This window comes from Diuraphis noxia, unplaced genomic scaffold (genome assembly GCF_037042655.1).
Source record: "Diuraphis noxia isolate RWA-SAM2 unplaced genomic scaffold, SU_Dnox_SAM2 contig0002, whole genome shotgun sequence".
Taxonomy (NCBI): domain Eukaryota; kingdom Metazoa; phylum Arthropoda; class Insecta; order Hemiptera; family Aphididae; genus Diuraphis; species Diuraphis noxia.
Window position 1 is genome coordinate 25969467 of NW_028301712.1, and position 264618 is coordinate 26234084.

At 30.7% G+C, this 264618-nt stretch overlaps 2 protein-coding genes across 5 annotated transcripts; one reads left to right on the plus strand and one right to left on the minus strand.

The window, feature by feature from the left end:
- Positions 1-11033: 11033 nt before the first annotated feature.
- On the plus strand, positions 11034-176751 carry exp (expansion). Of its 2 annotated transcripts, none has more exons than XM_015508112.2 (10): positions 11034-11609; positions 89208-89361; positions 128260-128417; positions 150346-150418; positions 150506-150670; positions 155694-155892; positions 160762-160961; positions 162039-162147; positions 170913-171149; positions 174774-176751. In XM_015508112.2, exons 1-10 carry the CDS (start codon positions 11545-11547, stop codon positions 174887-174889), a joined length of 1476 nt encoding a protein of 491 aa, XP_015363598.1. In that variant the 5' UTR covers positions 11034-11544; the 3' UTR covers positions 174890-176751. The 2 variants fall into 2 exon arrangements, with proteins under 2 accessions (XP_015363598.1, XP_015363599.1); XM_015508113.2 differs by lacking the exon at positions 11034-11609 and adding an exon at positions 75223-75599.
- A 60968-nt stretch (positions 176752-237719) lies between these two features.
- LOC107161600 (sodium-independent sulfate anion transporter-like) lies at positions 237720-247776 on the minus strand. Of its 3 annotated transcripts, none has more exons than XM_015508072.2 (15): positions 247517-247776; positions 246148-246225; positions 245934-246068; positions 245738-245816; positions 245023-245360; positions 243832-244027; positions 242568-242788; positions 242337-242499; positions 242086-242250; positions 241391-241552; positions 241177-241317; positions 239664-239809; positions 239069-239245; positions 238509-238665; positions 237720-238144 (listed from the first exon to the last, which is right to left on the minus strand). In XM_015508072.2, exons 5-15 carry the CDS (start codon positions 245209-245211, stop codon positions 238065-238067), a joined length of 1797 nt encoding a protein of 598 aa, XP_015363558.2. In that variant the 5' UTR covers positions 245212-245360; positions 245738-245816; positions 245934-246068; positions 246148-246225; positions 247517-247776; the 3' UTR covers positions 237720-238064. The 3 variants fall into 3 exon arrangements, with proteins under 3 accessions (XP_015363558.2, XP_089076421.1, XP_015363557.2); XM_089220295.1 differs by having other exon boundaries at positions 245924-246068; XM_015508071.2 differs by lacking the exon at positions 246148-246225.
- Positions 247777-264618: the final 16842 nt, after the last annotated feature.

Here is a 264618-nt window from a genome sequence, read left to right on the forward strand (position 1 = left end):
TACATAAGATTTGTTTAAGTATATATAAGATATATAAAATATTAAATAAAGTGTCTTTTGCAGGATTGAAGGTTGATAAAGCATGCACATTATTGGCTATTACTTTTGAATAATTCAAATCATGTAGTCAAAGAAATATGACAGTTATTTTATTTTTTACAATTATTGAGTATATTTAAAATCGAAAAAGCAAGATAAACTGGTTGGCAGTATAGATGTAAAAAAAAAATGATGTCAAGTTCAGTTATTACGTGAATAAAATTGCTCTGTAATAGTATGCCTTCTCCTTCGACTCTTTCGAACTAATTATTGAAATTTATTATACAATTTATAATGCTTACAAATTAAGGTGTCTTAGGAGGCTAATTATGAAGTGTTCTAAGTACGGTAAAACGGTGTTTCTGTTTCATGGATTGTAGCTAAATCTATTAACTATAAAATGTGTTATATTATAGAATAGAAAAATCACGCTGTAAATAATTTTGTGTATAAAAAAATTTTTTTAGAACTTTTTGCACAACTATTATAATATGTCACTAATACCTACATTTATGATTTATTTATACTCAATGAATAGTCTTGGATAAGTATGTCTTAGTGGACAAATATTTTATTTCTTAATTCAGATAAATAATATATATTATATACATTTTAATTTTTGTAAACATTATATTATATAGTAAATAGTCATATATGCTGTTTTTAGTAATGTTGGGGACTATAATTTTATGTAAATTTATAAGGATAATGATAAACAATATTTGTTTGTACAGGTTAAAAATAACGACACTATGAGAAAATATCTTCCAGAAATTTTATTTTATAATTTTGATTTGTGTCGAGGTTACAAACTAACCTGTAAATATCTATTACAGCCCACTTGAATATATAGGTACTAACTTACATTTAGTATTTTATAATATCATGTATTAATCGTTTACTTAACGATGAAATATTTATGCGTGTGAGAAAACAGGTTTTCTAGGTCACGTTCAAGGTTCAATTGAAAATAGAAAGTTTGCAAACAAAGTTCGTCCTATTATGAAAAAATCTAATAAAAACCCTAATTGTTATAATATTATTTTTTTAATAACAGTTGTCAGTAACTAAAGCATTATGCAAACAATTTAATATATACTTTGTTAATGTGCAATTTTTAAAAATTTTAAAATGTTCAAATGTTCAATGGGAAGGAATTGGTACACTATATATTTTAAATGCATTTCTTTATATGTACGTTTTCGAGTTTCACCTCATTATATTAAAGTTAGACTTAATAGTCAATAATTGTGTGATTTTTGTTATATATTTATTATTATTTTGTTTATAAATATATATATATTATATACATATATTAACCAATATTTTATTATGACATAATATCCTCTATTATAGGTTATGTAGAGCATGTCTTCTTAAAAAAATAATTTGGCTACTTACCTACAAAAAATATAAATTAATTGAGATTTTAACATTTTACGGTATTAGAGACAGACTATACCTAATTAGATATAATGAAATAATAACTAAAAAAATATTTAACTGTTTAATTGTTGTCGACATTTATCTTGTATACAAATTTTTACACCAAAATTCATTAAAATAATTCATATAGATACAACAATTATAAAAATAATAACATTAATAACTTTAAGATTTTACTGAAATGGATTGGTGACAATATATTTTCTTAGTTAAAAAAAAATTTTTCCCTTAGATTGTAATGGATATTCATTTCTGCATAGTTAAATAACATTTTAAAACAATTTATCAATCAATCAAATGAATAGTAAATTATTGTAAATTATTATAAGAACAGGTTTATTATCATAAGACTGCAGTATTTCCTTAAATAAATTTAGTGGTTTAATAATGTTTTATATACTATTAGCCATTTAGGTAGAAGTGATTAATCTATACGAATTTTTAGTATCACAGATAAATAATACTCATCACTCATGTATCATGTAACTATATTATTTAAACATTAACTCAATGAAACAAGATTTTATGTTGATACATTATAATAAAATATTATTATCAAAATAATATACGCTCTTACTTATTTTAAGTTTATATTAACACTGTGATGAAATTCTGTTATAATCGAATACCAAATATTGTATATTAAGTTTTTATGCGGAGAAATCAAAATGTATTTTAGAGTTTCTTAAAAAAAAAAGAATTGTAGTTAGTTTACAAAATACAAAATAATTATTATTTAACTATCCATATGATCCGACTCTTCCCAAGAAATAAAGTGAAAACCGAACAAATATTTATAGAAGACGGTGCTCTGTTTTAGTGTATTTATCTCAATTCTCACCGTTACGGGCAAATCGACGTCACTATGTCAGCGTATTTCGCTAATACGATCGGACAATAAATTACAATCGTTTATCACGGATTGGATATAGCATTCAATATAATTTTTGAATATAGTTTTAACTATTTAACTGTTCTTTAATTTTTTCGGATGTTTCTAAAAACAATCTCTGAAATTTTAGATGAAATCGATATCGTAGTTTTTGAGTATGTATGCTACAAACATATATTAGGTTATTTATAAATGAACTTATATAGATTATATAAAAGTCTCTCTACTTCTGTAAGCAATGGCATCTCTGTAATATAAAAATAGGAATTCGATTTTCGAGATGTAAAATAAAATTTCTGTTCTAGTTACACTGTGACAACCTATATAGGGGATGAAAAATGAATTCATGAATACTTCTCAAGTCTCAAGAAATATGTGTGCAAAATGCTATGCCAATCGGTTCAGTAGTTTTTATTATGTCTACCAACCCCATACAATTTTATTTGGATATAATGAAATGTCTAAATATTGGAAACTCTCGGTCTCTGAAAAGTTTGTCCACTATTTGGTGGTCTTCGTTAGGGGAGGTTCAATTGTATTAGATATAGATATAAATAGAAGATGAATGGTTAAAAAATTCTTATGTTATAATACCTTAATTATGTTTGAATTTAAAAGTTAAATGTTAGATTTTATAGCTAGAATTGTAATTATATTTAGATTTTATACCTAAATACATAACAGTTAAAACTATAATTTAGTAAGTAGCCAGTAGGTACTATATATTTGTAAATTTTAATCATGAAATTAGTAAAAGTTAGTACTTAGTAGGTATGTATACTGAATATACTGATACAATATAAAATTTTGCTTACATATTACTATATTTAATTGATTTTTTCCACGTTTATTGTTGATATTATTTTATCAGTTTGTGTAACATTCAAACATGCATAACACAAATATAGTACTAGACAGGATAATATTATTTATGCAACTCTACAGAAAGTATTATTGGTACAAACTACAAATTAAACATTCAACCAAGATATTTAAGCATAATTTTTATTATGCAATAACTACCTATTTAAGTATTGGAATGATGCCCAATTTTTTTAATTATATTTATGCTTATAGTCAGCAAGTATTCAGTAATCATTAGGTAGGTTTATGAATCTAAATTAAGGAAAAGCTTTCGATGTTTTCACAACAAATCCAAGAATTTCCTCAATCTACAAATCTTAGTATATTATATAGTTAATATATATATATATATATAATAGCTGGCCCGCCTTGCGTTTTCTGTACCAAAATGTAACCAATGTCAACCATTTAAAACCATAAAAAAAATGTTCTTTTTCGAAAATTAAAAACTAAATTAATGTGAGTTACCCTTCAGCTCATTGGCAGTCAAATAATTTTGTCAGATAAAGGTGAGGGGTATTGCTGTTTTTTAACACGCACTATTGTCTATTTGATTATTAGAGATATAATTTAGGGTTATCAGATCTTAAAAATTCTATAAAACACCATAGCCCCTTATCCTCTTCATACCCTCTCACCGATGATCGCCTATACTTCAGCTTCCTGCAGGGGATTAAAAAAAGCTGTAAACTCGCTTCAAGCCTCGAAGAAGGTTTGATAACTTTTATTGAAAACGGATTAGTAGTTTTTGAGTCTCTATAGACAGACAGAAAAATGTTTATGTACATTATGTATGTAAGGTATAGAGCCGTACAGGTTGATCCATTTAACTAACAAATCATTTGAAAAGCTTATGAATAATATTAATAGTAAGTTGTAACTATCTTTGACTAGAGTAGGTACTAGTTTGATAAATGCTTTCAAGTAAAAAATATTACCTGATACTTGTGTTGCTGTGTGGATTTGGATAAACATTTTTAAAATCATTGATTATGAATGCTAGTAAGTAATGAATAATGACTAATAAGTATAAAAGTACCTAGCTTACAACATTTTACACTAGTATCAATAATTATAAAATTATAATAATTATTGAGCAATTTTACCATAGTTAATTTAATTTTAATTAATTAAATTTTACCATATATAATGATAGCAATTGTATTTTTTATACAATAATAATAGTCTCCAAAATGTGTAGGTACTCTGCCGGTGGTTAAGTGAATATTTTTCTGATACTTAAGAACATCAGATAATAACTTTAAAAATTATGTACAATAAGTTTTAGAGTTTTTATTAGGTATATTAAATGTATTTATTTTGAAAAACAAAAGTGAAAAACTAGCATAGGTAATTGTTTTTATAGGGCAACTAAGTATCTATAATTTTTATAAACTAAAAAATATTATCTTTAGAAAATACATATTTTTAATGAAATTATTTTTTCAAACAAGTTATGATATTTATGTTAATTGTTTTTATTTAGTACTTATGTATTTTCTTGCTTAAATAATTACAACTATCTCTTGTATTATGGTAGTATACTCACTACTCATTTAATATCAATATTTTATCTATTAAAACTCCATAACACTTGTTATTGATATTATAATAATTTTATTTATCATTAGACATAAATTAAATCGTAATATAATGATTATTGTTACTGAATAAGAATCACCCGTAATCAATATACGTATACTATTTTACAACAAATCAATAGTTTCCTACCATAAATTTCTAGGTAGAGTGAACTTAATAGTATATAGTTGCAATTTCAATATCATATTCTGAAAGAAGCACATGAACACATTGATTTTACTACGGGTTTTATTTTATTTTTTGCCTGTTATATCACTTTTTGGAGCTGTTGAAATGCTTGAATCTTTAACATAAATATCTATTCTGGTTAGAAGTGTATTTAGTTAGTGCCTCAGAGAGGGGAGGTGAAAAGAAAAAATTGAGGGAAAAAAATGAGGGTAAGTCGTGGATGTCGCTCTGTTGTACAGTATAGGTTACAAGTGGGTTATTGTAATGAATGGCATTACATTTGAATCCAATGATATTATATCATTGTATACGAAAAACGATTCTAAGCGGAGATAGTTTATCTGTCTATAGGATATATTATTATAGATTATTATTACTTATTATTAATACTTATTAAAATATTTGACTTTCTGGCAGACATTATTTTTTTGATGAAGGTAGACAAACTTATAAGGAATCTTGTATTGTATTTTCAAATCTTAGATTTAAAAAGAAACTTTTTTATGAATTTCTAGCTTAAAATAATTTGCGAATTTTCGTGATTTTTACGTATGTTGTCAAAATAAAAATTTGAATGCTAGTAAAAAAAAGTTGTGACAATGTATTCATTTTATTTTTCAACTGCTATTGTAAAAATATGTTAGGAGCCTTGTATTAAATTTTTAAGCTTTTCTACCCAACAAATAAATTTTTTATCGATATTAATCTAAAAAAAACTAATAATGGTCGAAAATTTCATATGGCTATGAATAATTAAATTTAAGTCAAAATTTTTTGAAAATCTCATAGTGGATAGAATATACTTATATAAACATTTGGTGAAAATTTCATGAATCTATGGTCATTTGCAGTGGTATTTTGGCAAAAAAACTGGAGGGTATACGCGCAAGAATTTTTGACAATGACTATATTGTGTATTTATTAGGATCAAAACATTTCAGATTATATCACTCAAAATGACAATCGCTTCGCTCGCGAATATTCAAGTTTTTTCTAGATCTCATATTCACGAGTATAAGCTTATATATATAAAAAAAAAAAAATGTGTATTAATTTTATACCATATTATTTCTTGGTTTATCCAAGTATTTAAAGTTTCTATGGAAAATTCAATAATTGCCCGATTTTAAAGGCAAATAATATAAAATATATAACTTTAACAGAACCTATACATAATAAAAAGGAGTTAAAAATATCATTTTTTTTTTTTCAAACAAGTTTTATTTGAAAGTTTAATTTTAATTTTAAATAATACAAATTAACAAATGGTATTCTTTTAGAATACTTATAGGTATCTTAATAATGGTCAGATAAATCTTGAAAAGTTTTACTATGTTGACAAATTATGGCACTATAAGTTATAAGTTATAAGTGTTCCTTAAATAAATGGTACACAATTGCATACTTGAATTGAATGATAAACGAGCTGACTCTAAAACTATTCTCTAGTATGCAAAAAAAAACTTTTTACTGTTAACTCGATGTTGAATATATTGTCCACATATTGTCCCTAATAAGTCTGCATATAGCCAGTATTCAGTAGCAATAGTGGTTTTATTGGGAGGGTCCAGTGGTCTGAAGCCCTCCAAGTCACCATGTTTAGGTTGTGAATAGTTTTATCCTCGGTTTTATAATTGAAAATTAAAAAAAATTAAAAATATTGGCAAATTGAGTACAAAAGAACTAAGAGGATTTTGAATTATAATTTTTAAATTGAGTACCTAAATTAAAATTTGTTTGAATAGATTAAATAAAAAATGTACAGTCATGTTAAGTAAATAGGACCTACAGCCATGTACATTCAAGTAAAAAATATGTTTTTTGTTTATGTTAGTTAAAGCTAATTAATATTAATTAATTAGATTAATTATAAAAAAAATTAATAATTTTTATGTAATTTGTATATACTAGGTACTACTTTGACTCAAATAATTGAAACATGAAGTGATTTCTATTAACTTATTAACTTTTTAATTTACCATTTGTGTCAGCTGAGGACTACTTGTAGGTTTTGGTGTGGATGCGGTAGATGACAATAATTGAGCTTCTACTTCTTTAGACGCCACCTAAATGGCATAAAAAGTAAACGAATTAATAAAATAAAGACAATTTAAAACAATTATCTTATACATTTTTATAGTAACTTACCTCAACATTTTTTAACGGATTTTTTTATTTGTATTTATTGAAAAATAAGAAAATAAAGTGTTTTTTTCTTTTGAGTGTGTAGAATCCATATTTTTAACACTTAACTCTTCACTTCACAAATCACAAGCCACAAAAAAAAAAAAAATATTACCAGAAACAAAATGTAAAATAAATAATAACGGAAGACGAGCAATGCCGCAGGAAGTCAGCACTCGGAATAGCCGGAATAGCACTCGCCGCCACACTAACTAGTATATTCTTGTATAGTGTATAGAAACGTCAACGGTCGCTTGTAGATATATTATAATTTGATACCTAATGAATATACCTAGACGATAATCGATGGCTATAAATAATAATCAATTATCAATGTTATTATTAACCTACCAATAACAAATTTTCTAAATATAAACTGTTCCCTATGGATTTTTTTCTGTTTATGAAGTAGGTATACGAGCGTATACGTGCGTATACGTGCGTATTGGTGTTACTTTTATTAGGTATACGCTAAATCACCAAGATGTTTCACGGGTATACGTCGTATACCCGCGTATACCCTCCAAAACACCACTACTCATTTGTTTTAAAGTTACATCAAAAACTAAAATCGATTTTGTCGAAAACTGATTGTGCGTACAATTTCCCGTTTTTATCTTAATTTTTAGTTTATTTATCCCGATTATTTTAATATTGAGAGTTTTTTACTTTTGACTCCCCTAAAAAAAGTACCAATTACTAATTAGATTCACTTTCTGATCGAGCGAGGTACTAAATTCGAAAATCGAAGCACTTTTACTGCCCCAAAACGTGATGACAGACACAAAAAAAAAATTAAATAAAACACACAGCATAGTAAAATCAATACATTTCTTGCTCCGCTTAGAATCTAGAATAAGAAATTTAAGGATTTTTTATACAAAACCAGTTTTATAAAAAAAAAGAATAATAAATTTAGCTGTAATTCAATATAGTATCATTTGGTTGAACTTGACTCTATTATTAAATTTTATGCAGACAACGATATTTTGAAATGCTACGTTTTCGTCAATTTTATTTACCCTACTGCATTAGTAATAGACAATAGTATATTGTGTGGCAAAGGCGGGAAGTGAGCCACACTCACACATACTATTTTTTGTCACGCCCCTGCGTTCATGGAAAAGGTTATGCAGGGATCTATGCAACAATTATAGACTATTCTACAAAAACAATTTCATGGAAGACATTTTATTTAAATGTTTATGCGTCATGCAAGGAGGTTATACCATAAATTTACGATGTAACCAATTGTTTATATTTTGTAAGGACCGTGGTAGGTATACATTTTAGTTTCTGGTTGTGCAGGGGATACGCGCCCGGTGGTCGGCACTTTTGGGGATTTCCTCTTTTCACCCGGCACTTTTGGGGATTTTTATATTAGTATAGATATAATATTATTATATACATAATATTAATATAGGTATATTTATAGTAATATAAGTTGACAGAAATACAGAATAGATCGTTGGTATCCACTTAGATTCGTTATTCGTACTATCAATGATTTATCCGTTCCTCAACGCCTACTCAATGAATATGTGTTGACGCCTTCTGCTTAGTGGTTATCTAACCTTTTATTTATGAGGTATAAACATATTTATTCTAATATAATCAATGTCGTCTCCGCACCACCTTAAGCTTTTCTTTTTTTTTTTTTTAATTCTGACAAAATGTTCACAACTTCACGTCGCATTTTATTGATAGGTACATTATTATGCGACAATAAAACAATATATTTACTATAAATATCTTGACAGAGAGCGCAGTCCCCAAAATTGTTTTTATAATAGTCAATTATAGGTAATATGTAATATTATTTTATGTTGCTCGACAAAAACCTGATACCATGGTAACGGCGGTGATGTCGATGTTTTGGCGGCAATTTTCTGGGCGCACTAGCGAAAACTCTAATCTATTTCAGGGAAGTCTTAAACATACGCGCGACCGCGGTCCATGTCGTTATTCACAGAACTCGTGAGTTGTGAGCATTATGTCTACGGCGAGCATGGACATAATATGGTCGTGAGTGGATAATTGCGATATTTTCTATTGGTCCGTAGTTTTATGCAACAAAAGATCCATAGAAATTTTATTATAGTCGTTGCCGTTTGGCGGTTGTCGTTTTGACGACCGTTTTCGTGTCACTGTTCGATTCAAATGATTCAATCCGTCGATTTCGCGTGTGCCCGTCGAGGATATTAACGTTTTTCGATCGATTCTTTTTCGCTTTGCCGTCCGCGATCGCGTGTGATGTACAATATACGACCAAATCCCGGCAAACGAATCTCGTTAGTCATCATCTGCGGCAGTCATCATCGCCTATAATAATATATCCGGTCCGACGAAACGGTTTCCCGAAGATTGTTATGTGCGGGGAGTGTGTCAAGGTAAGACGATCATAATAAGTCACCTATATATTATTCACGGGTTCCTAGTAGGGATAAACAGCAATATTTCCTGCGGCTGTTACCTATATTAGATAATATTATTATGTGTGTTATATTTCGGTCCGTATGGCGTTGTTGTTGTACGTTTCACGAAATGGGCAATAACGTTTGCATCAATTTTACGAATTACGCATACGTAACATTAAATCTATATAGGTTTCTATAAAATGCATGTACAATTATTATTGTAAGCCCTTGGTAAAATAGTCGTGTAATGTGCCACCGATGTATGATGATTTTTCAGTGTAAAATATTTAATATAACAATACAGTAACTATGATATATTTTTGATTTTAAGTATAGGTAATAATATTATATATTATATGATATTGTAGATTATCATTTATCGTCGGTTCGTAAATTGTATTAACAAATACTTAATGTCAGTAGAAAGTATCTATCTGTTTTACAGGAATTACTATAGATCCAAGAATAGGCTGTAGATTTGTATTTAATACTTGAAGACCATAAGTTCAGATATTTGGATCTTATTTTTTCGATTTCATATAATATTTAAGCCTTAAGGAGTGTGGTACCGTGATGATAAAAAGACTTATTTTTTTCAAGTAAAAATCACATTTTACTGTTATAAGTTAGGGTAATCGATGACCATTCGTTCCGCTTCAAACAATTATGTCTATTATTACCTATACAAATATAGGTAATTGTTTCCAATCGTAGTAAACTTAATTATATTCTCCCTAACCTTCACCGTGTTCCCTAAGTGTTGGCGCTTAAGTATCACTCTGCATCCCCTATTCTCTTTCCATTATTACTTCGTTAATACCTTGTCTACCGAATATCAATAAATCTAAATTAAACTTAATGTTATAGAAGATATTTGAGGATGAGTGTAGGCGGCAAATATACAGTGAAACATTTTGAAGTCTTGGTTCTCCAATGAATTTTTGACCAATATAATTTTAATATAAGATAGAGATAGCGACTGTAAGATTTAACAAATATACTAAAAGTATATTATTTTCATCTAGCTCATCAGGAAAACAAAAACATTTTACATTGATAATCTAAAGTTTTAATATAAATATTAAATAACATAATATTAATATAACATAAATATTTAAAAAAAACATCCACTGATCAACGTACTGGGTCATCATAACCTCGCAAGAATTGACACATATTTCAGTAATAACTAATAAAAATAGTAATAAAACATATATATCGTAATAGATACCATCGGTTGCATATGATGATGATGATGATGATGACGACCATTGGGGGAGGGGGGTGTTCAGCGAGGACGACGACATCCTCAGCACGTGGATAGCGGTGGATGCGACCGTCGCTTGTCGGCAGAGAGGGGCGGCACGGGTGCGAGCACGCGAAAGAGAAAATGCGATCGTGTCGCGCGAGTAGTGCGATAATTAACGTCGGACCGTCTACCGTTGACGACGACAACAACGCTCGATACCACCCGCGCAATCGATATTATAAATTGTTGAAATATAATCATTACTAACGCCTCATTCATAATCATTGATCCCCACACGTGCATCTTTTCGACCGTAGTCATTCAGTGGCTTATTGCCCATATTATATCGTACCTGCGTCCAACACGGTCGTTGCGATTATTTTTTTAAGTGTATAAAAAACATTCATATTGCGTTTTCGTCGAGCACATGTGTGATATTGTTATATTTATTTGTTGCCGTAGTTATACATCTAAATAAAATAATATATGCTAATACGCCCAAATCGTGCGAAAGGGAAAGGACTCAGCAGCAACGACAGTCCACCTGACGGACGGATCGTAGAATCGTCTGCATCTCGATTATCATTACTATCGTTTTTGCCGTCAACCGGTGCACCGCGTACATTGTTATTATACTATACCCGCAGTGCCGTGTTGTAGTGCGACGTCCGGGCCGCGACAATATGATGTCACTGTACAGAACCATCAGGGGCACGAACGGCACCCAAAAACGCGTCAGGGACAGGAGGTGAGTCGTTTTAGATTTGTTTTAACCATGCCTCTATCTGTTAATTATATGGTATTTTGTTGTTTTCGCGAGTTAAAATATATACGTTTATTGCGTAGGTATATTTAATTGCCATATGATGCGTTACTACATGTCTTGCTCACGAAACGATACATATTATTACGTATGATTAAATTGTGATACACGCATCACATATTATGGTAATAATCAAGTCATCCATGTATCGTATGATCATATAGAATATTTGGGTCGTTATATTTTTCTTACACTTAAGAATTGGGTGTTCGTGTATTTACGTATTTACCAATTTATCGACTACACATGTCCTCGCCAACTTAAAATTTACTTTTTTGAGGTTATGGAGCTCAATTTTTTTTTTATAAATGAACATGATGAATTTGTTCATTTAAATTATATATAGAGTCGTAGGAATTTGTATCCCAACCACAGAATTATGTGTCCCAACTATCATTCTTTTACTGATAAAACATTTGCATTATACGTATAAATGAAATCAGTTTTAGCATTATAGATTCTATATTTTCCATTATATTTTACCAATTGCTATAGATTAATCAATACTTTAAAAAATTAATATATTTGAAAAACAAATGTTACGTAATATAAGTATTAACGATAGTTTTATTTATTTTGAAATAAAAATGTTGAACGTGACACATTTTTTTATTGCGTTCTGAATCTTGTAGTAGCCAGTAGGTAATATTGTGTTGGGTTGTTGGGTAATTTATTTTCCTTACGCATAAATGTATGGTCTACAAACGTTTATATCCCATACATAGTCACATAGATAGGAATTCCTCCAATTCTATAGGCCACGTACAGTTTTTTTTTTATTCTTATAAAGTTATAAAATTAATTTATATGAGCTGAATTCATTAGAGGATTCGTGTAATAATTTGATTCATCGCATGCGATTATTGATACTTGATTTTAGTTTAAGTAAAATTTATTGAGATTGACAAGCTTTTCGCGTTAAATATTCGAAGGAAAATATTAGAGAAATCACAGAAAAATCATTACTTGATTTTAATACAAATCAATAATATATACAATAATAAACAAAAGACATTTCTTTTGACAAGATTTTGAAGAAAAAAAACCGATACATAATAAAGGTATCAGTTTTTTCTACATCGGTCGAATAAATTAAAACTGCAAATCATCGAGAATCGATGATAGGGACTAACACATTTTTCGATTATCCTACAAATACATTGACGCCTATAAAATATATACCTATCGTATTAGAATAATAGCAAATAGTGTACGTGAAATATTTTATCATTAAGTTCACGTTTCACATTATTGTTAAATATAAATCGAATGTTTTATAAGGAATGTCGTTTATATTATTGACTAAAATTAGGTCTAAATAGGACTAAAAATTAACACTGAACTTTGACAATTCTAATATAAGTATTTACCTAATGGGGTGGCCCCCTTTTTGGCCAAAATGTACCCTTCCCTTTTCGGCCAAAACTTACCGTTTACAATTTTAACAACTGAACATATTATTAAATTTGTTAAATACAAATTAGATGTACCTATATTTAATTATTATTTTATTTTTATTCGACTAATGTACTATATTCCAACATTTTTATTCAATTTATTGTACCTACCTATATTACTAATTATTTTATTTTATTATTTTTTCACAAAGTATTAGATACATATTTAATTATTATAATATTTTTATTTGATCAATGTATTATATTATAACATTTTATTTCATTAATTTATTTAATTATTTTTTCACAAAGTATTATGTAATATTGTAAAATTGTAAATTTTAAAGAAAACTGTGCTGGCCGAAAAGGAACAGTGGCCGAAAAGTAAACGTTAAGTTTTGGCCGAAAAGTGACAGTGGCCGAAAAGAGTAGGGTAAGTGTTGTCCGAAAAGTGACACTGGCCGAAAAGGGAAGGGTATATTTTGGCCCTACCAAATTTGGGGTGGTTAAACACAATGAAATTAATAACATTGGCCACGAATACAAGTATATTTATTATTACACAACAATAACAACAACAAAAAACACCAAAGAAAATCCTAAAGCTTAGTCTATATGTATATAAAACATGTTGTTTACACAATTTTTTTATACGACTATAATATTATGATATAGTTTAATTCACAAACACAAAAAACATCGAATGTTTTTCTCATTCGATTGTTGTTCGAGTGTAAGGAACGAAATATAATAATATATTAGATTAATTCAATATTTTTTTGTTTTAAAATCGGCCTATGGCGATGAAAAAAAGTATTAAAATAGGTACTTTGAATGTACAATAGGACCAAGACAATGTATGCGTCAATATTGATCGTTTCGGACGTTTCGAGTTTTTCTAAAATATATAATATTAATTTCATAATATATGTCCGTCGTTTTGTGCCATGTTTTGGGAGGTGGGCGCATGGTGCTGCACGTGCACACCGACACCGCAGATGTTCCGGTCCGCGGGAGTGTAGAAAGACTAAAAAAATAGAGTCGACTTTTTTCTTTAATTACCCCGAATTACGCAGACAACGCAAACACGCGTAGGCGTAGTTATTGTTATCATTATCATCATCGTTACCACGATAATTAAAAACCGTTTGCTTTCTATTCGTGGCAACGGTAGAAAGATAAAAATATGCAAGATTTTCACCACGTTTTTAATTATTATATACACAAACACAACGAACATGTAAAAAAAACGTTTAGCCGAGCATTTTTTCTGTTTTTTACTCCATATTTTACTATATTATTATATTTTTCCGACAAGGAAACACAATATATTATTATTATTATTATTTATAAGTGTAACGTTTCTTTCCGCGACTTTACGGTCTAGATTAAAGGCGCGTGACGAGTGACTTGCACAATGTTACGCCGGACAAAAATAAATCTAGCAAATAGAACAAGCCGTAATATTATATTTTATATTATATGATATTTATTTAATTTTTTTTTTTTAAATACATTTTTGTAAGGCTCGTGTAAGACTAATCGATAACATTTTTCATATTTTTGACACTCGCTCGGAATTAGTACATATAAACTGTTTAAAAATCGATTAATCGGCTGCAAACTATATGGTGTAGCTGTCAATGGCTGTCACGTACGGCGTGACATTTTCACTGTTATTGATAGACATTTGCCACCGCGCCGTGTTTTGTAAGGAACGTGTGTGATTATTGCAATTATTGCACTAATCTTATTTGTTTCGTAGGTTGTATATTTATTATTACGATCCTGCCAAGTGAATATTATAGTTAACTACAAAAAAACACTCAAAAGAAACACGACATTATAATTTATAAATTAAATTAATTACCTTCGCCTTGGAATTGTACTTGCTGTGTATCTAAATGTGTATCATATTTTTTATCAGAATCTGTACACTGTTCAAGTGTACAATATATATATATATTATACTTTATAAAATCCTGAATTAAGCACGCATCATTATTAGGATTAAAGTTGTCGGTTATTTAATAATTAAATATTCCAGTAAGTAGGTATTAATCTATTAAATTATTTCATTTCGTTTGATGGTTATTATATCACTAAATTATTTAACGTGATAAATCTTTTGAATTCATTCGAGCACGGTTTATATTAATTAATAATATATAATATTTAGTTCCATTATATTTCTATAGATTCTAAAGTAGTTATAATAATATATTAACAACATGTATTCATTATCGCATTAAAATATGTTTTTTACTTTATATGTTAAATCACTTTGATGTACAAATTAATAACAATTTGTAGTATAGTAATAGTAAGTAGGTAGTCAGTTATATTTTTATTACAATACAAAACTATAGAAGAATTACAGTGAAACAAGCAATCTCTTGTGTGAAAAATCTATTCATTATAATAATTTAATGTATTTTTGTTTTATTTCCATTTTGGATTTTTTCAATCCAATTAGAATACAAGGACAAACTAAAACGGTATTGCATTTTCAAAAATTGATATCTATTTGTAACACAAATTACAATAATCGTAAATATATATACATATATCATACAGGAATTCAATTCAAATATTTAAAGTCGTCGTCTTTAGCCATTAGTAGCTAATCTTCATTGCTCAATCGAATCTCGACGGTCACGATGATAAATTATGGAAGCCAACAATGTCTTACACCGCCGGCGTTTATTGTTTGTGTTATCGTATTTTGAATGTGATTCAATCATCTATTGTAGACGGAAAACTATTCCATCGGCCATTGCGACGTTTCTGTGGATGTAATATAGTTCAATTTTCTTTTTATCTCCCTCTCTCACCCTATGGGCTAAATATTTTTTTAATGTGTTATGTGACACGGCTCAGTGGCACTTAACGCTTCGTTAGTTTCCTAACGAAATTTCTTTAAAATTATTATTTTTGTTTTCATTATTATTAACCTTCAGCCAATTAGTAGGTATAGGCACACAAGTTTTTCTGTGTGAACAATTATTGAAATAAAGTGTCTTTATTTTCTTTCAAAGATTCTTTTTTATATTTATTAATTTGTTTTATGAATAAATCGTGACGCGAATATTGAATATATTGTTTGATTTCGTATATTACTCTAAGCCTATTTCCTATATTGCTTTGTCAGACGTAATGCGCACCTAATATCTCGAAAATCGGATACACTGCATAGCGCATGCGTTGTATCGAGAATTAAGATATTTTTAGGTCCAATTGGAGAAAAAAATATCATATAATCCATTTTTGTATCATCAGGTAACGGTAAGGTATTATTTTAATGTTTATGCAGTAAAATTGTCCGTATTAATGGTATATTTGTGAATTAGTTAGAAATAAAATCAAAACATTTCATATAACTACATACAGTACAGTTACATATAGTTACATGTAGGCTTTGGCATACCACGGACCACGAAGTTTAGTCATAATAAGTGAAGGAGCAGGAAACTAGCAATATATATTGTTTGCACATTCATATTTGTTAAGGAATGTGCAATATTATGTTATGTTATGTGCTAGTCAATGTTCGTATCAATGGTTTGTAGATAATATAGGCAAAAGCGTTATAACTTATAAGTTGTAACTACTTTTTTCATTATTAGTGTAATTATATATCTATAAAATATGAATTATCATACATGGGATTGCGAAACTTGTTTTGGGGATTTCCAGCCATCTGCTACGATATAACAATGATATTAGTCATCGGATCGTGTAGGAGGTCACTCGTGCTTGACCTGACGACGGTCAAACTTTCCTCAGAAATGCAATGATATTATAACACTGTTGCAAAACTGCGACAGAAATATTTCTTTTTATTCTGCATATTTTTCTCGGTTTGTCAACAAACTATGCGGTTTATATTTATATTACGTAAGTAACCGCTGTAAAATATTATATGAGATATAAATATAAATATTCTACTCTATATTAAGCACTTACATATACAATTACAATATGTATGATAGTGTTGTGACTATGGTTTATGAATTCGAAATAAAATAAATTGTTTTATCATCCTTTAAATTTTGATTCGATCGTATAGTACATGGATTATATTATATTTAAAACAAAAGTATTGAAGAGTATAGACTATTAATGTTTTTATAAAACGTACTGGTCGTTAGATATTTAGAAAATAATATTCTCATTTGCATTAAATTAAAAAATTTAGAACCGTGAAAAAAATTTGGAGTATTTTTATTTAACTTAATATGAAATTCCAAAGGTAAAAATATAAAATAAATGAAGAATATAAGGAGTAATAATATAGGCAATTTGAATACAACACAGATATTTTAGTGTTATACTGTGTGCGTATTTGAATTAAATTATAAAATATAATCATAAGGTATGACTAAAATTAATTTATTGAAAATAAACATAATCATAATAATAGTTAAATATTTTTGATTTTTGATTTTTGATTCTTGATGATTTGTATTTCCATATTTCAGGTTTACATATTACATAATTTTAAATTAAGAGTTGTCATTTTGTGCATAGAAAACACATTATTATATGATTATATTTTATTTTTGTTCGTTAAAGTGTATAACCAACTCGATATTTTACGTGTGCCAATAGTTATAATTTATTCTCATTTCAATCTGAATCACGTATGTTAAACATCGAACGGTTGACTGTTAAGAATTATTCAACAGTATTTTCATGGACATTGGAATCCAGTTAAGAAATAACAAAAAGAGACACGTCTGATGAGTGAGTGGAGATCGTAAAAATTATTCTTTATTGAATTGCAGTTTGTCGCAGAACGTTCATTGCAGTTTTAATTATAAATTGCTCAAATAGTAGAAAATATCTGTCGGGAATTATCGAATTATAATGAATTGACACGGTAAAATATAATGAAAATCTTGAGACGTTGGATCTGAAAAATAAATATAATTGAATTACTCAATAACGCCGTTGAAAAATAGAGCGTGGTAATTAGTAATTACCCTATATTTTTAATGGTGTCTTGTTGGTAAAAATGATTCAAAAATCTTCTATTGGGATTTCATCTTATTATAAAATACAAATTGAGACAGTCAACTGCCGTGGAAAAAATGAGGCCCTTCGTCTATATATTTAATGTAATATTATAAAATACTGCGGTGTGATATAATGACATTATTAGAAACCGGTGAATCAACAACGACCTTGGGTCACTCACTGCAGGTTTTCGGGTTTCTTTTTTCTCCCATATAGTCCGGTTATTGGGCGAACCTACTATCCGGTATCTGCAGCAGTATACCTACGATATATTACGCGACGATCGGGAGATATTTAAGTTTTTTATATTATTATGACATCCGCGTATTCTATGCGCGACGGGTCGCGTACCTACGATGCGTTCCTCCTCGGACCGGTCTCCGCCCGTTTCTTGCAATGTGACCCTTGGAGTGCGGCCAACGGATAGCATGCATGTGTACGGCTATACGAGCGTGTGTGCGTGTGGCGTGTGCGCGTAATATTAATGAACGATTCTCGATTTGTAGTTTTGTACGTGCGATAACCGTTGACATTATGCAACTCCTTTCGGGATATTTGCCATAATATATAAATCATCCGCTAGGCCTAGGTTCTTATCAATGTGATGTCGCGTAGCTTTATGAACGCGGGTCAAGTCTAACCGGCAAACGATATGTGTGTCGTCGACGAAATCTGGAAGGAATATAAATATAAGATACACGCATATGTATATTTTTTCACCGATTCTAGTTGTCAGATAATACAATCTGCGTACAGTGGTAAATACTAAATATATACAGTATCTATATTTTATATAATATTCTATAAGACTATAGTACAGCGACGTGTATACTAGACTACGTTCCAGTCACTCCCATGCGTGTATCATTCAGCATACTTAGACTATACCACTTCCCAGTCGTGTCACCGCATGTTTTCCAACGCCAGTTAACCCGAAACGAACGGTTTTTCTTGTGTTTCTCGTCCACGTCATGTTCTATTCAAGGGTATTAGGAGTCAGAATTTTCGAAAGGTCATTTGCAGCCAAGATGGTCAGCGATGACTAATATTTTAATTTCAGTAAATAACTAGTTCAAAAATCCCATTTGATCAATCGAGCCACAGTATACAGTTAGATCGGGGTCTTCAACCTCGTCAATAAACGTATAGATTGTTTAATATGTTCAGTATATATATATATATATATACTTATACAGTTGTTAGTTGTAGTTAAAGACTAATAGATATATCATATGTGAAATATTATAAGAATTATTATTGAGTTTTGATTAATATTCTTATTCTTATAAGATATTTCATATATAAAGATTGCAAAACGCGAAATCTTCGTTTCCACTTTTCCAGTCGATAGATAATAATGATAATATAGTATATACTAAACGCTAATTCTATTTGGCGAGACTGGGGATAGTTGGCTAATTGTTTTACTTGTATTTTTAATTACTTATTATCATGACGCTCAAAATACACCATAAGTTCACTAACATGTAAGCTAGGCATTTTGAAAGTTAATACACGTATAAATATTATAATCAGCTACATCTATTTATTTAACTTAATTGTTACAAAATTTAAAAAAACTCAATAATATTTAAGTAATTTAAATTAATAAAAATTTTGAAGTCTGCAAAAAAAATTTCAAACACGTAAAAAACAGTTAAAATTTTTTTTAATTTTTGAAGATTATAATGGGAAAATTGTATAATGAACTTATTTTTTTATATAAAAAACGATAGATATTATGCAATTATTGTATTATAGCGTGTCTAACTCAAATAATTGCCTTCGTCAACTTATCTCGGTACCTAAATTGTATATTTTACGCCTTTTGAATATCATTCATCGTATTTGTAACATGACAGAATTTAGAGGGCTAATACGAAGGTGGGAAATTGCCAGCGTTGTGAAATTTTATAGGGATAGTAAATTCTTATAATTTTTTTTTGTATTTAGCCAACTTTAAAAAGTTATTTAAAACTTTTTCCTAAGTAATGTATTGTGGATTTATAATTGGATCTTTTACCAAAGTTAATTGGAAATTCTCTCAAATCCATTTTTTTACGAATACGGAATGTTCCATTGGTTTTAGATACGACATTACGTATTTACATATTTTACATTTATACAATACGCAAAATCCATCCCGTAGTTGGCATACCTATGTATAGTTTTTAGTCATATATACTTCAATACTTGTATAATACAAAAACAAAATAGTAATTTTACTTACCTAAGTTCTAATTGTTCTGTATTTTTATCAAGCTAGTTGACCCAAATATTTATTTTGCACCGCTCTCGGGGTAACTATCAGTCAAATACAAGATATCCATGGAGAGTCTCATCATCAGAATATCAGTATCTTAAAATAGTTGTATATTTAAATTATGAAACTACACAAGAACACAACATCAAATTAGAAAAACTGCAAAGAAGTTACGTAAAATGTATATCTAATGAAGATCTTGATGCATTATTTGATTACAAATGTATATATTTTTAATGTTTACATAAAAGAGACGTTATAAAGTGTTCTATTACCGATATAACAATGATACCTAATATATAATATTAAATGCACTTGTGACAGGTGTTTAGGCTGATGTATATATAAATATATATACACATATAGGTATTTTAGATACACTTTCGACGTTTAGTTTTGTTGCCTTCTATATTTTTTTTTTGTATAAAAATTATATTTTTCCCTTCCCTGTCTCTCATAATTCTATATTTTCTCCACGTTTGTCCTTGCAACGTATATTGTGTATATACAAGTATAATATCTCCCCGTACCTCTTGCACCAACTAAATATAACGTAATTTGAAAAATTATTTACGGTGAGATAATACGAATGATAATAATATTTGTTTCATTTAAATCGGATTGGAGGTATACCGCAGTTATATTATATTATTATGTTACTCAGTCATTGGCGCAACGGTATGTGCGATATGCTTTAATTTGTCGTAAGAGTCTAACTGCAATAGTGGCAATATGGTGTTTACAATAAATATAATATTATCTGTATAATCAAATAAGTTTAACTGTGAGGAGTTCAGTATAGTTTTATTGTCAAGAATACGGTATTGTAGATAAATTTCGTTATTTGTTCTTTCAAATATTCTACCGGATACTGAATTTTTCCAGTATAGACCAAATTATAAAAACGAAACTTTATCATTTGAATTTGATGCGGTTTCTGGAATAGTGAAAAATAGTGAGAATTTAACATATTTGTGCGTGTGGTGGAGAATATTAATTATTAACTGAGCATTTATGGTATACTGCAGATCAGTTATTATTGCTATATAATGTGATAGTGTGATACTGGATAGGCAACGATTAATAATTGACAAATAAAATATAACTTCTATTTATGATAACAAGTAATTTATATTTTGATTTGTACAATGTTTAATATTTGAATTAAAAATTAATATATTTATAATTAATATATTATTATTTATATTAATAAAATTAATATAAATTTTCTATATGGGGTGACATTAAGACATTGACTCGAATTCATAACAACCTGCCAATGAGCACTTTATTACGCCGTCTCATATCCACAAAAAATGAAAGAAATAAGAATATACTATTCCATGTTCCATGTTTTATCACCGATTCAAAATATGATTTTGTGTTATATTAGGGCCTAAAATAAACGTTCACATATTAACTGTATATTAGCAGAATTACATAATAATATAATAATATAGATTTAGTCGGCGATCGTTTGGCCTCTAACCATTAATAGAATTCTTATCCAATTTTGGCACGAAAATTATGCTATTTACAGGAGTGGTTTCAAATACAAATTGAGTTTATATTAAGTGAGATTGCTTCGGAGGTGAGTAGGACGTGCTTTTCGTCATAATGGTCGATGCCTTGATAATACAGACGAACTCAACGTTTACGTTTGTATTATATTGTATAGGTACATATGCATTAAATTTTTAAATAAATAGTAATATTCTCACCGTAAATAAACGTACATAATGTAATGATAAACGTATGGGCGTACGAAAAACCTGCGTTTTGAAAGTTTATTCGATTATAATATATTCTGCCAACTCTTGTCACGGGTATATATATTTATATAGCCAATGCAAGTAAATTATTTTGTTGAATTAAAATGTTTGAAAATATCTTATTTATTATAATATTTTGAAAGAGTATGTCACCTGCACGTCAAAGTTACAATCTTTAATGTACCGCGAAACTATAATATGTAGACTAATAATTGTAAAACTTATAGTGTAAATGATTATATAAATTACATATTCCACTATTATATTTTTCAGTAAATAGGTATAAGTAACATGAAACGGGAAAACTAGAAAATAAATTAAATAAAACCTGTTGCCATTCGAAGATTGTATAATATATTAAGTAGATCAGTAAGGATCGCACCAACAATGCAGCTGAAATAATGCCGTAATGACTCGATGCGCCATATATTCTTATATGGATACGCGGAGTCAAACTACGGAGGTTATTGGCAACTAAATCGCGAATTTATAATATATGTTCATTTAAATAATAATTACCTATCCGTGTATTATGTCATTACTCATTATTATATTGGCGTATGTGTGAATATTTTTCCACCGAATTTAGATCTCTTTACATCCACGCTGTGGACTGGTGTCGGTTGCCAATTTATATATACACATACGTAATACAGGTACCTATCACTTTTCGACATGACCTTCGTCAACCGCCAATAACCCCTTTGTTAGTCTCGGATAATATCAGTCGGAATTTTAACTAATTTTTTTCTCGCTCGCTTTGATTAATTTTCCATACATATATTTTCTGATGACTGCTGCGGTATAGCTGCAGTGCATACGACGACTGCACAGTGCGTTACGCAGAATACGAAATAAATGAGAAAATCGCTTGTTATAATAAGGACACACGCGGACAACGGCAGTAACAATAACAAACTATTGAAATTTATATAACCGTGTATACACGAGACCCTCCACGAGACCCCTAGTCGATTCGTTTTACCTCTAGTCCTCGGTTTTGAAGTAACAGCGGGGCACAATTATAATAGGTAATATTGTAATTGACACGGGGGGGTGTGTAGCTTAGAAGTTCTTGTGTCGATATTATATCTAACCTGACTAAACAACGCGCCTAAACATATTAGGTTCGCAGCACTTTAAACACATACCGTTACGCCGCCGTAATAATACAGTATCATTATGTTGCAATATCATTCCTACACCCGAACGTCTATGGTATATCGTACAATGGTATAATAGTTTTCATGTATATATAGTAATAACTAATAATAGTGATAGCAGTAGTAGTAAGTACTACCTAATAATAATTGGTGTATACTGTATATAGTGATAATATAACCCTCTCTCACGCTCGCTCACTCTTTCTCTATCTCTGCATGTACTAATAATAAATACGCACGCAATTATTATTATTATTGTATATCACGATTAAAGATAATATGGTTGCACAACGAAGCATAATAAAGTGACTCTTCGAGTTTCCTTGTTATCACAACAAGTAGAACCGAGAACTGGCGCTCCAAACGTTAAAATATTGAATCACAAATTTGAATAATTTTAATTGATAATATTATACTACCTTTCATCATATTATCTTCATATTACTAATTTAGTAATTTATGTATGTTATAAAAAGTATTAAAAACACAGAATGATAGATACTGTAAGGGCGGGTTGCATAAACGTCCTGTAACTACTTACAGATCTGTAAGTACGTTAACGGATCTGTAAATAAAATTAGGTGTTGCTTGAACGCTCGGTAAAGTTACCGGCTCTGTAAATTATCGGCTACCGGACCTGTAAACTGCAGATCCGATTTGGGCTCTGTAACTAATTACAGATCGGTTAAAATAATATAATATTATTATTATGATAAGATAAACAAGTTTTACTATCAAAGATTATCAATATTCAATTTAAATTATATATTTTTTAGTTTTTGCGATTGTTAAAGAATAAAAAATATTTTTAAGTTAATATACCTACGCGGTTACGCACAATTTTTTGGTTTAATATGGTTTAATTTTTTTGGTAACCACGGTTATTAATAATTTTATATTTCTTTATGCAACCCGAGAATAGTTTACACAATCATTAAAAACCTTATAGAGCCGGTAAATTACAGGGCTGGTAACAAATTTACAGACTGTTCTTTATGCAACCCGCCCTAAGTCTGTAACACATTTATATTTTATTTATATTATGTTTTGACACAAATTAAAAACAATATATTTTTAACGATTAATTAATAAAGTACTTAGGTACGTCACTTTCTGTATGTAATGTAAATTATAATTTTAGCTAACTACCTACGAGTTTTGATAATTTTTTTTTAGTTTTATTTTGTTTTTTATTCATCTGATTTTTAATATATGTATACTGTCTCATTCTCATTATGACAAACGTACTACATATATCAGTTAGCATATCAGTTTGATGCACGTTACATTCAAATGTCAAAGTAAAACACCAAAAGTAGATATTTCTTTACTAGAAGTACAATTAACACTAAAATTACGAATCACGAAATCACAATTGTAAAAATCGTTGAAAAGTTCGTATTTTTAATCACGTTTACTTTTTCATATTTTCGCGGGAAAATATTGTGCATTGTGCATATTATCACTGTTATCACAGAACATTATTGAATTCAGATGCCTAGTACTTAATTCATATTCTATGAGCGCTAGTGAAAGTTTCTAGGGTATCGTTGATAATAAAAGAATTTATGAGCTCCATTAAATTGTTTCTTATCATAGTTCGTTGGGCAACCATATTATCTTTAATCGTGTTGTATATTAAAGAAGCTTACCTACACACACACACACACACACACACACTCACACACCACAGGGCGATAACAAAAGCGATCACTGTGAGATCATCTGTTTGTATATACTATATAATATAGGCATATGATATATCTACTGTACGTACCCGACTTATGATAATATGATACATGTATATAATATTATTATAATGTCTGTTTTGTTTTTTCCACGTCTAAATGACAAAAGCCGCTACACCCGTGTTTTATTCAGAAAATAATTACAAGTGCCCATATATATTATATATATACGATATACCTGCGTACCTACACCAGCCCGGTGCAACCGTTTTTCCTTCGACAAACGTCGCGGTGGCATAGATGTCAACGGCGCGCGCGGCTTTACGGTTTAACATGTGGTCTGACATGCGTTGGGTCCGATAAGAGACGACGATGACCGCGACAGAGTAGAAACAGAAATTGTTTCGATCGTTTCTCATTGTTACTTAACTCGTGCTGCGAGTACATAACTTATAAAGCATAAATGGACAATGGCATAAATATACTAGCACATGAATCGTAGATGCAGTAAGTTATCCATGGGAGGGAAAGTCTCCGTGAAAATTGAATAAGAGTTTTTTATTTTATATCTGCCAAATTTACTCACAAAATTTGGCGATAATTCGTTTCGAACGAACTTAATTTAATTCTTGAATAATAATATAAATACTAGAAAAACTTTGTCAATACAGCAAATCCATTTTACTGAAATTATCATTCAATGTTTTCGAATGTTAATAAATATTAACTTATTGTAAAGTTATCGTTTGTATTTTGTTTGTACTTACTCGATTACACCACAAGCCCAATGCGATAACGGTGACAATGTCAATTATTAACTACTTTATAATCATGATGACGGTAAAAATAATAGTTCACACGCGATGTATACTGTTCCAAAACATTTTAGTGTCGTGCACGCAACTGTATATTTTTTTCGCACTTTTTCCCCGTTTCGCCACCGATCGGGCAATAAAGGCATGTCGACAACACACGTTGTTTCCCACGATCTGACGACTTTTCATGAAATTATTTCGTCAAAATTCCACACGTGTGTAAGTATAGACGTACGGTATGCCTGCATAGTATTATTATTTCCAATCGTGGTTGTTCTTTTTGTCGCGTTTTCCTGACTCTGTTGTGCATTTTGTTGACGCTTGTCCTTGGTGATGCTATTGCAGCCCATTATATTGCCATCTTGTATTATTATTAATTTATAATATACGTATAGTATATAGATCTAAGTATATGTTTTCATTGATTCCTGATTTCTATACGAGATGATGTTTATGTTATTATATTATACGGGTTGCTATAATGGCCCGGAGGCGTTTGAGAAGCAGACGACCAAGAGATTGTCATCGTTGTCGTTATATTATATAGTATTGGTATATACACGCTGCTTTTCAAACACGTTAAAAATAAAATATTAGTTACTAGCAAAGTTAATTATTTATTAGGTACTGCCTTCGTTTTAAGTAACGTATAGATAAACAAAAAATTAAACAATTTAGGGTTTTCTTAAAATATTCGGAATGATGAATCTAGCATTTTCAATCTAAGATTTTATATTAAACTATTACTATTACCTAAATATATTATATAAGTAACACTGAAAACTCGCAATAACTCTGATTCACCAATTTTACTCGAAAACAATGGACTAAAGTACAGAATATGTTGGTATATACCTTTTAAAATCTTTGTTGAAAAAAAAAGTGTAAAATAACGTACTTAAAAAGATGATTTTCTCGTTTTTTGTTATTAAGTACCTAATATATTATGGAAATGACGGGATGACACTATTATGACTACAGAAAATGGATTTTATAATAAAGAAAGGATTACAATGTATGCAAAAGTGTACTATAATGTTAGTATGTTATTATAATAATTTAAAATGTATAGAAATTCAAAATTAATTAAAAAAAAATAAAAAAAAAATACATTTAAAATAGATTTATGTTAATAATAATTGCACTACTTGTTAATATAAATGAAAATATAAAATAAAATATGAATTACTGTAACTTAAAATATAGAATCTATAGGTATAACGTATACGCATCAATTTAAATTTGTGGTAAAACTATTGGAGTAGAATAACTTATAAGAATTATTTTGTAATGACTTATAAAATACATCACTATTAACATTCGACAGTCATCAGACTGGAAGTCATGCAAACATAATCTTCTTAAACTATTTTAGGATTTACTAAAAATCTAAGAACAATGTAATGTAGGTACATAATGCAATCGCCACCTAATAACTGACTAGTTGATGCCTAAAATTAAAAATAATAATAATAGAAAAAGATGTATCAAAAAGATTTAAAATACCTAGAATTTGAGTCTTAGAAATATATATAGTTTATTATGCCATTATGTATTATGCTATTGCTATATCTTCTTAAAAGCTACAATAGTTTAATGTATATGTGGTGGATTTATCATAAATATACGTATAAATACGCATAGATTATATTTAAGTTTCAAGGTTTGGCGATCCTTCAGTTGATGTTATAACACAGTACGCCTAAACTTGAATGCGAGATATAGGAAACTACCTCTTCTAAGAATGTGAAATAGAGAAATGATTCAATTTTATATAATAAATAAGTGTGTATATACTCTGAATCAGAATTAGAAACCTTACTGTTTATATATATAAATTGTTCGATAAGAAAAAATCCCAGAGTAGCATGCTTACTCCTATTAACACTTTTACTTCAATTAAATAGATAATAATATACATATATATTATTATATTTAATTAAGCACTGTGTAAACATTTCGTTTCAGGCATTAATTAAGAATCAAAAACGCGCGTCGAATCAATTAATTTTTTTACATCTAGATTATAGATAAATAGATAACAATAATTGTGTAATTTGTTATTTCTATAGTCTATCCATAATATACATCCTATATCAGAGCCAAACGAGGCCATTCGTCAAACTTCAAAGCGGTCGCTTTCAAAAAAATACAATATTTTCTTAAATTTTCACAAATTGCTGTCTCGAATAGTTATGCATTATAATGATGTAACGTGATTTTAGATTCTAAAATTTGCCCATACGATTAACCACTGAGATCACCCTTGTTAATCAGGTACGTAATTTGAGATGTTTCAGAGTATGCTTATACATGCCTAAAATTTATCAATATTGCATTTTATTTTGGTCTGACTATTATTTTTTTTAAATAATTTAAGTCCCTAAGTTATTATTATTAGGTATACAATATTCATATTATTATATTAAATTATTAGATGGAAAATATAAAAATTCTGGTTTTCGAGCATAGCAAGAAAAATATTTTTTTGCAATAACTCTATACTATATAATATACATTATAGCCTTCAAAATTTTTTTTGGCTTGCTCAGTTTTAAGTTTCAAAAAGTTAAAAGGTTGCTCCTGTTGATAATTTATCACGGACAATTTTAAATTATGTGCTAGGTGATGTGGTGTTCAATGATCTATTGTTTGATTGTAGATCGACTATATTACTATGATATAGTATTTTTCATCCATCCGAGCATACGCCCACTATTAAACCACCAGGGGAGATGTCGTATTAAATCTTTGTGTTATTTTACTTATGATAATGATATTATCTGCAGGACTTGTAAATTCGAATTTGAATCTCAGCACGTACGAGAAGAACATCGTATATGTATTTTTCACGAAGTTAAACATTGTTGCGAAAACCGCTTATACAACCAGAAGATCAGTCAAACAATAATTATTAATTTTTTTTTTTTACCAATTGATATATGTGTCATGTGTATGCTATGCTTATAGCTCTTGGAGTTAATAAAACCTTAACACAATATTTTATTGTTATCCGACGACGACTGTATAATTATACAGGTTATACTATACAGGTTCGTACGTATACCAATTTCGTCGGCTAAATTGTACCCAAAACGGTATACGATAATTAATAAGACCCGGCGTGTGTATATAGTTCAAGGTAAAAATGGATGATGTTAGGCACGGCTGTACTACAAGCTATATATGATGCACTAGTTTTATTAACAACTTTAAACTGTAGTTTCTATAACTGAATTTTCTGTGTACAAAACTTAAAGACTACCTATTATATAAGGTCACAATTGTTATTTCGTGAACAATTGTATTATTATTATTACTATAATTATTTTACTCACAATAACTAAAACGATCGCCTTCCCGGCCGTATAATGAATATAACAAAATACATTAATATAATATATTACTATAAATCATAATTCATATGATATTTAATGGCACTGTATTAGAATTAATAGTGGTGAACATATTTTAGTTTTGCTTTTTTTAAAGATATTCTACTGTTCTCGTATGAAACATAATAAAACTATAGTTGAAGGTTGCAAAGCACTAAAGTTAATTATACTTTTATTAATATACTCCAAACAAAGTAACATTAAAAAAAGTAACTAAAATACGGGTATTATTATACCGTCAATGAGATTTGATTTAAATGTATAATATTTATAATGTTTTTACTCCTATAAAACCGGATTGAACGCATCTCAGCATTAGATAATAATATATAATATAATGCAGTATATAAATATATAATGTTAAATGTAAATACATGTGACGTACAGTGTAGACAAATGTTTAGTCATTTCAAATGACTTCAAGACTTAATAACTAATTGATGTTAAAATTAATTTTTACATATTATTATAGTTAGGGTTTGAATTAAGCGTTTCGTTCAAAACGGCTTCCTATTAAATAAAATTATATATAATAATTAGTCATATGGTCTATAGTTAATACTCAATAGGTATATAAGTGGGTACTATCGGTAATCAGTGACGTTTATGAAAGAGGGTTATGGGGCGTTGAAGTTTCTCAAATCTATTATAAGTTTATTGAAATCTACACCCACTCCCCTTTTTCTATTGGAAAATACATACATTTTAGGCATGTATGGAGCATGTGGCCATGTATGTCATAATATAGTAACAATGATAGCAGCATTTGATTAAGTTTATAATTAGACTTAATGAATTTTATGGAAGTGACAAAATTATCATCATACAATTTGCGAATTGAATCTATAGGTATTTATTAGGAATATAATTTAAGTGTTTGGTAAAAAACGAAAAGATAATAATAAAAACAACACGTAGGTTTAATATTTTTATACATTTCAAAGTCACTCAATAGTATATAATATAGTATATTATAGTATATTATTTATACATTTTGCTATTATCCTATACATTTTGTTTAGTAATTATTCTTCTTTCGTTAAACACAACATTTTATTTTCTGTACACTCTTGGGCCCATGGGGACGTATTTTTCTTGTACATCATGAAACCATAATAACCATCATAATATTTACTTACAGTGGATTGTACATCACTTTATTATTTACATTAGTGTATATACGCGTATAATACATACACGTGTTTCATAATTATTTTTTAATTTATAGCACTGGAAATAAATATATTATAAGGTGCTTTCAAGTTTCAATATATACTCACCTAAAATGTATGCATTACAAACCTTATATCGTGTAGGTTAATCGTATACTCGCATTATTTTTGATAGATTAACAGACGTTCTTGAGCGCTAATGGTGTGGTGTAAATGTTTGGAATTCTATACACTTAAACGCATACTATATCATATATATATTGTATACCTATAGTAGTCGTTGATCCCGTGGGCTCTGTATGAATTTTGTGTTAAATTTACGTTTAAAACTACTCGTTGCACTTTGTACGTACATATCTATTTACAATATAGTGTTATCATATTAACGACATTGTAATTCATTAAAAATGAAGTAGGGACTAACTCAAGGTATATTTATATATCCTTACGACTTAACTCGTTCATTTTCAAGATCGCAGCTTTAAATATAGGTACTTCTATGTACTATAATTATACAACATTATAAGTCATAAATCATCAGAATAATAATAAACCTATTGTCGTCTAAGGTATCATGGAGTGCAAAACGATTTTTACTCAGTGTGTTTCCGTTTAAGACCGCTAGTAGAGTTAATCGGATCGCAAAATGAGAAAATAAAATATAATTTGTGTTTAAAATTTAGATTATAGTTACGTAGAACCGACTACAGTATACGGCGTTATTTGCATACTCGTTCATAAATACTTTTATTAGTTTTATTCAAATGTTTTTGTTTTTTTTCAAATAACTTTTTATAAGTTATATTAGAAATGCTATACACGTAAAGATTTATACAAAAATATTATATTTCATAGTTTAAAAACAAAAAAAATCGTTAAAACAGTGAAAAACGTATGTTCTTCGCTCGCGTATGTATGCCAAATTGTATAATATTTGTTTTATCATAAATTCTAACGTATCAATTGACCGATATTACGAAGGTTTCTGAAGTTGAATAAAAATAATCACACCCTGTAAATTAACATATGCTTGCATGTATTAACCGGTCGGATGTGTTATGTATAACCGTATAAGAGAAGAAGAAGACAACGCACGAGCGTATATTATGCATGAATATTTATTTCTCAACATTGCAACCGCGGTGTCATCGACAAAATACATAATAACATAGTATTTTTAAGACGTGTACAACAACCATACGCGCATATTTAGGTACCATCATAATATATTAACGACGTGTACTCGAAAACACCGCGTCTATATTTTAATAATACATGCTGCAATCTGATGATAGTGAATTTTTATTTTCATTTTTCGTCTGACGTGATATACCTACCCATATGTATACAATATAATATATTAATAATAATCATGCGTGTGTTTGTGCTCTCAGTCTCTGCAGTCAATCTCCTCTCTCGAGATTGATAGCCAAAGTGGGCCAAGTTCATGTAGAAACAAGTTTTAAACTATCGCTTTTATATAATAAATACACATATAGAAATGTCCGGCGGAGGCATAGATTGGAATTATATACACGTATATTATACAAACATCATCCTGCATCTCGTCACACTTGCACAACGTCGTTTTATTGGGGTAATTTATCTCAGGCAGCGCTCGGACGTCTAAATTAAACGCGTAATAAATTACCGTACATAAAAATACGTTATTACTATTACTATTGTTATTTGTACACTTATATCTACTTATGGTATGTACATGTAGACATAGTAGGTAAAAATATATATTGATTTTAGTTTGATATTAATTCTCGCATTGTTAACCCCGTGATTGTTGTCAGCAAGGGCTTCAAGTATGCTCCAGAAAACTTTTCAAGAATTCCGGTTAAATGGTGCTCATAATATAAAAAAAACAAGACAAAACACATATCAAAACAGGCCCTGGAGTCTCGAATAAGTCGAATATATTATTATCATTGAGTATCTATTGTACAATTTGCTTAACTAATGTCATATAATATGATATTGGTAATTTCCGTGGTCTTATATCGTGACACGCTTCCAAAACTTTACGCTTTCCGTTTCGGTTTCACTGACGCGTGCGACCATGTCAAATGTCATATTTGAGTGTCTAGCCGTGATAATTTTTGAAACTGACACGCACGCACGCATATACTATAATATATAATATGATATAAATTTACGATCGATCGACGTTATGACATTTCTCAGGGAAAAGTCGAGTGACTGTCACACGCCTACATACCTATAAATGACTAGGCCGGCTAGACGTAAGTAATCAGACGCGCGCCAATGATGTATTTATATTACTGATTTTTAACGCGATTCACTGCAGCATCGACTATGACAAATTACCGAATAATGATCACTTGATGTTTACGTTCATAAAACCGAAACATTCGCGACCGTTGTTGTCATCTCGAATTCGTTATTATCATTTTATTATAATGTATAATATATAAAAAAATATATTAATGTCGAACATCAATCATTCTATATAGAATTGTACACCCGCGCATGAAATATAGTAATAATAATAGTTATCACTTTTATCATAAACTTGTGAAATTCCGCGGCTTGATAATAATAATGCTTACAGTAATATCATGTTTATTAAGTGTATCTATTATACATTTCGAACGCGTGTCTTCACTCGCCACAATAAATTTGAACTCATTTTTTACGACCGTTGCTTTTTTCAATTTCTAACGATCGAATCGTTCGTCGATCATAATATACAAAAGGCAATTCACTGTGCTCGTCCTAGTTTTAAACGCTGCTATATCAACTATTTCACGGCTGATCAATAATGCGCTACAAATTTGTGTCGGATCTTTGTGTTACAATATTATATTATAATAGTATAGCTATGTACTGTTGCTACTTGCAATGGTTTAGACGATGATTAAAACATATTGTATAGTATAATATAGTATTTTATGTTTTGATATATATATTTTTTTTTATCATACGATTGTGGTATCGATGAACACATATCCGAATTATGAGAATATATTATATATACACCTTGACATTTATTAATTCATAATTTTATAGGCTCTACTTTATAATTTTCAATTAAAAAAATTTTGAATATTAAAATTATCATTTTTTAAATCTATACGTTGTTGGAATTTATAGTTACATAAAATAATAAAATATAATTATAATTATAATAGTAAAAAAGTTATTATGATTGGATATAATTATCTGTAACTATATAAATATCTAAATAGCTATATGTTAAAAACCTGTGCAGTTTAGATATATAATATATTAATATGTAATGATTAATAAATACCTATAACTGAGTTTAAAAAGGGTATAAATCCACGGGCATTTATTTTTTCACAGGCAATCTTATTCTACTCATCGCTGCAGCCATTTTCCTCCAAAGATCACTCGTCCCTTTTGCATGTTTAATACTTCACTTTTATTTTTCATTTTTATCATGTCCAAACGCTGTCTTCCTCTATAGTCTATCTAAAAGTGAATATATATATTTTATCGCTCTTTAATCAAATATATAGAAAAATCTCGTCACATTGTTATAACTTGTATTATATAATTATAATGTAGTTCCATTTGTTAGATTTAAACTCGAGTGATTTATATCCATTTTAGAGCTGATATTCGTTAATTTAATGCGATATTAATCTTTTTTTTTTTAACGTAAACAATGATTGCTTTTTTATTATTAATATTATATAAGTTCCAAAATGATTATGAAATCAATTTTCTAGCTTTTTTTTTAGCAATATTCAAGTACCTATACAACATTAACTCGTTTAATACCACTATGGATAATTTTAAGAGTTAACATAATTAAATTTATTCAAACTATAATTCTAGCGTATTTAGCCAATGAATTTTAAAAATATCATAGTATTTAATCATATATAATATACATAATATTATTACAATAGAGTTCTAAATGCCTCCAGCAAAAATATAGATTAAATCTTTATCTTTATGATATAAATTATAAAATGTATTATAATACATTAAACCCGTAAAGAAGATTATAAACAATTATTGCTCAAAGTATTTTCCAAATGCATCATTATATTAATTCGTGATAGTTAACAATTATATATTACGCCGAAACTAAAACCTTGCCATGACTGCGCAGTCCACGCACGTGCGCATAAGAAGTTCTTCAGATTTCAAATTAAATAGTAAATTATGACCTTGTAGAGAGAAAATTTAAAAAAACGCCCTTTTTATTTATTCTCCACGTACTAACATATATTTTAATCTATAAACATATATGTTTTAGGAGATTTTATATGTATACTATACGGTATTATTTTTTTATTCTTGCCACTCCCACAACTTTCTTACACCATTGCTAGGAAACCATTTCCTCCCTTGGTCGTTAAACAACTCTTCCATGACAATACCTTCCTATTAAACTACCACCACATTTTATTGATATTGTGCAAGAATCGTATTATGATCGTATCTATAATGCAGCCATGTCTATAACAATCGCCTGAGGACACTAAAAACGAGTTTTGACAAATATAAACTTGACCAACATTTGGAAAAATGAGAAAATCGAAGATTTTAAGATTTATATAAAAACAATTATTTAAAAAGTTCAGTCATCATGTGGAGCTGGAGCTGGTCTTATTTAGATCTGATTGAAATCTTCTAGAGCGTCGAAGATCACGTCGGCGCCGGTATACGTGTGTCCGTCCTTGAACCCTAAATAAAAAATAAAAATAAAAACGGTGGAGGCGGCTGATTTGTGTACACCGATTTTATACGGGGCTATACATCATAATCGGTTTCCGTTGATCTTCGATGACGGTACTTTACGCATTATTAAGATTTACATAAAAGTATGAAAAAACCTTCATGAAATAAGCTCCGGAAAAAATTACATTTTTTTTCCGTTAAGATTATCTATTAATATTATTAAGAACACACACCATGACTGATTTTTTTAAATAGATCACTATTAGAATATATAACTAAATAAATCACATAAGTAAATTTTTTCAAAGTAAAATATAAAAATAATGACATTCTCTTTACTTTTGGTGCGATACTTAAATTAATTCTCTTAATTGCATCATACAGAACACGAACAAAGATACTAACACAGTACTACACAACCAACTGCCGATCCTACATAACTAACAAACGTATTAAATATATACAGTTGTAAATCAACAATTTTTATTTTTCAATATAAAATATTTAAAATACAAGTATACATCGTAAATGGTAAATGTATTAAAAAACTTTACCCCTCCCCCCCCCCTAAATACACCACTGCTACATTCTATTATTATCATTTTTAATATTGTAGACATCATGAATTTGAACTCCACATGTCCGAGCAGCACCCTGTTAATCGTCAATCAATAAGTTGTTGTGTATATATTTTGTTATTTAAGAACATAATTTTTTTTTAAGTTCAATAGAACTATCCCTGATTAATGAACTATAACCGATTATACTTATTGTATTGTATTTTTTAAGGAATAGGTACTTATAACATGTGCAGACTAACGAGTATAAAAGTATAATATTATTTGAAAGTAAACTCAACACAAGGAAGGCGTTTAATAATATAATATTATTTTAGTAATAGTTTTTACTTGATACTTTTTGTTGTTGTTGAGCATGGGCGCTATCTCTTTGAATAGGATTGAATTTAATATTTTTTATGTGAAAGGATAGAACGCGTACCTACGTACGCTTGTCAGGGTTTAGGTCTAAAACTTGGCAATTATTTATAATGTTAAAATAATTAAAGGTGAAGCCACTTAATAAAGGTAACCAGGTGAATTTTTCAATGTTATATGTGTATGTATGTGCAATGCTGCGTATTAAATTTAAAAAGTAGAAACAAAAATGGAATGAAGTTCTTGTTTAGATAATTGTCACCTAAATCTATTCATATAAGTTAATGTCACCAGATACAAACTTTATTTTTAATTTATGTCTTATACTACATTTTCCCTTAATAGCTATTTCAAGTATAAACTATGAAGTTTTTCTGAAACAGAACGTGCTTGTAGAAACTGTCAAAGATTTTCGAAAAAAACGACATGAGATATCATGTGAAAGCACTGAGAGTTTGGCTAAGAATCTTTATCAATCTTGATAATTTATATTTATCACTGAACACAGCTGTAGCATTACACGGCATAGTGCAAAGCAAATCGAAGTGACTGCTTATAATATAAGTATAACTGCACCAGGTATCTCGCGAAGTTTTTTTTTTATTGTTTTTCTTACGCTTGTTAACCTCCTGAATAAAAAATCCACTTATTATTGCCGACAAACAAAACGCCACTCTTCTACTCGACTGAATAAATATATAATACAGGCATAGATTCATCTGTGAGGCTGTGTGTGTACAAAAATAATTATCGCGAAACAGAGGTAGGTTTACTGTATATGATTCGTATATGAGTTCGATCGTATAGAAATATGTTCAATTAATACGATCAAATATCATAAAAATCATATTATACATTTTATACACTTATATAGGTTGACATTGTCTCTAAATGTATATAATGTGTAATTGGCATTGCGATTAATTTGTCTTTTGACGTGTATAATTCACCGATATATATATAATATATTGGATTACAAAACTCGTTCGGCCTCATTCTCGATACCATTTTTTTTATTCTTACATTAGCTAGGTTCTTACTATAATATTACATATTTTTATTCTTATTTTCTCACGCCACATCGATCATCGTATAACACAATATATCGTATTTATTATTACATCGACAACACGCGTTTTTTGTAATTGTATAATAATATTGTTATTTATCGAAAAAATTTTTATTCGCGTTTAACGGTTGTTATACCCGATTGTATAGCAGCTGCTAAAAATGTGTAAAAAACAACAAAAACAAACAACGTAGAAATTATCGTATAATAATATTGACGATAAAGACTAAAAAAAATCAAATACATCATTATACTGCCGTGATATATATATATATATATTTATATTATTATGTTTTATATACTTGTGCAGTTGTGCTGCAAAAAAAAAAACGCACGCGCGTGCACATACACATATATTTATGGTTTATACATAATATACACTATGGTGTTGTATATGTTTGCGCGCGTAGGTATATACGGTGCCGGCTCGTGACGTGACCGCCCCAGTCTGTTGTCAATCGGCGGAGCGACGGTGCGACCGATGACCTGTCAAGGACGCACGGCTACCGGCGGTTGCTGCGTGTAGTATAATATAGTAACTTCGTTTCTAGTGGCTATTTTTTTTCTCTTTTTCTTCTACTTCTTCTTCATCTTCTCCTCCTTCTTATTTTTCTCGCTTTAAATTTCTATTTTTACGCGCTTTTTTGCGGTGAAAAACACGACCGGGAATTCTGGAAGCGGTGACGCATTGGCCTGCGAGTAACCGGCTCGTCGCATGTATAATATGACGTATATGCACAATGTGCATAAACAGATATAATAGGTATATAGTATGTCCCGGATGATATTTTTTTTTAAATGACACTAGGAGGAAATTAAATTAAATTATTTTATATTATATGTGGAAGTACCTACTACCTACCTATAATATATACCTATATGCTAAGAAGGTATTCAAATTCAAATAGTTGCGCAAGTTTAAACTAACGTTTTAATCAAAAACAATTATTTATTATAAAAATCGTTAAGAAACTACAGAGAGTTTACAAAAAAAGAACAGATATCTCACTCTTCATGTCGCGTTATCGTACGCGCACTGTCTATAAAAAGCTCTTTTTCCAATTTCCATGAAACTTAACAATGTTGAATTTTCCACCGATGAAAAAAGGAAGAGGATTGATCACACACACCCTCCTGCTTAGATACAACTCGATGTTTTTAAATCATTACGCGATCTTAGTTTTTATTACTTATTTTTTGCAAACATGCTACCCCAATCACGTAATCGCAGTATAACAACACGTTTCACTGTATAACCGCGTTTACATAATATTACGTCGACGATTTCGCATTTTTTTCTCTTAATGGTCTCGGCTATATAATATAATTATTATTATAATACCAATACAAAAACTTCGTTCTACGGTGTTTTACGCGCTTGTGAATACGATGACGCCCATGTTATGTTATTTTATATCGAATTTAGGAACGTTATATTTTCCTATAACTGTAGTTTCTAGCCGTTTAAAAGATCACCGAACCAAAATGAAACAAATTGATTCGAAATAGTTAATATCTGCGCGTGATTATTAACATTATTATTATTATTATTCAAAACACATAATCACCTTGTGTGTACAATATCAACAACAAGCGTATCGCTTTATGAATACTTAAACATCAAAAACCATTCAAATAAGTGGGTCGATCACAATTTGTGCACTGGCATAAAACAAAATCATGTTCTACGATTCTTTATTTCTGTATTATCATATTTTATTACTTACAGTCTAAAATAATGCAATATATATATATATATATATTATATATATATAATATATATATATATATATATTATATATATATAAACATAACATATTATATAATGTAATGTTGCACTTTAAAACAATTTTCAACCGTTTCTTTTATTTACGAATTTTAAAATATTTTCTACAATATTTTCGTTGACGTAGAGGTAAAATATTGCTATTTCAGTAATTCAGTTCGGAACAGGTTTTAAAAAAAATATTTTTGTAATCTACCTATTCTACCTAATAGATGTTAGATTTGTTATGATATTGGATATAGCCACTATATATTTAATATTTATGTTGTAAAATAACGATAAAAAATGACTTTTTGTTATTAATAATGAAATATATCATTTTGAAAATTTAAAAAAGCAAAAAATATTATCGTTTGTCCATAAAATTTTAATTAAAATGCCTTTCCCAATATCTATGTTGTGCATATAATAGTTGAGAACTATGTTAAATGTTTAAGTCATCAAAAATTAAAACTTACAGGAAATTTATCTATCTTAACACAATGTTATAATATATAGGGGACCATTATAATGCTTTATTCTGTAAAACAATAAATTACGATATAAAATATTAAGGACATTTGACGTTTTGAAATATTTATACTTAATTTTTTAGTATCAATATTGATATTTTCTATGAGCTTACAGTTTTTTCATAATCTCACTTATAATTTATATTATTTTATTAACCAGTTTACTCGAGTTATTAGCGTACATTTAGTACTATTGTTTTAATTTTATTTATTAATTTTCTTTTCAATATTAGCCAAATAAAATATTTTTTAAACTCATTGCATATAGGTACTATAAATCTTAACAAAATCTCCACAATTTCTCCATGCTTATTATGCATTCACTATAGTCACCTAATTTGCGTGCAACATTACATTTGATAAACACTGTCAAGTTTTCAGCGCCACCCATATATGTACTAGGTTAAGTTAGGTCTTATCCTCAGCATATCATCGACTCGTTCGATCACGGATTTACAGATATCCATATTATGTATGGTCTATCCATAGTCCATACGACCATTGACTGATGTCTTCAAAAACTCCGGTGCATAGGTTTGTACGACTGAAAACGGCTATAATATACGTGGGACCTGACCGGATGTCGATAGTCCGAGCGGTGGACCGGAACTGCATGTTTTGTGGTTTGGCCACATACACTATACACATATAAATCGTCGTCGTTGCTGGGAGACTTGTATGGGAACCCTTTGGAAACGCTGTTACCACCGTATCAGAGACAATGGAGAAAATCACCATCAAGGACATTGCGGCGGGGTTCGCTCACGCCGATCCCCACCACACCACTGTTGGTCGTAGGTTAACACGGTCGGAACGCATATAGGTACTTTCATACTCTTCATACCTGGGTACTATTATATATAATAACGATCAACCCCGTTTAAGGTTTTTTTTTCAAGCCGTATTGTTTTTCATCATCGATTCGGACGTGTATAATACTATAGGCACTTGTCAACCGTGTACAACTGTACGAGACAAAGTCGACAAAAACCGAGTAGAAAAATACTCACTACTTGTCTCGTTACAGTACTATACATTATTATAACTACGCGCACGCGTGTGCACACACACACACACACACACACACACATACACACTCGCACACGCATGTATATCGACGGTGAGTCGGAAAAACGAGTTTGGAGTTTTATGTGACGCAAGGTCGTCCGGCAAGTCTGGTACACTCAAAAGTGGCTTCTAAAGTGCGCACACATATGGGTACCTACCTATAATATTTACTACACATATTATTATACAATTATAAGACATTACACGTACTTATATTATAGCTGTTTATTTATATGTACACGTAGGGCGTCGTCGTCTTCGTTGCAGTCGTTGACGTTTATTTCATATAACGTTGTTATATGCGCAGATGAATTTTGTTTTTCTTATTCATTAGACGTGTATCTATAACTAATGTTAAAAAAAACCAATATCCGCGAACTGGTGAACTCAAGGTCGTTTCGTGCGCACTTTGCAACTGTTCGTCGAAATACCGTCGTGGTCGCTGCTACACATATTAATCATGATAAAGGTGATCACGTTTTCCACGTGCCTCTTGAAGTCTTGTTAACTCGATTGATGTGCTAAGAGCTTTCTTCTTATTCAGTTCGCTCTTGTTAGCAGTAAAAGAGCTTTGATCGACAATACAATTTTAGTATTTTTAAACTTTAAAAACAAATCAGTTATCGTTGACAGTTTATCTCGCAATAGTTCGACTGATTTTTGGAAGGATAATTTATTCACATTTTAACCATTTATGTATCATGTGGGGGAAGGACAGGGGAACCTGCGAATAAATTGATGATAATGACGATATTATAACTTATAGGCAGTATTCGACGTGCATATAATATTCTATTTATTTACAAATAATGTAAATCATTTTGCCAAAAATTCGTTGAATATCTTGGCCCAAATAGTTATAATTTTTGTTGAATATCATAAAAATTATAATCCCAATAAAATAATTGGTTATTATTATTTGATATTTTTTATTTTTTTAATAAGACAAGTATATTTTTTTTACATTTGTTATAAATATAATATACTGTACCTGACTGGAAATAGTACTGGATAATTTATGTATTTATCTGTATATCAATTTTAACTTTTAACTTTATTTAGTGCTATTATTATTATTAATTTTATTATGAATTAGATTTTTTCCTTCTTTTTGTTAAACTAAAATATGGTTTATTAGTCTATATTTTTAAATATGAGAGTGAAATTGTAACTAATCTCTTTCCCCAACATAACTTATAAGCATTGCTAAAAGGACATAAATATTATTGTAAATAACTTTTTGCTATTATCTTAAATTATTTTATTACAAAAAGTATTTATTTTAATTGATAAGATCAAATATTTTTTGTTTAGTGAATAATAATAATAGGTAATATGAACTTTGTGTACTTATATATCACGTTAGTTGTCCGCGTGATAGTTGTAGATAATTTAATTTAAGATTACCTATTATAATCATACAAGACATATTTTACCTTCGGTAGCTGGAGTGGGATAGCGTATTATAGTAACAATAATAAAAATAATATTTTCGTGTGAAAATGATCGATCTTACCACAGCCGTCGCCAAGTAAAAGCATTGATTTCACATAAATAACACTTTCAAGGACGATGTTTAACGACATTGTTTGTACCTATAGAAAGCATTGATGATTAGCTTGTTTGATGCAGTTATTTTTCATTAAAAACAATAAAAACATCAAGATGACACGGTAGCTATAAGTAGGTAGGTGACGCGTTAAACATAATGTTTTATCGATCTCCAGTTATGATAATTTAAACTTCAGTTAACCTTAATTCCCAGTTAAACTATAAATGTGATTTTATGATCACTGGATTAATATTTTAACTGGACTTTAACCGAAAATTAATTAATCCTAGATATTTGGCTAGTTAAACAGTTTAACTAGAGATTAGGTATACAATATTAGATTATATTGATTTTGCGATTACATTTTGTTTGATTTTTCAATTATTTTTTTATTTTTTTGATTCTATTTATAGTTTATTGGTGATTATTTCATTGTAAGTGCCATTGATTTAAAAAATAACTATTTGATATTGTCACATAACAAAAATTGTATTTAAAATTAATCTTAAATGGCTTTGGCTTATTTAAGTATAGCAGCAGTAGTAGTGATAGTAGTACTGATGAAGAAATTGAATTTTTGGGTAATATGAATCAATACTTCAACAAAGCTCGAAGACCATATTTATTATCCATAAGAATAGACCATTTATTTAAACGGGATGAGCAAGATTTTTTTACAAGATTCCGTTTGAGTAAAAATACGTTTAAAATTGTTTTAGAAATGGTTCAACAAAGAGTTACAACTGTCACACAAAGGTAAAACAAAAATCCAGGAACGTATTAAATTTGAATGCAATGAAAGTTATCATTGTATACAAAAAATGGTTATGAACTGAAACGATATGTCAGCCTAGCTGCCTTAGCTACGATATTTTAGATTTTAGTTTTTGGTGTAACTCTAAACAAAAAAAGACAGTATAGACATGACATTTTCACTGGTTGTTTATATTAGCATTTTCTATACATGATAAAATTTTCAAAATATTTTGATTTGTTTTGAACACTATTTACAGAAATATTCAGTTTCCAATTATTTTAGTTTTTTTTCTATAAATATCAATAACATTTTATTTGTTGGGCCAAAAAACTTGGAAATGTAATACAATGCTCCATGATATATTGTTACAGAAGCTGCTGAAAAATATTAAAAATACATAGTCACATTTTTTTTTTAATACCTAAGCATTTAAAGTTCAAATTTTGACAAAATTTATCAAATCTAAAATTTAAAATTTATTAAATTTAAAATTTTTATAGCTAAGGATTGAAAAATTAAAACAAGGTTCCACGTAAATAGCCAAATAGGTTACCTATAATATATTATACAATATAGGTATATTATTTTATTCATCTAATTATACTTTAGTATAGACTGACTGACTGTCTTCGTTTAGAATTGTTTTTCTTATCATTGAATTCAAATTTAACACAATCCATTACAGTGATCCACGTGTAACCTAATGTACAGCAGAGCGACACCCACTTGCTCACTTTTTTATTATTCAAATTATAATGATAGTAATTAGTTTTCTATTATTAATACAATAATTTTTATTAGTTTAATAACCACAATTCGACACCTAAAAGTACCCATTACATACAAAACGTCAAAAGATCGGAAAAGAATATGTCAGATAATGTAAGCGTATCACTCAAAATAAATATATCATGATAAAAGATAACAATTCATTGATAGAAGTTAGAAACATTTTCATATTACTGATGTGACTAACATCAATCAATGCACTTCGGTAGTTAATTAATCTTTGGTTTGTTATACGCTAGATGCTATAGAATAGTTAATCTTAGTATAAAGATATTTGATAAAATCATAATATTTTTAATCTACAGTTAGTTATTATCTGATATTAGTTAACTAGACATTTAACTGGTGATCGATAAAACGGCTCTAATAATATAATCTATTAGTACCTACTCACTAGTCATTACTGGAGACTTAAACGGTTGTTTTGTACGTTATTATACTGTGGATATTAATATTATTTTTGACTTAAAGATATTATTGATTAAAAACCGTTTTTGAAATTGGCAATGCGTAGATAATATAATACTTGTGGAGGCCTGCACGATGGCGTACAAACTTAAAAGTATTATGATTTATAATATATTACGTTGAATTATTTTTATGGACTTCATTGTGCACTTATATAGATACTATCATTGAAGTTGAGCTATGTTTTTCGACACATTTGACAGATACTATAATAACTACTAATGTCTAATAAGTAATAATCAATAACTAAAATAATCATATATATAATATAATATTATAATTTTCAGTTTTTGAATAGTTTTTTTGTTCACATAATGTTAGGGACACATTACATATATGTCGTTCATGTAATAGCTTATGGTATATAATATGTGATGCAATGAATATATAGTATAGTAGAGTCATCGCCATGTACACGGCTGGTAGAATATTCAATTTGAATATGTTGAATAAATCCTTTGAGTAGGACGACCAGCATGTAATTCACTAAAATTTCAGGGGGCTAATATTATCAACGCCAACTTGAGTGAAGGGGGCATCAATTTCATATAGTAAAAAAAAGTTATCTATTTTTTTTTTTTTTTTTTTTTTTTTGAGGAGGGATAATGTGATGTCTGTGAGGTTTAGCCCCTGATTCATACATAATAAACAGTGCAGTTTCAATAGTATACATTAACCCGGAAGACCTGCACAGTTCTTTTAAACCTGCAGTAAATACTGGTTATATAATAATAATAATTAATTGAACACAAAATATATTATGTATAAATATTACAATACTAACTTTCAAAACTAATATATACGAGTGTCGTAACTCTAAATAGTAATACAATAACATTTATTCATACTATACCTATATATATAGTTCCACCCCCGTCATTGATATGGACATACGGTTGTCACTTGTCTGTATATCGTATTGTTTTTATCGACACGTTGCGATGAGAGTTGGTTATATTATACGTCGATGTTACTTTATATACGTATATCGGTGTATTATGAATTGATGAACTATGATATAAGCCCTTCAGCCCTTGTCGTTCTCGAATCTCTTAATGACTGCACTGACATTTATTTAAAGCCTCGGCAATACATTGCACGTGGTGTGTATTTTATGTTTTAATATCATTATCAGTTAGGTACATATTATTATTTTGTTATTAGTATGTCTATTAGTATACTGTGTATTATTATATATGTGGTATTGTAGTGAGTGACAGTCCTCTGTATGTCCGTATTCAATAGTTGCGCTGTCCGATCGAGACTACGCACGGGAGAGCACTTTACACACACATACACAGTTGCACACAACACACACATACATATATATATATATATAGTATAATAATAATTAATATGTAACATATATTTCATTTTCATAATCGTTTTAATAGGAATGCACGCCTATAAAATACAAAATAATAATTTCTATTTTGATATCTGTCCCTACGTGAATATTTTAGATTGGTAGGTATACATATACACGTAATATAGATATATGAGTCGTTTTCATTTTATACATTTTTGTTCCCCTTATTCGTCTACATTAAGATGTAAACTGTATTAAATTATTTAAAAAACGTTATTCGTTTAAAGATATTCACGGAAGCACTTATATAGTTCTATACTTCTATAAATTCATATAATAATAATATATTATATGAATATAAAACTATAATTTAGATAGACCTCGCGTATTATCAAATAAGCCGGCGACTTATCGTGTTGTGATCTTTCGATCTTCCAATCTTCCGTGCGTAAATGTCATTAGTGTTATTTATAAATTATATTATTATAATACGTTTTAAATATTAATAAAAGCAAGTTTGTATTTTTAAATAGTATTTTAAGTATACAAAATAATGTCTAATGATACAAGGTAGTGGAATAATATCAGATTGATGGAGTTATTATTCATTTAATATAATATCGTTGTAAACTACTAAATAATTGATATTATTACGCAATGTGTACTCCTACAGCAGAGAAACTGAAACGATTAACGAAACGTATACTGCAAATTACTATAATAAGGACGTTCCTTAGTTGGAAAGTATCCGGCACCTATATATTTTATAACAATAGAACTGTATAATTTAAGTACTGCACTTTAACGAGGATAACTTAGACGCCGACGCGCAATAATATAATATTTTAGTGTTTGTATGTGAAAATGTTCTATATAATGCGATTATCGAAAATTTATTTATTTATCTCATTGTAGATAATATGAAAATATTTTGGATGTTCGATACTCTGATGTCGAGTAAATACTATAATGAGATCAATTATTATTTATTAGTATGAGAAATATTTATTATAAAAATATTAAAAATTGTAACAATAAGTGGGACGTGACGTATAATAGTATAATATAATATATTATACGCGTAATATTATTATACAATATAGCTTTTTTTTCAAAACTATCTTTAAAAATAATTTTGATGATGGATTAAAAATAATTTATACCCTTAAACAAACTATCGGGTAATTATTTTTAACATTATAAATTATCTATGTCGTTTTACGCTTCAAGCTACGTATGTGTACACCGAACGCCTCGGTTTAAAAACTTCATCTTCGTGGATGAAGTACCTGCATAACCTTAATTTAGTCGTATAAATATGCTATTACAACTGTACATATGCGATAATTGAAGGTTCATACCTTGTATATAATGGATGATTATTTACCTGGACGACTGGACCCAATAGTGTATTATTTATTCGACTTGTGTTCGTTTTTCTTTCAAATCAATCACCATGTATCACTGTATCAGTATTTTCCGACCGTCTGCGCCGCTGACAATATTATCATTGGGCATTCTAGTGGCATATAATAATATAATTATATAGCATGTGACGCACGTCATTCTAGCTAGGTATACGACGCCAGTCGTCAAGTGTAAAGAATAATACGTACATACAATATATATGTATATAATATTATTATATTGTTATGTATAAAGGCTGGTATATGTTGGTAACATAATATAGACGCGTGTTTGTGACGACACCATGACGTCGTTTGTTCCCTCCCTCTTATCCTAAAAGCATACTCCTATGACCGTCAATAATAAATTATAAGTTTATATAGACATATAGTTTATAAAACGCTCACGAAATGTACCGCAGTCCACAGGCACTCGTTCGAGTCGTTCGTGTTATCATCTCCGTCTGTGCATCCACTGAGTATACATTATTTTATACGTATTAGTGCATTACGTTATGTTGTCGGTGTTTTAATGTTAGGTTGTCACTCCGGGGTGTAGACGTTATGTCAGTATAGGTATTATTATGGAGGTACATGTTTCAAGTATAAGTTGAAACACTGCGGCATCGAAATAAATTTGATTGGGTGTCCGATGCCGCAGAATATTTGACGAGAATACAACATTATTATTATACAAAACCAAACCTGTGTTATTATTTCCAATTTTGACCTTACTTGTTCGTTAGATTCCTAATAATATTTATGTATACAGGCGCATTATTGGAACCAAATGTAATGCGAGATAAATGCAGCCACAAACACAACAGTTATGTTTACATTGTGTGGGTGATTTGGTTGTGTACCTAAAGCGAAATCATCGGTGTATAATCGCATTCTATATATAATTGTCGCAGTCCTTAAAAAATATATATTCAATATTGCCACTTAATATTCTACCATAGTTAGACGTAGGTATGTAATAATATATTTAAATCACATTATAATATGTCTTAGCGCAATTTATACGCATGTAGGTATAGGTACCTATACCTATCGTCTGGGCCGCACACACAGAGCTTATAATATATTATAAATAGTTATAAATCTATTTAAACCAATATACCACAACGCTCTGGTGTTATTTTATCATTAAAAACGGGTTTTGAATAGAGGCACGTGGTTTTTGTTTGTTTATTTTTATTTTTTTGAAGTCACCTACGTCTCGCGTTCGATAATTTACAATGGCTGTACACATCATTTACACCAAATCCGCTTTGCTGTTGAGATCCATCGACAATCGAACTCCTACGCGCCGCGATGGCTTAAGTGTGTGAGAGAGACATTTTTTTAACAATATATACACGGAGAGAAAGAGGGACGCTGATTAAGCTCATTATTGCTTTTAAACGTACGAAATAAATAATTATGCGCGTCGAATGGCATTTGGTGAACTAGCGATTTATTTGCACGTCTGTATCTTATAAATAATGTGTGTACGTAAATTTAATGTAAAGAAAAAAATTTTCCCCAGTCTCTATACAACAAACTTATATTGACGATATTGTATTGTTGGTGGGGGGGGGGGGGGTGATATGGATATTTAAAAAAAATTATTTCAAGTATTTGTAAAACAATTATTATACATATATTTTGTTTAATTATTGTAAAAAGCAATTAAAATAAGTAATTGATTATAATACATATTATATATTTTACACCTATGTTTTTTAAAATTATTTTTTCTGGGAAAATTTTTCCATTCACTGGTTTTTTTTTTGCTAGTTTTTCAATAATTGCATTGACATACAACGAAATATGTTCGTTTAAAAACATGATATGTAACATAGCTATATAACAATATTATATTATTTAACTATATTTGTGAGTTGCAATATAGACTGGGAAAATGAGCTTGTAATAGTAAGACAATTTCCTTTATGATATGTATACATATATTGCTTATATATTATAAAAAAGGTCGTTAATAATGAGTCAGTAGTGAGCTAGCTGTTCCACCCAGGTGCAACATTGGTTTTGCAGTCGGCTGTCTTCCCCATAGCGATATAGTATGTTTGGCAATATTATCAATATTATTTTCATGCCATTATGGCGGTAGTTTCGTGTATAATACATAATAATTGTAGCACGACATTCTTCAAGCAGCATTTTGAAATAATAATAATAATATGATGTGGAGAAAATGTTGAATTTTTGTTTTTAATTGCAGCTCTAGCTACGGGTGGCTATATTATAATAGTGTAGTGTAAGTACAGTGTTCTATGTCAGAACGATAAACAACGGTCGTGGGACGAAAAAGAAAAGTGGAAAAAACAAAAATAAAAAGAGTATATAGTCTTGGATGCCCGCCAAAATTCTTGATATGACATTCGATCGGTTCACCGCCGCCGTGGTCGCGGGAATCCCTTGAACGGCGCAAGTGTAACGCTATACGACACCTTCCCTTCCCCCCCCCCCTGTAAAACTACTTGACATTGTTTATATGTTCGCGCAGAACATCCTTAAGCGCTTGCGAAATTCCATCGTCGCGTGTACCTATAATATATTATAAATTATCATGTTGAATATTTCGTCTTATTTTACGCCTTATAGTATTAAAATAAAAAAAAAATCACGTAATGATAATGTTGTAGGAGAATAGTGACAGCACACGTATACCTTCTGTAACTTGAATCTACATATACTATACCTACTAAGTACAGTAGGTAGTTATATATAGTATTTGCGATCTAGTCACATGAGTACCAATAATACTTTATACAGGGCGATTCACCAAGCATGTTCACCCCTTCTTTTTTCTTTAATAATAAAGTTATTCAAAATCTGATTTTTGGAATCAACAACAAAAAATCTCAAGAATTTTAAAATATAATTTTTGAGTATATTTAAAGGTTCCAAAAATCATATTTTGAATAACTTTATTAATAAAGAAAAAAAGGGGGTGAACATGCTTGGTGAATCACCCTGTATAAAAAAAGTTCTTTTATTGGACACCCACATTTATTTTAAAATTTATAGACATTTTAATATTTATATTATATAACAGCAAGTTATTTTGTCTGATACAGTGATACATCTTTTCGGATTTTAAATCGTCATTATACACGGTCATGGGTGATAGTGTGTGTGCGTGTCCACGAGGATCTATAAGCGCGTAATGTATTATATATCATTATTCAACCTTCGTCCTCCGACACTGCTGCAGAGTCATCCACAAGTACCTATAATATAGGATACGTGCTCTGCGTTTGCGTTTCCAAATTATGTTATATGGGTCTCCTCCAAAAATGTAACATTGAAGGATATAGAAACAATTCCAACTATTAGAAAACAATTACGATTTTTCATTGACAGCAGTTTAAGTCGATCCCAAATAATGGTTTTCATAATTGATCGTATGTGGCATGCAAGTTTACTGGACGGTAAAATAAAAGTAGGTAGGTACCTATACGTTTTTGGATGACAAATCATAAATTGATGTTAAACCGAGATAGAACGTATCGACCTCTATGCACTTATATGCATATATATGTATTATGTACATATAATAATAATTATTAATTAACAGTCACTTATTGTCTTCTTAAACTATTAATTAATACACGCGATAATGCAATATTAATTATTTTATCGCTCCTACGTATTATGACGTACCTATAGACGTTCGAGTACATTAACACCAAATAATAATACATTTATTATGCAATCATCTTCCGTTTACGATTCATTTGGATATTTCTCACATGTAGGCGGACGCTGCATAATGGTTGATATATAAATATTTCACTATTATTATTAGTTTTGTTTATTGTTTGATATCGAAACACTGCGTATTATTAATTATCATACAATTATACACTGCTGTGCACGCACACATGTATCCTGCATAATGCATTGTGCGACTAAATATTATTAAGGTGCCTTTAAACTCTATCATCGCGTTGTCTATAATTTAAGATTTAACGCATCGTTGTAAAATCTCAATACTTTAATTATCCTCGGTATACTGTTAAGTAATATATCTACGTACATTTCTCCTCCCTCATCCATTTCAATTTTTCAACTTTTTACAACGTCAATGTTTAGTTCTTCATTCTTGGTCCCAACCACAGCTTTTAATTTTTTGAAGGGCGCTGTTGGTTGAGCAGGAATTCCGGGAGTGGTGGCAGGAATTGACCGAAATGTGGCATTAATTATTGGTGTTGTAAAATTTTGAAAAAATAAGATGATTGGGGGTATGGACATTTACGTGTAATATCTTACATTTAACCGAGTATTACCGAAAAGTTGAAGAATATTAAAAATGGTTATATCTATTGTCAGTATTTACTACTCAGTGGCGCACAGTAGATTTTTCACAAGGGTGTCGAAAATATATATCTCACAGTACCCACATACCCCACAAGTAAAATCTGAGTTTATACTCTTTATACAATTAATATTAAATTAAACAAATATTTATCAAAATTACATCCGAATTCACCCAGAACCAGTCACACTCACCCAGTCACCTACCAATTCTCTGAGTGGTGTCAGTCGACACCCCTGACCCCCCCCCCCCCAGTGTGCGCCACTGTTACTACTGATAAAATGTTAAAAACATGAAACACTAACTATTGCCTCTAATACCGGGTTCTAAATATATCTCTACCAATAGAAAATGTTATATCAAATAAACTACTGAATTATATATATATCATGGGTGAGTTACACAACAAAATATAAGCGAAACAATAGAGTGTAGGTAATGCACAAAGGCACCTTAGTAAGATTTTAAAAAAGTTATCTCGTTAAACTGTAGGTAACTATATAATTATTATATTCATGTGTCTCCCATCACGCAAAGAGTCACTAGTGGGTGAATTCTTAATCACGAATACCATGTGTTTTTTTTTTATTCTGTTTCTTATCACTTATACTCATTATGTTAAAAAGTATAAATTGTATAATTATTATAAAAAAAAAAATATATATTCATGTGTTATATATTGGCACATATCTTGCACCTCATCTATATATGTTGTATATATTATTATAAACACGTAGTTAGAACGATTTATACATAAAAGCAATATCGCGATGCCCCTATATAAACCATTGCATATTATTATAATAATATATTATATTATATTACACTATATATTATATATTATAATATACCATATTGGTAGGTATGTACGACGCTTTGGACGATAACGCACGCGAGAATGAGATATATTGTACGTGTGAATATTTTAATGTGAGGAATCCGGCGCGAGGTTATATATTGCGTTGCGTACCTATACATATCGATATAATAATGCGTGTATATAATGCATATGTATGCTGTGATTGGTTATCGACACACTGATCGAATCTATCGTAATCTTCCACAGGCCATCGTAGAAATAACATATTAATATATTATAATGTTCTCGTTGCCCGCAAAATCTGTTCTCCATTTTTCATCATGATATACACACAATGGTAATTCAGACGTAATTTGAACTGTTCCATTACAGAAACGGGTGTTAGTGGTGTAAAAAATAGTTTCAGAATCGATATAAAATTATAGAATATTTAATATTATATATAATATCATATTATCATAGATACTTATCTGTATTGGCAAAATTAGTTTAAGTAGGTATATTATCGATATAATATAGTTTCTCACGAGATACATTTGCGTACGAGACATTGCGTCTAATGCGTCTAATATTATAGTTGTATGAAAAATAAACCACGAAAATGAATGTTTTCTCAAATTGAACACAGGTGATAATAATTCACCTAACCATCTTTTTTTCTTTTAATAATAAATTTACGAGTTAATTCCAATATTTAATATTTTTAAATTTAAACTCTGTAAGCTAAGAGTAGTGAGATTGTTTGCTTGATATTTCATATTTTGAGAAAAACGATTATTATGTAAATTTCTGAGTTTATTGAATTTTTGCGATAATAGTTTAAAGATAAAAATGATGTAAAAACGAAAATGGCGTTACCTATTTATTTTTACCCGTGGTAAGCTTGAATATAAACTTATAATAAACATGTAAGACGAGGTTCAGAAAACGAAAATTGTTATTTATTATAAGCAAGATTGAATATTTATCACTATACGCGCATAATACGCGTGATTACACATTATATATCTGCATAACATAGACATTGGAGGGTTGTGAGTTTACAAGTTTTGATTTGACGCGGTACATTTAACCACATATATAACAACATTAAGTAAACATACCTCCGAATAGGGTATTTTAAATGTAATTATTTTGTATTCTAATTATAGATAGGTATATTAAAACAGATTTATGGATTGTCTCCCCTCAAATACGCCACTGTCTGTGTAATATGAATATTTGGATATTTAACGTAGAAGAGAACGAAAACTTGCGTTTGTCTACTATGTATAGGCTGTCCGTCGGAATAATATATATATATATATATATATATATATATATTATAGATAATTTGGGTGGGTGGTGGATTTTTCAGAAATCAATTGCGGTGCGCATGTATAACTCATATATTTTCTATTATTATTATATACCATATATGTGTATGTTTTAACTTTTAACCGCAACGAGTTTTGGCTTTTCGCACGATTTAATTCCTTCCGCATAATTGCACAACATGTGCCCAAAAAGAAATAAAATTGCACGGCTGACGGGTCGGTGCGAATGACGAGAAAAATATAATTGTCAGCGAATATTGCAATATTATAATTTTGCGATCGGTTCATTCATTTTTTTTGTTATTCTACCAAGACCACTCTGGTGAATACAGTGCATGCGTAGTTGTGTGCGCATTATCGTATATACCATCTATACTGCATTATAAGTTATAACAAACAGTGCCGGATCTTGAAATCTCAGTGCACCTGTACAAAAAACAAAATTAGGGACCCCTAATTTAAAAATGTTATACAAAAACCACAATATCCATAATAATGCCCCCCCCCCAAACTATTTCGTCGATTCGGAGACCCAGTGCATTGTACCACTTGCACCGGCGGTTTATATCTGGCACTGGTAACAACAAAAACATATGCAGGCGATATTCAGCCCTGAGCGTCCAAACGAATATTGACTTAATTGTTGTGTACGTGAGAATCGAAGCTCACTAAATACAGTCAACTATGTTTGGCCGTGATCCGTTTATACATAGTTGTTAAATTATATGACAGGTTAAATTATAATATTACAGGTAAAATAAATTAAAATGTTTGTAATATTAATTTTTTCCACATTCTTTGCAGCGTACCTTATGATTATATATCTCGGTGAGCGATATGAGCTGCAGTTGAAGGGTATCATTGAGTCACCTATTCTTCTATCGTTATTAATTATTATGGTTTAAGATACCTCAATGTGCATCTCGCTCCTCTGCTACATTTATAATCCTATACCATGAGTCATGACATACATTATAACAAATACCTAAATTTTTTGACTCTGATTCCACGCACAATTCTCCTTTCTTCCACAACCCCATTAAAAATACATTATTAAAAATTACCATCGTTCTAAATATTGTAAGATCAGTATATGTAAGTATTGGTGGGATGGCATATCATATAAGTATTATTTATATTAATTATTTAGAGTCGTATGACTCTAAATAACTGATGATATTATTATTATGCGCGCGAGCCGTTTAAATTACTTCACCTTGTATAATGATATATGTATTGGTGTATAATATACAGTCGCTGATCTATTTATATTATTGATCGCCGCCGGCGAAAACGAACTTAACGAATGTGCGTTGGCTCCCGGACACTCCAAGGCCCCTGTATACATAATAACGTAGCAGTGCTACTATATACAGGTCGCAAACATTCGTTATTATTATTATTATCATTACCATATTATTGTTACCATTATTATTATTATGCAATGCGCGTCGTTTAATTCCGTCGGGGTCGTGCTATGAGTTTCGTGACGATTTTTATTCCAACAGGGTATAATATATAACATATTACATTGAGAGCAAAAATCCGATTTCGCGTAATAGTATATAATATGATGTGTAGTGTGTAACGTTGCCACCACCGGCAGGGCAATGCCAGTTGTTGTCTTGTTGTACTAATATTGTGAAAAAAATACGAACACAAAATATATTAAGCGACAGCAATATACCTCTATATGTAATACATAACAGCAATAATTGGACCAGTCGATTAGTATAGCGCATTATACCTGTATAGCTTATAATTATATAATATATTCGGATGCGTTTCGTGATGGCAAACCGATTGGATATTATATATTTTTTTAAATCGCTCGATCGAAAAAATGTTACTCAGCTGACTGCCGCGGTGGAGCGCGAGTATAGTTCCAAGGTAAATAATTGCGATAAAATGTTCAATCCAGGTAGGTTATGCCATGTATTAATGTAACATAATAAATAAAAAAGTATTTAAGTATCTTAAATATCTAGTAGGTATCAAATAATAAAAAAAAAAATATACATATAGGTATTTATTCGGATGTTGCTTCGATTTGAATTTTTGGTGTTATATAATATTATTATAATACGCTTTTTGGCCAAACACTGGAGTATGATAATATATTATCTATTATTTTGTTTCTTACATTTGTCGGTTGTAAATCTAGATGACAGATGTCAATATCTATAAAGGGTAGAGCAAAGTCCTTCACAAAATCTATTACAGACAATCATTTATACCAACAGTTCTTATATTATGAATATACTTAATTCAAAGGTGGGGATTAACTAATTACAAACATTAAGTGAAGTTAAAAAGTTATTTATTTTTCAGTAGAATCCAATTAGTGTTTTTAGTTTTAATATTATGGTTAATTTTCTTATTATCAATTTAAAAGTAAAAATATTAACTGTGTTTTTTGTCGGTTATATTTAATATTTAAATTTTAAATCGACTCATGGGTATTTTTAAATATTTAAGATTTTACATACCTAAGTACTTATCACAACTTGTTTTAATATTAAGATATAAAAAAAAAAAAAACGAAAGAGAGAACACCTTCTAAACATTACGTTTCAATTTGATAATAAGTCAATTTGCTGTCATAATAAAAATAACGACACGAAATGGATACGGCTGATCACAAATTTGGTGTTTATAGGTTTGTTTGACGGAGACAGCAAGCGCGGGGATAGACGCTCTTAGCATTTTATTTATTTATTTATTATTAATTACTATGATAGATATAATTTACATATAGACACTAATTTATTATCATATCGATATTATGATTAAAGAAAATAATGTAAAGCTTAAATTAAAGTGATATTTCGTGGTTTAGAGTGACCGAATGCCTCATGAGTTTTGTTGGACTTTCCATACAGGATCTGACATTGCAGGAATCGACATCCTTGTAGGATTATTTCTATATTATAAGCCCCGATTCCTAATCTCTAAGTTATCCCTCCTCATCGCTCGTCGTCATTTCAAATAATTTTACCTAGAGTCTAGACCGTTGGATTTTGGAATCGATACATAAAGTTAATAAAATAACACGTACTGTATACATTCATATAATATTATATACAAGTTAAATTAGATGATCGAGAAAAATACGATTTTGTTTTTCACTACAAGTTTGTTTCACATTTTAAACTTTTTTACATTCCTTTAATCCTTCGCACGATTAATGAATTTGTTGTGCGATAAATGCGGTGTTGGTATGGCTGCAGTATCACGGACATGTGATGATTAATGAGTTTAAATTGTTAATTATGCGTATACACTACAGATGTGAATTTCATAATATACGGCTTACAATTATAATGTAAAAATTACTTTAAAATTATAGTTTATAATATTATAATATAACCAATATATTAATGTGCATACGAGCATACGGGACTTGCAAATATTGGCTACCGTAGTGTTTCTTAAAAAGGGGATCACGCGGAAATCGCGTATAGGAATTTAATTTGCCCCGGAGCTACTGTTTAAGGACGAGGTCGCGATAGGTAGTTATTTAGATTTTCTATTAATAAAATTTTCGATGACGTGCATAAAACAGGTACATTTAATTTTAATTAAATATTCAATAAGTTGAAGAAATACATATAAAAAAATCTAAAATAATCCGATAATTAATGCTGTAATGTTTATAAGCTTTAAAATATATATATTATTATTATTATAATTAATTCAAAACACTTAACATAATACAATAATACTTAAGTTATTCATACATTGGTACAATATCGTACGATTTATACCTATCTAAAGTATTGTGGTCCCTGCAGTTTTTAAAACTAACATTTTAATTTATTTGAAACTAACATTTAACAACTGTTTTACAATCTATATAGACTTTAAATAAATTGCAACTGTTGTGTATTAGTATTTTTTTTATTGATCATTTACAACTTTGGCAACAAAGGCCATTAGTTATTTTATTTTTTACATTTCGTTTGCTTACATGTTTAGATTTGGTTATAAATATTGGTTTGCTTGAGGAAGTTAATTAAATCTGCGTTGAGTTGGTGATTGGCTGAAATTTGGCTCCAAGGGCTGCATCGAGGTTGTGTGATATCCCGTGTTTGATCCTTTCTTGATTATACTTTATGCAGTCCGATATGATGTGCTTGACAGTGAGATTTGTTCCGCAGGTTGTGCAGATGGGGGGGTTCCTCTTTGGCCATGAGGAAACCGTGTGTGATTCTAGTGTGTCCTATCCGTATTATTATTGTTTCTTCTTTTCTTTTGAGTGAGGGGTTATACCAGTGGCGTACGCAGGATTTTACATTTGGGGGGGGGGGGGGGGCTTGAAAATGGATTTACCTAGTGATATCCTTGAATTAGAAGCACCCTTTTAGATATGTAAATAATTTTTTTACCTCCGATTAATTAGATCATATATGTTGTGAAACATAAATATGGTGTACAGAACAACTCTAATACCTCCTTAGAAATTAATAATATATAAGTATAAATAAATATTCTTATAATTATGAATTTGGTAATACATCTAATATTAGAAATTATTAATCTCCGATATAAGGTTATGATTTAATAAAAACTACAATGACTGTAAACAGTGTAAATATATTTTAAACTTATTAGACTGGACTAAATGTATTTTATTGCCCATTTTGTTGTTTAAACATTTTTAGTTAGTCCAATCTAATAACTGTAATCGCTTAGGTGACGTTTTTGAAAATTATTGTAGAACTTCCAAAATTACATAGATAACTGATAAGTATAATAAAGAAAGTCGAAAAATTATCGGAAATCGGAATGTTGGCTATTTTTATAGATTGACGTTGTTCGGATTGTTAGTAACATAGTACGTTCGGTTGTAATGATAGATTATAGATATCTACATATCTATGGATTGTGGTCGTCATCACAATTAAAGATATTAATTATAGTAATAATATACAATATACTAATATATGGTATCTTAGTCCGTGGTTGTAATAAAGGGGGAAATACACACTTAGATATGTACTATATTAAATCGTCGGTAGATTTAAAAATAAAAATAATAATAATACAATAATACGGGCGATGGGGGGGGGGGGCTTCAGCCCGTTAGCCCCCCCTTGCGTATACCATTGGGTAGTGTCACCTTTGATTTCGTTGAGTTTGGTATTTTTTGGACCAGATGTTTTGCCATTTGTCGTTGGTGATTATTTTAATGTATTTTTTTGTGTCATCGTATGATATTTTTTCTATCGAAGGAGTATCTGTATTATTTATTGCGAGTGAAGCTTGTTCGTCTGCTATTTCGTTTCCTCTTATTCCTGCATGTCCGGGTATCCGTATTAGTATTGTAGCTCGTGCTGGTGAAATGATTGAGTTTGAATTTGAACGCACCGTCAAATCAAGGATATGTTGGTTTACCGTATCTGAGAACTTTAATTATGATTAAAAAATACTTTAACGATATTATACTATTATAAGAACGTTTTTTGACACCGATCGATTAATTAAAGTCCATTTGGCGTATCGAAATTCGTAGCATCATCATGATATACAACGATTGTTGACATTGCTGACATTTTTATTTATTTTTTTCATGAAAACAATGTAACATTTAACTCGTATTGTAACATTATACTATGTATATAAATACGTTACACGATATGGTAAACGGCTGCAATTACTACTGACGCGTTGTCATTATCATAATTTACCCGCTTATACATACGAGTACTTTTATCGGCTATACTTATCTATACGAAAGTACAAACAGTGTTTAAATTTCTGTGAACTGTTTTCAGTTTTGTCGTGTGCACGTTATTGATGAGGCGTCATCGATGATGCCGCAATAGAGCGGAAAAAACTGGAGGTCTCTGGTCGTAAAAAAAAAGAAACGATCACGTCGCCTTCTAACTCGATAGACCTTTATTTCGAAAGATATTATAAAATATTTTTACACTCGACTTTGAATCTGCTTGACTAAAATAATAATAATATATTAATATGTATATGATATGAATAGCTGTATAGATACACGACGCCGCCGTAATCCGATACAATACTACGTGTCGCAATAATAATAATGTTGTCAGTCAGTGGAGTAGCCGATTATATGCGGTGTAGGAGTGCAAATAAAAAGCGTATACATGTCACTGCGACGATGGAGGCCTTTTCTCTATTCTTTTGAGATAATCGTCTGGTAAATGTTTTAGCTGGATGAAATTGGTTTTAGATTGTTGTTTTTAGTTAGATAACATTGTTTAGTATTTTTTGCTCTTTTTGCGGCTGTAGTCAATTTGCACCAAAATTTACCAAAATATTTACAACATGTGTAATTCGCACCAGTTTTTTAAAATGCGTTTGTAATTTGCACCAAAATTAAAATCGATTATTTTTTTGATAGTATTTCGATAGTACAAACTTACAAGTTTTTATATCCTAATATAAATTTAGCTTAGTTTTTATTTATAAAATAGCTGAGCTTATACACATATTGATGTAAGTTTAAATAAAATTGTATAATTATGAATATAGAAAAAAGTTGACCAATTAAAAAAAATATATGTTATTATATCGTATTATTATTATTATTAAAATTATTATTGTCATTCGTGTCAATCTAATCTCGACGTCTACGAAGATACCGAGGAAAAATCGAATATTTCAAAATCGAATATTCGATAACCATAAAAATAAATAATCATTTTGGTGCAAATTACAAACACTATTTTTAGCTACTTGCAGTGGTGCAAATTACATACCTTTAATTTGGTGCAAATTACAAACTCCCCTTTTTGCAACCCTTCGGATGTGTATACATGCTACATGCATAAATCAACGAGTGGCCATTACTCCCAGATATTTTTTAGAAATGTTTTAATAATAGTTTTTGGTGTTTTCTCCAACTCAATAATACAATTACCTACTAATGCACTCCTCTCCGCCAGCACACGTAACCGATAGCTTGTACTGAAAGAAATTGTTCCGATTTACCGATTGGTCTATACTCCGTACAATTTACTCATATCATCACATGGTGCTTGCGTGGTATATCGTATGCTATGTGAAGTCTTGAATGTTTTTTATTTATAATTTTCTTATTAAACAAACGCGACGGCGCATTCCCGACAAGGACGGTGAAGTAAGATGACTGCGAGAGCAACCGGTTTACGCGAGAAAAGCGAAATAAGGAGGAACTAAAAAAACACCGGTGCAGAAGAAGAGACTATAGTCCGGTTTATCGGTTCGTAGTTTCGTACATTTATATTTAGTTACGTCCTGGACGACGCTAAAAATATCACATCCTACGCGAGAGCTTGTAATAATAATAATAATAATAACAAGAACCAAGATAATAATAATCGTAATGAATTAATGACTATGATCGAGACATGCGTGCGCGTATTATGTACACTCGACTTCCTCCTTTAACTACGATGACCGGGGCTGTCGTCGCGCGCGCGCACACACACACACATATATATAAACAGACACTCGGAGTCGCGCGTGTAGACATGCATGTGTACACGCGACCACATAGTGGGTATACGCGGTATTAACCGCTAGCGCGCGGGTCATCTTCGAAAACCGCGATCAGGCAGCTCGCACGCTGTTCAGTCAGTCTCTACCGTCTCTAGCATCTACACGCCAATGAATTTTATACAATATTATTATTATATAATTTAAGAACGACGTAGGTATGCATACCTACAGCCATTACACTGATATTATTGTATTATATTATATCAGTGCTGTGCCATTTTTCTTGATGGAACCATCATGTTTGTATTTCATATGAGACTCGCCGGTCAGATCGACCACCACCCTACCTTATATTTTCCACTAACACAGCTTATGTCTAATAGAATCAGTTTAGAAAATTGATATGCCTTAATCCTGCTGTTAGACTACTAGCTATAGTAGATCGTGATTTTTTTACACGCCGATGGACCGACTACACCACTCTCTAAATATCTTAGAAGATCGCCTTTAAAAACTCAATCACCACTCTACTGCCATGTAATACATCCCTTATTGGTCCAGCCAATAATTATTAAAACAATTTATCCATTATCCACATATAATGGGAAACGTACCTGTCGGGAAGGCCCTCCATCGCCGTCCTTTGATATCCACAATCGGCCCGGATCCATGTGGACCCCACCCCCTAGCACCTTACTAACAACTTCATCCGAAATCACAGGCGTGCGCAGACTTCTTTTTCAGGATATGCAGAAGGCTGACAATGGCGCACCCTGAAAGTTATTTTAAGCTCGCAAAATTCTGATAATATGTATAAGTACACAATTCACAAATATTGAAATACCAGCTACTGTTTAATTAAAACAATATTGTAATAAATACCATGACAAAATACAAAATGTATGTATTTCGCAAATACTTGGTAGTTGATAACCGATTAATGGATATTTCAATTTTCCAGAGCCCGATGTTCACCCTCACAGAACTTCAGTGTATGCAGCTGCATACCCCTACGCACGACTATTTGCGAAATTGCTTTTATTAGTGTTTGGTATGTGAGATGGAAATGGGTACAACTAACCGTAATTGCAGCGTTTCAATATTTACCCTTCCATAATAATTGGAGAATATATAAAAATACACAGTACCTATGATTTTTTTTTTAGAAAATAAAAATGTAATTGTTGAGGTTATTATTTTATTTTATATATTCTGCGCGGAATAATTACCGTCGTTATGACTATTTTGGGTGATATTATATTGTATTACTCGTCAAAACGCGTTTTTTTTGTTTTGATTTCGATTTGAATAATTCACTTAAACGATACGTGTTTTTCTGATATTTTTTTTATATGCGTAGGTATACACCGTATTTCGACGACCGGCATAGGCACTAAAATCGTTCTTGAGAATTATTATTCATTTATTTTTATATTGTCCCAAAATCCAATCACGTAATATTATCATCGTTTCTCGAGGACACGAACATTGCGAATTTTGTCAGATTTCTTGTCGTCGTCAAGGTGGTAGTTTATTATTTTTATGAGCTAAATTTAATCTCTAAATATCGGTATTTGAAAGTCGTGTAATTACGATTCCACGACTACATTTGATGAAAACAATTCGGGCTATAAACGTATATTCGATGTAGTATTTTTGAGAATCTTTACTGTAGTAAATGACGTCCAACCTAACCGTATAAGTATCTAACCTATGTATATTATATATTATTATTGAGTAGTTGACGGAGAAATTGCAAAAACGAGTTTTTTGATATGTTCATCATTAGCTGGCCGTATTTAGTAACCGAATATACACAATATGCTGTATGATATAATATAAAATTAAACAATTAAAAAATATAGCTATACATATTAATAACGCTGTGGCTTTAAATAACTCAAATCTCCAGATGACGTAAACCGTAAGTGTACCATAATAATAATAAAAACAATATACCTAAGTTTTTGGTAATTCGTATAATATCCTAATAATATTATATAACGTTATATTAATGTATTAATTATTATGCGTTGAGCAATAGAATAAATTTTCGGGAACGTGAAACATTTTTATTATAATTAATGTGCGGCCGAGTGAACTGTATGCATTAGGTACGTGGCATTCGAAAAATGTTTTAATGATAACGGTTTTATCTGTGATTGCCGTAGGTATACTTGCATTATATTTTATACATAGGTATAGTAATACTATTTAATACTTATGTATGTCATTCGATTAGATATTGAATTGTTGCATAAATCTAGATTGATTAATTATACAACGATATAATAAATATACATGTTTATACCGGGTGATCCAGTTTAACGTAAAACACTCGTTATTTCTAAAAACACTAACAATTTGAAAATATTTCTTTTGCATGATTTTATATCGGTAAAAATAACAATTATGGTTAACAATTTTAATTTACTGTTTTTAAAAATATTTCACTAGAGAATACTATAGAATTATAACATTCGTTTTTAATTTCGTATTCCGTAGCAGAATATTACTTGAAATACTTTCTGTTAGTTTCTATAGTTTCTATTAGTAACTATTACCCACCTGCACATAAAATATGCGTAGTAGTTTATTTGTAAATCAATCTCGTTTTCAAGTTTTAGCAAATCGGAAGATACAAATTATATGTATACACGCGCCGAGTCTGTATACGCTCGCGCACTGCACACACAATAATATCATACCTATATAGAATCGGCCGTGTCTCATTATTGCGCGCGTGTTCCAACCATACGTCGTCCCATTGTTTCCGATTGCACACATTCCTCGCACGCGGTTCTTTATAGGTCTATACGATTTGACACTAATCTCTGTGCAGCGTATATATACTATAGTCAGTGCATTCAGTATATAATGCATATATACATAGTTACCTATATATGATACAGCTATGGCGGTGGTCGGGGAAAATGCAAAACATCCCATTCGGATTTCAATGGTTATCGATGATATCGCCGCGCGCGTTTGGATAGCACACTCACGCACGCATCTACCACGCGTTGAAAGATTGACGACGTTTGTTCCTATACTAAAAAAACGGCTTATATATATTATATAATAACATATATGTGCGGCGATGAGGAGCTTATATCACATATGTATATAGGTATATATATAAATAAATATTGTCATATATATATATATATGGACGTGGCTGCGGCGTGCTGTAGAAATGTGCATCGGGTCGAAGTGTGATGTGGTATATAATATATTTTAGGTATATAGGTATCTACACGCAAAAAGCGTTATAAGTGTAAAAAGCCACAAATAAAATACTTGTGTCAGCGGAGTGCTCTTCGGCGCAATAGACCCATTGTGCTTCAGCGATAGTGTCGGTATGTTGATATTAAATTATACGAGCTGCAGCGATCGGTGACAAAACATATTATATACATACAACTAACACTGCAGATCACCTCCGTATATACCATATACCCTTATATATTATTTATTTTATTAGGACCAATATACATAATGCCAGTGGCGTAGCCAGGGGGGAGTTTAAGGGGTCAAATAGCTCCCCCCCTCCCCTTGGCCTAAAAAAGGATACATTAATAATAACTCATTATTTTTGATTGTATAATGCAGTGTCGCAGTGATAACACATTAATACACATTAGGCGCTGGTACCACAAAAACAGAGAAGTTCTATGACGAAAACGAAGTAAGAATCCAAACGGTTAAATGATTTTAATGATTTGCAAAAAGATAACCCCCCTCCCCTCTTGGATAATTCCTAGCTACGCCACTGCATAATGTTACGACGTACATTTTACGTATTATATATTAAATCCTTGCAAGTCGTAGTCTGACTTTTATTTATTTTGCCTTGTTTAGGTGTAGAAAAATGTTAGGACCGAAGTCGGGGAGATGGCTGTAAACATTAAGTTAGGGGGAATTTAATGCTTATAGGCCTATATTTACATATCTATATGCCGATTACCGACACTATATTATTTTTATACTGGAGTGGATTATCATGGGTATACGCTCACTTTATATTGGACGTACTCGTTAAAGTCTCCAAAAATATAATATCTTAAGCTCGTTTGCAGTGATCTATGATTATAATACTTTTACGTTACACAATGGTCAGAGATGTAAATATAATAGGTACCACAATACCGCATAATAATAATAAAGAATATTATGTACTATGTTTATAGGTACCACCTTTGGTATCGACAATATTCTTACTCTCTATATTCTATAATACATTATATATATAATATATACCCTATGTTATATGTTATATTATTGTTATAAAACACGGAAATTATTAACACGATAATATGACAAATGTCACTGTATACCATGTGTCTATGTGTATCTATACATAATATTATATAGTGCGACATCAGTAAAATGTTTTGACACGTTCACTATACATATAAATAAAAAAAAAATATCTATAACGGCTATTGTGTAACCAGCTTTATTGCGAACACAATGGTTCGTGCATTAAATGAAAGGACGTACGACGTCGTGTTACTGTCTCTCTGATAGTACATATACAATATATTAGGTACGTATACACTATACATATATGAAACATATTGAGTTCAATTGAGCGATTTTAGTGAGAACGTATTTATTACTCTGAATAGTGTGTATATATATATATCAACAATAATAGCATTTTTAATTTATTTTTTTAAATATCTCATCTAGAAGAAAAACCATAAAAAAGCTACAATATATAGCTCCATAGAGATGCGGGATACCGCATGGTCTTTTTAATATACCTTTTAAAAAAGTAATATGTATTAAGCTCATTACAATATATTTATTTCGCATTCGATGTATAATAATGAATTAAAATATGTAAGTGATCAATTTTCCATCTCTAATATATTTCGATTTTCTGTAAATTATCTTTGCCTCTGGATTTATGTATCATTTTAATGAAAACTGTATTTTAAATACAATAATTTTTAAACTGTGCCAACATTCCTATCGTTACTAAAATATCTTTTCAACCCAACAAAAAAATATTATATTGTAGATTTTATCCTTTTTCAACCATACAGGAATTTTAGTATAATCAGACATCTTCTCTCTTTTTTTATTTATATCTTGTATTTTATGTCACGTAATTATCGAAACTAATTATTATACAAAGTTTAAATTATATAAAAAAAAATTCAATAATATTTTAAATTTTAAACCGAAAAATATGTATTTTATGTATGTTTTTAAATGTAAGTATGTTGAATGTTGTTCGAGTGATGATATATGTAGCAATACCTATTGGTATAACGATAAATATATTCCAAAATTTGGCCCAGGAAATTATATTGTGTCCAATGTAGCGCAGTGATCAGTTATAACTGGTAACAATATAAAATCGCCCATAACAATGTAATACAATACTGATGTGAATTATAAAATTATTTACAAACGTCATATTATAATATGTCTTAACCTACTGAGCTGTTCGCTATTATGTATGTGTGAATGTTAAATTAACGGAATCAGCATATTTTTGCACATCATCGTCACGTACAACAGCATAATGTACGTACGTTATCTGAATCTATAATAAACACAATATTTTACATATTATTATATTAATATAATATACTTACCGTTACTACCCGTCCGTGGCAATCGAAATATTCATAAACAAAAATAATAATAATAACAACAACCTATACAGATAAATTATCTGAAATAATATAAATATGACGTGTAGACCGCGTAGTATGATAAGTAGTAACTATATAGTATAGGTACGGTAACCTATACGTATATTGTATCGTATATTATATCTATGCGTATCGAGTCATCAATATTGTTGAACACGATAAATCCATCAAAAACGAAGATACACTGACCGGACTTGGCACTGTCAAAATCCGGTTTACCGGGTTCGATTTTCCGAACGTTGATACGCGCCGAGCGACCTTCACGGTCGTTATTATGCGTTACCTATATATACTGCACAAACACACACTCGAGTATATATAATAATAATAATAATATGTAATGTCTATGCATTTGTAGCGGTATTACAATGTAGTATTTATAACGTTCTCGTCGTAGTCGTCGTGTACTCCATCTGCGCACGCAAATTACACAACCGCGATAAACACTTTCCAACTACTTCGTGATCATATTTCCCCAGAATCGCCAGTCCGACTCTGCAACCGCAGTATTTATTTGTATACTAATTTATTTATTATTGACATCGTTGTTATCGATGTTCTATTATCATTATCTTTATCATTTTTTTTTTTTTTTTATTGTGATCTTCCGGCCTATATCTACGTTTCACAGTTATCCGTTAATATATGGATGTGTACCTAAATGTAAAATGACCACAGTATAATATACTTAACAAAATACCTATATGGATAATGTATATGTATATGTATACCCGTATACATACATTTATGTATAATGCTGTATTTGCGGTTTTTCTTCGAGTCGAATATAATTTATAACATAATATAACACAATATATAAACACATTCGTATGTGATATATGAATCCAATTTTTCCGCTCTTATACGGTATACCTACATAATATCATATTATAACGGTTTCGATCGGACCTGTCGTCGTTACAATATCGATATATCATATACATATATAGGCAATAGGCATATATATTTGTGTATAAACAAAACGCATTTATATATTACCTACCCACTTGTACCTAACCTACCTACTTACCTACCTACCTACCAGTAACCTGCTGTAACCACCTACCAATACGATGTGAAAAAATGTGATTAAATTTCACATAAACGTAATATATGTTTATCTCCTCGTCAGTATAACTCTGTTCGATTTTAAAAGACTTTATACGAATAAGAAAATCACTATTATTATATTAGGGTGAAATACATAATAGATATTTAATTTTCGAGATTGTTTTAAAAATCTGAGAGACTGCGTCAACATAATATAAGACTTTGATATTAGTTTTTAATGAATTATTAAAATAATCAATATACACAATATTTACATTATAAAAAAATCTTATATAGTTATACATAATATGTAATGAAACAATAATGACTACTAGGTATATAAGTGTTTAGATTTTGGCAGAAGACAGTTAGATGGATAAATATAAATTATAATATATTGCAGGTATTATATTTGTTTATACATAATATATTATAATATATAAAGGACATAGATATAGACGATTGTATAATTACGAAAACACAACTGTAAGATACCTTTAATCTCGTATAATAAACAGAATCACACTGTGCAGTGTATTATAGCGAGGTGTATTCGATTTCGCTTAATATAAAATAATAAATATACATTTGCCGTGATTCCACAGCAGCTAACATAGAGTTTAAACTTTCAAGTAAATAAAATTTAAATCTATACGTCATAATATAATAATATGTACATGAGGGACGTGGGTCTACTTCAAAACCAATCGATGATAGTAATAATTTTACAAATCATGCTGCAAGTTCATAATATTATGTATATTAGTTTATTATAATATATTCTGCACTAGGTACTCAAATTTAGTGGATGGTGCGTATTCTCGTATAATTTACGTGCATACTTTAGATTGTGTACGATTCGAACAAATAGTACTTTTTTGTTTATGTTACAGCTGCAGAAATAACGTACCTATAGTATTATAGGTAGGTCATACGTTAGTACCGAACAGCTATTAAAGTTACACCGTATTCGTGTCTTATATATATATATATATATGTACTCATACAATCGACAGTCACACGAATTTGTATAATTTTAATCACTCATCGGGTTACAACTGGCGTGTGGATGATAACATTATTATTATGTTGCTGTAAACGTGATTGTAGAATAATTGACGAAAAACAAAAAAAATTATTTTTCCACGCACGAGTCGTGCAGCTCACATGCATTTAAATTTTGAATATAATACAATCAGCGGGGTCAAAAGCATGGACCAGCATAAGCGAAGCACAAACGAATTTCGTAAATTTGGTTTTGAAATTCCATAGTGGGTGGGATAACGAGCCCCTGTCATTTTCAAAGTTGGGTATCTTAGGAAAGGATTTAGCACAAATTGCGGAATTATAATTCAAAACTGTGACACAAACGAATGCTTATTAAATGGTTTTGAAATTCTCAAGTGGGGTCCCTTGACATAACACATGGCATATGTTACAGTATCCGTCGACGTGTATGACATATTTTGATTTTCGCGTAAGTAGCTTAAGAAAACAATTTATACAGTAGTCAGTAAAAGATTTTTATTTTCAAAACATTATTTATTTTTGCATTAATATTAATCTTTTACATACATATATAGTGGTATTAAAATGATTCATCATCATAATATAAAAATAACTTTCCACCAGCGTTTTGTTAAGTTATGGGGTGGAGTGACAAAGTGCAGGACCGTTTATTCGCTATAGGTGAAATTTTTCTAAGGCTAAATAAAACAAAAGTTTTTGTCTTCTGGCGTTGAAAATTTCAGTGTTTCTCCAATACCATATATATATGATTATAATTGAGTTCGATACTTACATTTAAAATTATTTATTTACACATTTCCTAGTGATGAATTTTTACACTCTTGTCTTTCGCCAATATAACTCGAATGTTTCTTTCAGTATATTCTATTAGGTCATCAGTACATGGTTTTTTTTCTTAACATAGCACTCTAATGGTGAAATTTTTTTAAAAAAGCCGAGGGAAAGTGTATTTTTTTGTTATGGTTAGAAATATAGGAAAAATTGGAAAAATTAGCTTATTCGTTAACGTTAAATGCTTGTAGCATTCTGTTTTTCTTTTGTCGAAAACTCGAAATTCGGCATCCGGTTAATTTAATTTCTAGAAGACGGCAATAAAAAAAACTTATTAATAATATATATATAATATATTATAGTATAGTGGGTAATAAGTTATTATATACGAGGATGAACACCCTTTATGGTATTTTATACATGCGAGGTGACTGCTGGAGTATATGTATATATTTATATAATAATAATATATATATTGTGTACGAACTATGTGACCGCGGCGTATATTATTAGTGTAATATATCGTTCATTTACAAGTCGTATATGCGTATATTACAAGCGCGAGTGTTTGTATACATATAATATGTGTACCGTCGTTTTAAATAACACCATATATTATTATATTCATTTGCTTGGTTCGGTGTAGGTATATACCGCATGGTTATGCGTATCGTACTATCGTATATAAGTATTGTATACGTATTCGCGGGACAAAAATGGCCGATGAATTGAAGATTTATGCGACTATTGATCGTTTATATTTTCTTCTCATTACGCGTCTGCTGCAGCAGTATAGAATACGCGAGCATAATATTTTTATTTCACAGACGCGTGTATAGTGCGCGTGTCATTCGCGTCATTAATCTGTAAACGAAGAGCAAATCGATTTTTCTAAAACCATATTATGCTATATCATTACGATTATGATATATGTATCAACCATATATTATAAAATAATATAGCTATATAGGTATATATACAGTTCGGAAACAGCAGGCTAACGTGAAGGCCGCAGCCGACTTTTTCACGCTCGAGTTTTGGCTAATGCAATTTTAATAATCATTATATTACATACCACCGTTATGCAAATAGAAGTAGAATAAAACATAATAAGTAATAATGGGAAATCCGTAACCGCGGGCTTTAATCGATATGTACCGTTAATTTGAAAATGTAAACAATACAAGATAATATAGGTAACCTATATATTGAAAAAATAATACTACATATACTAATATCATCCAATCAATGTCACTATGTCACAGGGGCAGTTTGTAAAGAACAAATATTTCTGCTAAGTTGATCGTGTAAAATACAAATACTTGTACTACAGGGTATCATGGATTATTATATAGTTCTACTTGACAACTGATTACTCCAAAGTATTAACAATTTAATACTGATATAGTTTATAAATTATACAACTCGTGTTTTATATTTTGTTGATTCGGGTTATTCTATAGAAATAAATATTGGTCTGCAATTACTCAAAATAAATAACTATTATGCTTAAATTGCATATAGTTATTTGTCTGTAGTGCGCTATTTATTTATTTAGAACTTTTTTTAGTGACGTGTATATGATTTAATTTCGTAGTAGGAGTTGAACCCCTAATCTCTCTTACATATATACGCCACTAAAGTTTCATATAGTTAACAGTTAACCATCATATATATATATACCTAACACAAATTTACCTTCGGTGACATAGGCCATTATTGGGTTATGTATATATTTATTACATTAATATAGTGTATTAATTTATTTTAAATTCCGCATAATATAAAATATATTATTTTATTTGTTTTCATAGATAATAGCTTATCTATAACTTAACTATCACAAACTTTAATTGTTCATTAGAACAAGTTCATGTAACTCATTTATTGTTTAAAAGTATTTTATAAATAAATTAAATTAAAATTGTTTAAGTAATAGAAACACATTTAAAAAATGTAATTAATTATAATCATTTATTACAATTAACATGGATTTTATGATTATAAAGTAATTTTTGATATTTTTGTGGTCGTATTTTAATGTCATTTTTTGTTGTTTACTAATCATTTTAATATTTTTGTTGTGTGCATTTTTTTAAAGATTTTCAATCCATAAAGTTCCAGGACCTAGTAATAAGTGATAGTATTGCAATGCAGCTCACTTAAACCTATTATATAATTATTGATGTTCAAACTTGTTTTTGAAAACAATAAACCACGGGAGGATACATGTATACAGTATAATATATTATATACTATATAGTAAATTATGTATTATTTCATATGATTTTCATATGAAATTAATGTATTGGTTTTATAAACCGGATTTTTTTTATTCTTAGTCGTTCTGAACATTTCGCTATAAGAGTTAGCATTAAATTGCTCATATGTGACATTATGCGATATGCGATAGTCGTGCGTTGGATTGTACATATGTGAGCTGACTGAAAACAAATGAAGTTATGCAAGTTCAAAGAATATAATATAATATTATAATATTATCATTTTTATATATGTGACGCGATCACATCGTATATACATTTAATACAGTGTGCTAAATTTAGAAAACGTTTAAATGTATTTACATATATATATATATATATACTCTCGTCTGAGGTTTGATATTTTGACGTGTGTATATAATAACTAGTTTGTTTTATTTTTAAACCCTATAATACCATAAGAAAGTATTCATTACCTAGTATTTTCACACCTGATATTTTTATAATAATTATTATCGTTTATAATCTTGCAAAATATATTCGTGTTATCTGTCAACGATTGATTTGTAATAAAACGCTCATTTAGAGGGTTATATAGATAAAACGTGTTCTGGTGTTCTAAATAAACCATTATTTGGTGCGCGTGTCTGATACATCTAACACATCAGTCGCTCCAGTTCTTTGCTGCATAGGCGTATTATATATTGGTATAATTTTGATTCCACGTGATAGGTACTAGGTAGTCATTAAGTCGATGTCAGGGCTACCTCGCCACAAGAATACTAACTGATGTCTAATTCTGAACATATAAATGACGAGGACATGATAATACTACTAGAATATTGTAACAACGATTTTGAAATTATTACGGATCTCGCTTATAATAATATACGTAAATTATATCGTATTAATTTTATTGGATTTTGATATTTTGATATGCGCGTGGTATGCCGAAGGTCGGTGGCTCGCGAGAAAAATCAGATATTTTTGCTCTCTTGTAAAATATTTCATCGTGCCGTCCGCTAATTTATATAATACATTAGCATAACTATGCTAAGCGCTGTGCGTTGTTTTATATTGTTTTAAATTGTTGTTTGGACGTATAGTTGTATATAGGATTAAAAGTGTGTGGTTTATGGGTTTGTTGACAAAATCGTTGCTTTATACTTTTTAGGATGAGAATTTTATACAATTAAATTCTAAACATAATTTACGAGCAGGTGATTAAGAATTATATTCATAACAGCTGTTGTACACATACGCACACGCACACGTACACGTACGCACGAGTGCATATAGACATATTATTACCTATAATATATGTATTATACGTATATTACTATTATAGGCAATAAACAAATCACAATTTATAATGTACATATTAATCGACCGTGCCGAATTTTTTTAGCTTGACTTTTAAGTGTTCGGACTACGGAGTACCACCTGCATACTGTATATTTTGTATTTATTCTAACTATTGCATAATATGTAATCAACAACATTCAACACAGACAGCCACTCATACCTATCATATGTAATAATAATAATAATATATTCTGGAATGTTGAGCATTTCGTTTTTCTTTATCAGTACGTTTATTTCGAATAATTATTTTGAGAACCGTAAATGTGACGCGCGTACAAAGTGCATATTTAAGATGGTTAAATGGGTGTACTTTACATTTTTTCCGGTACTCTTTTTTTTTAATGAAATTATGTCTCCATTTAGAAATACAGAAATAGTCACCACAACTGAGATCACGATTACGCGTGTAATTTTAATTGTATCAATGCTATATTTACTGTTTAATTGATTAGTGAATTAAAAAAAAACTTAAATACAGCAACATGTTAAATGTTACATACAACTATATGTTTGATTTAAATTTTAATGGCCATTCAAGCGGTCTCTGTTGGATAGCTTAATTTTACTATGAAAGTTGTCAACTATATAATGTATAATAAGTCTATATTCGTCATATTGAGTGTAGACAAAATAAAACACTTTTTGTATTAGTTGAATATAACATATCGGCGATAAAAATAGTTAACTTTTCCTAGTGAAATAATGAATATCAATGATAAATGTTTTCGACTATGCACGGCAAGCGTTTATTATTTTTTTTTAAATATTTTATTTTATTTTTCTTCGATTAGTTGAGTAAACCATACGATTTATTATTTATAGTTTGAATGTATCAATTATAAGTTGGTATTGACCAACAATAGTTTATGTTAAACATGAGTTATTAACAGCAATAAAAAAACTGGTGTAATGACTTGATGAAAAGTATTAATAATAGTATTGGCACATAATAATAATAATAATATGCTATTTGAAATTATAATATCCGTGTAATAGTATCACGAACGTTTAGTGTTAATATCGATATTTTTTTTTTTTTTTAGAAATTTAGACAAAATTATATTTCTTTGATAATAATATGATTGGATTGTTGTGAAACCAATATCAAACAAATTTATTTTAGTTACCTACTCGCTGTTGTCGAAATTCTACGCTACGCGCATAATAATTTTTTTATAACTCGATCAAAAACGAGTATTGGATGGAAAAAAGTAATTTATTGTTAAATTTCGACCGTGAGAACGCAATAGTCATAGTAATCATAATAATATACAATATGTAAAAATATACTGCGCACATTGCAAACGATAGGGAAATTGGTAATATTTGTGAAATACTGGCGAGCAGTTGGAATATATTTATTTTTAAATAACCTCGGTAGCTATATACTTACACTTCAACTTTTAATATACGTTATCATTTTGCCAGCAAACATTCTAAAAAATTTAAATGAAAAATTAGAAATACGAGTATTATGTTTATTTAACTTTCTATGATGATTTAATAGAAGTTAAAATATGATAATTCTGTAATCCACTTGAAATGTTTGAACAAAATTGTGCTGATAGTTGATCTATAGACTATAACACTTTAGTATGAGCCATTCTCACAATGTGTTCTCATAATTATTAGGATGTGGATTTTAAAGCCCTAAAAATTTTAAAATTACTTAAAAACAAAAAATGCATTAAAATTATTATAGATTAAACATATAAAAAAAAAATTTTTAAATGATACTACGGTAATGTATTTTATTTGTTTTTTATGTATGTATGTTGTAATAAAATTAATAATACATAATATACAGGTATGTAACGGTGACAAATTTGAGTGGAAAGGTTTTACTATTATAAAATTGTTATCAATGATAAATTGCCGTGCCATATAATTTATTATTCGTACCGCTGACAGTCTCTTAATAATTACAAAAATGTTCGTTCGTTTTATGAATAAATCGCGAAAAATGCTCTAAAAACTAAGAAAATGCACTAAAATTGTGAAAAAATGCAAAAATAAAATGACTTTAAAATAATCTGAAGTATCACCCAAAACGTATTTAATACTTACGTATATCAACGTTTCAAAGCACCTGGAAAGAATTTGTTTTTGTATCAAAATCCAAGCACTACTCATAATATAAAGACGAATCGTATTTTTTCGCTTGCTAATTCTGGCGTTCCGAGTAGACAACCAAACTCGCGCTAGCGTAACAACAGATGCGAAAAAAAAACGACGAACGACGCGTAGGTATAATATAATGATACAATATTAATAATATTATTATTATCGTAATACGCGAACGCAGCTATTTATTTTAGAGATTGTCGTCGTCGATCCAATTGGTGGTGGGAGGGGGTGTGGAGGCAGTGGCGACGGTGGTAGTGGGCACGTCACCGCCGCCGCAGCAGCAGCTGATGGCGCTACGTAGGAAAGTTGTGTAAGAGTGTGTTACACTGGCCGCGGCCGCTGCTGCCGCCGCCGATCAGAATAATTCAGAAGTGGTGGTCGTGCCATCCTGTGCAGTCGTGTTCGCAACTCTCTCCGGTCGTCGTCGCCGCCGCCGCCGCCGAACGTCGTATTCGCCGTCTGCGTTATTTTACCCACGTGTGTTTAGTTTTTTTGATAATAATATAATAATTATTGTAATCGAGCAAAACTATTATTTTCGCTGTGCGTTATATTGTTATAACACTGCGTCTTGTTTCGCCGTGCGTTTTAATATTTTTTTCGCGTTCGTTAATAGTAACATTTTTTGAGGCGAAAAACCATATCAAAAGGCTCCAAGGAAAAATACATACTTGGGATTCGGCTATATACACCTAACACACAGTCCAACGGATTTCACAACGTTAAAAATCCGAACGGTAAATACTTAATCGTCTTAAAATAATATTTTATTATTCTTAGTCGTTTGTGTGATAGAGCCATAGGGGTGATGGATATTTACTACTATGCAGCCTTTTTTATTTAATTTATCTTGGCATAGAATTCATTTTCAAAAATTTTCCATGTATCAACTTGAAAGAGTCATATAAATCACATATCCTATATACACGTAAGACATCGTGGGTATCGTATTAAATCATATTAAATTAATTTATATTTAAATCGGGTTTTAGCAATAACTTCATTATTATTTGTAGCGCCACAGTATACGAGGGTTGCAAATTGTTAATTATTTACTGTGTGAACTAATTTTTCAACAGATTTCTAATTTTTCATCAGTATTTGGTTATGTGATTACGTTTTTATTAAAATAACATTGTTGCCACGATTACAAAGTTTTGAAATGTAGTACATAAATCTTCACACGCTATACGGGCAGTAGTTTCCCGGGTTTCACATAATATAAATAATAAAAAATAAAATAAAATCCTTTTGAGTAATATTACATAAAACTAGATTAAATAGAATTTAGTAACTATTCAAATGGAAAAAGTGATAGTAACACAGAAAATAAATCAATATTTGTTATCCGATTAGGAAAATCTGGTGAGATTAACTGTTTAAACGTTTTCAACGTAAAATTATATTTATGATGCAATTACTACGGTACGGTGTAATTTATCGGTTTAAGTTTTATACTCTTAAAATATTACTTATAGAAAACCAGTGGTTTTATTTTTTTAGATTACTCGCGCGTATGGTGAACGTAACTAGTGTTACTGTACTGCGAGTATATAAATTAATCAACGCCTCAAGGCTCGTATTCTTACTTTTATTGACCATACATCTATATATAATGTAACGAAAGCCACACCACAGTTAGATGTACACAATATCTAACGTGCCCGTGCGAGGTGGTTTTCCAAAAACACAAAAACAAACAAATAATAAATATAGAGACACCGCGGTCTTATTGCCACATAAGACATATTATTTTAAATTTGAACATTTTTTCGTTAGATTTTATTATTTCCCAGACAACTACGCTGCTCACCGCGTGTTGAACTCAAACCTCAATGTTGCCGGGGATGTATTATATTATTAAAACCTATAGGTACAATGATCTCCCGTAGTGCACATCTCGGCGTGCGTTTTGTCTCCCGATCAGAATATTTCGCATACTATTAAACATTCAATTCGATTATAATAAAACAGCGTTTAAAACGCAATTAATGCGGCGGATCTAATCGTTTTTTAACACACAATCGTCATAATATTATTTTATATCGTGATTGCCGTCTGACTATCCGAGTTCAATCGTATTCTAGGCCAAATGCACACGCATAGATACAATATACCGTTCAAATACTATCTAATATGTACAATCTATTTCATTTTGCCAAATTTTGATTTGTTAGAAATAATATACAACGACAATTATTTGTCTGAATATTGTTTATACACACCCGTTAATCGAATCGAACAACCAAAGTGTTTTCACAGGTGGCATAAAACCACTATAATAAGGGGCAAGTAAAACGTGTTCTTGAACGCCGTAATAAATTACCTTTATGTGTATATATATATATATATATATATATAATATACACTTTTATGTACACTAATTCTCACTATTATCGTCTCTAAAAGTTAATTAATCGTTACATTTTTTTATAAAACCGAAGAATTGTACCTAATACTTATATCTAAATGTAATTTTACAAGGTTATATAATTTGGTTCTTTAAAATATTTATTATTATTTCAAGAATATAAATACAAATTATAAAATATATAATATAATATAATGTACATTAATTTATTTTAATTATTTAATTTATAAAATGTTAATAAAGACCTGAAATAGTTATAATACCTATCACATTATTCACATGTACGGGCCAACAATTTTTTTTTAAAACCATACCTAGTAATTTGTATGTCTGAGTTTCGATAATAGGTATATCATATTATTATGAATAAGTTTTTAACATTCAGTAGTATTATTTAATAATCATAACCAACAATCATACTTCTCGATGTAATACGCTTGTGGAACTTTTATTGATGGTTAGAGTTCACAATGCACTGCTGCGAATGACTACGCCACCTCTTTGTATACATTAAATTATTCAATAAACTATATAAATCGCATGAAGGTAACCAAAAACGTTGAGTTGGACACGCTGGTCGCGGCTAGTTTATTATCGAGCCAATTTCAAGTACAACGCCAAGTGATCGACATTGATTATTAGTTATTACTATTATTATTACCGACACTGGTTGTGTATAGTTTAACGGCGCGTACGTATTATATGTATACTTGCACTGTATACCTACACAGAAAAGTAATTGGCTAAACATAATTACATAGAAAATAATGGCAATGAGGTCGAATTGAAATTGTTTTTATGGTTTTTGACGTGTAAAAAAAAAGTCGCCAGTAACATAAATAATTGTCTATAGTGTCATACCCCCTCCGCCGTATTAAAAGTGCCATCGTTTTCGATAAAATAATATCAGACGACGATATTCGTGTGCAGTCAACTAAGTGACTAGACGTCCTTCGGTCTTCACGTTTTCGTATCCGTTCGTCAAACAAATAGGTATACCGCCTAATAATATTGCCTATAACATTTAATAGTGATAGGTATAGGCATACTATAATAAATGCATTCCGATCGATTTAATCGATCCGGCGTTGGGCGGTGTATTGGTGCAGGACATATACAACACTATTATTTTGGCATCGGTGGTTATCGCGGTGTACAATATAAATAAGTATTATAATTATGTACAAAACAGAAGTCATTCGAATCATTTGCGGACGCGATGTGTGCGCTCGTATAGTTTATAGAAAGCAGCAGCTAATACTCCGCCATATAGTCATGGTGGATTATAACGCACAATATATCGTATCATATACAAAATACACATTATACCAAACGTTTGAGTTTTGGAATTCACAGCCCGTCGTGCAACTGTATAGGTTATATACACACATATAAAAATAACATTATACCCAACTTATGACGGGACACATTATATACATTACGGTAAACTTTCCGGTTCGATATTATTCCGATCACAGTCGCTTCTCGGGTCCCAAATCACGTACTCATACCTACCCGTCGCTAGGTGTACCCATATAGTATATATTATATAGGTATGTCGTATACTGCACACATGACGCTGCTCGTCCACGATACGTGCATCGTGAACGCGATGACATGTTCTCCGTTCCCACACTCGTGCACAAAACCCCGAAAACAATCGCTGCGTATAATAATAATAATATAATGTATACATTCATATATATATATATATACGTACGGATATAAAATAATGTATATATATATATATATATATAAGTAGGTACGTAAAGTAGTAGTATTGTATAGCGTACCGTATTGCGCACGAACGTGATTAATTATTATTCAGAGCAGTGGATGATAAAATGTCGTCTGGTGCAGTGTATTATTATTACCAAGGTACCTATAGTTATATGTATATTATTATATTATTTTCTCACTGCACAATCCGAAGACACATACATGGCCATACCATCACATGTTCACATATAGGTAATATGCAATTTGGCAAAGTCATAAAGTTATTTTTTTTCTAAATTTTAAACTCGACTATCAAGTTAATTTCATTTTATAATTAACATTAACTTAACAACTCAATTGGTTTGATTGAAAGTTACGAAACTAACTATTTTTTTTCAATTAATTTAAAAATAACTCTTCTATCTAAAATTCTTTATTTTTCTGTTGTTTTTCTTGATACATAATAACATTTTTCATAGACATACGTACACATAGGTACAAAATATTAATTTTTTGTGGTACTTACAATAATATAGATTACATTTTTTTTACTGATTTAAGGTGTGATATGGTTTTCCAATTGGCTGTAAGCTTATTGAATTGAATATATTATTTGTTAGTTATTAAATTCTAATTTTATCTTATTTTCTGATTTGTTGGTTGTCACGTGTCGGTGATGGCGTTTTTCGCGGTGACCGTGTATCTATATATATATAGGTTTATATAGTGTTTAATCTCTTTCCGTTTATTATACACCTCATATATTAATATTTTAACGATTTATATACACTATACAGCAGCATTTTACGTGCCTACAAAAGATAACAATATTATGATTTTTGACATTATTGACGCGAGTGTGGTCATCGTACCCCCGTGACGAAGGGCAAAACGCGAGTATATACTGCCACTTTAGGTACTTACACTCGTCCACTTTATGGACGTGCGCGTATAACAATAATGCGGCTTTGATAAAATATATGTCGTCGTCGATGTCATAGTCTCATTACCAGACCTGTCGTCTTCACAAACACGCGTATAGACGACTGACGGAGCATTTAAAAAGCGATACGCGACGGAAGGAATAAAAAAAAAACCGATAGCGTGTGCGTGTGGTGGAAAGAAAGAGTGTGTGTACAAAATATACACGTATCGAGTAAAAAAATAGTAACTGATGGTCTTGTTAAAAACGCAAACAAGATGCGAATGGGGGAAAAAAAACCGTGTGCTAATCGAGTCAAGGTTGCGCCGTGTGGGTAAAAAACGCGGTTCACGCACGTCCTGCGAACAAGACACATGTGTTGTAGTTGCGGTGTGTTTGGATAAGGCAAGAGGTCGGAAAACCGAATTACACGCGCGGAATCTGTCGTGAATAATAATAATCAGCTATGTACGTGTGTAGAGTCGGAAAATTCGTCCGGCAAAACTACGAGTCATCCTGTCTGTATATATTAGGTATATTATAATAACTAGACGTTTTAACATTATTATTAAAAAAATGATTTTCCCGTGGAGTGTTCGGTAAAATATTAATTGTATTTTTCCCCGACGATTATTGCCCTCCGACCACTTCAAAACGAGAGCGTTCACATACACAATGTACCTATACCTATATAAGTGATGGGTCAGTAATTTGTCAATCATGTGCTCGCTCCCGTTTTATTTATTTTTAATTATTATATACACTTATTCAATTTATGATTTTTATGTACCTATTATATTCTTAGGGAACGTATTTTAAAATACTTTTTAGATATAGATTTAGATTAGATATCTTGCAGTGCATTTAATTAGGATGAGTTTCATTGTGTGGCGCGATACCTTTGGGCGATACTAACGAGAATATCTCTTTTTAAATTTAAATCGATACTACAGTTATTCTCATAGAGGGTACATAAAGGTTGCATACACATTACACGGGTATAAGGACTAATATCTCAGAAACTATATTGTACTCGTTCAAACCTAGACACATACAATTAGAATTTTGCATCATTTTCGTGGTTACTATATATAATTTGAATAGAAAATCAAAATGATTTAAGACACGCATGGCCTTTAAGTATAAAAGTTCTAAGACTCAAAGCATGCTAGAATATCGTCCTAGACTACTGGACGTTTACCCAATAAATTAATCTATCGTCGCACTCGACAGTATATTATTATTTATAGACACACACATTCGTATATTATGTGTTTATAATTTATATAGAATAGGAGTGCGTATCACCGAGTACATATATATAATGTTATAGCTTTCGACTTTCTCTTCCGCTCAGGATTTGACGAACGAGTGCTGTCGGTGAAAACTATTGCGATAATATTTTGCCGTTCGTCGTCGCTTCTGGTCTGTACTACAGAATGACTTTATTCGATTTTCTCGAAAATCACGTTATATTCGACTATTATAGTGAGCGTACCGTTTTTGATTTACCAACAAGGTACACCGTTTCCCTAGACGGATGAGCTTTACGAGATGTACGATGTATATTGAGGCTGTCGTTTGTTATTTAATCGAACGTATATACAATGAGACTAATTATAATAATAATATATTAATATATTACTATTACGTTCCGCGTGCTTTTGTTTGTACCCAACTGCAACTTATTATAGCACTTTCTCCGTTAAAAATATCAGTAAAATAACCATTGTGCAATATTCTAAATCCATTGACTTTTACATTTTTAATCATAAATACTCTAAATTTTAAATTTGAATATAATATATATACTTGACTAAGACGTTTTTACTTTAGAAACTTCTCACATGCGCGCCAAATATATCTATATGCGTACTAAAACGTCGGTATAGGTATACGAGTAGTTATCGATAATATGTAAAACAACTGTCGCGAGTCACGCTGCAAACCAGTTTATATTATTTTTTTAGAAATTGTTCCTAGGATTAAACCAAGCCCGGTATCTCGTATCATCTACGAAGCGTATACATATAATATAATATATATATATTTATCTCTCGGAAGTTGATCAATCACTCGTAGTCTCAATAAAATTTAGGATTAAATTAGTGCATAAGAAGATTGTAAATTCTGGATTCATATCGTAAAGCTAAAATATTTTTAACGGTGGATTTCAAAAAAAAATATCGGATAGAAAATAGCTGCCAAGTGTTTAAATTTTTTTAAATTTCGAATGATATTGATGAGGTCATTCGCGGTCTATAGATGGTTCTGGACAAAAGCCTGAAGTCAGATTATCACACGATTGTTTTTATGAAAATAAGTCGTTTTGAGAATAAGACGCCATTACTGATTTGTTGTAATAAAAAAATGACAAGTTTAAGGATATATATTATATTAAAACAACAATTTATAAGTTAATAATTACCATCATATAGATAAATACATAATATGCACATTGCATATTATACTTTAAATTTAGTTTTGTATTCTAAAATATTTTGTTGTTTAACTGTTTGAAATGCAATTTTAGTCATCGGTGCATGTGAAGTGCGTAATATGTGAACAAATGACGTAATTTTAGGAAAAAAAATTATTCGTTAATGATTTGTCGATACGTTTTTGAACAGACGGAATACTGGCAATACTGCATCACGCTATCGTGTGTACGTCATTGGCGCGCACACCAAGGAGGGCTTATGACCATATTATATATTATATATGAGTGTAATAATATTATAATACGATTGCGTGTATGATTACAAGTTACAACAGCCCACGACGACTGAAAACAGTCCAAAAATATTTATTACGGCATTTTGTCATTATTCCATTCTGTCCGGGAAGTTGCAAAACCTCATATACCACGTTGGTTTCCCGACATTGACTTATTATTTTGGAGCGTCCCACGTGTTAGATTTCCGAATTCAAGGTTGTATTATGTACAGTTTTCTGCACAGCGGAGAGTCGAACAATTGTATCCTGACGCTTTTAGCAATAATACTGTGATTTCGTGTTTCCGTTCGTTTAAGTCTCCGACCACAGCACCGCCTCTTGTGATTTTTATGGAACAGTTCTCAACTGCGGGTAGTCGTTTTCCAGGTGTAATTTGTAGAAATCAATGTCTGCACGTTTTTGTATATGCAAACATCATCCCGATTGTACCAACAACGTACGACTCATAATTAAGGATCGAGTCCGTTCAGGCGCCTGCAGGCTGACACCCGCAAATACCGTATCGGGATTATTATTATTGTTATAATCATCGTGTTGTACAGTGATGTGTGTGTTTTGGCATCGCGAGTGCGTTCACCCGTCGGCGGAAGGAAAATCGCGTAGGATCAAAAATATATGATGAGGAGTCGCGCGTTAATATACCATATAATAATCCAACGATTGATGCTACACGGGTGGGCGACAACGACGGGTTTCGATGATTCCGTACGAAACGCGCCTATATTATATATTATAATAACGGCATATTCAGATATCATATAGTTAAGACATTATATTAACCGCGGAAAACAACAAACTTGACTGGCGCCATCCGCAAACATCTGATGTGTGGTTGAAACTAGTATTCAGAAAACGCCGCATAATAATAATAATAATAATGCGTGAATCGAAATATCTTGCAGGATTACAAAATATGCAATATATTATAATATGGACCATGACGTACGCGCCCATGTACCTACCCGTTTTTCGGTATTCGGTATGCGCTCACGACGTTTCCTATAGTATTATTATTTTAATTATTATCGCCGTGACAACGGTTTTTACGACCACTACCGAATCGTCCGCGGCGATGGTCGAGTTCGATCCAAAAACGAGCGCGCTGGCTGACCGGACGACGCCGTTCGACCACATTCGAACAATGCCCGGCGTAAGCAGGATATAATAATAATAATATAATAAAATTGTGTCGTCGTCGCCGGTTTTCCGAAAAAACGACCGCGTAAAAATGCATTATGCATTCGAGAAATGTCCGACGCCCGACCACCGTACGGTTCTACCGTCGTCCGGCCCACTTGAGGCGTATGTACATAATATTACAATAATATACGATATACGTGTATACTATATTATGCGATGTGCTGTAATTCGTCCCACGCCGATCGTCGTCGTCCTACACTCGCGAGTTCTATAAATGGTAACCCTTGCGGTCTTCTCCTCTCCTCCACTTGACTATATGTCTCTCGTCCGCAACTACAGTCGATTTGGTACAAAACTTTTTCGAACCGTTATTAATTCGCCATTTGGCCCCGCGTCTGGGTGTGCGTAATGTCTCGGAAATAAATATAAAACAAAAAAAAAAAAAAACGACGCACATACTCGTGGCACATATACCTAACACAATATTCGGCGAAATATACTATATCACAAAATATTGTAATTAAAAAAAAAATTAAATGAAAATATATATTATAAAAGCCCCATCATCGGTCACGGACGCGCGAGTGTCATCGTCGTCGGCGCAGTTGATCAGCAAATAAGCTATTATATGTATTTATTCTATACCACATATTATTATTATACTTCTTTTTTTTATCCATAACGCGGCATTCAGGAACTATGTAGGTACATCGTAGACATTTGAAATTATAGTAGTCAGCTACAGTAGTACGAGTATACTCAGCCAAGGATTTTACAGCGATTCCCTGCTAATTTATAATGACTTAATCTAGAAACGCGCGAATATACGGTATAGTATTGCGATGGGTCAGTGTAGGTACTTCAATAATTATTTGGTCAGAGAGAATCGTCAATCCGTATGTTTTTTACGACCATACGGTAAAAAATGTGAATTCTTTTGCCACCGTGTATAATATTATAAAATATATAGGCGACAGCCGCGACCGGCGTATTAATTATAACGGGCCGCCATGTCAATCATCTTCTACATATGCCTACCTCTATGCATAATATAATAATATATAAACACGCAGTATATATTATATAGGTAGTATGCCTACACATATGTATACGAACAACGCGATACTATTATAATATACAATCATTGTTATATTTATGTGTATACCTTCGACAAGTTGGCAACGAACCTGCAGCGGTAAGTGTATGGGAAACTTTCGTTGTGAAACACGAACACGCGCGCCGGGTGTGGCGGGAAATCGAAATATGCACTTGCAATATCCATATATATATATATTATACAACTCAAACATAAATATAATAACAAACATGTATAGAGGGTTTATATTATACATTGCACAGACACACACGCACATAGGTACTTGTCAACGAGATACGTCAAAAAACGAACTCGCACACATTCTCGCACTCGTACTTATTATATATGTATCATATATGATGGCGTGGCCATTGTTCCGATGTGAACCACGAAGGGCAATTTCGTCCTTACTGTCACACGTGCGCTTATATATTACATTATACAGGATGATTCACAAAATTCGAACGAGTATAGTCTTATAGAGTTATTAAAACGCGTGTGTATACTAAGAATATAATAGTCTCTAAAAATGGTTTTATGAAAACTATGATAAATTAGATTTAATGTTTAATTTAGTTCTTACTCTTAAGTAATCGGCATAGCCTTCATATTTTATTTTATCGTTCGAATTTCGATTTGATTTCGGTTTTCGTTTGAAAAAAAAATATTTGAAAATACAGTCCTTAAGTATACTTAAAACTTAAAAAAAAATCGGAATTGGAATAATTGCATCATCAAATGATAAAATAAAGGGGCGAGCATGATTGCAGGTGAATCACTCTGTACACAACATATATAGGTACGCATCGTATTCTAGACAAATACGCACACATATACACAATATTTTTATTGTGATTTGTTATTATTCATTAAATTGTGGTTGTATCAATTTATACGTGACTATACGCATATAACAATAAATATACGTCTAGTGAGATGGATGAGCATCGCATGGGAGAAATATTCTGTGGCTCTATATCGTACGCGGTTTACGTGATTATTATTGCCGCAGTCGGTGTATTGTGTTTGCCGCGTATCTACGGGTATAGACAGAGAGTGATATGAGAACGGGGTCCCCTTTTTTCGAGTATCGGGACGATTTCTTGATTTCAATGCAATATTTTCTATCGAAAAAAATTCTGCGTCGTTTCGAAAGTCGTTCAGTGGCCGCGGTGGTGTTGGATGTGCCGAAATGCGAGAAGACAACGATGAATATTATACTCTTCTTCCTATGTATAATATAATTTTATACACACACACACTTGTATATATTTATATAGTCACCGACAAACAATATATATACTACAATGGCTACACGCTATTACGGAACGCGTTTCGACTGCGCGCACGGTATACATTTACATCACACCGGAGTGCAGCGAGAACGGTTTCCCCGCACAATATAATATGCGATAATATAATTCATTGTTTATTACATTATACATCATCATATATATAGTATATAATGGTTAACGCCCAGTGTAAAATATGCACATGTTGTCTAACAAGAAAAATTAAAGGTAAAAAAATAACTTAAATATATTTGTGAACCATTTAATAAAATAAAAATCCTATATTTATGAATATTAGAGGTACTCCTTTTTTGTACGACCTTTAGGTCTTCCGGGTTTTTTATTTCATAATGCGATAAAATGATTTGATATTAATTAATTAACTATGGGTTGAGCTGCAGTAAGGAATTATGGGATTTATGTCGCAGCTTTTATGTTATACTGAGTGTTTTGACGAGCACATGCCTGTAACGTCTTAGGGACTTTGGATTTAATAATTGGAGAGATGAGAGAAGGATAATTTTTTTCCAGAATATAATTATGAAATATCATTGCAAAATACAATGTTATGGGAACGACGACGGTCATAATGACATCATGATCAGCGATTCATCCAAAGAGGACAAATTAAGTTTACTATAAATACTGGGTCAATGGGATATAATTATTGTGAAGACTATAAATAATGTTTTTTCGTTTTATTATAAAATAATATGTATTTCTGAAATGGGGTATTATTGGTGAGAATCGTTGAAGTTCGCATCTTCTCCACCGCAATATTATAACCAACGAATTTCTCTCGTAAATAGGTTTTTTCGGGACGCAAGTGACTTACTGCAACCTATATTATATAACCAGCTCCTAACCTTCTGCAGTACACTGAGCTGCAGGTGCGTCTTTGCCCAGAGACCTTCGCGGCGAATGAAACGAGAAAATAAATAACCGTCACTATAATATGTACTGTATAATACAGGAATATATAATAATAATAATATAATTATTACAGAGTTTGGCAAACTGGAGTGAGGCCGAGTATTTTCTTCACACGAACCGAATTATAATCACGAACTCGGGTGCACGCGTGGCTGTGAAAAAATTAAGAAAAAAAAATTGAGAACGAAATACGCGTATAATATTAGTGCCGTAGGTATTGCACTATTGTGTAACACAGCCGACGCCTCGCGCCGTAACGCTATAACGGCTTACTATTATACCTTCGACATTTAAAAATAAATTGTGATTGACGATCGGGTCCTACAGCGGCAAGACCTTTAGCCGGGTACAATGCACAATGCACATATATATTGCAAAATGCGACAACATCGCTGTGAGATTTTATAGGTGCCAACACGTGACCTATACGACCCATCATCGTTTAAATGACCAATCGATTCTGCTAGTTTAAAGCAAATAAATTAAGGCTACTGTTTTTTGTGTCTAAAAATTAGCAAACAGTCGAATCAAGCATGGGAAAAATATAAGTTTCGTGATCAAAAAAATAAAATTACAATTTCATTAAACGGTTTTGAAATTAACATATAGCTAGTATAGTATTGATAATGATAATATTATACAGTTAAATTATAATATAACTTACTTTTTTTTTGCGGTTTATCACAAAGCCTTACAAAAATACGTATGCTAAAGTGTCTGTTGCGGTCACCATTTCGACCTTGGCCGAGCTTTCGTATATACTATATAGGAATATGTGATATACATTTTATCATTACAATATCCCTTTCTCGCTCTGCTATTATATATATTATGTCGTATATGATTATGGTCTTTTCACAGATAGGTATCTGCTGCAGGCGTATAATAATATTATATATGATACGTCATCACCGGGTCCGGTTATTGCTGCTGTATAATCGTACACGACTGGACGAAAATAATAATTGGGGAAACTTTGGTGAAATATAAACTTAAAAACGTATACCTAATGATACCGCCTCCGCACAGACCAGTGAACAAAATTTCTTATATGTTGATCAACGACACGTAACGACAACAATTATAATCTCGTGTATTCGGTGCGTTTTCACACTTTCGCCGTCTGTTTTCGGTACCACACACACACTTGATGTAAGCGGTCCCGCGAGAACGTGAGATTATTATTATTATTATTATTGTTTAATTGTTGAATAAAAATCGTAGTATAATGTCGTCCTTTAAGCAACAAAAAACGTGACCTTTTCCTCGGGTGTAGTGCTCGTGCCGCGCATTACTATATACTCGTCGCGACACCTTATAATACGTCTTTAAAGACTCAAACAGTTAAACGCACATATTATGCGGTGGCGGAGTACACACGCGGTCTTGGAGAATATATAATAATTGCCGTGCCCGTGTAAATGACGCGCGCGTACCTATGTACATGTAGGAACGTTGTGCAGTGTTCTCGCGTAATTATATTATACACACGATTCGACGAAGATCTATATAATATTATTATCTATACATACAGTACATATTATAATGGGCCTTGGACTCGTTTATATCGTGTACCTATATATACACCCAGCCGATATATGTTGTATATACTTGTAGTAGTACCTATACAATCGACGCGATTGTCGACTGTTTGGTGTGTATATATAGTATACGTATATAATAATATAATAGCGAATAATATCGATCGGCTTTGTAATAAACCTTTCGAGTATAGGAAAATCAAACACACGACGTTTCTCTGAGATTATAATAATATATACGCGTGAGATCTGATCGACCTGTACGGCGGCGCGGTCTCTGGTGAGATCGCTTTTACTCGTGTCCCCCGCCTTGACAAGGTGCGCATTAATTATATATTATATTTTATACCTATAGACATATAGGCACGTGTGTCAAAAAAAGAAAAAAAACCGCCCATTACATTATTATATTATTATTACGATACCTACCATTGTTAATCCCACACACAAATGTGCGCGTACCTATTTACGCAATATATACTTAACCGTTTGTCGATCGAGAAAGCACATATTATTGTTGTTGTTGTTGTTGACATTATTTGTATTGTATTATATTTCACTGTCGCTAACTGGTACGATTCGTCTTGTGTTACAGTTGTCCGTCGTTAGCAGTGCCCAACGACATGATATCCAGGCGCCGAATACTGTCCAGGTCCAGGGACGATCTGAACTTGGACTCGGGAGTAGGATTTCCCGTCCAGGTTGAAGAAGAAGAAGACGTGTGGTACAACAAGGACAAACTGTACAAGGTGCGTTTATCATAATATATTGTTTTCGTTCAGGTTATTACCTACATGTGTATATAAACGATTTTTAAATCCGTATATAATATATATATATAAGTATAGTCGTAATCGGGCATTTTAATACAATAGTAATGTAGCAGATGATGTCCCTCCGCCGACCTTGTGACAGCTGACTCTGTCGCCGCCGCTCAGCCAGAAATATGTGTTTCGCTTTTTAAAATCGAATCATCATTTTTATTAGCTATATTATATTAATATTTCCCACCGCCCTCCTTTCACTTTTCGCGTCGATGGCTCGCGCCTGTCTCCGACAGATCTACGTCGTGTATAATACATATAATATGAATATATGTGCACGCACATCGTTTACACGTGAAACGCGAGCGACGATGAAATAATAGCGTGATATAAATATATAATAATATGTACTATATAATGGTGTGTATATAAAATCGACAAGATTCGTTCCGCGAGCGCCTCTCGCGCGTAGGAGGACGTGCTGACGACGACCTTGTCCGGTCGAATCCATCGAAAACGACCGTTTTATTCAAATTTCCTGACCTGGAAACGTTAAAGTCTCCTGGTGGCGTTACATAGTGCATACACCTATAGTGTTTAACAGTTAAAGTGAAACAATAAGGTATATGCTTATAAACTAATTCGGTTAATCTATATTCAATCTATTCGATTTAACTAATCGCTAATTTGCAATAACCATCACCATAACGGTTTTGCGCGCCGGCCTTCTGATAGGATTCATTTTATCACGACGACCTGTAATAACAACGACTGAAAGATTATATGCTCCATTTCATTTTCTAGCTACGAATTTTCGATTATATACTATTTAATAATTATATTAAAAAGCGCATATTTTAAAAACTTTAAGGCGTTAATTAGACTACCCAGCAGTGGCGAATAAACATAATTTTTTCAAACGAGCCAATTTTTATTTAGCACATTTTTAAAAGTTTGAAACGATGTTACGATATTTATGGCGGGAACTGGATTTAAGGGGCGTACATTTTCCGCGTATCCCACGCGTATATCTTGCGGTGTTTTCCGCATACACGTCACCGACCGGGCGCGATATGTCAGTTGTAATCAATAATTTAGTTTTAAAACGCCCATTCGCGACCCACCGGCACCTGCCATCGTAGTTTGCTGGATGTCCTTGTGCGGTCGAATGTGGTCGACTCAATTTTCAAAACAAAATAGGAACTCATTTTTCAAACCGACCGTTGCGGGACGGTTTAGGACATTTAGGTGCACGCCACACCCGCGTATTGTGTTGTCATCTCATTCTTATACGAATAATACGCATAACAAGGCAAATTTATTTACGTTTAGTAAAATTAATTTCGTGTTATTGACTTTAATATTTGTTTAAATCTGATTCTTAGTAACCTCTTAAAGGTATTGAAATAATCTAGGGCACCTCTTAGAATTTTTAGGTATTTTCATAACATTAAAGTATGTTTTATATATATATAGGTAAGTTTAAGTATACATATAATCATATAAAATATTCTAATTGTAAAAAGTTTATTACTACAAACTTAAAATTTCAAATATTATTAAAAGCTTACGCAATTCCTTGAATATTATTCTTACCTCAATCAATTCATTCTAACATCGAATGTAGTAACACAAAATTAGTTTGCTGAACTCAAAGTTGTTACCTCGACGCGTTTGTAAAATGGAAACGGCATATGCGCGATGTGTTAGGTTAGGCCCTCTTAGTTTATAATAATATAGATTTTGTTCTCGACGACCCTTCTCCGGATACGTTTTTACATTGTACCATTAGCTAGTACGTTTATTTATTATATTGCATTTTTATTTCATTAGTATATAATATTACTGTCATGTCACTCCACTTCACAATAATACTTGTTTTTATACTGCAGTCACAGGGTTCACGCGCGTCTGGGAGTTTGCCATTACAACTTTCGAGTTCAACGGTCATCTCCATCATCGAATAATCTTCGTGACACTTAAAAAAAATCAACATTCTTCATATAATTAAATTATTATAACTCCACGCGTTCACTCTTCATTTCTTCGCCGATAAAAAACAAACTCACTGGATTTCTCTTATAATGTTATTATTATTATATATGCTTCCATACATGAACGAACAGGCTCGTTAATTTTTCAATCGAAACGACGGTTGTTGTCCTGAATAATTACGTTTTCATAACATAAAGTATAAATATACATATATACATAATATGTGTGCATGCTGCCAATTGGTGGTTAATAAACTCACGTAGACTGCTGCTGGAGATGAGTTTTTAAGGCTATATTCTTTTCGCCAAACGCGGTTGTTAAAATAAATAATAATATAACAACGACGGATACAATATACAGTCACGGTTTGTCGAACGACGTTAATCGCGTTGTTTGTGCATCGAATCAATCGCGGTTGTCAAAAAATAAAATAAAAATATTAAGTACCTATAAATGGACAAAAAAAATCGATTTCAGATGTATTTGCGGCCTATATTGATGGCCGCAAATACATCGTGTACTTATACCTAACCTACCTGCATAATATTCACTGCATTGGCTTCTATATTATTTTCTAGTGCCTACCCATTATATACTATTCGTGTTAGTTCAGTGTTCTAATAACCAGTGCAGGCATTCGACTGCAGGCGGATGTGTTGTTATTGTGTATCGGGCAACAGGTGTTAAGATCAAGACGAGTCCTATAACCATATATTATTATCATACAAAAGCAATTATTTCAACTTTCGAGCATCCTATAATAGACTTCCTATACACATCATAATCGTTTCAAATATTATAAAAAAACAAGTCTGCCTCCTGTAAACTATTTAACTATACCTATAGATAAACTAACACCACGCTCGCCCCTTCCCATGGCCAACAAACGCTTTACGCAAGATATACGCGTGATCATCGACAGCTGTCTTATTTAGACAATAAATACATAATATTGTTACAATAACTGCAGCATGTAGTTAATTTTATGTAGAATAGACATACAGGCAAATGTAATAATACTAACTCATCGAACTCTTGCAGTATAAATGTATTATATAATATGATATAATAATCGTCGAAATGTTTATGGAACAATTTATACTCACGGCGAGCGCGTATCTATTTAATATAGTTATCGTGTAAACGGTTTATATACATAATAATATAACAGTAGTTCAAGTATGATATATTTATGTATATATCATATTATAATTTCTATTATACAGCACAAGATGGGTTTATGAATTTTTTTCGCTTTCTGATCCTATACCTGAAATACATCTATATAGTATATTATGCATATACCTATCTGCACTAAGTAGGTACTGTATCTTATGCGTACGTACGGTTTTCTTTCATAAAACCGTTTAGAATAATAATGATGAAAAGAAGAGAAAAAACACCGTACAGTGTATATTCGTCAATAATGTATATACGCATATGCCATTGTTCTCGGTACAACAATAAATATATTATTGTCTCTGCGACGACCACGGTGAACTCGACGTATATGGAGCTTTGGTATATTATTATTATTGTTATGCGTGTATAGTGCCTACCTACTTATATTAGTGTGTATGGCGACGTTTTGACTTGCAATGAGAACTCGTATATATAAGTATATATATATATATAAGTACGAGCCGTGCATGCATGCGAGAGCGAATTTTATTTCCGACGACTACAACGTCTTATCGCTATAACAGTTGTTCCGGTCCGGAAGGACGCGAACGTGCCGCAAACGAACGGACGTCGCGTCACAAGTGGGTGGGTGAGTGGGGGGGGGGGGGTTCAGAGTGATCCGCGGGAGAGGGTAGGGAATCTCGCCCGGGCGGCAGCAGCAGCCGGACCACCGACCTTGGCGCTACGGAGGCCGAGGAAACGCGCTTGGCGGGTGAAAGTACTTTCACCACCACGATGTTACGCCGATCCGCACAATTAACCACCGCGCCATGCTCTCTAGCACGTTCTAACGAGAGTGTACGGCTCACACATCACACACACGCACACACACACATTCGCCCTCCAAGGATCGCACAGGAGACTTGAACGCATTTTGCAGGACCTCATCTCGACCCTCACCGTCGGAACTTTTTTTACCATATACACCACCCCATCGTTTCATAAAAATATTGCTTGTAGTTTTCTGAAAAATTCGAAGTATTAATCTCACCATCACAAGGCTATACCTCCACAGCCACAGCCTCAGTCGCGGAGGTCCGCTTCCGAAATCCACCCGTGAGTTTTATTATGACGAGGCGCGTACACAATAATAATAATAATAATAATATGGAGCGAGGTCTCGTCGGGCACGACATTCCGAGTGCGATTGTTTCCATTTCTTTATGTACCGACGAGAGTATTAACTATACTTATCTATATAAAAAAATGTCGACATAAATCCTTCGACATTTTTTTTCACCCACACGTTTAACCCGCAGGGGTACTTTCACGTTTTCCGTCGACGGTTTTTTTAACGAATTTTTTTCCCACTTGAAATGAGCTTTTTTACGAATTTTTTCTCCGCTTGAAGTAAGCTTTTTTACTATTTCGGGTTTGTTATTGCGCCGTAAAGCACCTAACACCAAAATTATAAAATTCAAAAAATTACGCCTGAAAGACGGGTAATCATAGCGGCGGTTACAGTTTTGTTTATCGAGCGTGTTGTGAAACCTGCCGACAATGTCAGGGGTGTCGAAAAACATATCACGTGATGTATACACTCAAGATCGCGATGTTTTATAGTATACGCGTATTGTGATTTTATTATTGTTTTATTGTAAGTATAATATGATATCCTTTGCATGAGCATCGACCTTGGGGGAAGAGGTGCAACGGAGGCGGTGCAATAATAAAAATAATCTTTTAAGGCCGCCGACGCCGTGTACCGTAATAATAATATTATTATCATTGTTATCTCGCGCATAAAACACAATTATATTATAAGAACGCTGTCTATAGATAATGACGTTATACATGCAGCATCGTGGAAACCCGACACACGCACGCGCACGCATAATGAAGTATATAGGTACCTTTATTATATATTATTTTTTATCCGAATAAAATTAAAATTAAATGTAAAAACAATAACGTAAACTTCGGTCAAACAACGCGTGGGTAGGGGCTTGTACTAAATATATATAATACGTATGACGCGCACATGACGTGTATTGTATATAATACGCCAGATGGACGGAATTACATATAGTAGGTACACCTTACACATATCATAAACATAATATGTACATTATTGTACTAGGTATACACATTATAAACGGACCGATCTTTTCACTTGGCGATTTTTAGTCCAAGGCGACAGCCGCTGCCGCCGCCGTACATTGCTTGTGTGTTCAATATTGCAGCATTTTTATATTATGTTTTTGTTATATAATATATAAATATATCATAATAATATAAAGCTAGAATTAAGCGTCACGTACCTTTATATTAGAATATCATATATATATATATTATATATACAGTATTGATCACTTGCAGGGGTGTACCAATTGGATTTACACTTATATCGTATTTATCTTACTTTTTTGAATTAATAAAAACCATACGTATTATTCAACTATTATGATTTGATACAAATATTTAACTTGAAACAAAATTTAAAATCACTTGATAAAAAACAATACTATTATTTATTTATCATTTTGGGCAGAAAATATGTATAAATTTGTAATACTTTAAAATCAATTGTAACAATAACATGCGATATTATTGTCTATATAATTTGATGGTGTCGAGTGTTTTATTGTATTATACGATTATAATAGCTATCAATAGTTGACTATAATAGCATAATAAGTAACGTAATGAAATAATAAAATGTTTGTTGTGATGTGTTCGGGGGGTGCCACAGCAGAATATGTGAACTACTTGACTTTGTCTATAGTTGTATGGATACATATAATATAAGTGCTTAAGATATAAAAAGAGATATGATCTGCACCAATATTAGTACTCCATACGTTTAAAAAATTTAAAATCGTCAATAATCCACAACGCATATAATAATATATAAGAGTACATATTCATATAAAAGTTTATTAAACAAAATACATTAAACGCCATTGACCGTTTTTTTGTTATTATTTTTGGAAAATACATTGTCATTATATCAGAACTCACGCGGATACGTATCGCGTACCATAACAATATAATATTAAATCTATAGTTCTATCTAAGTTCTATTATGTCTTATGCCTTAATTAACTAATATATATAAGTCAATATTATGTTTGTCATTTTTGAACGATATATAATTCTAATTGTAATATCTGTAATGAAACACACGGGTATTTCGTATTTGGGATTTTTCACGATACGATTTATTCTTCTCATATCTCATTTTTGTGCTTTTACGGGGTTGCACCTTGGTTGTGAAATTGTGATGATGGTTTGAGGAATATACGCTCGTCGGTAATTTAAATGTTTCGAGACTGAGGATGGCCGCGATCGGAACGCTGACATTTCGCAATCTGGGATATATTATAATATTATGTACGTCGTCATCGCCCAAACGTATTATTATATTATTGCACTTTACATATTACACGTGAAAAAAAATTAAACAAACTGGTTCGCGCGTATTTGCCCTTTTCGTACGTTATGCATACATTTATTTTTGTCTTCGTGCCATTTTTTGAATACATAATATTATACGTAGCATTGCGTATATATAATATATATATATATATACATTTATTTATATACAGTACGCTCGCACACACACACACTTCTAACACTAAATTATGCAATCTCGAAATACCCCAAGTATAATATTGGAGATAAATATACGAAACTCGTTTGGTCTCCAAATATAATGATAATTGTTGGTTTCGTCGTCGAATTTTAATGCCAGGTGTATTTTATCAGATTCAGACCGAATTATTCGTTTTTGGCTTGGGTCGCATATATCTGCCTACAAATTGTTATAATAATTGTAATCTTTCGAATATTTTTTCAACCTCTTCGTCGAATTGTTTCGGAACAGTCATGTTTTTCCTGACCGCGTTTTAATCGGTTCCGCGCCTCAGAAACGATAATGGTCCGACTGGACAGTAGGTACTTACGAGCGCGAGAAACGCACTACTGCAATCTATTTTTTTCCGGAAACGTAAAGTGTACAGGCGTTTCGAATCGACGAATGATGATGATAATATCATAATGCGTTGCAATTCCAATGATATCTGAGTGAAATTCCTGCCGAACATAATAATCATATACTGAAAACGAAAATGAAAGTAACAATAACGCGTGTGTATTGAAATGAACAATTTGTCTCCGACGATGAGTAACGTTTATAAATATACCCTTTGAAAATTATTTAAAGCAAATAAATGTATATTATATGTATAATTATAGAGTGTAGTTAGAGCTGCTATACAGCTACAAAAACTGCGCCGAATTCAAGGCGTATATGCGCCATGTGGTCTGCAGCGATAATAATAAAGTACTATATTATAATATACGAGATGTGCGTGTTTCCTAGTTTTTAATTGTGATTCGTTTGTTATAATTATTTACATCGTGTCTTATTGTATCTATTTGCGTCGCCTTATAGACGCATATTATACTTGCTACGAAGCAGTTTAAGCGGCTAACTTAATTACAAAACAGGCGACACACTATTAAATCGCCCACCAAACATCTCGATGACTAGTGAAGTGGCCGACTTTAAACCTAAAAAATAAAATAAAATATGCCCACTATATTTCATACAACAAAAAAAATACCAACCATAATCGTGTTTGCACAACAGAACTCTGAGATTTTACGAGGGAGATGAAAAGGAAACGAGATTATCCAACCGAGGAAGAAGGTCATCATCCCATCTCCTATAGTGCTATATATAATACAGATTGTTATACACGTGCATATAATAGTTACTATAATTATTTCTCCGTACGCGACATGATTTTATTTTTTACTAGATGTATAATATTATCAGCTACGTCCCAAACGCAAACTACATGTTTTCTTCTTCGGAAAACCATCATCAATCCAGAAGTTGTTACGAAAATTAGCTGCTGCTCTATACATCTGTCGTGGTCGTGCACCACATTGCAATATTATGCATATCACTGTATATTATTATATTTTTGTCTCTTTAAATAAATGCATTTCTATCGATTCGACGTCGGCGCGGTGACTGCAGTGCTGCAGATTGTCGTGTCTCACTTGTATATGAATATATTATAAAATACGAGTAATCTGAATACCTAATTTTGTTGTTATATCATATTTGAATTATTATTAAAAAAAGAATTTAAAAAATACATATCCCCGATGCATCGTAGCATGTAATATGCAGTCAGCGTAATTATCCATCTACTACTTGTTTTGTAGTAGTTATGTATAGGAACATTTATATTATTATTACTATGATGATTTGTTACTGTCATCGTAAAAGAGCGGCGCGAACGTGTATATTATATATAGTATGTACAGCTTGTTTCGATTCCCGTAGTAAGAGAAATAAGAAAAGTTGGTCGATGTATCAAAATCGTTGGTTGGTTTCAAAATGTCCGTGTATCTATTTATATATAATACGTATACATGTTATACACCCAGGAATATAATTATGGTTTATGGTTTATTCGAACCGACGCTTCGCCGTTTCTATAATACAATAATATCGTATACACAACTATTGATAATTAATAACCTTTTAAATTAATAGAATTATTATTTTCCAAAACTTTCACGACCATGATTTGTTATTGCTATCATCGTCTTGGCAGTCTAGCCATCGTTCTGAAACTGTCCGCTGCCGTCACGTAGTCATTTCAAACATTATAATATATGCATAGGCACCAGTGTACCATCGAACAAATAGCGTACGAAAATTATTATTTATATAATATTATCGTTGCGTACAATAATTTCGGAGCAAAAAAACGCGCTCAGGTTTTTTACCTTAACCATGGACTCAGTTATAATAATGGCGATCGTCATTCGTCAGTTTTTGTACAAATTGCCTATACTTTTGCTGCTGCCACCATCGGAAGTTATAATAATATTATTATTATTATTAATATTATTAATATTATCATTGGCACGAAGGTCCTTGAGCCAAACGCACGCGAGAAATACGTTATAATATAAACATATTACATATTATATAGCACAGTGGTATACTGGTATGTGAATAATGTGGTCATTTTCTTATTTACACAATATTAATATAATAATATTATATAGGACGTGTGGGCGTCAAAATTAGATCGTGTCCGACATCGGTCTGCATACTCGTATACAACCAAACGTTACCCGATTACCATGAACTTGTGAACTTATATCTAACGTGGGGACCTAAAGGTATTATGTATTATGATATACTTTAGCTACTATAGTGGAGGGATCACCTAAGTCACAAGCGGTCCAAACGATTTCATATAATTATGACCTACAGACAATACATTTATCATTATTATTTGTTATTTATTACCTATTTATTATTTATTATTATTATTCAGGGGGAATAAAATGAGGTTTTTTATACACGTAGTTTTCACTTTAGTTTTTGATCTTGTCCTTACTTTTTAGGATTAATTATTATATAAGTACGTTGCATTATTATGTCCTCTGAAAACAATAAAGTTACCCCCCCCCCTTATTTTATGATACACACTTTAAAAATGAACAAATATTTAGCAAATAATTTCTTAAAATTAGTTCAATAATTTTCTGAATTTTCATACTCTTTTGTTTTTACCATGCAATAATTATATATATAGTTACAGGGTAGGTGGTTCAAGTAAAAGTTTTGTACCACTAATTATTTCTGTTTCTATATATATAGAGTAATGTGGTATGGGGGTGGTGGGGACACTTCACGGATGCAAATCCGATGATATATTAGACATTTTATTTTATTCCGACACCGCACATTCGCGCATATTATACCAATCTAAGGTTGTGTACGTGTACCAATGTGCGCCTTTATGGGCGTTTACGACCTCTGTCGCCGAAACGAAATTAACTGACGCCAACGAAGCCCGCACAGTGCAGCACATTATAATAAAAATTAAATAAACAAGTGCTTGTTATTTTTTTTCTATTATCACCGCAGCCGATCGTGTAGCTGAATTTATTATTGCGGGTTGATAATATTATTATTTATATAAAAGAAAAGAAAAAAATCACGCAGGTAGGTACGCTGCTCACGCGAACTGTTCTTTGCATTATTATCTCAACGAGAAATACATAATAATATGTAATATATATTTATACGACGTTTGTATTGTTTAAGTACCTGCCTAGTGTCTGCTATATACATTTAGGGCGGACTGTGACACATACACACACACAAACACAACTGCAAGAATGTCGCTGTGCGATATTTATATATTAGACGCACTTGCGTTATATTATAGTACGGTTGTATGCACTTTTTTTTTTGGAGAGTCTTGTGCAAGCTGTGTACCTCCTCCTTTTTATTCCATTTTATTTATTTATTTTTGTATTATTCTTTTCTCGCTTTTTTTTCCTGTCGTATATTTCCTTTTCGCAATTGCGCGTGTTTCGCGTGGGCGGAATGTCACCACCACCACCGGTTATGTGCCTGTATATATGCATAACACATCGCACGCACACGCACACGTACACACACACGCGCATAGGCACACACGTGCGGACTTACAATGTATAGTAGTGCACCACCGGCGGCGATATTGAACTTTAACTTCTATTTATTTTTTTTTCTTTCCTTTTTCTTATTATTTTTATTTCGTTGCCCTCCGCCATGTTATTTGTCTTCGCGCCGCCGCAGCCACGAGATTTAGCCCGAGACGGACTGACCTTCGGGTTCAACGCACCCCGAGAGATTAAATGTCGCGTCGTCGGCTACAGTATAATAATAACGATGTGTATATAAAGTAAAAAATAAAATAAAAATAAAAAAAAGAACGGTACGATAATAATGTAAATCCGCGCGCCATTATAATAATACGATCGATGGAGTGCGGTCTCGTCGTAGTCGTCGTCGTTGTTTAGGTTTTTCGTCCTGAATATCGTCAAACTGGTTCACGAAAGTGCTACCGACTACAGACTTAAACGCTCTGCATTAACAAGCATACCTATTTATTATTATACGTATTATAATTGTGGTAGCATATAGTCTAAGACACTGCTATTGTTGGCTTTGGTCAAAAAACCGTTTTTCGGCCCATTATTCGAGATTGTACGTAATTTGTTCGATTGTCGTCTGTTTTTATTCTCGTCCATTGGGACCGATTACAATGAGCAAACAAATACTCTAAGGTGACAGTTCACACGACGCCGACAATTGTGTGTAGTTGTCGTGTACAGTTAGGTGTATATGTACCAGTGCACCATCTACCTACAACATAACGTTTATATGTAGATACAATGTATAGTGCGACGATTTATTTTTTTTTTCAAGTGAAACATGCTGCACATACATAGTATAGGTAATAGGTATACCGGTATACGCACCTATATATAGTTAGACGCGTTCGGAAGTGACAGCTCGGTGATCCGAATCGAATATGAAATCGTAAATCGTTATAGAAGTCTATAAAAATTTGACAGTATGGAGGATGAGCAATTAATGAGCGTCGATAAAATAGCAAGCCCTTTAACTAAAATTGAATACTACGAAAAATATTGAAGCGGTAGACGGCGAACATCAAAGATATAAAAGCGTTGACATAATGATAGAAGCGTGTCAAAATTCCATAACTTAGTCCTCAACGCTTTTCGTTCTACTATCAAAATTATTTTTAATTATTGCAACAGCTGTAGCTGGTAAATGTACGGTATGCTCATAAATTATTGAAATATATATAATTTATTGTTGTAACCCTTCATTTATTAAGGTGCATACTATCGTTGGGTCCCAGAAAAAAAACAGTTTCTGTAAAATATGAAGTATGATGTCAGAATTCACATGCTTTATAGTTTCTATTGTTGAGGTTTTAAATTCAACCCGTGGATTTGGTGGGAACTTCTGAATGAGTACCATTTTTTTTTAATAATAATAATAATACTTAGCTTTCGCAATTGTTCGACATCTGTTCGAATACTTACAAAATTATTTGTAAAAATATTTTATTGTTTGGTGCTAACAATATAAATCCAAAAAAGATTTTAAATTACTAGTATACAGTTTTGAATCAGTAAATCTTAAATTCAGAAAAGTATGAAATCTATTCATGCATATAGTATTATGATACACTAAATAATTTTATATGGGTCCAATTCGAACATATATTGCAGTATACGCGCTTGGACTCTGTAATTCGTACACAATTATTTATTCAGAACTGAAATTATTTTCGGACTCAACTTAGATGTAGCCATTTTTTAAAACCAAGATATTCATTCAAATTGCTCGAACCATCCCCGCTCCGGAAATCAAATAATTTCTTGATCACGTAATAAAAATAACTGTAGGTCGTGTGCCCTGATAAAAAACCACGAATTGTGGTCAACGTGACGGACAGTCTGCAATGTGCGCCGTGCTTCTGCGACCTATAATAGTCACATACGAGAGAGCGCTCAAAACGAAAACGAACATACGAGAATGTTGATAATATATAATAATGATAATAATATATAAATAAATAAATAAATATAAAACCACCGACCGGATTGCCTTGGACGGCGAAAGTGTCGATACGTACGCCCTTCGGGGGCCGTCGCTGCCGCGCGCCGCGGCGTGTGGAAGACTAAACAGTTAACCCAGTTTTTGTTGTAGGTACCTACCTATATATAATATTATATTATAACGTCATTATTATTATTATTGTTTGTACGCGAAGTGTCCATTTTATTTTTTTTTTACTTAATTCCTTCTCTCGCCGTACTGTTTTATCAGGTCCAAATAATATATTTTGTAGGTGTATATTTTACTATCGTTTCTGCAGAGAGGATGCGCACGACGGCCCTTCTCGCGGACACTCGAAGTATTAATTACCTATATGTATAATTTCATAACTGCAAAGCTTTCTTTATAGTGTACGAAACGATAATACAACAATATTATGATAATAATCGTCTGTCTCCCGACCCCGATACGACTTGCCCCTGCGGCGTATAAAATATTATTATTATGACGGATCATCGTGCTATCCGTCGACGTTGTCTTTTATTGCGAAAATTCGATGATACCCGTGATGATCCCGTCGACCCATCACGTTTCGGTGTTAAATTCGTTATCCAACCCACACATGCACCCATATATAATATTACGATGCAATACATTTTTCATCTGCCGTCTGCATGAGTATGGCAGTCGAGCTGACGCCGTTCAGTATTATACCATTCTGTGGCTTGTAGATATATGGTTCTTATTGATTTTAGTAGGTACTTTAAATTATAATATTTTTCATGGTTTATCGACGTGCAAATGTTTTAGCGAGCCATATTAATGTCGTTGCGTATCGTTGCTGTACACTTTATATACTATAATATGTTATCGTGAATAGTTTATAAACTTATCATCACTTGCCCTCCAAGAGGAGGTCCCATCAGCGGCGGTCACCTCATGGCCACTGACCGCTTATATTATAGTTGTTAAATAGTATATAATAATTAGTTAATATAGGTACATGTGCTTAGCGAATCGCAGATCACTATGTCCCGGAATTTGGGATTTAAATATATATATATATATATATATATAATAGATACCTGATAATAATAATAATAATATTATTATTATTACTAACGAACGCAGCCGATTTTATCGAAACGGGTCGTATAACGAACCATATAATATTATAATGTTATGGTAATGCGAACGCGAGGTTGTTGAAAAATAATATATAAGAATACCTTGAAGCCGATATTAATATCAATGTTGTCATTTTTAACAAACTTCTTTATTATTATTTTAAATTCTTCGCCGTCGCCCAGCTAATATACACGTATGGAGGTACCTACGCGGTTAACCCGCACAACCTTCGTCCACTCATTTAAAATCAAACCATACGCTTTTCACATTATAATAATATAACATTGTACTCTGTGTGTGTATCGTTATTATATTACGCAAGCTGAACGTATTGTTTGTGTTTTGCTTGAAACGAACCAGTTGTTCTCACGTAAATAAAAACTATGTAAACTAATTTTTGCGTCCGTGTTTAAGTTTCGTTTACAAGAACGCATTGATTAAGCCGGCCTAGAGCTTATAATATAATTTAATATCGTATATTATTATTAAGTTTTTTTTCTTTTAAAAACTAAATCAAGGCTGTAGGTTCCGTCCGAATATTTCCTAAGCTATATAGTACGCTCTGCTCTATATGATAATACTTTTATGGGATGTCATGAAACATGCAATAAAAAAAATTCGAAAATAAATTTAGGTAAAGGTTCATAGATCTGTACATTGATCACTAAAATATGTACTTCAAAAAATTCAAATTTTTCAAAAACGTGCAATGCACATAATACCAACACGTTTTTAGATCGTACAAAGTATATTATTAAGTATTCGTGTCCACATAATAATATGAATATTTCTTGGTCAGTGCCAAAAAGCTTTTCCAGAAGACCGACTACGAGACGACAGTATTATAAGACACAAGTCAAAGCTTCTGCAAATTATCGCCAGTTAGATATTAATACATGCGATTGCTATTATTATTGTTATTATTATTATGTACCGGTACGTTGCGACTCATTTCGTAATAGAACGACGACAATCATTTTATAACAATGCACATAGAAAAATCAATAATGTCTAATTGTTCGACGGGAACAATATATATTTTTATATATGAACGAACTGGCATCGGTGTTGCGCAAATCAAATAATATTATTACATATTATACCATTTTATACCGTGAATGTCTGTGAAAAAAAGAGAAAAGAAAACTATATTAAGAATTTTTCAGACCAAAAAGAGCTGCGTGTGTGTGTACAACTGCAGAGTGCAGTTTTTGCGAATTACACGTGATTTTACCGGCTCGGACTGTGACGATTGAAAAAGGTGTGTTTATGAAACAACCATATAAATATTATGGTTTGATCCATTGATCCTAACCAGAAAACCGACGGTCGTAATAATTTGTTTTGAATACGTTATTGCAATAGAATACGGCACGGTATATGTTGAACCGCGACGTCACAATTTCATAATATTATAATATTTATAATAACTTAAATCATTTTAATGAAATGCGAGATCCGTTGTCCCGATCCACCACAAGTTCAAAATTTCACATTTTTTTCTTATCCTCGAAATTTATCATTCGAGTTGCTGGGCCAACGTCGTTCTTAGTAACCAAAGTTCAAAGTTTTTAATTCAACAGTCCAGAATTCTGATGATAAAAATTAAAAACATTTATTTTGGATTTTGATTAGAAATTTCGAATTTTAACAGAATTGTTAACAGCTATTATGTAAATCCATACTAATTTCTTGGATTCAAAATTTCGGCTTCGGGCACTTGACGGATGATGGACTTTGCGGACGTGAAATTTTGGAGCCAGTGGTATAGCATTACAAATATATTATGTACTGACATAAAATTGAGTATAATACTGACGTTGCGTATAAAAAGAATCTGATCGGAACGATTAAAGCGGCGGTGAACCCCGAGTAGGTGAGGTTGAAAAAAACGAGACGGTTTTTATTAGTATTATTTTTAAAGACATTTAATAATAACAATTTATAATATTATAAATACCACACGAAATTCGAATAACATGTTCGCGTAATAATTCGGTTGTATTGTTACAACACTACGACGGTGATTATTCAATTTGGCGTGGTCCGCGGCAACAGCAGCATCGTCGTAGTCGTCGTCCACTGAACACACTCGTATTCGTGTATATATAATTTATAATTTAGCGGTCGCGTGTTGTTGTTGTCGTCGTTGTGTCCCGGCACCGGAATAATATGATAATATTATGCAAAGAATGTCGGCGTCGGGTCCGGATCCGCCCGACCGAAGTGTGTCCCCTCCGCATCATTATCGAACGGTTAGCACGTGTAAGCTACGCAGGTACCACAATAATAATAATAATAATAACAATAATATACGGACTCGGCGTTGACATCATCGCATTGGTGTGTTGTATAACGACAGTGCGACCATCGAGTCGTTCTGCTGGCATGCCGATGAGCATAATGGACACACGCGGAAACCCGAAAACCCAGCTACGCGTCACAGTACGCGCGACGACGACCTCACGCGGTGTTATTATTATAATTATATATATATATTTTGTAAGGTACAATAATATCGTGTGCATGTGGATATGCTATTCGGAAAAGTGCTCTGAGCGCTGAATTGAAAAAAAAAAACTGAAAATGCAGAGAAAATTTGAATTCTATATAATATATTCGGTGATATCTGTGCAGGAGAAAGATAAGACTCATCATTTGGAGCGTGTACATGTGTGGGCTACTTGACAGAAATATATAAATTCCAACTTTGATCAACTTTCCGAGAGAGTAGGAGCTGACTCGGTTTTCCGGCCGGAAAAACTCTCGTGAAACATTCAGACTACGATAAATTTTTTTTTAATGTAAATGGTTAGCTTTTAGTTCTTCCGAGAATATGCGGAAAAAATCTCGGGGGTGGTGCAACTTCATCGAGGCCATCCATTAAGTATAAACACGTCTGCACTTTGGAGTCCTCGACATTTACAGACTATTTAGGTATTGCGAATATTAAAAAAAATATATTATAATGTAGTATGAAATATAATGTGACACGCGAAGATATTTTTTCGCCCCAGGACTTCCTGAATGATGTATTTTACGTGGTATATACACGTGCAGTAATCGACGGATTAACGAAGACGATTTTTAAAATCATATTTATGGCATATAATATAATTTTACAGACTTCAATACATGATGGTATTAAATTATTATATATTATGTTTAGTCCGATTTAGTCTTGTACAATCGCGCGGATTTGCGATGTCCATTACCTATAATATAAAAATTTTAAGTATACACATAATAATATAACATATATTATTGTTTGTTTTTTGATAAAACGATGTAGGTATAGGGAGTATCTAAAAGAGCCCGTAGGTTACACATACATTTATATATTATACAATATGTAAATACTTATTTTTCATATAATATGATAATTAAAATTTATGTTTTGGATTATGTGAACACAGATAAATCCCCTTAGAATTCATCATACAAATTAAAAGTACCTATATATACTCGAGAGCTAATATTTATTCTTCTGTGGGCTAGATTGATATTTTATGATATAATTTTTCTTAAACGTTATGTTTAAAAAAAAAGTTACTTTTTTCATAATATGATCATACAATGGTGACGTTTATTACACGGACCATATTTTTATCGTCTTTCGTCGGCTTATAATGACATTATTGCGAGAGCGTGTACGTAAGAAAAAACAGAGAGGAAAAATTCACGCGTTCTAGATGGCGTAAAACTAACTTACAAAATACGTACTCTGCACATTATATTCGGATTCTCATCATACGCGTGTGCTAAACATGGTATAATAACAACAAACGTAATAATGTAAGTATGTAATGTAATAAACGGCGGCCGACCGGACCGGCACGCGCTCCGACAAGATATAGGAACACGCTTTCTACGATATAATAATAATAATAACGAAATAGATAAGTACTTGTAGACGGCGTGAGCGAAATGAATAGTAAGTTAAAGTCTGGCCCACCGCACTCGCCTAGCCCCTTGGTCAAAAAAATCAGATCTTGTAATAATAATAACAACGCACATATTACGGTTTATGTATTATTATTATTATGTTATAACAACGAACGCTTTCTTCGTGTTTTCTAGAGATTTTCGCGAGATTGTAAAAAAAAAAAATAATAACAACTATCATTATATTCTATACATATAAATGTGCACTACCATGGTGCACTTATACTATAAATTATTGTACGCTTTTTGGGCACTCTCGTATCGTGTTGTATATTAATTTTATTATTACATATTATAAGCTCGCATGGTGTCTTGTATCTATTACGTGTGCATATAATATAGTGCAGTATATACAGGGTGATTCTCCGCATTTGTAATGAATTATTATATTGTTGCTATTCGCTCAAACTAAAATTAAAATCTCAGTACTCACGCCAAACACTCAAAATTTATAAAGTTTTCTCAAACCATGATTTCTGTTCTAGAATTCAAATTTAGAGGTCGGCAAAATATGATATATTAGTAAGATTCAAAATTTTCTATCAAAATTCACAAAATCAAACACATTACTTATATTCATTTCCTATAGAAAATTGTAGATCATTTATTATTTGAATCATGTGCGTTATTAAAGTTGTTAAAACAATGATAAACAAAAAAAAAACCCATAAGGGAATAAAGTAATATTATGAGTTTAATTTGAGATTATTTTATACATATTTATTACGTGCAGAGATAGTAAAGATGATTTAGGAGTTTAATATTCTCATAACTTTAATAGAGTGGTAATAAAGAGGGCAAATAATTTTGCTTTGCTATATACTTTATATATATATAATGTGTGATACATAAAAAAAATATATAATTATATACATAATAAAAACATCACAACTGTACGTAACAATCCTAAAATAATAATAATAATAAAATCCACGATTCGGTCTTCCAACGCGTGAGCATCGTATAACTACGTTTTGAAAATTGATATCTGATGACATTGCATGCTGCTGAAGTGCAGCGCTGCACCAAATGCATAATCTTACGAATCTTGAATATCGTATATTATATGTATATATATTATACATGCACTCGCGATAGCGGCGTACCAATATATATTATATTATTATATATTACGCATAGTGGCGGAGAGAAGAGAAAAAAAATCTTATCCGTATCTCATATACATATATTATGTTTATATATTATTATGTGCGTTTGACAACCGGTCGTGTGCTTTTTTTTCCATCGTCCGACCCCAACACAGAAAATCCGCCAACCGTTGACAATAGAAACATTCATCATAATATATACAGTTTTCCGATCGATACGTTCGCATATTTTTGTGCGGAGGATAAAAAAAAAAACTCCTAAGGTATTGTCTGCGCGTTTTTCTGCAATTTTTCCGTCCCTCGTGCTCTTCGAAGACTGCCGCCCCGTCCGTCACATTATATATACATAATGTACCTACCCATATGTATAGGTAATACTATCATCGTTTTCTATATTATATTATGTACTTACATAATATATATATATGAGGACGAGACGCTCTTCGCCATCGCAGTCTTCTGTGTCTATATGCCTCAACAACTGAAGTCTGAGGTCGCAGTGTATAACAATAATAATAATATTATTATGTAGGTACGCGTTATGATGTATCTGCGACGATCTGCATGATACAGGTACACGGCGGTGACGACAGCACGTTAAAAATATAATAAACGTATAATCGCCGCACACACAATATAACATAATATATCATATCCTCGTTCTATAGGTAGGTATCTCTGTCTATATGCACTCGTCTATATATGATTTATTACCAACAAAGTGGAGATCGAGATAAAATTTAATTTTTTTATAAGAATTTTTATGTTATACGATCGCAATATGTCACAGTATAATAATATATTTTATCATCACATTTGTGTGTTCGAAACCGAAGCCATCGTTTCGGTTTTTAAAAATTTCTCTACCATAGTTCTTAATAATTACGTAGAACTCTGCAATATCACGTTAGTAGGTACCTATAACTATTTATGCCCAAAACATAAAGTAAATTATCTTTATTAGATCAAAAGACCAATACATAAAGCCATTTTTTGCTATTAAATTAAATTAATGTAAACAACTGCTTAGTTAATTTGAAATTCGATTACGATTTAGTTTCCCAACATTTCTGTTTCTGTTTTTGTAGTTGTTAATGTTGTTTATTATATAATATAAACATTATATCAGATAATAACTATATTATATTATTGACGTGTCAAGGCGCCGTATCCTTTAAATCTCAATGGAAATAATCAACACCGAACGATAATAACAATACCGCAGTTATATAGTATAATAATTAGGTTAGTCGTCGTATCCATTATTATTATTATTATTATCATTATTGTTCCTTGTTATAACAATAATGTAGGCTCGTTTGCGTATAATATCCCTGCACATTACATTTATTGTGTGACCGGTCACCTCGATGAGAAATATTTTCGACCGTTTGTTAGTTTCTCCTCATCACAGCGATAATATGACTTATTATTATTATTAAATATTTTGAACAATGACAATATCAGTGCTCAGAGTTTGTCTAGCTCCTGTAATTATATATTATATACGTATGCAATAGGAAAGTACCGTCGAAGTTGCAGCTACCCTTCTAATATACATATGTTCAAAGCGTGTGTGTACACTAAGGGTCTCGCAGTTCACGGTTAACGATAAACTATATCGGTATTTTAAATTGTACTGTGAAATTACCGTAGTAATTGAACGTGTCGTAATACACAACAACAACATTAATAATATATAATAACGATTTCGCGCAAATAATAATATTTAAACAATGAATGACAAAAACAAAACCTAGCACCAACCGATAATGTTGACCATTATTTGAAATTATATAGTCTGAGAATTTGGAATCGCCAATTCGACAAGGTGCCTTATATATACGTAACTCACCGAGCAGTAAAGGAAATCAACCCAATAACGTTGTGTACGAACGATGATCAATGATCATAAACTTAATATTATACCTTTTCTATGTATAAGTACTAAAATGCAGTGTGCGATAATACCAATTATGTGTGTTATGTCATGGCTAAACTATAATTTAGCCATGTGCTATGTGATGTTTAAGTCCTATGTGAACTATAATAAGTTCTCATCGGAAATACTATGATTATTTATTGATGAGACAATTTGTATCAGAAAAATATAGTCCGTTGACGAATTTTACGCTTAGACAATATAACCTAACGATTTATTATAAGTACATATATGGGTAATTTGCTCATACACGGTCGATTATTATTAATATTAATACGGTCATCGATGACGTGACGTGTGAAGTTTGTAGAACTTTGCGTGCATATTTTAGTACCATTTAATTTATTTATAGGTAAAATGCATTTGCGAAAAAAATTACTTCATTCTGTGCAAATCGAGTCCGATAAGTTTTAATAATATATATATTTATAATAAGTGCTTTTTTACAAAACAGTTTCGTAACCTCGTGGTGAAATCGTCTGCCCAAGCGGCTTCTCCGCCCTTCGCCAGGTCGCATGGTATAATAATATTATGTACAGTTAGGTATATGTGGTATATGCGTCATAACAATAATAATATTATCTCCGGCGCCGCAAACGACTGTAAAAATAATGAATTATTATCATGTGTTATAATAACTGCATTGATGCTGTCACTGCGGAGATAATTTTTTTTTTCGTGAAGATGAACTCTCGATGACGGCGGTAGTTGTATATATATGTACAGTATGCACACGTATTATAGGTATTATACAATAAACAATTATAGGACCACCCGAGCGGGACAATTATTATCAAAATAATATTATAATTATGACATGAGTCGCGGTGTGCCGCGGGACTCTTACTTGGCACGGTTTTTCAAGACATTCGATTTTTCGGTATCAAATAGACACGATAAAACGTAGCACCTTGACAATGATACACTCACTTAGTATACATAGGTATTATAGTAGGCCTATATGGCTATAGTGATATTCGTTCAAAATTTAAATTTATAAATTTCCAAAATTAATTATACAATAATTGTTGTACTCTCTTATATAATACTCAAGGAAAATACTGCTGCATATATTATTATCATTAACACTGTACAGGATGTTGTATATAACCTCCAACCAAACATATATATATATATAATATTTTGAATTTCGGGAAATTATTACATATATTTTAGGTATCATTTTAAGACTTTTAAATTTTCGAAATATAACACACTACCTAACCTCACTTGATATAACATAATGCATGGTGATCGCTCATGAGTCATGATAATATAATAACTATAGTGTTCATTCCACACTTCAAAAAGCCTACTGCAGTAACTGTTTGACGTATACAACCTATTATAACATTATTATGCGATAATAATTATGTATTATACTATTATTTAAATTTTATTTTATTTTTTTATACTATCTGAACTCGTCTTTCTGCTGCGTCGGCGTTGGCGGTGAATTGCATCAAAAAGCCGACGATGTTTAATATAATGACACCGCGTGCTGCAAGCTTTGTCGTTGCATGTATATAAATTAAAATATACACTCGCGCACTTGTTTTTTTCTTTTTTAAACATTATTAGTTTTTAATGATTACACATAGTTTTACACTCGTGGAATCCCGCAGTTTTTAGGACCGAGATTAGTATTAATATTATTATTTTTACTCTATTCGGACGACGACGATATAGTATAATGACTATAATAATAATATTATAACGGGCCGCCGACGTGTTCAAGGAATGTTAACGCCGCCATCGCAACCGGAACTACTGCACGCATAACTGCAGTATATACGTATAATGTTATTATTTAATATATTGGTAATATAATATAATAAATAACATACTCGAAGGCGTCTTCACCCCACCCCCCTCCGTTCACCCATCCCAAAATACTATCGCATTCGTAGGTCCACTCAATCTCTTGCAACTTGTTGATCTTCCTCGTGGATGATGTTTTTGGCCAATGAGCTGCGCGGCATGCAACGCGATTAGACAAAACGGAAAAGGTCACGACGGCGTCGTCGTAGTCGTCGGCCATGCCGCCGCGGATCCTGTAGTGGCAGCGAATATTATTATAATATATGTAAAAAATTAATAAAATAAAATAATAATGTACCAACATTTTACGCGATTACGATATTATTATTATTATTATTTTATATTTTAAAAATAATCTTATAATAGTATAGTAGTGAATTAACATAATACGCGCGATGGAATATAATATAATATCGTTGACGCCAATAACCTGACAAACCAGACCCAAAAATGTTGCCGTTGCCGCCACGCAATATTCCGACTGACCGATTATGACAATGACGACGACGACGACGACGACGACGACGACGATGACGATGACGATGACGATGACGATAATAATTTTGTATAATAATATTATATTGCTGCACGTCGAGTTCATTAATAATATTTACCCGTCGACCGCTGCGGCGTAGGCGAAAAAGTAAAATATAGCGTTTTATATAGACGTGGTTTTTAATAAGCCGCGGCCCGTTTCGATATTGTGCCAATGTGCCACCTCGACAATGTTATTATAATATTAATATTATCGTTATTGTATTTTTCGTATACTTGCAGAGTTAGGCACATCATTTTGTCCGTATTAATCAAACTGAAAACCCCTCAAACGTTCCGAGGCCGCCTAATATCTGCGTTTTGAATATAATTTGTTTAGCGTTTCACACACAGTAAACTATGCGTTTTAATTTACACGTCTACAAAAAATCCAATAAGTGACGGCCGCTGCATTTATAGTGTCTATCTATATAGGTAATAAAATTATATAATATGCACCGCATGCGCACGATACGCCTTTATTTCGGAGTCGCAGATATATCTTTCTCTCAACTGAAGCGATTAATTTTAAAAAGTAAAAACATATCGTGACCGGATTCGGGTCCCGTTCGTGTTGTAGGAGTACTGCAGCAGTGTGATGATGATAGTGGCCCGGTCGCAGAAGTGGGCGGAGTGCATAGTATACGGAGGTACCTATGATGTTGTTAATTATCAATTCGTATAGTTGAATACTTATATAGTTTTATCATGATGATATTGAGGACCATTAAAATATGCGCGAGAGTGATAATAAAAGTGCATTTTTAATAAACGCTTAAGACGCGTATGTGTCTATCATTCAACTGATGCAAGCTCTTCACATTTATTTTCCTTTTAATGAGTACCTTAGGCAACTTGTTTCTCAAATTATACTCAAAACTTTCTAGTTAATTTTGAAGTAGGTATCTACTTCTAAAGCAGATAATTTTTTTTGATAATTTTTATAAACATTAAAATATTCAATTAATTAATAAATAATATCGAAACACTATTGATTGTAATTTTAATAACTCAGTAACTGTCGTTCGAATTTTGAATTAGTGACATATACAACATTTCCCTATATAATTTATTATAAAAAATGTTGATTCTTATTTGAAAAAAAAATGGAGTTTGTATATCACCATACATCGCCTACATGCGATACTTCTTATAAATAAGTTAAATCGTGTAAGAAATCAAAAAACAAAAAAAACATTTAAAAATATTTTGTTCCATCTTCATAAGTGTACTTTGAATTGACTACTGTACGATTAATAGTAGACAATATTTTGATATTTTAGTATAATATATTAATATGTATATAGCACTTTAGCTGTAAGCCAGTTTAATCGGTTTTCGATGGGATCCCGATGGCGATGGTATTCTAAACACTACGTATATTGCGAGTTGTAGTGGTTATTTTTATGCGTAGTATAACCGAAACTCACATATAATTGCAACACCTAGTCCACCAAGTGAGAGGTCAGTGGAGAATTAAAAATCAGACGCGGGGGCCGTCCGGCGGGTACGCCTTGACCCGTTGTAGTCTCTTGTTAATCATTGTGCACAATGCAAAATGAGCACGCGCCAATGACAATAACAGAACAGCATAATAATAACTATACATATATACGCACAGTGGCGTGTTGAAGGCGCTTTCCGGGTGAAAACATATTGCTCTTAAATGGAATTGGGTGGGCGAGTGTTGGTCGATAGATCCTATTATATGCATATATTGCTCTACCTGAAAAATAACAGGGATTTACTAATGGTAAAAAAAATCTTGAAATTTATTTTATTATAATGCCTTACCAAAAAACTGGTAAATCTGAATATAGTGTATGCCCATCCAATCACACTTTCTGGGGAGGGGGAAGATAACAACATGTTGAGGACACTCAGATAGGAACAACTTGGAACAACTTTTTGAAATTAAATAATCATAAAAAAGTTCAATATTTTGTCGTCAGAAATGTAAATAATAAGGTATGTTCTAATTATTATAATACATATAAGAGCAATAAGTATGAGAGAATAGTTATGTAGATAATTATACGCATGATATAGGCACAGGTTATTATGTTAAGTTTGTAATTGGTATTCTTGAATTATGGTATGACTAGTCGAACGAAAAACATTCGACTATTAGTCGAATGGGTAGAAAGTCGGTGACTAGCCTATATCGCATGATAATAATTATCTTTAATCGTATCATATTGTATTCATACAAATTACTAAAACCTTATCAGTTTTGAATATTGTAATTTGTAATTATGTTTGTGTCATTAGTGTATTAATGCATTATTAGGTAGTCATTACTTGTTTTTTATTATTCTGCTCTATAAATATTGAATGTTAATGCACTATTCCCCGGCAGTACTCACGATATTCATGTATGGAACAACAGTTCTGTGTTACCAATATTGCAAGAATTGCACAGACGCAATTATAATGATTTTTATTTATTAGGTAAATTCAATTTATCATAAGTGATATGTCCTTATTAATAAATATAATTTATTGTATTATTATTAATTTAATAATATATTATCAGGTGATTCAGGATACCCTTTGCGTCAATGGCTGCTAACACCAATATCAAATCCTACCACTGAAGACGAGGAATACTATAATAACAAATAACAACCGTAGTTTTTGAATGATTCATAAATTTAATTTATTATTGATAACATTCAGAGATAAAGGAAAAAATAATAATTTATATTATTTTCCAGTTTGTTTGAGGTTAAAATCTAGATTTGTGTTGTTACCATAGTGGTTCAATCGATAAACTTTATCGCATTCGACAAGTGATACAATCTTATCGATTTTAATTCAAGAATACCAATTATATGTCGCATGCGATAAACATTTGTCACATTCGATAAAATGTATGACTTTTGTCGCATGCGAGAATTAGTCGTATGATTTCAAGAATTGGCCCCCTGTATCTGGATTCGTGTATTATTATTTTTGTCTATCGTCGTATATAATAATTATACATTGACGCATGCGTAGCACAGTATAAGATTAAAAAAAAATCAGTTTTCGGTTCCAATGAAATTACGATTGGCTGCTATAATACGTTCATTACGAACGTTTTCGAATAACATATATAAACTCCGACATATTGACAATAATAATATTTTTGTGTCGACAAAAGCTCCCCATACATATTATACTACTGTATGTTATGAGAAATCAATTTGGACATCGGACGCATTATTGTATTAATTATTATTTCATAACGCTGCTTGCATTGTTCCGTGGCGCATTTATTTTCTGGCCATTTCTAATATCGTTATCGCGTATTATCATTATTTTTATTAACATCATCGTTTGATAGCTATGTAAAGGTACCCTATAGGATACTCAGATAGGTATGAGTTGTTGTTATACCGTCGTGTTATTTTCTTTAACGGCGGTATTGACCTCGATCGCCCTCGTTACCGTCTTTCAGTTAATATTAAATCTACTCAATAAATTATTATTATTCGTTTTTTATATTATAATATAGGTACGCGATTCATATAATTATGACTATTACGATCCGTCGTAATATTCGCATCTTGTGTAGGTGTATTTCAGTAGCTATACAATGTATAAATTAGACGGTTTTGTACTTACGCTGCATGGTCCGTCGCAAACATAAACCTTGAATTCAAAATATATTATTGTTTGACCACGACATTGTTTTGAGACTATATTTACAGCCCAATTGATTAAAGTGAAATTTTTTGTTGTATCGTTTAAATCATATACTATCTTCGTCCCTCAAATTGTAAATGTCTGTGCTGGTGGGCTGATTGTTGATATTCGTATATCGAAACGTTTAATTTAATCGTAATGTCCATTGGACACAATATAACAGTAAATAGCTATTGTAGGTATGATAGAGTTATCTTATGTATTATTGAATCACTCACAAAATCTAATTACATCCTAAATAGCCGGAGAGATTAAACGTGGTTTAATTATTGGTAGATCTCATTTGGTGGTAACGGATATTGGAGGATAAGGCCATAAGGGAAAGGTCTACTTTTGGTGCAGGAAACGTGTCATGCCCCTAATTCTCTGGACGTGTTAAACAATATCCATATTATGTAGTTTATCGATTATATTAACTTATACAATATTAAATCAGGCATACATGGTATTTGCTGTATTAAATTATATTTCATACCTACTGTAAATATTCAATAAAGGTAATCTTAGGTTTTTTTCTAAAACTAAAAAAGTTTTTCGTGAAAACCCACGCCTTGTGATAATGTTATTGTCATACATTTATACAGTGCTATGTCTGATGTATAGGTGAGTGGCCTCGATAAACGCATTTTAGGAGTAAATTAATCAAAGTAAGGTTTGAGCATTTCACATGTGCTAATGATTTTCACGCGTTAATGTGTTCTATCATTTTCGATCTTAACGGTCATTAATATTTATTTATTTTTTTAACAGTAATTCCCAGTAATAAAACATTATTAGGAGGTGAACATTTATTGAGCGAAAGGTTTACCAGTTTTTTTTTTTTTATTATTCCCAACAATATCATACTGTACATTTCTATTATTATCATACTAATAAAAAATAAATATATTCTGTATGATATTATAATTTTTTAAGATCAATGTACTAGATTAGATTAGCCGTTTATATTATTTTAACGCATATACAATAAATAATAATATATACATATAGCCATATAGGACACAAGTCGAGAAATCAAAGGGAAAAATCTTCAAATATAACAATGCAGTCCAAGTATTTCGTCATATAAAATCCCATACAATATATAATTATTATTTATTATTATGGGAGGACTATATGATGTGATAGTTCATAGAAAATACGATTTCACGACCAGTCGAGTATAGATATAGAAAATAATTGCTTAATTTAAAACAAAATCGACTGACGGATATTACAACATGCATATAGTGCTTGTATTAAAACATATATAGATGCATCGACTAAGTTTATTAAACGCGATCATTATCATTATTTTCACCCATCGGTTTTCCGATTCGGTCGAATAGATAGTGACGCTCGTTTGCGTGGGAGAACTATCCCCCCCCCACCACACTCCACTTTAACTCCTCGAAGATCTCCATCAAAGAAAAGTTTTGTATAATATGTTATATATATAACTGTTATATATGTTTATGAAATGCACCGATAATTAGAACATATTAGAAATCAGACGTGTGTTAGAATGTATATATTTCTCTTTCGCATTATCATTCTGAATGGTCGGAAAAACGGTACGGATTTGACAAAATAAATAAACCTCAAAACCGTTTATGTTTCACAATGATGATATATACATATATATACCTTTCACCGGAACGTTAAACATTATATTGTTATTATAATTTTTTTTTCTTCGGACGCGTTTCAATACGAAAACGTCGCGTTCGTTTTATATTGTAGCGTATAACGCATACACATAATATATACGATATATACGTATATAATATATATATATATATATCGTATATACGCACACAAATAGTAGGTACGTATAAACTGCATGTTTGACATCAATAATAACAATAATATCGTTGTGAATGATACAATACGATATACGATATAAGTAAAATATAATTTTATATGTATATTGTAATAAGCACAAAATTACCGTATATTATATCTTTGCGTCCACATCGTTTCCCTACGATATAATAGTATAATAATAAATTCGTACCTATAATAATTGCCACATTCGTGTCGACCCTATTTCACCATTTATGTATCTATATCTATATATGTTTGTTTAGTCATCATAAATATTTTATACAAAAAAACAGATCCGAGATGAGCATGATAATATTATAAATACTGGACTTAACAGTCAGTTATGTATATCATTTATCGTAATGCATTATTATATGAGTAGACCTGGCTAGTTAATTCAAATGCGTGATGACTGATGAGAGTTAAATTGTCGTGTAGTTGGTGATTGTCAGAACACAGAGTGGTAAAAATATAGTACTAAAAACTAATAAGAGATACAACTAAGATACTAAAATAATAATAATAATGTTGTATAATATATATTATTTATATGTATTAATATACGGATGTATACGGGAGACTTTAATGAGCGTTGCGCGTGCAGGAGCACGGTTATTATCTCTAACCGCCCGTAAAGCAGCCGTAATTTTCGATAAATGTTTTTAAATTTTATTTTTAAAACATTTTGATTTGTTTATAATAAAGTTGCTGAAATATTTCTAAACACACACACATATACGTATATATATTGTACTATTGTTCTAGTATAGAGTTACTCGGTATAGTCCTATATTAGTTATCAGTAATTAATTATTGATTCCGATTATTTCTGTTAATTATTTAAATAGTTTTATAGGTGCGTCTCAAAGTACGAACAAGATTCGGATAGATAATCATTTAGGTGAATCGTTGTTACTCTCTGTATACACGTGTGTATGTGTGTTATAATATGAAATCGCCTCCGTGAAATCGTTATTGCGGCGTGTCTATATGTATAACAATAATATGATATTCACGTTCGCGAGTATAACTCTTACATATATATATATATACGATGTGCGCGCAGATATGCCCGCCCAGTGAAAGTATTATATAGTATATAGGTATAATAATATGATAATAACAGTTATAAGTAGTAGTAATAGTAGCTATACATAATATTGCTATTTAGCGCGGGCAAAAGTGTAATGTCGTAACTATATATAATATATTATACTAATGCGCACTCAGATCAACACACGCGAATGTAGCTGGTTTATAATATATTGTAAATACGAATTGGCAAATGGTAATATTAATGATAATCGGGGGAGAAACGTTTGACTCGAGGGGTACGATAAGTAAAAGTGATATTCTCGCGCGCGACCGGCTGATATTCGTTGTCGTGCGTGGTACATTATTAAATTATTACTGTAAATATATTATAGGTATATGTATATTATATCGCGCCGTTTTTTTTAATGGACTCCCCAGGGGAGTTCTATCGATCGATGCGCGCGACGCGAGTATAAATCAAATATATATATATGACCGCGCAGTTTTTAATTTTTTGTCCGACGCGTTCGGCTCTTTGTAAACGGTTTTGTACATTAAACTATTATATAATAATTATATTAGGTATCCCAAGTATTCAACGTGTGAGATATTATTTATACACAAAATCCGATGACTCGTATTTAATATATTATACCCGATAATCGTCTTAGACACGTCGCCGAGATACTGTAGTATACCGCGAACTCTAGCTGCTCCCTGTGCCATCATTGCAACATCAGCTGCAGCGAAATATAGAACACGGCGCGTCTTGTTGCAGTGCATAATATATAGATTATGCAGCCGCACAAAATATGATTATTATATATGGGACGTGAGCGGTCATCGACTCGGCCTTTTTAGCTTATAAAAAACACGTTTTAATGTATCATCGTCAATAATCCGATATTTTTAACACTTAAGTTTCGTAACATACATAATTATTATTATATTTATACTCATGTTATTCATATATTATACAGAGTATAGTTTTGGTACCTATGATACCAATGGTCGCATTTTCACTGTACTCGAGAGGTCTAACTTCTGTATCATATCGACTATTCTAAAAGTATACAATACATTTATTTTTTTTTTTTTGTCGTCCCGCGTGATGTTTGCATGACACACTTTGAACTGTGGTAAATACGTATAATAAACTGTAATATAAATACGATCACCAAATAGAGCAGAATGAACAATAATGCCGTTCCGTGGTAAATCGATTGTTTATTACTATTTTTTTTTTTTTTTTTATGCGAAAACGGTGTTCAGAATGCGTTCTATAAATACGTTCATAATAGTATATAGCGAGTAACTATGCGAACGGATCTACGCAATTTTCCACCAATACGGAATTTTCCAACCATTTGTACCTGTATATCAAGATGTAGGTATATAGAAAAATTACATATTTATTATCTATTATACATAAATAATATAAAATTACATATCATATCAACGAGGATCTCCAAAAATGTCTCAAAATTTAAAAGACTTTATATTACGATCCAGTGTTAAATAACAATGTATATTGTATATCGTGAAAACTAAATCGCGTAGATGAATTTTAGAATATCCGTCTTTGGCAGTATATCTCGTAGGTACGCACCTCTCCTATATATAAACGGTTTCTAAAGTCTTCGACTCGACGGCGCTTTCGGATACTATTGTTTGTGATGTTATTGTCTACATCACAATCATCTCCTCAATAATTGTTCATATATTATTTATTATAATATATTATATACTTTGCTTACTAAACGTACGCTGTCGGCCCAAGTTGCTATAATATATGTATTATTATTACATCACTCACACTTGACGTATGCGGCGATAGATTTCGCCATAAGTACAAATAATATATACGTGTGTGTGAATACCACAACATAAAATAATTTATCATATATGCTAATGTATAATAACCTACGACTTACGAGCAGTTCATGCATCGAGCAGCCGAATACAACTTTCATTTCGGTCCTCACCCGATTGGAGAACAGCCGTTTACATTAATAATTATAGGTAAATAGGTAATGATAATATTATGATCGGTGTATAGCGACTATAGTTAGTGCCAACTACCAATAATAGTGTATTAAAGGTGATGTGCTAATAGTTAATATTGAAGAAGGTGATTTTAATTACCTATATGTATGATTAAGTTAAATCGACATTAAAAACGTAGTTAACAACAAATAATAATAAATAATTCACTCTAACAGTTTGAAGATAATATTATGAAGATGAATATTTGCTTAAGTTGGTTAAAAAGTACTAACCTAGTAAGTTATATAATATATATATATTTTTTTTTATTTACCATCCAAGTCAAACGTATAGCGAGTGATTGAGCAACTTATATTTTATTTTATATAATATCTAATACTTTTAACATTTTTTTAATGTCGAGTATTATTATATCATGAAACATTCTGTACACTATTTCCTGCAGTAGTCACCCTCGCCGCTAACGACCGTTTTATTGTTGTGCTACATCAAAATGCATATTTACAACGCGTCATCATTATATATCTTATACGATATACATACTATATTATATATATATATCTCAACTATACTTATTATACTATAATATATTATGGTCTCAGTTCACCCTGTAATTTAACGACACATATAAATTATTATATTATTAAATACACATTTAGGTAGTACCTACTGATCTGTCGTTTTGACATTGTGTGAAACATATAATATGTAAGTAGTTAAACGCTGTACACAATATAAGCGTGATGTGTCTAACTAATTATATGTAGGTACCTATATTATATTATTGTTATTATTATAAGATATAATATCTGGAAAATAGTTTTTGATGGATATTCCGTGCGCATCATATTCCCGGATTCGTACCCTTCAACTTTGTACGAAGAACTTTGTCGTGACGATAATAATATAATTTATCTTACTATAAGTAATATTTTTTAGTTGTTCGGATTTTTATTCTCACGCTTAGATATTTCAAAATATTATCGTTTTAAATATTTGTATTCTAGTGCGGGTAGTACTTGTATTAATATTACCTTTATAATGAAAAATTACTGATTCTTTATTTATAAAAGCGATATATTGTGCAATAGTATAGAGTTTTTGTATTTCTAGACTTTAACCTGCTATCATTTATTACCATATTAATATTAGTACTCGTACTAATAATAGTTATTATTCGAGATTTTTTTTTGAATATTGAAATAATTTTGTACGCCTTTCGACGTAATTGATATTCATATTTTTTTTTTTATTATTACGATAAAACTTGTATTCACGCTAGTACAATTATTTTATCTTTTAATTCCAATCCGAAGGACGGTGACATCTAATTACAGATAATTGGACGTACTTATTTACAAATATTAACATATTAAACGGCATCGCTTTCGCAATACATAATATTTTTTGATGGGTTATTGGGATATTCATAATAATATTATCGATGATAATTATTTATACTAATATGATGTTCGATGTTGATTCGTCGCGATGACCGCCAAGTACGAAAATAATAATAATATTCATAAGCATCTATATAATTCACGTTATTTGGTACATAATATATATTATCCAGCCTCAGGTAAAAAGTCATAATATTGTACAGTCATCGATCATCTCATATTCAATTCGAAGGGTTCGTTTGGTTTTTGATTTAGAGAATTATACTATAGGAGATAGTAAATTCTGTTCGATTGCCATAATATTTATACATAAAACACATCATATTAATAAATTTATACCACGGCGATTTATTATAAATCATTATTTAATATAAGCGATCGTGTCCCGAGGTCAATCCCATCAGAGGTATATTATGCTGTTTAAACTAGGCGCTAATAGGCTGTGCGACGCGATTGGTTTTTTCGGGCTTTCTAACGGTTTACCAAAAATATTCGCATTCGACCGGCGTGAAAACCAATTTCGACGTGCATCCACATGCAGATATCGATATTAATATAATTTAAATAATATTTTGGAAACCTGCAGACAGCTATATATATATATAAAATAATAACATAATGTACGACTGTTGCGCACGTGCATAAATCAAGTAGGTAATCTTACCGGTGAACTTTGGCGCGCGCTAACGACGACGGAACTTTTTCAATTCATTCGGGAAGTATACTTATAGATAAGATAACGGCATTCTCTTCACAGATGACTATATGATAATATTATTAATTATTATGTATTACTCGATGACGGTGTCGCCTAACGAGAGCTAATTAGGAATTTTTCCTCCGTTTCCACCGATAGGTTATAATAATCAAACGTGCGAGCGCGTGTGTGTGGGACGCGCTTAAAAAGATTTTAAAAACCGACATGGGTAATAGTAATAATAATAATAATATGCATTAATGTATTATGCGACCGACGCCGGACACCTGACGAATGGAAAACGAACTCGACTGCCGCGGCCATAGGTCCAATGACCGCCGCTCATTAATATATACAAACACATTTTCTAAACGGATTTTCACTCGTCGCGTCGGTCATATACGTGTGCGCTGTGCCAAAGTGCGTTACGGGTTTTTGACCGGTGCACGTCGATTGACAGCGATTGGCATAATATTATTATAACGCTGCACTATTACTGTCTTATAATGATTATTGTCGAGTACTTGCTGCAGTGAGCACCACCATAATAATATGATATTATAGAAAATTTACTGCCTCCATAAAATTGCTGCCAGGAGAAATTCCCCTCTATGCTTCCCCCCCACAACTATACGCCGGTGGTTGAGAACCACGACCAGTCTTTGCAATTAGGTGGAAATTAGATCGTGCTTTAGTCGGCACGGATTTTAAATATCACGAACTCAGTAATAATAAATGTGTATTACTCATGCGCGTATTGTGTATCGCGGGGGTGGCGGGCGGAGCGGTACTTTATTATTATAATATTATGTTATTATAAACATTACAAAAAATATGTATTATTGGACTCGGTGGTTCAATGGTGACATAAATTATTGTACAGATGTGATCGTGAATTAGATATGGTAAATATACGATTGGATTTATGTACCTGTAGGTACAAGGCGTGATGTGATGGTCATTTATATTTATACTATATTATTGTTCAGAATTACTGTGAATTACTTCAAATGCGTCCGCGGCCGAATTCGATTTTTTACCAATATATCATAATAATATATTATATTGAGTATTATTTGCATTAGAGTTTTTTTCATTCTCGCCATTTCGTTGGAAAAGAAAAAAACATGATCGATTACAAAATTCAACTGTTTGGCGTAGTATAGGCCTACGCGTATACATTGCATTCGTGGAGGAAGCGTAGGCGTAGTATTTTAATGAAATACATTTTGCTGCGGATGCCAAAAACATAATTCAATAATATTATCGTAAAATAAATCCCGTTATACGAATACCGTCAGATGCATATATCATATTATCAATAATAAGTAATATCTAACAATAATATTATGCCAGATGCGTTGTATAATCGAACCCTTAGGTGAAATGTATATATTATGTCTCTCCTCTCCTATCGCTAATACTGAACTCTATTCAACAGTTTACTTTTCAGAATGGTTAAAGCGTTTTTCAAAACAAATCCATCTAGTCCACTGATAAAAAAAAGAAATGTATCGATTGTATAACTAAAATATAAATATGATTAAATTAAATAAACTAAATTCTAATTTTTGACACATAATAACATCCTATTATGTTAATATTTTTTTTGAAATTTCTAATTTTTTACCAAAACAATTGAAAATAGAAAACAAAAAAGGCGCGGGAGAACTATATATAATATTATAATATGTCTTGGTTGTTCAAACATACCATTGAAAAACATGAGGAAGTAATCTGGATCAATTTCGAAGCTGAATTCGTTCAGACCATCTAAGTTCTATATACTGTATAGCAGCGTTTGTTAAACTGTGTTCCGCGGAACCTTGGGGTTCCGCGTAGATTACTTAAGGTTCCACGAAGCTTGAATTATTTTTTTTAAATGTTCAAGAAAGTTACTTATATATTAAATAATAATGTATAATTCATATGGAATAATCTATCAGCTAACTCTATATTTAATAATCTATACTTCTACTTAATATTATAATTAATTTGCAAATAATCCTAAAAAAAGCTAAAAAGCTAAAAAAAAGTAGGGGTTCCACGATAAAAGTGGACATCAAAAAGGGTTCCACGGATAAAAAAGTTTAAGAAACGCTGCTGTATAATATACGATGTGATACAGTGTATAAGACATTAAAAGTGGTAAACTTATATGCGCAACATCGCATTATTTAGTTCGATTATAGGGGAAAAAAACTATCATAGCAGCTCATTATTATAGGTTATATATTATGTACACGCCGACCGCACACGGATCTCGATTTCGATAATTCGTTTTGCACGGCGCGTCGGATCATCGCATAATAATTCGATTATAATCGCATATATATAGGTACTATAACAATAATAACCATAATAATAATATGTATCGCGCGACCAATATACACCATAGGGCGATAGGTATACCTACAATACATTTTAATAAGAATCGTCGAACATTATATAATATTATTTATATTATATGTGTATAATAAAATATATAAAGCGTACGAATTATTATTATATCGTCGTAATTTATAATACTATAATACCGTGAAACGAAAATTGTCTTCACGGCCGAGCGTTATTTTGTTCTCACTTAAAATGCAAATTTAAATCTCACACCACACACACACATGACGTGTCGGGAGCAACACGCGAAAAATTAAAAAAAAAAACAAAATCCATATTATAATAAAAATATTAATAAAAATAACCCATCGGCCAAACGCTGCAGTGCGGCAATATCATGTTATTAAAATATTCGTAATAATAATGATTTAAATCGGAGCGGCGATCGACGGGGCAAGGTCGTTGGCGGCTGTGGCACCACGCCCGAGCGGATCTCGCGAAACAGACCCCCGGGGGTTGGTGGCCGCCTGCCTAGGCTAAATTTATTTTATAATATTACTTGTGGGATTTCGCTTTTTCTACCTCTTTCTCTCTCTCTCTCTCTCTCTCACACACACACACACACACACGCACACACACACTCGTACACACACGAGCTCCTTCTCGAGTTGGTCGTGACCGTCAAGGTCGTCCGGGAAAAATCGTGTTTATTTATAATATTTTTTTCGCCATGTAACACGACCGCGCAGATTTGATTTAGGGCGTTGCCGCCGTTGAGTTAATATTATTGCACTTTACGGAGATGTAAGTTGTTGTTACAGCAACGCGCGTGTGCGGAAATCTCCGGCAGCCAAGTGTATAGATATATCATATTATCATATTATTACTATCGTACGTATTAGAATGATAATGTTATATCATACGATTATATTATAATGGCCATCGCATGCGCGTGTATGTTATTATATTATATTGTTATTATCGCGATCGACTGTGTGTATTACGCGATATTATTTAGCTCCTGTGCGTACGTGTAGGTATGATTAAACGATTATTTTTTTTCGTACAGTAGGTATTCTGAAATACGTAACTAAGCGCGATGAGTTGTGCTCGCTGTCCGATGAGTAAAGACGGCCTAGTTAAGAACGTTAATTTATAACTTGCATTGTATACCTAAGTTAAAAGTTGACAATAATAATTATATTTAATTAGCACGGTTGAAGTTGAATTAGTTAATCGTTTTTAATTACTATATATAGGCGCACAGGTCATGCATTATTGTGACTGCTGTGCATCTTCAATGTGTTCAAAAAAAATATCAACTAAATAATTTGTTTAAAAAATATATATCATAATATTTTATATCCGTCTTTCTTGTTGAAAACTATATGTGTAGCGGTTTCGGCATATCTACTATAATATACGAGTTTGTTAATAATAATATTAATATACCATCGATTAAACAAAAAATGAATGAATAAACTATATACTGTCTTAACTGTACAAAGATATTGATAATAAATTATCCACAAAGTTCATTATATGTTGTTCAATTTAATTGTAAAATCTTGTGCAATATAGATACTTAAAAATGATGTTGAATTTACTATGTACATTTAGTAAGGTTAAAAAGTCTAAACAAAAAATTAATTTTTTAACCAGTTATACCCTATAGGTACTCTTTGTCGTTTATATATTATGAACTACTGGGTGCGTTGTTGGTGCCGGTGGAGGTCGTATAAACATTATTATTATATATATACCACGCGATATTTATGTTATGCGCGTTTTTAATACCACATCACGCATAAAACATATTATTTTAATATTAGATTATATTATACACTGCAGTGGTATTTTGATATCATACGTGTTTTGAACCTTTCTGTTATTGTCTATACCGTAAGGTAAGCTCAATTTTGGTTTTTATTCGCAGATTATTATAATGTAAATTGTAATATGTTATTATAATGTCCTGCAGTGTACCTGATATATTTGCCACCTGTCTCCTTATATTTACACAGGCATATAGGTACATTTGCAGTAGACACTCCTATTGTATATTTATTATTACATGCCACAATGCGCGTTACTACATAAAGAATTTTTTATATTTTCTTAACCAAAAATCTATTATTAACCTGTGATGAATATAGATATATTATATTACTACTACTCAAAAAAAAAAGGCCTCTGGAAATCTGAAATGATAAAAATCCCTTCAGTGGAAACCAATTAGGATGGAGATTTTTGATGCACGAGTACCACTATGGATGGAGCCGCGACTTTGATATCTATACATCACTCTTCTTTAACGAACAATAGTTATAATTGGACGAATCAGTTCATATTAAAGTATTTAAATTAAGGTTTCCAATGTTATTAACCATTACATTGTTATGCATTCTGTAAGTTGGTTGTGCATGAATACAATTTCTGTAATCGATTTACCGATAACACAAATATAACATGTACATGTACATCTACTATGTAGCTACAATATAATATCAGCTAGTTAATATTATAATATATATTAACGTCTGCACAAAATTATGAAAACATTTTTTTTAGCCCGAAAAGATTTCTCATTTACTTCAACTCTAATTTATAGTAATTTAGTAATTTGTATAGGGCTATAGATATATTCGTTTTTAAATGAAATAGATACGTAAGATAAGTACTATTCAATTTTAAATTTGTCAAACGCAAATAACTTTTTTGATTTGTTGGCGTATTTAGATAGATATTATAGTATTCTCCCGTATTATAGCCCTATATAAATTGTCATTACATTGTACATTACATTTCCATTGTTTATTTATTTTCGTTTATTTTTTGGTTCTCAGGATCACATTCAGGAAGTGTTGGATAAATGGACACAAATCGACGATGAGATTTGGGCCAAAGTGATAGTGCTCGAGAGAAACCGTCGAGTGGCTAAAGCTTACGCCAGGGCACCAATACTCACGGTCAACGGGTCTGACGAAGGATTCGACGGATACAGGTAATAATATTGTTAAATTATAGCTAAAACAAATTAGTATAAGTTTGTTGATATTTGAGACTTTTTAATGGATTGATATCATGCATATAAAGGCACAAATAGGAAAAAAAAATTAATATTATTGAAACGGGGTTGAGGAGAGTCGAATCGAAAGGATTGCTCTGTGCAACGTGGGTACATATTAATCGTCTCGACTCTCGAGTATGAATTCTATACTCCCAGAAGGTTATTATTCCAGAAGAGTTAGTAGGTAGTAGGTATAGACATAATTCGTTGTGCTATTGAGATACGAATCTCTCACATGAGATTGATAACAAATAAATTTGTTTAAAAATCTGCAGTTGTCATAATAGTTCACTATATAAAATTATTATGGTATATTTGTTTAGCTGCAGCTAGCGTTCTTATTTTCCTGCAAAAATCTGTTTTTATATTGATGAATAATTTTTTTCGAACAATTTAATTAACACTCGCTTACCCTAATCGTCTTCCGGTCATCTACAGACACATTTTACATAATCATCGTTGTAGGGGCTTTAAGAATTAGTGAAATTTCTGAGTGATTTGAAGGGAAGGGGTACTCATGCCATTATCTATATTGGTCTAAGTCCAATAAAATTCGCACCTTCACTATTAGTTCCTTTATAATATTATATAGGCACTTAATATAAGTTCCACACACATATACACTGAATTATTGCAATAATAATTTATTATTATGGATCGCCAAGTCTTTTTTTCATTAAAAATACACTATCGCACAATAATTGTTTGGTATATTTATTCGTATTATTTAAAAAAAAAATGATTGTTATTAAATATATTTAAACTTTTTTAACTTAGTTTAATTAATTATTGCAATAATTATCGTTGGGTTGTGACAGAATAATAATATGATTCGCCTAGGCAGTAACCTTACAAAATTTAATAAACGTGCGCATGGTGTACTACATTACTACAATGTTATGTCATTACTTATTAGTATCGGAGGTTAGTACTTGTTGTAGGTAGGTACTTTGTATGTTGTTTAAAGAATGCGTTTCCAGTAAAATATACACGCGAATTTCGATTTAGGATGCATATTGCATTTATATTAGGTATATAGGTGCACGCGCCATATAATGCACAACGATTATCGACATAATATTGTTTAATATGGTCACGGTATAGGTAGATACAAATCGGTTTCGATAGTGGGTTTATAATATTATACATTAATAAGGATAATATCACGATAAATATATTATTATTATTATTATACATCGTAAAAGGTTTACCATTTATCGGTTGAACCTACATGGCATTACGATAATAATTATTGCATATAAATTATAATAAATATTATTTAGCGTTATTACTGGCAATTCGTCTTTACTCATTAGTCATTACCTTTCAGAGACACCAACGTGACGCATTATGATAGTTTTAGTAAAAATAATGAAAACATTAAAAGGAGTTATTCTGTGACCTGTGCGCCTATTGTTACTGACCGCGAAAATAATATTAACGAATTTGATTTGGCGGTTTCCGCGAGGAAATTTTAAATTGATTACTCAACCTTTATTGTAGGTATATGTATAATTAGTTATAATAATGGGTATTACACAAAACAAACGCAATGAGGTATACAATAATACAATTATAATAATCAATATGGACGTATAACGTATAATATTGTTATTTTCCAATGGATAAAAATATATTATAATGTACAGGTCTAGGAAATAATTATCATATAATTAGTGATTCAATTGATTATTTGTTTTTATTCAAAGAAATAACACTCGACATTGTGGCCATTATAGATACTTACATTTCTGTATAGTATTTTTAAATTGTAGTGTGAAATTCAATAAATTGATGAAATAGTAATAATAAATGAGATTTAAATGTAGTACTATACTTTAGGGGCTTACACATTACAACAATTATTTATCCATATTGGACTGCTGTAGGAAGGAAATAAATTAAAATAATTATACATCAATGTAGATTTCTTAAAGGTAATATTATTTATCCATTACATTATTTCCACATACATTTAATTTCACTAATAAGTTCATATACAGTTATAATATAATAATTCATAGATAATATTTTATTTCATTACACACACGCGCATATTAAAAAGCCTACATTGATATTTTTAAAGTTTTTCATTATTCGCTATTACTATATATTTATATATAAGCCCGCGAGGTTTCGACTTGGGTGTATTATAGGCTATATTGTTGTGTCGTATTATATTTTTATAAAATAATATATATATATATATATAAATATATTATAGGTAGTATAATATGAAAATTCTCAGGACGGGTGTTCGTTTCATTCGGCGAGAACTGTTAAATCATTTCAGTAACGAATATATCACTTTCAACCCAACACTCGGTTATAATAGTTTTTTTTTTTAAATACAGGATTTTAAAACGAAAATTATTTTTTATTTTTAAATCTTATATTATATACAAATTCTAAACAATATAACAAAATCCAAAAAATATAATATATAATGACATAAAATACAAAAGTCTTTTGATACTATACATTATATCGATACAAAGTTGGCACCCAATTATTCGAATTAGCATTTGTTTTATATTTTATAATATATTATATACCTATATAAGTATTGTATATTCTAAGAAATGTTTTCTGGTTTTGGAATTCTCTTCCCGCAAGTCAGTGAACTCTCTCGGCCATATGTACACAATTTGTTTTTTCTCCTCTTCTACCACCACCTCCCCGCCATCAACGTCGCCGCCACCACTATACCTCCACGTCGCCCTTCTCGCGTTCTTCTGTTTCCTTATACGCGCTACACACACGTGCGCTTTCCAATTCAACTCAATTATTATTACCACGCCGATAACAAAACCGCAGTCGTTGTTTGAATCGCGACAATTTATACTCGGACTATTTTCTACACGTAAAAGACTACACACACACACACACGCGTATGTCCGCAAGTACGCGAATACATAATATACATCTATATACGTAGATGGTGTGAACCGGGTTCAACACACACGCACACACGCGTATATAATATAATATTATTATGTATGTGCTAGTAAATCGTAAATCTCTTTATAATCTATAAGTCCACAATAGAGCGCAGGCCAATAGTTGAATATTTATTGTCGTCGTCGGCGGCGGTGGCGGCGTCGGCGACGAACGCGTTCGCGCTAGGGGCGCGCGACCTATGAGAACTTTTCGAGATGCGAAAAATAGATTTTGAAACCAGTCGCGTGCTATAAATATACGAATATAAGCATAATATATATATATGTACACCTATATTATCTAAAGACGAGAGATTTATAGCATAGGCCGTGTGATGTAATAATTTCAAAACAAAACAATATAATAATATAAAATAAATAACGCGCGTATTATTACTATAGACGAATGTGTAATCTTGCAGTATAGTATCGTATACATAAAAATGAATAACGCACGTTCTTATGACACTGTCTTATAGACTTCTTGGAAATGTCTGTACAAATTCCGACTGATTTTGCACACATATTTCTTCAGACTCAAGAAGTTTCCTTAGTTTCGTTTTACAGTCCTTAAACATAGATTGATTACTATTATAGCTTATATATCCATAGCCTTTTGAAGACTTGACATTTTCTTGGTATCTTCGTAGGGGGAGGGGACTAAGAAACGGTTTTTGAAAATTTTCATTTTAAAAAAGTGCTCATCCATGGTGACTACAGCCGGAAATCGAATATTTTGTAGTATGCACCTATATGTATATATATATATATATATATATATAATATTATCGTGCCATATTTTATGTATTTTTTTATTTTTTCATGAGCGAAGTTAGGTTATACACAGCTATAGTATATTATGTATATAATACATATTATAGTTGTGGTTTAATATATTATGTGACTATGTGAGTTATAATAATTTTTTTTCGTATCATATATAGTATATATGACGTATACGTGATATATAATATATATGTTATGATATTCTATATGGTAGACATTATAATACGTCAAGTCGTCGTCGTCGCACCATATATATTTATACCTTATGGTATTGTGATTTGTGGGGCGTATTCGAAGCGAAAATTGTTTGCTGGAGTCTTTAAAAACGTATAAAAATTCTTTGGCGCTCGAGCCGACTATATCACAGTTGAATGCCAAGGACTCAAAACGCGCCCATAGCTCCCAGCGTTCAAGTTTCCGAGGCGACTGTAATAATCGTAATATAATAATAATATTATTATCATCATTGTTGTGTAATCGTCATCGGAACATGTCGTTAGAATATTATATTAGTGCACTATATATACGTAGGTACAGTAGGTATCAGAGTTATTCACAAGGTGTACTTGTCTCCATTTTCCCCTACAATGATAAGCTTAACTGACATAACCATTTTTCAGGATTATATTATTATATACAGTAGTTAAGGTATACTATCTGTAAAACTACACGATAAATTTTTAATTTAGATGCATTAATATTTCAAACAATTATTTTCTTAACAATTTATACGAAAAGAATTAGGTTTTAAAATTAAAAAATGAATATTGCAACAGTACCTATAAAAATACTAAAAAATACAACAAAATCAGAATTTGAATATAGATACATTAATTTAATATCGAAAAATAAATGAAGGACGGAGGTGAGCATGGTTGGTGAGAATAATAATAAGTAATAGCAAGTATATAGTGCCACAGTGGTATATATAATGTAAATAATAATCGTTCATTATTATTTTCTAAACGACGGCGACGATGTAATTTCCAGCTTTTCATAATAAACCTATAATTATTATTTATTCTAATGTTTTCTATTATTATTTATTATATAATTCTAAATGAAATATTTTAGCACAATACCTATTATATTGGTAACCATCATACAGTTTCTTAAACGAATCATGTTCACGAATTTCGATACTATCATTGAGTGTTTTACTTTTATGGAACTATAATAATATGATTGTGATTTAATCGACTAATTCGTTTAATTGTGAATCTATTTAATGAATAAAATCGATTTACGATGTCTGAATCATTGCTTAATAATTTATAGCTCACTATATCAACATTTTTGACTTGCCTATCTTCTTTACTATAATGACTATAATGGATCAAACGAATAGTAAATAATAATAATATAATATTAATATCACATAACATACTACAAAGCGTGAGCGTATATCAAATGTCGCGCATAAATAACATTATATAATAAAGTACCTATGTTAGGTAGTCACTGCTGTCGCGGTAGGTACCTACTATAATAATTTTTAAATAGTTTTTCGCGGGATGGAATATTCCGGTTGAAACTCAATGTCATATTATTATATACGCAGTCTTGATTTGGAAAACGTGGGCTATATAATAATGTACCTACGTCGGGGGTGCCCACGACAAGATGATGGATACTATAAAGTACAAGATATATACAGGTATGATCGTAGTATAATATATCTACAAATAAACATCCTGACCTCCGCAAAAATATAATTTTTTTTTTTCGATTTTGGACAAAAACACGCTGGATTGACTTTGCGACCTGTGCAGCAGTTGTTAAATTATATCTTCGGTCGGGCGAGGTATAACGTATATACTATTAGATTTTAATAAACATTTTATTAATATGTAAGCTATATATTATACATTATTTGCGTTTATATCATAAGTTATGACATATGATTTATTTATACACCCAATTATGATACAATACATATTATTATGTATACCCGCCCACAGATATTGTTTATATAGTTACGCGGCTACATGGGCACCGCATATAATAATAAATTTAAATGAAAACATCGTGTGTTTCACACTAATCTTCAAGACGGGTCGTCGTAATAAAAACAATAAAAATGCGAATTCTTCGGGCACTCAAGTAATAATATATTATACTATAGAAACAAATCGTATTTATTCGTTTTTCGTCTTACATTCGTTTCGACTGCATCGGCAGGTCGACTGACTAAATCGTTGCCGGGTGGTATAATGTAATATAGGTATCTACCACATTTTTTCCACTGTTCTTTTTGCGATTTCTTAATTAGAACGAGAATTCGTGTACGCAACTGTTATTATACATTTTTTTAGTCTGGGCACGACTGCACGACACTTGAACATAAATTTGACGGGGCACCGTTGCACAATAATATTGTATTGTTGCACCTACGCGCGCAGCAGATGTGAAAATGTCAGCCTGTTACACATTCGAAAGGGTGTTATGATATGATTTTATTATTGTTATTATATTTTGCTCTAGATCTGAAGGCGCTTATAATCGTTCCCCTATCGAAATCGATAATCAGGCAGTTTACTAGCTATAAACTATAATACAGCAAGACACCCTTAGGTATATTTTTATTTTTATTTTTTGATCTTCAGCCTGGAAATTATTGCCATTACACACATATATATATATTTAAATAATTATATAAACTTATTGTTAATCAAAAATATTTTATAATGTATGTACGTATAGGTATATAGGTAGGTATATAGGTATATATCTATTATTTCGTTCGCGACCACGTAAAATCGTTTTAAATTATAGTGTAAATGTCCCCTATGAACTCCGCATGCAGGTTTACCAGTAAGCTGTACTCATGTGAGCGCGTGTGCGTGTGTGCATTCTGTATTGCAAAATAATATAATAATAATACAATTTAACTTATTATCGGTGCGGTTTACGTCTTACGAGAAGGAAAGATTAAACAATTATTATTTAACTAACTTATAGTATTTTCTATGGTGATAATATTATGTATTTATTTTTATGGAAAATAACAGAATGACTATTGTAAGGTTTTCGTACGCGATATCGGTGGGTTATGATTTCGAGATTTATGTAACAAAAACTATATATTGTTATTATTATAATATTCTCGGTTGATATTTTTCCTCTTTACTATTTTTGGTCGAAATGGCAGGCGAGTTATCGGAGCATAAACTAATACAACATTCAGATTGCGAGTGTGGTTTCGAAATGCAAACTGAATGCTATTTGCTACATTTATAATATTTATATATAATTGTATATATGACAATCGGTGATCATCGAACACACAATAATCGTGTTTGTTATTATAATTTTTTTTTTTTTTTAAGGGTTTGTCGTTGAACTATTGAAATTGTTTAGTTCATTGGTCTTGCACGAGGCGTACCTATAATATAATAATATATTATATGCATCTGCCATCTACAATAATATAACGATAGTTAAGCACACTATGGTCGAATTAAATTCATTTTTTTTTTTTTTTTTTATTAATGATATTCTCGGTAACATGGGCCATTGGGTTTACAGTGAGAAATATATATAAAAAGAAAACAATTACATGAATTGTATCTATATCTAAATTATACTAAATTTTGGTTAGAAGATTGGCGGCTGTGAGGTAATGGATTAAGGATGGTTGTTTAATATTTCTGAAAGTGATGATTCGGGCAGGTTGAAGCTTGTTCGGGTATTGAGCGAATTAAATTCAATTTTAGTGTGCCTGTTAGGTTTCGTCTCAAGAAGTTGAATTATTTTTTTAAATTAATTGTTTATAAATTAAATTGTATGATATCTACGACCAGCTTCCAATTGTCATTTTAACGCTTACAATACAATAATCATGCATTAATAAACTATTTACTATGTAATAGGTTATATTATGTCTAATTATTTCCACTTTATAATCCGTTGTGTTAATTCAATTTTTCCGACGTTATGACAATTAAACGAAACAATGTTATGTATATTTTATATATTTTGTACGTTATGTTATTGTTTTATTATCGCGATATATAAGTTCTTTAATATAATTGTAAGTAATATGTCACAAAGGTATTTTATTTCGAGGTCGCAATTTTTATTCTTTCAATAAGCGGTTACTATTAAAATATTATGTTTGTTGTATAAGTGCATAATATGTTTTAAATCTGAGCATGGAACCTGTTTGAGTAAAAAAATAAAAAAATCCTTGTTTCCAACTGTCGAATTACATATTTAATTGAATTTTCAAACATAATAATAATAAATACAGCAGTCGATACGATATTATTAATGATAAATTGATAATAATATGAATTTTTTTAGAGAATATACAATCTATATACACAGAGGCATAATAAAAATATGTGCTACAATATTTAGAAAAACATGAATATGGTGAGGGATTAAATCATCCAGTAATCGCACTTCCTAAATAATATGAATCAAAAATGTTTTCGATCCGTGGACAAATAAAAAAACTTTCGTTTTCGTATTTCTCGACGATAATAACTGCACATACACCACCGCATTAAATTCACGATGGTATATGATGATGGTATATATGATGCCTATGTATATTATCTACGATCGAAATCAAGAACAATAATTGTTAATAAATAAATAAATATTATATTATAAATTTTTTTCAAAGGAATTAAAAGCAAAATATAATTTAAATTTACGAAAATCTATTATTTAATTAACCATAAAAAAAAATTTGAAAATTAAGTAAAGATAAAATTCATCTGAAGTCAAATGGCCACGATCGATTATAATAAAAATAAAAGTACATAATCACTTTGATCCCAAATTCTATACTAGGCGCAAATACGTATTTATAATATATGTATATAAGTATTTGAATTCTTCTAATATTGTTTCATGATATAAGTGCGTATCATGTGCGGTGTACTCGAAAGATGGCAAGGGGTCGCTGAGAGAAGGGGTAGAAAAAAGACCCAATGTCACCTTCTTTCAAATCCGGTCGATCCGGTCGGGTGGGATCCAGTCAGGTCTGCGATAATAATTTAATAATAATATTATCATATTATTATTATTCGCATCATCGCGATGAAATCGAACGCGAAACGGGCTCCGGTGACTTGGTGTACATTGTATTATATTTATACACCTTACGCGCTCGCATATTTTACGTAATATATTATAGTATCATAATAATAATATTATCGCAATGTCGAACACTTGCTATACAGCAGAGGACGCGTGACGGTTGAGATACGAAAAACAGATAGGTACCTATAGGAATACCTATATCTGCCGAGTGTTTACGGAAAATGACTTCGAGGCTTGCGGCCCGACATTTCAGCTCGAAGGCAGACAGTTTATCGTGCGTATTTATAATAATATTATAATATAATGTTATCCACTTTTTTCTACGCAAACGTGTACGACATATATACACACGTTGTAGGTATAATCAGTATAATATAACATGACACGTCATTATATACTACGCGAGAGACACCTGAGTGTAGTGTCGGATTATCAGTAATTCAGAATTTATAATATATAAGAAATATAATAAGTATTTGATAGGTATTATGTTGGAAAATTAAATTATGATTTTTCTTTTGTACATTTAATATTGTATATTCTGTATTAGCATAATTAGCACAAAAAAAAAAAAAAAAATCACTAATGAGTTACTTAATATTATTCTCTATATTAATAAAAAAAAAATTATTTGTTACACAATATACTAAATTTGAGGATTTAAAGATACCCTCGGGTATTTAGGTTGCAGTAAATGGACGGTAGTTATAGTGAGTGAAGTGATAGGTGGCACGCCCTCAGACCCCAGTATATTAGTAGTAAAAAAAACTAGCATTCTTTTTTTTTTATCAAGATTTTATAATTTCTTTATTTTCCGGTTTGTATAGACGTATTATAGGTATATAGGTCGGACTAGGTCGGAGTGAGAGTATAATAATATTAGGTATGTATCATAATTCGGTGTTTGAGACATTATATTATACGCATTATTATTAAATTTGAAGATAAGCACTTGCATTTTTGTTTCCGTATAGAAATTAGTTCACGTGGATGATGTCCGAGAAGATTATCCAAAATTAGTAACTGTGCAACGGTGACCACAACCAAAAGGGGTGTCATTAAAAACTCCTTATTAGGGTTCATGATGAACGATGATGCGTCGCATAACAGAGGGCGGTAAATCGTAGTCTATTATATAGTTACACGCACTTACGCTCTTGCAATGATGCGATGACAGTTGTATACAGGATGACTCTCACGACAGCAAAGTGTACTCATTATTTCGGTCAATATTTTTATTTTTATATTATAAGATTAATAACCTTACAATATGCCATAAGCACTTTATATTTTTGTGTACGATTGTATTAAAAAAGGGTTACAAATTATATTTTTCAAATTTTTTATGACTCCAATCAAAATATTTTTTCGACATAAAATCGAATATGGACATAAGACATCGAAGCACTTAGATTAACTTTAAATGATATATTATATGCTTGTAGTGCGATAAAAAAGTAACATATTTTTTGTAGGTATTTTTTCGATATATTTTATTAGTGGCTTATAACTGTGGCTTAGAATAATAGATTATAATTTTATAATATTAAAGTTTGCTGATGTTAATACTTAAAGCTTAAAGGATTAAATCACTCTGTAAGACGTACGTACCAACTAATATATTATAATACATTTAATAATATTATAATGGTACATATTATGTAGGTCCTCGTTTTGGTTTTGTGTGTAATCAACTGGACATCATGGCTTTAGTATATAAGTACTTACACGAATGAAAACGTTATACCAACGAGATGAAAATATTTATAACTATTATTATTAATATAAAATGTTATATCTAGGTATATTATAGAGTGAATTGAGCGCCGTGGACGTGTATGTTATGCATTTTTTTTTTTTAAATAAACGAAACTGCCCGGCGGGGCTTTTATATATATACTATATAATATACGTGTAACTGATGCAGCAGTGAATCCTGCGAACAAACGCGTATTCTTCGATAAAAATCTGGAGAGATACAATGTAGAAGTATGGTAAATAAATTAATGACTATATTAAAAAATAAAAAAGAACCATCCGGCCCAAAACTGCGTGTAAAAAACTGCGCGGAGTTTGAATAATAATAATACGTCAGTTGGTTTAACTCTTCGGCTATATTATATTTAATATAATATAAGATTGGCTTTAGACGACGACCTCTAGACATATATATTATAGGTATTTACATGGTTGTACGCAATAGGCTTATCGGACATTAATTTACATAATATATTATGATGATAATGCTCACTATATATTAACGATTGCATTTCCCTAACCCTGGACATGTGATGGTAAATTAATAGATCTGTTAACTCGCTGCAGCAGTTATTAGATTATACAACACCGAGCGAGCATATAGAGCGTTTAATATATAATATTTTTTCCAAACCATTAATATTTGACTTATGATATGCAGCCATTTCTAGGATGACAACACTACGACGAAGGCGAGTGTGTTGCAGTCTCCGAGGTGCGACACGTGCACACAATCCTTTTATAGTATTTACAGTTTTTTAATCACTGATTTTTGAAAATTTTGTAGGTAATCTTAGAGATACACTATATTATGTCAAATACTCAGATTTATATTATTTATTTGAAGAGATGATCTTGTAGTGGTTAGGTTACGTTGTAGACTTTTTTTTCAAAATATGAAAACCACATTTTGTTAAACTATAAATTGTTGAGCCGGTTATTTTATTTCGAAAATTTTGATTCGTAGGTAGTAGGTACAAGGTACATGCATCTTAATCGAAATTCAATCTAGTAAATTCTCCCTATATATTATTAAAATTCGTGTCTAAAAATCTCAACTCAGGATCTAAAATGGTAGTGAGCATGCCTGATATGGTTACCCCGTATGTGATGCGTACACACTACACAACACAAATACTTTAAATGCATTGAATAGATCGTTGAAAAATACATATTATATAAAGTTTAATTATAATATATAATATTATAATATACGAATAAACGTGTACTATTATGATTTATTCGATTTCCATTGTTCGGGAACGAGAGAAAATATGCCTTTTCGTCATGTGTAAAGTACATATTATATATAGTATAGTGCCCATCGTATATACGTGCACTATATATAGTACGTTCAACTGTTATTACGATTTTGCGCTATTACAACAATAGCATTTCAGTAATAATAATTATATTCTTATGAAATGTGATAATAACGATCGTATTTATTATATACTTTCTTTTCGACGATCGTCCCACACGTATCAGTGGCGGCTGCAGCAGTTATTGTAATAGCACGTACTTATATTATAAACATCTATTATTATATATATTCGTTAATTCGTATACTATACATATTATAATGGTATGGTCAGAAAAGGGATTACGAAACACGGGAACATCGTCCGCCGAAACAAAACAAACGTCGAACGTCGCGAGCGAGTGGCATTATATTGTTTTCTCGCGGCGACGGAATGGAATATTATTTTTAAAAATAAACACTTAGTACAGGAAAAAAAATTCAGTCAAAACGTGTGATACACGTTGTTGATAATATATTATAGTAATATGACGGCACGGCAGTCGGCTATACATTTTTAATCGCCATAAATCTCTGCAGGCAACGCACGGGTCATCTATTATTGTGCGTATCGCGGTGTACTGCAAATGTTCAATAATGATAATAATATGATACGGTGTTACTCATTAAATTTTATGTGCGTCATACGGGAGCAGCAGCGGCGTGAAAGAACTCGATCTCGACCTGTCAGTCCGTGTTTGGTGTTAATTAAAACAATACCTATAGAAACGATCGGCAGTGCCGCCAGCGGGCGATTCAGTGTTTTCACACTTGTCGAATCCAAAAGACGATCCGAAACATTTATGATTCAACAATGATATAGGTAATAGGTTATAGGTGATACGAAACATGCCGAAGAGATATTATATAATGTGTGATGTTAGCATCCTACCTGCATGGCCAACGCGCTCTAAGAAAATTCTAAAAGTCATAGTCCTATTTAATATATTTTTAAATAATATTAATTGTAAACCCATTCACAGAGTTCATAAATTAACCGTAACCCCGTGAGGAGTTATCAAAGCTTAGGCGTCCTCCCATTCACACCACAAATCAGTTCAAATAAATTGCAAGTTAAAGACTACCTATTATATAGTTCTTTATTTTTAAGTAATTGTACCTATGTGATTTTAAGCCCGTTCCGGAGATTTGGCCGTCAAAACTGACTTCCGACACGTAAAACAATAACATAATAATACATTAGCATAACTCAAGTCTCAAACAGTTGTTTGACGGAATTTCAATTTTTCCTTATCGACTCGTATCTATAGCAAACATAAAATCATAATATGTTTTCAAAGGCAACTTTGTTTTATTATCTACCTTTAATATTCGAGACTTATTATGAAATGCGAAGGCAACTAATATTATTTACCATATTTAGGGCGTATATTGTTAGAACTGAAAATTGGCTTATGAATATTTTTTAATTTTAATATTTCACTCGCTTTAAAATCAAAATTACAATAAAAGACTAGGTTTTGTTTAATCCTGCTTGCTCTCAAGTATGATATTAGGTTGATTCACTCTAAAACTCAAATTTATAAAGTCGATTATTCTCCTGAACGCAAACGAGTCAACATATGCGCAATTGTGCCGTCCTCTTGAAATCCATTACGCGCATTAATGTCACCATTATTCTTGTGACACGATTGGTTTAATAACTTCAGTTGTATAGGCATATCCATAGACGTTCGCTCTGCGGGTCGCCTTTGCGTATTTTAGGTGTATAATAGTTGCTGAAGTGAATTGCGAAACTGATTCGATCGTTTCACCCGCTGCAGAACGCAGCGATAAATCAACCACGTCTCAAACCTCCCCGGTACAGATTTATTTCGTTGAGATCTCTCTATGATATATCGCGTGCGTTTGTAATATAATATGTGTGACCGGAGGCTCCAGCACGCCAGCTGTTTGTCCGGTTACCACGATGAGGACGATACGCGACGATATAATAATATAACTATTTAATATCATAAATTTTGCTGTTTCCATCGCATAAATCAACCGGAGGGCTAGAGAGAGAGAGAAAGAGACGTTGACGGGATACATTATTATCTAGAGCATCGACACGATTATAATATTATACCGTCGTTACAATTATGAATTAATGTCTTATATAATATGTATATGCATCGTTGTACCGCGATAATTGAAACAATTTTTGGACTTCCTCCGTATTGCGCACTAGAAAAAGATGTCGATAATCGAAGCTGTCAAAGTTATCGATTTTTTGTAGTCTATCGATTTAAAATGGTAGATACATAGTAAAATGAAAGTTAGTTTTAACTACAAAAGTTAAAAATTTACAGATGAAACTAATAACTTAATTTCGATAGTTAAAACGTAAAATTTGACTCGTTCGTTTCCCATTAATTTGCTGTAATAATTTATTCAGTTTAGAGTACCTACTCGTATAATATTAAAGATTGCATGTACACACTAATTTTAACCGTATGTCTCCAAACTGGTTCCATATAAGAATGTTTACGAGAGATGTGTGGAATGCATTTAACTCACCAAAAATACTTCCTCTTACTCATAAAATAGAGAGGTCTATGGAGTTGAATCTTTCAGTTATTTTCGTATAATGTAAAGTAATGTTTCCAATCAAAATGTTCTGACCTTTGGCATCGACTACCGTCCGCGGCTCAGTACTACATTTCTCGCGGCCCACAAGTGGTCCCTTGCCTATGAATTGGGAATCGCTGGTAACCTAACTAAGTCACTTAACTATAATCTCATACTTCGCGTAACCATGATTATTTTCAATTTTTTCTCACTAAGTTGTTTTCCACGGGGACGCACGATAACGCAACGATATGATATTTAAGACGACCAGGATGACTGTTATAATAATTAAAAATAGAGGTACTGGTGAAGCGGTTAACGCGTTAAATAATAATCGTCACGAAAGCAAAGGAAAAGGACAAGCTCATTGTAATACGAAGACATATATATATATTAAAATGTATACTCATCTGCGATATAGTCCGAAAATTATTTAGACGAGTTACGTAAATGCATAACAATAATGTAATAAACATTTATATCTGTATGTGCCTATAACTATACCATAAACGCTCGTCAGTTAGGTATATATATTATATTATTATGTCTTTGGAAGGTGTCTATTTTTTTCGTTCGTAAATTTTCCGTCCGTAATGCACGCCTTGGTGCAGCATAATGACGATGTCGCGGACTCTCGCTGCAGGTGGTCACTTCATTTAGAAAATCGAAACCCGAGAGTATTTATATAGTTATTATTATTATATAAGTACCTACCACGAATATACTTACTTTCTGTCGATCCGTAAATATTAAATAATAATATTACGACGAGCGTCTGTAGTATACCTATACAAGTTGTAAATTCTATTCTATTCCCGTGGAGGTGATGGAAACACACTATTACATAATAATAGTAATGATAATAATGTGTAGTTGTGCGTTGTCATTGTTTAGGTACTCACTTTGGTTTTGTCGCCGACAGTTGGGTAAAACTATTTTATGACTAGTCGAAAAAAAGTAGGCATATATATATAACAGTAACTACGACTGTTAATAATAAAAAACCAAGCAGACACAAATTTCTAAAAAAAAACAACAATAATGATATGCATTATTGATTATATTTAGATATATTTTTTTAAATTATTTTTCTTCAAATCACAGTAGATGCAGGTAACAATATCATTTGACAGTTTAATTTAAAAATTTTTCCTTTCTATCAAAAATTACTCACAAACAAAATAATTCATGAAAATAATATGATTATTGACTATATATTATTATTATGTGGACTTTTCGATAACATTTGCTATCGTTTACTGTGGTCGTATATTATAATAAGCAACAACCATTGTATGTATAATAAAATCATAATATGATAATATTATACAAGTTATAAAAATAAATATAAAATTTGAAATCGACCGTAAATCGTTACTTTCCCGCGTCAAAAGGAAAACGCCAATTCCAACGTACCTGTTGGATACTTAAAACGTAATGTGTCGAACAGCTCGAAACGTGATAATTATAATTACATATACTTTATACATACCAAATATATACCGTCGTACTTATCTCCCTATTATTATTATTATTATGTTATTATATAGTGCATCGGTGCGCACATATATTTGCCTCTAAATATTTTATCGTCTATAACATTATATTGTATACAGGACGTTTGTTTTTTTGTGCACAAATCGTGGACTATCATCAGACATTTTTAGAAGGTATACCTCCATTATAGGTCAAAGGTGAAACTAAAACCTCATGACAGTCTTGTTGGTTTTTTTTTTACAAAATCATAGAATCCTATGGAATTATAATGCTTTGTCTGTGTATACGCGAGTTGCCGGGTCGAGTATAAAGCTGCGTCCACACTTGAGCACGCACAGATCGAGCATGTGTGCTCACGCCGAGACGACCGACTCGGCTCGCGTTCGCTGTGCGTCAAAATCATGCAAATTTGTAAAACACACAACATGAGCACACATGCTCGGTCTGTACCTGTGCTGTGCGTGCTGATATGTGGACGCGGCTTAAGATATATTATTGAGGTTCGGGATAAAAAAAAATAACAATCACCCTGTATATTATAATTATACTCGAAGGTGTTGCATTGATATATATATATGTATAATAAATAATAATATAGACAATACTCACATGGAATTATTATTTTCTTGATTAAATTTTTCGCTCTGATTTCTGCAACGGTCCGTGCGATTTAGGACAACACCAAATATGCGGTCAAAAATTTGGAATGACCATGGGAGAGGGGATGGGGGAAAAGAAATAATATTATCATTTCGTTCGCCGACTTCAACCTGCGGCACTAGATAATTTGTGGTGCGTATTATAAAAAGTATACGTATTTCACGTAATTGGATCAACACAACAACAAAAAAGAAACGAAATCTGCTCTTACCCGGTCATTAAGGATTTATCGTTTATATAAACACTCTATCCGCTCTTACCATATAATAATTTAACACAGGTACGTGTACTCGTTATCAAAAATATCACAAAGATAATGACATACGTAATATATATATTATTTTATGACTTCGTTATAATAATGTACGCTCTCGACTTTTCAGCTCAATAATCGTGCTCGCTCCTATAATAATATATAACATGATGTTGGTGTAGAACATATAACTACCGTCGTTGTTACCGGGTATTTGTTTTACGATAGTTCTATAGCTTTTTGTGTTGTGCAACGATGAGCCCTTGTGTAGTACTACCCACTACACTATTATCGCATCTGTGCAATTCGCATACGTCATACGCAGTCAGATTATAAAAACTATATATTATATAATCAATTCCGGATTAAAAATCTATTGAGCCCCGAAACAAGAGATACTTAGTGAACCCTCTCAATATTTTCGAACATTAACCCTTCTCATCAAAAATTTTTTCACCTAAATATGATCGGATTATTACGTGATGTTTACGATTTGTCATTTTAATTATTGTTATTGTCATTATTGTTATTCGCTATTATGATTAGTTCGTTTCTATTTATTCGATCCGTTATGTGTTTTTAAACGTGTACTCGTGTAATAATGGTATTATATTGTTATAGATTTTTATAATACAGTTGGGAGCAGCGAATGGTTCACAACAATAAAAGAGAACACGAATCGCTATTAAATTATTACGCGATTCTGGACTGTATTATAATACAATATTATGCACTGTGACTTGTGAGCTGCTGTTACGTTTTTTTTTTTTTTTTTTTAATTTTCTTTTTCTGAACGATTTTTATAAAGCTTTTATCGCTCTCGCTCTCAGTGCAATGTATAATATGTATGCGTGTGCGTGTGTTTATGCACACAGGTCGCCCCCTCCCCCAATTCACGACGCCCCGTTATTAATCTTTTACCCGGCAATGAGATTTTTCGACTTGGCTTTAATCGCGCGCTTGTTCATAATACACAAGAATAATATACGAGATACGATGACGCGTATAATTGTGCAACCGCTGCAGCAGTTTCTCGTGGTGAACGGGTGACCCGAAATTATTGTACATGCAATATGCATTTTATTGTTAGGTCGTATATCTTATATGACGTATACTATATATATAAATTATTACCTTAATCGCCGTCTTGCGTTAATATAATTGGGAGTTTTGAGGATTTCAACGGCATTTTTTCAAATCATTTTTCCACTCGTATATCATTACAGTATTCAATAATGTTACAGTTTGGTGTCATTTGTTTTAATATCGCGCGAGCGCTGTGTTTTTATTTATAATACACCTCAACCACCAGAGCCTGATTTACAAATTTTGGGGCCGGGGATTTAAATAAAAAGAGGCCTCATATACATTTATTAATATTATAATAATATATAAAACTAGCAAAACTTTTGGGGCCACTCCAAATTGGGGCCGGGTAACTAGTCACCCTGGTACCCCCCTAAATCAGGCACTGTCAACCACTATACAATTTCTTATCGGAAACACAGGAACACAGGTGGTTTGCGCTCTACTTTGTTTCGAAAACTTAAAGAATCGATTTCACTTTGAACGGGATTAGGCATCTCAGATTTTTGAGTGTGCAACGTGAAAACGAACAAAAATTCAACGAAATTATACTATTATATGAGAAATAACAGTGTGGGAAAAAAGGTCAATTGAAAATACAGGACAGTGGTAATAAGACCTGAAAAATAAAGGAATTTAGATTAAAGAGTGGTTTGTGGATTTATATATTATGAAAAATTATAATGAGCGTATTGGCTCAAAATCTTGAGGTTTTTCGCTTTATCGGTTTCGGTTCAATGTGGTGAAAAAATAGAAAAAAAAACTGCAGAAGTGACACACACGCATGTGCAATTAACGTCGCGGTAGGATTAATGCTACACGTATCGAATCGGTTAATTGAGATAACGATATAAATTAATGATCTCGATCGTATAATATAATGGACACGCGCGGCACTGGCTCGTGTTCAACGACGAACGAGTTTGGTATTATTTCGGAAAATCGATCGATTATAATAAACAGCTGTGGCGTTGGCGAATTTGCTACGACCTCTCGTCCGTTTGCACTCAGCAGCCGTATTAGTATTATTATAACGATCGCATGCGTGGGTGACAAAAATCGATAAACTCTTTCCACGGCCCTGTATAGCCATATGGTATTTTCTTCGGGGGCAGTTCAGGGTAAGCTCAGCCCCCCCTTCGATGACATTATCACATAGATCGTCCGCGAATATGGTGTTTCGTTTTCACCGTATGATATCGTACCATATAATATATATTTTTGAATCGTATTTGGATCGTCGCCACTGTCATTATAAAACCGAAAGAGTTTATAATATAATATAATAATAATATGTGTGGTGCGGTGGCGGAACAATGGGTATCTGGGCTGGGCGCCGCGGGGAGGTGTATACAATATAATACGAGCTCGGTGAAAGTGCCCGCCCGGACTGGGTCAGTGTTGCATAATAATAATGCTGAGCTCGCGTCCTTGTTGTTCTAGATTCACGCGCACTCTGCAAATATATATACATATACAGCCATGTAAAAATATAATACACCACACACACATACCACCACATAGATTCTTTCCACCGGTCTGCATGTGGGGGTGGGGTGCAGTGGAGTGGCGCGACAGACGTGCAAACCGAGAGGCCGTCGCAGTCGCAATAATAAGCGTGTTTGCCTACACTTTTATAATACTTTGTGGTATTCGGGTGTGTGCCAGACGACTAGAGTCCGCGACAGACTTGCGGTGGAGGTGGCGGCGTTTATGTACTATATCACCCAACCGTTGCTCAACGCTATATAAAGTATTTAATTATTATTATTATTACTGCAAATGTATACCTACTATACCAATGGTGATAAAAACGATCCGCGGTCGACGCCGACGCAAGAAAAAACGCTACCGCCACCGTTCTAGCGGTTGAGAAACTTTGGCACAAAAACCATCAGCCAGCCACAATTCGTTATTATTTTCGTACCTACCTGTTGCAGTAGCACTCCTTGTTGCGTTATGTTATTATTATTGTTAATAATAATTATTATAAAGTAGACCGAGCCTATAACCATACCATAACCATTATAAACCATATTTTGGCTGTTCGAATTGACCGAGGTCACTTTATTTTCACTGAAAACTTCCTCCTCGTCCCTGCTGTTTAACCTGATAGAAAATTAATGTCGTATAATGTGCACCTACGAAAACCTAAAACTAACTGCGCGAAAAGCGATAAAAAATAGAACGCGAGCTAGTCGATTTTAGCGATCGGCACTCTTATATTGTTAGCTTACTATCACGATTGTATAAAACTATAATAATATAATATTATTCGATCGAAGCGAAATAAATTCAATAACCGGGAGCAGTCCTTCGACACATAACAATAAAGTACCTAATAATAATAATAACATTACCGGCAATGATTACGCATTTTTGTGCTCGGACACGCGTGTGGGCCGACAACGACAAATAATAACACCACAAGTACATAATACATATATGTATGATAATACTATATAATATAACAGTAATGTCGGTGGGTGTGTAAAAATTAATTTTCAGCTCTTTTGAATTATTACGAGTATTATTTTTGCATTATTTCTTCTGAAATTCATGTCAACAATATGGTATCGACGGTGTATATAATATAATGATATGGACAATACAAAATAACAGTCTCGCTGTGTATAATATAATAATAATAGTATTATAACATTGCTGGAACAAGCGCGTCCGTTTGATCTGCAAAGCCAATTAAAATCTCTTCGACATGTAGTCAGCTCGTTCGCGCTTCCTGAAACGCCCTTATAATATTTTTATGATGCTATATATTTAAGTATTATACTGACATTGTAAAATCATTAATTATTATTATATTATATTGACACGATTAATCATATCAATAATTATATCTTTTTTTTTTTTTTTTTTTATTACATTTCTTGTTCTTGTATTATGTATTATGATGCTATTTTAACGTAATGATTTTACCTAGTGTCCTTGTCCGAATTTAATATATAATGTTATTTTGGACCAAAGTGGACACTTGTCGTTATCGGCACTACACGATGACAAGCAAAAAATCGTAGCGTTCGCGGTGTGTGTATTTTATAGGCACGCAACTATATTTATTTCAATAATTTTCAAACGCGGTTCGGATCGACATCAAGTCCGGAAGCTTCGCCACATTACCCACATTATTCCTTATTATTAGAGATCGCGAGTTTCGATTCATAATAACGTATTATATATAAATAGGTATTTAAGGTATTCATATACTATAGTATAACATATACAAACGTAGGATCACACGTTGTTTTGTGCGATGGTTCTCGTCGTCGTGTATTATTATATACCAATATGATATTATGTAAATATGTAATACATACGCACCAACAGTCCACTGCTAACGACATTGTGAAATATTTATAGTCGTCGCCTTCCGAGGTCTTATCGTCTATATTTTATGCAAACAGTGGTGTTTTATATTTCTACACTTGTCCAAGTTGTGCATAACTTAATTCTTAAGCTTACTACTTAGGTACTCGCATTTAGTATCGTGGAGATCGCCAAGGAACGCCACAAATATAGGTTATACCTCCCCAACCTAATTTACAACTACTTATTTTACAACCTGAAATACCAGGTCATGTTTATAGTATGTAAAAGTGCATAACTGCGTTACAAATCATGCGCAACTTTACTCAAATGAAATAATTTTTGGCAACATCTGAATTCCGAATAAAACACCACCAGATTTTATCTAGTTGTTTTGGCCATGTGGATATTATATACTGTTGTACATCACATTCTTATGCTTACCTTTATTTTGCTAATTTTGTGAAGCTTAGCTCAAAAAATAAAATTGTCAATGTTGATTAGGTAGTAGTCGATTTGAGGTATAATAAATTTAAAAAAAAAAAACAAAACAAATACTGAGATATAGGCACGCATTTAACCATTGGATACTAAATATTATTACTAACAATAATAATTACATTTGTGTTTCAGGATTGGCGTGAACGGCTTCGACAACCCAATGCGGGATCCAAAGACCGAAGAAGTGAAAAAACAAGTGGGCCTCGTGAGTATAAAAAAAAACAAACATATACGGAACAATATAATTTATTATTAAATAATCGCATTAACCGTCGTCACGTATTTCGCTCAGGGTGTCAAAGTGAAGATGGACGATCAAGGAAACATTCTCGTGAAAAGGCTGTCCGGAAAGAACGTATACGTAAAGAGCATATCGAACGCTGGTGAAGAGACCAGCATCGGGGCGGACGTGCTCAAATTACCCAACTACTGTCTGGAAAACGATAAACCGGTTAAGGTTAGTGTATTACAATGTATATTAATTCATATATTATTTATCGCGTGTATGACGTATATAATGCGATAGTAGTTAGTTATTTTTATTTTATCACAACGTACCACAGCCACGAAGCGCGCAAATCAAGCACAATACAATCTTCTAATCATACAAAAATGTTTTGTTCATTTTATCAACGTTATGTTATTGCCATAATGGAAATCAAAAAATAAATACACGAAAAATAATAACAATTAAATACATAAAAAGTTAAAACTCTCTACAATAAATCTAAAAGTTGTGTAAATATTTTAAAATTAAATCAATGCAGGGGGAGGACTAGCCTTTGGTCGTGGAGGCACAGTGTGGGACAACACTCTTATTTCCTCATCTTCCGTCTTTTTGGACACTATCGCTATAAACGTTGTCGTTTGTGTTAACTAAATTGTTTAACTAAAGTCTTACTCAATTATGACATCATATATATATATAATTATTGTATATACGTACAACTCGCAGTTTAAAAAAAATAATTATTGATTAGTTTTAACTTCAGTTCAGATTATAACTTAATGGTTCAAATTAACTGGAAAAAACTAGGTACTATATTATGACTGATACTAACTAGTTAAGTTATTATATAAATTAGTTCAACTCATGAATTTTTCAACAAGTAAATGATCCAATTTGCGTTTTGCTGCTTATGTTTTAAACGGCATTATATACAGAAGATGGAGACGTATAGAATAGATGACATTGATAATTGCCTATTATTATACGCTGTATTGAATTTGAGATTCGTTAAAAACGGACAGATTGACATTCAGAGGATTAATACATTATATCATTACATTCCTTAAAATTGACTTTCGAATAACGCGTTCATAAATAAAAATTATAATAATGCATGTATATGTGGTGTGCATCAAAAATCGCTATTCGATAAACAGTCTAAAAATCGAGTGGCTCTTGTGGCCAGTCTGCACGATGATGGACTCAAAATTGCAGTAGACCCGTCGGAATATGTGATACGCGATATAGGGCTCAGAAAAACATAATATTATTTTATGGTTTCTTATATCAATAATATTTACCTACGAACGGCGGTGAGACATTATGTAATCGAAACAGTAAAAAAACAATTTTTTTTAAAATCTACTGCATTTGTAATGTCTGCTGTTGTAGCAGCTTTGCCATTTACCGCATTATTATTATTATTGCTGTTATTATTATTTACGGTCAGGCCAGCGTGTGTATACCATTACATACATATATAATGAATACAAGTAGCTCGTGTGATGCTGCAGCAGAAGCGGTGACACAAAGTCGGTTACGTCTGCTGCGGTATGGTGGGGTGGTTAGCGGTAGCATAAAGAGACGACGACTACCGCACAGTCTAACCGGACCAAACGAAACAAGGTGCGTGTCCCCTTACCTTCCTCCCCACTAAAAACTCCTTATGAATAGATAACGCTCCGACTTTTATGTCTCCATCGCATATACATTTAAGTATCTATATATCTGCAGCCGTCGTCGTGTATGTATCCTATAAAGGCACAGCAGCCTGCGGTGCTTGGTAGGTTAGGTTAGGTTAAGTTAGGTCAGTGCATTAAAATGATGATATAATAAATTTGAGCTCGAACACGCTGCTATATACGCAATTAAAAGCCTTAAAACCATCGCTTGAAACTCGGAATAATAATATTTTTCAAAGTCCTTGACGATAAATAATATTTTATGTGTACCTATACCTATTATATATATTAATGTTATTATTATATTGCAAGTGTAACTACGGTTGAGTTTATGTATTATGATATAGGTATAGATAGTTTCTAATATTGCTTATAATATTATGTGTCTACGTGTTCGACTATACCACGACAAGAACATAACGCATAGATATGTTTGTGTGTGGGGGGGGGGATAAGGTATATGCACCAGGTTCCTTAGCTGCATCGAATGCTTATACTTCCCCCGTAGAGTGGATACTTGACCCTTTACCCTATAAAGATAAATGCAATATTAATATTACCATAGACGCATAAATCATTATCAATTTAATAAAAATAATATATCTGCAACGAATAATTTGTACGTATAAGATGCGTGTTCCGTCCTAGCTGCTATCCACAGTCTCCAATCAATATAATTACCTATTGTTCATAAAAATGTTAATATCGGTTGAGTTGTAACAAACTCACAATTAAATCAAGTAATTTATTTACTGGCTGTGACGGGAGATGGTTTCTAGTGTCATTTGTCTGGTCAAGCCGATAAGTATCCGTTGTAGTTGGAATTACGTACTATATTACTATCTATATAATTATTTCCTGTGGAAATGATTACCAATACAGACTCACCAAAACACAATTTCAATATTCTTTCGAGCAATTTGGTTGTGTATAAATAAATTGAAATCAACGCATAGATTATAATTTATAATAATAAATAACACATTAAAACGATATCGAAAATAATCCATTTTCCGATTTTTCAGTGTCATAGAATATACAATAAGCGTAGCCCGTAAGTATAATATAATATTATAATATATTGTTGTTAGATTCTTCTCGATATTATCAACGATCAAAGCCGTTCTATGCGTATTACAATGTCTGTTTATAATATACTGAACGAAACAATAAGACGCATCTGTGTTTGTAATATTGCAGAAACGCATTCGGATGTGAACTTTGAACAAAATAATATGCAAATGATTTCATCAGACGGAAACCATTATTATTATCGCTGTGGTTCCGATATCGAATTGTACAATGGAACATTGTATACGCGTTTTACAAGGCCCTCTTGATCAAAGTGTATATTATAATAATACCTACATGATCGTCATAATATTATTGTAATAAACCAATATATATTACATCGTTGTGCCCATATATATATATAAATAAAAAAAATGTATTCTAATAGTATGACACAATATTAAAATTGGATTTTTTGATAATATATTGTTTATAAAAATTATAATATTCATCAATGACGATCAGTGACGGTATCAACTATGAGCCTATAACCGTTTCGATAGTGAATAATATCCAAATCATATTATTTACGTATCTTTAAATATTAACCAAATAATTTTTAAAAAACAAAATCGCTGAGATTAATGAAAAAAAGGGGTGATCGTATACTTGCACAATATATATGTATAATATAATATTATATTTGTTACACGTATTAGGTATCGTTGCTAATAATTTTAAACTCGTCATTATTCTTATTTCTCAATTATTAAAATCAACTTCGTAAGATAACTTGTTTTTAAATCGCTTATATCGCCACGATATTTTTATGAATATAAAAAAATTTGAAAATATAATATTATTTCAGTAAATACAATTCTTTGTTTTTAATTCTGTGTGAGTTACACATCACTGGGTCCACAAACAATTTCGTATGCGTTTTATCGCTTTATATAGGTTCCCCGTGCAAACTAACTATATATACAGTAGGTATAATATATTAGATACATCGATTCACGGAAAAACGAGTCTATTTGTACATTTGTAATAACTATATAGATACATATAGAACATACATATTATAAAGCAGCTGCATATACACTGTTCTGTTACGCACGTATATACGTCTTTCGAAAAAAAATCTATAAATCTACAAAGCCACACAAATACCTAGGTATATACTATATACATATAATATAGTGCGTATAGGTGGTCGTCATAATAGTCATCGTCGTCGTCGTCGTCATTGTTGGGGCAGTTTAGTTTTGCTTTGTTTTGTTTTTTTGTTTTTGCTTTTCCATTCCGACCATATACACCTCAGAATATTTCGATAAAATGTATTATCAACGCGTTTATACAAAATATTTATGTATATATATTATATTGATATATACGATCGAACAAACGCGTAATTAGAGATAGGTATCGTTATGGTTTGACGCGGATACGTTTTTTCCCTCCGTTTTATTTCCAACCGTCAAGATAAGCTTTTCCGCGTGAAGGTCAAAAAATACAGACGCGCCCGAGGGAGGGGGTTGGTAGGGAATTAGAGACCGAACAATAGTCTTTTTTTTAATTTTCCTTCTGCTAGACGTTTTTAAAATTTTTTCTTTTTTTTTTGATTTATGTCTGTCGTACCTGTATATACCAGCTAGTATACCAACCTATATATATATCGATATATATTATTATACTGCACCATGTATAGGTACCGCAGCTATACATTAATTGTATATATATAGCTATAATAATATACACCGCTGTCCGTGCCGAGGAGAGCGGTTCATTGAATGGTAATTCCCGATGCCCCGGTAATTAGTTCGACCACCTCTAGCGTACTTACGACAATTGTTTTCGTCGTAAATGCATTCCGCAGCGGGGCCGCTGTTGCAGATAAGGTGTCCATTGAAATGTGCGCGCCGACGGCGCATTTATCTTATAGGTATAAGCGGACAATATCGTATACTTAGTACAATATTATAATATACATACACACTTTTTTTTGGGGGGGGGGGGGGGGGGGTTGACAGTTGACCGGGAAACACCGACAGTGCGGGCCGCACGTTTCGTTTGTGTATACATAAAATATAATATTGGTGCTTTTCGTAATAGAATATTGTGACGGACGGTCGTCGAAAAATTTCCCAATATTGTGTTTCCAATTTTAGTCGAGAGTAAAATATTTTTTTTAATGTAAGTACCTATTATTTGCTGTTTTTTTCACCGATAATTGCTCATTTCCGACAAAAGAGAAATATATATGTCACTTAAAACTAGATCGACTACATTATTATAGCATAAGAAATCGTTAGCGTAAAACGTGTAATAACAAACTATATTTGACATTACTGTCAGTGTGTGAAAAACATTATGGGTATAATACTAACTGAAATTATTTTGAAATATTTTCCATAATTGGTGTGCAAACAATATGATATATAGTATTATGCGATTTCCAAAATTTCTATAAAACTTCTCTCCGCAGCGAATAATTTATAATTCTTTTGATCTCCGGGTGTTAATAAAAATAACGATCATTTGTTTTTTTTCTATTTCAGTTATTTGACATGAAAAAATTCCAACAGAACGTGTCCAGAGAATTACGCAGAGCGTACCCTGACCGCAGGCGTCTGGAATGTCAGTGTTTGAGTGCTATAAGCTTTGTCAAAAACGAACAGGACATGTTGGACAGTCCTATATGGGTATTAATCATAAACGTCGTAGCCATGGATATGCTCAAGTCAAAATTGCCACCAAGTAAGTGCTTTTTCGTCGAAATATGTTTTTCTCACTCAAGCATCACCCAATGTTGGGTGATGATTATAATTAATTTGTAACTATGGTGTTGACCTGTGTTTACTGTCCACTTTCAATTTTCATTTGTTAGTGCGTTTAGGTATATATGTATAGAGTATGAGGGCTGAAGGGAGGGGAATGCCATTGTTTTAAAATATTATTTTATTAGTTTTTTTATTTTTATTCTAATTACTATATTAACCATTCTCACTGCAGTAGGGGTATCATTATTATATTATCGTTTTTGATATCAACAAGAGATAATTTTATTAAATGGAGTCTTTAACCACGTATTATTACTACGGATACTTGCAATAAATATTAAACAATCGAATTTCAACACACCGTACTCGATAATAAGATTGATATATTAAGTACTCACAGAATTTTTCTGTTTTGCAATGCGTTGACATTCGTTTAAGTCTCCGGAAAATGTCACGAGTACGGTACCGGTAATACACGGCACACGCGTTAACAATTATTACTATATATAATATTATACAAATGTAATTTGTATATTATAATATTACATTGATATCTATGAGTTTTTGGAGATGTGTATATATATATATTACTGTCAAAGGCTTAAATGTTGAAAAATATTACATTACCCGGATAAAACATTTAGCGATTTTTCAAAATAATAAGAATTATGAAATTCGATTAGGTTGTTGGTGTTAGGCGTTCTCATGATTTGTCATAGCCATTTAAGAATCAAGTTGTTGTTTCATACGATCTTAGGTGGAAAAACGAATTAAAAATATAGAATATTTTGTAGATTGTAGATTATTGAATAGTTATTAGTAACTAGAGGAGCAGAAGTTATTGATAATATTGTGGAATCCACATGGACATATATATGAGACTAACCGAATAAATATATCCCTTTGTTCAAGCCCCATCAGCAGCGTTATATAGTTTTCTAATTGGAATTGTATGGTTTCAACTTAACGACGTTTTTGTTATCCTTAACCACTAAACTTAGGATTTATACCACTGACACGACATTTCTAACACATGAGAAATTTTTTTTTGTTATTAAAATATCCGCCCTTACATCAGCAGCTAATTTCGAGCTTCGACTAAATTTCCTGGCTAATACCCAAGGGCGTTCGTTCCCAGTCATTGTCGTTAACTAAATCATCATATATACTTGTGGTATAACACTTATAACGACGTATCTATTAATTATACGCGCACGTACTCGCCATTGACTTGGCAAAAAAATAAAATAAAATCAAAAAGGCCGCGGATACTGCAGTAGGTATAGATAACACCTACAGTAGCGCGATGCGTGAAATGAATGTGCGCGCCCGCAGACAGGCAATAATAGTCGCAAACAATGGACACGCGGTCCCGATTTCTTTTGATTGGTCACAGGACCGCGATTTGATTAGTCCTATACAGCCCCGGAGGCTCGGGTTCCCACCGCGGTTTGATTCGTTCGACGGTCCTCCGGTGTATTATTGCCATTATATATTATAATTTATATCAATACATTTATCTGTAGCGATTCGGGTCGCTGAACCGAAATGATTCGAGAAAATCGTATCAAAGTTCATCATTGCATTTGGCGCGCAAATACACTACACAAGCGCGTGTATTATATATATATCTCCGCATGACAATATCGATGGACTTGTGATAATCGTTGCACAATCTTATACCTTTTATAATAATGTGATATAATATGTGTATTATATATTATAGATACGTAAAAGGAACACTCGTATATCGAGTTTTTGCAATCATCCCGTGCAGTTATCTTTACCCGAAACGACAACGTGTTTAGGCTATGTCGATGGTATATAAGCAATATTAGATGGCGAATACTTGATGCCATTTTCGTTTATATATAAAATCGTTTACAGCTTTAAATTTAAACTGTAATACTCTCTATAATAACATTTATACTTATATACCTTTATTGAAGATATTACCAACACATTTTAGATGACAGCTATTCGTAATGGATGTGTGAGATCTTTTCGAGTTTCGAGTTCTTACGATGTTATGTTACCTAAGATTATTAAAAAAATTAGGTTTTAACATTTTAAATTAACATCACGTAGTCGAAAACCGAAGGAGAGAGAGAGGGAGAAATGAATACGTGTTCTATAGCTTATATAGGGATGCGAAGGTTCTTTTTTTTTATTTTAAAATCCTATTAAATAGGTACCTATGTAGATTTTAGCTCCCTTTGAAAGTGTATACAACAAGCTATCCATTTTGAATAGGGTTATCAAATATATATATATAAAACATAATTATATTATTATTACACTATATTATATAGTTGTGCGTGTTCGGCGCCCACTCGCTGCATCAGTGCGCGTTATTCAATTCTTCTAAATTCGTGACTGCACGCGCCATACACGGTAATAAATCGTATCGTATAATAATTTTATATTATGTACGTCTCGGGGCTTTTTTAAATTATCGTTAAATTTTCGAATGTTTGTGCGTAGCCTCGACCGATTAAATGTAACGTTTATACATCGTATGTTTCGCGAGTTCACGGATCGATGGCAAAACGGTTTTTATTATTTTCATCGAGTTCCTTAATTCGGACAAAAATGTCATCACGATCGACATGATACCTACTATTAAATATTATACTTATTCATTAGACCTCGTAGATGCGATCTCTCGAGGTTAGGAAATATTATAAATATGTACCACTATACCTCTATATTATATTATTATAACGAAAGAAAATAAAACTATAACGTTGGATTTTGTGCGCCGAGTTTCGGTTCACAATTATTACTGTCGTGGTTTCATATATACAATATACATATACTTATATATATTAAGTAAGTTTCATTATTATACCGTTTAATCGATGATAAAATAATGAAGAGTTCAATCGTTGTGTTATATAACGTTATACAGTATACGTTAGTTTAACGATCGAACGGGAATGTAGTTTTGCGGTCGGTCATCGGTGTATTATATATATATTATTATAGTGTTACCTGCTGCAGCAACAGGTCTCGAGAAGTTTACGCGTTATATACTCATGTCGTACGTTTATAAGTTTTAAAGTTTATACATGCGTATTTACATATATATATAGTGTACATTTAACATATATGAGAGTTGTGAGTTACTTTTTTGACACAAAAACATATCCATAAACTTTTTTCCGGTCTTTGGGATTATTATACTTGTTCGCAAATTATATAGTATAGATATAATTGTGTCAAGATTTCTGTTTCGTTACTTTAATATTATCATTTCGCTCCATCAAATACCGAAAGTGCGCATTATTGTTTTTACTTTTAAGTGACAAGAAATAAAAATGTTTCACGGATCCATCGATTTCCGAATGGGAACCGCACTCCTGAAGTACCTACCTATAATATTATCGTATTATAATGTGACGATAGAATATTGAATGCGTTTTTTCAAAAAAGTCAAAAATTTTGTAATATACTCTGCTGCACCCGAGATCAAGGGAATTTTTCGAGCGGGTAAGCGGATGGATATTCCACACGACTTTGCTCGGTACGCTATCCGATTGTTCGCGGCAGAGGGGAAAACATCGTCCTATATTTGTATAGATCATGTCCCGCTCGGCGTGGGTGGTCGACTGAGCCCGATCGCTCGTCGTTCGTGTAATATATTATTATTACGTCGTCGTCGTCGTCGTCGTGTCCGCGCTTGCGATATCTCGTCAAGTGCAGTTTTTGCCATTTTTTTTTCTCGGCGGCAGTGAACTTTTAATTGGCGCACAGTCCGTCCGTCCGTCCGTCGTCGCCGTGATTAATCCGTTTCGGTGCAGTGTCCCGTTGTCGATGGCGCACCACTTAAGAGTATAACATATACTATAAATGATAATACACATGTAAATAGCACAACCGTTAACCACTGCAGATGATGATGAGTATCGCAGTCATGACTTATTTTATTATTATTCCTCTTGGTCGAATGAGACACGCGGACAAAGAGTCAAGCTAAGAGATAGAGTTGAGATGGAGAGAGAAAGAGAAAGAGAGAGAAACGCACACACAAACACACACTCAATGAAATTATATCATATATTATGTGTGTTTGTGTTGTGGTTATCGCGGTGGCAGGAGGGGAAAATCGGGTTGCCGACGGGAATGCGGACCCGGGGTTAAAACACTCTTAAAAAGGGATACGCGTTCGTTTGTTATGTGCATATATCTATTATTGTAACTCGGTGTCGATTTCCATCGGTTTATGGTTCAAAACGGTCAAGTCTAACCGGACACCGCGTAATAATAATAATAATAATAATAGCATGTACTCAGGCTGCATCGGTGTCTGCTATATTATATTATTATTTTATAGAGTAAATCGATCGTACAATGTTCGTATACGGAATAAAACAATATGATATAAGATATAATCGTATTTCGTATTTAGAACGTCACGAGGTTAAGATAAACACACTCGGAGAGTTTGGTTAATATTATAATATATAATATAGGTATATGGGGTACTCCTGCAGTGTTAGTCTCAATTCTGCACAACGAATAGGTTTTTATTTTATAAATCGTGGAAGAGAACACAACGTTAAACGCTAGAACGAGGGAGGAACGTTATCTATACATATAATATTATTACTACCCCACTTCTCGAAATGAAATCATTGAAATATTCAAATTATTGCTAGTGATTTATCATTTTGGGGTATCTCACTCCCCATGATTTTGAGTTGTCTCATTGTTCAATGGATTTTATTATTAGTTGCTATTTTTATGGTAAATAAAACCTATATCACATAACTGCATTACGTATTATTATAATTTTGTGTCATCCGATAGTTTTTAATCGTTGTGTTCATTGTTGTTTACGCAGTGAAACGCACTACCGTGGACATCAAGAATCGGCCAAGGATCCCGATTCCAGATGAGGACCCGTACAGCATAGCGGGAGCAAACATGGTGGCCGCCACTCGGGAACAACTGATGATGCAGACCGCGGCGCGTCGTGGTGACAAGCCGCCGAAGCTGCCTCCAAGGGACCCGTCGAACCCGTACCCGCACGAAATACCCAAGGTAAAATGAATACAAAATACTTAATATTTTCATGTAATACGCGTATCTGCAATCCGGTTGAACGAATACTAAAGTCGTTATAAGTGATGCTTTTCAGATTTTTAGATTATTATATCCACAAGCAATAAAACGCTTTTATCCGTGTTATTCGTTGTAATAATAATAGTAATATTCTATCAATATTTTTGTGTTGGGTTTTCAACTGTATTTTAGCACGATGTGTACTGTGTAGGTATTTTTAAACATCAAGTTTATATAGCATTGTAATATTTCATCACAGTTTTTGAGCTGGTGGTTAGGTGATGGGGAATGGTTTAGTGATATTTTGGAGAAAAAAATCTGGTCAGGTTTGAGAAGCTCTTTGAAGTCGAAGTCTTAGTGTAATAGAATGTGTAAAATAATAAAGAATGCACATAGATGTCACATATACTATATTTGTTTAGTCCATAACTTGGGTTCACTGGGCCCTCAACCACATACATACATAAACAACATAATATGTCCAAATTGTAAGTAGAAAATAATATACCCTTTCTAAAGAATTATACTTTTAAGAATACTGAGTAACCAACAAACTTTTAATTTCAAAGACAATTGTGGTGCTATGTAGATACCTCCACAGCGCCATGATCGTTTTGAATATATATATATTTCTATAAGTCCGAAGTTGGTATATATTATGAATCTCCTTCGATTAATAATAGATATACCACTTACCACATTAGCTGAAATATATTTAAGATTTCAACGATGTGAGAATTGAATGTTCTGTTGAGGCGGTATACTCAAATTTGATAGTAGGTATAAGCGCTATATAATATATGATATAAATGTGAGATTATAATAAAATATTATACATAACATACGATGTAAAACGATAAATCATATGATATAATATAGTCAACGCGTTTAATGATGTATACGGTATTTTCGTTTTCCGAGTATATATATCGCTAAATGCATATAATACGTTCTGACAGTTTTACGTCTCGCCAGATTTCGCGTGCAAGTGTAGATTTGTCGGAAGTGTTTCTCTAAAAGTCTAAACTACTTACATTTTTTTTCTGGTAATTGCAGCCCGATTACGATGACATCGAAGAAGAAGAAAACAGATTGGTCGGCTCCATGAAGCAGTTCACCTCGTCGAGGGGAAAGGACAAAGTCAAGGACAACAATAAAAAATACGGTAAATACATACATACACACGTACGCTTATTTCGTCATACGTATTATTTAATACGACGACGACGTCCCTTCTTGCGCCAATATTAAATAACATTATAATATAATGGCATTATCTGCCATTAAAAAAATAAATACGTACGCTAGCGTTTGCCCGCAGACGTATTTTTCCGCTCACCATGGGCATACGATCGGTAAGACTACTCGTATATTGTTATTGTAATATTATATTAATACTATAATATAGGTATAATAATAAATTTAGTCAGTACGTGTTCCTCACTCGACAGAGCAACACGTGTGTTATCTTACCGCGAGTGCGCTTTTATAGCTTCGATAGCAAAACCCCAGTCACATTTCATTGCATCGATATCAGGTAATATGATTATTATATAATTATACACCCAACTATCTTTGGCAATTTCGAAATGAACAGAAACACATCGGGCAAAATGCCCCCCCCATCAAACCTCAACAGAGCAAACACCCTACGCTCTCCCAAAAAAACAACCACAAATTCACCTGCTACCAATACCAAAAATTTCACATTACCTTCAACCAAAACACACCAATTAAATACGCGCAACTTAATATCGCAACGGACCGTTATCGAAAAGAACACCGCCGTCAGCCCTCCTCTTCCCCCAGTCATCACTACCACGACCGCAACTAACGCCGATAACGTTAATTACACCAGTCAGATTACCAGCAACAATATAAATAATACAGATAATCACAATAACTTCGCTAGCATCACAGCAAAGGAGACCACTCCTAACAGAGAACAAGCGATAGTATTCAATTCAATCGACGGAGTTCCACAAAAAGATTATATTTTAGCCATTGGACATATTGTTCAACCTAGAAATATACTATTCGTCTCCAGAATTTCCAACAATAGATTTTGCATATTTCTATCCAGTAAAGAAATTCTCGAATCCCTTCTGTCTAAAACACAAATAATAATTATAAACGGTCAAGAAATACAAATACGACGACTACTAAACCCAGCTAAGCGTATAGTAATTTCTAACGTATGCCCGTCCATACCCAATCACGTAATACTCCACTCCCTAAACAATCTGGGTATATCACCTACATCACAAATAAACTTCCTTAAAGCTGGAATTAACCTAGATGGCTACGAACACATTCTAAGTTTCCGTAGACAAATATATATCAAGCACGAAGACACGATAAAACTCCCCGGGTCGCTGATCTTAAACCATAATCAGTCTCAGTTCAGAATTTTTTTCACGGATGACACGATTACTTGTTACACATGTAAGACAACGGGTCACACAGCTCAGACCTGCAAAAAGAATGTCTCTACTATCTCCGAAACACCTTCTCCTCCTACAACATTTGCCAAAAATACTGTTATAGACACTCCAACAAGCGATCTGACACCACCCTTCATCGATCCTGACCAAGCAGAAAGCCAAACTTCCCAACACGATGTTCAACACACCAATCTGAACACCAATGAAGAACATATACCCCCAATACCACCCGCCCAAATCAATACGGAAAACAAGGAATCAGATACTCACGAACAACACATCATATCGTCTTCCCAAGCTCCGCCTAATACCGAACAAATACCTCTAACTATGCAGACCAATACTCAAAACAAAAGACCCATATCTGACACCTCATCCCTAATGTCCCCCCCCTCAACCCCCCTTTTAAAAGTAGCCCAGCAACCAGTTCAAAAACAAAAGAAACAAAAAATAAGATCTCAGTCTAATTCTTCATCAATCACTGACGACGACACCCCCGATGACCCCCTCATTCCGGCCCAGAAATTATTCCATGACGACAATCCCCTACCAATAACATACACCCAATTCAAGTACCTGGTTGAATGCTCTTCAAATAAGTCCATGAATATACGCTCCCTATGCGAAGAAGCTAACATCGAATTACGTACACTAATGGCAATAATCGAAGAAACCTACGTCATGATAAAAAACTCCAGAATGAAAACTAAACTAACTAAATTTCGCAATTTATTATTCCAATTAATACCCGAAGAACCAACAGACCCCACACAAAATCAATTATAAATAACAAACAATATAACATATATAATGAGCATAAATGTAATACAGTGGAATATTAACGGCCTTGCCAAAAAACTTAATGATATTAAACTAATAAATCAACAACACGACCCAATCATCATATGTTTACAAGAAACCAACCTCAACAATACCTTCACCCCGCCCATCAAAAACTTCAACATCTTCTCAACCAACAGAACAGCCTGCAACCGAGCTAGCGGAGGAGTAGCGATACTGGTCAGATCTGACTATCCAAGTTCCCAAATCCAGATCCAATCTCCTCTGGAAGTGGTGGCAGCATCCATCCAGCTCGAGTCTAGCATAACCATTTGCAATATTTATATACCGAACCAAAAACTATTTAAATCCACTGATATTGTGAACATAATACAACAACTTCCACCCCCCTTTCTCCTCCTGGGAGATTTCAACAGTCACGGCTTAAGCTGGGGATCGGACAAAACCGACGACCGAGGAAAACAAATCGAAAAAGTCCTCGAGACTGACAACATAATACTACTTAATAGCGGTGAACCCACACGACTCAATCCCTCGAACGGAAAATTCTCAGCGATTGACCTATCATTATGCAGCTCAAACCTTGCCCAACGCACTTCATGGTCAACTCTACCCGAAATATACGACAGTGATCACATCCCAATCAAGATCGAGCTTCTTACTAGCAAAGCAACTTCGCCTACATCTCCCAACAAATGGAAACTCAAAAATCCCAACTGGAATCTTTTCTCCCAACTAGTCGAAGCCTACGTAAACACAAACCCTCCTCCTACAGATGGTCCGACCGAAAATGACGTTGCCCACATAACCAATTCTATAACTAATGCAGCAAACATATCAATTGGAAAAACAAATGGCACTCTAAACAATCCTAAAGTTCCTTGGTGGAACCCCCAAATCAAGCTATCTATTAAGGAAAAGAATATCGCATTAAAACGGTTCCAAAAAACGGGAAAAATCGAGGACCACATACGCCTAAAAGAACTTCGTGCAAAAACAAAATTCCTCGTAAAACGCAGTAAAGCATCCTCTTGGAAGAACTTCACTTCTACCATAGGCCCCAAAAGCGACCCCAGCTCTGTATGGAGCAAAATCAGATCTTTACGTGGCAACAGCAAAGAAAAACAGACTCTCATATTAAATGACAACATTCTCCTCACCGATCCAATCGAGGTTGCTAATCTTCTCGGTAACCATTTCTATTTGAACAGTTCTGATAACAACTATAATGAATCATTTCTTAATAATAACCTGACCAGTAGACAGCATTTGCTCCAACCCAACTACAGCCCATTAAACCAGGATCAACACCATCTAAACATCCCCATTAGCGCTAAGGAGCTAAACTGGGCCCTTTCCAAATGCTCTAGCCTCTCTCCCGGACCTGATGAAATCCCATACAGCTTCTTACACAACCTACCTGCATCAGCAATACAGTTCCTCCTCCACCTGTACAATAAAATATGGAATACCGGACAAATCCCAAAATCTTGGAAACACGCCATCGTCATCCCGATTTTAAAACCAGGGAAGGACAAATTTAGCACAGAGGGATATAGACCAATATCTCTCCTCAATACAATGTGTAAAATACTTGAAAAGATCATCGATTCGCGACTGAGATGGTTTCTCGAAAAAACTCACTATCTTTCCCCTCAACAAAATGGCTTCCGCAAACACAGGAGCACTTACAACAGTCTACATGAAATCCAAAAAGACATAACTAAGTCCCTAGAAACCAACCAAGCCTTGGGACTTGTTGCCCTCGACATAGCGAAAGCATACGACACCACATGGCGCCCCCGGATAATCGAACAACTACAAAAAATCCTATGTAACGGTAACCTACTGATCTTTGTCAAACATTTCCTAGAAGACAGATCTTTCCAAGTCAAAATTAACGGTCATCTCTCTTCAATCTTCAATCAAGAAAATGGAGTACCACAAGGATCCACTCTCTCAGTCACCTTATTCCTCGTAGCCATCAACGACATCTGCGAAAGAATCAAATTCCCAGTAAAATCTTCTCTCTTTGCAGACGACCTAAACATTTGGTGTTCAGCAAAAAACTCATCCTGCATACAACCATATTTACAAGACACAATATTATCACTTGCTGCATGGTCCGAGACATCAGGATACCGTTTCTCCCCATTTAAATCTCAGTGCATCACATTCACCCGATCTAAAAAATATCCTTCATTAGACATTAGAATGAATGACATCCCAATACGAACCTCAAAATCAATTAAAATACTAGGAATCACATTCGACCGCAAAAATACCTGGAACCCACACCTTAAAGATCTCCGAAAAGCAACCATGCTAAGAATGAATATCCTCAAAACTCTAGCTCACACTTCTTGGGGAGCAAACTCCACAACCCTTAAACAAATATACACATCACTCATTCTTTCCAAGCTAGAATACGGATCCTTCCTCTTTTTCAATTCTAAACCATCCAGCTTAAAAATGATTGACACCGTACACAACCTGGGACTGAGACTAGCCTCCGGAGCATTCCGATCGAGTCCAATTCCCAGTTTGCTCAACATCTCTTATACTCCACCCCTAAATCTCATAAGAAAAAAAAACATCATGCTTCTATCTGCAAGACGAGCCCAGAACAACCTAGACATCCACCACGGCTTCAGAACTGAACTACGAGACTCCAATTTCAAATTCTCTGACTTAATTAAACATGAATGTCCGACTACTCCCCCTTGGACTATGGACATTGACATCAACCTCAAGTTATCTTTCCTCCCGAAAAGCGAAACTACACCTAACATTTATAAAAGTGAACTACAAGCTATTCTCGAAGGATACCAAGACCACATATTCTTCTTTACGGATGGATCCAAAACAGACGCCGGCGTGGGCGCTGCAGTTACATTCGGTGAAACCAGACGAATGCTCAAGCTCCCTGACTATTGTTCAATCTACACGGCCGAAGCCTTGGCTATCTCCCATACATTAGATATTATAAAACAGGACTCAATAAACAAATCCATTATACTAAGCGACTCCCTTAGTACACTTACAAGCATCCAAAATTACTTCCAACCTAATAGCATTTCACAAAAAATCCAGAACCAGATATCATTTCTCCAAAACAACGCACATAATATCTCCATGATATGGATACCTAGTCATATCGGCATACCTGGAAATGAGATAGCAGACACATATGCCAAACAGTCCATCTCATCTCCTCACTCTCTAATCATCGGCTCACATACTCTGCAAGACTCAAAACACTTTATTACTGATCACATTCTAAAAAATTGGCAACACTCCTGGTCAACCCAACGTACTAAACTAAACGAAATCAAACCCAGCATTCTCCCATGGCCAACCACTCCACTTACCAGGCGTCAAGAAGTAATTCTTAATAGACTTAGAATCGGTCACACATGGTTAACCCACAAACACTTAATGTCCAAAACGGATCCCGAACCTTGTCTATCATGCGGCGAAACACCTACAGTCAAACACATCATATGCTTCTGCCGTGAACACAACGTTGTTAGAGTCAACCTCAAACTAGCTGACAATCTTTACGAAGCTCTTGGTCCTGACCCCGACAACATTCAGAAGATATTTACCTTTTTAAAATTAACTAAATTATATAACCTAATCTAAATACACCTTCACACCCCAAGCTTGAATTATATAAATATCCCTCCTTTATCACCATATGCTAAATTTAACTTCAGCCAATAATCTTTGTTGTTGCGGCTTAATTTTAAATAAAAAAAAAAAAAAATAAATTTAGTCCCGTGTCCCAGAACCGATTTTACCCCAGTGCAATCGTTCGGGAAAGGAATCAATCTGCTATGCACATTATACATTTTTTATGCATAATTATAGTATATAATATGCGTAATTAGAAAATTAAGTTAATGTATTCAACACACATTAATATAATATTATTTTATTTTATTAACAAAAAGGCTTAAAAGTTTTCTTGGTTTGCCTAAATTTATATAAATATTATTTAGCTAACGTTATGGTAACATTACAATGAGTAACAATTATTTTTTCTTAAAGGCAATTACATTTATCTTGATATAATATTTTGGCTCATTCATATATCGACGGTTTTGAAAAGGTTAATTTTACTATCGGTGTTTCAGTTGTATAACATAACATATGTGTGACCTAAATAAAATGAAGACGGTTTCCACGTTAATAATAAGAAACATAAATAACGCAAACAAATTTCGTGCTCCGAATAAAAAAAAATGGTCGTGTAAAATACAAGAGTAATGAAAATAAATCGTGAATATCTCCCATCCCGCGAGGTTATTGATATTATTATATTTATAATTGTTTTTACTATTATTGCTATAAGCAAAAACTTTTCGATGTTTCTCGGCAGAGTCACTCCGGCGCAGCACCGCTTTCTGAATGATTTCAAAAGACAAAACTAATAATGTATCGTTATTATTACCCATTATAATGCGTCTGTGTAATAATAATTATCATTTCTTTGCATCCGGCGATGGCCTTGCCCGGTTTTCATATTCTTTTTATTCCGTTTCGTCGAGATTACCTAATTCAACGTAAAAATTGCAACGAGGCAGTTAGTATACGTCGTGTCATCATGGTGGGCATCGTCATTATATTATTAAAATATATGTAGGTATCTATATTATTAAATGCGATATCAGCAGCTGTCGCATATCCGTCTGCCACGCCAGACGCTCGACTGCTCCTCTCGCAAACGATCTATATGTACAGAGTGATCCACCGAGCATGCTACACCCCAATAATTTCATCTTTAATTTAATTTTTTAATCCTGGTATTTTTAAGACAAACATTTTGAACGAACCTTCTTTTTTCACCAATCCGAAAACCTTAACAATTTCAAAATCCAGAATTTAAACAAATGCATATATATAGGTACCTAACTAAATGATTGTAAGCATGCATGGTCGATCACTTTGTATGATTTATAAAAAAACAATATACGAAGAGTCGATATTTTTTTTTTTTTTTTATTAGCTTTCAGTTTAACTATTACAGCTCAACAATTATATGATATCGATGTTAAATAATATTACCTGTGGATCCACCGTAGATTCAAACTTATCTATATTGTATTTATACAGTGAAATAGCTGAGACTTGTGTTATAATGCTATTTTTTGGATTTTTAAGAGTGTTCAGTATTATACAAGCTGCTATATTTTTCCCCATCAAAATGTACCTACCAACTATACTTAATATAACCTGGTAATATTGAACAAACCGATTTGATTTCGTCACGACTTGCGAAGTTTATACCGAGAGATTGACTATTACATTTTTTCCAACGTCCGTTCGCCTTTATACATTTTTTTAATTCAAAATTTAAATGACGATACCGTAACTATTACAATGATACACTACGTTGTATATCTTCATATTTCCATACGATTTTCATGAAGGGGCTTGATTAAAATTTAATAATTATGTTATACAAAAATATAAACTTTCCAATCGATTTCATTAGGTGTAGGTACAGAGAAAAGAAAATTGGCTACCTCTATAATATTATGTCTCAACTCATATACTTTACACTCAGTCCTAAGAACTCTAACCATCTCAGAAATAGCAGTATTTGCAATCCATACAAACTATTTCTCTCCCAAATTAAAAATCACCCAAATCGCTTTTCTTTTCATCACTATATCACTACATAGAGGTCTTCTTAGAACAAGGTTTGAGAGAAACCTGTGTAAGAGCAGACTTATAAGTGTACACAAATTATACCTATGTAAACTCAAAATAAAATTCAAGATTCATGTGTTACAGCTGGGTGATTTCTCAAATAGTCATTCGTGTTATGAACATTATTTTATAATTCGTACATACAAGTGCTTACTGGAAATAATTTTGAAGATTGTATAATTTCAAATAAAACATGTTTAAAAAAATGTATAACAATAATATTATACTATGTGAATAATATACAAAACGGGCGATTGGCACTACCATAATCCAATTGGATTACCGGTTACACGTTGTTATTATACGTAGTTATTCTAGACGTTTGTGAAAAAATAAAACTGCACCAGCTAGGTGAAAGGCTGGCTCGGTGTGCGCAGAACCGGCTGACGTATATGCACTTTCACTAAACGAAATGGCATCTGCGTACCTTGACATTTAGTATCAATTCATTATTATTATGTTTTAAGCACTCCTCGCCCGTCGTATTTATAAATATTCACTTTAATCGCGACACTGCACGAGACAATAATTATACAGGCGGTCGTACAGTGTTGGAGTATGTCTGATGTATATGGTGGTATACAATATAGTTTATTACGATCTTATCACAATCACAGGTTTCTATTTTGGCATCATGATCTACTATAGAAGACAAATGATCGATATACCTAATAAAAACATTTTTAGCCAGTAAAAAACCAATTTTAATTTTTAAAAATATTGTTGTCCTATGATATGCGTACATATGCATCTGGCCCTATATAAAATATTGTCGTGACGGTTGAGCTATATTCGCATATTAATGGCCCAATATATTATGTTTATGTATCTACCTAACGTTAAGTCGACGATTTTCAGCTGCGCGTTTTAAATCGAAAAATAACACATCAATAAAAATGAATACTCACTCGATTTACCACCACTTTGCATTATTTTCGTTTAATAAAAACTTATTTTCGGTTTACAGACGACCCGTACTACTGCGGACTGAGAGCCAGAGTGCCGAACTTCGTCAAGACTTCAAACGGCAAGACCAAGGAGTTCAACAAAGATGTGCCCGTCGGCCCGAAGATGAGCACCGCCGTGCCGCCATCTCGGTACCAACAAAATCCGATGGCCCTGTCCAACGGTCACCTGGCCGCCGCACACTATCATCACACGCAGCCCGCCATGTGGCACACGCGCAGCTTCGACAGCGGAATGGGTAAGCAATCATGCGTTTTACAGCGGAATTTCGTTATTTTTAATTTTAATTATTAATTATTTCATAAATTCTATAACCGCCTCGGATATACCTAGATATCTCATCATATCGAATATAATCGATTAGTATAATAACATGCATGTAAGGGGGCACTGCGGTCAAAAGTTCCTCGCGATGTCGTCATAGATATTAATAAGAATGGATAGGCCATGACTATATTAATAAAATGGAGGGAAGTGTGCCGGAATGGGGAAGAGAGAAAGACTGATTTTTATCATTACCTCTTATTCAATTTTCGATTTTATGCGGTCGGTGATAATGATAACGAGTCCGAATATTATTCATTTTCCGTTTCATTCGATTGTATAATTATTGCATCGGCTGCATGTTTATGACCATTTTTCAACTGGCTGTACAGATATAATAATGAAATAGCATTAAGTAAAATATTTTGGCGACAATTTTCCATATTATTATAAACGCCGTTTACAGTTATTTCTATAATTGCGTTCGTTTACCACACCATGATTATATTATTATAGAAATATTTTTATATTTATTACGGACCTTCGTTTGCGCCAGAGGGAAAGTGCCCTTTCTACACCCTTTTAATATAGACCCGATCGTTTTCTATAGTTAGAGTACCTAATTAATGTGTTTGGTGGTTTAAACGTTTCTGTTAAATATAGTTAGAATTAGAAACGAAACAGCGGAACGGAAATAAAAACATTATACATTTTCAATTATTCACTTTAGATTAATTTATCAATTTAATATTTATGTGTACATTGAATACATCAAATTATTTCTTAACTAAAAAATAAAAAATAATAAAAAAAAAAAAAAAAAAATGAATAGAATATTGGCGTTATCAAAACATTTATAATAGATCAGATTCGTTAAAATGGCCATTTGATATCAATTTTTGAAAATATGCTTTTAAAATATTCCTACACTGTGCTGTTTAGAATAATATGAAACAAGTTGTGTGTTTCGTGTTTATTCCGAATAATTATATAATTATTATACACATTTTTTTTCGGTCAGATAAAATTATACTTTCGAAATATCCAACAAAGTTTACTGTCACTACGTTATGCGCTTCAATTACAGCACAGTATAGACGCCTCGTCTTGTGAGATTATATTTAAAACAACTTACCGTTCTAATGACTCTTTTCATTCGATTTCGTTACATGAAAAAATTCCCATCAGCACGATTTCATGTTCAAAAGAGAATAAAACTAATAACCAATAATTTGCTTATAACTAATTTTCACATTTTTAGTTTAATATGAAATATAAATTTTACCGTATTAATACTTCCGTTTGTTGGTTGTAAGTGCTCCATAATAATAAAAAAAAAAAATAATATTTCATTCTAAATCCGCTGCTATCGTCTACTTTATTATATAACTGATATCTAGGTATATTGTAAATGGTACAATAATATTACCTCATTGAGAGTGCTATAAATTTCGTGGTAAAAGGATTATAGTGTATTATTATATTATACACAGGATTACTCACAAAGCTTTCTCAACCCCATTTATTATTTAATCTAATGAATTTATTCAATTTCAAACTGTACAACTAATTCGTTTGAATTTCAATTTATATACTCAAAATTTTCAAAACAATAAATAATAATATTTTGTATATATATTTGACAATATTGATAGTAACAAACGTGGGTTCATATTTGAAAAAAAATCGTAATTTTATTGCCTCTGCTAGGACACTCCTTAAATAAAAAAGTAAAATATCAAGGCACTTATATTTTATTGCATAAGTTTTCTAATAAATGTCAAAAGATAGAGTTTTTATATGCATTATTTACATTTTAAGGTCATGTTTATAGCATGGTTGGACAAATCACACTATACATTATGCATCGTTTCTAAAACGGTTAGGTCTTGAATTAAAACCTCATGTGAATCCCAAGTATATCTGGGTCGTAAAAGCATTTTACACAGCTTCCGGTTTTCATATATTAATATAATATTATGTATATAGTTACACATACGACTATTAAAATTTGATGAAAGTTGATTGTTTTTGCTGATTTTTCGTCACGGCTTTCGACATGAATCCTGACCCCGTTATTCAAATTTAATTGCACCGGAAACGGCTATATTATACTATTGGGAACAATCGATTATCGCGAGCTCGATCGTCGTCGTCAAATCCACCACGATGAAAACCGTGACCAAGGTATCATCGTTCCCCGCGGTATTGCAAACGACGTAGATTTAATCAAATTTCAATAATGTACTAACTATGAACCGTATATTATATAGGTTCTTATATATGTGTAATTGTGTGTATATATACAGTACAATAAACGATCACACTGCTCGGAGGTTTAGTAACGGCTCTTTTCGTTCGGATAACACAGCGAAATTGTTCTTACTTTATCTGAAGTACCAAAACCATTCCAGAACAATATCTGCAGCTGCAGAGCTGCAGGAAGGGATGATTTCAATGCTTTTCGACTGGAAAAAATATTAGGTATCATAGATGATATGACAGCCTTAGAACACTTATTGTGATGCCAACGGATTTCTACGAGTGCATTGGACTTAACGGTGTAGGTTTAGGTAGACGATTACATACATTCATACATATATAATATGTATGTATATCATATTGTTTATTACCTACATAAAATATTGTTATGTTATTTCCGACTGCATTGGTGGACTCTATGTAACGGCTCGGTGACAATACATATTATATATTATATATACGACTCCGAGCGTTGCACAATTTTATTATTTATGATTATTATACTATTTTTTAAATTATTATGTTATATTTACTCATAACCGGTTTAGTTTAATCATGCCCAATAACACGACGACGACGACGCCTAAACTGTGTTGTCGCAAAATGTCCAATTAACAATAATTAGTCCACTGACTTCTATTAATTCCGGTGAAACGCATGTGTGGCAAACATAATATAAGAACATAAAACTATGTCAGTATTCTTCAGTTTGAGTGTTAACCAAATTTGTATTATATAAATTATTATTTTTATAATCTTTACCGAATTTCTTGTAAAAATGAAAAGCGAGAATTAAAGGAAATCATACACTGAAAGAGTTTAAAGAGTTGTCCTATTTGCTTATTATAATACTACAATATTAATTGAAAATGTGTAATGAAAATTCTGCCTCACGAATACACAATCGTATCCTTTATAGTACATAATATTATATTAGTTAGGACATAAGTTATGTATTGACGATATTGGATCAGACTACGTCCTTTAGCTATATAGATGTGATTGAACTATTTAGTTGACATATCTTCGACGCAAATAATATTAAGATGAAACTTTTTAAGAACCATCCTATACACCATAGATTTTGTCGTTGTAATATTTCGAGACTCAAATTGTGTCTATAATACATAATGCATGCCTATTGGGTATTTTAAATAAGATATATTTAGATATATACTAAGATTATATAAACTATATCATGCGTATATCATAGCTAGGAATATCTTCAACGGTTTCATGAAATATTTCCCATTATTGTATAATATGTTAGCTTACGTGGACATTGCAGATGTTGATGTACTAAACGCAAACATTTTTTTCTGTTAATGTTTTGCAGACGCCGAAGTATTCGATTCGCCGTACAACCACATCTACGGACGGCTGCCCATACCCACCAGAGGTTACATACCGACGGGACACAGGACTCCAATGTACGTCGGCGAATGGGACTAACGATTCGAACAGGACGGAGCGACCGAAATTGGTTCATGCTTTTCTCATCGACGATGGTTTAAATGATATTAGATTATTTTAAAAGAAAAGAAGATTAAAAATATATATATATATATATTATCATTATTGTAATATTAGAATATAGTAGATCCCTTTTCGTTTGTTTTCTCGACTGATGGATTTATATATGTATATATATATATTATATTATATACATATCTACATATATATAAATAAGTAAATACGTACATCTGTATTATATATTGTTATAACATATAATGTATCAGAAAACGATTTCACGAGCTTTTATTATTTTTTTTTTTACTATTCTTTCTTTTATATATATATAATATTTAGTATGTATATGTATTTTTGTGATTTTTTTTCGTTATCGATTTTATTTGATTAGTCCGTCACCGATACGAAACGTGACGAAATCCGTAATACCACAGTGTATACACACATTTTATCATGATAATTTTTTTATAATTATGTGAATATTATGCATATAAGTTTTACGATAGTATAAAATAATTCGCGCGGGCTTTTTTCTTACGTATATATAGCAGCAGTACCATACTTCAGTTATTATTTCACTTCAATACATCGTATCTCTTTAAAACATCGTCTTCGCCACGTCGATATCATCGTTTTGGAAATCGTGTATCAATGACGTGTATGATCGTTCATCATCCCACGGTCGTTGAACACACACATTGCAAGTATATCGTATATTGTTGTTATAGTTTTCGTGTACACCGTATTATTCCGACTGTCGAACAAACCTCGTCATCGCGGTGATAATAATAATAATATATGTAGTATAATTATTGTTCGTAGAAAGCGAAAAACAGAAAAGCGAAATTCAGTCGTACCTAGGTATATCAGTCAGCATCCGACGACGTCGACGATGTGTATAGAGAGAGGTGAGTTAGGATACGATTTTTTTTTTTTCATTGAAACTTACCGTGTGAAAATAAATAGATCGAACAGAGAACAGAAAAAAAACCTAAATAAAAATAAAAATAAAACATGGACTGGTGTGGGGGAGTCGTAGAATCAATCAAAATACTTCGAACAATATAATATTATAATAATATTATAATATAGAATGAAATAAACAATTTTTAATATTCCTAACAAAGAGATTAAATTAAATTTTTATGAAAATAAATAAATCGTATCGTATAAAAGTAATTTATGTATTATCTTTGTTGTTTATTATTATTATTATTTTTTTTATATATATATATATATCATCTTTTAAGCTCGCGCTATTCGTATAATATAATATGTAGGTACGTTACGATTAGACTTTTTAGGTTTAACGCATAATATTATTGTTAGTATTATCGACATTATTATAATAATAATATATAAATATATTATTCATTATATGCCTATTTAATATGCCCTTTTTTCCCTCTCAATTTTATATTATATTATTATGGCGAATAATTACGCGTGTTCGGCGCGTGCGACAGATGTACTGTATTTTATAAAATAATAATAATACATTATTATCATCTTAATATTCGCTTATTATTCAACTATTATAACTGTCTTATAAAGTTCGCACGCGCCGATTGCGTTGCTCACACTTGTTGTCGTATATATATATATATATATATATATATATATTATATAAATCTATACGATCAATGATTATGTGCGATCAATATTATATTATTATTATACGCATACATACCAGTTAATTATAATATTATTATTATTGTTTAGTTTGTATAAGTATTTTTAAGCATATATTATGTTAATCCAAATTTTTTCATGGCAATATATAATTATAATTATTATGTTTTTCGCCTATATTTTATATATAATAATATATATTTATAATATAAGTCGTCTTGTATTTCTACATAATTATGTATGTGTGTTTTAACGATAGTAATGATAACAATAATATACAATAATATGAAAAAATCGAAATGTTTTTATTGTAACGGTGTACGAATGGTGTTCCTAAGTTTGGCTTTGAAATTCCTTCGGTGAGCGGGCTAAGCATGTCACCAGTCTCCTCACTTTCAAATTTAGAAATCTCGAAAATGACTGCATACTAGTGTACATAACATACCTTGACAAAACATATTACATGGTTAGTTTAGTATTAAAATAAAAATGATGATGGGAGGGACAGGAAATATTTTAGCTGTATTATTCATCTCCTTCCCAGTTTTTCAGTCCACGCAGGATCTTTGCTGCCTCAACCACTCCTTTACACCTATCTCTCCGTGTTCGCTGTCTCCAGCAACATCTGTCTTTACCCGTTCGTCATTGTTGCGGTCGACCCTTAGGCATTTTTTCGTCCAGTTTTCCGCTAAAAATGGTGTTGTCCAAAATGAAGCTATATATAAATTATACAATATATTAAATGGCTCTGTGGATTATTGTCGAAGTGCCATTTAAAAAATCAGCGTGTAGAATATTATTATATTATATTCTATGGATAAATGCAGCCACGAGAGATCTGGCCAATCCCGAGACGAACCCACCCGCCCGAAATTCCTTCCCCGGTCATGCCACAACAAGAGTGTCGTATGGTTAGTGGTATTTCGTGTCACGTGTATACCGTAGAAAATCTTAAAGCTTATCGTTAATATCGTTGTTGTTGTATAAGACGAGAGACGAGTCTAAATTCCGAAAAGGGTTTATTATATACATAAAGTATACACTGCCAGTGCTCTGGTCGCTCCGACTATTATGAAGCCTCCTATAAGGATGGCGATAATGACGACAATAATATAAACGTAACAATAATAATATGATAAATGGCAGCATATTGTATGTAATGTCGTGTACGCGACGATATGCTCGTCGGCAAAAAAAAAAAAAAACAAATGGTTGCCGTTTTCCGTCGTCTTGCGAGACTACCCTCGTCGTCATCGACCCGTACGGCGAGAGGAGGGTTATGTCACAGTGAAAAAAAAAAATGTTCTCGCAAGTATGAACGCTAGCTTAGTACGTTTCAGTGTTGAATTTATTTTTAACACGAATTCCTCGTCGTACGCGCGCGTAATAGTAATAGCAATAATAATACATAATGTTATATGATGCGATACGCCCAAACCTACTCAAATAATAATCAGTTAGAAGAACCTTGAGTCGAGACGATTACAGATCATCGTCATCGTTATCGATCATCGGCCGAAGAATAATATATATTTTCATTGACTATACACGTGTTGAATATGATAACTGCACTGCGACGATCACCACACACACACATAATGTATGGTATAGAATATCATGTATGTATTATATTATAATTAATTTGTAAATGATATGCTATAATGCTATGTGTTACCTGTCGCTGAGTCAAAAAATTGATCTAGCGTGGGTGAAATGTGATTTTTTTACTGTGAAAAATATCATGCATGCACATGATTATTATTGATTTTCGCGAGTTTATAGTTTTATAGTAGTTTATGTCCATCGGCTATAATAATATCATATCATATTATGTTTTTTCCTATTTTTTTATATATAATATATACTCGTATGCGCACGTAAAATATAATTTATTGTATAATGTCATCCCGTGACAATAATAATTACTGACTGCCCGGAACTGTTTTATCACAATGAGACGATATAATAATATATATCTACATAATATAGGTAATTATTATATTATGCAAATATTCACGTGTATCGTCGTGAAGGTGTATGACATACAGAGTGGCGTGGTACTTAGATTAGATGGTCATATTTTTTCACGGTAAAACTATATATACATACACAGTCGTATACTGCCGTGAAAAAAAACGAGTTTGTAGTAGGAGTTGAAAAAAAAAGTATGACCTTAAACAAGTGGGTTTTCTGCGGACGAGCATTTCGAATTTTGTGGATATTATTATTAATATAATTTTTTTTTTTACCTTTTTACAACCCACGACGATCTGTTGTGACATGCAACACGCATGCGCTATTTGATGAGCGTATAGATTGCAGGCAAATACTTGTGGGTCTATTATGTTCACAAAATAATTTACTAAAAAACTTATGGTTATCGCATGGCAACTCGTGCACTCATCATCTTAGCCATCGCAATTGTATTTTATGCTAAAAATATATATATATTTACGAGCAAGAGTCGTTATGATTAAAAATTGAGGTTATAAAAACAAATCATTTAAAACAAATATTATAAAACATAGTACCTTTTAGAATTTAGAGCGATAACTCAAGACAATAAGAAGACTATATTTGACATTTTTTGCAATAGACGCTCATTCAAAACTGTGTGATGTACGCTATTATTAGTGGAAAATTAAAAATTCATAAATTTTCGCATCATGCCATTTTTGTAAATTATAATGAAATGCGCAAAAATATGCAGTCACATTTTGTATTTAATTTCAGCATTGCACAATACAAAATTACATGTTACCTAGAATAGTCTACAGTCACCACAAAAGACAAGCAAATTCAAAAAATCCTGAACGTTTATTAGGTATTATATTTATAAATTGTGCATTGAGAGGTGAATTCGAGTGACAATCACTGGAGACAGGACCTGATGCCTGAAATTGATTTTTTTTGGGGTTGAAGAGTGATCGTTTTATTATTATTATTATTTTATAATTTTATTACTAATTATTTCAATTTTTCTACGGATAATAAGGCGCAAAACCATTTAGATAATTTTTGGGAAACTCATGCTCCTTTTGACTACGGCAGTGGTTCCTAACGTTTTTTGACTCACGGTACCCTTAGTTGTGTCCTACAAATCCAGAGGCACTCTATGACCTACACTCTATAATAAATTACTGTATACTCAATATAGTATACTAATAATTTTGCGGCATCCTCAATTTAATTTCTCGGCACCTTAGTTGGGAACCCCTTAGGCTACCGCAATGATTTGCGAACAAGCAGTGATAGTGAGACAATTTCAAAACTTGTGAATTTTTCCTTTCCGCCACAAATCGCCTAAAACGATATCATAGCGCTACCTATAAGATCAAATAGTTAGTCGAGTGGCTGTTAAAATCTCTGCCGATCGGTAATACCCGACTACGATTAATGCATCATGATATAAATTTCGTAATTCCTTGCCATTATAAATAATTATTAATTTTACGATATACATGATGGTTGTCTGGACACTAATAGTTGATATCAATGGTTATATAATAGACATTAAACAGACTATACACCCTTGATTCATAGATATTCTATGTATGTCTTCAGCAATTAGTTTTATTGCACCTATTTTTTTCCTTCATCCGAATTAATTTGAGACCACTGAGTATGGCACATTAAAATAATATAAATAAATAATATTAAACACTAAAATAAGTAAATAGTTGGAGGTAATTATTGTAATATAATTATTATTCATTGTATTGTGTTAACAGTTTTCGTTTGTTTATTTGAATTTTTCAGTAATTTTTACCACTTATATAATATAAGTATTGTAATTTTTTTTAAAATGTTTTTTATTATTTAAAGTTTTCCTGACAATAATCATCTAAATTAAGGGATACAGAAGTAAGTTTTTAATATTTTATAAATCAAATAATGTCATAATGGTAGATATATGAGTAAGAACTATTATGTTTTTTTGATGTACAGAAAAATAAAAACCATCACATTATGAACAAGTATTATAATAACACATGTGCGTAATTCTTTTATCAGACAATTTTCAGTATCTAGGAAAGTGTATTAACATTATTGGATATGTTTTTGTATGATTTCTAAGTGTTCGTAGTATTCAATTTTTAAATTATATATATAGTTCGAAATGTTTTCAAAAACACGTTAACAGTTAACACTTTAAGAGAAAATTAGTTTTCCACATTTATAAAAGAATCATCAACCGAATGATGTGACGTATTGCATTTTTTTTAAACAGAATTATTTGGAAAGCTGCGAATAGTTTTTGTGCCAATTGAATTCGCAATATATTTGACGGTCGTATGATAGAGGAGTGCGATCGGATTAAAAAGAAAAAAACGTCAATGACCGCGACGCGTTTCCATCGTACACACACACACACACACACACACACACACACAAACAATTGTAGTTATAACGTACTATAGTTGCGCATTGTTTACAAAAAAAAAAATATATATTTATCTGGTCTTAAAACATACGATCATAATATGGTATTATAATATTAATAATATTCATCAAATATCGTGGTACTCATATTTACCCCTGTACAGCAGTAACTCTATTTTTCTTAAAAAATTAAATAATTTTTAATTTTACTTAAGAACAGTATTTTAAATTATTAAGATATTTCATATCATTTAAAGAATGCCCTGTAACGATACAAACTTCTTATTTTCATAAGAGAACCAACCTTAATTGCTACTGTAAATAATAATGATATTTATTTTAAATTATTGTCGTATCAAAATTAAAATTTGAACGAGTAATTGTTTCTGAGTTATTAAAACGTATCAATTATAAAGACTTAGCTAACTACTAATTATAAAATTAGTATAATAATTATAATTACTAAAATTTCATAAGACCTAAAATCATAGACTCCCAAATATACCAAACCCATTATAAAAAAAAGGATGATTATTATTTGAAAAAAAGTTGATATCACCACAGGGACATCCCTTAAATGGACAAATGGTCTGATATATTTAAGTGTTTTAAAATAATATGGCCCTTAATTTAAATGTACCAAAAATCAGAATTTGAATAAATTAATAAATTGTAGTCGAAGGACAATAAGGTGGGAGGTGATGAAACATACTCGATGAATCATATTCTGTACACCCACATATTATATACAGGTACATACTGAGCTACCAGCATGTTTCACAAAATTTATTGGTCAGCTGATCCAAAACTGTTTCACAGAACCATTCTATATATATAAACATGAAGGTAGGTATAGTAGGTACTATATACGAGTATACGTATTGTTGTGACTGATTCATGGAAACGGAGTTCCGCAAATCAAAACTGAAAGAGAAACATATGCGTTTATCCGTGTAATCGTTATATAGAATTATATACGGGTTTTTGTCGTTTATAGAACATTACAACTAGGTCACAAGTCCATCACCATAAATAATACATTTTACACTCGAACACCTTAAGATTAAATTTGAAATTTTTTTAAATTTTTTAATTGATTTTTTCTTAAATTTTATTCCATGATTAAGAAAAAATACTTTTAACTCTGCAGAATGTTGATCATCATAAGCACAAATAGTATTCGAGACTTGGAGGGGGGCTGAAGCTCAGGTTTATATTGACACTTATAATGTGATTTATTTATAATAACTTAAGTTTTTTGGGGGGCTATACAAATTTTAATTGGTATAACTCCCCAGTTCCCCTTATTTGCGCCTATGTTGATCATCGAATGAATATGCGTCTTTAACATTAACTAAAAGTAAAACAGTTTCCTGGTAGAACTTCAGGCATATAAGTGGTGGTGTCAGTGAATATAAATTATAATGATATGAACTCAATAATAGCGATCATTTTGACTTTATGTGTCTTAATCTTACATAATCATTGATTTCAAATTTTTCGAATTATTTGAAAATGATTTATTTCAATATCAAAGAGATGGGCAAAATATGTATATGGTCATGAAAATATGTTTCTAACAATTTAAATCCTCAAAAAAAAATCACATTTTTATTCACCGGCTGCAGTTTAATGTCCATACAAAATTATGGATTATTGATAAATGATAATAATAATAATAACAAATCGTGTCTGAAAAAACGAAAATACTAGGTATATATGAAAAAAATATCCATAATATTACAAATACCTATCTATACGGTCATTTATTATTGTTATTATTATTATAGTGTAATAGAAGCGCACGCGTATGTTTTATTGTCACGGGGGGGTCGACGTACGCCAATCATGCGCATATTATAATGTGTGTGTAATCGTGTGGATACAATAATAATATGTAAATATACTATATACGATATTATTTTTTGTATTATACTTTGATCGCAGACGCAGTCACTTCCGATACAAAACCATAATATTTAATATTATTTATATTTAAATATTTTGCACAATAATTATTTATCGCTTCTCGAGTATATCTATCTGCAATATATACATATATATTACATGTTTTATGAACGTCTTATATATTACTGTAGTCTTGTATCAATTATCAATGATTTAATATCACAACTATAATATTATAATCGATCGTATTCCCGAGTGGTTTTCCGATTAAAAAAAAAAAAAAATAATATGGATCTTCTTCACGGAAATCTTATTATAGGCGAGTTATCGCACATATCGAAACGTAGGTATAGTTTCAATAAAAGTTATCTGTTTGAGATATTTAGTTGTACCTACGTGTGTAAATAAAAGACGGGACGCAGCAGAATATTATTATATTGAACTTGTGTAGATATAAGCCATTCACCTCAACGTGTGCGTGTGGGAGTCCGACGACGGAAATAAATAAATAAATAAAATAATGAAAAGATTGCGACCCGTCATCGAAGACTTGTCGTTTTTTGACCGCAGTAATTATAATGTATGTATGTATACTTAAATGGCACACACACAGTATTATATATATTATTACACTGCTATAGGAACGAGTGTGGTCGCCGTCCGATTACCGCAACTGTGGTATAATAATAACTACATACGTAATATAAATGCTGTCCTATACGTCACCTTGTGGTAATCTAAAATAAATGTTTCGATTTTTGTCGTATATCTATATCAAAACAGCCAGTAATATGAATATCGTACCTAAAGTAACGGCAAGTTTTGTGCCAGAGGAGTGATGTTTGATATCGTAGCGACAGGGATCGAGTTTTTAAGGTGGATAGGGGTAAGGGGTAGGGGGTATATTTTGTTTCAATGCGCATAAGTTAAAAAAAAAAATAATAATAATAAAATAAAAACGTTTAAATGTTGAGAACAGCATTCTGAACTGGAGATGGTTAGGTTAGATGGCAGGCTGTTAAAACATCAAATAATGCAGTGGGTAAGTCATGTATTTTTTTGATCAACAAAGTGCAAATTTAATTTGATAAATTATCGAGACAAAGGTATACTACATCTGAACAAAGAAAAACGTAAAATGAATCATTAACGAGTGTATAACATGAAATTATCAAAAGTTATTATTTACGTATTTTAATGATGAGCAGAATTTATGCAGTGTTCAATTTTTCCTCAGTGTAGGATGATTCATCTAAACTGATCACGAAAAATAAACCATGTGATCCTGGATGTACAGAACGGCTAAATCTGTCGTATACTTGACAAATATGACACAAATGGTTAATGGACGTTGGATTCACACAATTATTCGTTATTCGTTTCACTAATATTTATAATAGTTTCGTGAATTCGATAAACGGCATGAAATTGTCATTGTATTGTTGGTAGAACTTTACAAAATATCAAAATAGACTAGTTAAACATTGTTGGGAAATTTGTTGAATTACTTCTGAGATTAATATCTCAGCTGTACTGCCAACTTCACATCTGGCATCATTACTCCGTTTTTATTAAAACAACTCATTCGATTTTGATGGGGCCGAAGTGGAAATTCGACAAATATATAATCCGTACTTTTATGTAAATTGTAATTAAGTTTATTGAATATAGTAAATAGCCACAATGTAACGCAAAAAATTGAGATTAGAGAAATACCGTTGGAACCCGCAAATGCAAACACGTTTTTTGTCAGCTCAAAAAAGTGACGTTTAAAAAATGTCGACAAGTGAGGAAAATATAGTTTTTTCGCACATCCTCGATGTAGTACGAATTTTTATAATAATAATATAATACGTGTTTGTTTAATATTATGGACTATGGAGGCTTATTCTACTACTGTAAATACATATCAATAGTGTCCGTTTGTTGTATCAAAAATGTCCGTTGCTGTAATAGGAACGAGCTATACTAATGCTATATACGACCGTTAAACGTTAGTATTACACACTCAACGTGAATCGGGCAAAGTAGAACGGCGTAGTGAAGTTTAAGGTGTTTACATTATACGTATTAATATTGTATTAAAATATTGTACCGAGAAATGTAGAAAGCTATCAATTATATTATTATTGTTGTTTGTGTAATAATCGTCACTATATTAGAGACGACTTCACGCTGATAATAAATAATTTAGTATTTCTATAATATACATATTATTTATTTCTTTATAGGCTTTGAAAAACTACGTAGAAAACGTTAATAGATAATAAATTAATAACACATCACTTAAAGAAAAACGATAGAACGATAGACATCTTTCTTATTTGTCTAAAAAAATTTAATAATTATATATTTATAAATAACCCAATGTAATATCATGTTATTACTCTGCAGTGGCGTACTCAGGGGTGGAGGCTAATGGTCTGAAGCCCCCATGCTATTGACCATATTATTTATTATTATTTTCTTTTTTATATTTACCATGATTTATTATCTTAAACCGTGTGATATCCTAATTATTACAACCATAGTCTATAAATATAAATTATATTATCAACAATCCGAATATCATTGGATGGATTTTCATTTTCAACCCTCCCCTCTTTATTAAAAATCCTGCATACGACACTGCTATTGCTTATTATTAAGATTTAAAGACGCATTTGGTGTATTAACGACCTTATACTTTTATTAGGTACTTATATTTTAAATACCTATAAATATTGTTATTTTATGGATTTTTTTTTAAAATTAAATTTCAACTGTGCTAAACTCAATTAGGAATTTTTCAGTGACTTTATATTTATACTCAATTGCAAATGTATCACTGTTATCTGAACAATTTTATTTTCTTCTGTAGTATTTGTGATGTAAAGGTAATATTTTCTAGCAAATTATGTATATATTACGTGGAATAATTAAAAAAATCCCATGTCCTCAGCTCACAATGTAGTTGATGCATTTTTCAAGAACATTATTTAAACTAAAATACAAAATAAACCATAAATACAGATTTACACATTTTTTTGGTGCAGCTGAAGGTCACAAAAAATACATTAAATCGTTTTGGTTGTATAAATACAAACAAAACAAAAATACTTACTTAAATACAGTGAAATCTCTGAATTCCGGACATACTCGGTCGTCGTAATTTTTTTCTGCTATTCAGAAGGGAAGGGGGGAGGTGGGTAAATTCTCGGAAAAATTAATAATTACATATTTTATTATTTAAATAATATTTATAATTAATGATATTTTTATATTTCTATTATTTTAACGCAAATATTAATTGTAGATATTATTATTCGAAATTATTTGAAAAATTCAGTTACTTTAACTTGTTTAGAGTCTAAATAAATTAAAGTAACTTATTATTTAAGCTTTAGACCTTAATGCATAGTAATTTCGTGTATCAAGGCATTTTCTAATTCAACCGTGTTAAAGAAAATAGGTACGTTTACGAATATACGAATTACTGCTCTAAAAACCTAGCATGATCGATAAGTTGGGATTTATTACATGTGCATTTTATTAATGTATTTAAATACCTATTTGAAATGCATTTCAGGAGTTTTTTTTTTAACAATAGTATTATTACAACTATTGTGTGAGGCGTATAATATATATCAACATGAAACATGTTGTTTGGGCAGGTATATCTCCGCTATACATAGGTACTATTTATAAAAATAATATTTTTACGTTCGTATATTAAGCACTCATGCTTATGTTTCAGCTATGACTGAGTGGTCTGCACCGGTGTAAGTTCAACCTTCAACGGTATATAATAAATGTATCGGTGTTCGAGTGAAGAGGACGTCGGGTATGTAATTGCCAATAAATTACAAGTGCAATATCATCATAATTGCAGACATTTACTGTAAATACGGTTAAAATTCATTAAAGTAACAATAAATGGATATAATAATGTGAGTATAGGTACTCAAATAATCATCCTGTTAAAAACTATCATTTTAATGGTAAATATATGCCTCTTGGCGATAATTTTGTTTACTTCCTATTGTGATACCTTAAAATCTATTTATTTTTGTTATTAACACTTGTTTTTCAATATAAAATACATTATTATAGTGATTCTCTGTATATTGTGTCTGTTTTTACTTATTACGTAATATTAACCGCCATTTATACTTAATACTTATACTGTAATTACTCTAACACTGATATAAAATTTTGTTGTTTTTTTTTTTTTAAATTATTACTACTTAGATTTTTATGCAATGTAATATAATTTTTTTAGTCTATTACTTAATAAAATGTACTTGGACAATTACTATTATACAAACTATAAAATGGAAATAGAAATCAACAGGTCAAGCACTTATACTTAAAAAATGTTAAAAATAAGGTATTGAATACTTCCGCGTGTGTCATCAAAGGAAAAATAACAATGAGAGTGTCTTCTGACAAAGATCCAGTATGTAGGTATAATAATATAATATTACAACATAAAAGAGTATTAGATCTTGGTATTTCGGTCGAGTATACCGCAAACTGCAAAGTAGAATCCCTCGAAAAAAATACACTTTCGTAGTCAATTATTTTTCTCACGTCACACAGTCACCCGATTTCGGTTTCAGTGACCTTCAGATGCTTGCAGCTTCCCGGAGGCTTTAAACTTATCACCATATATTTTCGATATGTCGACGGAAACCCCTTTCACTCAAACCGTTCCGATTGCGCCACTTTACAGCGAACGTGCTGCAGAGTCCCGCTGCCGCTGCACGTTATTGTATAATAACTACTATATCGCGGTAAATTCGTGTTATAACCATAACCGAAACTAAAACCGTTAACACTTATTGCCGTACAGTTGTAACCACCCGAAAACGAAAATTGACAGCTGCGGGAGCAATAGTAAAAAAAAAATAAATAAAGTAAAAATCGGGAAATTATTTGCAGCAGTGTGCGGCGGACGAGATGACACGACGAAAATGTGCGTGCAAAACACTCGGTCGTAAGTTGGCGATTTCGAAAACGAAATCAGCCAATATACATGTATAACAATAGCAACGTGCAATACATATCATATATATACACTGCAAACCGTAGGCGGAAATAATGCGAATATACAGTGTGTAAACAGCGCATAAAATAGACAAATATAATTATGTGTACCTACATTTAAAAAAAAATATATTAAATTTATATCCGTCTATGGAAAAACGTCGCAGTCACGTTTAACGGCGTTATTTCAAGCTCCAAAAACTACTAAGACGCGTTCGAACTCCTATACAAATATATGTATATGTGTGTGTGTGTGTGTGTGTGTGTGTGTGTGTGTGTGTGTGTGTGTGTGTGTGTGTGTGTGTGTGTGTGTGTGTGTGTGTGTGTGTGTGTGTGTGTGTGTGTGTGTGTGTGTGAGAGTGTGTATTTTAAACACGCCTAGAGTTAACGAGCAAACAAACAGACTATAAAACAAAATAAAAATAATAATAATCAAATAATCGTTATCCACGATTTATTGGTTTCCACAATATATTGAAATTATAATATATTCATTTGTAGTTACTTTGCGTTTGCCCTAGCATTGTGATTATTATAGTAGGTAATTGGAATTCAGCTGCTATATATTATACAAGTATATGCCTATATGCATATAAGTATAACTTCGATTAAATTTTACCTCGAGTAGTATTTTTATTATTGTTGAGTCCGTCTCTATTTAATCGCGTTGGTACGTAGATATAAATAAAATATGACTGACATTTCAGAAGTAATTTAAATCATTCGAATTGATTGTATTCGAGCAAATGCAAATAGTGTTTAAGTTACATTGATGGACGTAAAGACTATATAAATGAAAATCTCGTAATTGCGCTGCGTCAACGTTCCTAATTGTTTTTGTTTTGTATTATGGAAACGGCAATAAACAATTCGTACAATAAAAATATATTTATACCTATACCATTGTCGAGTATTTATATTTTCAGTCTAAGTTGAGTAAATAATATTTGCTTGCATAATCTTTTTTCAACTTTTTACGCAGCAGAAAGTCATATAAACTAAATTCGCTTACTTGCCAAGTTATGCTTTCCCGAAGTGATAAGGCTGCCCTTCTAATGTTTTCACAATACATAATACTTATATAATATTATAACTAGGGTGCGGATTTATATGTATTTATAACTCGAAAATGTGTATATATATATTTTTATTCTATTTTATCCAAATATATAATTAAAAATGTAAGATGTATTATAAAAAATAATTGTTATTATAAACTTAAATCTATATGTAGGTGTATAATTACTATTTATATTACTACTTATTCAATATTACAATCACTGTTGTCAACAAAACAATGATTTCCCAAGTTTTTTAAAGTAAATTTACGTTGATTGAGTTGCAATACATTCTTGTAGTGACTAAAGGACCTTTCCACGTCACAGAAGTTATAGGTACAAATTTGAGGGTTAATTAAGCGGGACTGAAATCATGGCATGCATTGTATTATTTTTTGAATAATTTTAAACAAAATTACTTAGGTACCTATTTGGTGTAAAAAAACGGTGATATTGAATTGAGTCCGTGCTACTTTTATGTGTTTGAATTGAGTCCAGCTTATTATCTTAATATCTTTGAATTGAGTCCGTATAGATAAAATGTTATAACTATCTACCGGTGGCGACCTTGAACTTTGCACATCATATTATAGCGTAGTATCGGATATGCAACGACAACGGATATTCACAATCAGTCGTGTCGATTAATTCGTGAACACACAATATTTACTTTTAAATAACCTTACATTAAATTATTACCAGTGAAAAATGGAGTTTGAAAAATTGAAATCGATGAATATTATGACAAATAAAGATGAACACTTTATATTTTTGAATGATTTCGAAAATTCGATATTAGATTTTTCAACAAAAATAAATTTAGATGTTTTGTGTGATATATATATATTGACGGGACGTTTAAGAGCTGTCCTAAATTTTTTACTCAAATTTTTACGAATCCCGGTTTCTATAAAGATTCGTATGCTATTATTAATTTAAAAAAAATTGTTTTATGGTACATAACTATTATTATTTTTAAAAAAAATTAGTTTAAGCAAACTTAGCAAACACACATTTTTTGAGGGAATCAACTCGAATAACCTAACAATATCGGTCGGACTCAACTCCGATAACCCAAAAATATTTGCGGGACTCAATTCAACGTCAGCCAAAAAAAAAATAAAATTTTGAATATGTGGTCACTGGAAATGATTCAAATGTGAGTCCTCAGATCCAAGGACCTTTACTCTTTAAGGACCTAAATACCTAATGATGAATTAAAACAATTTCTCTCTTTAGGGAGAGGGAAATTTCCCCCTACCAAAAAGTACCAAAGTTTCCCTGTTAACTTTTCTTATTATAGACTCTATAATACTGATGTCGTAAATTATTTGGACTTTTGCCTCCCACCTACTTCTCATAAAAAAAAAAAAAATAAATAAATAAATAACACACCACTGGCAATTATAACAGTTGTAGTGTCGTAGACTGTAGCGTTTGTACTATGGTGTTATATTGGCCTCCAAACCACTTGTCTGCAAAATAATATACTGCAGTGGTTTATAGTTAATTATTTAAATGATATAGTGATATAGTGATTAACGATAGCGACATAGCGTTTTTCCTCTCCCTTTACGATCCATATATAATAATATAAGTAGGTAATATATAAGCCATATAACACATTACGCGATTATTGCATATTTTATCACGTGATAAAATTAACGACGACACCAACGCTCATCGGTTTTTAAGTTTTCGTTATTCGTACAATCGTATAATATAGGCAGATATATATATTTAATATTATAGTTATTGATGGTAAACGACGATGTTGATTACCACGATTGACGAGTGGCCGCGCAGAATGACGTATTGCTAGTATATCATAAGTCATAACAATGTATCACATATTATTATCAGAGGTGAGAATTGAGTAGTTAGTTTGTAGTTAGATAATAATAAGTTTACTTTTTAACTTAATTATAATTAGATGATTTTCTAATAATTAATTTAAGAAGTTAACTGGGTAGCTTAAACTATAATTTACTATTGAAATAACTTACCTTTCTTCAGTCTATTTAAAAATAATCCAACTAGTTGAAATTAAAAAGGTTTTTGCAAATTTTCGTTTTATACAAATATACACTGTATTATATACCTAGACGGTTTTAAATAATAATAATCTAATATTAAAATAATGATAATAATAATAATTTCTATTTTGATTTTGGATAAAATAATATTATTGTTGAATAGTTAGTCACAAAATACTCTTTATGCGATAACTATGTTCTAAAACTCAAAATGTAAATTAACTCCTAGTTATGTTTTCCATATTAGGTTTATTTAAACTTGACTTTTATTCCTTTATTATTCGTTAACTATTAAATTTTTAGACTTATTCTTTAAGCACAGTATTTTTAAATTCTTGAGATTTTTAGTACTACTTAAGAAATGCAATTGTGAAAACAAACTTCTGTTTTTCGACTAAACACATAAATAATAATTTTTAGTGTATGTACCTGGTTCAAAATTCGTTTGAGCAGTTTCTCAGTAAAGTATTACAATATAATTATTTTGAAGATATTCTATAAATTCCTTAAGAATCTTCAAAAAATGTATATAAACTTTATGTAATTATTAAATTAAACTTGGCTTTTTAAAGACTATACACAATGATGGATTAATATAAATTATTAAAATATTTTAAAATCATCATATCCTTAATCTTCTAAAACCACTATCACGGACCTCCTATCTTAAGATCACAGAATCAAAAATTTTATTTCATAATTAATTATACATTTTCAAAAATATTATTTTTTAGCTTATTTAATTTTATCAAACCAATATTTTTATTTTAAACCATCACATAATAGCGACCAAAGTTATCTATATAGTTATAGTTTTTCCTAACTCTGCGTAGATAGCCATGCTAGTACAACAAAAATTTAAGTTAAAATTTAATTCCTTAAGAGCTGACTTCACTTATAAGTCATAGGTCATATTCATTTTTAAATCACCGTCATAATTATAAACAGGGCTAGGATTTTACAGCATTAAAAGTAACTGAAATATGCGCCATATAATATGACCTAAAAATGTATGAAAATATGCTAACGAATGTACGATAGAATATCCTACACAATATAATATAATATATACATATAGTCATAATTGTTTACTAATTCGATTGACCAATTCACTAGACTACTTTAAAATAGATTTTAGTATGAACAAAATTTTGGCCATATTTACATTTTTCCTATGGATTGAAATAAAATATAATTAAAATAAATGACGACCTTTTTAAATTTTTTATACCACATAATATATACACTAGATTTAAGAAAATACAAAATAAAATGTTATTTTATGCAAATAATTAGCAAAAAATAGCAATAAACATCTAAAAGACTTTAAATATGCAAAAAATAGCATTGAAAATATTTATATTTGGAGTCTATGATGCATAAAATAATTTTATAGCTCTTTATGCTATTGTTTTTTACTATAACATTAATTAGCAAATGCTATAAAATATGGGCCCTTGTTATAAATGTTGAAATTCTATAACATTAAAACGATGCATCGTCTTAATACGTAGCTGCTACGTATACATCATGATCATTGCTCAAAATCTGTTTAGAGGTGTTCACTTAACATTAATATTAATTAAAAAAAAAAAAAATATTTGAAAATAAAATTTCCTCGGGGGTTGACTCTCGTTTTTGAGAATTTTCTATACCAAAAGCACGCGATACATACATCATTATATTAATTGATAATATGTCTGTGGATAGGTGTCGACAACGATCAGTCATTAATAGCATAATATTATTATAATATGACAATGAGACAAACCGTAGTTGATAGTTTAAAACCGTTAGTGTTATTAAATGATTTTTTTTTTGTATAGATGAATAATGTTGTTATATAACTGCGGTGTATATAATAATAAAATGTCTAACGTAGTTGTTCAATCGACTAGATTTTAACGGCCGAGTGGTTTTATTATTAAATGTCGATAAATCAGAAAAACGCTGCAATCGTCAAATCGTAGGCACAATATAAACTGGCCATAAGTTGTCATCACGATGCCAACCCGACGAACGACTGAACGAGATGCGAGTTGGTAGGTATACAGCCATAATACTCTAAAACGTAGGTCCAATAAGTGTAAAATCGTGTTTTCCTATATGAAATATAGCTCACGACGATGTCGTTTTCGGTCGTGCTCGGCCGACGAACGATACTACGCTCGCCATAAAGTAATTCCGCTGATGCTGAGCGCCTGGAACGCGTGTATAATATTTCATTAAAACGCAATTTCGTAATCGTAATATTATTACCATCATCATCGAGTCATGTCTGCAATACACATTTCATACTTATCTCTACTATTATTTAAGTGTTGCGCACTATTGTAATAAATTAAGTTACGACTGCGACTGCGACGGCGACGACGGCCGTTCGATAGATCGCATTTACGGGCATTCGTATACCAGCTACAATCAGGAAGTGGCGGGTAACCCATAATAATATCAAAACACAGTGTATAGATAACAAGTGAAGTATTTCGACAAAAGATTAGGTATGTGTAGTGGGGACCAGTGTCATAGTGGACAGAGAGAATTACTGGACCAGAACTACTCGCGATGGACGCGGTCGTGGTTCTCAGACGACGGAAACGCTCTTTAATTTTTTTTGAATTCAGTTTTTACGATATTTATATTTATAACGCTCTTACATAATATACATTAAATATGGGATATCTTATACTGGCGTATTGCTCAACAAATGGTTTCGTGTATTACAATAATATTATTATTATTAGAAATCGTCAAAACATTATTCAGAAATCTATACCGTTCCAGAGTTTGCATACAACTGTAGTGCGATATTTGGTTTCGTCTATTATAATATTAAAAATGGTATTACAATTATATATTATACAAGGCGATTCACCAATGATGTTCTCCCACCTTTCTTTTATCTCTTTACAATGATTTTATTTAAATCCAGACTATTTTGATTTTTAATACCACTTTTTCAATTTCAAATACTTTGATTTTTGCAATGTTTGAAGATAATATTGTGTGGCAATACAAATTTGATATTTTTAATGTTAACTATTTTTTTTTTTTGCTATACATAGAGATGTTAATGTTGTTTTTTTTTAATGTTGACGTTTAGGACATTGCACGTGTACAACATTTAGACGAGTAGTTTTTGAGTTATTTAACTTAGGCAGGATATTAGTCCGTTAAAATACTAAATATTTAATCAAATATAAAAAATTACATCATTTTTTAAATTTAATCTGATACTTCTTATTAAACTCAGAGTATTTTTACAAACTGTACCTAAATATATTTGTTATTTTTTTACCGTAATTTTAATTGGATTTTTTATAAAATATCATATTAGGTAATAAATATTTAATATTAACTATTATTATAATAATCTACAGATTTCAAATCACATATAGACCATGCAATTACCCTTTATTTTATTTCAAATCTATTATTAAGAACTATCCAATATCCATAGTTAATTAACCTAGGTTAAAATAACTCTACAAATATACGATATCGCAACATCGTGGATATGCTTAAACATCCTCAATATTTGAGTATTGATTAGATATTTAGGCTTATTCATAGGTGATCGTGCATACCAATTATTGAAAAACCAGCTTATTGTTATGCGTAAAAACTATCATCACTATCATATCACTTTGAATTTAAAAATATTGCTGTTCATTGAGTGGAAAATTTAAATTACTTGTATTTGAAATATGGTACTATATTTCTGAAACCAAATTGTCATTGTATCCTGCGAACTTCATAATCCTTCTTTGATTAATACATTTGGTCCCATTTATCATATTTGGTCTACGAGTCTATAACCTAACCGTAGACGAAGTACTGTTGATAGAAAATTTAAAACTATTGGAGATCAGCGATTAATAACAGACATAATGTCTGTTTATCACTATCACTATCACTATAGAGTATGAAGAATACTTGAATCTTATAAAGTTAGTTAAATAAAGTCGATGAATTTGAGTTTATGATCATTTAACAGGGAAAAATTTAATTAATTAAAGATATTTTTTTTAAACATGATTATCTAATTTCCGTAAAATGTCTAGGAATTCTATACAATTCTTATTGCTTTCATAATTTAGTTTTATTATGTAAATAAATGAAATATTCATATATACATATATATTTAAGAAAACGAATTGCGATCACTGGATAGTTTTTTTCCTCACCTTATTCGTGTTTTTTAACTATTGTTGTAGCACATATTCTTAAAAGTCCTTTAAAAAAAAATAATGTATTTATTGAAATATGGTATTGAGGATAGACACTTTGAATTAATTACATGTTAAATTTTTATTATTATTATTATTCATTTAATTATTTAAAACGCCTTTGCCATGTACTGTTGATCGTCATTGACGTAACTTTTAACTAAGTATTTAATATCTCTTGGGTTAAACCCAAATAAAACCAGGATCAATAATTATTTCGATAGTTGAAATTTAACGACTTTGCGCTGTGTTTCCTTTTATCGTAGACGTATATTTGATATTTGTAGTTTTCATTTGATAGGTGAGATATTGCGTCTTCATTACGTTCGTAATATACTTGTAGGTTTGACCTGGAGCAACAACTAGCAAGTTTCGTCCAAAAATTTAATTTGTTTATTATTTTGTGTGGAATGTACTTACGAGTATATAATAGGTTACTCGTTAAATATACGCTACACTGTAGTAAAAACCTAACCTATATTTTTATGATAATTATGATTTATGAAGGTCTAAACGTTTACCTTCACCATTATTATTGTGTATCAAACTCGTTTAAGTGATTTCTATAGTTTTAAATTAACTATTATATTAATATCTTTTCCAAAAATATGTGTGGTAGGTATGGAAAAAAATATTGGTTTTAAAAATATTAGACAAGCAGATATCGAGAGTATTTCAATTAAAATCGTTCCATAAAAATATTGTATTTAAAATATATTTTTAAAATATTTTGAATTTTAAAATTCACAAAAATTAAAAATTAAAAGTAATTGGTTACTGTCAATAGTATTTTCACGTTTGAATTTCGTCAAAGTGAAATGATAACGATGGTGACGATATTTTTTTTCCAAAATTAATTAACCTATACATGATATGAACTTCATCGGATGATTTAAAAAAACTACAATCGAAGAATTAGATACGAAAAACTATACATATATTCCAGTCATCAACAAGTGCACAAGCTCTTAAAACTCATAAATTTAGTTCAGATTATTCCAATCAATTTCTTATTTATCCATGTAAAATTGCTCTGGCTTATACTAAAATTTGTTGGGTCATACTTGACTTCAAATATTAAATAATCAAATTTGAGTAACCACAAGAATATTTAGATAGTTAGATTTAAGGCTAAATATGATACTTTTTTGTTTAGACAACATACCAAGTATCGATATTAATAGGTACCCCAGTTTAATAATGGAAATCACTTGTGTCTAAACTATAAATGATTATTGCTAAGTTATTCTAGAAAATTAAATAATAATAATATGTTAAATGAAAAATCTCACTATTCTAAAATCGCAATTCCTCTAATGCGATTGCGATCAAAATTAATTGGACAGTGACATAGCGTCTTAGAATGAGTAGATTTGTACATGTCACCAGATTCGCGATGCGTTTATGATGTTGACTTTAATTCAAACAAATTATTGAATTCGAACAATGAGATGGCTCTTTACTGTAAGAACCTAGGTACATCAGTATTATTAAATCCATCAACAATGGAAGTAGCAAGCACATTTTTGTCTCATATAAACGTATATTATAATTGTAATTGTTGTTTGTTAAATTTATTCTTTTCATAGAGAAATCTATAATTTTATTTGCTTAGACTGTCTTACTGACCTAGTAATATAACAGTAGTTTAATTCTCTATCTATCTCTATCTATATCTCTCTATATATGTACTATTATACTATACAATTGTAATACATTATTTTTACAATATATAAAAATAATGACTATGGAGAACACGGGAGTGACCTCCTGCGGGAGTGTGACAAATCGGCGTGTCCCAGAGGTGTCATTTTGAGGTTCGATTAGTATCCAATCGCATAATAATAATATCATATAATGATATACATATCATACATCATAACAATAATTTATAATAATATCGTAATGCCAATACTAATTAATAATGATTTCAAACGCATTTGTTAACCATCAAGTAGAGGTCAGACAAATGACTACGTGTTTTTTTATTCCAATAAAATCTAATGTATGGTTTATTACCCCATCAAACACTATGCAGCGGACATTTGCAGTGAGTCATAAAATTGAAACATATTATACAAATTAATAGTGTACCTTTATAATATGCATTATATTTTGTTTTAAGTTATTTTTCGCCGATACATATTTACGATTGTCATGAAAGTATTAAACAACATTATTTTCAACCTAATTGCTTTCAAATAATACATATCTTTACTATTATAGTTACTAAATTATATCGAATTTGTTTAACACGACTTCATGATCTGGTCAATCCATCTAAACACATTATAACAGTGAATTGTACTATGAGGTTTATTGGTTTAAAACCGTGTAGGTACAACTCATTAAAAGAATATAAATGTTAAAGTTGTTAAATAATATTTTTTGTGTGTATTTATAGTAAATAATAATGTTAAATCAAAGGCGAGCAAGTTGATGAGTATGATTAATTTGATTTAGATAAATGATTTCAAAGTTTTGAACGTTAAGCTTCTTCATAGTTAACAATTTTAGTTTACAGTTAATATGAAGAAAAATACTTGTTAAAATTGTCGATTACATTCATTCTCGTAGTTAAATGTATCTAAGTCAATCATTTTTATCTAAAAAAAAAACCTCGCCGAGTTTATATTCGATACATAGTACATATAATGGGGCCTGAAATTAAACCAAACGAAATCGCTCCACCTCTACCTTCACACTACGCCCAGAGACTGTCCACAACTATTCTTCAATAATCAAATTACACCCTACTCTCAAAACGTCAAAAATATCTTTGACTAACCCTAGACCACCGGCGTACTTGGGCTCCTCATATATGCTCTAAATGTTTAACGCTCAATGATAGTAGCTACCAGCTTCGACACCTAATGATCTCTAAACATATTTCTGAACAACAAGCTCCTTACATGTAAAATGCTACTTAAACCAATATGGGTCTATGGTATACAGCTTTAGGGATCAGAAAAACCTAATAACATGAATATAAAATAAACCTATCAATCAAAAACTCTAACGTTAATCCCTAAAACACCATACGAGTATTACGTTTCCAATCACACACTCCATCACGACCTCTCTATATACTTTGTTGCAGATATGGCCAAAACACACCGCAAAAGATTCCATATAACCACCTTTTAAACCACAAAAACCCACTCATGCACGATATATCTTCCTTGACTACCCCTGAAAATTCTTTCAAACGGCTCAAATGCAAATAGTGTAGAAACCTGCTGATAAAATAATTTTCAATTTTAATACTCATGTTATTTTTTATTGTTGTATCTCTACGGGGAGCCTTCTACACTCTGTTTAATCTGTCATCTTTATTTATTTGTTTATTCTTTTTTTACTATCTATTACCTTCTTCCTCAGTTGTTCTTATTGTTATTTTTTGTAACAGATTGAATAAAAAAAATTAAAAACAAATAAAAATCAATTTTTACCAGTTAATACACCCATATTTGAGATTAAATTACCTATTGTTTTTTTAATTAAATGTATACAGCTGTAACGGAGATTTGAGTTGAAAAAAATATTGTTTGTATGGCAAACACTTAAAATAACTATTTCAGCAATGTGTATTTGTTTAAATAAATACCATTCATTATATAGGTACGATGTAACAAAAGAAGATAACACATTTTTTCGTATACATAAGTGCCGTTATTATTCTTCACGATTTCATAAGTAAACGGTTGGAAATGTAATCGTTATACCGTCTACCGTAGTTGTGCCGGAATTGTAATGAAGAATCGTCGCGTGGTGATGTGTGGTATGCCGTATAGGCATTTGCATACCTTTATATTATTTCGTTCGAAAATAATGTAATATAAAATAATGTTGTTCGTCGTAAGCGGACCTTGTTCGATCGCAATCTCCAAGATTTAGAACACTCGTTAGAATATTTCGGTACCTGCAGTTGGGCTTATATATATTCATGTTGTAATATTATATATTATATTTGACTCTGATGCAACCGAGCCCACTGAATTGATCGTAGTCGTTACGTTTAATTGTGATAATGTATTATGCATATTATATATAAGTGTATATACATACTACTACACTACCCACTCGTACATGATATCTTCTATTCTGCTAACGTTTACACGCCATTTCAGCGATGTCTTTATTGTTTGAACGAAAAAAAAGACATTTGAATAATCGTAAATGTCAGATTAAACCGTTGAAAATAATAAGAAATAAGCCATTAAAACTTCGACCGCATTATTGACAAGAATCTAAATATAATATGTTTTTATTTTAATCGACTGTACAAGTGGGATTGGTTGTTAAAGTATATAATATATTATATTAAAAACGTGTTACTTATGTGAATGACGACCGAGAAACGCTATAATAACATTCTATTAATATGTAACTCTACAGCAGACAAATCGTTTGGATTTCTGTTCGTTTTTTTAACATGACATTATTTTATGTAAACGTTTGAAACTCAAAAATAATTTTCGTAATATTGCGTAACAATGATAAAAGACTTCGAAAATAAATATCAATACTTTAATTTGTCTTCGATTCGCACATTATATACGAAGATTGTATATTATGAATGATTCTCGGATTGTTTTAATTAGATTCCTACCTATTAATTGAGTCAACATGCGATTTAAAATGTAATATTTTAATAAAATCAATGTTTTAATAATATCGATGTCTCTTCAAACTATGAAAAATATTTTTCCATTCAAACTTCACAGACCTAGAATGTCTGTAAGAAAATGTTCAAATGATATATGTTTAAAAAAAAAATGCTTTCTGTTCATATTTGGAAAAATGTGATCAACCTATGCGATACATATATTGGTGTAATGTAAGTTTAAAATGATTGCTAAATTAAATTTAATGTCTCATATAGTTAAAAATGTGAAATAAACTGTTTATAAATCTATTCAATTTGTTTGTTTGTAACAGTTGCTTTTTTTTTCTAGATTTTTGCAATTTTTTTTTAGTTACGATATCATTAATTGTGAGTTAGTTTTCGTTAATATACAAGTTAATAATCAATAGCGTTAATACTTATCAGTAATATTTTAACCAGAACTATGTAGAAGATATAAAACATACAAAACAAAAAAATCTATGGGACTTGAATGTTTTATTATTTTACTTTTCCTAAAATATGTAAACTCGATAGGTATATAGTTTTTGTTTATACCCGGACTCAATGAGTATATTATAATAAAAAAATCGCATGCACCGCGTATACGAACCGTGCGCATTTGGTCAGACGAGATAAGATTTCGATTGTTACGGTGCCGTGTCTAAAAGAAACACAACTAAAACAATGATAATTATATTATATTCTTCGAATAGTTTTTCGTGTTAAGAGACTGCAGATTTTAGCACGCGTCACACTACAACTACCATAGACCCACGGAGGCACCTTGACACATGCATGCCGCAATCACGATTCGTCGTACGTTATTATTATATTACTACCAATCGCTCGTGCAGTCGGCCATATGACGTGTCAATAACTAAAAGTTATAATAACTCCAACACCGCCGTCGCCAACACCAATCGTCATAATGTCATGATCGATCCGTTATGAGGTTATGACCCAATAATCGTACGGAAAGTTTTCGGTCTAATTTTATCATACAGAGTGGTTGGAATTCGGTTTATCAATCATTAAATGGTTTTCTCTGTCATTTGTAGCTATCACAGTTCTATCACAGACCACATCAATCATGACAATTCAGAGAGGTGGTCTTAAGGAATATTAGAAATCAAAACAAATTTTAAGGAAAGTGCTTAAACGATAATTGTTATGTGTATAATATAATATTTTTGTAGATATTGTTATCTGGAATTTAAATTATAAACATTATAAAATTAAAATTCACTATGAATATTTTTTAAAACCCCTTCAAATTATGTAAGGTAAAATTTACTTTCTTTATGTCTAATACATTATTCAACCATTTCTATGTGTACCAAATTATCATAAACCTAAATTATGATAATATTATGCATGTACGAGTCATCTATATTAATAATTAATAATTTAATATACATAAGTAGGTACTATAATTTTATTATAAATAATATATACCTAAAGTTTATTCGTCTCGCCTGGAATTTTTATCCTTAAATAATAAATTTATTAAAATTCAGATTTTTGGAATTATTATGCTTAACAAGCTTAAATTGAAAGGTTAATATTATAAGCTATATGTACATAACCTGTATTTTATTTAGTTTCAGGATGAAATGCTGTATGTATTTCAAATAAGAACGATCCTATGTTTTTAACTGTAAATTTGTTTAGTAGATATTTTTTTATGGACATTTTGATGCATATAAATTTGTGGGGAATTTAAACAAAATTATTTTGAGCTATGTTTAGTGTGTACCTACTAAGTAAGCTTAACATATTATGTGGAAATTTCTAACAGTCAATGATTTACCGCAATGGAGCAAAGGTATGCATTGTAAAATATTAATTTATGATGCACTGTCAGTGAAAAATATCATATTATGACGCTCTGCACTTCTATAATATAGTAATATAGTTTATAATGTATACTTATTTACGCATGAATATTATATTATTATTAAGTAGAAAACCACTGTTAATGGTTTATCGCCAGAAATCGTAAAACGTTTTACGTTCTTCCTAATCAAAGTGACTTTGATGGTTTATCAGGGACGGTGTACGTGTAATATAATAAAATATTATATAATACAGTCATTATGATTATTATCATTTTTTTAACTGACAGAAAACTACTTATACCCCCAACCTCTTTTCTATCACATCAACATACAACCGAATCAATATATTTATATTGTGAATGGTTCGCTATCGACTCATATTATGTCAACGTCTTATAATAATAGCATTATTTAATAATATTAAATAAAATACTTAATTAGGCTAATAAACCTTTGTATTTGAAGCCTTTAATTTAATTAATAAAAAAAAAAAAACTTAATACTAAGTATATTGCACAAAGAAATCCATCTAGTACATCTTACTGTCAATTTTAAATCAAACTACAAGTTTTATTTTAGACATAACTAATTTGGTGGAATCGGTGTACTGAACTTGTGAGCATCGTTAAATAATGATAGTAATAATAAAAAAAAAAAATGATTAAAACATTCATATGGATACGTTATATGTAATTTTATTGTATTAATTAAAATTTTTTTCCGAACAATTGATGTATCTCTAAATTTGTAGGCACATCAAACATACACGTTGTGCAAAAAAAACTGCGATTTTGATTGATTTTCGATGGAACATTTTTTGATTTATTTCTAAAATTATCAACGAGACCTACGAGTAATATGCACATCGAATCGTTTTATAATTAAAATAATATTATTTACATTACATCAAAATGTTACATAGTTTTATAAAAATATTAAAATAAAATATGTACGTTGGCAAAACAAAATCGTAAAAATATATGTGTACCTAAATTGCCTATACAAAACGCCGTGTGAACATATTTTTAGATATGGAAATGGTTTAGATATATTTTAAAATTTACATTCATAGTAAATATTGTCATATTATTTCAACCAAATTGAATAATTTTAAATCAATTAGAGGTAACTAATACAAAGTAAAATTTACGTTAAATGATAGAACAATAATTTTGATCTATCATATTATAGACAGACTGTTATTAGAATACAAACTACAGTAAGTTCAAAAGAGTAAAAAAAAAAACTAATTAATTGTATATAGAATACCAGTTTCAGGCTGTAAAATCTTTCCAGACAATCCCATTAAAATAGACAAAAAAAGTTTGAACGTAAATACTAATCTAGCATTCTGAAACGAATAAAACATTGATTAATTAATTGACTATATGTCACAATTTGGTGGCTGTTTTAGAAGTTTTTAGAGAGGGTGCGATTGGTTCAGAAACACAACTAGATTTAGGGCAAGGATTCTGTTGGTCACCCATCCAGTAGTTAGTGAAGCCCGACGATGTTTGACCTCAACACATATTAGTGACTACAGCCTACTACCACATCACACTAGGTACAAAATGTATTTATTTATAGATATAACAATATAAATTGTACTAAATGAAAATATAGTTATTTTTACTATAATATCATAGTAAAAATTAAAAAAAAAAAATATCATGACTAAATCATTAATATTAATTAAAATCCAGTTATAGTATAAAGTATTAACGAAATAAATTCAAACAATTTTGTTTTATTTCATTGAAATTTTTTAAACTCACTTGCAATTACTCGATATCATTGAATTTTTGTTATTTAGTAAAACCATACATTTTGGTCACTTCGTGTGACTACAACTCATTTAATCATTTCACGTGGTATTCTGGTTAGATATTGCAATAGTAATTATTTTTATAACTGATTGCATATTTTTGTTAATTAAGTTGTTAAATTATCTTCTACATACGTTCATCATACGGAAACATGACGATATTTGTCAATCATTTTTTTTTTTTTGGTAAAAAATTATGATATATATTATGGATCCCTCGTTGGATGCAGTTGTGCAACTTTAGTGCGTCGTATATAGAAAAATGCATTTTCTGTATGCACTGTTATTATACAGAACTGTCTTCCGATGTTTATCGTTCGTGCACGACAGAGCATACATCGTACATTCGTACCCAACTTATGCGTTTCCCACCACATTTACACAATACGAGTTATATCACATAACAATATTTATCTGTTTAATTTTTTATTCACGTCAAACAGAAATAGCGATGGTATAATAATACGACCCACTCTCGTCACACTATACTTTATTATCATACACTCATCGTTGATGTTTCTCTGAACATTTCAGTCACGTCTAAAAAGAAACAAAACGAACCGAAACAAATACGACGATTTATGAATACGCGCTATGGCTGTATATATTGCGCTTAATATAATAATATTATGATGAAGCGGTAAATAAAATATAGCCATCAGACGCGTCCAGAACGGAATTGTTTAAAGTAATATTTTCCTATACATACAGAGTATACGTGCTTTGGATGTTCTTTTGTGATATGCAGAGATCGGCAAGTCCAATTATAGACGAAAAAATGTCATCGGCTGTGTCATTAAGGCGGCTCTGTTAAATGTATTCGATATTATATAGTATAATTATAGGTATTATACAATCAAACTAACTTAATAGTGTGTTAGGGTATACATAGATTTCGAATCGAATCTCGATAATGATATATTTTTAGTGTAAAATTATTCTATAATTTAGTTTCATCGAAAAGACTTGTGTTGGATCTTAAATAGTTTAAAAATGAATTATTTTGTAGAACGACATTTTTATTTTGACAAACGCAAAATGTTGATTTAAGGAACCGAAGTTTAATCAGGACGACATACTATTAATGAAAGAATAATATTACCTAAGACGGTAAAATATGAGACATCAACTATACTAACCGAGACAAACTATACGAGTATAAATTAAATCGAAAAATATTCAGCTTTCGTTGACTATACAAAATCAGGAATAAAAATTCTTAAACTATTATAGATATAATATTTAACTGTACGAGTTTTGATAATCACTGATAATTCTGTGAAAAAAATCGCCTTCTGTCATACACCAGACTAACAGTTTCCCCGAGTAGTATCCAGTAGGTAATTGTGTATAACTGTGTAAAATTATGATACCCTATATACTCAATACATTATACATAGGTAATTACATTTTTTTCTTTTGAATATTTGATAACGTTCTGGAGTGTGCTCGTATATTCACAGATCGTATACAAAGCATCCGCTGGCATTAATATCAAAATTTAAACTGTGCTCATTGATACACGATTCATGATTTATATTTTGTATATTGTTCGGATGTTACAGTACATAACAATACATACTACACTAACTACTATATACACTTAATATATTTTTTTATCGTCTATTATTGACTACTGAAGAACTATACGACGTGAATTAAAGCGGCCACCTATCCGTTGTATATAGAACACAAAAAAGTTATTATTTATTATCTACCAAGAGAAAGTGTGCGCGTGTGTATGTTTGTATAAGTCAAATAATTAATAGTAACAAAACCAAGACGAATCGACAGCACTAATTTCTACATGTTTTTCAATAATCATTATATTAAATGTTATTCGCGATAGCACAGTACATCGAATTTACATTGTCGTCGTCTATTTGTGTCTACGATATCAATAGTCATGTATAAAAACTGAAACACTATAATATTAAAATACAAGGGTTTTATATTCTGTATGATGTATTTAATTATTTTTATAACGGTATAAATGTACCATATCAATACATCATGTTATTTAATAACCATTTTACGAATCTTCTTGTGTAAAAATATATAGTATTATAATATATAATAATTAGGTCTAAAACAAAAGCATGGCATAATATAATGTACCTTAAAAAAAAAATACATTTGCGTAATTCAAGGGATAGGGTGATTCATATTTCATACCTATTTTTTATAAAACTTTTTATTTTGGCTATCAACAATAACACTGAGACGCTGATATATGTGTATTATAAACTAATATTTAATTAGCTTTTCCAGTATTGAATCTTGTATTTATTTTACTTTTTAAATATATTTTTGCTTCGTTGTAATAATAAACGAGTAACTATCAAGAAATAACTATCAGTAACATATTTTATTTATAATAAAAAACAAATAATCATAAAAATATAACTTTTACACTACACAATGTTTTCATTTGTACAAAATATCAAAATCATAAAAAGTCCTGAATATGTTTATAAAAAAAAAATCATAAAACATTGGTACTGCAGCTACCTCTATTGATTTTCGATATTTTGTTCGTCAATTATCCATGCAATTAATTTATTATTCATATTTACCGATAAGTTTTAAAATTATGAAGCCGGCCGAAAGATTTGTCGTACAAAAACAATAATCGATAATTGCGTTTATGAATTACTTGAACGTGTATTATTATTCAGTGGATAATAATAACAATAGGCAAGATTAAGAACCCAATTGAATAATATTAAAAAAAATAAACGACATTGATGCCCACGATTATCTGCGATTACACCAATAGGGTTAGGTACCTTAGTGAATTCTAGAAAAATTAAAACTTAAATTTGTAGGTAATTTTTTTCTCCATGTATTAAGCATTGTCTTCGGTCTTACGTTATATTTAATTTGTATAATTGTATGATATAAGTGATGTAATCACTGAATAACTTATGTTCTCAAGTAGGTACAGGCTATAAATGATCAGCCAATGGATGACAATTATTATTTATTTGTAGTACTATAAACTTTGGAATTTTATCAAGTTTTAAATTTATATTAATTCATGTTTAGATCTAAAATTTATACATATAAGATGCATCTTCTATAATGCCGTTTAATACAATAGTTACATATTTATATTTACTAGTTATAGAATTGTAAAAAAAATCAATATAAATGTTAATCTTATAAATAATATTGGATATAAAGATTAACATAGGTGCTCATAAAATTAGTAATATTACCAAAAATATAAAATATAATGTCAATGTAAATACTAACCATGGTAGTCACAATAATATATGACGTAGTATCACTGTTTTATTATAATTTCAAATATGGCTAATTTATGTTCAGCAGAACCAATTTTGCGTTATTAGTTATATTATAAGAGTGAATTGAATAATTATTGAACATAGAAAGGTGTATAAGATAAACATTATTAGAATTTATATTTTGTTGTTTTTACGATATTTCATTTTATATGCGAGTTATGAATATATTAATGTTTACAGTATAAAATTGCAAATAGCTCGCTTGATATTAAAAAAAATCTAAAAATGAACATACACATGCAGATTATGTTCTTACTTTTAGGTTTGTGAATAAGGCAATTTACTTTGATGTTTAAGTTAACAGCAGGAAATGGTTCTGCTAAATTAAATTTTGCTTTGATGTAGGTACGTTGTGTAAGACGAAGACATCGCACGCGTGGTTGTGACGTTCTCTTAGTCGTCTTTAAAACATTCTTACACGATTCAAATATTAATAATAGTGTACCATTAATATTATAATAGAATGTGTTCAGTATTTGTGCGATAAAAATATTTACAGAATAATATTATAATATGATACGCAACTCCCGTGGGCCAAATTCAATGCCTATTACGTCTTCGTTTGAAAAATAATTGATTAAAATTAATATCGTATAATTTTGGTATTTTTTTATTTGAAATTTTATAGAGTACCTATGTAATAATTATTACCTATAATACCGTCTCGACCTCATTAATGTTTAAGAAAATCTACAGCCGTTCAATAAGATTACGATGAAATCATCATCATATTGTTATTTATTATTATACGCATTGGTCATTTGCACATACTATTATGCACTGATGTATTAAATGATTTACACTTACGCGATTAAACATTTACACTTGGCGATTTCATATGCATAATATGCATTCTAAATTATTAAATTATTATTAGATAAATGGGTACCTATACTGGTCACTTGCTTTGTAATAGATTTTTCGATTTTAATTCGAAACAATATATCGTTTTAAACAATATATATATTCAGCCGCTTCTGGGAACGGTAATTATTAGTTAGCCATACTATTTTTTTGTCGTTACAACTTTTTTCTAGTAACACAATGATCCAATAAGTCTGTCACATAACAATTTTTAAGTTGAAAATCATTCACCTTTAACAGTAATCAGTGCTAGTAACAGCCAATTTACTCATATTACTCATATTATACTATTATGTGATTATTATGTTACGAAAAAGGTCAAAACTTGCATTTACCTCAAAACGATTGGGAAATCGCAGAGAAGATGATTGACTTCAAATAAACTGCAAGTGTACAACGTGAGTATCTTTGATAAAATATTAAGTGTTGTTCTTGTTATATTTAAATGGTTTATTCGTACAAAAAATAATTAGGTATTTTAATTACTTATTATTTATTGATGTTTATTATTTATATAATAATATGATGGTTAATAGTTAATACAACTACCTTTATCTGATTTTTATTTTTTTTGTGGAAAATAATATAATTTAATTTTAAAACTTATTTTATTTAGTTTTTGATTCAGTTATCATTTTAAAATCACATGTTTTATAAATTGTCAGATGTTAGTTATTAGTATGTAGGTATATCTTATAGATTTTCACGCAAACATCTTTCTACGGTATTCGACCTCTTACATAACAGCCAACAGGCACTGTTTTAGGTCATAATCGGTGATTTATAAGTATTTGTTATTTAAGTTTTGAACTAGAACCACATCTGGTTAAGGTATTGTTAACTTCCGTACTGCTAACGATAATATAATATCAGTTAAAATACATATACAAATCAGTTAAAATTTTTTTGATATATTTTGTTGAAAAACATAGGCGTTGAAATAAATAAAACAAATTCACATCCGACATCCCATTTCATTAATATATACCTACTCAAATAATCTAAACTAGATTTTACAATTATGTGTTTTTATGTGCAGAAATATGTACTGAACTTTAAGTTTAAAAAAATGTATTTTCAACTTTGGGGGGTGATTTCTGATAATTATTTTATCTAGTTGGCGATTTGTGAGTAGTGACCCAATACCTACTGTACTTCAAGGCAAACTTTTTAGATCCTGTAGTTATTTAAAGCTGTAATTTTAAGAAATATATTTTTTATTTATACCGCCATGTTTCAAGAATAAATAATATTTGTTTTTGATTTATTTTTATTATGCTTAAACACATTAACAATTGAAATATAAATCATAACAAATACTAATTTTTTATCCACTTACTATTAAAATATGGAATGCGTATAATAGGTCAGTTTTTTAGATTTACAAATTTAAATCAAAAATAATTGTCGTTGTTATTTTTAAGTTCGATGCCTTTCGATAATCTTCGCTTGCCGGAGCTTATAACATTGTCAATTGTCATTATTAGGTTCGACGTGGCTATAGTCTGATGCGTTTCCCAGGGGTGTTAAAAATAAGTCGGTAAGTCAGCGTGTTTATAGACTCGGTAGACTACCGATTATGGCGGATAATAATTATATTATTATACTTACCCACGTATTAATATTGAACATGGAAAATCCGATACGATGAACTGTTATATTATTACTTAAGCATGACATGGCGTTTATTTTAGATACGATTTTATATGACATAAAATATTATATACATATTATACGCGCAGGTCGTTAACGCGCAGAAATATTATAATTACCTATAATGTGACACGCACATTACGTTCCATATAGATAGGTTGTACATGTGTACTCATGTGTTTGAATGTTATTATAAAAACACATATGGAAACACGGCGACCACACGATAATCGATTTGAAGTGTTAAATAATAATAATAATAATAATAATAATAATAATACAAACAAACAAACCGGAATGAATTTGACACTAAATAATATTTAGGTTCATTATCACAGCTATCACAACAGCACAATACCTAATATTATAATGTACCTACACGATGTCCGGCGTGTGTGTCTTGTATAAGTTATAATACATAATATATATAGCTATAACTATCGCACAATGTTTCGTTAATGAGCGTGGACTGCAGACGAAATTTGACGGCAACTGCCGTGTATTATTATTTATCATACGACGTGTTTATAATTTTATTATTATTATTATATAAATAAAAAAATATATGACGGTATATTGAGTATATTGTATAGAAACTTGCAGACGTAATGTTATCATATATGTTTTGCGATAAAAAAAATCTGACGATCATGCTGTAATGCTTTATAATATTGTATAATTTATAGAAACCTAATTGACGAGCTACATGAAAATAATAAAATACATCACTACATGATGCGTGCAGAACAGCGAGTTGAGATATAAAAATAATAAATATGACCAATGGCCCGAAAAAAATTCTTTTACAATGATATTTTGATTTTAAAAACTGTTTTGAATACAATATAACAATTTATAAAGATCTCCATGGCATATTATTATATCTATTCGCTAAAATTTTGTCACCAAACATCACATTTAACTTTTGCTAATAAACATTGTAAAAGTTTAATTGAATAAGAGTAATTGAATAAGCACACATATTCACAGACAATAATATCATTTTGGATTCTACTCACACCGATGTTTATAATAATATGATGATTGTTTAGGTAAAGCATCATAATTTTTCACATTTTCATATTCTCACTACATGTGGTAAGACGTTAAAATTTTTCATATTTTCATATATTATTCTCACTACATGTGTATTGGTCAAAGTCATAACTCATAAGGCATTTAATTATTAGTATTCAAATATTTTTCCAAGTTGTAAAACTTACCTTTTTTAATTATAATCTGTCGACCAGTATAATTGTTTATATTTAAATTAATATTACAATTTATATAATTCTATGCTTTATGAGGACACCATACCCGCTGCACGTTGTAAAGTATCTGTCTTACAAATGCACGACATAATAAAAATTGTTTTGCGTGAGAAAAAACCAAAAAGACTAAAGTCTTAATTGAAAAACGTCATTTTCATACCATAAACATTTACTGAGAAACATTTTTTAATGTCTTCGATATCAAAAATTCTAAAAAAGTTATTCATGTTTGAAACTCACGTTTGCAAGACGAAGACAACACACGTGGGTGTAGCGTCTTTTTAAGATAGTACCTACTTCTAGAAAGTTCCTATTTTAATTTTTTTTTTAAATTACTGTCGATAAAAAATGTTTGCTTGGTCAAAAGTTTGACAGTTTAATATATGGTTCCACTTGATTTTTTGTTTGTGTAAATTGAAAAAAAAATAGTCGAGCATAAATCCAAAATAATTTTTGATGTGCGTCTGAATTTTAACAAAATAGGTATATATTATATGTTCTCCCAATGCCATTTTCAAATGCATTTTTTTTTTTTGTATAAATTAATTCAACCACCTACTATAGTACTTACTAATTTCTATTGGTAAAATAAATCACTTTATCATAATGATATTATAAATTATACTTAGTAACTTTATATTAAAGGCTAACAGACAATCTTCCTAAAAATCGGTTTCGTTGGTATACAATGAATTTAATTTGATTCATTGAATTCAAATTTAACATATCCGTTACAGCGACCCCTCTATAGACGTCTTCTATACAGCAGATCGGTGCCCACTTGTCCACTTTTTATACGTACTTTTAGTACGAGGGGGCCATTAACATGCCATTAGGTCCTAACCGTTAGGATAGTTAATATATCCCCCCTCCCCTGAAGCCCTCAACCAATACAACACTAATGTTTTGAACACTTCCATCTGAAGTAAAAAAATAATATAATTTAAACCTGTAATATTGTATTTAATCTATATCACTGAAGCCTGTACTTCTAATTAAAAAAAATATATATACATAGTGTAGGTATGATACAGAATTATTTTGAACAATATGAACTGACAAAAACATTTATCATCACAAAGAAATTATTTTTTGTTTATATTAATAAGTATAATTGTAGTAAAGTTTAGATACCTGACTATATCTTTTATATTAATTTAACGAAGTTGAATTGTTTGTTACTTACTCGGAAGATACCTTATATTTAGGTACGTATACCTACATTCAAAATGAAAAATGGACTTATGTCAGCCTTCAATGTATTTAGACTCATTATGGTAGCGTATATTATGATATGCATTTTACCCTAGTCATTAGTACAGCAATTAAATAATACAATATACGGAGCTATTCGTGAAAATGAGCCCAAAACTTAAGCAGCTGGACATTATTATTTATTAAGAAAGGAACATTGTAGCGGGGTGAACTAATTAGACGCATTGTATAAGTATAAACGGTAATTTTAGACAATGCTAGTATTTTTCTGTGGACAAAATACGAGTAAAGGAGGCATATTTTATAACACGTTTACCTTATATATTTTCGATACTTAATATTTTGTAATTTGTATGCATCATGCTCAAAGCATATACTGTTTTTGTATTAGGTATATCTGCCACTGTCTGCTTTGCTATTCTAAAATATGATTTTGAGTGGAAACTCGATCTTTGCACGAATGAATTATCGTATAATATTGAAGTTACCTATAACGACTAACACGTTTTCATAAAATCAGTTTTTAACCATCAAACGACTCGAGCTCTGAGCTTATGATATTTATAAAGGTTGCACAATCGTATTTTAGATCGCTGTAAAATACTTTTTATAATATTATTATATATGACTGGCACTTTTGGCACACCTACGATAAATCAAGTAGAGCACGAAGACGTAAACTCTCATAATAGCTCACCTTTTGGATTTATACATATTTTTCAATTCATCAAGAGGACGCTACACCCGCATGTGTTGTCTCCGTCTTACAAGTGCGTAACATTGCAAAAACTGTTTCGCGCGGGAAAGAACCGAGAAAGCTAAAGTTATAACTAAGAAACGACATTTTCACCACATAAAAAGGAGAATTTTGTCTGTGCAATATCGTTTTTATTTTTTCGATATCAGAACTACAAACAAAGTTATTCATGCTTAAAAAACACAAAATTAATATATTATAAAACAATAAGAATTTTTTTTGTATAAGTGATATCGAAAAAATAAAAACGATATTGCACAGACGAAATTCTCCTTGTTATGTGGTGAAAATTTCGTTTCTTATTTATAACTGTATCTTTCTCGGTTCTTTTCCGCGCAAAACAGTTTTAGCAATGTTACGCACTTGTAAGACGGAGACAACACATGCGGGTGTAGCGTCCTCTTAACGCCACAAAAATGCGGGTATTTCGATGCTTACATTATACAGTACGAGTCAATGAGTGTTCAACAATTGCGCCGATTTTTCTATACTACCTGAAATCCGTACATCTTTTGCATCAATAAATTTATCACAAATTGGCGTACATCGATTGCGCCAGGAAAATATAAATAAGACTTAATGAGAATTGAATACCATTATTGAGTCTCAAATACAATCAAACATATATAGAATGATAACGTATAAAATAAACGGTAATTTTAAAAATCGTAAAGCGTTAAAAAATTCAAATACATATTATATAGAAAAATTTGTTAAAAATGTAATTTTTCGTACTCCGGCCCAGCGTTGTGTTGATGTACTCGTATGCGTAACCTTTTTGAATTCAATAATTTTTTTTTCTTTACTTGTGATTCCTGGTACATTTGACGTACCTATGTCCCAATATATAACAGGAAATGGCAAAACAAAATCGACTTCAGAAATAAAATTAACCATACCCAATACGGCCATACGACATCTTTTCTGTAACGAATAACAAGAACAAGAACACGTCATAACAATATGAATAATTTATACATTTGACGTTTTTAAGCTGTTGGCCTCGGGAGGATGTTAAAATATTATGTTTTGTTTTATTCGCATGGAAATGTATCTACATCGGATGCGTTACGAAACACGTCGTAAATAACGATTCAATTAATACCAAAACGACCGTTTTCGTTATTATTTTAGTTTCATCGATACTACATACCGCGGTTGAGGTAAAAATAGCAAATACGTATATCAAGGCCTGTGAACATTAATATTATTTTATTTCAAGCATTTTCCTTACCGAGCAGAGTGTACAAGACACAAGTACTAGAAAAACGTGTTCGATCTAATCACGAAATGCCGCACGTGAGAGCACTTTCATCCACAAATTAGTTAACAACCATAATGTTACATACGGATAGGCACTCGTTGTTGGGCTGCAGATTCCTAACCAGTCGGTATAGGTTTACACCAGTGTTATTAAAATAACATAATATGCATCTACACACGTCATGTGTACGTGATCGAACCGTGCTGGTGATTCCCAAACATTACGGACATCAAACTAAATTTGATTCAATTTGAAATTTTTGACAAACGAAATAATACTATCTTAAATACTATAATTTTTTAATATAATTATAATTATAATTGTTGATATTCTACGTACTTATCTAAATCTAATTAAATGCTTTTAAAATTATTGTCTTGATATTATATTTTCTTTATACTACAGTATTTTTGGTTAGGAACTTAAATTAATTACTTACAAATATTTTCGTTATTGATTATAAAGAAAGCGCAAATTTTCAAGTTTTCATTTGGTTAAACTAAATTATTTTACACATTAATTATAAACTTTTAATCTAACAATAGTGAAAGATTAATTAAAATATTAAATATTAAATTAATTTAATTTCAAATTAAATTATTCTTACAATTTAATAATTATTGTATCACTAAAAGAATATAACTAAATAAAAACGGTTTTTTTATTTTTATCGTGTGAAGTATAGTTTTTAAAATGAATAATTTTGGTAAGTAGTTTAAAAATCATTGTCAGACAAAAGTATTTCCGTGATTAAATAAATTTAGTTAATTTAACCTTTCGATTAAAAAACAATAAGAAAAAAAGTATATTAATTTTTTGATTTAATAAATACATTTTTAAAGATCATATATATTCAAATATATATTGTATCCCCTTAGACGTTTTTGAATTATTTCTATGGTATTAAATATTATTTCAGGGTAGTTTTATGAGAAAAATAAAAATAACAAAATTAAAAATAGCGGATAAATCATGCGTTTTTCAGAAAAAAAAAAATTAAAATAGTTTTAAACTTAAAACTGATATTTCTATTAATAATTGAGTGTTTTATAGTGAAAAATTGTATGAAATACTAGGTCGACAGGTAAAAACTTACTAAAATATAAAATAATTGATATTTCTCGTAACTGTTCACCGGGATCAAGATACGATTATAATATCTATAAGATTCGCAATATTAAGATACATGTATGATTATTGTAGGTATGATGAAGACGTAAAATTTAATTTGTTTATGTTTTGATAGGTTATTCATTTTTTCATAAATAAAATTAAAATAATAAATTTAATAAATTTAATAAATTTAAAAATCGATTTCGTTTGTGTAGGTATCACATTATAATACCACATAAAATCGTTGTCATCGTTGTAGAATGGTTCGATGGATAAACTGCATAATCAATATAATGTGTTAAGTACGATGGTTATAGGTGCTATCGTAATAACCATTAAAACTACACGGTACGACAGTCCTATATAGACTTTTATGGCAAATCTTTATTTTGATAATAATAATTATATTTTGATTTTAGAATGTCGATATCGTAATATTTTTTTTTACTACAATTAAATTAGTCATTTCCTTTTACAACCATAACGTTTTTTTCATCCTAACCTCCCCCCCCCCATCATAATTAAAATAATAAAAACCCACACATCATTTTAAAACCAATATATATATTTATTTTTTTGTGCCTATACATAATAATAAATAGCTCTCTCAGTCTGATCCGAATTCAAAAAAATACATTTTATACAAAGAAACACAGATAATAGGAAACGAAATTGCATTGCTTCGAGTTCATATAATAATTTATGACTGACCAGATGTAGTTACGAGTTGGGCAGTGCATACATACGCACACATAAGACATAATATATATGTATATGATGTAATAATACTAAAACGAACAAAGTCACTTAGGCCGCACAAGAGTCGCGTTACGTTTATACTATACACATCCGAATCTAGTCTAACAGCTTTACTAATTTCGATGTACATACCTATACATAATGTATCAGTATATATATATATATATTATTTAACTTGTTTAATTTATTACTCTTCCTATTCGACGCTTTATTATATTTACGCTATACACGTATAAATGCTTATGGAATATACACATGTGATATATGCACTTCGAGTGAGTTTTATTTGTTTATTTTTTGTTTTGTTCTCTGAAAACGAGGAATGTGCCGCGTTGGCCATCTTTCACGGAGATAATAATTATTATTCGGACCACCACACTATGTTTGGAATAAGACACTGTCCTAGATGTGATAACCATTAAAGGTCGACCGCTTGAACCACCCGAGATCTGCTGCAGAAAATGAGTTTTTTGGGCTGCAAAATTGTATTATATTTATGTACCTATGTATGTGTGTCATTTAACACATTTGATATTATTCCAGAAACTGCAGCAGACTTACGAAAGATGCGATTTGAGTAGGATTCGTTAAACGCGTTCGTTAAACAGGATTGTCTTGTAACAACTAGGAAATAGTCTATATTAAGACGTAACATACGCATACCTTTGTATATGTATTGCATGTAATGACTTAATTAATAACAATCATTCGGCAATGTCGTCGTCAATTGTAAAAAGCGAACTGAACATATAATAATAATAAACATAACGCTCTATAATATAATGCGTATATATATATATATTATCGAGCTGTCCGTAGTTAGGTTTGGCGTATATAAGTGTTATTGTACTTGCCGAATATTTAAGGTCCAAAGCTTTACACCTGAAACATTTATTCGAGTTTCAAGTGTACAAACACCGGAATAAAATTTTAAATAACACTATTGTGGGTAATATTAATCAATTATTTGAGATCTATATATATAAGCTAATATAACCATTTAATATTTATATAAGCTTTTGCTTGATATATTTTAAGCTTTATATTATTTTGAAAGAAAAAATAAACGTATTATCAGCAATACTACAGAAAGTGATGCTTATTTAGCATCCCCAATTTCATACCCATCACTTAATCTATTATGAATTCAATACAGAGCCAATAATTCTTACAAAGTGATCCGTCATAGATGCGTAGACATTTGACCGTTTGACATAGTTGCAGTATATAGTCATTGATCGTGTGTTGTACCTATAATAGGGACCCACAGATATATGGACTATAAGAATTACGTGATTAAATATTATACCATCATTTATTATCGATGTATCGTAACACCAATTAAACCTACGGAAATGGCGATTTTGTAAGTTTCAAAAATAGTCGTCCAGCAGAAATGATAATAATACCAAACAACCGTTAACCATTATTACTTTTATGGTAACAATTATATTTACCAGTCCGGGCAGTCCGGCTATTAATCGTTCAATTTCAATTTTCGAATGCAAACATTTATCGATGGTGTATAAATTCAACATAAAGATATTACGCAACATTGACTCGACGGAACAGAGACGATACATTGTTCCCCATTGGACTTTTGAATCCGATTCGCATATTATTATTTGTCACGCCTATATAAAACATCTATAAAGCCCCATAAATAGCATTATTGTCTGTACATTAAGCTCACTCGTTCTGCGAGACGTTATAAATATTATTAACAAACAAATCGTCCAGCATTCGGAACGAAACGAGTCGCGGCGCATATATATTATAATAATATATATATAGACGTGAGTTATATGCATATTATTTTATACTAATGCAATGCACCTACAATATACGAATCACTAAATCTACTGAATGACCACCACGCTTGGTAGAAAATATACTAATACCTATACATGTCGATAAAAATTCCGTGAGAATAAACGCTGCAGCTAAAATATTATGGGTACGAGCATAATATAATAGTATGCCAACGTCGATAAAGTACACAAACGCATATAATATAATATAGGTATATTATGTTTCCTATACGTGTAAAAAAATAAAATCAGATATGAACTGAAAATTTATTTCGCACTATCTTATATTACTTATATTATATCGTCAATGAACGGGCGCACGACCAACACTTACATACGATATATTATATATTTTATTAGGTATAATCTATTATCATAGTGCGGCGTAGTGTGTTCGCATATGACCATGTTACAAATAACTACATAACTCCGCAAGACCGCTATGACGCTATTATACGCGACAACTATGTATAACCCTGGTATGGGTACTAATAGTGCGTATATATATATATATACTTCGTACATGAGGTGTAATATAATAATAATTTGTCGTGATTCTTTTTTTAGTTTAATGTCATGATGTGTAGCTACATTATCTATCGCTGCGGTGTTTGGATTTGATGAATTTCTTTTTACCGTTTTCTAGGTTTTTTAATTTTTAAATCACAATAGGTAATTTATATATTAATACAATAGTTAAAATTTGAATTCAATATCCAAGATAATGAGCGGAAGGTTAGGTTGAGTTAGGTTAATTATCAATGATATTGGATTTTATTATAAAAAATATTTGTACAGATTTCACTAATCCCATTGCTTTAAAAACATTACTTATTTATTTAGACCTAAATAACTTAGAAAATAATTTTGTGATTTTCTCCCACCACATAAAATATTAAATTTAAAAAATTACACTTATCTTACTAAAATTGAATAAAATAATCTAATTTGAATAAGAATAGCTAAATTAAAAAAAAAATCCATGTTTTAAAAAATAAAGTGTATAATACCGATTTTGAAGCTCTGGGACAACTTGGGTGGGCTACGTGAAGTTGGCCCAACTTTTAATATTTTTATTTCACGGTAAAAGTTTGGACTTGCAAATTCTAAAAATAGACTTGCAAATACTTGCAAATAACTTGCAAAATAATGGCATAGATTTCGAAAAATTTGGAGTAATTAGGTGGGCCAACTTCACGAACGTCAATAAACGTATTGATTTTACAGTGATGTGGGTTTTTCTGTGTTTCTGTCATCACCAACTATTGCCTATTGGAGCAGTAAAAATGTAGGGATTTTCTACTTCAATATCTTATCTGGTAGAAAAGAAACTTAGTTGAAACTTTGAAATGTTACAAATAAAAATTCTCAGTATCTACGGTTTTTTAAAATGTGAAAAAAAAATAAAGAAATAAGGAAAATTTGGAATTTTTACGCAAAAACTAGTTGTAAGCAAAATCGATTTTCTTATTTGCTTATAACTGAAAAACGAATAGCCATAGATTCTTGAAATTTTCACTAAATATTTGTATCAGTATTTTCTATACATGATGATACTATAATAATTGGCTGACGGGTCGTATTAGCTCAAAATTGGTTTTCATTATATTATGAAATATTACGTAATTACGTAATGTTGCCTAAATATTGACTACAGAAAAATGTGTTTCATATTAATAATTTCATTACATTTTTCAGTTATTTCTAATTAAATCCTGTACAGAGTGTATAGTGCATCATACATTTTCGGTTTTTGGTTTACCACTGCCACTTCACTATTCTTCATCATTAGATGTTTTTATACATCAACTATAAATTTTATGTTACATATAATCTGGTTTGTCCAACGGTGTAATGTTATACTTAAAATAATGATAGTAGGTAGTATAATATATCAATATATCTTAAGATTTATACGGATTAACCTAGAAAATTAACGATCAAACGTTTATAAACATCGAATAGGTACTCTGGTACTCATCATAAAATCATTTATTCTACAGTTTGCACGATGGTCCGCTCAGTCGCTCTTTATGGTGTTCCGTAATTAATTTGTTTTCGCAGAACAATAAAGTTTCGATCGTAAATCGCGATGAGGTTCTTTAGATTTCAGTAATGCATATTATAGTAAACAAGTCGAAACACGCATCAATGTTTTACTATTATTATTATTTAGCGACAGAACATTTCAATTAGCAGCGATACTTAAAATAATACAATACCTATAAGAACTGTCGTCGTTAAGTCTATATTATCATATTCTATCATTAAACTTACTCGTTGTATTCTTGTAGGAAACTATATGGTTTTATATTATATTTATTGTTTGTTATTTTATACGGCTATTTATATAGATTTATACTTTATATATTTATATAGTATATACAATACAGTCACGATAATATTACATAGATTTTACACACTAAGTGCATGGTTTTAAGTGCGATGTTTTAAAAGCAGAGTAGGTATAATTACAGTTTACTCCATAGTAATATTTTATAATATATACATTGAACACATTATGATAATATATCAATATCGTTTTGCACGAATAATATTGTTAAGGTTTTAATCAATATTTTCTTTATCAAAAATATGGCTCTCCAATATTATTACAAGATGTAAAAAAATTTATGTTTTTGCGAGTAGCGATGTTGCCCTATTGAAAACTAAACAATACAACCTAATAATAATATACCTACATTAATTAATCGTATATTATATACCTAATTTATTCATCTAACTTAGTTCTTTTGCTATATTTAAATATTTCGCCACGTCAGTGTAAACAAATTACAAATATTATATTATGCGCATAAAAAAGTGTATATTCTGATTTTTGTTTTTAAGCGACATAATTTCTGAAAGCCGTATTGATATATATCTCAGAATTATAACAAACATAGCCAATCAAAGCATGCGTTTGAATTTGATCTCAAATGTAAAAATCGGTGTTGGAAACCTTGGAAGATGAATTATTGACAAAATAAAAATCACTGTTGTACCTAAAATTTGTTGGTATAACTGCATCAATGAATGAATTTTTTTTTTTTTGAACGAAGAAAATAACGCAAATTATGATGTAGACTGAAAAATTAACTGAAAACCAAAAATGTCTACAAATATTCAAACATCTAACATATTATTTATTTTTTTAAAACGATTTTTTTATATTATTGCAGGTTGTTAACCTTTGCACAAATTATAATCGTATCTTAAGATTTTTTAACATAGAAAAAAAAATGATTTTAAATTATAGTTTAAGTAACTAATATTAATGTACTAATTATTAATTATGCACAATACGTTAATTTCCTTCCATCCATATTTTTTAAATTTATATTTTTGATTGATTTTGTATAAAAATATATAATGACATGTCGAATCGAGTCTTGAAATAATGATATAACTAATTATTCATTTTATGCTCTATAATTTTATATGTGGTCATGAAACTTTCAAGTCTGTGTCTAATTTTTATTATTATTTAAGTTATTAAATGAATATTTAAATTTTGTTTAAATTATAAACATTAATTATATTATAACGTTCACAGTGCCTATAAATTATGCTTTTTTTATGTAGTTATACCTTATACGCTATAAAATTTGTTTAAGTAATATTTCCAAAATTTTTATTGACGTAGGTATAGGTATCTACTCTAAAACGCGTCCGCAGAATACCATAATTGTATTTTATAATATTGTATAGTACTTATAACCACCTAAGCATTTGAATGTAATAACACACACTGTATTCTTCGTGAGACATTTTCTAGTCGGTTTAAACCAGAAACATACAAAACAGGTACATTATAATATCATATTTATACTTTTATAGTACTTAGGAAGTTTTATAAATACATTATTATTGTCGTTACTATACATTATTGTATAGCTTATTTTCGAAACAGAGAATGTGTGTAAAGCATTCATAAATGAGATATGTAAACTATATGTAAACTATACGTAAAATATTATTATGATTTTAGTTGGAACCTATAAAACAGGTATCTATGATCGGATAGGTATTAAAATTCGGATTCCCCGCCGTTCTTGCATAGGAAACGATTTACGATTTGAATTCGGCATCGGCGTTTAATAACGATAATATTATGGTCGGGAAGCATAAACATACAAACGCAGTGAAGAAAAACCACTAATATGCTTAAAAAATCTATTCCCAATAAGGCAACTATGCAATACCAATTAAATTTTTTATATTTAATCAATTTCGTATTTATTTTATATACATTATCGTTGATGAAAAAATGCAATGTTATTTGATTTCTGTAGAATTTATTTTTTTATTTTACATATTGTACTATATAATAGTAATCATAAATTATTATTTTTCCTTTTTTAAAGCCACCAGTATAAAACTAACATTAATCAACAATCAAAATACCATAAATCATAAATTGTGATATTTTTAAAATAATATGACTCAAATAATAATAAAAATAAAATAAATATCATTCTCATAAACCTCAGAAGTTTTCCAGGTTTAAAATATTCACTGTAATTCGCCACACACGAAAAATATTATAATATGTATGTCATATTATAGTATTATTTAAGACCTAGAATTTTAATCGTTGATGCACAACGTACAAAAACAATGTGACTCCAAACCATTATTACCGGCCAGAAACGATTTCGAAACCCACGAAAATCCCCCTCTTCTGTAGATCTTACGATGACATATTATGTTAATATAATCAAACACGCGGGATGCCGGACACCTGTTTGGAAACAAAAATATCGGTTTTTGGGAGACATGACAATAAAAATAAAGTAATATGATTGTACGACGTATACCTGTGAATATAAACTTACATAGGTATAACGTTGTGTAATCGACGGTCGTATTTATGACCAGAAGTCGCAGATACCTATAAAATACACAATGATGCTGTTGTACCACTTTGTGTGTGTACGTACGATCGTTTATACTATACAAAGTGATTCATCGATCATGCTAACTCCATTTTTTTTTACTAGATTAAAAATGTATTCAAGTTATAATAATTCCGGAACTTTTTAAGGATAGGTACTTCAGAAAATATGAAAATCTTTTAAAGGGCCTTGTGGCAATACAAATTTATTTTTTACAAATGAGAACGAACCATCTTATTTTTTACAGTAAATTGTTTTACAAAAATTGTTTAAAACAAATGGTTTTCTTAAAAATATATCCAAATCTTAATTTAAAGAAGTAGTTTTGAGTTATTTGAATTAGTATCATAATTAAATTGGTCCATGATTATCCAAAGATTTGAAAACTATATTATGATAGTTATTAGTTAAAATTTACCATTTTTCAATAATTTATTTTATAAAAATTATGTAAATAACTATAATAAGTATTTAATTAAATATTAAATTTTAACTACATTTTTTAAATGATTTTCAAGAACTATTCTTTAGTATACAAAATTTAATCACTCAGAAACTATTCTCTTAAATTTTGATTTTGAGTCATAACAATCATTTGATTTACAGAGATTGGCTTTCAATTAACAGAAAAAATTGTTTATTACCACAGAGTATTCCTTAAATGGTTTATAAAATTTAAACATTTGAAAATATGGTCTATTATGATGTATAAAATAACTTTAAAAATACAAAAATCATAGTTTAAATACATTTATGATTGTAAGATAAAATGGGGAGGTAGGGTGGTAAACAACAGAGATGTTAACTGAATCCAGTGAATCCCCTTGTATAATAATAATTATACAAAAAAGTCGTCAAGCTATTGTGATATATATATATAATTTTTAAATACCACACATGTGACTGATAGAGGTTTGAGGAAATATCACAGAATGACATGTAGGACTAATAGATATAGTATAAGTAAAATATATGTGTAACGTCATCGTCTCTCGTGGAATTTCCGATGAAGATCTTTGACAACGAACGATTATTGTTATTATTATTGCGTATTTACTATTATTTTTGTTATTAGCTTTGGCGGTGACCACTTGACGGATTTACCATCCGGACGAGGAAAATTTATTTTTGTGGACGATAATATACCTGCTATAATAATAAGCTCGCGATATCACGACAGCCTCGGTGGCGCGTGGTGGTCGTCGGTTATTATCGTCGTGCGTACGAAATGAAGAATAGAATTAGAAGAAAAAAATAAAATATAATAATACGTATGGTAGGTATATGGTATATGTTTATACAGAAATAATGCACGAGAATCCGCCGTACATGTGTGTCCGCCGCGATGTGATGCACTTGGATGCAATTGCAGCCTCCGCCTCCGAAGTCGTTTGTATGGGTCCTCGTCTGCCGCCCGCCGCCGCCGCCGTCCATTAAGATGCGTATAATATATATAATATACACGTTGCGTGTATATGTATATATTTATTATGTAGGTACAAGAATAAAAAAAAGTTAAATAAAAAGATAAAAATGGAAATGAAAAGTCACGTCACATAGATCGTATGTATAGTGTATACACACACGCACATGAGTTGGAAGTATACAGGGTGTGACATAGTATTGCAGTTTTATACGACGTGAAGTATTCATATACTTGATCAGTATCGTACACAGATAATCCAACAATTATCTAGATGAAAAATAATTCATTGAAATTTTATCTATATATATAATACATAATGCACGTATGGACATATTAAAACAGATATTTTAAAATTTTTATCAACTATAAGTTATAGCATTTCTGCTATAAAATAAAAACATTATAATGATACAAATACTTATATATGTTTCAAATTTTTCACTCATTAAAAACGTGTGATAAATACGATCGCTCATTGGCATTCACGGTAACGTTACGCCAGCACCCGGTTAGGAAAGACGGTTTTCCTGGTACGCGGTTTAGGTTAGGAATTCCGAATTTTCGGTTACGAATGGTTACTAATCGGTTACTAAAGTCTAGTTTTGGTTTGAACTTTCTAAGTTTATTATTTCAATATGCGGGTGCTGGTGTAACGTTACGCCAGCACCCGGTTAGGAAAAACGGTTTTCCTGGTACGCGGTTTAGGTTATGAATTCCGAATTTTCGGTTACGAATGGTTACTAATCGGTCACTAACGCATGGAACCAATTTTGAAGAATTTGGTTTAGGTTGTGGTGCTAGTGTAACGTACCTGAATTGATTTCTGTTCTGGCAATATACCTGCAGTGGTTATAGTAACCTAAATATTCGTAATAACTATAATAACTATATGCTTAAATTATTTTTTTGCATATTTTTTCTGTCTTAGACAAATAATTTCCGATGACTTCCAACCCTTACCTATTAATTATTGCACTAAATATAGGTCATTAAGCCATTAAACACACTATTTTTAAACGAGAAGTCAGTAGCATTTGTGCAATATTATTGTATGGCAGCGATACAAAATAAATCAATTACCCAGTAAAAATAAACGTCTATAAAATGTAGATATAATAATATATATATATATATATATATAATTAACACTTTGATTTAGTAACTACACAATTAATATGTAATTAATTATTTCGCTTTAAGCCCAATAGCCTATGTTTCCTAGAGTATATATATTTAATTAAAAAAATAAAAATAATTATCGATAATTGTTTATAAGTATACGCATACCTATATCAACTGAGTTGAGATCTCCGATCTTCTACCCTCCAGGTTTCTTTAATCCAAATTGCAACTGCTATATTTGTGTGACCGCAAAAATGCACACACCCTGTACACTTGTAGTGTAATATTATGTATGCGAGATGATTGATGCAACCGCTGCGCCAACTCCATCTCGGTCTCACTGCACTCTTCACGTATTATTATCCCGACGCATAAGTCACGCACGCGCTACTCGACTGCACCAACAGCAGTTCGGGAAGACGATAAGTTCAACAACTGAACACAATATTATGATAATTATTACAGTTACCGCTGCACTCATTCGATGCCTCGTATACGCGTGTTGTTGTTATTAATATCATCTCCATCGAAGGTATATTATAATATACAGAGTGATTCACCCTTTTTCCCATTTTTATAATGAATTTGTTCAAATTACGATTTTTTGAACCGTATCAACAGTATTTATCGGCGATAAATACAAACTTCTATTTTTCAAATGAGAACCTTACTTTTTTACGACGAACATGCACCTAATTTAAAAATTTAACAAGTAGTTTCTAGTTTATTATTGAAATGGTCTTTATAAGTACTGAAAATAAAAGTCTTTAAAAATGACTTACAAAAATAAAAAATAATATTTTATAAAGCACTTATTATACTCAGTAAATATCCTAGTAAATAGTATAGCTAGTCCTTATCCTTAGTAAATAATTTTAATTACTAGGGAACTATTCTCATTCAAATTTCAATTTGGATACATTAAAATTTCCGAAACATCATCAGCTAAATAACTTACGGTAAAAAAGATGGTTCTCATTCGAAAAACAAAAAGTTAATATTACCACTGAACACTAAGTATAAAAATTAAAAATCTAATTGAAAATAATATGTGGTATTTTAGTAGGGATATCTTTGGAATTTCCAAAAAATTCAGAATTCAAAAAAAAGAAAAATAGAATTGAGCATGCTTGATGAACCACCCTGTATATTGTACAATGGATATGACGACGATAACATTATTACGTGCGCATACACTGGTCGGTGCACACGCGGAATTCGTCGGCCGTATAAAGTACTGCAGCAGTGTTCAATAGGCCTACAAATTGCGTCGACGGACTCTGTGTATATTATTGTTATACGGCCAACTCGAATGATAATAATCATAAATAATAATATTATTATCTATGTATGGAAATACCAATCATCGTTTCATTATTGCATATTGCCAACGATGAATCTTCGCTTAGTTATTGTCTCATCTCGTTTGCGTGTTTCTTTACGTTCGCGAACCGCCCAAAATAAGCTACGCCTAATTATAGGTGAATTGTTTCCATAATACCAACTGTGATTGCATGCCACTCACGTCTCAAATTCATAAAAGCGGCTAACTTATATCGCGCCCCGAAACTGTATATGTTTAACGAATGGTATTTTTTATTAATAAATATATAAACATTTACATAGGTAGTCGAATTTATATGATAATAATTTATATAGTTTTTTTTTTAGCGCAAGTATGAATATGAATCACTGTAAGGAGTGTAAGGCCAAGCAATAAATGGGTTAAGAGGAATGTGCATTTTCAAATATTTATACATTACATGCCTACTCATAACTCATTTAAAAATTAAAATATCGTAAAAAAATCAACGAAAGAACACAGATAATGTTCTAAGTCCTTATCTAAAAGTTTTATAGTGGGTCAATTCACTCTAATATTAAAATTAATAAAAAGTTAACGAAAATTTGCTATGTAGTACGTGTGTACGATAGATACAATACATTGAGCGGCGTCGTCGGTTAAAACAGAAAAAAAAAAAAAAAAAAGATACAATACATTGTAATGATAGCTAATCTTCACAACATTACTAGGTAATACTAAAAAGAGTGTCATCATCATGTCCCTCAACATAATATATTATATTATAATATGGTATAATACAGCCACATAGATGTTAATATTATAATAATCATCTGTAGTCACTGGTCATATATTGTTATGTCTTTTTATACAAAATCCGTTCTATCAGAGCTCGGACGATACCCTTCGACCATCGCGATCGGCAAGGTATACAACGCCACTCTCGCTGCGTACGCCCTTAGCGACAGACATGCGTGGTGAGCCGTTCATTATATTTTAAATGTAATTTTTCTATGTCTTAAATAATAAATGTTCTTTTTAGATATCTCTAAATTAACAGTTGTATTGTCAATTACTATTGAATTATAAATTAATTAGTGTTGAACCTATTCATTCGTCCATCAAACACTTAGAAATATTTCAGTCGAATTAGGGTAAGTTAATTTAATGTATAAATAATCAAACCCTTATATGAATATATGTATTTGCATGTGTATACATATACATATAAGAAGGTAATATAATCTGGAGTGTGTACGCGATATATACAAAAGAGGTAAATACATATATATATATATATATATTGCACCTATTTTTTACATTACTACAACATGAAGATGCGACGTCTCTTAATGAGTTATTAATAAGTTTAAGTTGAGTAATTCATAACAATAATGAATTAATATTTTTTATAAACAATAACTGAAAATAAAAATAAAATTTTATAGTTAAATGAACAAAAAATGTAATATAGAATTGCTGTTAATATCGTAAAAGTGCTATGTATACTAAATATTATAATATTTATAAATAAGGATATATGATACATTTTGTGGTGTGATAAAAATGGTGAAATATGCAAAAAACAATTTCATATACAATAATAAATAATTTTTAATGACTATCATAAAAAAATTAATTATCTTAATATCAGCAATCGTAACTATGTATTTGTAACCAATGGATGGACAGACAAACACAAAGACCAACGAGAAAATAAATACTGGCAGGTTAATAATTGAAGTAAAATAACTGAACAAAGACATTAAATGATTAAATAAAAATCCAAAATATAATTGCTTAAATTTATCAAGCAAAATATAACAAAGCTCTTGGTGTATATATAATTTATCGATTAAAAAAAAAACCGTGAGTGTTGCAATAGTATACGTGATTGGAGTGAAAATTCTTTATAAATGGTATGACAAAAGTTCACTACGGTTAAATATAAAGTTTGTAATGAAAAATAAAAATATATAATTTTCAATTGAAATTAATTTACTATTATTATACAAAATAAGACAAATTGTTTAATATTTAGTACTATAGCAATCTTGGCATCCAAACCGACGAATGACGTTTGTGGTCAGATTTTTCTATAGAAAGAGTTAGATTGTGATAAACAGACAGTGACGTTTTTCGTCATGTCTGAAATATTTTTTTGGTTAGGTGGAACACGGTGGCGACCGGCCACCCAAATCCAGACCAGATTGGACCATTAATATTTTGAGTAAGCCCACTCCCGTGATGCTTTTTGGTCGCAATGAATGAACCCAATTTATGCTACCGTGCCTGAAAAATGTGCACTTCAAAATGACATCAAAAGCATTAAATCATATATTATGGTTAAAGTCGTAAAAATTGTGAAGAGAAGGTTTATATGAAATGTGATAACGATATAATATAATTTTAGATTTTAGCGCATTTTCTCACCTAATATTTTGAATTTAACACGGCGTTTAGTATATGCAATATTAATACATACGATCGGCTATACAATTTTAACAGTAGTTATTACATTCCAAATCCTCTGCTTCCCTCAGATGCTCTTCAAGTACGAAAATTCCATGGTCTGATTTTATCCCCATTCTCAGATCCTGTACATTTAATCTTTGGCTTAAACACTGGGGCTCACTCCCTCCTTACTTCGCCACCTGGTACAGAATGATATCTCCTACCATTCCAACACTACCATGGTTTCATAACCTCGAACTTTCTCGTAAATGCATAACATCGTTCTCCCGCCTCCGGTTTGGACACACACGTCTTCCTTCTCATTCCTTTAAACTGTCACTGAACGATTCCCCTCTCTGCACACTACACAATGACCCAATGGTCTGTGATATTCACCATATACTCTTCATCTGTCTCAGCTTATCCACACATCGTGACCACCTATTACCTATTTTTAGTACCTCAAACATCCTTTTCGATTCTATAAGTATACTTTCAAACCAACAAAAAAACATCATATTAAATATATTATCTTTTCTTACTCATTCAGGCTTTTTAATCTAATTTTATATTGTACTATTTCTATTGTATTTATAACTGTATTTACTGTATTTGTATTTTGTTATTCGTAATTTTAATTTTAATTGTAATTGTTGAAACTAATTGTATCCACAAAGTTTAAATAAATAAAATAAAAAAATTATTACATTGATATTGTTATTAGTTGGGCATACAATTTATACGATTTCTAGTAATTTATTAAATATCCATTAATTTCAAATTATTAATGAAACCCGATGAAACATAATCATTCGCGAGACAATCAATCTATACAAAAATTGGGGGCCTCTAACCACCCAAATATACAAAAAAAAAAAAAACACAAATAAAATTTAATTATTACATACCTACACAAATATAGTATACAGAATTAATAATACTTTCACTCACTGAATTTTATTTGTTTGTGTGTAAATATAAAAAATAATTTACAAATTCAGTTTAATATTGTTTATAATAAGTATTTATATCTAGACAAAAAATTATATTGAATTGATATTTTTTTCATATGTGCTGAAACTGAAAATTTTCCAAATTTTAATTTTGTAATAGGTTTCAACATTTTGAAGAATCGGGGGGGGGGGGGAGACAAGTATAAATAAAAAGTAGTAATAACTCCATGACGAATAAAAATTAGTTTTCAGGAGTCAACAGTGAGTCATTGCAAACATTGGGCGAATACAGTAAATTGTGGGCTTAACAATTGTATTTTTAAAAAAACGGTCATTATAGGAACTTAATCGCTCTCTTCATGTTGCTTAATACCGTAATGAAATATTCAAACATGGACGTGCCAGTTATATTTTTAAAACATAATGATATGCGATTAAAATGTGTCATTTCTGTGTTTTCTGTCATACTGTGGGTGAATGTAATAATCATGCACATATTGCGTGTTTCAGTGATTATAATATAAGATCATTATTATAATAATATATAGGTACAAATTGTACCGTACAATGCATGTAATGGTTGCGAGTGTTGCGACATGTTATTCCCGTATAATTTTGGAATTCCGGACGTTGAACTGCAAGAAGATGTATTCTTATACAAACTGCGTGGTCCAGCACTTGGGAACTACACGTAAAACGATCAATATTCATCCTGACCATGGTTTCACCTCAAAACGCCTATCTACGATGCAGATAAGTGTCATGTTCCTCAGTAACACGACTGCCCATTATTAGTCCAAAAATGATAGCGATATAGCAATAATAATAATTATACGAATATTTACCATATAATATTACGTATAATTATTTACACCAATAAAATTTTTAAAAAAACTCGTTTATAGCTCAAATGCGTAATTCTAGAAAAGGATGACGCAATATTATATATTATAATATATCGTGATTATCATGTATCGTTAAGGATGCGACACATTATCGTCTCTATAACATGGAAACACGCAATTCAAAATGTCATTTTATTACGTCATATAGGTATTCCTATATTATAATAGCATACAAATATAAAACACAGGATGATTCACCTCCAAGCATGATTACCCCCAATTTTCTTTTATCTATACTGGATTCATTTTAATATTCTGGTTATTGGATTTTTGCAGGATGGTGCCTACTTCAGGACTATAATTTTACATACAAAATTATTAAATTAATACTTGAGTTTTCATGCAATTTTAGGAGTGATTTGTTGTAGCTATTCAATTTTTTTTCAAATAAAACCCATCAATTTTATTGTAAATGTATAAGAATACATTGATATGTGTATAAATCAAAATTTAAACAAGTACCTAGTATTTGAGTTCTTTAATTTTGCGTACTGAAGATCATAGGTCGGTGGTAATAGCTCTGAAACCAAAAACGACCATCATGAGTTACTTTGTAGAAATCAATATTATAAGCCACGAGGAAACAAAATTTATAATTTAAATTCTATAAAATTATCAGAATAAAATAATTCCTAATTTTCAAGTTTAGACTGAGATATAAGGTGCATGAACAATCACTGAACATCTAATATTGAGATGATGGTTCTTTCAACATGATTTATTGTCCCATGGTTAGTCTTAGTACTAAACTTTAGTTTAATACATTTTTTAATTTTATTCTGCATAAATATTTCGTTTATTTTATGTTAGATGAATAACTATTAGAAATTCGTTCGTTCAAGTTTTGTACCTTTAGGTACTTAAATATTTGAGATAAAGCAATATGCTTAAAAATTTTGTAATTGGTAGTTGGATTATCTCTTAAAATTTAATTTACAAAAATATTATCTACGCAATTTCAAAAAGTTCTTACGATTAATATTTTATAAATTTCATTAAAATAATTGAATAATTTTTTGTATTAATATTGAATTTCGTAAAATGTGAACTTCAGTGTCTATAAAAAAAAATAGTTGTGTACTGTACCTATATATCATATATGGTGCAGTGTTTGATGTAATTTTACATATTTTCGATATTCTTCAACTGCTAAAAGTGCGTACAACTTATTAGGTATCTTGTATTTCGTTTTCAATCTTTAGCTATGAAAATCAAAAAATTTATGAATTACTATATTTTAATAACTACTAAACAAATATCAAATTTTTGTTAATGTTTGAAATTTAAACGCTCTTAAAAAAAATTTACATATTTATTTTTGTTATTTTTTAATTACATTAAAATACAACTTATGAGAAAACTTGAAAATACGTGTTTATGTTTTTTACTCATGAATACATTTTGATTAATATTTATTGAAAAAATAAAAAATAATTAACAAATTTAAGAATTTCAAATTTAATATCTTAAAACAAATAAAATAAATACGAACAAGCAAATATTTTTTTAAATATAAAAATAGTTTATAAAAATGTCCAGTAAATTGTTTAAACCCTCCTATTGTGTGTGAAAAATACAAATCATTTTTATTTTTCTCATATATCGAATAATAATTTTATGTCGACGACAGTTAAAGAAATACAAGCGACTACGTTTCATTATTACCGCAGGTAATATGTATACCGACTGTAATATGGTCGGCGGGGCTTATTGTTATTATTATAATATGGTAATTGGAGACGAAAAACAGGATAACTATTTAGAGGTACATCATGCGACGTCTAATAATAAATATTATGCGAGCATTTTCCTTTCTTTTCCGTGTGAAGGTGACGTGTATTATTATTATCATGTTTTTCCTGAGGAATTCCACCGGGTCGTTCCACAATAAATATGGACGCACTGTGCTGTTGCAATCTGCGAGTTCTGAAATATGCGTTTAAAATATTTTAGTAATTCATAAAAATAAAACTACGCGATAAAACTGTATGATATGTTATATAGATACTATTTGTATATTATGCAAAGCAGTATATATAGTTTTTTTTTTTTTATAATCTTTCGAAATCAGTGGATTCTATACACATTTTATTTATTTATATAGATAGATTCATATTATTATTAAAATGATGCTAAACTAACAACGGCTTTTTTAATGTTAAAAGGAGTTAATATTATTTTGAATGGCACATCGCAATTTTTACTAAGCTATAATATGAATACTCGTTAAAACTATAAACCTTGATCACCCGATTGAAATTTACGATAAATATAGTTATAATAGTTACATATATAATAAACATACTTGTATAATAAAATACTCTTATGATTTTTATTGATAATATTATAATTCTTATCTTGTAATTGTCCGAAATAATCACAATAATTATGTTAAAGTCATTATCAATGTACTGTATTATAATAATAGTCCAAGGGGTCATATTCTGAGAACGTGAAATACGATTAATTCCTTCCGAATTCAGAAAAACGACACATTTCAATAATCCAACAATTCAATCAAAGCCAATTCTCGTGAAACTGAGTATCCGCTGAAGTCATACGAAACGAGATAATGCATTTTTTGTGTGCAATTACACGTATTATAATATTGTCGATATCAATAAACATTTTTTAATACAATCAATCTTATAACATTAATTGATTGAGTAAAAATAATATATTTCAAATAAATAATAATGTTATGCTTATGATTTAAACTATTATATAGATAGTTCATTTTATATTTTGTATAAACTCAGCATTTATAATCAAATATACTCAAAAAAAAAAGGTAAAATTAAGGAATATACTCATACAAATACAAAATAAGTCAAATACCCCTACCCCCAATAAAAAAATAAAAACACTTAATTGCAACTACTTCCAAGCCGTGATGTCCTCTAAGTCAAAACCATTTTAGTGTTGTTAGCTTTAATATAAAACTTCTAGAATTAAGTGATACATTTTCAAACTTATAAATGAGAGAACAGTATCTGTGTTTGACGAAAAATACCTAGATTTTTAACGGAAATTATATTTTCAGCGATACATTTTAAATAAATGACAACACTTTTATGAATTGTACACGAGAAAAAATACTGTAGTTAAAATTACCAATGTAAGTTTAATACATTTTAAATTATTTACGTACAACTGTATAAATATTTATAGTTTTAATGTTTTTTTCTAATCTTCGGTAAGTATTGAAAACATTTCAATAAAAAATGGCAATGTTGCAAGTTACTGCTATATGCCCATTCTTCACTATATTACACTAATTAAACTGAAGTCTAAAATTTATATAATCATTAAATTATCAATACATTTTTTAAATTTGATTTTAGTAATTTTACTGTATCGAAGAAAAGAGGAGATAGATAACATCACTAAATGATTTTTTGGTATGATGATGATAAAAACTTTCAATATGATGATAGTGAAATCACGCTAATTGAAAAAATAGAAAGTTCATGTCTTTTTCCACACACTTGATATTAATCGTATAATAATTAATATGACATATTAAATTTTCTAAACATAGTTTAGAATTGGCGAAATCAGTTAAAAGCTTTTTAAAACTTGAAAGGCACCCTTCTTAGTCTATTTCAATATTTGGATTTATATGACTCTATCACTATAACTAATTAATTCTAGTTACATCCATGCACATTATATAACGGTTGTTGTGATTTAAATAAAATTTATTCGTTTTTTCTAAGGTAATCTCCGAAATTATGTATTAATATCGGTTATTTGTTGGCTGTAGTGGCTTAAATTATGAATTAGCGTGCCTGAAATGTAACTATATAAGTACGACCATGCAGTACTTAATATTTGATAATTTTTTAACACAAAGCAGTTATGTTTTGAATGTTGTGTTGTAATAATAGGTACCTATAAGAAACTCATTAATATTAATCATTAATAACTAATAAGTTGCCAAGTATAAAATCATAATTTAATGGGAAATTGGCGTGTACCTACCTACAATTAGAAAATAATTTAGTTTTTAAAAGATGAAAAATCAATAATAATGTTGTCCCAATATCCCATAATTAATATATTACAAACAAAGTCTTTTTATACTTATTTCATAACTCATAATTAACAGTTTAATAAATTAATCTTAGTTAACTATACAGTTATCTACAAGCGTAGTGAGATAAAATCTAATTATAATAATGGCTCATTAAATAATATGTAATCAATAATAATTATATATAAAATAGAAATTATAAAACTATTCGCCACATATAATTTTCAACAATACTTTACGTTAATGAATATTATAAAGAAATATTCAACACAATATTATAAAATGTGACACCTACTGCAGAGGTTAACCGAGCATAAGCACTAAATTACTAAATTACGTTGAGCGGATTTCATAGTCGTAGATTACTTCCGTATTACAAGTGCATAATACACTGCAGTTTACGTTTAAATAAATAGAGCTATAGTTTTTCTAATATTATAGGTATCGAATTTGGTGTAGTTGTTTTTAAATATTTTAATTTTTAAATGAGTTATGTGCATTTTTATAATATAACATTTTACTCACGACGCGTCTTAAAGTTGAAATATTGAGAAAAAACACGTGGTTTAACAAATGGTAGAAAATGTTCCATTAAAGTTTATTATTATAATGAGTTAATTACTTTACAAATATTATCTTAATATCTTTATATTCATAAATAAGTTTTTCGTCTTATGAATAGACGCGAACCGCGGTTTGGCTTAATAATATTACGTAAAACCAACGAAGCTAACAAACGATACAACTGCTAAACGTAGATTTGCTTTGTACCGCACTTGCAATAATAAATTCAATATCATAATATTATATGTATTTTAGTTTTAAATAATATTTAATTAAATTGTAATATTACGCGTGTTCAGAGGTATCTATCTACAATCTACGTGAAACTGACTGGCAATGAAAGAATTTTACTCCATTCGTGTGGTGCGCTCTAGAAGACCGTCAATGTGTTACGTTTGTCCGGATGATACTATTGATAGATGGCTATATCGCTATTGTTCAATTGTTGTACATTCTAACAGTAGTCGGCAGGCTGTCTATACAAATATAATAACAATATGTTGTAAATTATTTAATAAATTTCATAATCAAGTCTTGTGTGGGCAAATCATTATTTTAAAAATCATCGATGTTGGCGTAAATAAATACATTCAAAGTTCATCGATCAAATTTATGAAATAAAAAACTGTAATATTTGTTTAAAAAGATAACAGATAAAATGCATACTAGAGTTGAATTTTATTTAATTCACCTTAAAAAGTGAGAATAAGTGATAATTTAAAATTAAAATTTAGTTTGTAATAAAATTTTAATAACTAAATAAAATGTTGATATATAGAATTTAAAAAAAAAATCATAACATTTTTATAGTTTGTATTATAATCAAATTCTTCAGACGAAAGCAAAATGCTTTGGTGTATAATTTAGACATATCAAATATTTTCCTAAATCTACAAATGACAGATTTAATTAAAACAATAAAATAACTTTTTGTTTTGTACTTGAATTGTATGAGTAAAAAATAGAATTGAGATTTTAATAAATAATAATTATCGTATATAAATTAATAAATTAAAAAATTCCATAGATATATCCACGATTAAATATAAAACTATACAAATCTTGATGCCATAGCTAGGCAGTGTAAGTGCTAAAAATACAAAAAATTCAGACTGATAATATTAGCATAGAATATTTCATATATTCTGTGATATTAGTATAGTAAATTCTCTGTACCTATTCGTTAAAGAGAACATAACGATTAATAATTTAAAATGCACATCAGTCTAAACGTTATAATTATAGAGCGGATTTTTAAGTTTTTAAAATATATTTTTATTTGTCCGATGTCATGAAGATCCGGTCTGCAACCGGATTTATGAACCAGGTTTTTGGACAAATCTGTCAAAACCGTTGGATATCCGTTATCTCGCGAGCTTGCGCCGCTGCACAAACGATTTATACATTGTTGCCCAATTATGACGTTACAGTCACTAGGTGTGTTACCCTAGCACCCCAAGGTTAAAATTTCGACTTGAAAACTGTTTGGTATTATGTAATTTATTATGTAACATTTTGTAACCGCAAAAAAAAATTTTGTAACCTCATCGGTGCCCCGGAAAACGGCGTTACAAGTTCCGGGTGCCAGGGTAACGTCACCCCAGCACCCCAAACATTAAATAATTAAAATTTCGACTTAAAAACTGTTTGGTATTATGTAATTTATTATGTAACACTTCCGCCGACAAAGCACCTGAAATAGGATTGCCGTCCGTCACACCCACGGAAATGAACGTTTCGACGTCCACCGAATCGTCTAAAAATGCAAATATTACTCACGCTACTGTAGAAATTAGCGAGATCACGATGCTTTCATCAGTCTCGTCCACTTTTCCACCAGTTCAGCCGATCAAAGCCGACGCGTGGCAGTTAAGTTCGGTAGCAGAACATTGCCATCCAAGTTTGGTGGCAAAACCGACTGATCACAAGACAGCAAGAGTTACCTGCAGGACATGATGGTAACCCGTGGCTACTGTGGTGATGATGCGGGAACGAATCCGACAGTTACCACGTTCGACGTTCATCATTATTAAGCCGGACTGAAAAGATTTGTCAGGTGAATGTTTGTTGCGGCGCTATAGTCATAGACCGGAACGCAGAGGTTCTCAACCTTTTTTTTATCTCACATCCCCTTAGCTTCTTTTCTAGAAATCCGGAAGCACTATAATCCATACTGAATACACATCAGTATAGTAATAATTTTGCGGCACCTTCAAATTAAGTAATACCCTGCAACCTCGTTGGGATGAACCTCTGTTGTAATGTATAAAGTTTATAATGTTAAAATAATATTGGCACGGAACAAGTGAGTAGTCAAATTTCAGCAGAAATAACCAACACTTTGCACATCGGTGCAAAATAAAAAAATATTTTCCATATCATAGATAAGACTCTTTTCAATTTTAAGCTTATTTTAAACCATATATGTTTGAATAATTGACAAACTGAATATTTCTCAAATCAGTTAGAGTTGTCAATTAAATTACCATAAAAAGCTGATAAAACCAAACAAGGAATTTTATTTCAAATGATTTTATACTTATATTATAGAGATAGTAGCCGTGCATTACGGAGTAATATATAGGCATTTTATAGTTTATTTAACGCATATATGTTATACATTATCATTTTGAATCCATCAAAGATTAATAGAAAAAAAATTATAATAATGTCTGTGTCTTATTCATGTTAATTATATTAAAACAATAAAATAATAGTATAAGAAATTCTAGTTTTTCACAATATTTTATAATAATACATACATTATATTTTATAAATAATATTCTTTGGTATATAAATATGTAGTTATCAATCGAATAGTAAAAAATTATGTAATAACTTACAAATTTATAATTAGGTACAGAAGGTATACAAAAGTAAAATTATTTAATAATAAATTAATAAGTAACAATTACGCTTTACGTTCACAGATACTTTTGATTTTCATCTCGGGTAATGGCATAGATTCAATTCCATTGAGATCAGGTTGAACTGTATAGATAAAAAAACATATAGCAAATTAAAAATGCATGAAATAGTTTATACAATATTTATCATACTTTAAGCTATAATTATAAATTAATTAATCTAAGAATTTGTAATGTTTTTGTGTGAATAAGTTTTTCTCATAGCCTAATACGTATTATTAGGCTTAATTAAAAAATTAACTCTGAAATTATTGAGAGAATATAGTAATTGATTTTCTTAAAATAAAATTATTTTAATATTATTGAACTTGATCGATTTTTTTTAAATTTTACCGTGTTTAAAAACTTGGTTTTCATGGAAATATAGATTTTATTAAGACATAGGCACATTGGTAAAAAATATATTGCAAAGTTAAATGTGTACATACTAAAATTAAATTTATTTATCGAATTTTGAAGTGGAACCGTAGACAAGATTTTAACGTTTAGTGTAGCTTCTAGTATAGCCGCTACGCATTCCTTAGCGTTAATCACTTCGAATTGACAAGACTCGGATTTCAGTTCATTTATCAACGAGTTGATTCCCTGAAAAAATAAACGAGAGATTAAAATACAAACTCGTACACATAACATACATCAACATTTATACATTTTTTTATGTGTCAATATCAGATAATTATTAGAATAAAACTATACATTGTATAGTATAGTATATAATTTCTAGTCACAGGCCTGGTTCTAAGAGTAGGTGACATATGCCTACTCGCCTAGGACGACATTTTAGTAGAGGGTGTGGCAATACAATGATAATATTTCTATTTTAGAGGTGGAAAAATTTGATTTTGCTCAATGCACTATTTTCGCTTGAGCTAGCTCTGAGTAATCATAATCAGTGAGTTACCATACCAAAGAGATTTGTTATACTTAAACTCTAATCACAACTGTTGTATTATAACTATATTATACAAATTTTAGGGTGATCATGTACTTGAGCAGCCGTGAAGTCGGTCTTGTCAAAATGCACACAGTCCACGATTATGAGATTTGGTTTGTTTGGGCGTTCTGAAGACGACATCTCAACAATGATCCGCTGTCGCATAAAGTCTACCGCTGGGAATAGTAGCCCACTGCTGGGTCTGACCACCCATTTTACATAACCTGAGTTCTAAAAAAAATTTGTTCATCGTTAGAATTCAGTATAGGTAATATACAATAATAATATTAAATTGTAACATGGTTTCGTTATAACGTTCGGAAAATTCTGATCCTGATTATTATTTTGTACGATACAAAATTGTATAATATCTATTTGAAAAAGGTAATACAAAAATAAAATTATTACAATATTATTTGTTCCTGTTTTTATAATTTCAAATGGTAATGTTATATTTTAAATTTTAGTAATTTTATTTAAAAATATTTAAAACCTTTATTAGGTATATGTCTATAAATTTAAACAAACAAGTGATACGCCTATATTAAATTAAGATTACGATTTATGATCCTTTATATATGTATGTGTATTGTTAAGATAAATGATATACAATGGAAACGAAAAAGATATACGTTTTGTGTTCACTCACAATTTCTTTTTCGATGGAAATCGACGGCCTTGCACTGCGATAGAGCACGCACATCAAGTCGACACAGATTCCGATCAGAAGTCCCAGCTCGACGTTGAATATCAAACACGAGACGAACGCGGTGGTAAACGGTATTAGATCACGTCCTGAGTAATAGAATCCAACGTGAGTTTTATTAGGTATTTGATAATAATATTATAATTGTGGTTTCAACGTGTATTTTAAGCATTGTTGAAATTCTTCCAATTCAAACTGTATTCGATATTGGTATGTATATAGTTTATACATATTTTGTTATTATAAACGACGTCAGATAATCGGGTAGCGTCCGACTGGAGACTACACGTTCCGATAATGTACTTAAAATAAAATACGTATAATATAGGTACGATACGTATTATGTTTCATGTAAACACTATTATAGCAATATATTGCATAAGTGTAAAAGATATTTATATAATATGATGGTATTAATAATTAATTATACGATAATATCAAGGTAATACGGTAATCGCGAGAGAGATATTTCTAAAATTCGGAGGACGTAAATAAAATATCCATGTCGGCTTCTATCTGATGAGTAATGAGCAATGCATTACGTATAATATCCAGTAGGTATCTGTCAAGTCTAAATCGAGACATCTATGACGAAGAGGGTAGACACTAGAGATTAAATATCTAACATCGAATTTGAAGACGAGTATTGGGTATATAGATTATTTTTGAGATCATATTAATATACACATTTTGTAAAATGCTGCATCAATAATATAATAGCTTGGTTGTAAAATAATAAAACGTAAAACGCTGAACGCTTTCATCGTCAGTTTAAATAAAAGTTGCAAATAGGTATCTCTTTTTCACTAATATGAAGCTCCTCATTTTTGTTCTTTGTCAATCCCAACATGCAAAATATAAAAATACTGGTAATTACAAGTATAGGTATTAGCAAAGTTGGACAGTATCAAAAATACAATTGTATCTTATATCGTGATACATAATTTTTGAGTATTATTTTGCCGAAATCCACAAGACACAATTTTATTGTAAATATTTGTAGTTTGTTTTTAAAAGTAACAATAAATTTGATATCGATTTTCAGGACACTCTGAACTTAAGATAAATTTAACAATGCTATACTTTGCACTTTGCAGTAAAATAATTAGAAAAATATTAAATTTGAATTAAATTTTTCATATGGCCGTATACAGTAGGTATGTCAATAAACATTTTTTAATCAATAAAAGCATAAGAGTGCATTTAAATTTTTTAATGGTTACTTATATTTACCTAAAATTTTAAATCAAGATTGAACTTTTGAGGTATATTGAAAAAATATTCTACCTGTTATGGAACACTAATATTAACTAATAATTTTACGTCTTATAAGGTAAATACTTTTACAGACTAAGATACATGTGTAGACGTGTATACGAGTATAGACTACTCTAATAAATTATAGGCAATTTAATTGTAAAGTTGTAGATCACATTAAAATTGAACGGCTACTTACTATTGGTTTTCCATAACAAAATCGCCATGTCGTATCGGAACATCGAAATCACCGCACAAATGAGAACAGCAGACAAGCTAGATCTAGGTATGTAATGGAGAAGTGGTGCCAAAAACAACAACGACAGCATGACCAATATAGCTAAAAATATGTGTTTGTAAAACGTTATAGCTTGTAAACTGTAAACCATGCGATTTAATGTTTGGAAATTTACTTGTAAATATTGAGCTAAACGTTGTATGAACACCGGTGGTATGATTAAGAGCAGACCTAGACATACTTCCCGCTACGGGCATAGATCCCATAAACGAGCAGAAAATATTACAGAATCCCAACGCTATCATCTCTTGTGATGCATCAACAACTCTTCCACCGCCTACGGAGAAGAAAACGATTTATGGTTATATTGTTATTAGGTGACAATGCTCCGTCAATTTTATGAGAACAAATCAGATTGTATGCACAACGGATATCTTAAATATTTTCAATGTATAAAATGTATTAGACACACGAGTCAGATCAATACATTTGACATCAAACTTTAAACTAATTAACATTTTATCAAAATGTAGCATTACTACATAATATTGTTTCAGTCAATATGTTTAACGTGTTATTTTGAATCTAAAACTACTGTAAGCTTGCACAGGTTCACAACATAAATTATGTGTGAAATTCATCATGAGAATGCAGTAGAATTGATAGTTGGTAGCGGAGCAAAAAGTGAATATTTTGACAGCCAAGTAGCCAGTAAACATAAAAACGTTTTATTTATAGAAGAATAACCGACTAGGTACCTAATAAGTAAAAAAATGTAATATCCACCCGCAATGTTCTCGAGGTTACCCTAACTCAGTGTATAATATATTAGGTAATCTATAGATGTTTCAAGTTTGATTAACAACTTACTGAATGCTTTAGCAACCGAAACTGTGCTCAAAATCGACACCAACGGCACAACTATCGCACCAGGCCATAACCTGGACAAACCTTCGATAAAGGTAAACTTCTCGTCTTCGTTTTCGTAGTCAAAAAACAGAAATCGAAATTGTGGTATGCCACTAGATATGGTACCTAAATAATTTGATAAACGGTGCTCATATAAAAAAATACAATTTATTTCCAATTTAAAATACACTAATACGTTCACAATGTAGTACCTGTCAATACTAATGGTGACTGGCCTTGTCTGATTGAAAAATATGCGATTGTCGACGATACGACGACTACGAGAACATTGCTTCCGGTGGTCAACAACAACAAAATCATGGAATAACATTTTGCTTTCATTCCTTTAGCATTGAATTTCATGTATTTTAAGCTCTATAAATAAAGCACGGTGTATAAACTGACGTTTGGTTTATATTATTCATATTATCGTGTACACTCACCTTCAGTCCTACCAGCACGAGGATGCACGTCAGTCCCATAGCGGTGTCTGCTATTCGAAAATTTTCAATATTTTCAACAAACTTTATCCACATTTCTAAGCAGTTTTTGGCGTTGTAAGAAATCCCGAACAATCCTTTCAATTGTGAGGAAGCCATTAGGATAGCTGCAGCCGATACAAATCCACCTGTCACCGGCATCGATACGAATTCAACGACGAATCCTATATCATTAGAAAAAAGGAAAACCCAATTCAGACTTTATATTAACTTAAAGAAATTGTATGTATGTTAGACTAGATAAGTTTTGTGCACTTCACGCTAGTATAGCAGTATCCATATTCAATAGACTGGAGAATCTAACACTTTTAATATTTGTGGAAATATAATATTAGGTGATGCACATTTATTAATTTCACTTGTCATTTTTGAATCAGTAAAAATAATATATTAATCTCCAAGCATACAATATTTCATATTATTCGACAGTGTTTACATTATTTTACTGTTATGATCAGATGTTGGGCAGACATTACTGAGTGTTGAAATATGAATAAACTGTTGTTTTATTCTACGTTAGTGAACTTTAAACTTTCCGCGTCCCAATAACATTATAAGCCCAATAAAATTATTTTTTTACGTGTGGTATTTATTGTATGCTATTGAAATGTAGTCTCTAATTAGTCTTAAAACGACTTTATCAGAGGTAATATAACGAAAACGTCACCTAATAAACGGAATGTCTTTAGGACGATGCTACACAGATATTTGTAGTCTCCGCGTTTTAAAAATGCACAACATGACAAATTGTACGCTTAGCAGAACACGTTTAGCTCCGTAAGCGAATTGACATCTTTTAAAATTTAAAGAAAAGATTAGTACCTTGGGAATCTCATAGGATTTTTAGAATATTTAATTTTAAAGTGAGTTTTGAGTATTTTAAAATTAAAACATAATATAATAACCATGAGATGCCATTAGATACTAATCTTATCTTTAAATTTTATAAGAAGTCAATTCACTGTAATTTTTAAATTTACGGAGCTAAACGTGGTGATTTACTGAATGTAAAATTTTCCATGTAGCAAACTTGTACAATGCGAAAATATCGGTGTAGCGCTTTCTTAAACGATATTTATAATGATAACTTAATAAAAAACTGTTTTTTTTCGTTTGTTGACGTTTTAAATTATTTTTACTAACCACACCGTTAAATGGAAATAAATTGCGGTACAACTCAATTTCACTGATTACAAACTTGCTGTACCTAAGCGGAAAAGTCCACAGACGAGCTCAACCATTCCCGACACAAAACAGAGAATAACCGCCGTATTTGGTAACTCTGGTTTGACGTAGTTAAACGTGAGCAACGCAACAACGGACGTAGGGCCGATGGTAATTTGACGTACTGATCCAAATACTATGTACATCACGCTACCGAAGCATGCAGCATACAATCCAAACTAATAAAAATGTAAAACAATTTATAATGATCAACACATCGCAATTAGAAAATATTTAAATATGTTAGGTGTCTTCAAGTAGTTATCTAAGTATTTAGACATTTTTTGTCAAATGTAAAAATTATAAGATACGTCAAAAAAGCGGTGAAATTCGATTTTTATTATGTGTAGAAGTCTAAAGAATAGTAAAATTAATTACTATAATAGTTGTAATACAAACATATCTTAATTAATAATATAATATAGACATACAGACCGTCCAACGTTCAAACTCATTAGGTATTTTTCGTACTTCGAATTCAAATTTAACAAATACATTGCAGTGACTTACTCAATGATGAAGTACACTCTGTACCAACATTATAATAGAATGGTTGCCTATTTTCAACGGTTTTAAAAACAATTAAAATGCAATGTTTTTATAAATTTTTATTCAGACTATAATAAAATACTAATTTATCTATAAAGGTTTCCTACCATAATTTTTGTATTCATTTAGAAAAACAAAGCCTTCCAGTTTTATCGATTACTTATTTCACCTTTTTAGTAAATGTAAATCAATTAATATCATATGGTAAAATTATATTTTATGTCATGCGCATCATAAGCATATATCTATTATTCTTAATAATGTGTCAGGTAATGTGCCATGACTCGACAAATATTACTCGATAAGATGATACTGACAATTGATTATTTTAAAAAAATCATCTGCTGAACAATTAAAACAAAAAATAAATACATTCATCGCTCCGCTCAGAATCTAAACTCTAAGGTTATCAACCGAAAAATAGAAGTTTGTTTTGCCTGCAGAGTCCACAAAATGTACTCCTTAAACGGTACAAAAGCATTCGAAATTAATGGTCTAATAATGGACGTTCAAACATTTTAAAAATCATACTTTATATGGCTGGAAAAAAAGAGGCGAACATGGATGGCAAACTAACTATCCTGTGTGGCTATGTACGTACACACTCTCGATCAGTACAACTTACGAGTGGGTCCAGTCCCGCCAGCGACGCGTAGGCTATAGATTGAGGCATCAGGGTGAGCGCGACAGTGATGCCCGACACGGCGTCGTACAGCAAATCCACCTTCTTGTATTTTGGCATCCATGTCAATATCGGCAAATAGCTGATCAATATATAGTGTAGCTGGTCTCTAAAAGATCCCGTGTGCACCATTATGGCGTGTTATATTCTCGTCGCGGCGATAAACTGTTCGTCGCGCATCAATCGTTCGCTGGTCGTTCGCCAGTCATGCAGAGCATTTACAGCACTTAGATTTCCGAGTATATACTGTTGATGATATGTGTTTTGTTGTAAGCAGCCCACTGTAATAGTAAAAACAAAAAAGAAAGATATTAAGACATGAGTAGGTTTATATAGTCACGGATTAAGGTAAACAGTAATGCAGGAAGTTCACGAAGAAGAATAGATGAGTAGGAAGTCTGGTGGTTAATGCACGCGTGTATCAAGTAGTATAACACACACATTTCAAATACATGTTTTTGTTAAGAGGACACTACAGTGGCTACACCTCTGTATGAGGCGTTGTCGCTGTCTTGTAAACAAATAACATGGCAAATTGTACGATCTGAATAATCTTTTTTGCTTGGGTATGTTAAATCTAAGAGCCCGATTGCCACGTTATGGGGTTTAAAAGTAAGAGTAATATCGATTGAACATCATAGGTAAACAATAAATTTACAATTATTTCGCTGGTCGTGTGGAGCGGATACAGCACCCCGATCTTTCGTTATCAACTGTTGAAAAGTGGTTTGCGTCGACTGTATAACAGAAAAAATTAAGATATTGAAACAAAATTGTGGTATATGAACAGAGTACCTATAGTATAGATAGTACGTATGGTTATATTTAATAATATAGCGTATACTTTATAATACATTTTAATTCAAATGCCTCTTGTGAAAATGAATAAGTTGTTTCGTCATAAATTTTTCTTCATATTCCCAGATGCACAACACAATATGTTTAAATTATAATATTGTGTTGACTTTTTATTGCGTTTTGCATGATATCTGTAATTTTCATAACATATTATTAAAAAAAATTATCCTAAATCACTATAATTACAGTTATTGTAATTTAAAATCAAACACTTAGTGAAGCTGCTGTAACGTCGTCATAGCTGTTATCGTACTGAAATATTTTTTTCGTTGTGTATCTCACTGTGCCCTGCGTAATTATACTACATTACTTTGTCATGAATATACTATTTATGGTACGAACAGATAAAACAACGATAACAAACTCGTAGTGTATAGTTTTCAAATAAAATAATTATAATTTGTATCCATGTTCATTCGGTCTCTAAGACTTATTACTCATACACAATAGACCAACCATACTATATACCAATCCCGTAATTTCTTTCATAAGTTGTTATTATCATCAAATTAATAATGACATAAACGTCGCAATAATTACTAACGTTATTAATTTATTGTTTTACATATTACCAATTAACCATACTCTGCATAATATACTATAAGACACAGTAAATAATTGTTTTTTATAATTACCGTGATTCATACAATACACTATATTATACACTCCAATAAATTAAAGCTATAATACATGCAGACATTTTGAAAAATTCAAAATATTATACTTGTGAATTGTATTATTGTTATGAACGTTGTATAATTCACTATTTCGAAATTCTAATATATAGTTCAAAATCTAGCATAACTCAACCAAGATCTTAAAAATTCACGAAATGTCAAAATATATATAATTCAATTTTCAATGTAGGATTTAATTTTCGTATTGATCAAAGAGTGTAAGAGTGAGAGAGCGAGAGAAAACAAATACGGCACTGATATCTTAGTCTATGATGTAAAATTGGAAAACTTATCTTTTGAATTATTTGCCCGAGAAATTTATCATAGGTATAAATAGAAATCATTAGAAAAATGAGTTTAAAAATACCATGTAATAATTTAATGTCAGGCTAATAACCTATGTTGTTGAAACCTTTTCCTTTAAAAAAAAAAAAAAAAAAATGAGTTTATACTAAATTCGACCGAAATGGAAATCCGCCTGTGAATACTTTTTATATTTTTCAACGTGGTTAAAAATACTCTCAAACTTCTCTGTTATCTTTAAAAATAATCTTTTAACATTTAGTCAATGTTAGTAATAGTAGTTTTTGATTAGGTTTATATTATGTTACAAACTTACATTAATTTATATTTATTACATAGATTATGTTTAAAATTGTTTGACATAAATAAATAAAATTATATTATCGTGTAAGACACCCACACCAATCTATACAGTATAAAGGTTGAAAAACAAATCTATGATCACTTCAAAAATCTCAAAAAATATGAGTGCAATTTTTAATGTTAATTTGTTCAATAGTTTCCAAGTTCTATAGTAGCTTTCTATCAATAAAAGAATATTTTGAATCGGTTCATTAATTAACGAGAATATCCTCTAGGTACGTATAAAATAATTTTACCTTTTTATAATGTTTTTTAGATTGTTGTATCCAATGTTGATGATAAACACATTTTTTAAACGTTCAAAAGATATAGCAGTTTTTATTGTTTTTAATACTTCTAATTTTAATGCAGTGGTTGAACTCTAATCGATTATAATGATGTATAAGATATTCACTCGCAAAGAATAAGGAACATATTACATTATTTAAAAGCTAATAATAATTATCACTTTAACGTGAAATAAAACTGCACGGTACATTGGATCTATGTCGACTGAAACATTAGTGAACATTTATTTTTTTTAAATATAAATGGATATCAGTCCGTAATAGTCAGTAATTACACGATTGTAATAGTCGTTGATTAATTAAATTGTATGAGCGTAAATTATTTATAATTAAGTAAGGTGGTGGAATAAGCTAAAATAATCAAAACACAAGCCTAGCGACGACAATGCACAACGAATTTTATCATTATGTAATAGACGTAAGTAAAAAAAAAAAAAATAGATATTTTTAAATGATATATCGTAGCTGTTCAACTATAATCACGTCCATGTGTCCTGTAGACTTTTACACAAATTGAAATATATAGAACATATCTAGGTATGTTGTTGAATATTTATATACATCCTTCCCTTCTTGGTAATAGACAATAGCTAATAAGTATAATCCTTTTATATTTGTAAATACTCGTACTATAGAAGCTTAAAATTATAATAAAAACAAGGATACATTTGGATGATGGTCTCCGTAGGTCGTAGAACGATATAAATACAGTTTTTTTTTTAAATTTGTTTGTATATTTTGTTGTATCATAGTATTAAATTGTCCACTTCACATCTTTGTATTGTTTTGCTAAATCACTGTCACTATCAATCTCAACCTCAATCATTCATTTAACGTGTTAGTTATATTGAGATTTAAATATATCACTATGCCAGGTTAAATTAGGCTAGTAAATTAAGAGTAAATGTTTGAGCTTTTTAAACGAACAAATATTTAAAACTCTGAGCGGAGCCATGAATGCATTGATTTTGCAATGATGTGTATGTGTGTTTTTTTTTTGTGTCTGTGTACACGATAAGTTGTCGAAATAGTGCTTCAATTTTCAACTTCAGTAGCTTTTCTGGTTGGAACATGAATCTAGTTGGTGCATTTGGGCTTGTGTGAGCTCGACAGATTGTATACTATATAGGTATATTTATATTAAGAATGCATATATATACACCATCATAAATATTAAACAACGTCATCGCGGTTAGGTGAAAAGTTTTGTAATATTTTTTATTGAATGCTAGAATAAATTTTATTTTAAAGCATTCAAATCAAAATGCCAGTATGAATCATTGCGATAAAATTACGCATTATGAAACAATTATTTTGTTTTAATGTGAATTAATACGACAAAAATTAACTGTCAAGGAGGAATTTTTTTTTGTTAAAGGTCAAGTATATAATATATCATTAAGAATCTTAAAAGAGTTTAAAAAAATGTTCAAAAAGAATATCAATGTTAAATATTATTGAAATGTTTTTGGTATGTAAGTTTTTACAATAACCACATCATCCATAGATTCAATTTTTTTTAGTATCCAATGCTAATGTAGGGCTATATATATCAACTTAACCAATTGTCTGATGAGTGAATAATAATTTTAAAAATATAACAATACATTTCATTAAAATGTGTATTATTTAAAACATTTTATCTTTGTCATACTTCATAATATAATTTAATAAAATAGTAAATGAAACAACTGCTGCTGTAGATGATAAATTTATGGTATGATTTTTCATATTCAGTGTTAAAATTTTTTTCTCGTTGTATGTCTTCATACTTGTGCTCAGAGTTTTTTTATATTATGAATTTACAATATTGTTTTGATTTTACCATGATGTGTGTTTTTTATTTTTATTTTTTTTTTGGGGGGGGTCTGTCATCACGTTTTGGGGCAGTAAAAGTGCTTCGATTTTCGACTTTCAGTACCTCGTTCGATCAGAAAGTGAATCTAGTTGATATTTTGGGGGGTCAAAAGTAAAAAATTCTCCCGCGGAAATTTTACGCACAATCAGTTTTCGACAAAATCAATTTTGGTTTTTGATGTAACTTTAAAACAAATAACCATGGATAAATGAAATTTTCACCAAATATTTATATAAGTATATTCTATCTACCATGCAATTTTCAAAAATTTTCAACCTAAGTTGAATTATTAATAGGTATTTGAAATTGTCGATAATTATTAGTTTTTTTTTAAATTAATATCGATAAAAATGTATTTATTGGGTAGAAAAGCTTGAAAATTGAATACAAGGCTCTTAACATATTGTTACAATAGAAGTTGAAGAATAAAAGAAATATTTATAGTCACAATTTTTTTTTTATAAGCATTCAAAGTTTGAATTTTGACAAAATACGTAAGAATCACAAAAATTCGCAAATTATTTAAGCTAGAAATTCATAAAAAATCTTCTTTTTAAATCTAAGATTTGAAAATTTAATACAAGATTCCTTAAAAGTTTTTCAATCTTTATATCACAAATAAAAAGTCCACCAGAAATTCAAATTAAATTTTTATGAGCATTTTAAATTTAAATTTTTACAACATTGGATTTTCACTTTTAGCGATTTCCTTATTTTGGTGTGACTCTAAAACAAATGACCGCAGATACTTGAAATTTTCACTGAATGTTTATATAGGCATTTTATATATTTGATAACATTTTCAAAATATTTAGATTTGTTTTGAGCTGTTTACTGACATTTTAATTTTTCAACTTTTAGTGTTTTTTTCTATAAATATCGATAAAAAATTATTTGTTGAGTAAAAAGCTTGAAAATTTAATACAAGACTTCTAACACATTGTAACAATAGCAGTTGAAAAATATTAAAAATACATAGTTACGATTTTTTTCATAATCATTTAATGTTTGAATTTTGATTAAATACGTAAAAATCACGGCAATGTTCAAATTATCTTAGATAGAAATTCATAAAAAATGTTCTTTTTAAATCTAAGATTTGAAAATTTAATTTATGATTCCTTATAAAATTGTCTACTTTTATCAAAAAAAAAAAAAAAATGTCCACCGGAAAGTCAAATATTTTAATAAGTATTAATAACAAGTAATAATAATCTATAATATATCCTATTAGACAGATAAACCGTGTCCGTTCAGAATTGTTTTTCGTATACAATGATAATATTATAATATCATTGGATTCAAATTTAATTCCATTCATTTTAGTAACTCACTTTTAAAATACTGTACAGCAGAGCGATATCCACATTTCTGCTTTTTTAAATTATGTCCTTTAAAAAATATATTCTCTCAATAAGTCACAAATACAATTTTTAATTTTGTTTAGCGAGGTATATATAAAAATATACAAATACACATTTATTTTATCATAATGCACTTTCTGAAGAACATATAATATCTAACTTTTATCATAAGAAATTATAATGTGTTTATCAAAAGAGACAATTTAAGTAAATATGAAAATTGCACAATGTTCTTGATGATACATGTACATTTTAAGTAATGAAAAAAAATTCCAATACAGTTATAGGTAGGGTTTATTTTTAAATTTGATTACATTTTGGTGACAACAATGATTTAATAACATTAATGTGCCAAGGATTTTGAGTGCAAGTATGATATTGCACTCTCATCAAAATAACATCAATTACGTTTACATCTATAGTGATTTAATCGTCTGACAGTCACACGTTTATGCATCTTATATATGTAAAACGTTAAAGTATTGGTTCAAACAATGATATAATCAATCATTCAATAATGAGTTGTTTAATATTATTTAAAATAAACATTTATTTTTCTAGAACAAAACCATCGAATAACATCAATGTGTAAATTGATCGTGCACCGACATCCGATAGTGTTTGACCATCATATTATGTACATAATACCTACTAAACAGTTTTATCCGTAATTCCTATAATTAAAAAATTATCGTACGTAGATGGGCGTACACATATTAGATCACATGTAGCTGTATTACAATTCGAGACATTTGATGAGTAGCCTACTCAGAGTAAGTGGGTATATTTCTTAAAGAAACTTGCCGTTGCAGTAAAAGCGTTTTACGTTGTCTTAAGAATATTTATTATTTATTAGTATTTATCTCGATTATTTATCACACCAAACAACGACAATGTAGTGTTTAAGAATATTAATATTTATCTACTGGTTTAGGGGTGAACGATTGCGGTGCAGCACGATTGAGAATATTATAGGTACCTTTTTAGCAAACGATTGAGCATATTATAAGATATTTTATGCGACATTATCACATTCACATCGCCAAAATTTTGTAATTTATTATTTTCACGTATTATTAGTTATTACACCAACTATTATGAAAGGTACCAAACTTAAATGAACCACGAAAAGTGAGCCGAGCACAGCTTTATCGAAAATATTACTGATTAATAAATTATAACTGATTCAAAATTTTCACTAGAATCAATACAATTTTATGTTAAATTAATAAAATAATTATTTATTTTTATTTTTATTAATATTTACAATAAGACATTCCTAGCCGATAGGCTATCTACATCTATGGATAATTGGATAATAAATAATATACATTTTTAGCTATTTTAACATGATAACAGCATAGTAGTGATAGTGATAATAACAATAGTAAAAAGACGATAGCAATAGTTAAGGTTGGTTAGACATTAGTATTTAGTAGACAAAAATATTAGTGTAGATAAACAATAATTACATATTTACATTCTAGTTTAAAATTTAATCAATAGTAATTAACGAATAAGGTCATGCGGACGGCCACGTTTTAGACGTCTTTGTGCTGGTGGACGTATATGTAGATTGAAGTATATTGAGTCTGTTGATTTGTAGAGTGAAATATGGAAATTTGTGGCAAGGGTTCTTATATCATCTTTAATTTTGGTAATCCGGAGGTCTTTGTGTAGGTTTTCGTTACGTATAAACCATGGTGCGTTCGTTATTATTCTCAATATTTTATTTTGGAAAATTTGAATTTTTCTTAAGTGGGTTCAGTTACTCCAGAATAAAATAATAATAATAATAAATGTTTAAAACAATTATTATAGTATAAAAAATCTATATTTAACATAGTAAAAATTAATGTTTAAAACGAATAAATGGAATGTCCATTTAACAAATAATATAGCATTGATTTTATCGGAGACTTTTCACTCTTACCATATTTTGAATTATTAAAATTATTTAATCAAATATTATTTGTACATTTTATTTCAGGATTGAAAATGACAAGATTGCAGAGTTGGTTATGCTCAATTGGGTTGTAGCCAATGATTGAATGAATATAATAATAAAATATGCCCTTATGTGTGTAACCGATAAAATAGATTTGGTAAAACATATTTCATAAAAGACTATTTATAAAAAATCATAAATAAATGTACGTCTCAAGTGTATTATAGTAGGTAGTAGGTACAAAATACATCAGAATATAATTGGTTGATGTTAGATGATTATAGCTACTTGATGCAGGTTTACTGTAGATACTTGAATTGAAGATAAAATAAATAATAAATATGTAGCTTATCGAGTTCTATAATAGTAAGTAGACTTTAAAGATTATTTTTTTTCAACAACTCTGTTAGCTATATACATAATTTACAGCCATTACATAAATTACTATTATTTCATTCAACCTATTTGTTTTTAAATTACACTAGACATTATACGCATCCATTAAAATCTATATCAACAGTTTAACCAGACAAATCCGAAATTCAACGAACACGACTGGTTTAAATAATTTAAAATCGATTAGGCGTTGACGAATTCAATCTAATTAAAACTTTTCACATACGATGCTGAGTTTAACATGGTTTTTATGACTGGTAAAACTAAAAAAAAAAAGTGATTTGATTAGATACTTTCATTCTTACAATTTTTAACACGTACAATTATCGTTAGATATTTTAGTGAATGATAGTATGGAAATGTATTATATAGGTATAGGACATAGGTGTATGCTATATTACTAACTTGTGTGACTTTAATATGAGTATTATATATACGAGAAGTATTATCAGAATTATTCTTAATAATCTTTAAATGATATTTAATGTAAAATAAAACCAAATGAAATTTAAAGAATAAAAATACTTCTTTTAAAATCATACTTATTCAGCGATAATATTGAACTTTGTATAGTTTTGCACATAGGTAATATTTTATTATAATAACTGAATCGACCGCCTACCTTTTCATCAAAAATAAAAAAGAATTTTTTAATACCTATCTGGAATGAGTCTTTTAATTCCTGAGTGGACCAATAAATGTGCTGATTTAGCAGTTTACATATTATTTATTGAACTTCAGTTTTCGATTAAATCGATACTATTTTATTTTTTTTGGAATTCAAAAATTAGTAACCGTAAGTACTTATTTTCAATGAATATTTATTTTATATTAACTATTTTAAAACATTATATGTTATAATTTTAAAAATATTTTGGCGTTTTTGAGCTATATTTTAATATTAACATTTGAAATTTTGAGACTTTGTTAGTAAAAATTATTTTTCTTACTCAGAAAATCCGAAAATAAAATACAAGATTCCGCTAAAATTTTTCATACAGAAAATACGTATTTACAATTTTTTGTTTTAGGCGTTAGAATTCAAACATTATTGATTAATTTATTTGTTTAATGTGTATAGTTTTTAATAAGTTTTTCAATTCTCAAAACATGAACAAAATTAAAACAATAAATAAATTATAAGTAAAAAAACTTGTTCAGAGACATTTATGAAAATCTAAGATCTATTACATCAACTAAATTAAGCATGTTTTAAGTACATTGTACTATTGATTATGAATAAAATTGTAAGTACTTTTACTATCTATAATATAGAATATAGATAGGTATTCTATATAATTGTCATATAAGTACCTACACATAAATCAAGGCAATTCACATTATGAAATTTTCAGCGGTCAGAGGGCAGATACCTGACATAAATATTTTTTGGCTACATATGCAATCCTGAAGTTCTCGTGTTTGTATCAACGTGCTAAGTTTTATTTGTTTCTATATGAAGGAATACGTGCTATAACCGGCTCATAGATATGACACAATATTGACAACCATGGTATTGGTTTATCTTTATACCGTGGCAACAATATTAATGGTGAGCGTTGACAGACAAATTAAACTCGTGCAACGTGGGCACACAACACATTATTACAAAATAAATACCACCTAAGATGGTCACTGATCGCGCGTGTAATACGATATCGATGAAAACGTCCGAAAAGAAGTAATTATTGCAATAAATATTATGATTTATGCCTTGTAATTGTTGTAAATGTAACTTGTCAAAGTAAAAATTACGAAATTTTGATGTTTCAATGGATAGATGTGTATTATTACTATCGAGGAACGGTCACGAATAGTGGTGTTTATGGTTTGAATAATTTAAAAACGATTGGAAACGAATTGATCACTTTGTAACGACAATCGATACAATATATCGAAGAACAGTAATTATTATTTATTTCTTGGTGAGATTTTTTTTATTTTCACATTTCTTCACGAAACGCACCATAAGGATTGAACAAAAAAAAAAAGTTGATAAAAAAAATTAACTTGAGTATGTTGAACCTTTCAGAAACGTTTTTAAGTCGACATAAAAAAAGTTAAGTTAAAAATTATTAGTTTTAAAGTTTTAAACAATTATAGTACGAGTTAAGTTACAAAGAAAAAAATGAGGTACTCAACTTTTCTGAATATAACAATCCTTTATTCAACTAATTATAGTGCTTTAGGTAATCATGCGTATCTGTAAATTAATTATCCAATCAAGAAATATTTAGTAAAATAAACACAAATACCTAATATGTTAATTTCAATTTTCAAAATCAATGTAAACAGTGTGATAAAACATACAAACGTATAATATATTATTACTTATTAATAATAGATAATTATAGTATGTATAAGCCAAACTTAAACTCTTAAATTGTAATAATCCGAATTGCTAGGTACATAATTATTTTACATTTAATTCATGCGTATATTATAATTATTGATTTATAATGTGGTAGTGTAGTACAATAATTTTAAAGTAGGTATAATTTACATAATATAATATCACAGTGTAAATAATTTGCTTTAAGCATGTTTTTTCTATACCTATATCAATTATTACATTTGCGATAATTACCGTATACATATAATACGTAGAATAAGCTGCAAACGGGCTAGGTTTATTGATGTAATAGTGTGTACATGGAATTTATTAATACATTATACAAGTGCTTGTGTAAATAGATAATAAGTGAATTTTTGGTACCTCTACCCATAGTATAACAGTTCATTGTCATTGGTCGAATTAAATTGCGGGTTAAATATGTAGGACATGCCTAGATAATATAATATTATTGTGATATAAAGCGATAAAACGCACACTCTTTGGGTGCATTGTGTAAGTTAGTTATTTTAAGGTAGCTGGGTACTTCATACTTATGACGTTTTGGACAGGACGTGTTATGATAATAATATATTGATGTGCATATTTACCAGCCACAGTGCGTCCTTTTGGGCCACCGCGTGGATATGAATTAGGTATATCTACTGCGGTATATAATTTACATAGGGCACCAAACTATTTTTTTAGAATACAATATTGCGTCACAAAAGTTAACTATATCATTATCATAATCATATACGGATTATTTGAATTATTAAATTGTTATTCAGACATGATAGGTTTATTTTAAGACTCTCGCAACAATAGTGATTTTTAATCAACAATATATTCATCCAAAATGTGAATTGTAAATATGGAATTCGTAGATTTAAAGTAAAAATGAATATTTCATGAACTGATGATATAGTAGAAATTATGATATTATCCGTATACTTACCAATCCACCTTTCTTCTGCTAAGGCCTTATTATGATTTTGGTATACGAACAGTAAAAAAAAATAAAAATATTGGTCCGATAGGATATTCATGGCAAATTTATCTAAAATGCTCACTCGCTCTTTTCATCCTTTGATACTAAATTTTTTTTAAATCCAATTTTAAAATTTTTAAGTTTAAATATTTAAGATAATATTTTTGAAAACATAGATTTTTATACCATTTAAGATTTATGGAGTAACCTCTGTGGTGATTCAAAGTTCAAACTTTTGTCATATGAGAACTACCATTTTATATATATATATATTTTTTTTTAGTTAATTTTATGGTTTTTAGTATTTTAAATGCTTAAGTACCTATATTTAAAATTAAAAAATTAAATATTGATTAAAATATTAATTATTTTTTAAAAAAAGTGGAAGGTAATCGTGCTTGGTAATTCACCCTGCAACCCTATTAATATTAAAATATGATTGGATGAATTTAATTTTATAAAATCTCTGCTCGTTCAAACTCAATGTACAAGCTTTGCATCAAAACAATTTTACACTTTACTAGATAGTATTGTGTATTTTATATAATATTAAAGCCTATGATATTAATTAATTCTTATATACCTACCTATGTTTTATATAAAACGATTAATAATTATTATCCATACTACGTTCAATTCAATAATCCAGAAACTAATCATTTGAATTTCTATTTCGATGCATCAACGTTTAAAAAAAAAATAATAATTTAAAAAGAAAATGAAAATTTTCGTTAAAAATATTTTTTTCAGATTCACATGTCCGTGAGATGAAATACAGTATGTAACGTGCTTTGACCTCGTCTCTCTGGTATTGTGACAATTGACGTGTTCAGATAATAATATTAAACTGTCATGATTACATAAATACAACAGCGCAAAATAAAAATTAAAACATAACGACTACGTTTATAAATAAAAAACAAAATATACCAATTTAGGTACGATTTTACTATAATAATAATAACATTAATTATATAAACTTTATATTTTGATTATTTTCAAAAACCATTTGATATTATATCAAGATTTGAGGAGATTATGCAATACCTATATACTGATATTCCACCACATATACAAATCTACAATGGCAATACTTAAGTATAATGAAGAGTATACTTGCCTGTTTCTGCTTATAAATTATTAGCTATGTTAAAATATTAATATTTACAAATTGTTATTATTTCTTTTAACAAATTCAATAAAATATATTCTATCAATAAAATACTGTATCAACTAACCTAAAAAATGTATTTTGGAACATTTTGTAGATAATTTGATTTCAGTGTTATACATTTATAATAGTACGAAGATGCAGAAATACTTTTACACATTTCAATGAAAATTATTAACGAAGTACATTTTGAACTATATTTCATTATGTACATAATACACCATTTTGTAAGCAATACCCATTCTATATCGTATTAAAAAATTTTTTTTGCATTATTTGATTTTTAAAACCTTAAATGAAATACTTATTTTTATTTTATTTTTATACATTTATTAAGGCTTCAGCAACATGGGTTTTCAGGCTACTTTAATCAAAAGTTAAACAATAAAAATAATATTATATACATTACATTTTAGTATGAATTTTACAACATTATTATTATTATTCTATACCGCGGATAGTTTGAGTTTATACTCAGAAAGAATGTACTAATTTCAGCTGCGTTCTCTTCTTTTAAGGCTTTGTAGAGTTAAATAGGATTTTTCAGAATCTCGCGTGCTTCGATGTATTTGGGGCAGGTGATGACAATAGTCAATAATATCTACGATTGATGATGTTATGTTCAAAATATCAAAAATTGGTGCTGGTTCTTTTTGGAAGAGATGGACACGAGTTAAGCGAGAGTGGCCTATTTTGGTTCGAGTGACTAACCGTCACTAACTTTCCTCTCTTATTTTTGTGCCAGGAGGGTAGTTAAATTTCTTAACAAATAATTTTGTATTTCTCAATTTTTTGGCGTGGGGTAGATTTTCCTAAAAAAGTTGCCATTCTTCAGTTATTTTCCGATGGATTATGCCGATAATACTTATTATAATGATAAAAGTACATGACTTTCCTACTATTAATAATATATTATAGATAGTATTTTTTTAGTTAATATTCTGCTTTTTTTTATATTTTGATTAAAATTTAATAACTTTAGTATTGAATAATTCTTGTAGTCAACCTCTTATTCTATTAAAATAAAATAAAATATATGTCATGACATAACATTATGTTTGCATTAATCCTGTTTATATGATAACAGTTACTTTAACAATATTGAATTTATTATTAAAAATAAAAAAAGTTATTTTCTGATGATATTTTAACTACAAATTAATCAAAAATAAATTTATGTAATAAATATTTTATGAACAGGTTTTAAAAATAAGCGATTTGCACATCATTACAAATTCATAACAAGTAGAATTATTAAGTATTATTTCGTTTGACTTGAAAAGAAACTTAAATTACATATATTATGTATAGTTCATTATAATTATTTATCAAGAGCATTAATTATTGCTTGTTATTGTTACGGACATACGTAAACTGCCCTTAAATTTTGATTTATAATTAAATGGTATAATGTAAACTGGGCCTAATTTTTATCCATGTTAAAAAGATTAAACTGTACCCTGTTTGTAAAATATACAAAACTTTTAACTTATTGAAGCCTCTATGATTGTGCACAATGGTATCAAAGAAATTTTATATTTGTCCAAAACCTTAGTATTTATAAAAATGTATCAAATAACTATAGAAGTACCTATACGATAACTGATGGTTATCACTATATCTGGCATTGGTCTGCTATACCTATCATATTCACTCAAATCAGTGAAGACATGTTGGCTGAACATTAGCATTGAAGCGCTTGGAAATAATTTAAAATTTCAAACCAGTATCCGCCAAAAATATGATCTCAAACATCTGCAGAGCCAACTTTAACGACTTATATATGCAAGTCATTTCATTCTAACTACTATTCTAGCTTTTATATAACTCATACAAATATTTTCATGTTCATACAAAAGTTAAAAGATATTTAAATAGAAACGCATATTAAACTAAATAACAAAAATTAACGGTTAATCATATATTATATAACTAACCTAACCTTAATATTATGGTAACTTTAAAAATTATTGGAAGTCAGAAATTACAAATTAGAAGGAAAAAACCAAGTTGATTCAAATTTATTATAATTTATAAGTAAATTTAAATAACATCCTTGGCTTCCTTAGACATAGTAAAATATCTCGTTAAGCTAAAATCGGCATAAGCTATACGTAGTTCAAAATACAAAACTATAGAATTGATTAGAATCTATATATATATATATTAAACTATATATTGATTAATCATTACTTTTTAGTCATTATATAGGCAAGAAACTTAAAAACTATTTGTTACCAACTAGCACTTTCTTAGAAAGAATATATGTATTGATCATTGGAATGAAAAAAAGTAATTCGACTATATTATTTTTCTCATAAATTGTATATTTACAGACAAACAGATGCATTCGTGTAAAATTTTAATCATCTACATGAGTACACTAATATAATTAATGCACTTTAGCAACTACCACTCATTTTCATTTTATATGATTTAAAACAGACATGAACTCAGAGATAATATTTTTACAATAATTGGCTTTGGCTAATCTACTCTCAGCCACTCAATGCGTTTACTAGGTACTATAGTATTTTTTTTTATAACCTTATAATATCGTTTAAATCTTTTTTCCACACACGGGAATACTTAAGTCCTTCTAATCATTATAGTTTTATTATTAACAGTTATCTAGTTTGTTGTTTATATTTATATTTTTAAGTACAATCATCATTATAATATCGTTTTGGATATTAATTTTTTTCATTAATATCCATTGAAATAGACTAAGGGGCACTCTAAAAATTTTAAGCCCTAAAAAAAATGATGAAATAGACAGCCTTGAAAATATTATTACCACAGTTGAACCTTTCTACGTCAGATCTTATTCAATATAATTATTTATTTTTATTTTATATTTGAAAATATACAAACGCCGTGTTTCAATCTACCAATTAAAAAAAGTATCTGCGTTTTGATCTGATATATATTTAAACTGGTTTCGGCTGTATAATATATTTTATTATTAAATACTATATTCGGCTGTTGTATTGACAGTATTCGGTGTTATACTTCTGTCGACTATAACAATCAGTTCTAATTTCTAATACTTCCTTTAAAGTGTCACCAATGTAAATTGTTAATTATTTTACTCCTAAAGTTATTTCCGGTTTGAAAGTTCTATGCTTTAAGTCTTCACCAATTATAAGTCGAACATACGTTTAGTTGACATTAATTAATATTTTAACGTATGAACACGAACACCGACTTCCGACTTGTATTTAATCACTATAAATGCCAAATAAAAGTAAAAGACATATGTCACAGTTGCTCCAAAGTTCACAATATTTATACAGTACTTAGACTATATACATATAATATTAGAGCACGTTGTCTTGTGCATACAAAGAAACGTTTTATATATTTTGTAGTCTCAAATTTTGATTACTTCACATTAGATAAGCATTATACTGTTAATAACTCCGATGCATTAATAAAATTGGGTAAATGGTAATAAGGCCAAATGTCATAGACGATAGACCTTCCCTAACCTAACACAGTAATGAAAACTATTTCAACTATACTGAACTGAAGAGATTATAGAGGAGCCTATCACTGCATTATAATAATATATGATAATTATATAATTTATTATATTATAATTGTATATTTTTAAACGCAATACCAAATCTGCAGGTTGATTGTATTGATAATATCGTATATATCTGTGTATATCAAATACACACTAACTATTGAAAACTATTCAATTAAACTAGTCAATGTCCATGCAATAAAATAGAGAATGATTATCAAATAATTCTACATCGACAGTCATTATTCAACAACATTAACAACTATAAAATACAAATATTGCAAATATCACTTTAAAAAAAGTTTACGACCTTATGTTTTCATTATCAGCATATATTGATAATTTTTAATGATATAAATTTAAACAATATGCGTATTATTTATTACGTCCATTAAAATACCATATACATCTATAATACGTTAACAACATCAAACAGACATTTTTTAAAATAAAATGGTTTACATACATTTTATATTTTAGAGATGATTGAAGAAAAAAAAATTTAGAAATTTATTAATCGTTTACATCGTGATCGATATCAATCATACGTTTTAAAAAGTGAGACCAATGAAAAACTTAAATTATTGCATATTATAATATTTTAAATGCTTACTAAAAGGAAAATGATTATAAAATGTTACCAGTTCAAAATCGGCTAACACGAAATGTTTCAACTTTCCTTTTTATATATATTTTTTTTTTACTTCGATGTTTTATGGGTGATCTATCTAAATAAAGTTTATTTCTGACAAAGCCAGGTTCGCTAGTTACCTTCTATTACTGTCATATTTCGAGGAAGTAAATGTTGTTATTAAAAAACACGAATAGAATTACCAATACATTTATTGCAGGATTATAATTTCTTTTTATTTCTATACTGAAGTGTATCACAATACAATTTATCTCGAATGAAGTCATGGAACTATATATAATATAGATAGGTCCGTGTATATTATTTATATTTTTGGAGAAATAAAAGTTAAATATTAAATAACAAAACCGTGGTCATATACAGTCAATTATCGTTCGCGGTCAGCTAACCGCATAATATTTTTTGAACGATAAGAACCATTAGTCGTATGTGAGTTCTCAACTACAACTTTGTTAAGGACACAATAAAAAAAATTAGGCAAAACAATTCTTTATCATTTTCCGTGTAAATTATGTATAATAATTTTATCTTATCTTATTGGTTGGCGGTCACCTGTAGAACAAAACATTATTTTAAGGAATTCAATGATAATTTTGGGCTAAAACCTATGACTAGCCGATGATATAAGAGCTTAAAGATTAAAATAACAATATGTATAATACAAGTAAATAACCATATCAATATATCATTGATTTGCAAAATAAACACACAGTTTATTGGTTATAAGTTATAACTATTATAACTTAATAAGAAAATAACTGATAAAAATATAAAGACATCATATCATCGTCCAAGATTAATTTACCTTTATATTTGTATTTAAAATTAATATTATTTATTATAATATATGATACCAGTGATACCACGTCAAATAGGTATTGGCAATTTCAACAAATGTACACCTATAATATAGGGTATATTTTATTTATTGAAATATATTAACATTTTATTTTGTATCATAGAAAAATATTTTATGTATATACTAGCACACAAATAGATAGGATGTACTAATGAACTTTAATCATCGGTTAATAATCTTTTTTTTTCTAAATACTTCAGCCGCACTTTGACAAGTTTTGTAGATGTGAAAACATTATTTTGTATGTTTCTCTACAGTTGTATGTAACTATTTATTTTTACGTGTTTCATTATTTCCCGCAAGTAAACCTGAAATCTATATATTTGAGGTGTACATTTTGTATCTATAATAATATTGCAATTCACTATTTCAGTAAAACGCATAATCGACCGTTGATTGACGTATGTCTAAAACATAATCCTTATAGGTTAGGTTAGGTTAGGTATATTACATTGAATACTTATTCCAATATTATGGCTTTTGTACCCTCATGTTTGTCATGACATTCATAAGTCGTTATAAATAAATTATTATAAAGACTAAAGACCCGTTTCTCATAACTATTGATAAGGCATTTTTCGGTTTACATTCAAATAGAAGGATGTTATATTTAAAAGTTAAAACATATTCAATAATCTAATATTCGATTTTGTTTTACTAATATTTAATTACCCATAGAAAATAATGAATCCAAATGGTTTGAATGAAAAATTTAAGTTTGTGCATTGTCCGTACCATAATGTAGGCGTCTCAATCAATAGCCATCTATCTTATCACTCATGGTATTATCACAGAATAGATTAAATAGATTTCATCTATTCTGTGGTATAATATCCAACGACACACTCAACGACTCAACAACAATTTAAAAATCGATACAACATGACAATTATAGCAATGACACACCACTATTGTATATTATACCTACTAATTAATTCAAGATAACTAACACACTCAAACCCTTTAATCTCCACACTTTTATATAATTCACTTTGAGATGCTTGTCAAAGTAAATACATATTTAACATAATTTAAAAACATTATACTAACTTCGCAAAGTTCTTTCAATATATAGGTATTCCTTGCTCATGTAACTATCAAAAGAAATGTACCTTATGATCAAATTAATAAATTGTTCAATACAAAAATTGTACATATTTCTTAATAAAAAATAATATTAATAATAATAATAAAATGCTCGTGAATAATTAATATTTTGATCACGTGATGTTTGGATGTAGGTATTTATCGTCATGTCAATTTGAACATATCGAATTAAATAGTTGATATCATATTAATTATCAGTTATCTAAAGTTCGTTTCACACTAATTATATATTTTAATAAATTTATCAATTTAAATAAATCGGCATATTTTACTAACTACAATAAATATTATTTCTTCGTAGAGATAGATACCTATGTATAGTCTTAAATTCGATCTATGATTTTCTACGGTTTTAGTAATAAACAAATTGTAACACAGCTATCCCTATATTTTGTTAAATCTGAACATTTTTGCTGTGTTTCCATTCTCGCGATCGTTTGATGTCCAAAATTGTGGCGTCCGTTCGCTATCAAATATATTTTCGCTGTAGCCACGAGTAACAAATAACATCTTACAAGCATTACAACTACTATTGTTTATTTTTATAATACAAATATTTGACGATATTCTTCGGCTCACGCTCCAATAAGACACATGTTAGACAATAGTCAACACAATTAACATTAACATTTACCATTTCATGTTAATTTGCCAGTAATTACCCACGTGACATTCATATACAGTGTGTTCACCGATTTAGGGAACACTGAATTTCTCGGCCGGATTTTTTTTTTACAAACTGTTTGTATATGAATACCTACACATTTTTCAATACATTTTAAAATTTTTTTTTAATAGCAACATATTTTAACACCATATTCGGATAGGCCTATTTTTTTTA

What these genes read in the sequence shown, in the direction of transcription:
- exp (XM_015508112.2), top strand. Translation starts at nt 11,545, where the DNA reads ATGATGTCACTGTACAGAACCATCAGGGGCACGAACGGCACCCAAAAA. An exon ending in AAACGCGTCAGGGACAGGAG is followed by an intron (nt 11,610 to 89,207) that starts GTGAGTCGTTTT and finishes CTTGTGTTACAG; the next exon opens with TTGTCCGTCGTTAGCAGTGC. An exon ending in ACCCGCACGAAATACCCAAG is followed by an intron (nt 160,962 to 162,038) that starts GTAAAATGAATA and finishes TGGTAATTGCAG; the next exon opens with CCCGATTACGATGACATCGA.
- LOC107161600 (XM_015508071.2), bottom strand. Translation starts at nt 245,211, where the DNA reads ATGGTGCACACGGGATCTTTTAGAGACCAGCTACACTATATATTGATC. An exon ending in TCGTGCTGGTAGGACTGAAG is followed by an intron (nt 242,500 to 242,567) that starts GTGAGTGTACAC and finishes CTTTATTTATAG; the next exon opens with AGCTTAAAATACATGAAATT. An exon ending in TTCGGTTGCTAAAGCATTCA is followed by an intron (nt 241,553 to 242,085) that starts GTAAGTTGTTAA and finishes TCTTCTCCGTAG; the next exon opens with GCGGTGGAAGAGTTGTTGAT.